General features: G+C 39.1%; 2 protein-coding genes across 4 annotated transcripts; one reads left to right on the forward strand and one right to left on the reverse strand.

Moving 5' to 3' along the window:
- Positions 1-33,327: 33,327 nt before the first annotated feature.
- Positions 33,328-173,445, reverse strand: LOC134529239 (transmembrane protein 43 homolog). 3 transcript variants are annotated; one of them, XM_063363128.1, is made up of 7 exons: positions 173,137-173,445; positions 134,620-134,777; positions 113,195-113,421; positions 87,207-87,326; positions 81,341-81,581; positions 70,350-70,569; positions 33,328-33,621 (listed from the first exon to the last, which is right to left on the reverse strand). In XM_063363128.1, the coding sequence occupies exons 2-7, from the start codon at positions 134,728-134,730 to the stop codon at positions 33,410-33,412; spliced, it is 1,131 nt and encodes a 376-aa protein (XP_063219198.1). In that variant the 5' UTR covers positions 134,731-134,777; positions 173,137-173,445; the 3' UTR covers positions 33,328-33,409. The 3 variants fall into 3 exon arrangements, with proteins under 3 accessions (XP_063219198.1, XP_063219199.1, XP_063219200.1); XM_063363129.1 differs by lacking the exons at positions 134,620-134,777; positions 173,137-173,445 and adding an exon at positions 116,307-116,785; XM_063363130.1 differs by lacking the exons at positions 33,328-33,621; positions 70,350-70,569 and adding an exon at positions 78,597-78,700.
- Positions 173,446-204,543: 31,098 nt separating this feature from the next.
- LOC134529240 (putative nuclease HARBI1) lies at positions 204,544-207,877 on the forward strand. The gene is made up of 4 exons (XM_063363131.1): positions 204,544-205,085; positions 205,402-205,458; positions 206,734-206,949; positions 207,111-207,877. The coding sequence occupies exons 1-4, from the start codon at positions 204,795-204,797 to the stop codon at positions 207,606-207,608; spliced, it is 1,062 nt and encodes a 353-aa protein (XP_063219201.1). The 5' UTR covers positions 204,544-204,794; the 3' UTR covers positions 207,609-207,877.
- Positions 207,878-288,358: the final 80,481 nt, after the last annotated feature.

Consider the following 288,358-nt stretch of genomic DNA (forward strand, 5'->3'; position numbering starts at 1 on the left):
TCTTTTCCCTTCCCCGGGGTACGTAACATTTTACAGCCGCACCACTACATGACGCGCAACAATCCACACACACATCGTAGCACATTGTCAAGGCAGAATCATGCAGGTGAACTGGTAGAGGGAGCTGCCCCAGCCCTCGCTGGGGATCCGGGCCGAGAGGCATGCATGCCTGTCAGGGCAGGGCTCTGGGGGCATGTACAGTAGGTTTTAAGTATAAAAAAATTAAAAAATATGTAAAATAAAACAAAAATTTTTGGACGAGGGTATTTATCCGCCCAAATAATAATAAAATAGGACGACCTTCATTGGGAATACAATCCACTAACTCCACTTTGTTTTTTACAGGTTATAGCAGACAACAGCCAGGGGGCTAGCTACAGCAACACTGGCTTAGCCTAACTTTGACCGAGCTATGTTGGAACGCAATAGTTCAGTCCCTAAGGCGGCCAGAAGTTTACTAATCCATGTAATTTTTTTTTTTACCGTTCACCAACACGACCACACGATTATATGCCTGCGCGAGTGTCGGCCTGAACTTCCTGTTACATGCAAATATGAGCTGACTACTCATGCATGTTCTGTGTTCCCAGGGGTTCGAAGGAGCGGCTCGCACAGCTTTACACTACACGCCACACCCGAGTTTAACTAGGTAACTTGAAATTACAGCACACAGACAAGCCTCTAGTGCACACCAACATGACATTACATCACGCCAGTTAGCCGATCTAACTGGTGGGGAGCTTCTCTCCCCCGCCGATGACAGGTACACGTAACTTTTTATAGCATTACACAACCTACCAGCGCACACACAGGCCGTGTGCCAAACTTATCCAACAAGACACGCGCCCCGCCCGTTTATCCAAGTGATTTTACAAAAGTGTGGGGTGCACCTAATTTACAATGCACTAAGCGAGTTATATAAACTTCGGTTTCTGGTCTCGCACACACTAACTGCCCCGGATGGCAATATGATGAATCGGCGGCGGCGTACCAGTCAGAGATCCTTACCCCAGAGAAATCTGGGGAAATACAGCAGGAAACTACAATGTGTGTGTGTGTGTGTGTGTGTGTGTGTGTGTGTGTGTGTGTGTGTGTCTTTCTCTCTCTTTCTCTCTCTCTGTCTCCCCCCCCCCCCCCCTACTCCGTTGCGGCCTTCGGGATTTCGCTCTAGCATCCCTCTTCCCCTGCGGGCTGATTACGAGCACACACTTTGCGTTATAAGTTGCGATAAATAACGAAGGTTTGCGAAGAATATCGCAGGAACCAGCAACGTGATTACGAACACATCCTTTTTCGTTAAACTTCGAATATTGATGACGTTGTGGCGGTATATATCGCAAACTTTGATTACGAGCACACTTTTCAAGTGATATTTATCGCACCGGAGCTACGTTGTATATCACGAGCATTTCAAGTGGTGATACGAAGGGACTAAGGTATGTGATATCACTAATATTTAAAATAACATCCTTTTGATATCTGAAAACGAAATTATAGTTACTCAATGTTATTTTCAAGCTGAATGATAAGCCAAAAGTGAAGTTTAACATAAACAAATGTTTGAGGTTAGTGTTACTGTTTTATTAGTTTTGCCACGTAAATATTATCTTTTGAAATCCGCAGTACAGTAAACTCCCGGTATATCGCGCCCCGATTGATCGCGGAATCAGGTATATCGCGGGTCAAACCATGTCCCCCAATCAGAAATGAATAATAATGGAATAAATGGTTGACAGCAGATTAGGATAATTTTGCGTTGTAACTCACAAACTTAGCATCGGGCAGAAAAAAGCATAGGCGTAGAAAATGTCCGCAGTGAAATTCTAAACAAGATATCTCCGTACATTATTCCTCTCTCTTGTAGGGTTTTCAAATTATGGTCCAATCCAGCCCAGTGTTAATTTCTGAAACACTAGTTCTTAACGTCGCTTTATCTCACAAATGAAGCATCGGACAGGGGACCCGATAAAGCCCACCGTCCAGCGACATTATCCGACGTGACTCGGCTGGGGATCGATGTTGGATAGGCTTGGTTGACGGCAAACGCTGGGAGGGGAGAGGCGAGCCGAGAATATGCGACCAAGACACCCGGGTAGACGGGAGGGGTGGAATATAAGCGCTAGTGATGAGAGGGGCGATGAGTAAGCCGAAAGGGGGGAAGTCTGGTGTCCTTGAGTAGTTCACTCATTTCCCGTCTGCACACTTCTCGTGGTCACGTTTGTTGACAAGCGGAGACAAGTCATTGATGACTGTGCGTTATTGAAGCCGTGATTTTACAGTCAGTCTTGTTAGCGCTTGGTACGATGTCACAGAAACGAAAAACTCATTCTATAGCAAATAAACTGAAAATCATTGAGCGTGTGAAAAAAGGTGAGACGAAAGCGAGCATAACACGTGAGTGCGGTATCCCAGAAGGTACAATCAGAGGGTGGATGAAAAAGGAACAGAAACTGAGAAATTTTGTGGATGTTATTGAAAGTAATGTAGGGGTATACTGTCGGAGAGGGAAAAGGTGGGAGGGAAAGATAAGGCGTAGAGAGAGGTAGAGATTGGAGCGGGCAGAAACAGGGTGGGGGGGAGGGGGTGGGGGAGGGAATGTGTTCACGCAGCACACAGGCAGAGCATGAGTCACTTGACTGAGCAGCGTCGCTGCGTACAAGGCAAAATCAGGTAGTCCAGTGTTTAAAATTCCACTCCAGAATCTTCCCATTTAGTGTGGAGCACTTACACTAACTATGACTTATTTTATTTTTTTACATCTTTTACGGTACAGTATGTACTGTATTAATTGGTATTTTACTGAACATCTGTATATAAATGTTTTGTTACAAAACTTAAACCTACAGACGTAATATTATTGGGTAATTCATTGTATTATACACGTTCATCTTTTTACTTTGGTATAATCCAATGTTTTAACATTAAATAGTAAAGTAAATCAGCTAGCGTATTTTTAATCTTTGCCGAGGAATTCCCAATGGTCCAATACTTACGTGAACCATACTGTACCACTTTTGCCGTGAGGTAGTAAACAAACCCAGGAAATGTTTATGTGTAGCGGCCTACCGACCTTTAACCAGAGGCTGGGGAATATAACACTTGCCGGTCCGAGTCACACACACTCAGCAACTCGACACAGCGTTTGATGGAATAAGTAAAGACAACGTTTAACAGACTTTTTAATACGGCGCCACTGATTGCGCTAAAATTAATTTGGCACAATTTTTGTTTCCCGCGTGTGACCATTTATAATTTACTGAAAGCATGGATAATAAAATTTAACCACTTGACACGATAGACGATTCTTTATTTTTTATTGTACAAATGCTAGAATTGTTTTTCCCGTATCTGTGGCCTACTTGGGCAAAAGACACGCTATCTGTAAGTAAATCTAGAATTTTTATTTTGTCAATCAAACTCGGTACTTTGCGATTCATATTCGGTTTGAAGTATCACTACAGCCTTTCTATTTAGAAGACTTTGACCGCAGAATCGTGTGTAACCGCACACACTGCACTTACTTTGTTACGGACACTCAGACGAAGCAGATACTGTGGCTAACACCACGAGACTGGCAGCAGCTTGTGTGCCGCACGTGTGTATGGCGGCGTTTAGCGCGCTCGTAGGCCGTGCGACAAACTGTGCGCGGCACGCGGAAAAATAAAAAAAATTCAACATTTAATAATTATCTTTATCATTTATTACTTTTATTTTTTCAACTGCGTTTAGTGAAAACTGCGGATGCAAAGTCCGCACATAAGGCGGGCGGGGCCGTCTATACTGTGCGTGCTTGCCGACCTATTAGAACACATGCTGTGTTTTATGCCTTTTCACCTTGGTCACATCGAAACATCGCGGTTATGCAACAACGCGGGTAAGAGTTATGTCCCCCGACAACCGCGTTAAATAGGGAGTTTACTGTATTTAAAATTAATATTGTGTGGTTTAAGTACATTGATAGGTTAGCTACATTGAAAATATTGTATAATGAGATAAATCTGGTGAAAAGCTACTTGACCATGTTTTTTTTTAAATTTATATATTAGTTTTCAGCCTTAATTCCAATAATTAGCTAAGTTACAATAGGCTGTTGAAGTGTAGTTTATGTTTAGGGCTATGTATTTGCCCAACAACCGTATTTGTTGAAACAGTATGCTTATGTAATGAAAAAAATAATTTGGAATTGATGGCTACCCAATGTTTGATTAGTGATATTTGTATGACGATTTGTCATACATGTTTAACATTACCTAAATGCTTGAAAACCTGTAGTTAAACTTAAGTTTGTATTTGAGCTTATTCATTTGCACTTTTTTGCTAACTTTACTTTTAACATTTAGTACTTAGCCTAACTGAAAACAAATGGGGCCTATTATTATAAAAATAAGTTTATGAAAACGGTAATTTTGAGTTCCTATTATTAACCTTGATACTTATTTCTGTTGAGATATTTCAAGTTGTTTACTGTTTAAATTGTTGGTTTTGTGTGGTTAGCTACACTTCAAATAGTACTGAAAACCTATACATGTCTACAGTTGGTAAGGTTAGCTACATTTTAAATTTTAAATCTGGTGAAATGCTACTTGTCCATATGTTTTTTAAAATTTATTTATTAGTTTTCAGACATTAATTCCAATAATTAACATAGGCTATCAATACTGTAACATTGTTTTACTAATAGAAAATTAAGCTTATCTCACCTAACCAACCATCTACCCATATTTTGTAGTACAATTAATGTAACTAACCTAACTTAACTAACCATTCACACAGATCCACACTATTTTTTTGTTATTTTTAATTTATCTAACAAACCTAATGGTGGGAATGGCTGGTTTGATTAGGTTAACTAAAAATACTTGAAAGTAGTGTAGACAGTTTATTAGGTTATGGTAGTTATATTAAATATACTGTGAACTCATTTTAACAGTTTTTAAGAATTATATATTGTAACACAGCTAACTCTAACCTAACCAACCACACTACAGTTTATACCTATTATTTTTGTTGGTAACATAACTTAAGAAACAGTTCACAAAATCACACAGTATTTTTAATGTAGCTTACTAAAGCCAACCAATCATTCTCATGTATTAAATTTTTTGATTTACCTAACCTAACAAGCTATTAAAATGGCATATTTCTATTTTAACTGCTTTAAGAATTACAACACACTCATTGAGAATTGTTGGAAAAGAAGTCGAAAAGTTAAAATTGTTTTTAGAAATTAAAGAAAAATGAATGCAGTTATGCGTTACATCGAGGAATATTAGCTCAATAATACCATCTTAAAAATTATTTTTATTAATCAGGCCCTCTTGTTAACAAGTAGTAGCCTACCAAACTATATTACACTAATTTAGTTAATGTTTGTAAAATATTTCAGGTTCTACACAATGGCCTTTGCTGCCTTTCTGCTAGCTATCGAACTGGAGGAGAAGGCAGAGAAGATTGTTAAGAAACCATCAAAATCCCTTCGAATTGCCAGATTGCACCCTCATAGCAATTGGAAAACCTTAGAAAATGAAGAAACATGAAGAAACGAGCTATGCAATTTTATAAATACTTTGACATTTAAATGTCATGCAGATCACTAAATGAGATGAATATTTTTTCATCAAATGTAATAGTTTGAAACTACAAAATGAAAGATGTATGCATACATTACAATATGCATACATACAATCAACCACATTGCTCCTGTTTGTTTGCCAAAAATGCTATCTTTAAATACAATATACATTAATAAAAACATAATCTAACAAGCAAGATAAGTGTGTCTCTTTTCTTCTCATCATGCATTTTAACAGATTTTGTTTCCATATTGGTTCATGCTAGTATATCAAAAACAAGTTTTATTATTATAGCAAATAGGTAACTTCAAAAACATTTTAAGTTTGGAATCACAATCAGTTGTGATTAGCTATACTTACACGTTCAAAATACTTCTTATAAGAAAAAAAAATCATGTTTTATAATAATCCTATTCCAAGCAGTTATGCTGCAAATTTGGCAGTGTAAATCCATTTTTTTTATCAAGTTTGTTGCATTTATTAAAGAAATTGTGAAAATAGTGTTCACTCATTTCCATGTTACTTTTGAGTATAACTTGGATATTATATTAAACACATGTTAACTTTTTGTTTCTGGTTTGAGCAGATGATCTAATTGTCCTGAGAGAGTTGGCAGTGGCTTTTTTGAACCATAGTTTTTTTTTGTGTGTAAAAAATAGATACTATGAATCATTTAATAATAGGTTATTATTTCAAGTAAATCTCATACATGGGAAATTGCTTGTGTGCTGCTTCTTGTTTACAAGTTTCTTAATTTAAAATTTTGCAATTTCAGACTTTGTTTTGGTTTTAAACGAAAAATATTTACAAAGAGTGTATTATTTAATATCTCAATTTTTTCCATGGATGGTTATAACTAAACAATTATTAATATTAACTATAAATAGCCTGTCCATTAAAAAAAATCAATGCACATGTCTGTAAGGAATCATGTATACAAAAAATGATTTCTTAACACAATATTTTCTCATAATTGGCAATTTCTAGCACATGCCTCTAGCATGCCTTTTAACTTTTCTATAAGTTCTTTGATGCATTTTTAATAAAATTGCTGGTTACCATTTCAGAAGCACATATTCCCAATGCTTCTCATCAGCTGCCAGCTGTCTTTCTTGAATGCTGCTCAACTGATCAAATATTTTTTTATTATTTTTAAATTGTTCTATTGATCATTACCAGTATGAATTGTATAGGTAACACTATCATAGAGGCAGAGTTATAATAAAGGAGGTGCTAATAACAAAATACACATTCTATAAACAGGGTGTCTACCAGATCTAGTAAATGAAATTCCCTGATTTTTCCAGGTTTTCCAGGTATAAAACGGAATTTTTCCAGGTTTTCTGTAACACAATTACGACATTCCACGAAAGTGAAAAAAACTGCATAGCAATACATTCACGGGTTTCAAAGTATTTCAACTCACCTTATAAATAAGTAAAAAAAATTATCTTCTTCCAGACGAGGCCAAAGTGACTCATTTGATGACAACTAAAACATGCTGCTACAAATATTTCACACACTTTTGCAAAAACATTAGTAAAAGGAAGCTCCCATCAATTTTGCAGTGAATCAACTTTTACGTCTATTGCACTTGCTTCAGACCGAGCCAAATCCAACACTCCAGCCTTCTTCAACTGCAATGCCTTGATCTCCTCTTCAACTCTTCTTTTTTCTGCCTTCTTCTTGTCTGTAGCTTCCTTTTCTTTTTGTTTTGTTTGCAGGGCTTCCTTACGCCTACAACAAGTATTTCTTACATACTGTAACATGGACTTGGTGATATCAACATGCTTAACACCTCCAGAACGTTGAAGAAAGTCATACACTTGTCTTTGTGCAATCAGTGTTTCTTCTTGCAAGTTTTCAGTTAGCAGATTAGAATTCACTGAAAATCCTCTATCCAATTATGCGTTTCCATGGGAAAGTACCAACATCATCCTCACAAACTTTAGTAGGCCTGTTTTGGCAGCTACTGCATGTGCCTTAAGGGGATTGGTGCACCAGCATCGTATTAAAAAAAACAATATATTTGTTAATGATTCAGCTGCTAGAGAAGATTTGAACCATTCTGGTGTAAAATTTATTTTTTTATTTTTTTATTTTAATTAAGTTATTGCTGATTTTCGGGAATTTTTTAAATTCAAGCTTTATTAAAAAACTATAAAGAATTCAGTGGTAAAACTTTGGCAGATAAATTTTCAGACACGGGAGATATGACTGTGACCATTATTTTATCTGTAATCATTATTAATTTAACGTATTTACAATTTGAATTTTAATAAATGAGCTGCTACGAAATTGCGTGATATTCATTTGCGAATTTAATAACATTCGCGTTTTCATTTGTAATTCAAACGCCTACATATATGTCTGCTGAATGATTTACTTTATTTTAGTCTTTAGCTTATTGCAGTCGGACCTAAAGTAAAAACGTAGCTGTAGAAATTTGAGCAGCGTGCAAGCTCGGATACGAGGAATTTTGGAGCGCGCTGGACAGTAGTGACACCTTGCAACAGTTTCCCAAACTTTTTGCAGCCTGCCACAGCTGTCTGCTGTTTACGAAGGGGAGACGGGATTTCGCGGGAAACTGATATGAAGGCCAACGTACTCATTTTCAGTAGATAAGAGAACGTGTTTGGTCTAGCTCGGCGTATAATTGAATGGTTATTCTCTGTTATTATTTAGCACAGTGATTTAGCTAGATGTTTTTTGTTGTAAACGTGAGATTTATTCAGGAATAAAATGCCGAAGAAACCTCCACCAAGCAGAGTACACAAAAGAACAGAACTATCGAAAGCCATTAGAGCGCTTAGAAAAAATAATAAAGAAAGATAAGAGATTATTTTATTATAGCTTTTTTTTTACCATACATTTATTTTTCAGAGTTGCGTATGTACAACGCGATGGACGCGATGCGACAACAAAAAGATGTGTAAAATTGTAAACAAGTTTTTTTTTCCAGCAATGCGTGAACCATTCATAAACTATACTCAACATGTATCCGTATAATTACGTTTGAATTTTTTTTTATGACAGGCATCAATGTTAACAAGTTTATTAAGCCACAATATACATTTTTTCAGAAAAATAAGTGTAGCAGAAAACACTCAACATAGTCTCACACAAAATCAGTTTACATGAATGCAGTTTTAAGAAGTAAGCTACGTAAATAATAGTTAAACATTATTTAATATCTGCTGGTAACGTTTCCAAAGTATCAGCTTCGCCTTCATTCACGAACAATATTCGTGAGCTTATTTATTTATTTTGCTGGAGTTTCGTAGGTGACTGTTAGGACTGCAAAATTAGTAAACATTTTTCACCCTATCCTGAGTTAAATCTAAGTGTGCGCAGTTAGATGAGGACCTAGATGTGTCTCAGGCTTACACCTTTACACTCTACTCAGGGCGCGTTGCCATTGACCTGTAGGATAGTCTCAACAAACCTCTACGGACTCGAAAAATGTCACCTGCTCATTGGCTACTTGACTTGTGACAACTGTTTGTTGTAATGCCTGTGATTCATCGTTGATTTTGTTGAGGAGTTTTCAATGATTCAGAACCTCTCATTTAACTGTTGCCGAATTGAAGAAGCAGTACACATGTTACATGCTTGAATTCATAGCGAATGGAAACCACAAATATTTACTGATGTAGTGGTTGGTAAAAAAAATTATTATTCGTATCGCGTCCATCGCTTCGCGCCATGTTGGCTCCTATATTATATGTATATAGAAAATATAACGATTAATTTACGACACTTAAGATAAGGTGTGTAGGATTTTAAGAATTCACTTGAATTAATATTTAAGAACATATTTCAGGATAACTTGTGAAGACGCTCGTACAGACGGCACCGGTTGTGATGACTCATTGTTACCAGAGCAGGGGCCATCTCGTGTACACGAAGTGGCATGCGAAACCTCAACACAACTCGAAAGTGTTAGATTGGTGATGTAATAATGTCTCTTGGAAACTACATAAGATTTTAACTGCTTTTATTTCTCCATAAATTCGCAAATCACCTTGGCGGCCATTTTACGATCACGATTTAGCTCTTAAATTTTAAATTAGTTTATTTGTTGAGAGCCTGGTACAATGTGTCTGACCACTAAAGTGATCCGAGCCGCGTAGTGTATACTACTGCGAGGTTGCCGAAGTAGGCTCGGGTCGGGACGAATTTCGCTGTGAAGAAACAAAGGTTTTTAATACATGGAAAATTATCCCAAAGCCAAAAATTTGTACAGTAGTAGAATGAACATTTCTTAGTAACACGTCAAAAGTTTGAGTACTGCCGCAAACCTTGTGGGTCACACCAAAAACGAGCAGTTAAGTCCAAAATGACAATTTTTTGCAATGATCCACAATAATGGATATTGCAAATGCAGTTTATGGAGTAGACCGTCAGTATGGAACCAAAAATAATCTAGAAACATTGCCCTATCTGAGGATAGTGATAAAAAGCACAAAGTTTAAACATGTTTCTATAAAATAGACATTTTAAATCATTAAAGTTAACGAATTCACTTTCATTCAATTTTAAGGAAATATAAATACATCTTACATAAACTTAAAGAGCCCAACGTGGAAATCGCTTAGAGTAATCGTTGTTGCATATTTATTCATCTTTAAATTGGTATATTTTTTAAGTGTCTCATACAATTAGTCTGACCACTAAAGCGATCCGAGCCGCGTAGTGTATACTACTGCGAGGTTGTCGAAGTAGGTTCGGGTCGAGACGAATTTCGCTGTTAAGAAACAAAAATGTTTAATACATGGAAAATTATCCCACAGGAAAAATTTTGTACTGTAGTAGAATGAACATTTCTTAGTAACACGTCAAAAGTTTACCGATGAAACCTTGTGATCACACCAATAATGAGCAGTTGGGTCCTTAATGATAATTTCTACAATGATCCACATAAATGTTTCGTAAATTTAATAACTTTAATACTTTTTTAAGTCTGTTCTCATTATGGCACCAAAGTAATATAAAAGAATGTCCTACATGGTAACTGTGATAAACACCTCAAAGTTTAAACGTCCTATTATTAAATTGGTAATTTTAATCATAAAAGGTAAGAAAAAAATATTTTTTTATAGAAATTTGACTACATGTTACATAAATATGTTGAGCGTAACGTCAAAATCACTTCATAAATATTGTCTGTATTTTTTTTTTTTTAAGGTTTAAATGTTTATATTTTGAGTGTCTGGTACAATAGTCTGACCACTGATGTATTTCAAGCTGCGTAGTGTGTGTGCAGCAGTGTTAAAGTCGCTCGTGCTGGGACGTTTTTTGCTCCAGAAAACTAAGGTTTTTAATGTATGGTAATTCCAGACTGAATTTTACTCTGAAAGAATAAAAGTTTCCTAACTGCAAGTGATTTTTGTTGCAAACGTAGATAAAAATCTTCCAGGATGTGATTTGCTTAGGTAAAAATGTTAGTATGATCGACTCTTTAATTTCTAAATTATAAATAAATAACAATAGAACTTCCCGGAAAGTTGTGATAAACTGACGATATTGCGCGAGTAGCAGACCCGTACGTGACTACAGAAAAAGGCTATTTTCCTTGACCGTTAGGATTTCTGGGACGAACACCCTCTCACAGCTGGGGTCATAAAATACGGTCAAACTTTTGCGAAAACATCCACCACTGCTCTTTGCCACCAGCAATTCAACGAAGTAAGCTAGGCGCAGCACTCCAATGAATTAACTTAGAAAAAAAAATACTAAATATGTAATTTTATCAATACATTTTACAACACAACTTATGTTTTATTTTTTTTCTGGAAAAAAAATAATATTATCATACGAATTATGTTATAAAAGTGACAAAACTCAATAAGCACATTTACGGTGTATCGTTTTCTTCAATTGTTATGTAGTAAACTAATTTCATACAATTAAATATATATATTTTATAATATAGGCTACATTAAAATTTTGCACAGTTCTGATCTAATATAATATAATGTATTAGAAATAAAAAATAATTATATTTTTTGGTATTAAAATAATTTTTAATAATAAAATTTTTGTAACAAAATACGAACACGCATATATAAATCCAGAGGTCCTCTAGAATTTTGATTAACAAGTTCCAAGCAGAAATTGTTTATTGTTAATTTTATTGTATCAAAAATCATTCATATAAGAAAAAAGAATATGCATATCTCAATACATGTAACATGAATACACCCTATCATATGCATTAAATATATTTTAAGTAATCCCTAAATAAGACCAAGTTTATTGAGTGTCGCAGTACGCAGCGTGTTACAAAGCCCGCCGGCCGTGAAAGATCAGTACGGCCGCAGTACACTGCAACGCTCGGGCAGCTTTAATGAGGCAACTAATTATGCTAGACTCTTTATAAATATACTATCTTAAAGCTAAAAGTATAATTAAAAACATTTATTTAGACATTTTTTCGCATTGGGCTCTTCAAATCGGTGTAAATCGTATCTTTATCTGAGTGGCAAAGATTTAAAAAAATATATGTCGTGAATTAATCGCTTTATATCATATCGCTTTGGACAAATTGTTCACAGGTTGTCTTGGTTTCCTGGAGTAACACGAAAGTCTACGTGGGGAAGGGCGGCTACCTGATCCGAGAATGAAGGATAGGGCGAGATGAGAAGCGAAGATAAGAGCTGGTTGGGTGTCCGTGTTGGAGAGAGAGAGAGAGATAGAGAGAGAGAAAGGCGATATTGTGGAAGACCTTCGAAAGATTCCCGCTAGATGGCAGGCCTCAGAGCTGCAACCTTCGACAACCTCCCCTCACAGAAGCTCTCTCGCCACTAACTTGCCAAATCTCACCCGCTAGCTTATATACGTGCTGGCTGGCCGTACAGTAGTAATAAACAAGCATTTATGAAACACTTAAGCTCATTTCCAACAAATTCTGACGAATGACTGTTTTTTGTCCTGCACCAATCCCCTTAAGAATGAGCATCCACAAGTGATCAAGGCGCCCGTCTTCTCGAGAAAAAGACTAGAACAGTGCTTCAGAATCTTGCGAGGAACATACCAACTCATGATTGCTCAATGTTATCAGCTTCTTATCCTGATAGCCACCTGTTTTGAAGACAACATTCTAAACTGTACTTCAAACGCTGTTTCCTCACACCCGAATTTAAAGCCACAGATGGACATAAGCAGGAAATTCCCTTGATAAGTTTGTACTTCAGGGGACTTTTGTCTTGAAATTTTTTTACCATAACCTTTGGACAAGTCCTAACATCATTTTTCAGTAACAGGACAGATGGTATGGCATACTGCATAACCCAACTTGATATTGTTAGCAGTTAATAGATTTTCCTGGTTATCTACATCCAATTGAGATACATTGCGTTTCTCCTTAAAGCAATTCAGTACCTCTGCTTTCACAAACTTTCCTGCCAAAGCTAATAAAATGTCTACCAGTGAATCATAGAGAAAAGGTGCAATGGGTGCTTCACTTTGGAACATTGTAAGAAACAATTCCAGCTCTGATGCCAAATAGTGGAAGAATGTCAATTTTACTTCTAGAAGATTATCTTCAAGAGCACTTTTCATTACACTGAAAGAGACAGATGAAATAGAAACTTCACTAACAAATTTCTTCAGGTGGGGTAACTTTTTCATGGCATGCTCAGCAACTGCAGTATTCATCTGATTGCACAAAATTTCTTGGGAAAATCTCTGATCCAGTTATTGTAATGTAATCTGCCCTCCTTGCAGGTACGTGCTTAAACAAATAGTAACTGTGCCTCAAAAAACTATGTCCCATTGTGTAGCAGAAATTCCAGTTTTGAAAGCATCATGGACCGTATGAAGCCCACAGCTACCAATTTCTAGCAATGATGGCGAATCTTCACCAAAAGTGTCTGTAATACGTATTTTCAAAGCTAACAAAAATGCCCAGTTTACGTTGAGGGCATCCATAAATACTTAAAATGAAATGCACCTGTCGGTATAATCTGAACGTGGGAAGCACATGCTGCAGTACGTACGTCAGCAGGATAACAGACCAGCTTGAACCAGTTTGTATCACGTGATTTGACGCCACTTCCGAATCAGATGGTAAATAAAAGAAAATGGACGTGGGAACTGTTCGATATTTGCCATTCAAAAATAAAAATGGGAGGGGATACACTTGATGCTACGTCAATGCAAGCTGATCAATAAACAAAAAAAATGTATTGCCAACTACAACCTCCCAAACAAAAAATCCCCGATTTTTAAAAAAATTCCCTGATTTTTCCAGGTTTTCCAGGGTCGGTAGACACCCTGTATAAAGTATGCTGACTAAAAGTATTATCAAGGTTTTTCCAGTCAAAGATTTCACAATGCTTGTATATAACCATTCTTTACTTTTTTTGTGTAAACAAGATATAACATGGAAGAATTTCATTAGACTAGCTGACTATCAATGCAAGTTCCAGCAGGTACAACTGCTTGTTGTTGCCTGTGAGCCCATTTGTATACAGTATAGACATTTTTCATGTGGACGAATATAAAAAAAAGATTTTGAACTAATTTTTATTATTGTAAGTTTAGAATCAATGTAGGTATGTTTATTGAGACTGAGACAAGTACAAACAAATTAAATGACACACATTGCATTTAGCTGGATAATTCAGGAACAAATATTGACTTAGTATGATTCATCTTGCGATAAAGTTTGGTACAGCTCCATTCCTTGCACCTCCCCAGTCAACACTCTGCATCTTATGAATTGTTATCATCACTCAATGTTCTTATCTTTCAATTTATCATCAGAATAACCAATAACCATTAAATCTGTGCTTAGATGTGTGTGAATATTAAAATAAGCAATTTTTATAAAAGTTTAACCAGAAGCAATTTTTGAGCTAGTATTTAGAGATCAAATCAAATGTTTCTGAAAATATGTGATGAAACCTTTGAATAGCTTATTTAACTATATTAAGTAAAATTTAACTTAAATAAAAGACTAATACAGTAAATTAATATGTAATTGATTATGACTGATGGCCATTATAACAAATATGCATAAAAAAACTCTTAGGTTTCTTGGCTATCTTATGATAACACAAGGTATATAAGCGGTCTTGTTCTAATAATGAACCTACTAGGGGTATATGCAGGGGGAAAATATATGCCTCCCCCAAAATCCTAAAAGAAAAATCTATATTACCCTCCCCCCCCAACCCCAAAAAAAAAAAATTAGAGCCAACAGCAGGCTAAGTGCTTCTATACCACTTTCCTCCTCCCCATCCTCCTTCCTCCCTCATAACAAGATTCTGCATACACTTCTGAGTAGAACAACTTTAATTTTTTTAAATATGAACTATTAACACTTCCATGTTCATGCAAGTCATTTTTTTGTGTTTCATTTTAAATGTAGCACACCTCCAATTTCTCTCTGTCAACTTTCAAGTATCTTAACTACTTAATTTTCACCACTCTTTTCTTAAACCCACTACACCAATTTCAAACAACAAAATTGGAAGCATACCAGTATTGAAAAAAATATATATTTAGTTTTCAAATAAATGTTTGGAAAAGTATAGGATAAACAAAATGCACGACTACCACAATATAATGTCTACCAGAGGTTGAGGGACAAAACCACCTTCTAGAATCTACATCATTCCCAATGATGATGCTGTACCGAAGATTTGGATAATTCTCTGGTCAAGGCTGCTCAGAAATATAACTTGGATAATATTGCCAGCTGTTATCTTAGCAGCTTTTGCTTAAGCTGCTGTTTTTAATGCAGCATATATCATATTGATCCATTACTGAATTTTAAAAAAATGGATTAAATAATTGGTATGCATGTACATCAGAAATTGTTCAAACTGAATATTATTTTACATATTAAACCATCAATTTATAAACATGCTGAGAAAAAGTAATCTATTAATTTATCTTAATGGAAAAGGGGGGGGGGGGGGGGGGGAATTAAAATTATTGAATATTTCAAGACTGTTTTTAAAATAATTGCAGCATATTAATAATTTACATACATGTTGGATCATTAACCAACTTGAATGCCATCTTGAAAACAAAGTTGTTTACAATATTACTCAGTACGTACTTAGTTTCACTTGTTTAAGTCATTTGTGAGATTAAATTAAACAGCAATTAAAAAAACACATAGCAATGAACTTTCATATCTTCACATTATAAAAAAAAAACTGTTCTTACATTGAAAAATTTCAAGAACTGTTCCATAATAACTGTTTAAAATGTCAATCTTTTTAAATTGAAACATTATGGCCCTAATTTTAACCTTAGAATATGCAACCCAACACACTGAAGAGTTTAAAACAGACTTCAAAAAATGAAAATACAAAAAGTAGCCTATATCTTCTCCATTGTAATTGAAAGCTGCTGCTTACATAAAAATTGTAAGGCTATATTCACTAAAGAAAAAAATAAGAAAACTAATATTTGATACTAATATTAGCAAAATTATTTTATTTACGAATGGTACAAATATCTTGTAAACATTGTTTCAAAACACTTGTATATAAAATCCACGAAAGCGCATGAGTATTTAAAGATATTTATAACATTTCAACTGATCAGATTACATAAACTAGAAAGCTCACCGCTGGAAATATGTTAAAAAGTGTTGTTTTTATTAGATATGCTAATAACCACTTAAATATATCATTAACCACATATATATGTATAATTTGAAGTATAAGGTTATGTTTTTATACAAGCACACCAAACTTGACTAAATATTTTTTTAAATTCCATTCTTCATATTATATTGCCGTCGTCCGGGGTCTCGGGCTCGAGTCCCGGTGCGGTTCCTAGCGGGGGTGGCTGCTGTGAATGTAATGTTTCCGGGTGGACGCCAGACTAGCTCTGGTTCTAGTCGGTAGGTGGGTCGTGGGGTCGATTGCCCTGCGTGGCCCACTAGGACCGTCAGCGATGTTGCGTGGGTTTAAGGAATTCCCTACTCGGCGGTGGTTGGGAATCGTAGGGTTGAGTAATCATACGCTGAAATGAGGTAATAAATGACGTGCGCCATTTATTCAGGCGACTGTGGTTCGGGTGTAACTCCGTTGGTTACACGCCACGTCGTACAACAGGTGACGTCACAAAAATACAAAAACTACACAATTACACAACAATGAGTTTGAAAGTTACTCAATAAAAACGTGGCACAAGTTTACAAAAGAAATGTTACACGAGGGTGTGTTACACAGGTCTATGAAGGTTACGCGGAGATGCGACGCACAAGTTTATGAATGTTACGTGGAGGTGCGTTGCACAAGTTTATGAATGTTACGTATTAGCGTGGCACTAGGCGTTTCTGAGCCTGGTTACTCACACGAGGGATGAGGGTGATTGGAGGCGGCCAATCCCGTAAGTCTACGTATCGAGGCGGTGCTCGCGTCCACGGTAGTGGAGCGCGGACCGCAGCTAAATTCGTTCAAAATTCCCTTACGGGTGGTGTCAGTGCCGGAGCGACTGATTTTAACTAAAGTTCTGTTCCTCGGGAGACGGCCCGTGCCGGATGCTGAACCTACCCCGCGAACCAAGTGTGGTGCAGGGGGGGTTTTAAATTTATGCGGCCGGATTAGGTCCTGGACCGAAAAATTGGACCGGGTACGCACGGAGAGATTAGTAAAAAAGAGGTTTTAAGAAGTGACTATATTTACCAGAAGTGAACTCGGTGTGGACAAAGGATGATGTCTCTCCGTGGGACGTGCGTCCGCCCCGGTCCACGAGTCGCGCTGTACTGCCATCATGTCATGGCGTCCGGCCGAGGCTCGGTGGCCCTCGCGCCAGGGGTGACCTCATTACGTTAGTTTCTATGTGACATGTTAAATAAGAGAATTTAATGACGTTAAATTCTTACATTAATTATTAAAGCTGAACCAAGGTCATTTGTCCCTTCTACAAATTGAAGTTATTGTGTTTAGGAATTATTTCATTTAAATTTTACGTCACACCAGCGACTGTTCGTCTCTTGCCGGATTGCTCTGGTGGGGGTAAAAAACGTAACACGAGGTATGAATAATTATGTCATATGGTTTCATTGACTAATTCAGGCAGAAGGCCGCCAGGGGAACACTCACACACGTATCGACGTATTACACACGTGAGTGCCCGGGCACTCCTACGTCGCACTTTCGTCAACCAACTTCAAATTAATATTCAATACTGTTTAATAATCTATGTTTGTTTTTGTAACGAGGTTGGGGTGTCATGACGGTCTGTTTATTGGGAGGGAGCCGGGTTCTACCTTGGTTGCTGGTGGCTCGCCTGACTCAGGTGGGCCATGGCTAGGGGCGCGTTCCGTTAGCGGGGTTGAATACTGGCGGTTGCAGGTCGGGCTTTAGGGTGGCCTTCGGTCGGACGACGTCAATATTAATAATAGGTAAAATAAAAACAATCACAGGTTCGTGGTAATTAGTTGTTCCTTTAATTTTGTAACCTGGTGAGTGGCCTCATTTTCGTTCGATTGAAGTATTTATACATGCTTCTCGTTCGATGTTTATGTTTACATGGCAAGACGCAGTTAGCCACAATGATGACGCAAAATCTTTAACTACATTTTTAATTCAAACTTCTACGAAAAAGGCCGCAAAAAAGCTTTAAAGACTTTATTTAAGAAATTAATGCATTGAAAAAGATTATTTTGTTCCCAGTAACACTAAGTAGTCATGATTCACTGACAAAATAGTCTGTTGGACGAACATATTAATTGTTCATTTGTTGCTTGTCCTCTGACGTCATGGATTCGTATCGCAGGTTAGCGTTACCGTGGAAAATAACGAAACGCATATCGCAAGGTGGGTCGTAATCACCAAATGTGATACGTGTTACGTTACCGCGTGAAGAATAACGCAAGTCGTCGATGGTGTTCGTAATCAGCCCGCTGGAGCGGCCTTTCGAGGATATCGCTCTAGGACTTTCCCTCCCTCCTCTTCCTTGATCCCTGCCCAGCAAGAGGACCAGCCGCAGCCCCTCTCTGCACAGCGGACTGCCGACTACGGGAGCTGTTCAAGTGACGAGTGAGGAGTCACACCCCACCTCAAGCCACCCCAGCACTGGACGCTGTTCCTGGGACACGTCACTAATTATTGGAAAAATATTTGAAAAAGTGCTATATAGTAGACTAGCATCATTCCTTAGAGACTGTGAAATTCTTAATAGTAATCAATATGGCTTCAAAAAACAAATCAATGCTAAACGCAATACACAACTTTACTAGTCAAGTTCTAGAAACTTTGGAGGGCGGTAATGCAGCAATGGGAATTTTTTGTGATTTATCTAAAGCTCATGATTTATTGAGTTCATACTTGCTAAACCGTAAACAAAGAGGAGGGAAATAATGTAAATAATGTCATACCAAAAGCTAATCAAATACTTAGACAACTAAACAATTGGTTTGAAGCTAACAAACTTGTATTAAATCCATCCAAAACCAAATGTATAATTTTTAGTAATAAACATTGTATAGCATGTGGTAAAAGTATTAATTTGAAGTTCAACGACAATGTCATATATGGAGTCACAAAGGTAAAGTTTCTGGGTGTAAACTTAGATGAAAAACTAAAATACAATGATCATATGAACTCAGTAGTTAGCAGGCTCAGTAGTTCATGTTATTTGTTAAGACGACTAGCGGGTACGGTAGAATTAGAAACGCTGAAAACAGTTTACTATGCCCAATTTCACTCTGTAATGTCGTATAACATTGAAATCTGGGGCAATGCATTAGGAGTTGATAAAATCGTAAAAATACAAAAAAGAGCTATTACAATAATAACCCTCCGAAGCCGTACAGAGTGCGGCCCTGCCTCTTCAAGGCGTACACGACGTCCATTGCGGTGACTGTCTTTCTCTTGGCGTGCTCTGTGTAGGTGACAGCATCGCGGATCACGTTTTCCAGGAACACTTTGAGCACGCCTCGTGTCTCCTCGTAGATGAGGCCCGAGATGCGCTTCACTCCACCGCGCCTGGCCAGCCTACGAATGGCCGGCTTGGTGATGCCCTGGATGTTGTCACGCAGCACCTTCCTGTGACGCTTAGCGCCACCTTTCCCCAGACCTTTTCCGCCCTTTCCTGACTGTCATAAATGAATACATTCTGAGATCCCTTTTATTCATTCATAAGGAAAAAAAAAAAAACAATTAAAAAAAACATAGATATTCACACATATAACACCAGAAATGCTAGTAAATTGAGGATAGTTGAACATAACACTAGGCAATTTGAAAATGGACTAAATTACATGGGAGTAAAACTTTCCAACTTAATATCACAGAAAATAAATAACATAAACAGTTTACCAGTATTCAAAAAAACAATAAAACAAATAGGCCTACTTATAGAATATCCTACCTACTCTCTGAAGGAATTCTTTAATTTGATTGATAATAGAGAAAGTGAACTGTTACCTAGTTTGTTGAATGGACTTGTGATAACAGCTGCTTCATGTTTTGCATAAAGTATCAAGTATCACTATACAGTTAAATTGTGTAACATGTTCTGTATTTTTTTTTGTAACTGGCATCATGTAAATATTAATGTCTGCACATACATATTTGTATGTAAAGGGAACTACATGTATAACGTGACATGTTCCATATCCCGGAGCCTTGACTCCATGTGGGATCAACGGTACAAAAATACAAAATAAATAAATTAACTCCAATTCTGTACCAACCCTCCTATTGCCAGGTTAGTAATATCAAGTTATGCCCTAGTATTATCTGTTTCTGTTACTACAAATGTATTCGTTCATATCAGCATAATGTACGTCACTACAAATGTTAGCAAAAGTATGTTATAACTTAAGCTCATGTATTTGCAGTGGGTTCGGCATACATGAATTTTGTGTTGTCATTACATTCACATAACTTATGCACTGCCAATGTTAAATCAGCAATATTGGCAAAAATGTGCCTTGTCCCAATTCTTCGAGAGAGTACTCTTGCATCCTCTTGTCAGTGTACTTACTCTCTGCTGTCCCAATTGAAAGGGAGAGTGAGCAATGATACCATCTGGCTGCAACCTTTTTTTTCATTCTACCCCTGTTTTTTCAACCCCTTTCAGCAATTGTTAGTATTATCAAAAATTGTTTCATGTAACAGTTTTAGATAAATATTATAAGATTTATAAACAATTCAAACTGTTTTGATAGTATGCCTAATGAGGGAGTTATGAATTTTTGTGTTCTTGAACCCCTGTTTTTTTTCTCCCCTTGCAATAAATTTGGTCGTATAAAAAAACAGTTTCAGACGAAAGTTGTACACAATAATTCAATGTTTAACAATAAATAAGATTGTATTTAAAATCTTACATAGTACTGAACTTATGAATTTTTATTTATATTCAACCCGTTTTTTTTAACCCCTTTCTGCAATGTTTCGAATTATCAAAAATTGTTTTTCATAAAAGTTTCAGATAAAAGTTATAAGAATAATCAAAAAATTGAATGGTTTTGATAGTTTGCCTAATGAGGGAGTTGTGAATTTTTTTGGTCCAGGAAACCCTGTTTTTCTACCCCTAGCAATCATGGTTGGTTGTATCAAAAAATTAGTTTGGACAATAAAGAATTGTGTTTTCACTACAATTTATTATATGTTCCATCGAATGTGATATTCATCATATTATGGGAGTTATTGCAATTTTTCTGTTTTTCGAAAAACCTCCCCCATTTCTACGCATTGGAGTGGATTTTGCCCATTAACGAACTCGACCGAGATTTTCCGTTACTTGATTTTATGCATCAGTTTAGAAGTGATTTGTGCAAAATTACTGCAGATTTTGTGTCCAAAATATCTGAAAGATATATATATATATATAGTTTAGAAGTGATTTGTGCAAAATTACTGCAGATTTTGTGTCCAAAATATCTGAAAGATATATATATATATATATATATATATATATATATATATATATATATGTATATATATATGTATATATGTGTGTATATATGTGTGTGTGTATATATATATAAATATAAACTTTTGAGTTGACTATGGTTTTGAGATCTTTGGACCACGAAACGGAAAACTATGTAAAAATTTTCCTGAAGTGTGAACGGATACAATCAGTAGTCTTTCTTCGAAATCCACCTAAAATGAAGCCAATCATATGGACATTACAATCACTGTTTCTTGATAGAATTTGTGCTTTTATGGCACAGTACATCATATCATTTATAGTGTAGGTACTAACTATTTTACTATTCTGCAATGTCAATAAATGATTAAACATTTTTTGCCAGTTATATGTACATTCCAATAAATAAATTATATTGTATACAGTTGTCTAGTTGCTGCTTTATACATTTGGCAATATGTTTGCTCTATGCTGTTGCAAATGTACAATCTTAATGCTTGTTTTTGTAGTCACCAGTATCATATATACCTATGTTGGTTTTAATAAAGTTATTACAATATTTTATCTCAACTAACAATTTACATGCACACATGTGGTGGGCAGTTCAAAAAGAACTGTTAAGGCTTGAAATTCAACTCATGTTTTTTTTATGTTGCTTTCCTTCTAACAATTTATGTCAATGTTTATTAAAATTTGCAAACAGGACTTTCATTTATGGCGTATACTCGGTAAAGGGTCAATCCATATCAAATGTCCCAATTTTAATTTTTCAGGTTGCTTGACCTTTTTAGAAAAAAATAATTTTGTGTGTGTGGCCTCACTAGCATATAATAAGTTTAAAACCACAATAATATAATTTTACAATTCTTGGTTTATTAATGGTTGCTAGATTTACATGATCGGGTGCGGCAGTTTTGACGTTTGCAAGACTTTGGGGGAACTCCAAAAAATTTTTATTGGCTGCTTCCGGAATTATGAATTAAATAGCACTGTACTGAGCATGCTCTGAAGTAACTTTATATGTAGTAAAATATATTTATTTGATTTTTTTTATATACGAAAATGGGGTACAAATATAGTCAAAATTTGGGTCAAAAATACGAGATTCAGTGGTGTGTAGTGAAAGGAAGACTTCAAGTCTCAGAGTTGAAATTCACACAGGGAATTCCTTTCTACCAGTAGTCTTTGTATACCAAAAATGAAACCTGAGAAATATTTCCTTTCGTTTCTACTAGCTCGTCAACTTCCCACTTTCTGCATTTTTTACAAATTTTACACCTAAATATATCTGGTGGGCAAACTGATAAAAATTTGGGATTATGCCAGAATAAAGCTCTATATGACAGTAAACTCCTGTAAAAATTTGGACTTTGAGATTTATCTGTGAGTGCATAAAAAACAAGTTTGAAATGTGGCAATTATGCACATTAAACTATTATAACATGCATGCGTACAGATACACGATGTATCATATCACATATTTACAATACACGTACTTTACAATCTTAAGTGTTTAAAACTTAAACAAAAATCAGCAAGCATGACTGTTAAGTAACACAGAAATTTCATCACAAAGAATGTTAGAAATGTTGTGTGTACATCCCGTGGATGTTGTAAGTTCCTGTGGTGTAAGTTTCCTCAGAATTCTGTTAAATGGCACCCAGGTAGAATCATTAACATGTTTCTTGAATGATGTACTGGGTCCTGATGGGTGGTAAAATTTTACATGGATATCCATATTTTCATTTCTGATGTCATCAACTTCAGCCAACCACCATTGTCCATCGTAGATACATGCAACTATATCACTTATGTCCACATTCAAGGGAATTGTTTTGCTGACTTGAAAGTCTTAAAAATTTTCTGCATTTGAAGTAACATAACATCTTACAGTGCTCTCATTTACAGGCACAAACCTATGGTAGCTTCTTATTCCAGTAACTCGCTTGCAGTTTTCAAATCTTTGTTCCAGCATTGTGGCATGATTGTAGATCTCTGTGCTTGACACATATATGTAAGAAATACCAGTTATTTGAGTGCTGCAGTACTGAAACATTTCTTGAGGAGTAAGTATCTGGTTATTTGCTGTTCTTTGAAGACTTGCTCGTGAAACTTGTCGTTTTGTAGTGCCACCAACTCCATCACAGGCATTCTTATCATGTGAAGAACCAAAAAAGTTCCATTTAAATTGCAGGTCAAAATCTTTTTTATGATTGCAGACATTAATTAAATTCTTTCTGTTCTTGTATTGGCTGGAAGCCCCATCAGAAAAATACAGAATTTTTTTGATTGCAGGATTAGTTTCAGTAATATGTTTCAAAAGATGAACTTGAAATGTGTGAACTGCCAATGTGTTATGTTCCAAACTGTCACTGATAATGCAAACACTTTTGTGTTGAATATTTTCTCCGTTCATGTAGTAATAGACAAATGGATGTAGAGTGGCCTGTTTTTTTTTGCCCAATGAGCAGATTTGTATTTCACCTTGAATTACAAATGTGTAATTTTCAGCAAAATCAGCTAGGACCAGGCACTCGTATTCAGTCAAATTCATCTTCCTTTCTTTCAAGAACTGAGATTGAGTTTTGCTAATATAATGATGTTGTTTCAAAGAAACTAACTTTCCTGCCAGATCTTCCATGAATTCATGTCTTGGCTTCACAGTTGTGACCATTTCTGCTCTATCAACAGTAACCCACTGTTTGTAGACAATATTGTCAGGCAAAGAATCACTTTCTTCAAGCTCAGCAAACAACTCTAAGAAAACTTATTTCCTGGGCATTGCTGGCATTCACCCATCATACACGAGTAGTTGTTGGAATCACACACTATCATATTGAGCAATTCTTTGTAGTCTACATTCAGCCGGGCTCCATCAATCATTAGTTTAGCATTCTGATTATAAAGACACACACATAACTGTGTGTGTACCTGACGAACCTGCTAAAATGCACCACTTTGGTCTCAGCTCACAAAATTTAGACCTACCTATCTTGAATGCTGGATATTCATTCTTAAACTGTAGATACAGTTCATTTAGGTTGTTCAAAATGAGTCTTTTTTGTTTGTGAACTTTTTCTCCATTAATTTTCACAGCTACAAAGTCTTTTTTTTTTAACATATACGACTATTCTCATCATCTTCATAAAACCTTTCCACTTCTTTTGCAATGTCATCAATAATTCCAGCACCTTTCTTTTTTTCCTAGGTGAGGTAAAATTCCTTGTTCTTTAACTAGCTTCCTTGTGGTTTTCACAACACTCTCTGTAACTTGAAATTTGTTCATTATTTTCTCGCAAGACCAAGAGGTAGGGAGAAGACTGATGATTCTTACTGTGTCTTCTTTGTTAGCTGTAAGAGTTTTAGCTCTCAATTTATTGATTAACTCATTATATTCTGATGAAGATACTCAACAACTGTCCTTATCTTGAATAACTGAATCATTTTCTACAAAACACAATCTCAACTTCTTCTTTACTTCTTCTGATACTCTCTGTGCTTTTGAACTGATTGCTAGATTTCTTTTGTTAGAACTGAGTTTTCTGATCTTAGAAGTACCTACTTGGCGAAAGTTCCAAAATATTAAAAGCAGAGTCTAGTTTCTCTGCAACTTCTGTGATGTTAGCAAATTCATCAACCTCTTCCTCATTATTTGCATTTTCTTTGGTAACAAATATCTTACTGTAGCATGTTGGGCACAGAGATTTAATTTAAATGGAATTTATTGTTTGTAAAATTTAATTACTCATTGGCTCTTACAGTTAAGCAAATTCATTGATGGAGTTGGAATGGAAGTCTCAATAGTGCATTTTGAACTGCCCGCCACAGTAGTTTTTTTTGGTTTAGTTCGAGGTCCAGCCACCAGGAGCGCTGTAAGCACTGTCAATGTTTGCTCTATGGAAGATATCCATCTATCCCCTCCCTTATGTATGGGTCAAAATATATAACGTTAACACATTGTGGCAAATCTGTAAATTTTAAACCATAAGTTTATCAACATTATAAATTAATTTGGATTTATTAAACAGTAGTTAAATTTTTTTAAGAGTTGAAAATTAATGGCAGAATACTTGGCAGGTAGGATATTATTACCATCATGTGGATTTCATTTTTCTTTTGGCCTGTCTCTTGTAGGTGAGTTCTGGAGCATCCCTACACACGCACCAACAGTAATCTGCAAGCATTGATTCATTCCAACGGCCCTGATATCTTTGTTCCATTACAGAAATATCCTGATGGAATCTCTGACCGTGTTCATCACTGACCGCACCACAACTAGGAGGGAAAAAGTCTAGATGAGAGTGGAGAAAATGAATTTTGAGAGACATGTTGCATCCAAGTTCATGATATTTTTGTAGAAGTATCCTCACCAACTGAATATAGTTATCTTCTCTTTTGTTCCCCAAAAAACCTTTAATAACTCCCTTGAACACATTCCAAGCTTCCTTTTCTTTCCCCTCCAAAACTCTGTCAAACGCAGGATCCTTCACAAGCTCCCGAATTTGTGGCCCAACAAAAACACCTTCCTTAACTTTTGCATCACTTAAGAAAGCAAATTTTTCCCTCAAATATCTGAAGGCCTCTCCTTCTTTGTTCATGCCTTTGACAAAGTTTTTCATCAAACCGAGTTTTATATGTAGTGGTGGAAGAAATATATCTTTCGGGTCGACGAGAGGCAGGGCAACAACATTTTTTTCACTTATGCCATTATTTCTTGCAGGCTAGTCTGTTTGAATGTAATGTGATTTCCAATCCCTACTGTCCCACATAGATAAAAAGCAGCAGTATTTAGTATACCCCAGTTGCATTCCTAAAAGTATAGCGATGACTAGAGCCAAGATTTTGTGGTGTTAATTTAAAACAAATTTCGGTGTAAAGAAATAAAGATTTCGGTGTTATATGGTTTTATTTTTTTGCTCAAAATACCCACGGCAAAATTTTCTTGCTTTTCTGTACGACATGCAAATTTATTAAAACAAATATTAATAAACACTAAAACCTCATGATCTAATTACAATTAAGTTCATTTGCAAATTCATCGATAATTAAGTTCATTTGAAAATTCATAAATTCAAACTTTTAAATAACTACTAAAAATTTAACGACTTAATTACAATCATATACACTACAAAATTACACAATTAAGCACTTCCAAAGTTACTATTAAGACGGTTTTATTGAAATGCTATCATAGTTAAATTTTCTGCATTTTATGGAGTGAGACGTTGTCTTCTGTCACTAACTACCAGTGAGTACCTGGAAAATGAACGTTTTGCATCAACATTTGATGTTGGAAAACAGATTTCCCTTAAACTGGCTTGAGCAAATTCACTGTAGTCCCCTTTAAGGGAGCAAAGTACCTTTGCAACATCAATTTGGCTTGTTTCTGTCAATGAAAGTTCATCCTCAATTATTTTTTTGAAAGCAACATAGCCATGTATGAATGTATCAATGGGAAGATGGGAAACAGAAGGCAAGTTATGCAGAGACTTCTGTAGGTTTGCATCTTCTATGCTAACCCTACTCACATTTCTTGGGTTGAACCGCAAATTAATGGCATTAAAGACTCTTAGACAAGGATGTCGTTTAACAGATGAGTTTTGCCTCAAACGCTTATGTTTCTCACTCGCGACATGTTTCACAAGCGTATCGCGTCTCTCGTAGTCTAGCCTGCAGTTACAGAATTTGCACATTCAAATTTTATCACTGATATAAAATCCTTCACTGAAAAATTCTTTCGATCGGTCACTGGCAGAAACCTTAGTTTTAGGCATTATCAAAAAAAATTTTAATCACATAGGAAGAATTTAACCTCTCAATACGCAAAAACTTGCCGGGCTGGAAAGATCAAAACAATGGAGAATAGATGCGAATACAAACGCATACCGAATACCAACATACGTACGTGAAAATTAATACCGACATAAACATGTACTATTTATTATTTACAATCGTTACGTTAAGCAGGGTTAATTTTATTTTCGTAGCCTACGTACTTTATTTTAAATAAACAGTAAAAGCAATGCGCTTTAGTGTGCAATATTTTAATGATTAAAAACGTAATCTTAGAAAAACATATTTTGGACGTTTGTTATTTTTGTATTTACAGAAAGTGAACGGCGACCATTGTATCATAGTTTTCAACATCTTAAATTATTATGGTACACAAGATTACCGTTTAAAGAAAATATTACGTTAATTCCGAGACTTCATTTAAAATCTATAATGAATCACTGTCGCATATAATATATATGGCTGCTAGTTACTGTAAGAAATATTTGATTGTGCTGAAGGTAGTGAATTGTCCTTACAGAATGGAAAAAAAAAAAACGTAAATAATCAGGATAGACAAACTTTCGTGACATATCGCGGATTTTGCACAATTTCGTTTTATTTTGTGTTTTCAAGCGGTTTTCGGTGTTATTTCGTTTTATCGCGCATTACCAGATAATCGTGGCTCTAGCGATGACCTTTAGATCATCACACATTTTCCACTTGTGTTCAGCATATTTGATTGAGAGGAGGAGGGGTTTCATGTTTTCATAAGTTTCTTTCATGTGAACTGCATGTCCAACAGGAATAGAAGGAAGACGGTTACCGTTGTGAAGTAATACAGCTTTCAAACTAAGCTTCGACAAATTTATGAATAGCATCCATTCAGTAGGATCATGGTTCAAATTCAAACATTTCATCAAGCCATTAACGTTGCAGCATACTACAAGGTTGTTTTTCTTTTCAAAAAAAGGAAGGAGATCCTTCAAATGCTGTCTATACTGTGATACCCTGACATCATGCTGGAGAAGATTCCACTGCTGTAGTCTTGAGCCTAGAAGTTCTGCCTTATCCTTTGACAAATCAAGGTCTCGAATGAGATCACTTAATTCCGCTTGACTCAGTCTGTGCGGTTTATAATCTGTTTCCTTAAAATCAGGGTCGTGAGATGTGCTAGGCTGGCTGAGTTCTTCTGCACTATCTTCATTTTCCACTTCAAGTTCATAACTGTGGGGTGGGGTAGGTATTGGTAAACCATCTGAATGTGGAATTGGTCGAATAGCCGAAGGAATATTTGGGTATTGAACTGTTCTTTTTTTCTTTGTTGACAATCCCGACTTTATTGGTGGAGTCAAGCAGAAATAGCAGTCATTTATATGGTATGTAGGCTCCCGCCAAACCATTGGCACAGCAAAAGGCATAGATCGTTTTTTATTTTTCAGCCATTCTCTTAAAGTAACTGAACAAGAGTTACAACACATATGTGGAGCCCACGACTTATCCTGGTCACCTACCGTAACTCCAAAATAATGCTGATAAGCAGTCTTAACAGCAAGAGTAAGATTGCGTTTCTGTGACGAAAATGTTACTTCACCACAAATATAACAAACGTTATTCACGAAATTCACACAACTTCGTGGCATTTTGGTTTAGTACACTTAAATATCACTCCAAAACATTAAATTCGAATAAGAAAACAACAGAAACCACATCAAGCACTATCTGAAGAATAGAAATCACGTATATAACCTCAAAATAGCTGTACAACATTTGGTTTTGACAGTTAACAGGTGTACCAACATCCAAAAACTAAATTTCTCAACAAAGTTAAAGTTGAGTATGTAAAACGTGACATGTTACTGTATCTTGAAAACAAGAGCTAGTTGGTCATTTTCGAGGTGATTTTTGAACTCAGGGGGTGAAAATACATAATAATTGGGTATTTTTAAGCCCGAAACATATTCATTGTTGGCCAGTGTAATTAGTGTTGTTTGTTTTGTTTTCTGGGCTGACGCTTCCAAGGCCTTATTTTTTTACTTATTCATGTTTTGAGTGTTTACCTGCAGCCCAGCATACGTTACACTAGCGCCGTTAGTTTGCGGGCAGCCGCGAGTTTCACTAAGCAGACAAGGCCAGACCTATCTATGACCATGGTATAGCCCAGGTTTCCTCATACCTTGTAACAATATGATAGCAATCAACTGAAAATGGACTGCATTACATTTGTATATTGCAATGTGTTATTTTTATGTTTAGTAAGTGAGTTGGGTTTATCGTTTTTAGATTAAGTGATCTGTTTAAGTCACTTGTAGTCCCTGGACAAGTGGTGGCCCAGTAAAATAAACCAGTCTGAAAGCATTGACAAAATTAGGTTTTTTATTTAAAATGTTCCATGGATTTAGAAATTAAGTAAGCTGGCTATGAACAATAATGAAATTGTGGGTGATTATTGATTTCTTGATTGGAAACTCTCAATAAAAAAATAGTATGTTAAAATTTCTTTGGTATTTCTTTTGATAATTATGTTGAGTGTTTTACAATTATGACTGCAGTCTTAACAAACTCTTAACATGGGTAATATATTAAAACTACCTAGTTAATTTGTAAGTTAAAAATCATTAAAAATGACAAGTACTTACAACCATTAAAATGAAAATTCTTACAATGAAATAAGTTAACAATACAAAATAATCTTGAAATACACTAATCACAGTGTTAATTCTGTTGCAGGTAGGTGAGTATGTCATCCCATCAAAAAAATTTCTAAATGTATTTACTGAGTACAGAAATAGTAAAGACATCTTAATGAGTTAGGAGAGTGGATCCCTGAAAAATTAATTCAACCACTTATCTTGCCAGGCGTGGAACTAGACTTCTGCTTGGGAGGGATGGTGGAAAAAGAAATAGGGATGGGGAGGGAAGGAGGAAGTGAGTTATGGGAGGGAGGGGAAAGAAGGGGAGGGGGGGAGAGGGGGAGAGAGAGAGAGAGAGAGAGAGAGAGAGAGAGAGAGAGAGAGAGAGAGAGAGAGAGAGAGAGAAAGAAAAACAGAGCTAGAGAAAAAGCAAGAGAAAAAGAGAGAAAGTGTGAAAAAGATAGTAAAATAGAGAGAGAGAAAGTGAGAGAAAGAGAGCAATTTTTATAAAAATTTTCTTTCAGATAATTCATTATGGTTTTGTGATCAGTGTTTGTGGAATAAAAAATTGGCTTTTAGTTATTTATATAATTAGCTAATAAAAATTTTAATACGTAAGTTTTTTTTACCAATGACAAAGAAACTAAAATAGATAGAAAAAATTGAAAATAGTATTTTTAATGTCAGAGGAAATTTCCTAAAAATTAGTTTCGACTGCAGCTTTAGCTCAATTGTTTATGGCATAAGTTCTATGTGGAAAATAGGGTTTGCGGAGCAGGTGCAGAGACCACATGCTATCACAGTTCTCAGTGTTAATATTTAAATAAAATATAACTTTAAACTCAATTTTTAAAATCAAAAATTAGAATTTATTTTGATAATTTGAACAGTATAATCAACTTAAGACATCTTTTAAAATCAATTTTTCATTATTTGAGGCCATTGTTAATTGAGCAATTAAACAGAAATATTATTTTTTATAGAGTCATTTATTCATTACTGTATGTGTACTTAAATTACTTTGTTTCGTCTAATTCTTACTTAATACATATATATTGATCCAGTATATTTAAATAAGGTAATTAGTTAACTTTCCTTTAAATTATTTTTTATTTTAAAACTATCATTGTTTAAAGAATATTAAAATTGATTTAAATGAACTTGTAAACCATATAAAATACTATAAAGGAAATGCTTATGTTCTAAGCAGTGGTTTCAGTATAAACATATAATTTCACTTTTCCTTTAAAGCTGGAGACTCAATGATCTGTCTTGTCCGTTTGCCATCTGTCTGTCCATCAACAAGTTCAGCAATTCACAATCAGCATGTCTGTTACAATATTTTTTTTCCTTTGGATGCTGTGAACTGACTAGAAGGCTTACATTTTTGAGAAACATTTTCTTGTAAATGTTTGTAAGTTTGATGACCATTTATGCTAAGCACTTAAAGATCACTAAACTATGTTTATTACCTCTACTATTTAATTAAATATACTTTAGAGTTGCCATATGTTATTAGTTACATTTTTGTGTCTCGGTCAATGTTTGTTTCAAATCTCAAACTTCAAAAAGTTAAATAAGGAAAAACATTAACAAACTAAAAAAACCCTTATAAAATAGAGGAAATACATTTCAGAGATTTTTGTGATTAAAATTTCATCTATCCATCTATTGAATATTAAAGCTTGGTCAGGTTTTGACGAACAGACTGATAGAAATTTTTTGGGTCATCTGATTGGCTGGTTATGTGATTTACGGATGGACAGGTGACTGGTGCAACGGATAATTGTACTAATAATTCTTTATTGCAAGAAAAGATATCTGCATAAGAAATTGACACACTGAAAATTTTTTTGCATTGTACAGTATTACCACAATTTAAATCACCCGATTCGACTGATCAACATGGAAATCTTTGTAAATCTAACAAGAATATTACACACCCAATATCTCCATAGCCTAAGAATTCACAAGGGAGGGAGAGGAGTACAACCACCGACCTTGCCTGCTGCTAGTATGTCTGGAATACAGCCGAGGAATAAGGGTCTCACCTGAAGGAGTGACAGAGTATCTGTCTTGGACAGATTAACCAGAACCATGACTATGCTAATTTAGAATTTTTTTTACTTGTGTTTGGCGAGTTTTGCAAAGCCATTCACTTCCTCTGCAGATGAGAGTGCACTATCATCACGGCTATCACTGTCAATATGGCCTAAATTTATTATTACTATTTGTATCTCCAAGTTTAAAGGCACATCTGTATTGTGAAAGTTGCAGAGATATTAAAAAAAAGAGATGTCAAAAATGTTACTGCACCTTTCGGCCCAAGTGCGTATAAACCAAATACTGCAACTTAGCAACAAATAAACATTAAATTATTTTCTGAAGATGATACAAACACCTACCAGTAATAAAAATGGCCATATTTAAATTTTTTAACTGTCTATTGATATTTTTTTATACATCAATTTAAATGGAAAAATTTGCATTATGAAGATACATGTATGACTTTTAGTCAAGATATTTCCTTCAGGACTTACAAATTTCAAATATTGGCTGATGCTGAGGGGGGGGGGGGGGGGGGGGGGGGGGAATGCACCCATTACCTTCCACCCCCTTGGAACCATGCCTGAATCTCACCTTACATATAAATAAAAGCTAGTAATATCTGATGAAATGTCAGTTTTTTTTTTTTTTTTTAATTTTGGTTTGAATACAGTTTAATAACTCAATATGCATGAAATGGTCACATAGCTGTAGGTTTTGATATTTTGAATTTTATTTCCTGATACAATATGAAGTAAACGACACTCTTAAAGCATAAATAATGTGAACTAAAAGAGCAAAATATAAAAACATAACTTGATTTGGTTAAATAACACTGATTCAGCCTGCTTGCCTACTGACAGAAAGGAAAGTTACATGTTTTCCAACCCACCTGACCAAAACATATTTAGGGATTTATTGTGTTATTGTATTAACAAACCACATTTTGCTATTTTTTTGGTAATTTTTTTTCCATTTTGTCTACTTGTTAAGATAAACTTGCACATACACAACATTTCCAGCCAATAGTGGACAAAAAATGAGCATTCTGCATTTAACTGCACTGGATCCAATAATCTTTTGCTATAGTCTTTTGACTTCATTTGTAAACACTGCAAAGAATACACACAACCATTTCCTAACTTCTTAACTACATGATGTGAAGGACAGTACAATCCCAAGACATTATCTTGTAAGTGAAATATCCTGAACCAGCCAGAAATAAAAACCCAAAACCTAGACTAGAAAAAACCAAACATTAGAACATATAAAAGAGTTTTAATCACACGATAAAGTGCTGTTAATTCTTAAGAATACAATTGTAAACTCACCGTAATATTGATGGATTTTGGCATCCTTTACAACAATTATGGTTAAAAGTATGTACATATTGCCTCCCTTCAAGTAAATGCTAGAAACTAAGGGTATAAAGGACTCAAAGATGCACGTTTACATATTAAATAATTTTATTGGTAAATGTTACATATGGCAACAGTTGGAAAAAAAAAAATTATATATTTCATTTAAATTTCAAAGCAATTTTTGTGTTTCACTTAAATTGTACTTAAAAATGACATAAATAGCAGGACTCACAGCTGCAACAAAAATAGTCAATCCTAAAATAGGTTTATACCAAAGCCACGACATAGATATTACGAATAATGACAGTGAGACTGAAAAAGTCAACTTCATTGAAGTAAGGCATGATGTCGCTGGAGTGGTTCTATTTGAGTACCTGCAAACTAGAAAACATTTTCAATTAGGGTCTAACATGACTGTTACAAAATACATTCATTAAATTTTAGTGGTACAGGAATTTTACTGAAGTGAAACTAATTGACTGATTCACAAATGCATGCACTTCTTGGTAGTTCTTATGTTATGTAGTTGCCTATGTAATTATAATGTAACACATAATGGTGCATACACAATTTATAACTAATACTGTACATTAATTATGACAGAAAAGTTTAATGTAATTTAATATTTCTAATTTAATTAATTTATGTGCATTATAATTTATAAACGCTAATATATATTTTTTTAACACAATGCAGATAGGAAGCTCTACACTGTAAAATAGTGTTCCTGCAGTAGTTTTGGAAATGCTTTTACTTACATGCTCCCCCTGCTTGACTTGAAAATTGTGGTTATTTGAAGCCTTATTATAACAACATATAGGCAAATGCTATAAAAAGTACAGCAAGCTATACAGTTTACCAAGTTGAATAAACACTAAACAGTTTTGAAACAGCAGACATGCACCTGTGCATTATTTTTCATGCTACAAGTAAATTAACATTATCAATATTGTATATGATTTGAATGCAATATTTTGTAAAGTATTAAGTACTGTGTGCTTTTTATCTCTAGTTTCAAGAGGAGTATGAAGGTGCATATGGCTGGTCTTACAATTTTCCTGGTAAAACATGCTGGTAATTGCCCAATGGGTAGATTTATCAACATGTTTATCTGACAGTAATATCTTACCATTAGTTTTATTACAAAACTTTTATATATAGTCTGTCTTACTCGTCAACTGCAGTACATAGCAAATGGCACCCACTTTTGCCAGATTGATACTACCTCGCTTGTTAATGTTAAAAATCTTATTTTGTATAACATTAATAACTATAATAAGTTTTAGTATAAATTAAAAAAAACTAAATTACTCTTTTTTGTCTTAAACCATAAAATAGTGGCTTTCGACAGTATTATTATAGTTGTATACATTATGAAAGAAAAGTTATAAATTAGAAACACCAATTATTATTTCACAGGAGAAACAGAAACAAAATTTTTATATTAAATTGTATAAAAAAGATTTGATGGCAAAAACAGTTAAAGCCAAGATGGCTTCTTTCAGTTACATTTTCTTAGAAGTAAGAATTGAATATTAGCAAATGATATGCTTGATGAAATATAACAAGAAAGCATATTTCCCAAATTCCCATTTCATATTTTCCTTTAAAAAATAAATTTTTTGAAGTACATTAAAAAAATATCATAGCATTATAAAGTTGTGTATAAAGCTTAATACTTTTTGGGTATATCTGGCAACACAGCACACCGAAACAAGGGCAGCACTATTAGCAGATATCGTGCATTGGAAAGAGAGTAAATACCAATTAAAATGCACACTGCAAACTAAGCATGAGACATACAGTAGAGCACCCTGTATCCGGAATGGTCGGAACTTAGACTATTCCGGATAGTAGAAAATTCCGGAAAGTAGAAATTCACTATAAGGCCCCCTAATTGAAAAAAAAATTGCTCCCGAAGTTTAACAGTCGCATTAATTTAAATTAAAAAAGCTAAACAACAAATTACCTAAATCGTCACACATTGTGAAAGACAGGAAAAGTTAAAGTTAATCACTGTCACTGTCACTCTGAACGTAACTGTTTACGTTTGTGCCACTGGTGCCTGGTGTTGGATCGTCAATGTTCTCACTCGTAGTTGAAGCAGGTGTGGAAACAGGAGCTTTTTTGAACATGTCACTAATGCGTTGTTGCCGCACACGTTTGTGCTTCTCTTCAGTCAGCTGTTTTTGAAGCATATACAAATGCATAATTTGCTGGTCGTTGATATAACTTTGTTGCTCTAGGCCAGCTATTAATCGTTCAATGTGGTGAAGGCACTCATCTTGCGAGATTTTCTCCTGTGGTTCATCTTCATCGCTACTGCTTTCATTGTTTCCGTCGTCTTTGTTACACTTAACAGAGTCTAATATCTCCTTATCTGAAAAGTGATGCACAACGGGAACATTATCATCAACACAAAACCATTCCACAATGTTTTGTTCTTGCAATTGTAAGTCTTCTAGTTCTGGATTTGTTATGTTCTTGGCATACTCCAGCAGTTCGTTCACGTTTTTTTGTTCAAAACCTTTGAAGTCGGCTTCATTTCCCTTGTCATGAACCTCGTCACGATAAACCAAAGTCGGCCACAATTTAAACCTTGTGAAATGTTGACGCAGGCATACCTTCCCATGCACGAGCTAGTGACCATATGACATCCTTTATGGTGTATTTCTTTTTAATTTCTGAGATCGTTTTGCCGCCATTCAGATCAGATAAAAAGTGCTTCATGAACTCCGTGTGATAACGACATTTTAGGGAGCGTAATATTCCCTGATCTTGCGGTTGGATTAGTGCAGTGCAGTTAGGGGGCAAGATACATGACAGAAACATTACCCCTGTCTAGTGTTTCAGCTGCAGGATGCGCGGAGCAGTTGTCTAGCACAAGGACAATCTTGCAGTGCGGGTCTAAGCCTATCTTGTTACAGTGTTGCCGGCTCTGGCGCACAAAACTGTCAAACCATTCTGTGGTTATTGCAGATGTTATCCACGCGGTTTTTGTAGCTCGGTATTCAACGGGTAACACTTTAACACCTTTTAGCGCCCTTGGGCGCAAGCTTTTGCCAATTACGAGTAGCTTCAGCTTGTGGGTACCGGCAGCATTTGAACAACCAAGCACGGTCAATCTGTCTTTAGAATCTTTCATCCCGCTGTGAGAATTATCTGCAGTGCACAGCGTGCTTCGAGGCATACAACGCTAGTACAAAGCAGTCTCGTCCGCATTGTAAACTTGGTCTGCTGTTAAGTTGTTGTCCAACACATATTCTGCGAATTCAACAACAAACTTTTCCGCCACCACTGTATCTGCAGAAAGCTTTTCACCGCTAACTTTGAAAAAAGAAATTCCATGGCGTTTTTTGAATTTATGAAGCCACCCTAACGAATAGTCACAATCGTATGTTAGATTCAGTTCGGCATGAAACATTTTTGCCTGTTCTATCAGCATCTGTCCAGAAATGCTAACACCTTCACTTCGCCGCAAACGAAACCATTGATAAAGAGCATTATCAAGGTCGCTACATTTACTACCCTGCATTGTTTTTCTGTTTTCAATTTCTCTCTTCGTATCACTGTCTGAATAAAATTTACACAGTTCATTCTTTTGTTTCTTTATGTCGTAAATCGTCGAAATGCCGACATCATACGATTGGCTGAGATTTTTAACAGAAGTCCCAGCATCTAGTTTCTTGAGAATCTCAACCTTTTCTTTAATGGTAAGAACTTTTTTCCTTCGTTTACTACTCTTTTCCTCATCACCAGGAAGTTTATGTTTTGAAAACATCACGTGTCTGCAGGAACGTACATACTAGCGATCGCGTACCACAAGCAAGACTGACATTGAACGCACACAATACACCACTCCTCCTCCCCTACAACGCGTTAACACGGCGCGCTCACGTGTAGGCGGGGCCGCTGCCGCCAATTCCTGATATGCGCTCGACGCCCGTGCATTGAAGTCGCGAGACCGGAAGACTTGGCTTCCATCATAACTCGCTGAGTGTTTATAAAATCAAGTGCACCCTGACTGACTAGACGGGGCGCAAACTGCGCAAACAATTGGTATTTACTTCCGCGGGAATAATATATATTAATATATATTATAATTCATTTAAAAATATATATATTTTTTTAAATTTTGTAAATTGTTTTTAACTCTCGGAAAACATCCGGATAGTAGAAATTCCGGTAAGTAGAATTACGGATACAGGATGCTCTACTGTACTTAAATTAACCATTTGATAAAATGATAAAACTACTTGAAGTATCACAATGCCATCTTGCAGAATGATTTGAAAACATGGCAAAAAATTAATAAAAAAATCATTTCAAGGACAAACACCCCCCCCCCCCCCAAATTAAATTTTACAAAATAAAAAGTTAGTGGTTTCAGAAACTATCTCAAAAATATACATGAGATCATCTCCATAACTTTCATAAATTCTACGAAAACATTTAAGTAACTTACTGTTGAATCATTAAAACATGTGGTAGGTACTAAATGAAGCAGTACACCAAATCTATCTTTTTGCATAAACAGGGTTTAACATACACAATGTGTACATTCATAGATGAAAATAGGTGGACAGGGCTAAACGTACGTTAAACACATTTTAACATGTCTTCACATACCATTAACAATTATTTCTTGGCCTAACCTATAAGATTTATAAAATGTTAAGTGTAAATAAATGAGATAATAGGTTAACACCGTATTATTTTTCAATTTTGTTCGTACATTTACCATGAAACCACATTTTTCTCCATTTGTGCTAAACTTTGTCAAAAAATTTAGGTAAAATTTTTTAAAAACAGCATAATGTTGTCATTTTCTGCAAATTTCGTGCTCCACCATAGTTTTGAGTCCCTAAATATGGCAAACCATACATTTATATTTGTTTTATTAACTAAGCTTTCCAGATGAGTACATATGTATTTAATTTACTTAATAAATATCAATTAAAAGAATAATATTTTGGGGAACGGTATTAGAATAAGTACAAAGATAAAAATAAGTAAGCCTAGTAAACTTAAGAGTTTGCCAGTGTTCAATTTTGAATTTACTATTTTTACTCCATTTTTTTCCTTAGAATCTTTACCTTGAATCCCAAATCTTTCTAATACTGAAGATTCGGTGGGACTCGAGGATTCGACCAGCCCATCCCTAGAATTTACGGCTGCCTTCTGTGGCATTTGGTGTCACAATGGCTGTTTATATTTTAGTTTTCACATGTTATTTTGTATTTTGACTATGCTTCTAACTAGTTATTAGGTTATAGTATTTATTAAACTGCACATGCTCGAAATAATAATTAATACAGTCAAACCTCTCTGAAACTACCCCTCACGGTTCCCAGGAATAGGGTCGTAATAATATTTTCCGAAATTTTCAGTTCATTTCAACCCCCCCCTTCCCCCTTTCACAAACCGCTACTCGCTAAGAAACCAGCCGTACAATGGCAGGATGTTGTCACTCACAATGCTAGACGGCTTTGCTTTAAACCCACTTCAACCTTCATGACAAGTCTGTCGCCCTACAGGCCACCTCTAAAGAAAATATGTCAAAAGACAGTTTATTTTTACTGGTTAGTTTACATGTATGTTTTCTGCTTGCCTTAGTTAAATACACTAGAACCCTGATGTCATAAACCCCAGATTTAACGAAGCAGTGATTTTACGAATACATCCTCGGGAACCGTCAAAAAATTGGACAATTGGACCAAAATGTGAAAATCAGGAAAAAATTAAAAAAAAAAAAAAACTAAATGAAAGATCATTAAAATCTGTTAATTTTAACACACAGCGTATTTTTGTGTCGGCTTTAATACTTCCAATAATGTTAATGTAAGAATAACAAAAAAATATTGGGACATTTCATTTAAAAATATGGCAGCGGTAGGTTCTGCAACGCGAGTGGGCGCACACGAAGCTCGCCCGGCTGGCTGGCGGCAGCGGCTTCATGACGCATAAGCTCACCCCTCCCTCCTCTCGGTAACATTCTTCAAGGCTAGCTCATCCCTCCCAGACACACAAACCATCTAGTGTCCTTCCTTATAACACCCCAACCTCGCTTCCTTTGAAAAACCTTCTGTGAGAAAATGCTCATTTCACCCTCCCTTCTCCCATAAAATTGGGCTATTATTAATGGGGTACTAAAGCGGTGAGGGAGGGGTAAGATCGTTGTAAATATTTTCGGACCCCTCCCTCCCCAACAAACACGCCTAAAATAAAGTATGTCAAAATATGTCACTTTTCACACCAAGTTCGAGTTGTCATCTCTGGCAAGGAATTTACAAGCTTTCAAACTTAAATATAAATGTATTTTAATAACAAGGGTCCTATGAAAAGGAATATACCGAATAAAATCAAGCTGCTGTCACCAAACAAAGATTAAAACGGCCCAATGCATGGTCGCTTCGTTATTGCTCGTGCGAGAGGCGAGACGTGGAATGTTAGAAGAAAGATAAATGCGGGGGAGACAGACGGCAGCCAGTGTGTTTCCTGCTTGGGGAATAAGTGGCGTAGCATTTTTTTATGCTGGGTGAAGCGACCTTTTTCTGTCAACCCACGGGAAAAGATAATTGCTTGAGCTGTCAAAATAAACATCGCTGCGGCAGTTAAGTTCTTTAGCCACGTTTTGAATGAAAACAACTGGCGGGCTGGTGTTGTGCCTTGTTTTGCGGACACATAAAGCTTTTATCAATTTGCTGACAGTTTTAATATATTTTTACTCTCCTCGTTAAAATGAAGCAGATAATGTGATTGTTAACAAGTACAAGCAGCGCACGGTACGGGGAGAGGGTGAGCAAGGGCGAGCGAGCGGCCGACTACCATGTTCACACGCTGCGGCCGGAGGGTTTTTCCTGCATTGTATTAATAGTAATTAATATTTAATGGTATTTTATTAAGTCATACACAAAATCTGAAAAAAAGAAAAAAAAAAGAAAAAAAAACCTGCATAAGTCATCAACAATAGTTCACAAATTCAAGCCAGAAAATATACCAAATCGGACTTCAAAAACTAAGCAAACATTGTCAACCAATAGTAATCAAAATCAAGAGAAATCCTGCAGGTAGCTTTGCCTTAACTGCGTACCACACTAGACACTCGCAAAAAGCCAAACGTAAACACGTTGCCACAAAAGCCTTTATCTGCACCCTGCCGGCAAAGGGACGTGGAATGGGGGTTGTCAAGCGCTGACAGCGGTCGACAGGAAGTGGTATCTATATTTAGATATGCGCTGCCTACGGCAATACAGCACTGGGCAAGAGAAACGCAGTAACCCGCTACTCACCACAAGAAACTTATTTTCTGTCCGATTTTCTTCGGATTTTCGGCAATTTTTTCACGGTTCCTCGAAATCGGGTTGTAATAGAGAGGTGGTCGCAATAAATGGGGTCGCAACAAAAAGGTTTTACTGTATGTTGGTAAATATCTTTGTATTGCAAGCCCAATAGTTATAAATTGTACAGGTGTTTATATAGTACCAGCTATGTTAAAAGCAATGTGTATTTGTTTTGAATTGCTAGTACTTTGGTTGGATAAAGTTGGTGGACAATGCGCGAAGTTCAGTTTGCAAAGGTTGGCGCGCCTGTATTTTTGTGTTGTCGGAAGCGGTCGTGGGAGTGCGCCAGTGGTGTGATGGCTGAGGTGGCATGCAGCGAGAGCTTTGAGGCCTCGAGACAGAAAGTGCTGAATCGCCGATGAAGCTGGTGTGGAGTTCCGTTCCTAGAGTACATCGAAGGCAAGTTGCGGTCGGGTATGGCAGGACTTGCTGCCCAGTCTGTTAACTACAAAGTGGACTTGCATTACACTACATCTCATCTGTCAACGAAAGACTACTGCGCTGTGGCAAAAAGTAAGTTATTTGCCCGCCCTGAATAGGACAAGAATAAACCTGGATTTTGATTTTGCTAACTTTGAACTTCGGTATTAGCTATCGCTAAGTGAATCAAAATTTAACATTGTTTTGCGGTGTTTCCAGTGACTTCATTATCAAAGATTTTGATGCACTACAGGCGACCCTATTTGACCTGCGTTGATAGCCGACTTGTGTGCAACGCACCCATGGTAGTTAACCTAGATATTTTTGCTGTGTTTGAAACAGTGGCATGAAAAATAAAACTTTATTATTTGAGTGAGGTAACAAAGCATTTTAAGGCTGCTGGAAGTAGATTTCTGACTAAAGTTGTGTTGGGCGTGGAAAAACACTTTGAACTGTTGTATTAGCGGCCATGATAAATCAACGATGCATCTTGTTGTGCCTTTGGTAATCTATCCCAGGTATAATACTGAACAGTGCGTATGCAAGATGGGTATTGTAAAAGCTACCCAAGGTAAGGCACCGGAATAGACTTGAGAAGTTACGCTACAGCTGCAGAAAATTAGTTTGGGCTTTTTAACTCTTAAACGGACGGCGATAAAGAAAGTATTTATTTTTGGTTAGATAATAAAGTTCTCGTCGATGGATTGCATGAGCCACCAGTGACTAGAAATTGCGCCAAGTATTGCAGACTGGCTGGAGTGGACCTGACCCTGCGGGGAAGGTGATTATCGCTTGAGGTGTCGGAGCTGTTGCCGGCTCTAGTTATCCGAAATATGATCCAACAGGTTCACAGAATGAGTGGATTGAAGCGAACACACAGCCTCTCTGCACCAATGGCAATGCTCTGCCTCCTCGTGGCACTGCTGTTTGGGGCCGTGGTGGTGGCTATGCTGGGATGGGTTTCCTCGGTATCTGGTCATAGCCGCGACTCTTTAACTAAACAGGACTCTGCCAGGCGTAACCCTGCCTCACCACATCTTCAACTGCCTGGCTGGGACCAGAAATGGTGAATGGGCTGAATCTGCGGGCAACAGCAGATGCGATTGAAACCTTTTTGGGGGTTTCGACTGCCGAGCCCTGGTGTCTGGGTCCCAAAGGCTTCTCATAGTGAATAAGGACAAGGCCTATGGTAATGGTAAGGACTGAGAATGCTCCTGGCGTGAATGGGGGCACCCGGGCCTAAGGGGCTGTAAAAGTCTGAGCTCTGCCCAGCGGTCGGAGGAGGTACCGAGGCAACTCCGAGGCCCTCCTGCTCTTTTACACAGCCTAGGTGGTTGGTTCTAGCCACGGCTTTCATGGTCGCAGTCGGAGGAATCCAGGCACGTCCTGGCCTTAATCAGCTGTAAACCCGCCGGGCCAAGGTACGGTGGGTCGGAGGATCATCCAATGAGACGAGGTGGATCCAGTGGAGGGGCTCTGATACACGGCAGGTCGGTTAGCTATTGGCGAATAGTCTATGCCCATTATAGATACCGAAGCTGGTAGTAGTATGGGAACAATTCGTGAAAGGATCCCCGTTGAGGTATCTTCTAAGGCTCGAGATCTGATTGGGTAGGACTCGTACTTCGTGGTGGTGCTCTGATCGCTTGGAGCAGTTCCCTAGCCCTTTGAAGAGTCGTCGTTGTGAGCGACGACACAGCTCTGGTTTACTAACCTGGACAGCTAGGAGAGGTTGGATAGGCCTCCACTGGACCACAGAGTGTTTTGAGGAGTCCCAGTGTGATGTATATCTGGGTAATCGCCAGCAGTGCTGAGAAGGTGTAAGGGCTAAGGACACAGCCAGCTGTTTGGTTAGCTGAGTGAGGCAGGGAGGTGATGACTATGCTGGGATGGATAGCCCTAGCGTATGGTCATAGCTGAAGCTCTAACACCTTTCCCGATTCGCGTATACGGCGTATTCTGTATCCTCGCCCATGGGGGCCCCAGGCCGGTAGAGCTTATGCTAAGAGGGCTGGGTTAAAAATACCAAAAGGGGTAGCAATCCCCTATGGAGTTTAAAGTATTGCAGACTATGGGGGTGAAATTGGTGACTGTACATTCTTAAAAGTAAATTATATAATTTAGTGTTGGGCTATGCATTTACTGTCACTTTGCGGCCCAGTGGACAAAAGAATTAGAATTTTTGATTAATGTATCTATTTTGTAAATGGGCTGTGATCGTAAACTTATTTTTGGAAATTTGTGCTTTAGGTAATTTAATTATTTATTTGGATAGGATAGAGCACTGTTATATACTGTTATAATTTATGCTATATAGTAATGTTAGCACCATGGTGTTCTAAGCGGCAACTGTGAACAATTTACCTCCTACCTGTTTTATATTGTCGCGGGTTGAAATTTTGCAGGGTTGTTGAAATCAAATTTAGGGACTTTACTGACGGGACTCTGGGCTGGCTGCTCTGTTCACTCGTCAGCGCAAGTGGCGTGACCATGTAATTGGGGCACGGGGCCGGCGCGGCGCGCTGCGGGCTTGCAGAATTTTGTTTGTTTGTTTGGCCGCGCGCTGGCGCAGCCACGGGCCGCAGTTACTGGGGCGCGCTGTCGTAACAAGCCGCGCGGTGTGGCCTGCACATTGGGGTAGAGGGGGGGTAGTCTTCCCAGATGTTCTAGTTAGTTGTTTAGTAAATTTGACTTCAATAACGAGCTTTTGTTATGGTAGGCGCGGCAGGGCGCGCGAATTTAAGCGCAAGTGAGTGGTGACTCGGGGCTCACTCAGGCGGAGGCTATGCGTCTCACCTGTGGTCACGAGTTGTTAGTTCGTTCGTGATGTAGGAATTCAGGCTCACTCAGGCGGAGGCTATGCGTCTCACCTGTGGTCACGAGTTGTTAGTTCGTTCGTGATGTAGGAATTCAAGCTTTCGGGCGGAAGCTATGGTCGACGCCAGAGGCCACGAGTCGTTTAATTTAAGTTAGGTCATAATGTAGTCGTCAAGCTTTCGGGCGGAGGCTATGGCCCTCGTCAGGGGTCACGCGTCATAGTTTTTAAAATGTAATGTTCGTTCGGGATTTCAAGGGCAGGAGAGGCCCCTACGTTATTTTTTTAAAGTAATCGATCAAGAAAGGCTTTTCGGAAAATGTGAGTATGGACTTATCTTTGTTTTAATTTTAAGTATTAATTATGATTTGAGGTATTCGGAAGGACTAGGGAAGTGTTTAGTGAAGTTCTCTCATTCTCTCTCTTGTAAGGTCGTTCAATCGTTAAGGAAGTAAAGAGATTATTGTTTTAAATTGTAATCCCGCTATTTAAATGTTCTTTAAAATGATGTTGAGTATTTGACTTTAAGAATAAAATAATTTTAATTAAGTATTATGTTATTTTGCAAAATCTCCTTAGTTCAGCTCTCACCAGACATCCTGTACGGGATGACGAACCTATGATCCTAGGTACAGTAAAGTATTTTATGAAGTTAAGACTAGTTGATGCCAAGCGAGTTGTTTCTATGTAAAGAGCTACGATTCTCGCCCCCCCCCCCCTCTGAAGGTGGATCGTGACAGAAATGGCGGTGGCACCGGCTAGGTGCACGTGACAGAAATGGTAGAGTTCGCCGGATAGGTTCTATTTCTGGAGAGAGAGAGAGGTAGATTTTTATGTTTATTATTAAGTTAGTTTCAGCTTCTGATAGCAGGTTATTAAGAGTTTACTTGAGGAGAGGATTACGGAATTTAATAATAGTGGAGGAAGTCTTTGAGATTTTTTTTTTGACGTAACAGATGTTTATTTGAGGATACTTGTAAGGATAAAGTTTATAGTGATAAGTTGTTTTAAGTCGTTGAATTTATTGTAGATTTATATCGGGGATTATTACGTGAGGAGAATACGTTATAAGTTAAATGCTTATTAGAGATAATGCAAGTGGTTTAATTTAATTGAAGTTCATTTTAAGATTGTAGGTTAAGAGAATTATAATTTAAAATAAAGTTTTTTGTCGTAAATAGGAATTATTTTCAAGAGAAGTTTGTTTTGTTTTCGTGCGCGTAGGAGACGAGACGTACGAATTAAATCAGTCGAGGGAAGGATAAACGTTAGAAAGGAATTAAAGAGAAAACGAGAGTTTATGTAAAAGAGAGTTATAGAATTTATAGTGATGTTTTGTTTTAATTAGAAAAATGTTGAGAGTTGTTTCAGAACGACACGTCAGTGGACGTGGCAGAGTGAACACGTGACGGGGAGGTGCTGAGACCTAGCGGAGAACGGAGGAACCGCAAGCGAGGGTTGGCGCACCTGATGGAATTCGGTGACGTCACGAGCACGTACAGAGACGTGGACGGCCGTGACCTTGTTTTGATCAGCTGTACGGTAACTTAGCGATAAGAAAATAGACTATTGGTTAAATAAATTTAAATTTAAGTGTGTTTTAGAAGAAGAGGAACTTTCAGTATGTAAGTAATTTATTTTAAGAAGTGTATGATGTATAGGCTAGAAGTGTTTCGTTGTAAGTTGTTTATGTTTTTGTTAGTTAAATTCTACCTCGGTTTTAAAAATATTTTTTTTGGGATTTGTAAACATTATTAAGGAGGTACACTATAAAATCGATAAGCATTGAGAAAACTGGGAAGGCTAGATTTTGTGTGTAGAGGGAATTTACTCCAAAAGAACAGAGAGACAAAATTAATGTTTTCATTAGGGCGAGGGACCCTAAGGTGAGGCGTTGTGTCCCTGGGAAGAAAGGGAATTGTAGCGCAGACCATAGGAGATGGGCTGACTACGGAATTAAGGGTCAGGAGAATCCTGAGAGTTGTGAGTAGTTTGGGGCAGGAGTTCCCCATGGTAGTACCGAAGTGGCTATCCTGTATGGGATAGGGTACCATTTCAATGAAGTTTGTTGGGGGGGTTAGAGCCCCCTGTGTAGTGGGCCTATAGCAGATAGGCACTACAGTGAAATTTTTGGTTATTTTGTGAGGTAAATTCCCTGGAGGTTAAGTAAGATTGGATTCAGTTAGGAAGGAGGGAAATGAGAAACATTGCTGTAGAGAGTTAGTGTACTTGCCTAATGTGAAATTGAATTTTACTAAATTAATTTAGGAGAAAGTTTTGTTCGGTAAATAAATAATAATGGAAGATAGCTAGATAATTAATTAATTTTTTTTGAGTAAGGTGTTTTAAGTAATGAAATAAAATAAGGTGAAGTAATTTGAATAATTGGGGAGGAGTTTCTTTAAGAGTTTAGATAATTGTTTTTGAATTTATTGAGATATTCAGCCAGTGAAGTTTGAGTGTGAGAGATACAGTGAGATTTTAAGGAAATCGGTTGTTTATTAATTAGGACAAATGAGATTTTATGATTAAGAGTCAGTAAGCATAGTTAAAATTTACGACATGATATTTGTTGACAGTTTACAGTTATTAAGGAGAAAACAGAGTAATCTATTTATTTTTATTTTAATGGTTTGAAGATAAGATTATGAATTTTTTTTGGAAGTTTCTTTGGCATGTTGGAATAATTTTTTTTGATTTTTAGAATTTACAGAGAAAATTTAATTGATTTACATTAGTTTGGAAGTATGGAGGTTTAGTGTTCGATTAGCCCTAACTTGATGGTCGGATCCCAAAAGAATGCCGTAAAACCGATAGCCAATTGAGAGGAATGCGGTAGGCGCTTGTGTAGAGAGGGGTTGTGGGAAAGCTCCTTGGGACTGATGGCAGATCAGGGGCCCTAAATAGTGTGTGATGCTGTAAAACCAGTGCAGGGAAAGCCTGGTATGCTTAAATTTTTGGGCACAGGTTATGTAAACCTGGGGTTCCATGGGATTTAGTCATGTTAGCTGCTGTGAGACATTAAGAGTTCCAGGCTCCATAGTAAAGTCAATGTAAATTTTTGTTTTCTTAAAATAATAAATTTGTTTTTAATTTTTTTGAGATATTTGATTTGGAACAGTGAATACAGACCCCGAGGAATAAGAGTTGTCATGCTGTGAGAGGAGAAGGTGGTAGGCCTAAAAGGGTACAGGCACCACAGAGGTTATGTGCATTGCATAATTTAAATATAAGGAAACTTGAGAATTTGAAATTTTGTTGTTGGTTTGTACACCCATAAGAAGAGTATAGGCAGAATTTTTATTGTTATGAGATGTCTAATTTAATTGAAAAGAAGAAAGTTTAAAGATGCAAGGTAACATTATTATTGTAATAATTGAAAGAGATTAAGAGGTAGAGAGAAATAGGCAGTTTTTGTTTGTAAGTACTAAAGTTTACATATAGAAATTTAGTAACTAAGAATGAATAATAAGTTAAGTCTAGTGTAAAAGTTTTTTTTAAGTTTGTTAAGTTAAGAGTCACAAGTAAATTTTTTTTTAGAGAGAATGTCTTTGATAGGAAGTATTAGAAACTTATGGGAATTTTAGGGTAACATAAATAATGTAGGTAATGAATAATAAATAGATGGTAGGTCTTAAGTTAGGATTAACATTTGAAGCAGAATTTAATTAAGAAGAAGGAAAATAAATAGGCCTAATGAAAAGAACAAAAAAGGATTTTATGGTAAAGCATTTTTTTTAAGTAATAAACAATGAATAATAATGTTGTTTCAGGGTAATGTGTACTAATAATACAATTTTTTTTTTAGGACCAAAGAACAGGAATTATGTAATTTAAATTAACATGTATTTTTGAAACTGTTACAGATTCCTTAAGATGAGCTGAGCAGCAGTCCAGTTTACAAGATGACAAGAGTTCGAGAGACAAGATACAAGATCACTGAAACAAGAGCCAAGACTGAAGATTCAAGAGAAGAGAAAGCTGGCAGCCATGGACTTACAAGTGGAGATTAATAAGGTCATGTAAAGTTTTATTTTTTTTTATGGAAGACAGTAACTGGAGTTTTTTTTTGTTATAAACATTATTTACAGAACTTTTTAGGTTATAGTAATGTAATGGAACTAGTGAGTTGTGGTAGCTGTCAAAAAGAACTAATACCTTAAGTTTAATTTTTAAAGTTAATTTTCTTAATTTACAGAGGGATTAGTAGTTTTTTTTAAAACCTTATTTAGGTTGGAATTTCAATACAATAGCTTATTATAAATGTGTACGAACAGTTCCAGTTCACAGTACTGATAGGTAGGTCAGATGATCTTATTGATTTTGATGATTTGTTGTTTTGAGTTGATTTTTAAGTGTTGTGAATTAGACAATGAAATAGTTCTGAAAACTTAAATTATTTCAAGCTAAGAAATAGTAAAGTTAATTGTAACTCAAAGGACACCAGAATTTAATTTTTTTTTGAATTAGTAATGTTTGAAAATTTTATACTTTACAAGAAAGGTTATAAACAAACAGATCGGATGGAACAAGGATGCAGTAAATCACAATTTCATTTAGAATTATTGATTAGCTTTTGAGGTTATGAAGTAAAAGTAATTATAGTTTAAAAGTTTGAATAAAAAAAAATGTTTTTTTTTATTTGTTTGAAATAGAAAGTTTAAAAGTTAATTAGTCATGATCTAGGTGGGTGATGGGGTGGGAATTGGCCACTCTTTTTCCCTATAACCTCCCTAACATGGCCTTCTATTACAACTAACAGAAATAAAGAAGAAGAAAAATGAAGAATTATTAGTTAGAATGTTTCTTTCATGAAGATACCTGATGAACTTTTACTGTTTGGAAGAATAGAAGCAAGATTAATCAGATGTTTTACTCAGAAGAAGAAGAAGAAGATAAAGCAGTTTTATGACTCGACAAGCCAGAGATTGGTGTTTCCCCTCTGTGCTTCCATTGACTACGTTGTTTACTCTCATGGGATAGCTGGTTCGGCACCATGGAGAGAGATTGGTGGGCATTGTGGTTGCCCCCAGAAGAAAAGAAGAGTAGAAGAGGTTATGGGTGGGTCATGTGAACTGACCTTCAACCCAGTTACTTCGTGGGGACTATTTGCTGTATAGAGAAGATCAAGACTCAAGAGTTAGGGAAAATCATTGGAGGTCATGTTTCCCTTCCTTAAGTTTTTCCTATCAAATTATTTGCCTGATTAGATTATGCTAAGGGTGGGATACTTTATGTTAGCAGTTGAATTAATTAATTTTATTTTTTTGTGTGTTTGCATCCTTGCCCATCGATTGCAGTTTAGTAGTTAGTTTTGTATTTGTCAGGCGTGATGGTAATGCCTGTTGATGATGTTTCAGAATTGTAATCTGTTCGTGATGAGGATGGCACAACTCCGAAGCAGATGTGGGGAGAAGTTGTGAGCTGCCCTGGAAGCCAGTCCAGTAGCTGTTGGAGTTGAGTGGTGTTTGCTGATGGCCAGCCCAGGGAGCTACTCTTCTCGACAACACTGACTTCGAGGAGTTGCACCAACCTTCACGAGATAAGAGTTTAATTAATTGAAACACTGTAAGGACACTTAATTTTTTTTGAAGAACGAAAGAAGTATGGTAATAAACGGAAACCAAAAAAAAAAAATAATAATAATTATCAAGAATTTGCACATTGTTTAACGAATACTGAGAAACTAAGAACAGTAATTTAATTTGTAAAGAGAGCTTCACTAACAGAACAATTTTTTTAGAATTGAGAACTCGAGCCTCTGAAGGTTCCTGTGAGAACAAACCAGATAAAAGTTTTACATTTAATTTTATGAATACTTGTTGTTTTAAAATAAATCTTATGCAGAATCTAGATGTATGTTCAGACAGCAAGGAACTAAGAAAATTATTATTTTTGTGAAATGAGGAATTTATAGTTATGGTTTAATGGAAAAAGACAATTTGTAATTTTGAGGTAGCTCGATGGGGCTCGAGCTCTGTGAGGGGAGGGTTATGTCGCGGGTTGAAATTTTGCAGGGTTGTTGAAATCAAATTTAGGGACTTTACTGACGGGACTCTGGGCTGGCTGCTCTGTTCACTCGTCAGCGCAAGTGGCGTGACCATGTAATTGGGGCACGGGGCCGGCGCGGCGCGCTGCGGGCTTGCAGAATTTTGTTTGTTTGTTTGGCCGCGCGCTGGCGCAGCCACGGGCCGCAGTTACTGGGGCGCGCTGTCGTAACAAGCCGCGCGGTGTGGCCTGCACATTGGGGTAGAGGGGGGGTAGTCTTCCCAGATGTTCTAGTTAGTTGTTTAGTAAATTTGACTTCAATAACGAGCTTTTGTTATGGTAGGCGCGGCAGGGCGCGCGAATTTAAGCGCAAGTGAGTGGTGACTCGGGGCTCACTCAGGCGGAGGCTATGCGTCTCACCTGTGGTCACGAGTTGTTAGTTCGTTCGTGATGTAGGAATTCAGGCTCACTCAGGCGGAGGCTATGCGTCTCACCTGTGGTCACGAGTTGTTAGTTCGTTCGTGATGTAGGAATTCAAGCTTTCGGGCGGAAGCTATGGTCGACGCCAGAGGCCACGAGTCGTTTAATTTAAGTTAGGTCATAATGTAGTCGTCAAGCTTTCGGGCGGAGGCTATGGCCCTCGTCAGGGGTCACGCGTCATAGTTTTTAAAATGTAATGTTCGTTCGGGATTTCAAGGGCAGGAGAGGCCCCTACGTTATTTTTTTAAAGTAATCGATCAAGAAAGGCTTTTCGGAAAATGTGAGTATGGACTTATCTTTGTTTTAATTTTAAGTATTAATTATGATTTGAGGTATTCGGAAGGACTAGGGAAGTGTTTAGTGAAGTTCTCTCATTCTCTCTCTTGTAAGGTCGTTCAATCGTTAAGGAAGTAAAGAGATTATTGTTTTAAATTGTAATCCCGCTATTTAAATGTTCTTTAAAATGATGTTGAGTATTTGACTTTAAGAATAAAATAATTTTAATTAAGTATTATGTTATTTTGCAAAATCTCCTTAGTTCAGCTCTCACCAGACATCCTGTACGGGATGACGAACCTATGATCCTAGGTACAGTAAAGTATTTTATGAAGTTAAGACTAGTTGATGCCAAGCGAGTTGTTTCTATGTAAAGAGCTACGATTCTCGCCCCCCCCCCCCCCCTCTGAAGGTGGATCGTGACAGAAATGGCGGTGGCACCGGCTAGGTGCACGTGACAATATAATACCCCTAGTCTGTGACATGGGCTTTGGCGTGGTTGCTGTTCGTGTAAAGACGGAAGTAATCACCACACTTCTACAATCCGATAGGCCACTTGGCTTTGGTCTTCCAGAATGGCCACATGCCATTCAATTCACATAACCTTCCTGGTCAACTATCTTGCAGGATCAAATGCCTTACTATATTACCAATACACATCGTACTGTGTTGTATAGTAAGAATTATTTTTCATTTCATCCAATTAGCAAGATTAATTTGCACAGAGGCAACGTTTCCAGCAAATATCAGACAAAACAACCCAGTATTTTGCCTTTAACTAAATTGTAGCCTGTAATGTTTTGCTCTCTACAGAGAGTGTGATCAATCTTGTTTTGACTTCATTTGTTAACATGGTATAGATTACACATACCCACTCCCTAATTCTTAACTCCATGATTCGCTGGCTCTATCCGGTCCGCAGGGTGCGTCATAAAGTAAGGCACTTCGAACATAATAAATCATACCAGGCAGAAATCGCAATTCTTTCTAGGTTTAAATTTTTCTCCCTTAAAATCCAAAGTGTACCGATAGAGCTGGTATGTAAGGTCTTTCCTACAGGTTGTACAAAGGCCTTTGAAGGCCTCTAATGTATTGTTTTCATTATACCTGTAACATATAATTTTTTTTACATCAAAACACAAAATAGTACTGATACAGCTGGTACCTCCAGACCTTTATTCAGATGTTAACTACTAGCAAAAATTGAAAATAAAGGGGGAACCATCATATAGATTGCACCAGGGTATCAAATGTGAAGATTTCATTGCATCTGTCACAAACATTTTTTTTTAAACCAAGAAAGATAAAGCTGGTATGCAGAGACCTTCCTGCATGTGTTTACCATTAATACAAGTTGAAATTGGAGGCAGGTGGCACCAAGAACTCAGAGGTCCTCTAAAACACAGTTTTCAAGGTATCACAAAAACTAAATTTTAAAACCAAATAAGCAAAATTAAACTGACAGAGATGGACATACATAGTTGCAAATCCCAGAGGTGAAGTAAACAGTAAAATTTGACTGGTAAATAAATGGTGATGAAAGTGCATTTGGAGTAAGTTTGGGTTGCAGGGTTGGTGTATGATTCAAAAAGATATAGATGAGTAAGACTGAATTTAAAGTTTGTGACACGAAGTGGCATAGTGGTAAGGAACTGGACTCTTATTCTAAGGGATAATACTGTGAATCCTGGTCCAGCCATCCTGATTTTGGTTTGTCCATGGTTCCTTTCAATAGGCTATGGTCAATACTTCACTCAACATTCCTGTTGCTGACAATGATAAGTAGAAATAAAAAAAATGGTGTAAAGTTAGGTTAGGAAATGTATAAGCATGTCTGTCAGTCAACTACAGACATAGCTATAGTTTTAAATATAGATGTATTGAGTTATAGTTCTAGACTTAAAATATTCAATTCAATATTGAGTTATAGTAGTGATTCATGTTGAAAAAAGACCTGAAAAAGGTGGGTATCACATTATTAAAATTAAGGTGTCATACTATAGTGCCTTCCTGAAATAATAACATAGGTACCGTATTGTTTATTGCATTAGCATATTGTGAATAGGTCCACAGTAACTTTTGATTGCGGCATACTTATTAATCTAACACTACCATTTGTAAAATAAGTTATTGCAGAATTTACTGTAGAGTAAAACCCAAATACATAAAAGTTTTGTTTAGTTCTGCTGAATTTTTAGATTGTAAAGGTTTTTTCATAGGAAAGGGGTGTCCCAGTGAAGTGAGTGGAGTTACTCCCATGACTCCCCTGCAAGTGGGAAAACTACGCTCAACTCGAGACTTGGGTCAGCATGTGCAACTTGCTGCTGAGATGGCATCCTAGCTGTGGAAGTGACTGACAACAACAACTCAGCTACAGATGGCATATCCCAGCAAGGTCTAAGCTCAGCAATCAAAATTTAAGGCCAGTAATGTTGATAGTTTCTGCACCATGGAATCAGAGGCAAGGTTATTTGACCGCAATGTTTTATCTGTTAGTGTGAACACTTTCTCAAGTCAGCCTAAAAATTCAGGTTATGTTACTTTTGGAATAATATGTATAAACACTACAGGAGTACAGAACAAAATTTTTTTTTTAACTTTATTGGCCTAATTAAAATTTAAAGTACCAGAGAAACTACATATTTGTTTAAAAAAATGATGGATTGTGATGTAGAAGAGATAAGAAACCTAGTTTTTGAGATCAGTATCCAATGTAAATAATATACTAAAGTAGTTTTCACATGAAAGCATACTGTCCTTTTTGACATTTGTCTACTCCATAAAATTTATATTTTCAATGATTTTCAAGTGTTAGTGAGCAACAGTGAGTAAGAGACTGCATCTGGGATGTTCAGTCTATCTTGTAATTGTTGCATGAAGGCTGAAACCAAGAATACATGTTAGGTTTTCTCACGACTTAGCTTGCAATTTGGATTGAATCTGAGTTGCAGTGTGTTCTCTCTTTGTTTAAAACACACATTAAAGTTAGATACTGTATGCATATATTTTTAAAATATTAGGTGCTACATGTTACAGATCTTATTAACTAAATATCTAAACCAATCATGTGTCAAGTTATTAAATGTTATTAATCTTTTAGGGCGCGAATTACATATTAAAAGACTTAATATCACAGAAACGTGTATTTCTACTTCCTTTTATACATCTTATTATAGTCCCTCTTCACTCTTAAACAAAACAAAAACTTACTAGTGCTACCAACTCAAAAACGTTTGATTGTATCTTTAACATTCCTTCTCAATCAAACGTACATAACTAGCTACAGTCAAACCTCATTATTACAAACCTGAAGGGACCATAATTTTAGCACTTTGTAATAACGAGGGTTTGTATTAACCAAACTATTGGGATATCATTACAAAAAAATTGATTGAACTTGAAATGCCTATATTTACAACCATAAAGAAAATTATATACACTGTTGGTAGTATAAGCTGGCTTCACAACATGCATAACAATTTGTAAACACTGAAGAAAACAAACACAATGCAACACTTACAGAATAAATCATAATACAAACTTTAATAAACTTGCATTCATGACACATTTTCTATTCAAACATTAGGTTTAAAAAAAGCATCAATTCTGGTTTGTACTATTTTTTTCTTATAGGCATTGTTTACCACATTACAAAGCTTATCAAAGGCCAGTACTGATCAAGTATTGGTTGAGCAGTCTGTATCCAATCTTTAACTTTGGTCGTATCTACTGCTGCAGACTCCCCACACATAGTTTTGCCAACAAGATTGTTATGATCCTTAAACCGTTGTAGCCAACCATTGCTGAACTTGAAGTCTGAAATTCCTAACCTCAATGCTAGGTAGTCTGCCTTCTTATGAATCATAGGTCCAGAAATAGGCAAGTTTGCTGCACGCATTTCTTCAAACCACTGCAACAAGGTAGCTTCCATTTCTTGATGTTTTGGGCCTCGCATTCTTTTTCTTGTTGTTTATTTGCACGAACTCGCAAAAGCCGATTGAATCTTTTCACAATTTTTTAGTATTGTCGACAACGACGATTGCGGGATGTTAAATTCTCTCGCAATTTCAGTTTTCGTTCTTTGTCCATTGTCTACTTCTTCAATAATTTTAACTTTAACTTACCATGTAAGGTCGTTGCGTTTACGTTTCGCAGTCATATTACAAAACAACTCACACTCAAAAGTGAGGTTAAGACACACGTGCGAAAACAATGGAAAATATCAGAACTTTTTTCCATAGATTGTTTCAACTTCTACGTATGTACACCTCCGACGACTAAAATTAATAAGGTATAGAGTACATTCCTTTTCGTTTTCCGTTTACAACATGGCATATTTTTTAGTTTAGTTACTAACTTCACCACTAGAGTAGAACTTTTCATCTTGTTTTTCAACCATTTTGCGCTGTAGGATACATACATCTATCTTTGGAGACACGTTTGTTTACATGACGGTTATGAAGACGTGATTTACTTTGGACTTCGGCTGTGAAGTTAGTATTAACCGTTTACTTATACACGTTAACAGCTACTTGAGAGATCAAAACAACTTCGTAATTCATATTAACCGTATTTCGTATTAAAAGTATTGAATAACATAGGAAAGCATACCTTATTTTCTGGGACTGTGAAAGTACTTCGCATAAACGGGAATTTCGTACTAAGCGGATTTGTATTAATGAGGTTTGACTGTACTAATCTAGAATACCACTTTATGTTTTATTATTTTTTTTTTTTGACTCAAGACCTAAGAGATACACAAATTGTTCAAACTTCAATTTTCCTAGAGGCTTGGTAAAGCCATCTGCCAACTGTTCATCAGACTTGATGTAGTTGAGGGTGATCACTCCCGAATTAACCACATCTCTAACGAAATGATACTTTATATCCACATGTTTCAGTCGTCTATGGTTTTCAGGGTTTTTTGCCACATAAATAGCTGAATGATTGGCCTCGTAGATTGTTACAGGTTCTTCTACATCACTACCTAGCTCCATTAAGACACTCTTTAGCCACAGCACTTCACTTACCCCAGAACTTAGAGCAATATATTCAGTCTCAGTTGAAGACAGTGAGACTGACTGCTGCTTGGTAGAGGACCAGGAAACTGTGCAGCCGAACACCTGGAAAACGTAGCCTGACGTCGACTTGCGGTCTGAAGAACTGCCAGCCCAATCGGCATCAACATATCCCTGTAGAGTTGGACATTGGTTCCTGGATGTGTATACCAATTGTAGTTCTGTTGTACCTCGAATGTATCTTAAGACCCTTTTCAAAGCTTTCCACAACTCCATTCCAGGATGACTTTGAAAACGGCTCAAGAAGCTGACTGCTGCACTGAGGTCTGGTCAAGTGCCTAACATGGCGTACATCAGGCAACCGATGAGTGCTCTACACCTCTTCTCGAGTTTTGTATCCTCAGATTTGTCTGTGATATCCAACCCAACCTCTTGAGGGGTTGACACAGGCTTACAATCAGTCATGTGGAAGCGAAGCAGAACATTCTCGAGGTATTTTGTTTGGTCCAGCGTTATTTCTCCATTATATTGACAAATGTTTATACCAAGGAAGTTTGAGATTGTTCCCAGATCTTTCATTTTAAATCGAGAGGCTAGCTTTTGTTGAATCGTCCACTTCCTCACGATCTATTCCCATCAGCAACAAGTCATCTACATACAGGAGAAGACAGGTTCTGGTATTCCCTTCAAGCTTACAATAAAGATAGTAGTCTGATCTTGAGCGATTGAATCCCAATTCCATCATGAATGAGTTAAATTCTTCATTCCAGTATTTTGGTGACTTTTGCAAACCATATTGTGATTTATTTAATTTCAACACTCTACCTGGTGTTTCTCCAATCACGTTGTTTACAGCATCCATACCTTCCGGCTTGGTAATGTAGACCTCTTCATCTCTTCTTCCATGTAAGAATGCATTTTTGACATCAAGCTGATAGATAGTCATATTGTACTTGAGAGCAATAACCAGGAACAATCTCATAGTTGGTAGCTTGGCAACTGGGGCATATATTTCCGAGTGATCAAAGTTATGAGTTTGCTGAAAGCCTTTGGCCACCAACCGTGCTTTGTACTGGATGTCTTCATCTTGATCTCCTGCCTTAATTTTGAACACCCACTTCGTGTCGATAGGTTTCTGGTTTGCTGGAAGATCCACTTCACTCCAGGTGTTGTTTTCTTCCATTGCTTTCAGTTCTCTTTCAACTGCTTCCTTCCACATTTTCCCTTCTGGTCTATCAAGGGCCTCTGCATAAGACTGAGGTTCAATGATTCCACTGTTAGTGAAAAGGCAGTAATCTTGAAATTTGCTTGGCATCCTTAACAACTCTTGACATCTTAGAGAACGAATATCTTGAGCATCTAAATGTCTCACTTCTTCACTGTCAAATCCTATGAAATCTTCTGCCGATGAATTACTTCCTACTTCTGATGCAGCATCATTTAGGCCTTGGCCTGCTTCGATTCAGTGGTGACATACATCTTCTTCATCCAGCCGTTGATCATCCCCATTCTCTTCTGATTCAACAAGCATTCTGTGTTTCCTTTTTATGATTTCCTTTTGACAACTCTTGTGATGGAATATTACATCACACGCAACAATAACCTTCCTTTCTTCGGGGAAACATATCCTGTATCCTTTCATGTTCTCTCCAAACCCCACAAATATTCCCTTTTTACTTTTGCTATCCCATTTTCTGCAATTTTGCTTAGGCACATGTACATAGGCCTCACAACCAAATACCTGAAAGTAGTCTATCTTGCTGGGTTTGTTTTACCATAATTCAAATGGGGTTTTGTCTGTCACCGAACTTGTGCCTGTCCTATTTATGACATACACTGATGTATTGACTGCTTCGGCCCAATACTACTTTCCTAGATCCGAAGAAGACAAAAGTGTTCTGGCTGCCTCCACAATGGTGTGCATTTCCCTCTCAACCTTGCCATTTTGTTCAGCAGCATAAGGGACAGACTTCTGATGCTCGATTCCTTTATCTCTCAAAAGTGTTTCAACCTCTGTGTTAGACACCTCAGTACCATTGTAACTGTGGATAGTTTTCACTGGGAATCCTGTTGCACTTTCTGCTGCTGCCAAGAACTCTTTAAATCTTGTCACAGTTTCATTTTTACTCTTGAGAAAGTATACAGTTCTGAAATGGGAAAAATCATCCTTGAATATCAGAAAGTACCTAGCCCCACCAAGGCTGTTCACTTCCATTGGTCCATTTAAATAAACATGAACCAGTTCACAAGGGTAATGAGTTTTAGTTTGACTGCAAGGAAATGGCAACCTGTGTTGTTTTCCACTTACACAGTCTTCACAGAAGTTGCAGCTTTTACTGTCCGTGTACTCTATATTCATTCTATTCAAAACACGCTTCACATGTGAGACATTCTGGTGCGCAAGCCTTTGATGCCACATATTTGGAGAGTTATCTGATTTTACAGAATATGATGAACTGAGAAGTCTTTAATCTTCACAACGAACAGGTTGTCATGACGTTCAGCTATCGCAAACACAACACTGTCTTTTTCAATTGAACACCCTTCTGACCTACCAATCACTGCGAAGCCTTTGTTTACCAATGCACCTACTGAGAGCAGATTCAATTCCAATTCTGGGACACACAACACATCTTTTATAACAGTTTCAGTCCACAAAGTACCATTAAATACAGACACATTTATGGCCCCAACTCCACAGGCTTCCAGCAATTTCCCATTCTCTATTTTTACATTTCATTTCACTGGGCGAAATGACGAGAACCATTCTCGACGGCAGCTCATATGGTCTGAACTGCCACTGTCTAGATAAAAGCCCTCAGAATCTGACCTACTGTTATGATGCAGAGCCATGCACACTAAAGCCTCTGAGGGTATGGCCCTTTTTTCCTTGTTCTTAAGAAAGAAACAGTTTTTTATTATATGTCCAGGCTTTTTGCAATAGAAACAGACACGTTTTTCTTGATAATGTTGAGAACCGTCTTTGGAATTTCCACTCATTCGCTTTGCAAGTAGTGCAGTCTCCACGTGTGTTGGTTCATCTTCATCACCTAACCTCTCTTCTTCCATTAGCAAGCGGCCTAGGAGTTCATTGAGTGTTTGCTTGTCCGGGGTCGCCGACTCACAAGATGTTCGAAAATGCTTATATCTTGCTGGCAGTGACATCAGGATCTTGGTAATAAGCATTTGGTCAGAAACTTGCTCACCTGCTTGTCTCAGGCGGAAAGCAAGTTCCTGCAATTCTGACACATGATGTGCGATACCCTTCTCGGCGTAGCTGTAACTGAAAAATTTCTGTTGTTGTAGGTGCAAACTAACTTGCAACTTCTGCTCAAAGATAGATTTTAGTTTGCACCAAATTTCATGGGCAGTCACACACGTCAAAATATGCTTCATCGTATCTTCGTCCATTCTTGTGACGATCATTTCACGTGCCTTGACATCTTTTAACCACCATTTTTTGCTTTCCTTTGTGAACGATGACGAACTTTCATTTTTTGGTTTCAATCTGTCTCTACGACATCAAGGCATTCCTTTGCAGCTACAATTATCCTAATTTGGAAACTCCAAATATTCCAGTTATTTTTTCCTTTTAGAATAACTACATTTTTCTCACTCTCCCTGACTCAAATGTGATTTTAAACTTACTGCTTACGAACCAACGCGGCACTGCAGTAATGGCGACCGGGAGCAATACAATAATAATTCCACTCACAATCCCGTATTCAACTAAAACAGATGCGGACCTTGACAGGTTGTGTCTGGGGCCATAACCTATTAAATGTTATTAATCTTTTAGGGCGCAAATTACATATTAAAAGACTTAATATCACAGAAACAACGTGTATTTCTACTTTCTTTTATACATCTTATTATCGTTCCTCTTCACTCTTAAACAAAACAAAAACTTACTAGTGCTACCAACTCAAAAACGTTTGATTGTATCTTTAACACAAGTAAATACAGTATGTCCATAAAAGAATGTTCCATTTATAAATTTCAATAGTATCAACTGTAAGCCATGTAGATTGTTAAGAAGGTCACAATTAAAGAGTAACTCAAATTAGTTTTAGATAAGCGCATGCGCGAGTACTACTTTGTTGTTTTCTCACTTGCAGTGTCACCTATGCAAAATGGTGACTCCTGAGTATAAAGCATTTTGTGTTATGCAATTTGCTAAGAGTGAATCTGTAATTTCAGTTCAACGTGCATTTCGTTTAAAGTTTAATTGTGATCCCCATGTGGCAAAAACATCCGCTGATGGTATTGGTAATTCAAAACGACCGGATGCATTTGTAAAGTAAAAATTATGGGACGACCAAAAGCATCTGTACATGATGTTAACTTGTCCGAGCATCTTACCTGCATAGTTCTTAAAAAAAATCTGTTCAGATATGTTAAAAGAATGCCTTTTTCCCCAATTAGTAGAGGGTTAACCTGCAAACTTTATTTGGCAACAGGATGGAGCCTTTCCCCATTGGAATCTCTTTGTACGAGAGTGGTTGAATGTCGAAGTCCCTGATTGGTTGGAGTGGTCGTAATGTTCGAGACGACAGAGCTCTTTTTCGCTGGCCTCCACGTTCACCTGACATAACGTAATGCAATTTTTTCCTTTGGGGCTTTATAAAAGATTGTATCTGCTTTCCGTCACTACCTATTGATTTTCCAGAGTTGAGACACAGAATTGAAGAGGCTGTTGCTTCCATTACTCTGAACTTGTTAACCAAAGTATGGGAAGAATTGGACTTAAAGTTGGATATGTACCGTATAACTGAAACTGCACATATTGAATATTTGTAAGAAAAACTAGGTTAGTTTACTTTCAATTTGAAGTATGCTTTGTTATAACATAAAATTGAAACTGGGACACTCTTTTATGGACAATCTTTATAATGGTGCTTACTGAAAATTTTGTTTATATTAAACTATGTACAATGAAGATTTTTGATTTAAAACAATTCTTTGGACATACGCCATTGCAGTTTTGCACTGTTTTTTATGGAAAAACTTCAAGAATGCAAAATAAAAATAAAAACATGAACCCACAGAGAACAAGCCTAAATCAGATCATGTCAGACTTTAAATATCAGAAGGCACAAATATTCCATAAAAAAGGATTCAGTTATGAAAAAATAACAACACAGATGAAAACACTGGGCTAACAAAAGTGATACAGTTTAAACAAAAACATTAAATGGAGACGGACAACAACCTTGGACAACACAGCAAACAGATTAAACCAACAATGACATTACAGACAAACACTGAAATCTTTCAATGACAAAACATTTCATGTTTTGGGAACTGACATCTTTTCCCATCATCACACACAAACAGACTGATATCTGACACTGGAAATCTGGGGATTATATGTGTTCAACCCCCTCTCCTGGCACAGCTAATGATAGGCAAAGGCTCCTCTGATTGACTACGCACCTAATGGCAAAGGGATGTCTTGCTGTGAGGGTTGTTAGTTTGCCAGTGTGTTTTGTGGTATATTAGTTTCTTTTTTAATTGATGGTATTCATATGTTTTGATTTAATACTTAGTTGACAGATAATATTGTTATTGCTGACAACAAATGCTGATTCCTTTAGTTTCCTTTTAATTGGGTGTTCTTACTGTATCAGTGGTGTAGCATTATCCCAGACTATTTTATGACTGTTGTCTCAGACATGTTTGGAAAGTCTAGATTTTTGAATTTATCCTTTCTTAATATCTTTTTATGCTCTTTAATGTGTGTTGAAAGGGCACTACCAGTCCACGAACCAAGAAAATAATGCTGCGAGCGCCGCGAGGCACTTGCCAACAGTGCTAACTACTGTGAGAACTAGATTTCCTAACGGGTAAAGGCATGTGATGTAACACCTATGTCTGCCCTATGACAGGAGGAACAGTGCAAGGACGTGTACCTTGTGGCTAAGGAGTGACATCAATCCCATGACAGATGGACTGTCACTGGGCGCTGCTAGAAAGTAGATACCAAGCCTACCACAACACACCAAAGTTCCGCTGCCATGTGGAGCAAGAGCAGTGTAGACAGAACTGCAGGGATGCAAAGCAATTTGTCCCTGCCAACATTCAAAGGCTGGCCGTAAGATGACCCGAGACTGTTTCTTCAGCGATGCAAGGAAAGTGTAAGTTTTCACTGTATTCCACACAAAGAGTGGGCAGAAAAGACATGCGAGAAGCTTTGAGATGTTGCCTGTGAGTATGATCTTCAGATCACCCAATTTGGGGAAGGTTCTGGATGCCGTGGCCCGAGTTTCTATCCCAACTGGAGGCCATTTTTGCCGATGGTAATGTCGTGCTCGGAGAAAGTAATGCCATACAGATGATTTATATTCAGATCCGTTGGAAACTTTTTTGAAATCTATCGCCTACAAAAAAAGTATCTTGATACTTTGCTTTATCAAAATAAAAACTAAATTGAGTTTAAAAGTAGGTATAGGAGCTATAACACACGAGACAACACAGAAGTAATAAAACTGGGAATTTAGTTACTATTAAGTTTCATGTAATACTGTGATATAGAAAACCACACACAATGTAACTAGTTTGTAATGTTTCAACTCAAGCACAAAAGTAACCAAAGTCGCAGTTTTATCACTTTTGAGTTGCCTCCTGTGTTCTAGCTTTTGAACTTGAACCATCCTCTAGACAATAGACAAAGATTCCCTACTCTATGGTCTATAGTTCCAAATTAGAGTGAAAATTGGTCATTGTCCTAAAGTATAAAATTTTGAAATGCACTTGTAAGCACCTGTGTTTTTGCTAAAATTTAAGTACTAAATTCCGAATAAATACCTACTACTGAAGTTACATCCAGTAAACAAGTAAGAAATTAGTTTTTCTCGAAGTCAACCAGCAAACACTCAACAACCACAGGCAGCACACACAGCAGTCCTAAAACAGACTGACTGCTGTAGAGCGCGGGCGGAGCAATGCCCGTACGCCTGCCGTGCCGGTTTGGCGCAGCAGACTCACTCCCCTCCGGTTCTTTTACTATATCATAAGAAGCGGGAATTCCCAGTACTTTCAGGACCAGGATTTCTTGGTTCATAACCCTAACAACTAACAAATGAGCCCCTGCTCCCTGTCTTGGGCCAACTGAAGACCAAGACTGATCACCTGCTGTGCATCCCAGTGATGTTTAATGGGCAGATAATGACAGTACTGTCTACATGGTGTAGTGGCTGACAGAGCAGGTTGTGAGGTTGGCCACTAATGACAGCATGGCGACGACAGTGGGAGATGCAGAAATTGAGGTGAGAGAGATCTGGTGACTAGGGCACAAGCAATGGTCATGGAGGGGAGGAACTGTGCAAAGAGCTTGTGCAAGAGTAGCCCTGGCTGCGCGAACATGGTGCCCTGATCAAGGTAGGAGAAGCATGAGTTAATGTTGGTGCCAGAGAGCGCATAATGCCTTAAATGATGCCCCCCCCAAGAACCGAACATATCATTAACCTCAATGACCTCAAGCAATCTGTGCCACTAGAGGATCAGGGTGGAATACATCAGGTGCTGAGTGCCAAGACATATTTTCAGCCCCTGACCATTTTCGCCACAATGTCCACTGCAGAGCATAAGATATCCACTTCACACAACCAACCAGTTTACAAGCATCCCCATGTATATGGTTTCAAAGAAAAGATTAATCCAGGAACAGATTCAGGACATGCTCCACATGGCATGCTTGAACCGTCCACAAGTAATTACAATGTGGATAATGTGCTGGCGTCAAAAAAGAACGGCACCTTGTGTTTCTGAGTGGACTTTCAGCCCATAAATCAAGTCATCTTCAGTGCACCTTCCCCCTCCTCCAATCAGCATGGAAGATGCGCTCACCAGAATGGGCAATGCAAAGATATTTAGCACATTTGACTTAAAGACTGGCTACTGGCAGGTGCCAGTAGTGCAGGAAGACAGGGGAAAAACCCCCTTTACTATGCCAGATGGGAGGTGTTTTCAGTTTCGGGCCATGCCATTCTGACTAAAGTGTGCTTTCACAACATTCCAAGCCAAGGTGGTTCGTGTCCTGGAGAGTTATGTTGGTCACTTGCTATGCCCTACCAAGACTATGTGATCATTTTGTCCGAGATGTATGAACAGCACATGCGTCATCTGGCCCTGGCATTGGAGCACCTTGCTGTCCATTGTATGATGTGCACCCCTCAGAAGTACAACACTGGGAAAGTGTAAGTTAATTTATTAGGACATATTGTGAGTGTGAGCAGCAATCTACCATAACTCCAACACTTACAAAATACTGCCATCGTATGCATAAACAATTACAAAAATTTTGTGGGCTTAGTGAATTTGCTACGAAACTATGTACTCAGATACTCAACTTAGCTCCCCTAACCGACCCAGAGAGAGGTACAAGCAGTACAAAATTAAAGACTTTCAGCTTGTGCCATATTCTGTCCTGCATTAACCCCAACAGAACTCTTTATGTTCAGACTCACGCAAGTGCAAAGGGAGTTGGTGCTGTGCTCTACCAGGTCAAGGACAATGCGAGCAGGTGCAGAATCAACTAAGCCAGTGCCAAGTTTGGACCCGCGGAGACTCACTACAACAGTACTGAGAAAGAGTGTATGGCAGTGATATGGGCCCTAAAGAAATACAAGCCTTACCTGAAGGACAAACTGTTCATCCTATTCCTATTCCTTGAGGGCCACAGAGGAAAATTGTTATGATGGGCCTTGTACCTTTAGTCAGTTGATTTCCATGTTAAACATGTGAAAGGGGATAAAAATCAACTCCCGAACTTGCTGTCCCAGGACCCACAACGGTCATGCGTGGTGAAAGACATTGTGGACTGGGAAAAAATGGTCCCACCAGGAGTTGAACTCTTGCCGTCTCACCAGGTGGGTCTGGAGTGCAACCTCATAGCTACAGATCCTGACAACCACATTCCACCCCCAGTGGAAGCGCTGCCCTGTACAAGCTCGTATGAGACATAGGCCTCATCACATAATGCCAAACTCTGATGCACAAAGGACGAGAATGACACAAGTCCAACATGAAAGAGAAGGGTTGGGATTATCTTGAATGGGGCCCCACATGAACAGAGCGAGTGATGCATGTATGTCACAGCCAAGGTATGGGTGGCAGTGCTATGATTCGCACATGACCACGACTTCGCAGGCCATCCCAACACCGATTAAACCAAATGCAAAGTGTGAAGGTAATACCATTATCCTGGGGTGGCACGGATGTTTGGGAGTACATCCGGGAGTAAGATGTACATCATCTCTGGAAGGCTAGACAAAGAGATAGGGGGGGGTGCAGCAACACCTTCACCAGCCCACTACGTTGTCCAGCATGATGGCACTCAATATCATGGGTCCATACCCATGTAAATGTAGAGGCAAGCAATTCATTGTAGTGGTCATGGACATGTTCTCCAGAATGACAGAAGCCTACTAAAATTGCCATGTCAAAGTTAACATGATAGGAGAGACATTATCCTAGCAGTTCTTTTAGAATTGGAGATACATGCAGACAATAGAGACAAATGAAGGTAGTCAGTTCCTTGGCACAACCTGTAAGGACTGGTGCCATCAATGGCATGTCAAAAATCGGACCACTCCTGCTTACCATTCCAGTGCCAACCCCACCAAGCACTCAAAGTTCAACTCTGAATTCAGCAGGAGGAAGATCATTCCAAGTGAGACCAGCACTTGACCGAAGTCCAGTCTTGCCTTCGATGGCGCATAAATGCGGCCACAGGAATGATGCCCACCAAGGTCGTTCACAGCCACAAATTACCTCTGCCAGGAGAATGGGAAGCACACCATCCACATGAGGCAGGGGAAACACCAGAACAGCAACACCAGCATCACCCAAACGAGTTGGAGGTAGCCTGCACCCAAAAGTCTAAACACACCCAGGCAATCACACCAAAGGCAGAACATGTCCTGGTGGAGATCTGACTAGGGGACATAGTGTACTCCTGGAACCATCCTCTGTCAGCGGCACCCAAGAATTACTGTGCTGAACTCGAACCACGGTGGGGAGACCCTTACAGAGTGGAGCAACAACTGAGGCAGACCACCTACCTTGTGGGTGTAGGGCACGAGGGTTAAGAAGCTCCATAGGAAAAACTCCGACTGATCTTGTACCTGAGGAAAGCCATCAAGACACTTCAGATGCCTGCTAAACACCCCTGAAATCGACCGCTGGACATGTGCGGGCTATTGCCCACCCCACTCCTTTAGCTGTTCTGCCTGGAGGAAGTCCCAGTAGAAAAAATCCAGCAAGAACAAAACAGTGACCAGACTCAACATGAGCCCAGGCCCCAGGACTGCACCTCTTACCGCTGCCGTCGAACCCAGCCTCACAAATGCTGAGTAATGGAGGTGACTGACGACCACCTGGATGACACAGGAGACATGAATGAGACAGTGGTGACTGAGCCACAGGAGCAAACATTCTGTGTGAGCCCCTTAGAAAACTCCCAAATGGGGTTGGGGCACGGTGCCCCTTTTGCAGATACAACCTTTAATGTCCATGTAAAGGAGCCGAACACGAGTCGTGCAGGCGACCACACTGAGTTTTCCCTCAATCACAAAATCTGGACAACTACATCACTGAGACTACGAGTGTCATCATGATTGATGATCTAAACAGCGAGGGGCTGTTCTGAGAGCAGTAGGCAGCCCTATTAAATGCGCCCTCTGCACGAGGCACAGCAGCGAACCTGCTGCCACGAAGCCTGAGCAAGGAAGAGGGGGTTTTGGCGGGTCAGAAAAGGGCTTTCCAACGAGGGGGGCAAGGGGGGAAGTTGCCATTCAGCCCTCTCCGAGCCGAGCCAATTTCCTGAATCCCTGACCAGTTACTGGCTAAGGCCATCCCTCTTGTCGAGGGAGGGGAGAAATACCCCCTTTGTTGGCCAGTCTTCACTTTCCGCTGGTCGGAGGCGGATGTGCGCATGAGCTCGAGAGCTGAGTGTATACACAAAAGTGCTAATTAGGATAGACGGTACTTGCGGAGTTGTGAACTGTAGGCTGTTCTTAAAGAGTCGTAGGTAGAGGCTGAGGTACCACACCAGAATGACATCACCTCCCCCGAGAGGAATTTTTGTGTGTGCTGACTTTCTCAGCCGCTACCCGACTTAGCTGCCGGGACGACACAAAATAGTATTTATTCAAAGTGTAGAATGAAAAATATTAGAATAAAAAACTTATAATGAATATAAATGAAGACAAACCTAAAGAGTAACACAAACCAAGTGACATGTAAACATAATCGTAGTCATATTCTTAATGAACACATTTATATGAATGTGACTCGAGACTATCAAAGGTTACCTAGTGTAACCTGTATAAATTGTACCCTAATATTATAAATTTAAATTATAAAAAACACATTTAGGGAGGTCTCAATATATGAGCACTATCGGTACCATTTAGTTGTTCTTTGGGTTCAAAAAATGTTTGTGACATATAATTAAAATAGCACATTGGAGGCCATCTAGGCCCTGATGCAACCTGTATAATGGGTCCTCCTTTAAGTTTAATTTTTATTTATTGTAAACACATGTAGGAAGGTCCCTTTACATCAACTCTTTTGATACTGTGTCATTTTTTTGAGTTAAAAAATGTTTGTGACATATAATGTAAACTGCATATTGGAGGGTCTCTGAGGCCCTGGTGAAACCTGTACGATACATCGCGCCAATATTATAGATTACGTTTATAGTTTTTATCGGTAGGAAGGTCCCTACATACCAACAATACTGGCATCCTTTGGTTTTTTAGGGTACATAAAATCAAACCCAGGAAGGAAGTAGCGAATTTTGCTTGGTATTTTTTATGCTGTTTTTGCCCCAAGCACATTTTGTGATTATGCACCCGGTCGGCTGGACAGACCCAGCGGATGTAGCTAACTTCAGTGCAGTTACACATCAAGACACGGACCCGTACAGCAAAACCCTTGCAGCTTCAATAGGGAAACAAATTCCTTATTGGTCATACCCAAAGGTTAGGTGCTATGGTCTTACAACCTAACAATAAAATTGGATGCTTTAAAATTAAAACATCTTAAACAATGTTTACTAAACATCAATGTTTTGGAACCCTTTTCTGCTCTATATGTTATTAATATTGTTAAATAATTTAAAATAAAAAATTGTGCAAATTTAATTACTCTATAAAAATGGTGCCATTTCATTAGTTGTACATAAATCCATGGTGATTTGTTCCATCATTTGAAGCATGTTTGGTATTTGAATAATAATACTCTAGCAAAAACAATACTTGAAAATTCACAATAATGTTTTTTCTCAGTGAAACAATGTGAAAAAAGTAAGACCCTGGAACTCCAGATCTAAGAAAAAATTTATACAACAGGTAATTTGAAGTTATATTTTTTGATTGGTTATATTACCTATAGAATAAGTAAATTGCTGGAATCACAATAGCACGACGGTGTAAATAAAAGATGTTGATGCACCAGTAAAATATTGTTTTATTGGGAAAACATATTGTTTTTATCAGCACGACAACCAAAAATAAAGGCAGGGCTACATTTGCAACAGCATGTGCACAGCACAGATGCACATAAATTGAATGCACACAGATAGCAGCTGCTACATTGGAAAATATTTGATGAGGGGGAAGGAGAAGCATGCATGGCAAGTCCACGCAGTTTGTCTCTTTGCCGCAAGAGGGCTTCACTGTATGGTCTTTGAATGTTAAATCTGTTTGAAGAATGCAAGCTTTTATCTTAGCTTCACCATCAAGTAATCCACACAGTTAAACTTCAACATTGTTTGAGATACACATCATTTAAATGTTGAAAAATGCTAATTAAAAAATTTGAGTTGAAAATTGATGAAGCTCAACTCGAAAACGTGCATTTTTAAAGCACTATTTAAAGAAACTTTTTATGACATAGCATTCCATATACTTTATTCTTAAGAAAAAAACTAATTTCTTGAAGAAAATGTTGCACTGCTTCATGCTGGAGATTTGCAAAAATTGAGTCAAATTTAAATTAAAAAGTTTAAACAATGTATGAATAAATTTTGATTGTTTATTTATTTATTTTTGTTATAAGAACCCATATTTTCAGTGTAAGGAACACTTTAATGAAGGAAAGCATCATCTGAGCACTTTTAATTTAGGGATCTATACCCCTTCATACCATGGAAAAATCATATTCAACATTAAAAAAAAAAATAATCCACTGTTCAATTGGACCAATTATAATCATGAATTGGTTTCCCCATCAACAGCACATAGACAGTGTGAGAAATTTGCAGTACATATTTTCAAAATCATAATAGATTCAAATATTTTCTTTGAATAATCACATATGAATTCCTCTCTCATTACTAACGATATGATTCCACATACTTCTTGAACTATCTTTCTTATGGTAGAGGTGCCAGTTTTAAATGAAGAATGAAGTTTGATGAAAGATCATTATGTTGCTAAATACTTGGAAATAGGTTGCTGTTAAAACACTACTACATTACAGAATTGTGTGCAGTTGGGAAAACAGTACTGAAAACACCATACCTTAGTTGTTACTTGCCAATATGGCATTGCACATAACAGAGATCCAGTGTATCTCTTGTAAATGGCAACGACTCTAGCAATAAACAAAAGCATTTCTGGCTTCTCTACATCACCTGCATAAGTAAGAACCCACAATTTTGACATGCAATTTAGATCAAGCCTGTAAGTATATTCCATGGGATATGGATTGACTGCGAAGAATTTCTTACATGGCCTGCACTAATGTCACATTAGTATCCTCTCGAATTGTACTTCCAGAGATATGGAAAGAGTGTGATGTAAGCTGAACCGGTATTGGAGACAAGTGTTTAGGACACTTGCAATGCTATTCAAAATGAACCTAGGATGTTTAAGAGGATTTCCCAGGTGTGTCGCCAATCAGCATTTTTATGCACAATTGTAAATTTGAATTTTTAAATTATTATTTTAGCAGTAATTTTTAGCTAAACTTAAACTTATTCCAATTACTGCACACTCCCACTTAATCTTTGTCAGGCTAGTTCCCCAATTCTTTCCCAGCGGCATATCTGATTTTTGCCAACGATCTCATAAGCCAACATGCAGGCTCGTCTTATCCCTGCTTCGGTGCACGTCTTGGCATGGTAACACTGCCTGTCGCCGTGACCAAGACCGCTTGTTCCTGAAGTCTCCCAGGACCCTGTTTTTCTCGGAGCTCGCCTGACGCGAGCACTACAAAGCATGATCACGAGTTGTATTACCGAACCCTCAGGCACGTCCCCAGGCTCTGTAGAGCTAGTTTCCCACTGTCATTGCAATTTCCACCTCCCCCCTCTCCAGCCTTTCCTGGGAACACGGCCCAGAGCACTGACTGGCCACTAACCCTGGTCTAAGTCAAGGTTAGCCATAGGTCTTCAAAAGTACCGCCTCTGACCTCTAGTGGCGAAGGTAGCAACTGCTGTGAGTCTCTGGCAAACTTAGCCTGCCCCCTGGCGACTCACGCTACAAGCAGTGCCCTGTAATTCTTTTGCAAGCCACCAGTGCGCCGCACTAGTTTCCTCCATAAGATCCATGCTTTCGAAGCAGCCTCGTGCCAGAGATGTGCGAATCGACTTCTCGGTTCGGCCACTACTCAGTAGATCACCATAGATCCTGATCAGACTGTGATACAGCATTTTTATCACTAAATTATACACAATTAAGCCATTTAAATTTCTGAACATCAAGTAAAACCAAGTTAAATAAAATGAGCATGCGATAAAAAGATACTTTCATACTATACCTAAAAGGTAAAGAAAAGTGCTGGAACAATTAGTGCCAAGGAACACACAAAGCCATCCCAAAGCTCTATATGTCCACCGCAGGCCCCATTGTGCTGAATGATCTTGATGGAACATCTCCTTAATAGACCATGAGCCAGGACGAATCTCAGCTATAACTTCCCCAGTTGGGAGTTCAAATGGCTGCAATTCCACACCTACTTGCTTCGCCAAAATGGTAACCTATACAACCAACCACAGAATTTATCTTGATTCAGTCAGAATATAACCTTGCTTCAGTATAATTGCTACTTGTTAGAACAGAATACAAAAAATAGTAAACTACACAGCTAACACAAAATGTATGTAGGTACTTTATAACATGTTTATAGTACTCAAGAGAAAATACAGCCCAAGGAAAGATAAAGGATTATATGGTGGCAGTTTATACAATGATAACATATAATCAGTGATTGGAAAGTTCATTAATAAAATGAACTATAGACAATCTCACGCTAAAGATTGCAGTACACGGCTTATGGCACATGCTATTGCCAGATCTCTAACATGTTACAAAGTTCAGGAGATATGGTGTATTTTAAGAACTCATATCGTAATTTGTAATATTTTATACTATTATGCTTATTAATTTGTAATAAATCACCACTTTTTTACTTTAACTTACAAAAACTTTTCACTTGCATTCATTAATATGAATTAATATGCAAATTGTACCACAAATTTCATAAATAAATTATTAATATCACATACCTTTTAATCAGTATCATCACTACTACTGAAAGAAGTTGATACTCCTTCCATAAGAGTAGCACCGGGCTGACCAGAAGAATGGGGTTCAAGTGATGGAAATGATTTTACTAACCTTTTCGTGCCATCTTGAAGTTTGTCAGCTCTCCAGAGCTCTTCTTCCATGTTTTTCACCTTTTTTATATAACTTTTCCAGTTTTATTTTGATATGTGATCATAACCTTGTGTAATTTAAGGACTCCATATCATGTGCCTTGAAAGTTGTGTTATGAAGTCTTACAAACAATTTCACTTGGACCCACACCATTGCAATAGGGTTGAGCTTGCTATGATACGCGGGCAAGGAAAGTAAAGTTCAACTTACACTTTTGGCTATTTCTTCAAGTTTATATTTTCTTATGCCTTTCTCAGCCTACTATATATAGCTATTCCCGCTTAATCATACTGACATCATAAGGAATCGCAAAGGTACACAGGAATTAGCTCACACATCCTGCTACGGTATGGCGCATTACAATAACACATACCTTTGGAGTGTTCGGCAAAAGTTGTTTGGCAAACCACTTTTCATAACCAACTGTAGTCATTTCATCGTGAGCATCAGCTGTGTTCTTTTTGTACAAGAAAGTAAGGTCAGCATTTTGAACAAATCATTTTCATTACCTGCATGCAATAATGTAAACGTACACCATTTCCTGCAGGAGGTTTAAGGCCTGAACTAAAGCCCTCAATGGTTGCCTGTAGAGCACTCTTCACTGTTGTGTCTTTCCATGCCTTTTCCACACTGATACTCACATTTACCCACAACTCAAATGTACAGAAAACTGGTTTTCTTAAACCCCTAAACCTTTTTACTTCTCTCAAGTAGGTATGCCACCACCAATTTATGTTGTCCCTTTCTATAAATGCTGCCTTGTTTACCCTTAAGTACTCAAACCCAATGTCATGAAGGAACCTATGCAGGGTGAAATGAGAAAAATCTGGCAGTGATTCGTCACTATTCACTTTTGCTAGAATAACATTTAAAGTGGGAGGAACGTTACCAAACAAAAAAAGTGTGAAAGATCCACCGTAAACCAATCTATACAACGCCACCGTAAGTTTGTGTACGGGAAATTTTCTGAATACCATTCCTTTTCTGTTTTATTTTACCATGAGTACTTTGGGTATCATGCCTCTGCAGTTCCCTCCTAAGGGTTTAAATGGTCCATTTGGAGCAGCTGGTTGCTTTGGAAGCTTCTTTAATTGCATTGTTCACACTCATGTTTTTGAAAAACAATCAAAAACTACATAACACAACCTTGCATTCCTTCCCTCATAGCCTACAAATGTAGTTTCTTTTCGGTTTTCCACCTTCCACAGCTTACATTTATGTAATCCACATAAACGTAGAAAATAAAATCACACACGTGAATAAATAACCTGTCAAAATTCTAACTGTAAGGAGTCACCGGGCAAATTCGTTGCTTGGTTGTGAGACATGGCAACTGGTAGGTTGGTTATCACAAATGTGTGTAGAAGGAAATAGCTGACTAAGGAAGCCTTTATCTTTGAAATTGCTTGCAGGACAGAACCTTACTTTTCTTAAGACAAACAGCCGTATTTACTCTTGTGAGAACACTATGAGAGCCAGCCTCTACTGCAGCATGCTTTTGCGCTGATAAGACACTTCCCTTTCACATCTATGGACATGAAAACTGCAGAAAAAGGTCAGATGGTGAGGCTTTGGAAAAAGTTTAATTTACTGTAAACATCTATCATGCTTTCAATCCCATATACCTTCCATAAAAAAACTTTTGTCGATGATCAACATTTTGATGTCAGTTTCAGAGAAATTGCCTTTTAGGTCATATCTGTATTTAAAACTGAAAACTGAAAAATAAAAAGTTTTTGTCTTGAGATCTATTCGGTATCATCCAAACAACATAAATTTATGAACATAAATAAAGAATAAGAATACACCTGTTGGCAATTTTTTGATATAATACAATTTGGAATTCACCAAAACAGTTCCCAGTAAAGTAGTTATGTATGTTTTACATTTTTTTACACCTTAAAATGGCATTATGTTTTATATATATATATATATATAGTCTGAAGCATGTCCTAAGGCAATGCTGTACAATAATCAAAAACTCTTAGTCCAAAAAGCCAGGTAGATATAAGAATGACACAGCTCCCCTCACAGCCTATCACGGAACTACCCCATAGGAGAAAACTTCGGATTTTAAATAGAAAATATGTCAATAGTTAAAATGTGTTAATGCCTAATAATTTTTAATAAATTAGAACTCAGATTTTAAAAGGGTTTTCTGTGTTAAATATTTTGCCATGTAACTATAAAACGACCTAATGGTTTTCTAGTTGCTTCATGCCGCCATGACACCCTGGCCTCATTTGATCTCTTCCAATCGCCACCCGGGGTAGGATGCCATTAACACACCTCGTCGACTTCGTTTGTACTTAGCAGATCCTTTCACATCTGCTATTCTTAACGTATTCTTAAACCTTTTATTACTTCTTCGAGGCCTACTCCGGGCAGATTGTTTATTTAATTAGTTAAGTTCTCAGTGGACGTTTGAAACAGAACAACATGTCTTAACTTTCAGGCCAGGCCACGAGGTGTCCTGATCAGCAACTAAACCGATTGAATTGCAGTTGGCACTTTTTCACAGCTTATTAACAATTATTTTTTTTCAAATAATTGTTAATCAGCCTTGTATCAATCACAGCGAATAAAAACCCTTCCACCTGACTTGTGAATACTTTGTCTGTGCAACCACGTGTTCGCCAACTCAGACGTCAGGCGTGTGGGACGCCTAGAGAGTCCACTAGTGACCGACGGTTATCGTGCAATAGCGTACCTGCTGCTGAGAGCGGGTTGGTAGAGTAGATTTTTTAATAGCACATAGGGGAATCAAGCCCAGCACCCACACGGGCCATGTCACAATCCAGGAACTGAGTCTTTAGCCGGGTCCACGTGCCCAACCACGTAGTGGCGCTAAAGGTCACAACCGACATAATTCCGACCTACCAAATATATCCCCACTGACAACAGTATGATACATGGCAACAGTACATGCAGAAATAAAGGGCAGTGCTTACAGCAGTCTGCACATGTTAGAAAGAGAGAGAAAGCACCCATTTACTTCCACACTACAATCTAAGAGTGGGACACTATAGTTCAGTACAAGATACTGTTTTTAAAATGGAACTAGTTTTAATTTAAGTCAAATAATTAAAATTAAAAATAATAATAATAAATTTAACTACACCACCATGTATGGTTTATTGATTTGAATTACAAACAATGTCTTTATAATAAATGTACTAACTCTTTAAACTACATGCAATTGTCCATACTTTTCAGTTATAATTAATCAAGTAAAATGCTAAACAAACGGTTTTACACATAGCAAAACGTAGGCATTTTTAAGCAAGAGACCTTAAAGAAGCACTAACAGCCCAAATTATAACTTCCACATAAATAATTTCCACATTATAGATATTTAATTTGTAAAATATATACCTATAGCACCTACTTTATAACTTGTAAAATTACCATGTAGTGTAATGATGGCTTACATAGCACACAAATAAACAGAATCAAAATTAATAAATTCAAAATTTTACAAGTCTACAAACTATGGAATTATTTTATTATAATGGAAATCTTGTGACTGATCATGAATAAACTGCAACCAGTGTTGAATTGCCAACACTATTTGAGTGTAATGACATTTGCATTCTGAGAGCAGGTATAAATTCTGAATTGATCTGCCGAAGCTCTCATTTTAGAATCTGTTGTGTTTACAAAAACTGATAATTTCTTGAAATAACCACCATTAAATACCCTACACTGAAAATTTCCATTTGCATTGCCATAGCTTGAAAATGGGGGAAAAACTTTAACAAAAATATTTAGGGAAATAATCAAACTTATCAAAGAAAACTACTGATGTACACTTTAGTTTGAATAAGCTTCTACAACATGTTATAGCTTAACTTATAACAAAAGGAATATCTAAAACTATTACCAACATATAGCAGTGTTTTGGTAATCATAGCCAGTGATGCTGCATGCATTTGGAAGTATTTATTTAATATTTGATCTCAAAATTATTACATTAGGATTAAAGTTTAGAAAACAATCACAATTATGCTGTTTTAAATACAGGCTGATTTCAAACAACACAGAGAACACCCAGTCATTTATTGCTAATTCTCCTTTAAAGTGATTATCAATAGAAATATGTACCAAAAATTGTTTTTTCAACACCTTTTTTTTAAAGAAATGTTATTAACTAATTGCAAAAACCATTGTGCAAAGTAAAAGTGATGGTTGTCTCCATGCAACTGTGAAGGTGAAATGGGCGCAAGAGTTGTTCCTTACAAACACTCCTCACATTTTTATGACTTGATGCTATCTAACATGCCCCTTTTTGAGTGTTTGTGGATGGCTGCTCACCAAAACACTCTAATATCTCATTTTCTAAGTGAAACATGCACAGTGTTTCTGAAAAGTACATGCATTAGTTTTTTTTTTTGCATAAAACATGGTGACCAACCCATAACCACACCATATCCTACTGCACCAGCAGTCAAATGCTGTGTGGTGTCGTCCCGACCTGTCTGGATATCTTTTCAAGTACAGACGTTGGGCAACTTGTTCATTGCAAACACTTCACTCATACAACAGAATGTTTATCAACTAGGTGTAATGTCCCATCATAATAAATATGCCTGACTACATACAGCAACAGCAAGCTTTAATAATTCTTTGCTAGTACATCATTAAGTCAAATGCCATTTCGCTGTTGCACATCCCTGTGTATAACGTGGTATGTAATTGTAAAAAAATTCAAATTTAGCATCTGACATGTATAAATTACAAGAAAATAGCTTCTCCTGGTGTTCTGACAAGACAACTTATTGTTAATTTCAAGGTACTGGATAGTCATTAATGAACCTAAACAATCAATTACAGCTGAGTGTTATATATGTTATATATTATTAACCTATTAGTTGCCTGGTTGAAACTGCAAGTAGTTTCTTATATTTCTTAAAAAAAAATTTTTAAAAAAAAGAAAGAAAGTTTTTTCAACTTTGATTATTAAAGATGCATAAGTTACGAATTTGATCTCAATTAATTTTCTCGTAAGGAATAAACTGCCGGGCACTGTCAAAGTTGTTTGGAAAAATTCTGTACATATGTACATTAAACTTTCCTACTGGCAAGAACATTTATTCAAATGAATATATATATATAGAGGAAAGTGCCCAAAAGTGGACCCCCATTTTGTTTTTTAATAAAAACACAAAGTAAACTGTAAAAAAATATGTTTTTAAAGCATGAAATATTTACTTTGTTAAGTTGTAAAGCATTTACATTTGTAATTTTGGAAAATATAATTAAAAATTGCTTTGAAAAAATTATTTACCAAACCCTTACACTTTGACGATCTTAAAAATAGTTGCCTAAATCGGACCCCTTGTAAAAAGTATTAAAATAACACAGAGTAAAATAACAAATAAGATATTAAATCAAAGAAAACATAATATCTATTGTTTCAAAATATACATAATATAAACAGTTACTGATTAAGTTTCAAATAAACCTACAGAATGTCAAGATACAGAAGTTATAAACAGAATTACATCATTTAGCGACAAAAGTCGCAAATATAAACGTCCTGTTCAGCCCCTGCACAATCCACATGGGCCCACAATAAGCACATAACACACATGACCCAAAGTTCCCCTTCAGAATCCTCCGTAAATTTCCTGTCACAAAACATACACGAAGTATCATCATCTTTGGATGGGGAGACTCCCGGAAGAAAGTCCAATTCGGATCTTCCAGATGACATGCTGTTTTCATCTTCGGTGCTTGATTCTTTCACATTTCTCTCAAAATTCAAATGCCTTGTCACGAGCACTTTTCCTTTTCTTGATGGCTCTGTTCCTGAACCACGTCCCCGGCCACGATTCCTTTTGCATCCTTGACCATGATTTCGTTCTTGCTGTTCTGCTTCCTTGGCTTCTTTAGCTTTTTTAGCTTCCACTAATTGGGTTCTGTAAGGAGTGGATGTAATGACCGTAGAACTGCAGGCCTTTCGTCCTCTGTTCGAGGTCCTCTTTTTAATTTTTGGGATGGGAGTGATGTCAAATGGGCTTGTCTTAGAAGATGTGGAACTCTGAGGATCCTCAGTTGTAGCTGATGGCCGCGGAATACCATGACGTGCCAAAGACGTTGATGGTTGACTTGGTTCAAACTCTACAATAACTCGTGGTTCCTCTGTGTTACGTTCTTCTCTGCTCTCTCGATAACTCTGATTTTCTGCAGTTTGTTTCTTCAACACAGATTCGTAGAAACTTGAATCTCGTTTTTTGGTTGCCTCTTCAATGTATTCAGCATCAGAGAACAGCTTCTTGTTCAAGGGGTATATGCCTGATATTTTAAATCCATTGATTGCTATTTGAGCAGTTTGGCATCTAATATAGGCTTTGCCAAACAATTCCATTACATCAAAAGGACTGACGGCGCGCTCATTGTGCCTTAACCACTGCCTGATTTCCTCACTGTAATAAGCTTTGAGAGGACCCATGAAACTTCTATCCAGCGGTTGTAGTTTGTGCGAGGAGTGAGGTGGCAGCGACAGAATGGTAACATTATTCGCTTTTGCCAAGTCGATCAGATCAATATTCTGTGTGTGGCTAAAGTGGCCATCCAAGAGCAACAGCACAGGTTTTTCATTCGTAGGATGGGCAAACTCGATGAAGTGTCGAAACCACTGAGTGAAGGAGTTGGTTTGGATCCACCCTGAAGGGTGCGCTGCAAAGATTGTTCCTGGTGGAGCACCCTTTTTCAACTGTTCACTCATATTTTTCCTCGGAAAAATTACTAAAGGTGGTACAAATGAGCCACTAGCATTCATACAAGCAACAATTGTTATAAGTGCCCCACGTTCTCCTGATGTCAAGGCAGCAACCTGTTTTTTACCCTTAAGGCCAATTACTTTTGCTACTTTACTTTGTACCACTGTAATTCCACTCTCATCAACATTGTAAATTCTGTCAGGAGAAAATTTACCTTTCTCATAAATATCTTCCAGAACATTATAGAATTTCTCTGTATTTTCTTTGCTGAACCCGAGAGCCCGGCTGTAGGATGTTCCAGTAGGCTTACTTTCTGACAGTTTGGTTTTGTGGCGTTTAAGAAAAAGTTTTACCCACTTTTTCCCAGCAATTCCGTCTTTGAAAGGATGTTCAATGTCATTTCTCTCTGCCAATTGTACAGCAATTCTTCGCAAGTCATTACGAGTAAGTCCAAAAAAAGAAGCTTCCATAGCAAGACAATAATGAACAAGCTCATGTTCAAGATCTTCACCCAAAACTGTAGGTCTACCTCTTTTTGTAATTGCTGCTTCCTCAGGAGTACCATACTTCATGTTGGACAACCTCATTAGTGTGGTTTTCGGAACATTAAACTGTTAACTGGCCTTCTTCCAACCCATCTTTTTTTTCCGAACTGCATCAATAGCTTTAGTCATTTTAGATGGACTCCACTTTCTTTGATCAATTTTCCCCATTATCCTTTTGGAATCTGCAACAGAATTCCAAAAGTATAAGAGTATAAACAAATAGAAGCCGATATAAGACATGAATATGTAAGGGGTCCGGTTAAGTGAACAAGGGGTCCGGTTTAGGCAACTGAAGGGGGTCCGGTTTGCGCGACTGTAGCTAACAATTTGCTAACCCAGTAAATTTTTAATCAAGCATCTAAATGAAGCGGGTTTGATACAAACATTTACAGTACACCTTACCATTAAATACATATAAAGGTCCAAAGGCTTACCTGCCAATATCTTGGAGAAATGATTAATTATGTAGCACACTGCAAAAACTTTTTACACTGCCACAACACACAATGGCGGGTGGACACGCTACAAGTGAAGCGAGCGAGGTGTGCGCTCCGCTACGGCGTGGCAGAAGCCTGGACTACTGTTTGCACTCGGTACCGCTAGAGTTCAGGAGAATGCAGAGCCAGGAGACCGGGGGTCCGCTTTAGGGGGGGTAGTCCGGTTTTGGGCACTTTCCTCTATATATATATATTCAAATGAATATATATATGTATATATATGTATATATATGTATGTGTGTGTGTGTGTGTATATATATATATATCACAAAGATACAATCAAAATACCAGTTCTGTGGGGTTCTGTGTTTTTGTTGGTACTTGAAAGTAATTAGAACAAGCATACTGCCATGCAAAAAGGTTACTACAGCTTCACTTCTCTCTGGTGTCCAGAGTGTCAAGCTTTACTAAATACTGAATGGTACCCATTTTATATTATTAACTGTGCAAATATCAATTAATTCATGTTAACACCTCAGTTTTGAGGGTCCTACAGACTGCCCACTCCATCTTATGATGTAATACACAGCCATAACACTCCTTTGTAGTCTCGGTTTGAATGCAGCAGTAAATGTAACTTTAATGAATTACTCTGGGCAATTCTTGGGTGTAACCATAAGGTATATTTTCCACTATGAATATCCATGATGATGGGGAGATCAGGAAGCTGGATTGTACCCCAGTTATCGCCACATGAAGATGACCATGGCATTACTGGGACAAACCAGATGAGATGATTATAAATTTTTCATAAGTGAAAAATCCTTGACCCAGCTGGGAATCGAACCTGAGGCTTTTGGCTCACCAACCAGAAGTTCTAACCACTTTTTAAAAACTTAATTGTGACATTTCTTTGACTCTGCGACAGTGTCGCGACTAATTCAGATGAATACAAATTTTCACCCGTGCCTTACCCAGGACTCAAACCAGGAATCCCTTGCACCGAAAGTTAGCGTGCACCCAACTATGTTATGGAGGTTAGCCACACTGAGTCAACAAGACAGACATAAATACAAATAGCACTTAAAATACACCACCTTCTCAAGCAATCTTGTGCACTTCTTCAAGATATTCTAACAAACTAATCCTAGACAAAATTCCATTGTTTAAATGATTAATCTATGCACATAACATCCTAGTTGCTTGAGTGTACATCTATAGTCCAAAACAGTATCGCTGTGCCTGCTACTGGGCTTGCTTCACGAAGCAAAAATGTTTCATACATGTTTCTGTAATGTTACAGCGAAGTAACATATTTAGAAAATGTAACTGAAAAGTTTTGTGCAATATAAGCAATTTATTCTAAATATAAATGCCAAAGACTAGAGCTCCTGCCTATGGCTGCTTGCAAATATAACTTAAAATGTGTGCGCCTATGTCCCACATGGTTTGCCATTACTTACAATCATTCATATTGAAACTGCTGTATAAAAACATGCATTTGAGCTGTCCTCCTCAGATACTCTCTCGTCGTGTGATAATAAACCACGACCATTGGCTCAAACCAAAAATATAAGTATGTACACCAATTCCTCACTTAGCACGATTAATGCGTTTCTAAAAATGTTAATGCAATCCGAAACCGTGTATTCTTAAGCATTGGTCTCCATAAACTTAAAACTAAAGAGCGACCAAAATAAGTGTGGCATTCATGACATTCTGCACTCCATAATACTTCTAATTTTTTCTCAAATACTTGAACATGATGCATTATGCTCTCACTTGGAAGCCATGACACCACTATGATTCCACTGCAGGTGCTTGCACACGTTTAGTTACCGGCAGACAAATGGGCAGACATTGCTTGTGTTTGAGCTTGCGAGTTCCCTGCCACTGGCTAGAATGAAGTTCATTACGGCCCGGTTTGTGGCCGGGCGACAACGGTACAGCACGGTGGCATATGCGTGGACGTAAAAACACTTGGTCCTTTACACACCATAGCTGCAACTTAACTTGCCATAGCTGATGTCTGTACAACGGCCAATAGCATAGTCAGACCTGCGTGCAAATCTCTTCCCCCCTCGTAAAGCTAACTGTATGCCACGGTACATCAGTTGTTTACTGAGTTGAAAAAGACTTCGTGGCATCATGTCCAACATTTTTTTTGCCTGTGGCGATTTCGTCTTAACTGAAATTTACAGATGTGCTATTCAAGACTGGGACAGTAAAATTAACATCATGCTAAATAAATTCGTGGAATCTGAAGATGTTCTAATAAGTGAGGGATTGGTGTATTTCTAACTAATGTTTGTAAAACATTATTAAAATATATGGGTAACTTTACTGTTCTAATGAATAATAACTAGTTCATGTATAAGTACTTACATACTCTCCAGCCATTCCTGCATACGAGAACTGAATTCGAATATCGCCTACTTCAGGATGCCAGACATCATGGCAGTGGTAATATAGTCCTGAATGCAACTTAATGTGCCTTTGTTCAGGACGTTCATCACTGGTAAATATTACAAAGTTGTTGAACTTTTGCTTTAAAGCTGAGCTCAATGAGAATTTGCCAATTGTAACACGTTCACTTATGAAGACTTTAGTCTTGCGTGGTAATTTCCTTGAAACAAATAAAAAAAAAAATAGTTACTCATTGCCAGTACAAAAAAAACTCAAAAAACTTAAACATATATCACATTTAAATATAAACAGGATAGATGAAACATTATTTCCATTTTGTAAACTAACTGACATAGGATGTATATATTGTGTGTGTTTTCTGTTACTGGAGCATTATTGATATTTATTGCTCATATCATTACTCCTTACATTGCTGATAAACAAAGTATATTCCTGTAAAAAAAGCTTTGCTTTTATTAAACTAATAAGTGAACTACAACCAACCTTAATTTTACAATTAAAAATAATGTTTCACTCTAACAGTTTCCAAGCATTCCTAAGGTACTTACAGTTTAGACGGGATGGGCCAATAAAATCCTCTAATACCATCAAATCTTAAGTATTCAAAATATTTTATGTTCGACGATAAAGATTGGAAAAAAAATATTTAAGGAAGTGAAGTTTAAAAATTCAAATACTAGCACCTGTAAAGTTGACTAGGTCCACATTATTCACCTCTACATAAGCTATTGAAGAAACATTTGTGTCTGCCACAAGCTACAATGTTCTGATAATGTTTAACACTTCAAGGAACGTTAAATAAATTGTCTATGTCCTAAACATTTAAATATGCTTTGCTATTTTGAAACTAAAAATTAAATAGTTTTCTTCAAAAATTAAATTTCTGTGTTTTTGCTCATCATTTATTATATTCGTGACTCTTGAGAGCTAGATTTAAATTAGAGGCACACTCTTTTAAGAATCAAATTAGATATTTGGATTTGAGAATAGGTGTATTCGACCCACAACTAGTTCCGACAATAATGATAATAACAAACAATACAAGAAAATCAAAGCAATTTCTTATAATAACTGCCTATAGTCACATATGTTAAAAGTTGTAAAAAAGTATTTTAGCACTCTCACAAAGTTAAAACACATGTTAAAATGATGCTAGCCAAGAATCCATGAAACTTTTCTGAACCAGACAGACAATGAGAAGTTATGTCTTACAAAACTATGAATATTTGATCAAACAAAAAATTTAACTTCTCACACAAATTAAACTTTTTCATCTCTTGTTTGAATTGTAGACACCATAGTATTATTTAACAATGTATTTTAAAATATACATTTATAAAAAAAACACTGTACATAATTTATTAATTTTAAAATATGGCCTCACTGAGTCAAAATATATTCAAAATTTGTCTACAAATGTAGAATGAATATAATGTTCTTACCTTTGTTCCCAAAGTAGTTATTTTTAACAACTAACAATAATTTTAAAGGAGTTGCTATATTTGGAAGCTCAAGTTTGAAATTAAATTTTATTATTTGTTCATGATTAAATTTAAAAAATATATATATATAATCATTGGGACCAAGGAAAATATATTCAGAATCTTTACATGTTTTTTTTAAAATATATTTTTTGCTCTTAACCATTTTGAATTCTGCTAACTTCAAGACTAGTATCTTCCATGAATACCGAGGCTGGAAAGTCCATATTGAAGTCCTGCCGTCCTTCTAGGTATCGCAATAGCCTTGAGCACAAAGCCATTTTGGCTCTGGAAAACCTGCAGGCTACAGCATATTTTGGTGCTAGCAATGCTTGGTCGTAAATATGAATTGGGTTGCCCTCCCTTTATAATTATTGTTTGTTTAGAATTACTTTATTTTTGTAAGTTGATTATGTCAAAAAGCCCTAATTGTCTATTTTTTTGTTGTTACTTTAAGAGTATTTTTACTTTAACACTTAAATTTCTGTTGGTATAGTTACAGTTTTATGTATATTTGTTTTGGTAAATATTTGTATTAATTTGTTTCAATAAGTAACCTTAATTTTATGTAATTCTGTACTTTGAATGAGTTGGGCCAAGGAGTTATTGTCTTTACTCCTCATCTTGGTCACTTGCCTCACTGGTGAATATTTTGCATCAATCTTGCTGGGCAGCACAACTATTGGGTGTGAGGTATGGACACCAGTGGGGCTGGCTGCTGAACTGTGGGATAGGAAGGGTTTAAGTGGGTGTGCTGGACTGACGCGGTGTGGAGAGCCAGGCACGACCATTGCCGGGTGGGTGCAATATGCTGTCCTAGCCAGCGACGACATCAATCTGCTGTTTATTGAGCCACCAAAGAACTGGCTTATATTTTGCATCAACGAGCGGAAGACTTTGGGTGGTGCAATGAACTGTAAGTTGTAACCATCCCAACTGATTTTTGAAGCACCTAGCATAATTTAGAATTATATTTTTTAAACTTAAGTTGCAATTAAAAAATTGCCAAAATTTACTGCCAGAATGAAAAGAATTTTATTTACATTCTATTGCCCCAGAATTTCAAATTTTTTAAAGCACTATTAAAACTGGTATTGCAACCTGATAGTATTACAACACTTTTTGAGGGCATGGCTAAACTGGGTGCACAAATTCTTTCAACAAACTGAAATTGTTTGATGATGCATTCATTTTTCAACTTTTCTGAAATAAAGTCAAGTTGTGGTTTGCCATTCTGCAGTTAGTTTTGTAACAAAAAAATTAGCATGTGAGCTACCATAGGCGAGTAAACTCATGAGGTGAGTTGAAATGGTTGAAATTGAACTATTGTTTGAAATTAGTAATTGTGGAGGTTGTGCTGGTTGCCGATTACCCGCATAGAATTTTATTAACATTTTTCAAAACTATGCAGAAATTGTCTTAGATTTTTCACTTCTGTAATTTTGTGATTTTTGTAAGAAAATACTATTGAATTATGACAAAGATTTTTGCATCACACTAGGAATCGACATGAAATAATATTTCTTAGCTACTGAATCAATGATTAATCAGCGCGTGAACTATGGCATGAAGACTTTACTTTACACTATAGGGAAAAATTCCATAATGTTTGTATTACTGCGCTTTATTTGCAACAACCAGAAATTTTAAGGTTCTGCTTATCGTGTTCATTGGTGGTGGCAAAAACATTGATTGGCCTGCCAGAAGAAGTGTTGTCACTACTCGCTTGGCAAGTATAATTATGCAACCATTTGCCAGAATCAGCAAGCTTGTAAAATTTTTCTTTTGTACAGGTGGTTTAAGCAGTCACATAGAGACTTAATAACTGTATAACTATTAAACAAAACTTATATATTCTTTTTTGAGCACTTAAAGCCATCTTCATATTTTCTATCCACCAGCAAGATTCAAATAAGTTTTTGCATGGTTAGGATTAAGACCCTTGATGAATAATTTCAAATTATTATTTTATTTATTGGTCGGTTTTACACTTGAAATAGTTTTTGCAGAAGATTGTTGCTTCATTAATTTTGTTTCAAGCCATTTTTTAGTCACATTAAAGTAGTTTCTGGATTTGCGCACATTTTATTTTTAACTAGCTGCACTCCAATTTTTAATTACGATAGCCCCATTGGTAAGAAACTTGGAAGAAAAGACTATGGCTGATGCTCTTCGATCAGTAATTTTTAGAGCATGATTTTGACCTTATTGAACAAGTTAATTTAAATCTGAGATGGTGAGCCTCCACCAACACAGCATGCAACCTATGTATTGTGGGCTTTTAACGCTTCAGGCACCATCTAAGTTACACTTCACATTGAGAACAGGCAACATTGCTGTATATGTCAACACCAACTAAATGAAACAAAGAGTAAAGTGACAATTCCAAACAGGAAAATGTGTCCAACTAAAAAATGTGAAAGCTAATTGGCACTGAAGTTAAGATGGAGCTCGTTAATTTCAGCTATAGGTCTCACAGCAGTGTTTTCATATTAACTTTTGTGATGTGAAAATTTAAGTTAACATAACATGAAATTTAATCCAACAACATAAAAAAAAAAAAAGGAATGTAGTGACAGACAAGCAGCAGAGCTACAATTTTGTTTCGTTCGTTTTCTGTATTTTTCTTCATCTTACCAATGTCTGCTTAAATGATTTTATGATAAATGTCAAGATTTTAAAATAATAAAATGGCTGTGAAATAGGCACAAAATTAGGTGTAATAAGTTAGAGGTATTGTTATACAGAGATTTTTTTAAAGTGTAAATTTTGTTTGTTATTTGCTGTTTTACTAAGATCTATAGTTTGTTTCGACATGGTTACTTTAATTTGGTTTTGATAGAGCGGTGGTTTGAGACAAGGCTGGCGTGGTTAACAGCTAACAGTAGATTTGATGGTTACAGCTGGCTTTTTAGTTCCTAGGCGGCTGGTAACAGGAACTGTTGCATGTGTTACATTTCGGCCATGCACAAGCGAGAGATTATGAGAGAGAGGCAAGTATTCTACTATGTTAAACCGCAGGACTACGTAATGGACAGGCCAAGGCGGTTGTGAAACTGCTGTGTTTGGGCGATAAGTCAAGAAATGATTAAAAGTAAAGAGAATTATTGAATTGCTTAAAATCCTGGCAGGGAAAGCACTATTCACAATTTTGTTATGAAGATGTTTTATGGAAGAATAAATAGTGAAAACTATAACAAAAGGAAGTTACTGTTAATGCAAATAAAATATGAGTTGTGAAGTAAATTCTTTTCCTGCAAAAGAATTCAAAACATTTTATTTCAAATGAAATTTTAATCAAAAGTACTTAAGTTTACGAAGTTCATCTATTAGATACCTAAAAGACCCTGTTGTCACCTCTAGTTAGTTTTGCGAGTATGATCCTTCTTTGAAGTGTTTGTTTTATTAGCTCAGGTTGCTCTCAAACCAGCTTCATTGTATGTAAATGTTTAACTACCCGGATAGTTTTAGGTCTGCAGTTGAAAATTAATTAGCAAACTAACAAGTTACAGAGAAGCAGAAAAATTTAGTCTGTAGTTCTTCAGACCAACGACACTTTAACATCAAATTATAACTTCAATGTGAACTGAATTAATGATTTAACTCAAAACTAGACTTAAAGTTAACATAATGAGCCCTGTGTTAAATTGAATGTGAATCACAAACAGTGCTCGTTGAATCTCCCACAATCAGTTTATGAATGCTGATTTCAGTCTTTTCAGACATCCATATTATCAATTAAAAAAGGTAACATGAAACCTTTCAATGTAAATATACTTCCATATCTATATACAGTGAAAGGTCTTAAATCTGTAGTCTATGGTTTGGCACAGCCTGTAATCTGATATCAATGGATCTGCTCGCGTTCAGATTTTTTCAGGTGGATTCCAGCTGTTGACCTTGGACGCCAGGTCATGTTACTGCATTGCCTGCAATTTTTAGTTCACTCAGTTCATCATTACTGTCAGTTTTCATTTCAGTACAGTGTTTCCTGTTTTCTAGGGGTTACATTTCACACTCTTCTTAAAAATATTTATATCTATGATTTGGCATGGCCATGGTCCCAATGTGCTAGATTTAATACCTTTAATTATAATGGCTTCTTTTTGTAGAGCATTACAGTTAGACATAGTAGTAATAATAAAGCTATAACTGACTGAATGTTTTAAAACAAAACTTGATATATATATATATATATATATATATATATATATATATATATATATATACACACACACACACACACACACACACACACACACTTGTTATATATATATATACACATACACACACACTTTAATTACCTGAGAAAATAAATGTATGTCTAGCCTTAGAATTCTTACCTTGGATTCTCATGACCTGGACGAATAAAAAACAATGAACTATTTATAAGCTTGTCTTTCCAGTCTGTGAAATATATATAATGTGTGGTAATGTTGTCATTACCTCCATCTTCATATTCACTGAAATAAATGAAAAGACAAAAAAAATAATGTTTGTCACTTTGACAGAGTACGGTTTATTTACTAAACAACTATGATTAAATGTGTTTATTTTTTTTTATTTTAAGAAAATCATCATTAAATATCATTGAAAAGAGTGAGGCAATGGCTACTAGGTAACTATGCAGATTGTAAAAAAGATACTTTACACACAATAACAATATACTGTCTGTCATCTTGGAGTAATTTTGAGGGGCTTTAAGGGGGGAAATAACTTTATAATGTAGGTGCCAGCACTCAACTTATTTGGAAAAAGAGGAAAAGGTGGTAAAAGGGAGGGTTCAGGCAATGTGGCATAGAAAATGACACGAGACCAAGCTGATGCAAATTCAGTGGGCCTCAATTGTATGTCCTCGAGGATGCCAAGCTAACACACTAAATGCATAAATAATTATGTTGTATGTTTTACATGTGCTACTTTATTTACTTGGTACCCACACACTTTACATGTACACCAGGTGGGCATATTTCTTTCAAGTTATGTAGTCACAGTGCAAGAACAAGTGATCGGCCGTGAGGAAACACATGAAAAACGGAAAATGATTACTAAAATAATATTATGTTAAGGTGCACTGTCTAAGCACAGGCAACACTAAATTCCCACACAAAATCCTGCAGGTGTGGCATCCTCTCCCCACCTGCCATGACGCCCAAGGCCATACATACACAAGAACATGAAGTGTATGTGCCCAAGCCTTTCTTGGGGACCTCAAAATACTCATTCCTAGGGCCAGAAAATAATTCAGTGACATGAAAAACCCAGTCTAGTATTTTTCTTATCCGCCCAATGACAAGTACTGATCACCGTTAAGAACACCTGCGAAGCATCCAATAAATACATACGAGACTGATTAGCAATCTAGCTTCTACTACACAAGTTAAAACTCTAATTTGTAACATCATCTGAAAAAAATACACAAAGTATACAAACTATGCCAAATAACGTAAAATCTTTGGTAGCTCTGTAAAATAATCATTTATTTCTAAATTCACTGTTGAAGTACCTTGCCAAGCTTAAACTTTGCACATTTAAATGTCTACAGTTAATTTTAGATCTTTTACAAAACAACACAATGTCAAGTCAGTCACTGTTAAAACTCAATATTCCAAAGTTATAACTTAATTTGAATTATTAAATCTTCAAAAAAATATGCCATCAAATATATGACTACCCAAGTTACCTTGCACCATCACTTGCACATTCTATAGCAAGGAGAATGTACATAATATAACTTCCATGATTGTTTGTGAGATTTCAGTTACTATTTAAAATAAGCATTACAGTAAGAACTGAAGCCTAATAAAATTGTCTGTATATCTGTATGATTTTGCTGATTGTCCAACTTGGCGCATGCACATCATACTACTACACATAAGGTGGCTTGGTGTTGTGTTTGCCTACAACGTCCCAGTTGTTTCCCCCATGAAAAACCAAATTTCCCAGGTCTGCATCGGGCCATACCTCCATCTGCGATACCATACAGCTCACCCCACCAAAGGCAGTAGCATGTGCGGTGACTCCCCATAGCACCTCACTGTAATCACTACTGGCCAGCACTTCCGGTCGAAGTCTTCACCTCACATTAAACCACAGCATGGGCAGCTTGTGCACTATTTCATGGATGTTACTCATAGTCATTGAACAACTCGCTCGTGCAACGCGCGCCTCAAATGCTTGCAACCAAGTTCTAGAAGTTCTTTCTTCCATTACCACTAGCTACTCAAGTGCAGCATCCTCTCTCATGCTGTGCAACCTCACAGCTACTGGAGGAAACACTAACCTTTGAATACAGCTCATTAGTTTCTCAGTTTGCAGCAACTCAGAAAAATACTTATAAAATAAAATACAATATCACTTAACCTAAAAATATTTTTAAAAAAATTACAGAGATTAACTTTTAAGCTAACCTTGTAGTGATGCAGGTCCTTACCCTCAGACTTATAAAACATTTATTTTAATGGTACAATACCCGGTTAAGTTTTTTCTAATATAATGTATATAACAGCTTTTCATCTATTTTAAATGTAATTTTATGATCAAGTTTCACAGAAGTTTTTAAGTATTAAGGCTATTGGATGGTCGGGCGCTGGCATCTTGCCAGTATAGGAAAATCAATGTTAACTAAATTCCATTTTATGTAGGCACTAAATAAGATAAAAAAGTGAAATAAAAACCAAAACGCAGATAATGCAGGTATACACTTGCATTAATACCCACTTTTTTAATAACATTTTCACATAGTTTTTAAATGACTTGTTCATTTTTCAATACTCTATTGAAAACAGGCTGCCCGTTTTATATATAAAATGAATATTAAGGCAAATTCTGCAAATTATTTAGATCAAAAAAGTTTCAGACCACATGTCTCTATCTGTAATAGGAAAGCTTTAATATTATATTTGTTTTATTGAAATAATTTGTGCAGGGGCAAATATCTCAGATGAGCGATGGCTAGCAGGGTGAGGGGGGAAGGAAGGGAGGCAAGCTGTCAGGTAGCTGCCTTGGTGCCTGGAGGGGGGGTTGTGGTACTTAACCCTTCCTGGAGCTGTTTACAGTTTGTAGGTCGTGACTCACCACGGCATCGAAACTCTGGTATATTTTCCCCCCTTCGTTCTTGACAAATACTCAGTTTGAATCCTAGACCCTAAAACAGATTTTGCGAACTGGTATACCATATCACCTCAGTGTGGGCCACCAAATTATAAGTGTATATTACCATGTTACTGGCGATGCAAATAAAGTCATGTAATTTACTATGTGTTCAATTTGTGTGACACTGATTATAAACCAGTTATAATGAATAGCCAAAGTTATTACAACTTTAGCATAACATTCGTTAACTGCTTTATCTACACGTCGCGGACTTAAATATGATTGAAAACATGTATCATTAATATTATATGGTAAACAAAATGTTAAATATCTGAAAACAAATTATATAGTCATAGCTTTTAACTAGGGACCGGTAAAGTAGGATATTTTTTCCAAACTTAAACATAGTAAGTAGTATTCATTAAAATACCTCTATCGAATTCGTATACTGATTTAGAAATGAAATATTTATTATATTTAGCAGATTAAGTGTGATTACGCACGCAATCTCGGCGAGTGAGCGTACAGACAAATAAAAAAATTGCTTACAAACCATTAATACATTGGGCCTGCGTGTTATCTGACAACATATACATAACTGTTATTATAGGGTCAGTGAGAAAACTATTTTGCAATGTTTGAATGATTTCACCTTAATTGCGCAAAGCAAGTATTGTTGGTAAATCAGCCAGAAAACTACGTAATTATTTATTACGCTCAGTTGCGTTCATATTTAAAAAAAGGAGGAAAAAAGTATACCCATACGGAATTAAACGTTAAACGTATATGTTTCATTGCTCCAGTTGTCTGTATATTATAATTATATATTAATATACGATAACTTATATTGCTGTAAATATTTTGCAGCATTGCAAAGAGTGTAGAATTATAGTGTACAGTAAAATGTAGGACCGGGACCATATGTGCGTCGCATCGCTCTTTATTTCGGCAATATAAGTTTACGCTACTGAATACACCTATGCCTACATTATAAACATATATTAGCATAATATATCTGAGGAGGTAGAACAAGTTATAGTTATATAATTTATACGCGAGTTGTTATATTTGAATTAATGTTGCATTTACTTCAAGAAACTAATCACAAACATTATTATTATTAAAATAAGTGAATATCTAATCAGACCAAAGTTATTAAACTATACAAATAATACGTCTTTTGAATGTTTGATGCAATGGGGAATCTTGATTCAGTGAAGTCTTTTGGACATACGCCATACAAATAATAAAACAACTCACTTAAACTTTAATTTAAATTTCTTAATCTAAAAATAATAGTGCTTACCCAATTTACAGTAGGCCAATATATAGTATGAAATTATTATTTTTTAATTTTTCTGGTTAATCACAATTAACAGCCATTATTCTGATAAATTGCAAGTCCCGTGTATGTTTCAGTTGCAATCATAACACAAGTCATCTTCATATTAAAAATATGGATTATTTTACAGGTTTACTGATCGACGAAGTCAGAATAATTAGAGAATTTTGGTTGAGTAAAATGCTTCCAAAACTTCAGACATTTTACAAGGAGTGTCTTCTGCCTGAAATAATAGATTCGCGGAGAGCTCGAGGGCTGAACATCAAAGATCCGCCATACATTCAAGATGCAAAGAAGAAACTGCAGCTTGACAAACATAAAACAAGAACAAAAAGTATTTGATGTGATTTGGGAGGTAATGTGTAGCTTAGATATGCGTGCACTGTATGTACAGATATGTAGGCCTATTGTAGATATTGTATTTATGTTTGTTTTTGAATGCCTAAAAAAGGTTATCAACAGATAAAGTAACTAATAACGCAATTTAAAAGCCTACGTGTTTCTCTCTCTCACTCCTTTTTACATCGCACATTCTCTGATCAGCTTCTGTAAAAAAAATTTCTGTGAAAAACAATTTTCAACATGTTGTTGTGGCTTGATGCTGAATTAATAATAACTACACACTAACGTAATGACTTCTAAATCACATATAAAATAATAATTTATTTGCTTATATAAATTATAAGTAGATTTCTTCAGGCTTTGGCGACTTCGGAATAACGATTACTAGGTACAAAGATTTGTCTTAGGTCGTGCAAGTGTTTCAGATTATGTATGTGGTAAGAGAAAGGATTTATGTTCTTGCAGGAACGAACAGTAATTTTTTTAACAGAAAAAATAATGAAAAAAAATTAAAAATTACTTTAACACACTTTGTAATACGTTGGCGTATTTAATTTTGTTTCGAAGGCATAAGAATTTTACCGAAAGGGAAATTTACTAGCGAAGAAATTTCTTGCTCATTATGGTGACCTTCGAAACCGTTTTAAAGTATGCTCGTATAATAAATGTTTGTACAATATCAGTAAAAATGTAAATTTATTAGAATTACATAATTATATATATTTATACATTTGTGTAATTATAATCATGATAAAAGGTTAAAATAATATTGCAAAGATTAGGTATATGTATGCTGCATACTGTACATTTTATTCAGCTTGCAAATTATTTTTTTACTCTCCTGAACCATACAATGATAACACAGTTGCCCATATTTATTATATGTGGTTTTGAAATGCACCGTGCTATTGCATAATAGCAATTCCGTCCGTATAGAAATTTAGGGCAGCTCATTTCTGAATAAATTATTGTATTAAATATTTAAAACTGTTTTTCACGAGACAAAAAAAAATCCTCACTTAATTGGTGTATTTTCACTAATTTAATACACTCATTATTGGATTAACAGAAGTCTCATTTGTCACGTAAAGTTAGAAAACAATGTTTTTCAAATTCAAATAGCAAATTATAACATGAACAATGCCGTTTTAATAGTAGGATATTGATATGTAGCTCGCTCGTCGTAAATCTTCAAGAAAATTAGTGCGTCCCTGCCCATTTGTATCGTTCCCCATGTTCAAGTACACATATACAACAACAAGATGTAACCAAACCAACTACGTTGTCATTAACTTGACTGTGGATTAAAGGAAGGCTTCATTGTTCAATGTCTTCACTTCAAATTAAAATCGAAATTTCGGAAGTTAATTGCCTATAATTATTATTTACAGATAGGCTACGAAAAATATCTGGATGACCAGTTATGAAAAATATAGTAAATAATATAACATTTACAGCACAGTTCGTACGTGCTCATCTAAATTGACGTTTGGTGGGAGTTTGTACGAAGTAGAGTTTGGTTCAGGTACAGAAAATTACGGATCTTTTAGTCATCTCTGCTAGTGTCAGAAGGATCATTACAGTGCTGAAATACGTTTTGCTGTAGAAGACTCACCAGCTTGCGGAGGGTGGGGTCAAGCAAGGGTTCAAGTTTCTCGTGAGACATGCATGAGTGTGGTGGGAGTGTTTAATGTCAGGTTGATTTTGTTTGATTACTAAGCCATCCTCATTCCCTCTACAAAGTCAGCCTACGTACTAAACAAATAAGGAAAGTGTTTGAATATTTATTTACACACACAATTATTTCACCAGTAATAACTTATAAAAATCCAGTGGTGGAATATTCACTCACGCTTTACATACTACATGGCAATTTCAGCCTTTGTGGTATATCTGCTTCTGGTTTAGATATTTTTTCAGGCCAATGATGTATAATTCCGCCAAACATTAACACTAGTATTGCCATGCAGGAAATACCATGTGACTACCACAAGAAAATGTTTTCAATCGAAAGATGCAAAATACGCGTCAAAGTTGATCTCAGCCAGAAGTAGATCTAACAAAAAAATTGAGGTTACATTGCGGCACCTATAAACAACTGTAATACCACAGTCATGCGATGTATTTACAATTGAAGTCAAATAAAATTCAAAATTATTTTCAATAATTTTTTGTTTGGTATTACACCAAATATTACATAATTATATGTGGTAATTTAGTATTGACATACCTTAATGCCACATTAATTACTTTCAATCTCACAGACGCTGGAAATTTGACATGTATTGCATTTTGTTAAAAGTATGAGTACAGTATTATAGTGATCACGGAAGCGCCTTAGATAGAGAACTGCGGTATGATTGGTCAAATGCGAAAGATGCTAAGAAACCAAACAGGAAACTAGATGATAAATCCATGCCACCTGCGTGGCATAAAAACTGATAAAGTGGATATCATACATCATAGCAAGACATACAAAATTAATTATGCCACAAAGCAAAAAAAAAAGTATATTTTACTCAACATTATGTGTATAAATCGAATGGTGACCGAAAGAAAAACCCCACTAATTGAATAAACTTTTCATGTAGGAAATTTTCTTTAGGTTTTGTATAAACAAAAAAACTGCTAATTAAAAAGTTCAATTAGATTTTCCGTTAAAAACGACTCCTTTATTATAAGCAACTGTGATGCATTTATAAATTAGAAATCCCAACCCCATTAATGATTTTTTTTTGTGGTACAAATGTGTACTCCACGTGACTTTGAAAGCTTCCCGACTACGCACAGGGATCAAGCCTTGATTCTGCGTTCAAACAATAACTTGTTTTTGTCGGAGATATACACGGAGAGATGCTCAGTAGTGCTAGAAATACCGAAGGTGAACTGTAGATACGCATAGATATAGGCCCTACATAAATTAATACACGTATTGTTGCCTTCCATTTCTATTTATGATTTATTTTACTGCAAAATCGGCAGGCAGACTATGTAGGGCCTAAATGTCGCTGCGCGAACTTTCGGTGTTATTTTTAAAAGACCTTCTAGTTTCAAATGATGTCGCACATAGAATGTGTACGACACATTTTACAGGCATGTTCAACGGAGAAGTTTATCAAACAAGCAAGAGAAAATAAACACATATTGCACTGTGAAAACTTAATTATATGTACCACTTTGCAGATTTCGCAATATCAAAGTATTTATTTTTAAATTCTGTGTAGCATTTTGATATCTATAACTTATTTAATTAAATTATTGAATTCACAAATTCCACCATTTGTTTTTCCTGAACTCCACATAACACCTCGACTCGCCCCAGGGCAAGCAGCATGAGATGCTTCCTTTCCTCTTTTCAAACAAGGGATTACGATAATCCCCATTAGTGAAGCACCCAGCTGTGTTGACGAGGGTCGGCAAGGTGTGTCATTAGCCTGGAGGGACACAGGTGGATTATACGGCCAAATTCACCTGAAAATTCAGAAGATGCTACTTGTCATACATCCGTGCATTTAGATAGGCAATTTTTCATATTTTACTGAAGTTCTTGGCAACCAGTCAACGCCCTTAATGATAATTTCTTTACTTATTTTGATAAAAACCCTTAAAAGTATTTTTTACCTTTTTTTGGCTGATTGGCGGAGATTTAATTTGTATTCACATTATTTTGAGGTATTATTTGCCATTGATCTTTGTCTGGAGCCAGGGTGATGCAATAATCTAGTCAGTTACGTCCATGTTACAGTGGAACAGAAAGAGGCAGGTGTGCCTTTTTGTGTGGGAACATGAACTTGTTATGGGTCCCATGGACAAAAACTGCAAAGAATCTTGGGAGATTTTCATACTGTAAAGTGTGCTGTTATTGGTTAGAATTTTAAACGAGGAAAGAAACAACCACGTCTGTTACCATTGTTTAGTCATCGCTTTGAAGGTCATGTTTTAGAGTGGTGGCTTACCAAATAAATTTTAATAAAGAGTTGCAGAGAATTTCACACCTGTGGTCCAGGCCGTGTTAGCAAACATTTATTTCTGTCATTGTTTCAATTTGAATATTTCGATCACAAGCGGCAGCTGATGCCTAAGTGGAGTCTTTCAATAAGCAGTGGCCAAGTGGAGAGAATAAGAGTCTCTCAGCCATCTGTACCATGAGTTACAAGCAACCATGGTATTTTAACATCAGTATCAGAAGTAACAGAGGGTAGTCTGTAAATAGTATTTTCAAAATAAACCATCTAGCTTGAGCAAGTGAAGTTTGTTCTGCAGATTTTGTTTTTTCCGTGCAAAAGTTTCTTGGACAGACAATGGCCACCATTGTGTTATATGAATTTTTGGTATGGAAGAATAAAAACAATTAAAACTGAAGTCTCTTAGGGGTAATGCATACTACTAGCAGCCTTCAACCCACCCAAGATGAGACGAAAACACAGGCAAATTCTGATAATGGTAGAAAAGATGTCTTATAGTGTGTGAAACAGGACATTATCATAAAGAGCAGCCTAAAAACTGAAGTGTACTCTGTTTCAAAAAGAACAAACTCTAACAAAATATTAATAGAAAAAATTAAAAAAGTATCCTTAAAAAAATTACAATGATTAATTCTCCAATTCTTGATTTTACAAAGCATAAACATAGACCCTAAACAGAAGGACATGGATGGAATATGCCTCTGCAAATATTTTCATAGTGTTTAAATAGACATATTCAGAGCTTAAACAGTCAAAATTGAAAATACCCAATCAATGCATGAAGATTTGAACAAACAATTTAAATATACGTACACAACTTATATTATCACTGCAGACAGCTTAACTTGAATATTTAGAATTTTCATACAATTCAATGGTCCATAAAATACAAAGAGGAAGAGTACAATCATCATCAAAAAATTTAAGACTACAAATCTTAACACAAGAGGACTAAAAACCGAAAGCAACACAATAATAGGCTAAGTCAGGAGCTACATGCTGACGAGGCACGCAGACATTGTCAATGCATTTACATGTACATATAAACTAACAATTCATTGGGTAAATATGATCGTAACCATTCCAATACAGTGAAAGTAGGTTCCAAATTATGTTAATTCACCAAATGAACTCCAACGTGCCAAGCAAACATCTATGACTACAGGTTGAATGGGGCAACCATGATCCAATACGAAGCAAGGCTTACAAGAAATATCATTTCAAAAAAATATTCAATTTTAAGACTATAAATTGCATTCTCCTCTAAAACGAGACAAATATTCAAGAACAAATTACAGGGGAGAACAACGAAAAAAGTTATCACGCGGACGCATCATGCTGATGGATGCCCACTATGAAACAAACATAAGTACAGTTGAAACTCATAACTGAAATTTCCAGGTGGCAGGCCGAAAGAGTATTTTGAATAAGACTACTAAATGAAGTTAACATTACTAGCACTGCCACAACATGCAATTCACACAACATAAACTGTACTTACACTCCATGCCAATGCCCGGACATGTGCACCACGGAAATCGACTAACAGTAGTCTGGCTGACTACAATCGAAGACTGCTAGAGGTGATGAATGATAATCTAAGAAGTAGGCCTCGGCCAAGGGAACACAAGCATGTATGCCTTGAGAAGGGGCACTGCACCTACGTAACCGCACAAGAGGGGAAGTTCACCGAAAGAACCTGAAGGGGCAATGAGTAAAAAAATTAGAGAGGGGAAAGAGGGGAAGGGAGGAAAGTCTGCATGCACTCAGTCTTCAAACGAGGTGGCAATCACTGCAAAACCAGCAAACATTTTTGAAAGTTTAATTCCTTCAAAAATCAATGAATAAGATTTTATAAAACTGAACCAGTATTTTGAAGCCCAGTAAAATATTTCAAGTGTTTACAAGTATACAACAGTTGGACCGTAAAGCTAGCCGGGAGTTCTAGAACGTTACAACCAGTCCAGTAGCAAATTTCCTAAAATTGCAATGTGATTTGTCTGCTGAAAAAGAGTTACATGTACTTTAATTACAAATTAGAGGCTTTTTGTACTTTAACTTGTACCTACATGGTTCTTGACTGTACACTGATGTATACTCAACACTACAACTCGGGGAGTTGGCAGATAAGGACGTTCTTCAGGGAGCTAAGGGCACAGAGTGTCAGCATAAATATCCATTAATTTAATCTAATACCAAATAAAAATGCTTATAAACAGTAATAATTCGGCAGTAGGAAATGTTATGGTTGACCTCTTGCACTCATTTTTTTTTTAATTGTTTTGAATGCTCCCAGAAACAAATAAGTTTCAGGAAAATCGTAAATATCTTTACAATAGTTCAGTAATGTAACAAAAAGTAACTTCTAAAATGAATTTTAAACTTTGTGCGCTTGCGCTGTGCAACTTTCGGAACAATGCATGGATCTTTGGTCATAAACTATCCTTCCTCTTTTTCTCCCTCTCCCCTATCTTCCCCTCCACCACCACTTCAACATACCTTGTTTCCCCTCAATTCCTTTCCCTACTGCCTCTTCCTTTGAGATCCATGCATTCACATTTGTGTAATTTTTGGGCATAAAAAGCAGAGGGCATAACTTTATCAACGTGCATTTGTACGTCTTCAACCAGTTCTTGATATTGATACACTCGGCGAGTGTACCAGCGAGGCTTCGGATGAGTCATGACAAAGTAATTTCATTTTGTTTATTGTTGGTGTTTAGTGACAGCACCATCACTGTGTAAATTGAACTTACCTTGTTTTATCACATAATCATCGTATATTTAATATAAAATATAGGTTTAAAAGTAGGGGTACAATTTTTATGCGAGAAAAGAATTTTTTTGAGATTGTATATCATAAAAAGAAAACATGTTGCAATGAAAGAATGTTTAATTAAAAAGCAGCGTAAACAAAAGCACGCCAAATAATTCACATTAATTAGTCATGTAACAAAAACATATTTCATTAAACTAAAAATACAAAACACAAAAAATGTGAGCCGGAACTAACAAAGTGTTCCCATAAGTATACTTGTAGTACACACTAACCATGAAAGAGTGCAGGCTATCAAATGTAGTTTACTTGGCATGAGAGACAGCGAGCACACTGGATGAAATCGGTGAGATATAAATATTGATATTCGACTACGTGTTCGCACTCTATAAGGGCATCAATGTAACCAAACATGATGCCAACTAGAGCTGGCTATATTTTTATACGGGCTACACAATACTGAAAAAAAATTCAAGATTAAAACATTTGAAAACGTCTTTAAAAGAAAATTTACAAATCGGACAACTTTGTATTTCTGATAATTAAATAAGTAAGTGGCAACAACCCAACAAATAATGGATATCAACCTGAAAATAATTGTTTTATGTAAAGGGGGGGGGGGGGGGGGGGGGGACATGCATCTGGGAGAAAATGGCAGGACTGAAACATCTGACCGTACAGAATGGGAAATTGTATTGTGCAGTTACATATTAAACGAATTGTACTATAATTGTAATAACTGTATTTTCCCATTATAACTACCACACTACCTGACAGCAACTCGAAAACCAATTGGATAGGTCATGTTTACTACTTACACAAAGCACTCTAACAGCGGGACCAAAAACATCATGCAACTTTCATGCAAAAACTTTTTTTTACAAATTTTGACGCTCTAAAATAACATTGTGGAGATTATGCGAGTGCGACGATTCTGCAATATACCACAGTATATATTTCCTTTCAAATTTAGTTTTCGACTGCCACTGTCAAAATTTTTTTCTGGTTAACTAGTGGGTTTGGCTGCATGATGTTGTTTGGATTGCCATGATGTTCACCAAAGCTCCTAGAGGCATTAAAGAAACGTTTGAAAATCTCATAGTATTGTTATTCCTTGTCAGGCTCATCATCCACTGTTTCTAGTTTTTGTGATTGAAGCTGATTCTTTGATAAAACTTTAAAATCTCAGTCCTTTTTGTTACACTTTACCTTGAGTGCTCAGGCACACTGTATTATTACTTTTTATTACTGACACCCTTAATTGTACATGTTTACGCTTTGCGCCGTAATTACTAATGTTTTATTGTATTCCTTGTAATCTCCAAGTCAACATTCAGTATGTAAAAGTTACCCTGAATTGTTCTTATATAGTTTTGTTGTTTGGACTTTATTCTTAATTTTTCTGCATGTGTTATGTTTTTGAACACAATTTTGTGAGGCAGTTGTTTCCAACCTGATGGTATCATGGGACAACTTACCTAATCATGTTTGCTTTGCACTCACTCTTGTTTGTTTTCAACCCCCCTTGCCATATAATATTTTAGAGTGCTAAATTATTTTTTAAGCTTTAACTTGTTGTCCCCTAATAAATTCTCTTTATAAGCTTTGTGTAATTTGAAGATTATTTTAAATCTTTGAATTGGCTTAAAATATTGTTTGCCGCCTTGCTGTCGTGTGATTTTACTAGCATTATTTGGAATAAATCTTTGCTGTTGTCTTTGGAATAATTTTTTTTTCTCAGAACCAAATCATTTCTCAGCATTTATATGATCCTTAGCATCTCAAAAACTTAACAGAGTTTTTCTTTTGACTCTATGCGCCTTACTCATTAGTGTAACTTGAACTGTATTGACTGTGAGTTTGCACTTTTACACTTCAAATCTGTGCTACTCTGTTTGCCACAGAAGTAATAATTGTTGTTTGTTTTTTATTACATGCTTGTCATGACCTCTGGATCTGCACCAGTCGCATGGGTTTATAAACTCTGCAACTCAAATCTCCTGGAGTATTGGGAGGAAAATTAAATAGTCTGTGAATCTACTGAGACCGTGGCGCAACTTCGAGCTTGCAATGTGCAGCACTTATTAAAGGTTAGGGATGGCATGAGTGATGAACATATTATTTTTAATAATATTTTTTGGGTGTACACAGAAAAAAAAAAGAATAGATGTTAGAATTAAAAAAAAAAAAAAAAAGAGCTGGATTCGAAAAGTGTGTATTGCATTAATATTAATGTATTTAAGTTTTAATTTTTCCAAAGCATTACAAAAATTCCTGGCAGTTACAAGATTTTCCTGGTGTTCTCAGAATTTCCATGCTGTATGCCAAATTTACCAATTCAGTGGCCAGTCTGATTATAGTGTGCCGCAAATTAGAATTAAGGATCTTTTTTGTATTGTTTGACCAAGATGATGAGCCTCATATATATTTTCTTTTTAATTTCTGTAACCCAAGGGGCCCGTACCATTCAAACTTAGTCAGTCAGCGGCCAGATGCACCCCACAGTCCCACGCTGTGCTAGCAGTGCCTCAGTGTTTCACTCACGTTCTGGTGTGTAATTTTTCCCGTCCAGAGCACCAGTAGCACGCTCCTGCACTTGAGTGCCTCACTCCAGTCAGTGCCGCCGATGCGTGCGCGCTGCGAGTTTTGTCAGGTGCGCGGCTCCGTTCTGGGGCACCAGAGCATGCCCGGCGTAGCGTGTCAGTTAGTGCCAGCATTTCCCCTGCACCCCTGCCCCAAATTTTTTTTCGCTGTGCTTCTGGGATCTCGGGGCTGGCCCGATAATCAGCTCCCTCCACCAGCTCCCCTTCCCATGGGCTCCTACCACGCCCAGGCTTGCACCCAGCACGCTGGCCTTGTGCGGGATTTTTCAGCCACCTGTAACTAAATATAAGCTCTTAATAATCCCTATTCTTCCTACCAGGGAGCTCCACCTCCCAGATCCTTATCCCCCAGGTGGCATGTTTTACCGCCATGTCTCTGCATGCTACCTACCAACTCTGTCGTCAACCATATCTTGGTACTGCCGAACTTAGTTCCGCACTTCTGCCACCAGCGCAACCGTCTACTTAGCTCCGCCCCCCCCCCCTTTTCTTTTATATTTTTTTCTGGATACCCTGAAGTCCCTTCTTTATCTAGGAGTGACAACTGTCTCTCCCGGAGCAGTCCACCCGCTACTTTCATCGTATCATCGTGCAGTCATCAAAGACACCCGCTAACGTTATTTCAACTACCGCGGCGTGGATTGGACATCTCTGTTTCCTGAGGATGTAGTCATTAATCTAAGGAATTTCTCCCTACTTTTAACATTTTTTTTCAAATCTCTAGTTAGTTAGGATTTAGCATCAATGTTCTGGTTAACTGTGTTCTTGTGCTCCGCGCCCACAGCAACTTCGTTCATATCCAGGTAGTGACTTCCGAGTTCATCCCTCGTAGTGATAAGTGGAACTCTCTCAACTGCCTTTTAGCTATAATTTTTCTGAGCTCTCTTCTAGTCTCTTTCATCTCTTTCATCTTAATACTTTTATCACTGTGGGACTTGTTTTGCAGTGGGGTCCCAAATACAAGCAGTAATATTGAATCCCAGTGCTGGGTACCAGTTTCAGCCCCAAATTTTTCCGGGCTCTCACCAGAGCCTTCAGGACCGTTACCCCTTCTGCATCATGACGATGAAATGTAGAACAATTTTTTAAATCTATAATTCTATTATGACAACCGTTTTTGACTCTAAGAAAAAATGGGTGCGTGTACTTATGTACGCGCGTGAGAAGTTATACTTCTTTGGCATCACTAAAAATAGTTTTTAATTGCATGCAAATAATTAATTACAATAAAATAATAAAAGGGCTGGTAAAAGATAGTCAACACAGTCAATAAAGTTCAATTTAAATTTGAAAAAATTAAATAAATAAAATTTAGAGAATAATAAATATATATGACATAATTTGTACTAAATATTATAAGATTCTTAATTTTAAATATTTCTTATTGACAATTTAATATTTTAAAAGAAAATAAATGAATTTAATAATAAATTCAAAAATTTAATTTAAGTTTATTAATTTTCTTAATATTTATTATTTTCTTAATTTTTCATTTTTATCAAAACATTTTCATTAAATTTTTTCATTTATATTGATAAATATTTATTATTTATTCAATTTATTAATAATTATTAAAAATTAATATTTTAATTTGATGTTTAATTTTAATTTTTATCACAAATTTTTTATTAAATGTTTTATTAAATTTATTTCTTTATTTTGTAAATATTAAATAATCATATTAAATAATAATACTTTAATTTATATCAATAAATAATACATACGGGTAGTAAACCTCAATTATATTGGAGCACTTGAAAAAGTATATAAGCACAATTTTTTTTACTAATATTTACGAATAGTAAATAATATTAATCAAAATATTCAATTCAAATCACTACAGAATATAATTTATTAGCATATATATAATGTGCACTTGTATGAAACTAAAACACGTGTTGTGAATGTAGAAACTAGAAACATGTGGATAAATATTATAAATATGAAAACAGTGATCAGAGGCGACGAGCGTGCCAACATGCGCGACTAATAGAGGTTCTATTTATATTTTGTTGGTAGCTTTTTTTCTAGACTTAATGAGCGGTTTAGCGAGCAGCTTCAACCTGTTAATTTTGTGTTACAGTGATACGCGCGCATCTTAAAATTTCACTCTCATCATTTTTTCATAACGCGCCTAAAGAAGTATAACTTCAAAAAATTAATTCAACACTGTAAAGATGCTTCTGAACAGACAATTCTAAATCTAACTATAGGATTGTTTATATGTTTGTTAAAATTTTATTATTCAAATTAGTAATATTTGAATTACAATAAGATTTTTTATTTCCAAACTTAACATATGTAATGTAGTATGGGCCGGCCATTTTTTCATTCACTGATCTCATTAAAAAAGCATTTGTTCTTTTATTTGTAGTCAGTAAAACAATAATTCTTTGCTCTTACTTAAGAATGTAAGATGTAAGATCAATATTTTCAAACATTAGCTAATTTGTGCTCTTGATAACCAAAATGTACATCTTTGTACATTAATTATCTGATGGCCATAATTATACCGATTAAATGTGTTGCTCAGAAACCAGATTCTCTGATTTGTTATTTTGCTTTGGCATTTCACGATCCACTCCTACACTCAAACAGTGTTGCGTGTTTTCTAAATTTAATGTGCTCTTCAGTGCTCCTCCTCTGAGGTGTTTCTTTTATTTAGTACATTTCCAGTTTTCTTTTGTTATCTAATGAGTACCTTGAAGGAACACCGAGGGGGTTACAATAGCATTCTCTCCATGTAACCCCAGGGTGATATTGCACCCTCACTGCTTTCTCTATTTCATTCAAAAAAAATATTTCTTTTGCAAACCCAGTGAATATACTGGTATTTATCAGCAAATGCAATAAGTGAATAGTTAAAGAGCGCAAGCACCATGTACAAATTTTATCAACAAAGTTAAATGTCTTCTAGTGAAATGTTTTCCTTCGTGCTGAGTTTAATTTCATTCCCAAAATGTGTGTTTGGGAGGTTGAAAAAAAAAAAAATTCCTAATCAACTTATTCTATTTCATTTACTTGTTTACGAATGATCTATAAGTTTAAGATCAAAACCTGGATAATGAGCATACAAAATAAAATATGAAAATCCAACATTAAATGTTATTACACATTTCATAATGGTGCAATTTATTTTTCAGCAAGATATTTGATTACATTCTATGTTTCACAATAAACCCTACTAAAAATTATATATTGCAACACAGATAGGTTAGAGATAACTAATATTTCTATTACCACTAAAGATTCCTTACTCTGTCCAAGAAAGAACCAAAATTGTACTTTTGCTAAATGCCATTGCATGATACTGAGTGTCAATTTTTTCTAAAAATATCATTTGAAAACTCTAATCCATACTATTAAAAAACCTGTTTGAGGTAAATGTCTGTTCTTTGGATGTAATTATTAAAAAAAAATTATTGTAAATGGCTATTTATATTATTTAGAAATCAAAAATATTGTTTTATTTCTGCATTAATTGAAAACTACTTGACAGATTTTAATAAAACATTTTTCATTAGTAAGGTTTATGACTAAATGAAACAATTGGCAAAATATATTTATAAAATTCCACCCCTAAGGGAGTGAAAAAGGCGTAAATATTGTTTAAAGATACCTCCGAATATAATCAAGCACAAGAAAACATTATTTGTACAAAAACTACCAACCTCAATTTTACAATTTTGTGAAATTCAATGCCTACGGGATGTAAACGGGGTAAGTATGGTTTTACAACAAAAAATGAACACTTACAATTCTGTTAAAACAAGAGGTTAGAAACTAAGAAAGAACAACTTGCATGTAAAGTTATGCATTGTATTTTTTTCATTTATCAAAATTTGTCTTTCAATGTGATGAAAAGAGGGTATGTTTTGATTTATTAAAAGAAATTATTATCTCTGAAATGAATTATGTAAGCAGTATATTATTTGGCAAGAATAATAAAAAATAAACCATACATTATTTTACCACTTTGTGAGATTCTGGTCCTAAGGGGTGTAAAAGGATTAAGTTCAGTTTTAAGAAAAAATTTATACTTCCAAATATACTAGATACAAGGGTAAGAAATTAAGAATAAATAACAAGCATACCTTATACAATTTTTTTTCCCTTCAATTTTCTGGAATTCGTAAAAAGGGAATAAGATTTGTTTAGTCATAAGAAAAATCATATCTCCATAGAAAATAAAGATAGATATAAGGAACTAAGCATGAATAACTTTTATAGGGTAACTTCGTGGAATAACGCCAGGCGGGCAATAACGCCATTTCAAATTGTACACGTAGTTTCCAGCAAAACCGGTAGATGGTGTGGGATGTATCAATCCTGAAACGAAGGTCACAGCCCCCTCACCATTACGCGTTGTTCTCGTCCACTTCCAGTAAGCGGTTTAGTTGCAAGGAATTTGTTATTGTGCTAGTGAGTGCGCGTGGCAGTAAATAAAAAGTAAAACATTTTCAGCGCCATTTCAGGTAAGCCATTTTATTTTTACAAATCAACTTTTTCATTGTTAGTGTTATATGTCATCATATTCAGTTTTTAAAAGCGTACATTTTAAAGTCATGAACCAATGTTGTTGTGGCATGTAAGGATATTCAGTAGATGTTAGAAAAAAAAAGTCGCGTCGGGAAATATCGCCACATACACGGCGGGCAATAACGCCATAATTTTTTTTTTGTAGAGATACTAGGAAAATAGCGCCACATTTGTTTCATTGTAACTATACAGAAAGCCAATAATAAATACAGCTTCTGGTTAAAGGTTATATTTCATTAACCACTGTAACCTTATTTTTGGTGTTGTGAAAATGTAATTTTAATTAGGCCTACTTAATTTATTTGAATAAAATATTTCATGGTGTGAATTTTAGCAAACCTTTTAGTGGTAGCAGTTTTAATTTGAATTTGTCATTGTGACGTTAATAAGTTTATGAAGAGGGTAAAAATATTTTTCTTCCATATTACAGATGCAAATATTGCTGCGATGGGGAAGAAATGCCAAAATATAAGAGCAAAATGGAAAACAGAAGATCTACAGAATGCAATACAAAAAGTAAAATCAGGATCGTCTGTAGCATCAGCTTCAAGACAATATAAAATACCTAGAAGAACACTGAGAGATTGGCTGAAAAGAGGGGATAGAACACCGGAACGTAAACTTGGGCGTAATGCGGTCTTAAGTGCTAATATAGAGGAAGATTTAAAAAGAAGGGTGATTAGATTGCAGCAAGTAGGTTTCGGATTGACTAGGAATCAGATTTGCTCATTTGCTTTCCAGATATGCAATGAGAAAGGAATTCCCCATCCTTTCTCTAATAAGAAAGCGGGCAAAGACTGGTTTTATGGCTTCATGAGAAGAAATAATAATATTGTGTTAAGAAAGGCCGAGAATCTTAGCTATGGCAGACTCATGAGGTTCAATAAGGAAATTGTTAGTGCACACATCGAATTGTTAGGAAAAACTCTAGACAACATGAATCTTCACTATCAGCCCCGCCTTATTTACAATGTCGATGAGAGTGGATTACAATTGACCTAAAATTGTTTGCAGCTAGTTCTAGCTGAAAAAGGTTGTAAACGTGTACATGCAGAAACTCATGGAGAAAAGGGGGAAACTGTAACTGTCGTGGCTTGCACTAACGCTACTGGCACAAACTGGATTCCTCCTATGATATTGTATAAAGGAAAGTATTCAAAAAAAGAATTTGGTGATGATCTACCGAATGGCAGTGTTTTTGCTATGACCCCTAAAGGGCATATTACGAAAGAGGAATTTTGTAACTTCTTGCGTCACTTCAACTCGCACCGAATACCAGGAAAAGATTTGCTCATTTTTGATGGTCACCGCAGTCATTTGGATAACAGTGTGCTTGACGTTGCTGAAAGCTTTGGGATACAGCTGTTGTGTTTACCTGCACATTGCAGCCATGAATTACAACCCCTAGATAAGAGTTTCTTTAAGTCGTTGAAAGTTTATTGGAACTTGGCAGTGGACAATTTCCGGAGGAAATATCCTGGCAGACCATTGGGAAAACTAGTTAGGAAAAATGTTTACTGAAGCCTGAACACAAGCAGCCACTCCCAAGAATGCAATGTCTGGATTTAAAGCAACGGGAATATTATCATTCAATCCACAGGTAATCCCAGAGACAGCTTTTGCTCCTAGTGATGTCTCAGATCGCGCACCACTACAAGTTACGCAGACAAGTTCTTCTGCGACTTCTTTCAGTTTGGAGAAATCTAGGCTTACAACACCAGCAACACCTACAGTACGTTCAACCAGCAACAACCCTCCAACTACTTCATCATCATCAGCGATTGTGCATAGTCTGCTTCCCACGCCTAAAATTATACGAAACATCCATAAAACTCGCCGTTCCTTAAATGTGAAAGCTACTCTGGTGACTCGTCAATTGTTTTCCAAAGGCATTCAAGGGAATACCGGACAGCCATCTACTGTCCCAGTGCATAGGCCTAAACGTGCGGCGAAACTGTGGCCTAAACTACTACGACAAATCTATGAACGTGCAGTGGATTCAGTGAGTAGAATGTAAAATGTGGTACCATGAAACTTGCGATAAGGAAAACATTTCTACATGTGGTTTGTGAACTTTGTGTGATGATGGTGTGCTCTGCTTTCTGAAAGCAGCAGCAGTGACTAGAATGTTATCACAGGCCTATAAGTATTTCGTTTGTCTGTTATAAAGTCATTGAGATTTGTTTATGTTTTCTAAGTGATTTCTAAGATAATTTTAGTAATTTTTGCGTCAACATATATAATTTATTTCTTGATAATCAAGTTTGTAAACACTTTTAAGAATAATTAATATGTAGTAGTCAATTTATCTTTCATTTTAATATATTTATTTAAAAAAAAAACTAGACATGGCGTTATTCCCCGCAATATCTGGCAATAACGCCATTTTACAATACATCAGATAAAATTTTAAAACTTTTTAAAATTTGTAAATTTATGGACAAATTTATTTGTGCTGTGTACCCAAATGATACAGCTATCTTCTGAAGTAAAATTCACAGCTTTAATGTTTGAATTTTAAAATTTATGTCCAAATTGGTGAATTAGTGGCGTTATTCCACAAAGTTACCCTAATTAATAGTGTAGGGTGCTTTTACCTTTTTTTTAAAATTCGATCCCAAATGCAGTAAATCAGGGGTACGTTAGTTTTGACAATAAGTAATAAATCATATATCCATGTCAATTACGCTGGAAGTAAGAAACTGAGCAAGAATAACGTACATTATATTGTTTCATAGCATGTCTTTTACTTTCACCATTTTTCTATATTCAACCACAAAAAGTGTGAAAAGGCTATCAGTTTGGTTTTATTATAAAAGTAATATTTCTGAAGCTAATCAAGTAGGATGTAAGTTAAACTTAATTTAAGTTAAGAGATTGGGAATAATAAATCAATATACCTTAAACAACCTTCTCTTATTCAATGTTCTCCGAAATACCAACGCTTAAGTTGTAAAAGGGGTACATATTATTGAAAAAAAAAAAAAAATTAAAAAAAACTATTGAATCCACTAAATCAGTATTGGCAAGATAAATTTAAATTCAATATAAATGTAAATTTATTAAAAAGGATGAGTTTGGTTTTATTTGGTTAATGGTATTATTGCTATATTTACTAAAGCTGAAGTTTGGAATTTTCACACCGGTATCCTTGTGGAAAATGAGGTGAGGGCTGAAAATACGAAATTTTTTTTTCAAATAATATAAGCATAACTAGCATCAACTAATATGCTGGATAAGAAATTTGATAACTGTGCTCTACCTCTCTACCTTTCAAATAAAGATGCTGACGTCGACCGGGACTACGCCCTCCCTAAGCCCCATGTGCCTCACGCCGTCGCCACTCCTCTCCTCCCACCACCAACCTTTATTTAAAACCTCCCGCCCCGTGTGCAGGTATGTGTGTATGTGCGTGTGAGGCTGCCGACAAGAGGCAAGAGTATAGTCTGTGCCACGACCCCTTTTATTTTATCATTCAATTTTAATGTTTACGTAATTGCTACCTGTCTTTTCTTTAAATAATATTCCCTAAGGATTATGTTTGCAGTGCTAGTTGGTAAGGACGGCGCAGCGCCCCACGCGGCAGGCAATGGAACTACCTGCAACCAGTTTCAACCATAATCCCAATTAAAATAATTCATACTCAACATAAATAATCAAGGAAACCTTGGTATATTTTTACTATAGAATTTTAGTGTATTTGTTTTAGTTAAATATGTAGTAATGAATAACAGGAGAGACTAACAGTAAATCCAGTGCTTTCCGGCCACCATGCTGCCCTGGCCTCTTCAGTCGCTTCCGTTCGTCACCCGGGGTAGGGTGCTTGGTGAGCACCGCGCAACTTCATATTTTTTCTCAATCAACTGATATCTTAACATCCGCCGGACTTTTCATAATTCTTAAAACCTTTTTGTATCTGCGAGGCCTACTCCGGGTGACCGACTCGTTTTAATAAATATTTAAGTTCATTTTGAACATTTAAACACGAACCGCGTCCTAGACTCACGAGGCCAGGCCACGAGGTGACCTGGTCAGCCTGTAAACTGATTCTTTCCCGCAGTTGGCGTTATTAACAGTTTCATTGAGTCTATGTAGATGTAGCGCAATTGGAGACGTGTTGTAACGTTGCCGGAATAAAAGGAGTACGTCGAACTTGTGATTTTTAGTCGAGTGACCACGTGTCCCTGCTCCTAAACTCGAGGCGTGTGGGACGCCTTAAGAGCCCAATGGAGCGATATCGCGTGCTAAGGGAACCGGGCCTAGCCTTACACGGGTCACGTCACTCCCTGAAGGGAGTCTCCGCCGGGTCCACGTGCCCACATCACACAGTGGCGCCCACTCCGACATTTCATTTGTTCGTTCCCTTACATCCCTAGTACGACAATGCAATTGTTCTAAAAATCTTAAAATAATGTATCTGTAATAAAGTGGATTTGTCATTATTGTAAGCATAGCTATAACCAACATAAATGAAAGTGTAAATGATGGCATAATCTTCATTGAAATGAAATTGGTACATGTTTCATGATTTTTTAAACTTAACTCATGAAACGGAAAGAGGTAAGTGTGATTATATCAAGGTAAAATATATCCTCAACACACTAAAAAAGTAAATATAAAATCAGATATTTAAAATCTATATTAAACAATTTTAAAAGGCTTGTGCATAACCATTTTATAAAATACAGTTGTCCCTCGATAATCTGACAGGGGCGTGTCGGATTACCGAAAATGTAGGATTATCAAAAATGTTTTTTTCTCAATGCTTTTGAACACAATGAAGTTAACAAAAAGTACCAAACAGTATAAGTACATGTAATTTATTAAAACTAGGCTACGAAATGACGGTATATATAAGTTTTTAAAAGAAATACGGAAAGAAAGTAAAGTAAAATGTACAGTACATATGTAAAAAAAAGTACATACTACATATTTACATGTTAAAAAAGTCTGTGACTTTCTTCTGCTTCTTCTTACGCAGGCAGTCCGTCATTGCTTGTTCTTGAATTCCTTTTAACATCAAAATGTTTGAAAAATCTAACTCTCTCTCCTCGCACCAACGAAGCAAAGTTTTGGTTGCCGATAACGCTTCATCACAGCTGATAGTGAAGTTTTTCTCCGGCACTGCCTCCTCGATCACTTCGTCATCTACTGTCGTGATTTCCTGGATTATTTCTGCGTCTGTCACATCAGTAGCAGGCTGTCTTCAATAATCCATGTCTTGAACTCTTCAATTGATGCTGGCGCAAGTTCCACTTCGTTACAAATTTCAAGTGCAGCATCCAAAATAGATTCAGAATCATTGGATGCAGAGTTGCATGTTGCAAGATGTGGGTTATTAGGCCAAATATTCTTCCAAGATTTTATCAGGGTTGTGCTTTTTAGTTGCTGCCAAGCAAATGCGGCATTCAAAATCGCATCCTTAATGTTGAAGGATTTCAAAATTGTTGCAATGTCATCATTAGGTTGACTGACAACATCCATTAAAAGGCACTTTTTGTAATGTGCCTTGAGAGTCTTTATGACGTTTCTGTCCATTGGCTGGATCAAAGCGGTCGTGTTTTTTGGTAAGTACATTACCTCAATGTACCTATTGGCAGTTTTAACTTTTAATTCATCCTTGTCAGGGTGTCCGGGTGCGTTGTCAAGCAACAGAAGGGTTTTCACTGGTAACTTATTATTTTTTAAATCTTGCTTAACTTGTGGGACAAAGCTGTTAGTGTACCAATCATGAAAAACTTCTTTGGTGACCCATGCACGGCTTTGAGCCATGTAGGTTACTGGTAGAGATTCGACCTTTACATTTTTCAACGCACGTGGGTTTTTTGATTTACCAAGAAGCAGTTTTAACTTATGAGTTCCTGATGCATTCGCTCATACCATCAAGGTGATTCGTTCTTTTTGTAATTTTCTCCCAGAAACTTTTTTTTCCTCTTCAGTAACAAATATTTTTGTTGGTAGCTGACGCCAATTTAAGCCAGTTTCATCGGCGTTATAAATTTGTTCAGGAACTAGGCCAAGTTCATTGATTTTTGCGTCCAACTTTCCGATGAATTCCTGGATTTCAGACTCGTTAGCAAACACTTTTTCGCCACTCATCTGCATAAATCTTATACCATGACGTTTCTTGAAGTTTTCAAACCACCCGTGACTAGCGCGAAAGTCAGTTTTCTTTGTTATTTCTTGGTAAAAAAACTGGGCTTTTTGTTTCAAAATGTCTCCTGAAATAGGTGCATTCCGGTTCCGTTGCTGTTTTTTTAACCAAATAAAAAGAGCGTCTTCGACCTCGGGTAACTCGCTAGTCCTAAGAGTTTTTCTGTTCATGGGTTCATCTTCAACAGACTGAATGAATTTTTCAATTTTTTCCCTTTTTTTTCTTCACAATATCGTAGACAGTAGGTCATCCGATGTCATACACTTTAGATATTGCACTCGGAGTTTCTCCACTGTCTATTCGTTTAATAATTTTCCATTTTTCAGATAAATTTAATGTTTTATGTTTATGTTTCACACTTGTGCTTGCCATTTCTAAACTGTCACTACACACACAAAGCAAACAGTAAATACAGTCAGCAGTAGTAATACTGAACGTCCGATCTACATTACAACTGCGCACTTACTGATCTGTCCCCACAAAATAAGTGTACAGAGCGGTTGGGGGGAGGGGGGGGGGAGAGCGATTCATGTCGCTGCAGGCTTGTATTGTTTCCACAACAAACAGCTGGTGGTAAAACTGCTGGCGGCACGTCGGACTACCGAGTACGTCAGATTAAAAAGTTTTGGATTATCGAGGGACAACTATATAATTAAATGATTTTGTTATGATTTAAATATTTTATATACTTGACTTTTTAGTGTGTCTATTTCTTTTGAAAAAAAGGTTTTTAATTAATTACATACTTTTCTTAAAATTGTGCAATACCAGCAATACCCTGAAATTAAGCAAGCAAAGCCACTGGTTATTAGCTAGTCAATAATATAATTTCAATACTCTATAATCAATATTTAATCAAGGGCCACCTGTATACTTAGCTAAAGTGTTGCGGACCACACTTTATCATACATATAATGTACTCATAAACCAACATTACAATGACTTTTTTTCACAAATATTTCTTACATCATAATTTTGCTCGATCACAAAAGTAACTTAGTAAAATTTCTGACATTAAATTAAATAAAACAAGTTTATATTACATACTTTCGATTTTACTACAATTTTTTTCAAAATTTATAAAATATATTTCTGAAATTAATAAGTTAAGGTAAAAATTATATTCATACATAATAGAATAACAATATTAAATTTTCACATTGATAATACAATTCATGTTTAGGATCACAAAATCATTTTATTTATTATTGATATTTTTTCTTACATTTTAAATTATATTACTCTTTGGAAAAATGTAACAAACTTAGGCACTATATCTTGTATTCAGTTATAAAATGCATCCGATAGTGGGCAGTCACAAACCGGCTACCATATGTATTTCTTATATGTGGTTGACCTCATACTTGTGCAAGGAAAATAACGCTCGCTGAAACATTGTCCGCACACCGCAAAAAATCACCTGGTGGGCGGAGAGTTGAAGACCACAGTTCTAAAGCAAGAAGCTTAAATAATCAATTTTAAAATATTTGTGTAACTAATATATCTATATACATACCTTCTATGTTCTTGGACCCATTGATACATCTGGACTCGATGCTTCAATTTGACAGCAGACACTGCAATGCCATATTCATTCACAACAAATGGCTCATCTGTGTAAATAACACCACTTAGGTGCACTAACTTCCCATTATTACTCTCTACCAACGAGAGTGCTGATGGTAACGTAACTACATTCTTCATAGTTTCAGCCAAGAAACTGGCAGCTCGAATAATACAACACTAAAAAATATGTACACAAAATTAAAAAATACATTAATTTTAAGTAGAAAAAAATGACTTACAACTAGTTTAAAAATGACATATAACATACACATCTACATCTTCTAAAATAAATAGTATCTAAAAAATGCAGGTAGGCCTCTACATTCTTATATACTGTGTTCTAGAAAAAATATATATATATTTATGGAAGTTTTGAAATTCCAAAATATAAATAATTTAATTGAATGTTATATACATAAAGGTTTCTATTCTCAGAAATTGGGAAAGGCTTATCAATGCCATTATAATAACATAAAGGTAAAGGTTTTAAATATTAAGTACCATAAATGTAATTATTTCTGATACTTTGAATCATAAGTTAATTATTTCTGTAAAACACACTAGAATAGTGATGATGTATGCATATGAATAGAGAGATATTGTGAGTTATGTCTAGAGTGAATCTTGCAAATATAAAAACATGGTCTCTCAAATGTGAGTCCAATGTTTTACCATTATGCCACTCCGCATGATTACATTAAACTAACCACAAATTGAATACAATGCATATTAAATATTTAATTTTTAACCACATGGGGCAATTTATACTTACACTGTTAAATTCACTGTTTAGGCTGAAAAAAAACCTGTCAAGCTGCTAGCAGTCAATTGCATGATTTCGAGACCACTGCTTAGGTTCCATATGTTAAGTCTCCCCCTGTTGCCAGGTCTTGTAATGATAAGTAAGCAACATTACAGTTTATTAAATTTAAAAAATCTGTCACCCCTGCTAATTTAGTTTCCATTCAAAAATTCATAAAAGCAAAACGTTCATTTTTACCACTCCCTAGAAAAAACAGATGTCAGGTATTAATAAAGTTAGTAATCAATTCAAAAGTTTGAAATTATCACAAATGATGACTTCAGTGAAATTTAACAACCACTGCAAGCCATAAAATGAGAATTATATGTGCTCCAATATGGATTTCTTATATCACATCCAATTAGACCCAAAACCCAACTTTCTATTGGAGTGCTCACATAATAGAACCACAGCAAAAGCCCAATGTAAGGCGTATACAGCAGGTAGAATCGTGTTTCCACCAGATAAAAGTGCAAACATTACAAGTGCAGGCCAGTCTCTTCTGGCGCCATAATCTTGATGGGAGAGGAAGGGAGGGATATTTTTTACCAGTTCACTGTTGCTGGTTGAGCATTATTAATTCCAATCTTTGTATTTGCATCTTCAGTGTGAGCAATGTTACTTAAAATAAAAAATTGTACATTAGGTGACAACTGAAAATTGATTTTCCAAAAAAAATTACATGAAAGCAACTCCAAGTCTTATATCATGGGTGAGTACAATATCCCTAAAGTGAAGTCAGGGGAATAGTGACAGACGAATATACACATAACATTTTTTTTGTTTAATCAAAGTGATGTAGAGTAGCAAAATTAGTAACAAAAACTAACAGTTCATGAGAACTAGACAGTTATAAATCATAGTTTATTTTTCAGATAAGCTTTAAAAGTATATTGAGCCTGTGTCACCATTTCCATTGTTCTACTTTTGGCTAAAATGATCACCCTAAAAAGGGTCTGGACAGCAACACAACAAAAAAACTTTTGTTCACGATTGTGCCACTTCCTTCTTTCCATCTGGCAGGGAAATTGGCTCCTTATAAATACATGTTCTGTTTCTAAACTCCCGCAGGATACATACTATAATTTATCACTTTCATTTTACCACAGGTAAGCAATGTAATTTATATAACACCACAACTATGTTCTACAATAAGTCTAATGTATGTGATTCACATGTGAAACTGTCGTAGTCTAATCAAAACTACCTTGCATTTGACCTTAAACATCCTATTAAATGGATCTCTTTCCCATGGTATTTTCTAATATTATATCAAAATACGCATTACCAAAAACAATCAAAATTAGTCACAATAAATCCATACTAATAATAAAAGTTTTCAGTGTAAATGGTACGTACAATAAATGTATTTTTGAAAAATTCATAGGAAACAGAGATTTATATTATTTAAAACTTAAATATAAAACTTTTAAAAATTTTGTCACTTTGTTCCCGCATCATGCAAAAACTAATGAATGGATTTCTATGAAATGATCCAAACAAGACTATAAATCATTACAAAATTTCACTCAGGATGGTGGTAAAGGGGTAAAATGGTTTTACAATAGAAAAACCACATCTAATTTAACCAAGCAAAAGCAAATCAAAAAACTGCAAATCATTTTTAACATGTTCCAAAATTTCACCCCTAAGGAGATTATAACAAATCAGACCTCTGGCTAGCTCTACTTGGTCCGACTATTACACACATGAACATGTGATGAATTTGCTTGGGTGTTAAAAAATATTTTAAGTTCAAATAAAAAATGTTACTAGCGAAGAATGATCACTGGAATAAAGTCTCACGGACACTGTTACAAGTCACAATTGTGCCCGGCTAAGACAACAATCGTTCCTTGCACGTACAGACCACACTTGAAAAATATTCCCCTGAGTGTTGCAGGCAGTTGGGTGTATATTTATCTATGAATGTTTAATTACTTGAAACTCTTACTAGTTGAATGTAAATAAAACACTTTGAAATTAATTTGAGTAATTTATTCTTCTTGCAACAAAAAATACATGTCTGTCGCACAATTTGGCTAAAAGACAACACTCATTCATGCAGATTGCTCATCAGTCATGTGCCGTTACGAAATTACGTCCCTAGCAACCTTATAATCTGTTAGGTACCAAAATAAACAGTAACTATGTTCCGGTGGACCAAGGACCACCCAGGCCTGCGCCGCATGTCTGTCCTAAATAATCTAGTCAAACGTCCGAAAAAAGAAAGGAAAAAAAAAAATAGTTTGAAACTTACTGTGGAATGGCCCCGGCACCCAGACGTGAAAATGTCTGCCATAATGCACTCATAATATGTTTTTGTGAGTCACAGAATGGCACGACCTCTCGGCACAGCAATCGAACAATGATTGACAAGGCTACATGACAGCCTACAACCATGCAGGAATAAGCAGTCACGTGACCTCAAAGATCAATCACAGTGCATCTCTTACAAGGACACAACAATATACCAATTTTCTTACCCCTCGCATCAAGGATTTTCTGTAAAAAAAATAAAAATTACTAAGTCCACTCCGATTGGCTGAGGCAAAAACCCTATACGTTTACTGTCTACCGTGGGAGTGAACACCTGAAGATTTTCCCTAGTAAGAATACGTACAGAAAGCACCAGAACGTCTTAGTAACTGATCAACTATCTGAAAAATGTATGCAGTTATGTAGCCCAACCGTATCTTGTTCTTTATTTTCCTAAAATAATACACAATGATATAGAAACATAATGATTACTTCTAAATAAACCAAAATGTAAAATATAGACATAAAAAATTATTGAACGTAAATAAAATAAAGAAAAAGATGTTTGCATAAATAGCAACCTAGCAAACAAAGAGAAAACAGTAAAAATATTGTTAATCTGCTTTTATAACTACAAATAATTAAATATTAGAAACTATTAAAAAAATATTCATGTCAATAAAATACATACAAATACTAAACTAGGTCACCATGATGTTGAACCTCCATAATTAGCCGATACACTGCATTCCCGAAAAAAAATTATATTATAAGAATACTCTGCAATGCCACAAAACCTTATTGATTTTAACTGCTTTTTATTTTTCATTGACAAATCCACAATGGCTGCTATTCCGAACATAAAAATATTTACATGACGAAAATACAAACTTGTCGCACAAAACAAGATCACTGGTCCAGTACTCAAATGTACTGTTCATTCGTACCGAAAGTGAAAACGAAAAGAAGAATTACAAACTGTTTATTCGAAAATTCCATGGTTGCTTGCAACTCACTTTACACACCAAAACACACAGTTTTCGGGATGATGACAATATTACCTACCTGATCATCATGTGGGTTATTACTGATGACTGTGGCAAAAATTTCTATTTGAAAGTTCCATAACATCAAATATAAGGTTAATTATACTCTGCATAGCTCAGACCACAGCCGTTGAATTCTCTGCCTTTACTTTATAAAGTTATTTTGAAGCCACCGCCCGACACACGACCTTTCGGTATCTTGACCAGACGCTGATTAACATGGCAGCCCTCCGAGAAAGACAGTGGTAATGTAATGTAATTTCTAACCAATCACAAAAGTGCATAGAAAATATCAGCCAATCTTGGCACATGGCACCAAGTCATGAGTCCCTTTTCTCACGCTCAATCAAGTACATCGGTCTCTATCCAACACTTATATAAATGATAAAATTGGCCCAAATGTCCTAGAACCTTCTAGAACAATGCCTATGTCAAAGCATTAGTAAAAGAAAGAAACATTGCAAACAATACCATGTGAAAGCACATAAAAACTTTAATAAGCAAACAGCTGTTATTTATGCAATACCAGATAACTTAACCATGCCTAATCTCTGAACATAAAACCATAATAAATCTTAATATATATAAATCCAGTGTCCTGATGTTTGTTTCCAGTGAACTCTTCACCAAGTCAACCGATTTCGATGAAAATTGGCAATTATGTGTAATTTTTTCCAACTTGAGAGATAGGATAGTTTTTATTTCGATTAATGGTCTTAATAATTTATAATTAATAATAAACTGATTATCAATGTTGATTGGTGTTTTTAATCGTAAGTTTCATAAGTCTCAAACAGATGGCGCCTTAAATCAGTTTTTACAGACAACTGTTGTACTGTCTGACATAAATATCTCATAGATGGCGCTACGTTTCAATTCAAATTTTATTTTTCTCCATGTTGTGCACATTTTCGTTGATCAATGTACTACATAACCTCACTTTTTTGTATTATTTTTGATTTTTTTTCACGTGTTTACAATTATTTATATCTATCTTCAGCTGTCAATCTACAGATATAATAATAAAACAAATAATATTAGATAGAGAATCAGAGTTCATCAAATTTGTAAGTATTAATTAATTCTACCTTTCCTGCAAATTTTATAAACTAAGTTTATAAAAATTACAAAAATATCTGTTTTGAGTGCTTGCTTTTTATTTTCTCATTTTGATTGAATTTTTAATAACTTAATTATTATTTTTAGTAAAATGCCACCAAAAAAATTGAATCTCAACAATGCCCGGACCAAAAATATTGTACACTGATTGGCGCTTCATTAAACTTAAACTGTGATTTATTATAGTTAAAACTAATCAGAGTATTTATTAATAAAATGAACTATGATTTATTATAAGTAAAGGTAATCAGAGTATTTAATAATAAAATAGAATTGAAAACGTTATGTTAATCTGTGTTAAATTTTGTATTTTAAATCCTTTCTAAATCACTCAGCCACAGCAATGCGTGGCCGGGGCTGCTAGTCTTTAATAAAAATGTTGAAAAAGTGGGGAGGGTAACAGCTTGCATTGGTACATAGTAAAAAGGGTAAATTTAGTTTTATGAAGAAAAATTTATATCTTAAAATATTGAACAGGATGAATTATATAGTGTAATGTTTAGATTTTTTTTTTCTAAATTTGAATGCTATGGAAGTTATAATGGAGTAAATTTGGTTTTATAATAAAAAATCATATCCTTGAAGCAGATCAAACACGAGGAAAGAAACTCAAACAAAATATATGCATATTGCACCATAGCGTAATTTCTCCATTATTTCAAAATTTTATGATTAAAAGCGATAAAAATGGGGAGTGTTTAGAGTTACAGTACGAAATAAAATCTCCAAAGTGAATCAAGGTGGGGTAAAAAAACTGAACAAAAATAGCATACAATAAGAGTAATGTAGTTTAATTTTTTTTACTTTTTGCGGGATTCTATCAATAAGGGACTAAGTTATTTTGTAATAAAAAATACTACTTCCAAAGATAATTATTGGTCAAGAAATTAATTTTTTTTTGTATCTAGTTTATACATATTTTTATATTAACATTGGAGTTTCCCTTATTCAGATATTAAACTTGGTGGAAAAATCAAATTATCTCTAACATGCCACATTCTCAAGATGCACAACACACAAACAAAAACAATATTTAAAGAAAGCTTAAATTTTTCAATATCAGGTTTGCGGGTTAACCGTGCCATATTTCACTTTCATAAGCAATAACAACAAAAATAATTTTTAACTATTTATTTTTTTAATTTTTGTGATCTTTTCACGTGACAGACCTTTTATGCTGTGAGTCATAGCGAAAAATGCTGCCAAACATAGTGTATACATAGTTGGTAAGTGTTAGTATGCATCATGAACTTCGAAACTGCTAGAGAAAATTATAAACACACCCCTGTAAACCGTGTTCCACATAACCTTAAGTTGATGCCGACACTGCACGTCTCTTCCATGACTCAGGAGAGTGGTAACTGGCCCGCGTAGTTTCAAGGCAGCAGTCGCAACACAGCAGTATTTTTAATGTCGTAATCTTTAGACAGTACTGTCTAATAATAAATGCAAATTAGTGGTACTTGACATTCAACAAAAATTAAAAATTACTGACAAGATAAACATAAAATATGTATATGTTTTAATGATATGTACTGCAAATTTTTCAGTAAATTATGTCTAACACTTTAGTACATACTACGTACAACCTTACACAGGTATTTGTCTTGATAGTCAGGAAAAAACCTTTTTAACAGAACAGTTATTTTTTCACATTGCTTTAACCGTGTTTTTCGGTTATCCATGGACACCTTGCCAGTCATTACCCCGGATAATCAGGAGTCTACTTTACAAGGAAAACACAGTCCTCAGAGTTCTATAATAGTATATATAAAGTTTGAAATTATTTAAAACAACAAAACAATTTAAATATTTCACAATACTCCATTAATTTAATGTTAATATTGTATAGTAACCCTTTTGTTTGATGAATTGGGATGACTCTAAAAAGAAACCAACAGTAATTGTCTATTCTTGAAGGATTTCAGTGTCTTTGATAAAGATGCTCCATGATAAGAATGTCAGTGAATGTGTACACCTTGTTTGTCACTAACAGCACAACATTCCAGGAAAAAGTCAAGACGTGAGCGTAAAAAGTGAATTTTTTTCTAACATTATACTTCCCATATTTTTCGAGTTTTCCAACAGACCATTCACTATTGAAACTTATTTACTATATTTTCTGTTGCCCAAGAAGCAAAGTAAACCATTGCTTTGAAGGGCAACCATGCAGTTAACTACAATTCTGTAAGTTTAGCTTCAAAGGTCCGGATTTTTCAACAATGCCATAATTTGTGGATTCATAAATACACCTTTTTTTTTAGTTTTGCTATACTGAACTTTAGGAAATTATTTTTTTCCAGCTAACTTTAAGCCTAGCAATTTTTTTCCAGAGCTTTTACAAAATTCTTCAACAAGTCAAACTAAATTTTAATTGGAGGGAAAATGACAACTTGGCTCAACTAATGGAATAAATCTCACATTTTCATTTGCAGAAATGTATGATTTCCTCACAGACCATTCTTTGATTTTGTAATAATTCTTGGTGACTTTTAAGTCACACAACAGCTGATCTTTATATTTTATTGCATCCATCAGCATCCATCTATCATAAGTTTCCCTCATGTCGACTGCATAAGCTAAGGTAGTGATGGCAGTTTTTGCTACTTGCTTCAAGCTAGCTTTAGATAAATCAATAACTATATTTACCACTTGTGTGAATTATGCAGAATTCATCGTGAAACCATGTACGTTTGTGCTCATACACATTGAAGTCTTCATTTCAAAATATCCAGACAAAAAGCTCTTTCCTGTCCTAAAAATTTAAATTCTTCTATTGACTCATCTAGAAAGACAAATTTCGGCCTGCTGTTCAAAAAGTTTCAGATCACGGACCAAATAATTCAGCTCCTGTTCCATGAGGTGAGGCAACAAAGCATATTTTATGTTATGCTAATAAAAAATACTTGTAATACATATTTAAATTTTCAGCCTGCATAGTTCACTTGCTGCTCTTTCATAAACAGTTGTTTTTATACCATTTGCATTAAGTTACTGCATTCTGTACATAGCCAAAGATGTGGATGTTTTTAGCATCTACAGTAAACATGAACCTAGTTTTTTTTCTCTCACCAGAATTAGATTACTGAATTCTGACAGGGTTCAAGAGGAGGTGTGTCTATAGTAGTTCACTAATTACTTTCCATTCATATACTGAATTATGTCTATCTAAAGTCTGGTTTCAATTAAAAAAGTAAAAATTTAAAAAAAATGTAGAAAGGAAAGCACAACAATCATAACTGCACAAATTAAAACTACACTTAAGATAGTACATTACTAAGTTTTTGTTAGTCAATATTGTGAAGCATATGCTTCTTGCGTCGCCGTACAGCTGAGCGATTCCTTCCCCTCCCTTCCTCGTTTCCCCCTCCCCGGTACCTCTCTCGATGGTTTGATTTCCCCTCCGCCTCCCCACTCATTACCCTGTAGTGTATTATTCCGCCGCTGCTCCAGCGCCCTCTACCCTTGTGCTTATAAGGGCCTGCGAGCTCTCGTCTCGGGTCGTTCGGTTGCGGTAAGGGGAGCAGTTCGCACTGGTTAGTATCAGCAATGACAGTAACTTGTATTTGGTAACGTCTTTCTTCTTGCACAATGTGGCCGTGCCCCCTTTTTTTTTGTCTCGCCCGTGTAAAGTAACTTTATCCAGCCACGTTGTTTGTTGAGCCTTTTGGCTATTATGGGCCTTTCCCTTTGTGTCTCGCTGTTCTGCCAGTCATGGTATGTGGTTTGCATTGCCATTGGTAAACGTAATGTTGATTTATTGTATTGATAATTTTGCTGTACTTTGTGTCCGCCGCCCCGATATTGGCCGCTTTATTTTGTTGCGCAGCTTTTATCAGTTTATTAATTAACTGCTGCTTAACATCTTTCGCTTTATTTGTTGCGCGAGCCAATATCGCTCCCGGGGTAGTGTAACCTCTCCCCTGGCCGCACCGAACCTCCGCGTTAGGGCATACCAGTTTGACTTCGCCTAAATTGTATCACTTGTTTGATAGTATTGTATTTTTTAATAGTTTTGTATTTTAACTGTAACATTTTTGTTTACATTATTTGATACTTATAAATTTAATAATAAATTTAAAGACAATGTTGCGAAAGTGGTTAATCCTGTTTTAAAACAACATGCCTACCTCTCTGAATAACTTTTTTTCACCTTAATAGCTTGCAGTCTGGTCGAACCCGTGTGTCCACCGGGCTGCAACTGTACAATTCTAATCACCAATGTCTGTTTCCTGGTTGCCATTTGGCGAGATGATGACCAAGATTTTTACATAAAAGTATAATACTGCCTGTATCCATAATATAAGTAAATTTGTGACTAATATTTAAGTAATTTTAAATAACAAGTACCGTATATACTTGTGTATAGCGCGCCCTTTTTTCCCCTCAAGTAAAGGAAAAAAATAAGGATGCGCGCTATACACGAAAAAAAAAAAGTTTGGGGGGGGGGGGGGGGGAGGTGGGGGAGGAGTGGAAGTCGTTAACTGCCGGGTGACGTTTCTGGCCAGCCCCCACACATATGCACAAGCAACAAGGCCTCTGTTTCACACACACACACTCACAACCTGGTCTCTCTCACACACACACACAGCATGCACACACACACACACGTGCGCGCGCAAGCTCGCACATCATGGTCTCTTGTTTATTTTTAGACCTCCCCCCTTTACAGAAAGCCAGCTCAGAAGCTAGTAAAAAAATAGAAAGAGAGAGAATGTTGTCACCAGTCCCCCCCCCCCCTCACCCGGTCCACTTTCTTCGCTTCCTCCATTCCTCCAGCGACCGGTGAGTCATCTAGTTCTCCGCGCCAGCTTAGCAACGTAGCGCGGCACACCTCCTTCCCTCCCTTCCACATACCAGTTGTGACGATACAGCGCTTCATTATCTTCTGTCTACACAGCAGAGTTTAAGTATTTTCCTGACGCATCACCACACATCAATTTAAGGGTCCTTTGGATCAAGTCCGCCATCGATTTTTCAGGCCTTCGGGAGGAAACATTTTATGACGAAACCTGAGGTTCGAAAAATATTCTAAAGATATATTTGAAGAACGTATACTATTACCTGTGTTCATTAGAAAGTGATTTTGCATTTTAATTTTTTTCAACCGAGTTATTCAGTGTTTAATTAAACAAAAAAAAGTTTTTGCTGTGAAATGTTTAGAGGAAAATAATGTCATACAAACATGCGCATTGCGATTACGAACATTTTGATGTATATAAAACCTATAGTCGTCACTGAAACTTTTGAGGAAAAGCGTTTCTGCTATATAAATTGAAGCCCTGGAAAGAGTCGCGCGCGGCGGCAAGCCGTGGCAGCGAGAGTTAGAAGGAAGAAGGCATGGCCTTGGGGGCACGTGGGGGTGAGCTAGCGGTCGAGGGGTGGGGAGCTGGGGTGGTAGGGGAGGCAGCGACCACGCTCAGACCACGGGGTCTAGCTGTCTCCTCGACTGCACAGCCTTCTTCCCGCGCTTCTCTGGATTGCATTACTATTCAAGAATCTTCGTCAGGAGAATACGCATAACTGAAGAAATTTCGTTATGGATGCAGACTACAGAAAAGGGAATAAGAAAAGGCTGCGCCTTTTTGTACGTCGCTAGAAAAGGAAAGGAACTCAGTTTTTGGAGTCCCGAGCAAAATAAGTATTGTATATTTGTAATTGGTTAATTCTTATAAATTAGGAAAACTTAGCAATTGAGAATATATAATAATATAATTTTTTTAGATTTCAATGGCTGTCAGTAGTTTTATATTTTACGTAAAGATATTACTTGAATGCTGATTAACAACATGTAAAAACTAGGCTTGAATGATACTGAGCCATTTTTATATAATGTGAAAATTTTAACGTTGCCATTTTTTCACAGAAATGTAAAATTACCATAGTTGAAACTGATGATGCCATTTATTATTTGCTGAATCGCTAGATAAATGTATTTTATTGGCATTTCATTTCAATATTTTTATCACTACTTCCTTTATTTTATTCAGGAAACGGCAAAGTTTACTGGAAACAACGGAAAGTAACTTAGAGGTACCTCAAGTTCCTGATACTAGCTGCGAACTGGTTGACAGCGCCGATCCCACCGATCCCAACCATAGTGAACCGTGACTACTCAAGCAAAAATGCTACTTCATTTCTTTGTAGGCCTACTCAATGACGTGGGAACCGGGGAGAGGGGTTACAGCCCTCTCCTAAAAACCGAGTGGGGAAGCGAAATGGTAACATGTTGGACGCGCATTCGGGAGGACACGGGTTATATTCCCGGTCGAGTGATTACGGCCTCGGGCACGGATCTCCGTGTCATGACACTACCGCTGCCAGATGAATAGGTCGGCGACGACTCCAAAGATAAATATATATAGAGGTTGGTACTAAATTTACAGGAAAGACGTCTTATTTCTTGAAGTGAAGATATATATATATATCTATATATATTAAATGTGAATTAAATCGGGAAACTACATTGTAGCCAATGGTATTATATTAATCTGGCAATATGTAATTCGTATGTTTCACAGGCGTGAGGATGATATATAAGTTGAAGCATTTCATAAAAATAAAGCCGTATAAATTTCACAAAATTTGGTCTCACAGTAATCTTCATATTTAATGATTGTAACTTGATGCCTTTCAAAGCTCAAACAAAAATAAATCATATTTATATATTTTGTTTGAGAAGCTTTACATAGCATCCACCATTTTTTTGGGAACAAATGCGTATCTTGTATGTTAGTAATATACTGTAAACATTACCTACCTATAGCCATAATGCAATTTTAAGACTATTAACTATTAGACTTTATAAATTTGTGATTAATACTGGTCAGATATGATATAGTATACATTTATGTGGCAATACTAGTTTTAGGTCGACTGTGACCATATATCTCGTTCACTGAAATGAAGTATTTTAATGTTATCCTATTTTAACGCTGAGGCAGTTTGGAATTCAGAAATATGTGTAACACTAACTTATTGCCCAGTGTACTACTCTAAATAACTCATATATAAAGCGTGGCGTTAGTTTTTTTCATGAATCTGGCGTGGAAAAAAAAAGAAAAGAAAAAAAAGAGGATAAAGAACTCTTTGAAACATTTCTTGAAAGACAGATATCTCGAGTTGCATACGTTAACAGGTTTTGGACTTAGGCTGATGACAGAACATTCAAAGTTTGGTATTCACCTTGAAATGTGGATTTTCGCTCAAAATTTGCTTATTTCCTTTTAAATGGCCATTGCCATCAAACCTTTTCTAATTTTTCCCCATTTTTCTTATTTTCCTTTAACACCCCTTCCCCCCAAAAATAGCGTTGGGCTTATAGAGGCTGCAGATTAAAATATCACCTCATTTTACTAGCTACTTCCTACTACATAAGTATTTAAAAAATAATTTACTTTTTTTATGTTTAGGTCGTCACAGGTCGTAACATACACTGTTCTACAGCCTGTGCCACCACATGAACTACCTATTTTTTCCATTTCTTCTTTTGTGGAAGACGGTGGAAGTTCATCTGTGAACTTAGAACGCTGTGCTGAAGAAACGATTGTGTTGCCAAACAAAATAGATTTTCATGTGACACTGTTTGCAGAAACCTCTGAAAACACAAGGAAAGAGGTATGTCTAATTAACACTAAATGTACTGATGTTTGGTGTGAACACAATGCATATAACGTAAAAGAATATTAATATGTGGCGTAAATTAATTCTCCAGTTAACTTTTTTTTGGTTGGCATAACAGCTATGTTATAGGTTAAGCATTATTTGGTTAAACATATTACAGATGTAAAATGCTCTATGCCCTGATGATGCTCTAATATAATAGACCTACAACAGTTAAAGTGGACATAGCAAATTCTTCAATTAAATGATATTTTCGTTTTGTTGGTATACATATTTTGTTATATCATGTATTACTTCGTTAAAGAGAATGTCTTTAATGTTCACACTGTTACTATTTTCGGTGGAAATTAAAACATAATTTGTTTAAATCGCCTTAAAATTCAATTAATTTAGCATTCAACATATATTTTTTCGGGATCTTACTTTTGTTTACATAAGTTTAATGTAAGTGTTTTTCATTTTTTACTACTATTTACTACTTTCCAAAAAGCTTATAAATATGTAGCATACTGTTTTTTTTCTTCCGTTTTCTCGAATGTTCCTTTTTGGCACTTAGCCCCTAACTAAAATGTTAAGTTTTCAATTATCTACAAAAATTGACAAATAATTCCTTCAATTGTAGGGCCTAGTCATCTTGGAATGACCTACTGGTGAGTTTGAGACTGTTTTATACCATAATGTAATTTTACCTCCATGAACAGTTGAAATTGTTTGTGCAAACGTATGTATGTGCAAAACTGAAAACCTTTTATACCTATCATATTAAAAACCTAGGAATAAGGCCCATTCAGTGTTTGCGCTAATTTATTGTTTGCGTCAAATGTAACATTTAGTAACCTTGGACGTTGTTGTTTGTATTACAAATTGTGTTACCAACATGGTTACAAACTATAATTCAAAATACAACACCCAGCTCTTGTTATTTTCAGAATGGTTACTCGTCTAAGGTCAATGAACCCATGATGTTCCATGTCTTTAATATTAAATAATTGCTCAAAATAAATTAGATACAAATTAGGCCTACTTGAAATTCCATTTTATAAAACATAAAACATTAAAGATTTATAGTTTCTGCGTTCAGTTCAGTTTTCTATGTTCAGTGTAAGGCTGAATATGAATAGCAGAAGGTGTTAACCATTGGCTGTAGGGAGTTTCTTTCTAAGTATTTCATAATATATATGTTTATAAAGAGAATAATAGCGTATACAGATAATTCCAGCTCCACCTCCTCAAATAAATACAAGGCATCAGCAGGTGAATTTCAAATTTGTTTTGTGAAGTTCTTTGTGAAAATTGAACCACATATCGTGCCGTACAGATTTTTTTTGAAAACCACCATTCAAAAGGTAAAAGGATCTGGCTCCTAAATTAACGATACATAGGCTATTTGTCCCTAATATTTCTGAAGATGCTAATTTAGGTCTTATCGGCAGTAAGAACACTCAGAATTGTAATATAAGTAAAGTTATTCTCTTTCTATTATTTGAGGAAAAAAGAAGTCCCTAAACTAACTTTGGCTATAAACAATGTGGAAAACTGAGGTGCCTCATAATTTTGGGTCGGGTCGGTAATGGACAAGAACTTAACTTCATACAATATTTTCGTAACAGTATTATTATATGTCATGGTATTTGATTTCAAAGGTATGGTTAGAATTTTTTTCGCAAAGCGATTATATATCTGAGATAGATTTCTGGAGATTTTCTAAAGTAATTTTGTGTTAGATGAGACAAACACCTGTTGAGTTCTATATTCAGATCATATGTATTTTACTGATAGAATTATACGATAATACAATAAAAACTATTTTAGTAGATACTTAAATAAATAGAAGCACAATGTGTCCTTCGAACAGCGAAATATGATGTGTATAATGCGACAACGAACAAAAGAGCGTTCACAGATTTTCCTCTGCGCATCCACAGACTTCCCCTACCGCGGTGGGAAAGGAGGGGTGGCAAACCAACCCGTCACGCCTGAGCCCGTCTTACACGAACACCAACGGCGTACTTATGCATTTCATTTCATCATTTGACCACAGTGGCAACTAAATTGCGTCTCACAATTTTTAAATTAGTTTTCCAGATCAAAGTCTATGTCCCTCATGGCATAGCATTATTGTTATTGTTTTTCTCATTTTGATGTTTAATTTCATGATGGTGTTTTTATTGAAGATTCATGTATCGACTCATCGTTTAAATCACAAACATTTAAAACTTTTAATATATATATGTAAAGGCTCATTCAAATGCATGGCTAAAAAAACTTAGATTCACCGAGTCTAATTTATTATGTAGGAAGTTAAAAATTATATTTGTGCAAAGATTATACCGAAGTGGTTTAGAATCCATTTTAAATGTAAGTACTGCTTCAAAACATTGAAACAGGCATAGGAAATAACCACTTCGTAGACAAGGAAAAAAAGATAGCCCTCAATTAATATACTCACCTATTCCGAATCACAAAGACTGCTTTCCTCACTGTCTGTATCGCTTTCAGTGTTCGTGTCTCTTGAACAACCGACATTTATTATTATTTTATCAATTTCAATGTCAATTCTCCTGTCACTGCTAACATAGTCCAATATTTTTCACATGCTTGCAACACTCTTTCCATTTTTCCACAGAATAGATACTGAACAATTCCTCACACAATTTTCTTTTATCATCTAGCGATGAAGAGATTCCTTCCCGAATTTTGTTTTTGATGTCTGCCCATACCAGATCAGTCGGATTCAAATCAGCATGGTATGGAGGCAGGCGAATGACATCATAGCCACACTCCATGATTAACGCATCTATTTTAAGTTGTTTCTTTACTGGCGCACTATTTACTAAAGGCAGAAGACTCTCTTTGGTCATTGTTAAAGAGAATGAAATATTGTTTTTTGCTAGCCAGTTTTGTATGTCTTGTTTTAAGGATGATGCTGTAGGTTTTTTGTTTAGCTGTGCATTATGATAACTGGCGTTGTCCAGAGCTACAACACATTTTTCAGGTAAATTTGGCAGTAATTTACTTTACACCCACATTGAAAAATTTTCAAAATTCATATCATCGTGGTAGTCTCCAGATTTTTGTTTTGACTTAAAAACTTAAAAATAAGTAAATCATTCGGAACAAAGCCTTCTTCTCCACCCGCATGAACAATAATTAATCTTGGACCTTTCCCAATGGATTCTGTAGCGCCTATTTCCGTATCTGACTGCCAACAAGAACTTACGCTGTGTGTAGCATGAACATAAGTTTCGTCAACATAAACTACGGTTCTGCCAGCCTCATGTAACTCACGCATTTGTTCAAGATAGCGCCCTCTCCAAGCACCTATTTCTGGCTTTTCAATCAAAATCTTTCTCTTCGATTGACACTTTTTCAACAACTTTCGCAAGTATTCCCTGCTACAGTTCAAAACATTGTCTTCTTGCAAAGCCTTAGTCAACTTATTTAATGTCCTTACTGTATAAAACTCTTGAATTTTTCTCCGCACGGCACCACATGTAAAATCGTCTACTTCGATTATTTTCCTATGCTCTGTTTTCTTACGCGTCGGTGTCGAAAAAGCTAAACTGGTTTTGCTCTTTAATTTCGCCTTACCTTCTGCTAGAATTCGTCTATCTGTTGATACTGAGACACCTGTTGCAGCACTTGTTTCAGCGACATTGTACGTCAATTTATACAACTGTTTTTGTTTACTGAGATGTGTTGCAACATTGTAAACAATCTCACGAGCTTGTCCCCGCACTTGAGTGCTAGATTTAATACGTGATTTAAATCTCGAAGTAGAAGCTATTACGTAGATCGGTTCATGTAATACGGACTGCGAGACAGCCGAGCGCGAAGGTGTTATCAGCCAGACAGCGGCTCCATTACTAACCCCCTCCACTTCCTGACGCGCTCATCATGTGACTGTCTGCTGGCAGTGAGATCTGCGCAGGTTCTTTTCCTTGTTGTCGCACTATAGCTTGCATGGTAAATATTTTTCTTTGTGAATATCTATCTCCAAGTTTTGTCCTTCTTAATGGTGTAATAAATTTCCTTCCATTCTGATGGTATATTCGGAATTTTGCAGTCTTCACAAATTCATTGATAAAGGTTTCTCCCATTCTTTATGTAATGCTAAATGCAGAATAAATATAATGGTAATGATGTTATCTTATTCAGGACTTTATTTTACTTTAAGATGCTATAATTGTGTTGCAATCTACAGAACGAAATACCTGAGGTCAAATTTCTCGAAATTAATAATGACTTTGGGAAAATAATGAAAAACATATTCTTATTGAGATGCTTGAAATAGACAATGCAAAAGGCATTTTTTACAAATGTGATGAAGATCCTCTTGTAATAGAAAATGAATGCTCTTTTACATCAGGAACAGATACAGTAACAATTCCTCTTCATGGAGTTAGAATGGTAGAAATAGAATACTTCCTGAAAAGAATCACTGAAATCTCAAATCACAATCCACACTGTGGGTGTTCTTTGCGCAATATGAATGTTTATAAATAAATCCCCAATGATTAGTCTCCTACTTTTGTAATATATTGTAATATGTGTAATCAAAAATTCACTTATGTATAGAGGATCAAGTTAAAGCCAAGACACATTTAGATGTATAGGCGGAGGTCATTTGCATATCGAAGAGTTTTGCTCATCTATAGGTATTCCTGTCATGTCATCCAAAACTTATACCAAGGTTCACAAAAAATATGTAATGCATGTGAGAAAGCTGCTCTACAAGAAATAGAGAAGGCAATAAGAGAAGAAGCAGTTTTAGCAGTAGAGAGAGGAGATGTGAGTGCAGATTGTACTCCTATTTTAACTGTTGTAAAAAATGGTTGCTGGTCAAAACGTTCATATAGATGTCAATACAATGCTCTTTATGGTGTTACAGCAATAGTGGGGTATTCTACAAAAAAAAGGTTCTGTTTATGGGAGTTAGAAACAAGTTTTGCTTTGTCTGTAGTCGAAGTCTTGATGGAGAGATTCCTGCCCACACCTGCTACAAAAACTGGACTGGCAGCTCAGCAAGTATGGAAGCAAGTATTATCGTAGAGGGATTTAAACAAAGTGAAACTGTATATGGTGTTATATTTGGTAAGCTTATAGCCGATGGAGACAGCAGTTGCTACACAAAAATTCTGGAAGCTAGACCCTATGCAAAGATAACAGTAGAAAAAATTGATTGCCGTAATCACCTCCTGAGGAATTACTGCAATAAATTGAAAGTACTGTGCGAGCAGGCAAAAATTGCTAAACCAACACTCAGAAAAAATGTACGAAGTAAGATTTTGAAACTGCGAGGGGCCATCACCGAAGCTATTAAAAATTATGCGTAAGTAATGGGTAAATTTACACCTACTTTGTTGGATGCAATTGAATAACAAAAGAGAGCTCTTTACACATACAGGTGTGGATTATAATACACTCAATCACGTGAGGGTAGAAATACGCATACATAGGTGAAGATACAGCTGCCACCTACATTGGTGTAAAATTATATATTTGTTATATTTTGTACAAATAACTGTTGAAAGTACTATTTTTTTTTTTGTGAAAAGGCTTTCATTAAGCTGAATAGTGTTACGTGAAATCCGCCAAATTTCTGTGACCCTATAATAGTTTCAAAACGTAAAGGTTTTTAAAAAGCGCATGGGCTTAGCAAAACAATTATTACATAAAATTCTTTTGTAAGGAATACTTTATAATGACAATTATCTCAGTGTTTATAAATTGACAGTAAAAGCCTATGTAAGTACAATATTTCATTAAAAATATCCTGTGTTTGTACTCACTCTAGAACTGCTGCTGTTGTAGCCATCAGCACACATTTTTATAAATGTAACTTAATGGAATTAGTTTATTGGTTTAAAATTTGCCAATTCTAATAGGTCTTTAGAAAAGTAGAATTTTGGTTTGTTGTATCATGTAAAAATATATGTTGTCTGAAATATTAGTGTTGTATTTATTTTTGTTAACTCCTTAATACGAAATTTTAGGAAAAATTAAAACATGGAAGGTAAAATTAAGGAGAGAAAAAGGGGTGACATGTGTTTTAAAACAATCTTATATATCTCAATAATCTGGAGACTATCGTTTTTTTTTTTTTTTTGGTTGCATAATATTGCCTAAATAAACGCACGTTTCCTTACCTAACTTTTCGAATTTTCGAAATTTAACAATAATTAGGGATGTGAAAAGAAGAAAAAATTTACAGAACTCCCGAAAGTGAACGTGGTAATGGAGAAACGATTCAAAAGTTGTTAATTTTTTGCTAATCTATTAATAAATATACCTCATTGGGACTGGACCAGTTTAGAGACATTAAATCTGACAACCACATTGATCCATTGGTTTCAACGAGCGTTAAAAAAAAAAATTATCATACGGTCGCTACTGAGATAGCGAGAGGCGCTGTACCTGCCGCCGCGACACAGCTCGGTTATTTCCTCTCCGCCAGACCCTCGCTCTCGGCGTGCCTAGCGGACAATGACGGAGGGGAAGTTACAAGCCGGACGGCTCGCACCCCCACCACTGCAACATTCTTTAGGTGCGTCACTAGGGTAGACCACGCCTCCGACCCTACACCACACCTCCCGGACTGCTCGAACACGTGGCATGGAGAGCTCTTCTCGCGGAGACCATACGTCCAAAGGACCCTTAAATAATCAGGTACCACAAAATGTTAGTAAAATTTATTTATGGAAAAAAAAATTCAATTTTTTTCTTTGGAATTTGTTGCAAAAATCGTGGTGCGCGCTATACACGAGTACATACGGTAATATTGGCACATTAAAATCTACCAAGCTTTACTACAGATATTTACTTTTAAGTTATGTTTCAGCAATACTGCAGCTACACACACTGTCACAGCATCCAATCAGCAGTGTAACAAACACTTGTTTAGAAGTACCTCAAACTCTGATGCTAGCTTGTTCTGAGTATCAGCGGACCCTCACTGTGCCTTCTTTACAATTTCATTAACTGGTTTAAGGTCTTCTCTTTGGTAAATCCTAAAGAAAGCTGTTCAGTAATGATGTCGACCAGAGCTACGCCCTCCCAAAGCCAGATGTGCCTCACACCGCTATCGACCTCCTCTCCTCCCACCGACACCTTCTGTTTCAAACTCCCGCCAACGATAGTGTGTGTGTGTGTGTTTGTGCCGCCTGGCAAGAGGCACTGCGTTAGAGCCTATGTTATGGCCTCATTCCATTTATAAATTAGTCAAATTAATAAATATGTTTTTTTTTTCTATTTCTAATTTTTTCCCAGTGTAATTGTTTTCAGATAATTTTCAGAATGAGCATAGCTATGCGCGATCCCTTTCGGCGTACACCCTCAGTTGAGCGGTGAAGACTTCCCCTTTAAAAATAATGAATTTATTAAATAAATAATTGTTATACATAGTATTAGTTGTAAATTAAATTAACGTTTAATTTTTGAAAGGTTTAACCATGTTATTTATATTTCCTTTGCTATATTAATCGACTTATGGTAAATTCACCACTTCCTGCGCCCATGACACCCATGACACCCATGACACCCTGGTGCCCAGTCTCTTCCGTTCACCATCCAGGATAGGAAGCATCTCCGCACCTCGTCGATTTCAACCCATTGCTCGTTACTGATCTGTTAACATCCGCCATCGTTAAGTATCTTTAAACATTTTCTATTCATCTTCGAGGCCTACCCCGGCAGTATACTGTTTTACCTAATTGTTTAAAGCTGCCCAGAGCGATTTAAATCGCACGACGATCTTTGTACTTTCGGGGTCAGGTCACGCGGTGTCCTGGTCAAGCATTTAAGATGGACTGCATGCCATTGGCAATATTAACTATTTTATACGTAACGACTCATCATTGTGTGATTATTCAGTCTTGTCAATGTATGTGACTGCAACAATAAACCTGAACAGTCACCCTGACTCGTTCGTATTCATCTCTCGACCACGAGCTTCCTAGTACAGAGACTGAGGTGTGTGGGGCACCTAACACCTCACTGGCAGTCGTCTTCACCCATAACATAGCATGCCCGCCGCTGAGAGCGGGCCGGTAAGTTCCAGTGTATCCGCGCTGGGGGAAATCGAGCCACGCTCCCCATGGGCCACATCACGGCCCAGGGAGAGAGTCAAAAGCCGGGTCCACGTGCCCATCCACGTGGTGGTGCCCAAGATCTCTATTTACTCAGACTCAAAACATTCCCCCCCCCCCCCCCCCAAACCCCTTACAACAGTAGTCTTAAGGAGTGCGTCATAAGAGAAACATTCTAACACAGTTTGTAAAGGACAATGATATTACTGAGTAAGACAGTTTAAGTTCATTTAATTTACAAATTACGTACTTAAGATAAAAAATTATTTAAGTGGTATTAAGTATCTACATGCATTAAAAAACTTACACACAAAATCAGATCGTATTAGGCATATATGATATTTATTAATCATAATAGGAACAAAACAACAAATAAAAACAATTTCTTTATCCGTATAAAATAAAATAGTGAAGAAGTTTAAACAACAAAAATACTCACCTCATTCCAGAACAACAAACATAAGCCAAAACAGAGAAAACCAAGTGTTAAAAATGTGCTGAGCCACGACTGCCGGTGTTTTGAAGCAATATGTAGTGGATGACTTGCCATGATACAAGCGACACAGCAATTTAACGTATACGAAAAACTGCAAAAATCTGAAAAGAAAAAAAAAAGAAGAAAAAAAAAACATAACCGAAGTACTACCAACATTTAAGTAAAAGTTTCATATTGCATTTCCAAGTTTATATCTTGATCCTCATGACATGATCCAGAATAATTTGATTTCAAATGTAGCTTGATCAACTGCACAGTTCATGACCTGAATTTCACAATGCATTATGTACCTTTTAATCATTTTTCATTAAAAGACTTATCAGTATTTGACCCTTGAGTTTGGGGTATAAGCCAAAAAATAAAATAAAAATTGTGGCTTCGCCACTCCCAGCTGCATACAGGATCAACTTATACTGCCACAGTGCAAGCTGCATTATGACTCTATTTTGGGTCAAATAACAAACATAATTTAATTACCATTTACTACCACTTAAACCAAAGACATTCACCCACCATTCACCTTTATTTACACATTACCTCGCCACCACATCTATTTTGCCCTCATTTTTTAAGCCAACAGGATCTTTCGACATACCTAATTAAAACATCAAGCATCATTTTACACAAGATAAATGATATAGAATCAAGCCATCAGGATCAAGGGATAAACTTGGATATGCAATATGAAAACTTTTACCTCTTTGGGCTCAGATACAAGTGGCTACACAGCCCAGCATTGAAACATAAGTTTCTACATGGTGCCCTACAGGATCATATGCAAAGTGGGTTAAATTTTTCTAAATTTTGGGATGAATGCTATTCCGTCCCCACATTTAACCACACATATGCATTTGTAAAAGCAAAATTTTAAACAGTATAGAAATACACAGAGGTACACTGCAACAGAATCTTCAATCCACTTATAAATGAAGTTATATCGGAGGTTGAAACTGAACTGACGCCACTTAACCTCAGTGATGATGGCCACATAATAATAAATCAATTATGTAAATTATGTAAAATACATTTTCATTATAATTGCTATGGCTGACCAAAAGTGGTACTTCTTCCACTTCAAGACAAATCTGATCTAGGCAAAATTTTGTCTCTATTACTTCAAAAGTAAAATAAAATTTAAAGTGGTGGGGAACATAAGTGAACAAAATGGTGTTAACAATATGCCTTAACCCACTGGGTATGATATCGTTATCACTTTGTATTCTTTCCTTTCTGAGTTTTACTTTTGCAGCATTAATCAATATATGCATTTAATATCCTTTCTAATGATGTTAAGAGTTCTTTTGCAACTCTTTCACTACTTTCATTGCATTCATACTTTTTAAAACTACCTTAAGAAAATACTTAATATTATTTGATGTTTTCTTTCTCACAACCTAGTACTTCATCCCAATGGTATCCTTTGTAAGTTTAATTTTTCATTTATCATAGTTCACTACACTGTAAGATATATAAATATTGGACAGCAGAATCAAACTTAATTAATATATCTTTGCTATATTTTTACCAACTCTTCATTTAGCTAACTATACCTCAGACCAAAGCACAAGCTGGTTGGTTAGGTAACCAATATGTTGCGAAGGAAATACCTTATTGGGCTGATTATATTCTTGTGAGCCAATGGAGTGAGGTGACACAGTGGAAAGACACCGAACTTGCATTCCAGAGGACCCAGGTTTGAATCCTGTTCCGATCATTTTTATTTTGGTTTTCTATGATCTCCCAAACTCACTACAGGCAAATGCTGGGATGGTTCCTTACTATAGGCAATGGCAGATTCCTGTCACAATATCCCTTGACTGTATCATTGTACACTGCTGTCGCTAATGACATCACTGTCGCCAATAAATGTTTTTACATTTACATGGTTTGAAACTAAATTATTTTCACTAAAACTAACACCTAATCTATACTAATATTATAAAGCTGAAGAGTTTGTTTGTTTGTTTGTTTGTTTTAACGCGCTAATCTCAGGAACCACTGGTCCGATTTGAAAAATTCTTTCAGTGTTGGATAGTACATTTATCGAGGAAGGCTATAGGCTATATTATATTATCAATAACATTAGGGATCCTTACTAAAAGTCCAATTTAGAATCAAATGCGTTGGAGGGGGTTGGATACAACATGCAGTACACGTACAAAGTGTGTGTTGACAATGCCGCAGGCGCTAGAAGTTTATTAAGCGAAATACCACTCACTGACTCACTCATCACGAGATCTCTAAAACTATACACCCGATTGACTTGAAATTTAGCATAGTTACACATTTTGTGATGTAGACGCTCACTAAGAACGGATTCTGCGGAAATCTGATCCCAAGGGGAGTTTCGGGGGCGTAATATATCAAAATTTCCAGTTTTTGGTAGGAAATCACCATGGCAACAGCTGTTGCTTTGTTGATGCTTCATTCGTCTCTATGGCAACGACTATTTCATTGTTAGTGCAGTCCTCATCACGGTTGAAATTTTGCGGGTACTTTAAATATCAAAAATTGCCCTTCTTTTCAAGTATATATATTTTACAGACTTGAAACTTCACAGTAATGTTCCTTATGTTACGCAGGATGACATTTTCCGAAAATTAGATCCCATGGGTGGTTAAAACCAGGCAACTGTGGGTACTTTGTCTGCATGAGAACAGGATTTTGCATTGTTCATGCCTTCTGCGTCTCCATGGCAACGGGCATCGCGCGGCAGTGGCGTACCCACAAGGAGGGGCATGTATAATGAGCGGCGCAAGAGTGATCTGCCTGTAGACAGCCGTAGCGAAGTACGGGTACATCAGTTGTACGTTGCGTGCACAAGTCGGGAAACCATCGGTGCTATTCATTTTCTCTCCGGTACATTATACAGCATTGTAATAAATTTTCACTGAATTTTTTTTTATTTACCATTACTGTAAATGGGAGATGTGCCTTAATTTTTTTCCATTAGTATAGCCGTGCGAAGCCAGGTCGGGCAGCTAGTCGTATAATATACCTATAGACAATATTTTATAGTTTTATTTTTTTTAATCAAGTATGTTTTTAAAACAGGAGATTTGTGATATATTTATTATTTTTTAAGATTCTGTTTATTTATAATAAGTACTATATTATTCAACAAAGGTTTCTGGATAACTGTCATATAATGCATTTACAGCAAAATAATTTGTAATAAGCATATCAAGGTCCAAATCACTCTTAAAAATTAAAATTAATCTGCAAGCTGAATTCACGCGAAATAAATGACAATAAAATTATATATTTTACAATGTTAAAATGTTAGGATATGAGTAGTTATGTTTTGTTAAAATGCTGAATAATATTATGCTTTTAGTTGCATTTTGGTGTTTTATGTTGTATTAACTTACATTTCAGTGTTATATGGTGTACTGAAAAGCTTTTAGGTGACATTTTGGTTTTATCCCAATTCACCATAAAATCTTGTCCATAAATTTTACCATGTACAGTAAACTCCTTATTATCAGGATGCGGGTTATTCGGTTTGCAGGTTAACTGTGCCATATTTCCATAAAATAATTTATGGCTTTTTATTTCTGTGCACGTGCAATAGCAACAGCACTCATATAGCATTAAATACAACACAATGAATTAGTAATACAACGAATCAATAATGTGACAAAACATCAAACAATATTTTGCTCTTTCCTCAATAGCTATTCGCTTCCTTCATTGTTAATTTATTTCTGATGACGCCCGAGTTTCATCCAACCTTTATAATTCCACCATCCAGCATGTCAGATGTTCTGCAGCAGCTCTGGGGAGAAAAGCCAAAAGCTTTCAGGGCTAGTTTACCTCGTGCTTACTAGGATGTGCTTGTTACAAATAACAGAGTCCGGAATTACATTAACAGTTTAAATAATCTTTCTAATAATAGAAAATGATAAGTTTATGCTTTTTTAAATTGTATTACAACTGAAATATATCTCCTATATCAAAATCATTATTTGTTAACTCAGAAATGTTGGTAGCGCTTACTTAAGAATGTTATGCCGGAGCCTTATTATGTAAATAATGCAATACGTGAATTATTAAATTTAATTTTATATGGTTTAATCTCAAAATGTTAATTGATATTTATTTAAATGTACACCTAATGTATTTAGACGTATGTATATTAGTACTGTATGATAATTTTAACGGGAATAGTGTCTTGAGTAAAATTGTAGTCAGCAAGCACAGTTACCTGATTGGAAAACAAATTATTTGATTAAATACTTTCTTATTGAAAAAAATGCATTTGACTAGCACTGTTTTTATTAGTGCTCTGTTTTACTGGAACAAATTAGGGCATTTACTTTGAAGGGTGTCTATTAAAGTGTTTGTTTAGATAGTCGAAATAAAAAAATTATAGTTTTTTTTTTACTTTGCTTTAACCGTATTTTTTGGTTATCCATGGACCCCTTACCAGTCATTACCCCAGATAACTAGGAGTCTACTGTATATGAAATATTGTGTGATCAAAAGAATTGCAAATAAAAGTACATTGTTGTCAAGAAGAGACATATTAGATCTTTTATTTGTTAAAAATAGTTATGAAAGTAAACTTAGATGTATTTCTTAGAAAACTCTGGAATTAAAATTCCATCTTTTGATAGTCAATAAATATGATAACTTAATACTCTTAGTTAATAATAAAATAACTGCAAATAAAGTAGTATGATACTTAAATTCTCTATCTTAGTGCAATTATGTGGGTGAATATACAGAAGTTGTCCAACTCGCTGTCATCAGCCAATAAATACGAAAATTTTAATGCACTTGTTATGTGACAATATATTATGAAATTCTAAAATTCTTTTTATGTGTCCACTCAATTTAAATTACACACTCTCAAAGTAATTTGTAAAATAATGCAATAAATCCTCAAAACATCAGTTCCCTAACGTGTCAAAATCACAAAAAAGCTTAATGAAGTGGTTGTATAAAAAATATCCCGTATTTATTGTTAATCTTATTATTTCTAAATATTCTTTAATATATGTTTAAAACATATTTTACAGATTTATTAACAGAATCTGTAAAAAGTGATTTTAAAAAAATGAACAAACTTTGTCATTACTTTTACCCATTAGTCCTTTGTGTCAAGTTCAAATCTGAAATACCCGCATAATATTACCGAACTTTTATCAACTCGTACAGTTTGAATGTTAGTAGTGAAGTTAGGTGCAGAGCGCGCCACATTGATGGCAGCCATTACGAGGCCAGTGCTAGCGCCGTTGTTACCGCGTGTGTTTGTGCTGATCCACTTAAGTTTTCAGTACTCTGGTGAGTCTTTATTTTCTTTAGTGGCTAGGTTTTGTTTTAATTGATGCATGTATACATGTCATTTGTATAAATATATCATCTTAATAATTAAAAATATAAATAAAAAATTAAGTTTCAATTATAACCTCAAATTAATGTCCAATTCATCAGTCCGCTGTCGTCAGTCCGCTGTCTAAACTTGCGCCAAAGGACTGACGTGTTTCCAGGGAACTGATGTTCTATATATTTCAGATCTTTTTACTACATGTTAAAGTATGAAATAATTTATTTTACTCATTTCAGACTATATACATTATGCCGCCGCCTATAAAGAAAGAAAAATTATCGAGAGAAGAGGTTTTAAAAAATAAAAGAGAAGCCAAAAAAGCTTGTTTGATGAGAATTAAAAGTGACCCAATTACATTAGCAGAATACAAAGAGAAACAAAAATTATAGTATTTAAAAAAAAAAAAGTCAAAGAAAATCGATTAAACAAATGACACAGCGAGAGCAACGGATAACTAGAAAAAATTGGAAACAATATTCATTAAAGTAAAGGCAAAAGCTAACTTTGAACCAAAACACAAATCACTTTTTACATCAGAATACACCTTCAACCAGTGATGAAGAAGGGCCACCAATGGTCCTTGTAGAAAATAGACCAGTCATCATTAACGAAGACCAAAGAGCAAAAGAAGCAAAAAGGAGTAGTCAAAGACAGAGAAAAGACAGAAACAAGCAATTAAAGAAAATGAGTACTATTATTACAATACTTAAAACTAAATTAAATACTGAAAATCAAAATTATAAACGGATTAAAAGAAACTTAAAGAAGGTCATGAAATCGGTTGAAAAAACGCCAAAACTGAGACTTGAAGAAATAAGTGAGGATGTTATTAAAAGGAAAGAATTAGTAAAGAAAGCTCTTTTTGGTGAAGTCATGAAATCTCTACTAGAAGAAAACTACGAAAAAATTAAAAACCATAAAGAAAAAATGAAATTTAAACAAGCTTTATCTGGAAGTGTAGTAGAGAAATATAAACTATTGAGATTCAAAAACAAAGTAGTGACCTACACAAAAACTCGAAACAACCTTTCGAAACCAAAAACAAAGTATCGCAAAATGCAGTTGCAAAGATTGGATGAGGAATTTTTAGAAGATGACGCTAAAAGCCGCCTTGCAGCCGGAAAGAAATAATTTATATCTCGACAACAAATTAAAAAGCAAAAGCGATATTTGTTTGATAGTTTGAAAAATCGTTACAAGAAGTTTTTGAAAACTGTTCCATTTGTAATCAGTTATACTCTATTTAATCGACTACGACCATTTTGGGTTGTACCACCTACTTTATTAAACCGTGATACTTGTGCCTGCACAATCCACGAAAACATGGACCTCAAACTTGCAGCTTTAAAAAATGCAAAAATTCTTACATCAGTTAGAAATCATCAAAGTATGCTGGATACTCTTTGCTGTAATCAATATGCTGAAGGACGTTTGGAGAGAACGTGTGAGGATTGTTGCATCAAAAATTAACATACAGGAATTTGATAATTTAAAGCCAATCCTATTGCAACAGTGGGTACATAAAAAGGAGGCATTTATTGACTCAAGACAAAAAAAAACGGTTTATGAAGAAATATAAAAAAGAAACACAGAAAATCTTACCAAGAGAACTTATTTAAAACTTGAAGATGATATGAGCATTTTTTTCTGTCATGTTTATTACATAGTTCACCAGTACAACCAAATTAAACACCTGAAGGAGTCTTGATCTGAAAATGATGCCATAGTACACATGGACTTTTCAGAAAATTTTTGTACTAAATACAAGGAAATACAATCATTTCATTTTGGCGGTTCGCATGCCCAACTTTCACTACATACTGTTGTTGTGTACCTAAAAAACTCAGTTACTTCATATTGCACAATTTCATCAAATTTGTCCCATAATGTGGGAGCAATTTGGACGCATCTACAGCCAGTGATAAAGTCATTGAGTCCAAATGTTCACCATATTCACTTTCTCAGTGATGGTCCTGTAACTCAATACAGGAACAAGACCATGTTCCATTATGAGGTACACGTGGAACTATCATGAGGCCGGTCATGGCAAGGGGGCACTAGATGGTGTAGGGGCCACCTGTAAGCAAACCGCCGATCATGTAATCGCTACAGGAGCTGATATAACTTACTTGAAAGAGTTTGTTGCTGTCATTTGCAAGAGATGCCATGGTATACGCGCATATGTGATTGAAGACCATGAAATTGAGCAAATGAACTTCACAATCAAAGAGAACTCCTCTAAATTTGTTGATTTTAAGGGGACACTTAATGTGCATCAGGTGACCGGCTCTGTTTATTTGCCAAACCAACTTACAATGAAGTCACTTAGTTGTTTTTGTGACCCTGATGGATGCCATCATTACAAGCTAGGATCTATTAGGTATGAAAGAGAAATGCCAGATACACATTTAAATGTTTCGACTGTATTCTCTGACTCTGAAGATGATACTCTGCCACTATCCACCTACGCAAAAAACAATGGTAGCAGCTCTACTTCCAAATGTAATCTATCTATGCCAGGAGTTAGTGACTACAGAAAAGCACAAACTCAAAATGATTATAGCAGTGGTGATTAATTTTTGATTAAAAATATATAGTGAGAAGAGCAGAATATCATTATGCAGGGATCTGTTCTTCTGTCGATAATGAGGATGGTGAATTGAGAGTAACTTTTCTTAAAATTTGTAATGATGATGGTACTCTGTTTAAATTGGACGAAAGCAATGTGTCAGCTGTACCAATCGACTAAGTAATAAAAAAACTTCCTGTACCAAATCTCGTTACAAGAGGGAATAGGATATTTTACCAATTTAAAGAGAAGATTGACTTTTTGTAAAGTAATTTTTATTGATATGTTAACGAATTTGAATATTTAGAAGCATAATCTTTGTTGCAGCATAAGAGCTGATTTTTGTTTATTTTTTGTATCTAATAGTCATTACGTCCCACAATTTTTACCTAGTGATAGAAAATACAGTATTGCTATAAGCAGCTTTATTTTTTTTTCTAATATTAAATTTCTTAGAATTGTCTAATGTTAAGGAAACTACCTCAAAGTAAAAATAAGCAGTATAAATTGAAAAGGCTGTCTTAAGGACTGACGTTTTTGCCACCCTCGTCAGTCCTTTGGCGATCAAATTTGAAAAACTGCAAATAACTCACAAAATATTTTAAAAATTGACTGGCCTGGCATAGGATAGTATATTAATAAGATAAAATATACATACAAACCAATATATGTATTTATTATGGTTAAAAATTATGTTTGCAAAATAGGGCGAAAAGTTGTCCAACTTTTGTATATTTACCCATATATAATTTATGATGTAGTGTTTTTCAGTTATATGTATTATGTATTATTCAGTTATACAGCAGTGTCTTGCTAATCTGGACTTGTCCGGGTCACCGAAAGTCCGGATTAACCGTAATCAACTTTAAAATGTATCAAAAACAAGTTTTATAAGCTAAAGAAAAAATTTGTATGCTTAAAAATCAACTGTGTTTTATTATAAAGTACTTAAGAAACTAAGTACGCATGTAGGTAACTTATAAATAATACAATACATTAAAGTTACAATTAATTTACATTTAATTTTTCGTTGAGTTTGAGCACGAACGCTTGTAATGTTACGCCCGACAGCGGATCGACTTGTTCACGTTGTTGGCAAAACCAAAAGTACAAAGCCTTGTCTAAAGTTTCATTTTTTTTGGTTTTTTTAACGTGCTTCTGTTACCCAGACTGTCCTTACTCACCATTTTGGCACAAAAATCTTCAATTTCATTCCAATTTTTTTTCCAATCAGAAACAGTTTGTTTTCCCACTCCCAAATCTTGTGCGATTCTAGTTAATGATTCACCCGCATCAATACGAAATAAGACTTGGTGTTTTTGCTCCATTGTTACAGTCACTTTCTTGCATTTAGTAGCCATTACGTTGCTCTTAATAAGAGCACACAATACAACACTCGCACTGAATAAAAATAACTGTCACCAGCACGAGTAACCATTGACTGAAGGGAACAAAACAAAACAACTCGCAGGTATAGAGTGAGTCATTTCTTGGAAAACAGATGATGAGCAGAAAACTATCAGTAAGACTCCCGGCAACTGAGGGCAAGAGGACCCTCTCTTAAAATTAATTTTCTTATTATCCTTTGTCACAACATTATTTTTCATCTTTTTTTTTTTAAATCAGTCCGGATTAACCGAATGTCCGGACTAGCGGGGTCCGTATTAGCGAGACTCTACTGTATGTATTGTTTGGTTACATGTATTGTCAGTTATATGTATTATCCAATACTGTTTTGTACAATATTGTTTTTAGTGCTGTCCATTTTTCATGTAGTATTTTAATCATTATCTCTGCACCATACATTGTATTTATTTTTATTGTGTTGTGTGTGAAGATTGTGGTAATTTTTTTATTCTATTTTATTTCAGTGTGTGTTGTTCTGTTATTATATTTTAGTATATTTAAGTGTGTGTTGTTTTGTGTCAACCATGTATGGCTTTGTGCCATTGATTGGTATGTTACAATTTAAATGAATTAACAATACATAAATATACAAAACATTTTGCATTGTCGTCATTTCCATTAATGCTATGCAACCAACACTGCCTGTCTGTAATATAAAATACAATATTTAATCAAACTTTAGAACAATAAATTACTGATTTTTAAAAGATCAATGACAATAGACTAATATTGTGAACAGATAAATGACAATCAACTTTGAATCATGCTTAAAATATTAAATTAATACACAGTTGATTCATTGATGGTTCTCTTATGTAACAGATGGATTTTCAACTACACTTTAATTTGTGATTATTATATAGACTGGTTTTAAGACAGTAAATGATCACACCACTATTAAAAATTAATAATCCAGTTTGGTAAATAACATTTAGTCAAATTCCTTGCATTTTTTTAGGTTTTGAAGAAACCTTTTAAAACTCCCTGTGATTTACCTGTTTTCCAGATTTTCCTTGTCTGTCAGAACCCAGCTAGTTTGTATCCCCAGCCATCACAACAAAGTAGACTTGACAGGATGATTCTGTTGTGGTTTGCCATTGCCTTACACAGTATGATGGCGAATATGACACTGAAACTTAATAGTACCTACAGTAAAAATAGACCCAACTCAACCAAATAAACAACCAAATTTGTAACACCATGAAACTTGGGTCATAACTTGTTTTCATATAAGGGAATCAATATCTACAGAATTTGCCCAAATTTTGGGGGGAGAACTACCCTCTCCCCTAGGAGGACTAAAAAGGGGACGGAGACATGAAAAATAATTTGCACCAAGCAGGTCGGATGAAGTATTGTTTATTATAGTTAAGTTTGTTTATCAAATGAGACCACCGGCATGACATTAGTCAATACTTTAAAAATTTAATCAATTTTAGGTTAAATAACACAAAAAAAAAATCACAATATTTTGCTATTATCTTTGAAAGATTTGTGCAATGGGAGTGCATGACTTGAAGTAAGCTTTTGGACATACACCATTGTTAAGCACATGTATGTCTGTAGAAGAAAACTAAAAAAAACACAAAAGACAAAAACACAAATCCCCAGAGAAACATGCATACCGGGCATTGATATTATCTTTGACAGACATATATGTGCTTAGCAATGGCGAATGTCCAAAAGCTTACATCAAGTCATGCACTCCCATTGCACAAATCTTTCAAAATGAATATCAATGCCTGGTATGGACCCGGTATGCATGTTTCTCTGAGGATTTGTGTTTTTGTCTTTTGTGTTTTTTGTAGTTTTCTTCTACAGACATGCATGTGCTTAGCAATGGCGTATGTCCAAAAACTTACATCAAGACAATATTTTGCAGCTGGACAATATTTTTAGAGGCACGAATAAATAAATTATTAATCGCACCTACATATAATATGAATTCAAAGTTGTGTTTTCCAGGGCGTGATGGTAAAGTTTTAAGATGTGGTAGGTAGAAATATCCTTGGAATGTTAGGATTTTCCCACTGTTCTTTTGCTATCCTACCCCCCTTTACCCACTCACTCTCCTACTTGTCGGATCATCCATCTGGTGGCTACTGATTTATGTAATATAATTTTGGATAACAATGACATGACTCCCTAAGAAAAGGAAGGAATGGAAAATCTAATAAAGGACTTTGGTATTTTACCCCCAACTAGATAGATCATTTGTTCAAACACCATAACAAAATTCCACCAAGAATTGGAGAAGTTAAAAGGGTGTGGTGCAACGTCCAAGTAATGTATTCGGTACATAGAAATGGTGACTCTTGTTCGCAAATGTTTGGTGGCAGGAAGAATAGGTGATTAAAGTTGCATCTGACCACTGTGACACTTATGATTCCAAAATTCATAGCAAGTGGACACTATTACGTCAAAGCTTGCAACATTTATTTGGAGCAGTTAATTCACCTGCCCATTCAAATTGCCCAGATAATGCACCATTCGATGTATTAATAAGTTCTGCAGTGGTATATTCCTGGACATGATTATTGAATAAACCACTAATAGGCTGTTCAAAGTGATGGGATGCATAGCGAGTAGAGCTTTCACTGATGATGTTTTAAATGCATACATTCTATCAAAACCAGTGCTTGCCTCAATAACTGAGGCACTTGAAGTATTCACAAGGTTCATATTTATGACATCTGAGCACCATGTTGATGAAAGAAAAAGTCAGATGAAAAGAGACACTGCTGAGGTTGCCAAATAACAGAAGTGGCTGAAACTTCAGAATCCATTTGCTGTTCCTACGAGTATGGTTACGTCTTTGGGAATTGTATAACATGAATATAACCAATAAGTAAAATGCCAATTGTCAAAAGAGTTGGGCTCAAGTATTATGGCACAGGTGGATGGCCAAAACTTTGGAGATGTGAAAATGAGAAGAAATAACAATGTTCATCTGCTTTCTGCAGTCATCACATCTGTCAAGGTTGACAATAAAATAATTATTGATCCTTTGGTGCTCTACCAACAGATGCTTTTAAGGAAGAAGTCAAAAGATGATTTGCCTTTGTATTTCAAGTATGAAATCTCCCCATACCCCATGTTTTTGTTAACAGGCACTGGTATGAGGAAAACCACTAAGTTTGCACTTTATAAGGAGTTTTAATGAGATGAACAGGAATTGGTAAAAAAGAAATTATGATCACCAATTGGGAGGTTATCTGCTCCATGCCGTCACACAGAATTAATGCCTGTCCATATGTTGATGTCATTCAAGTGTACATTAAATATCTTGAAAGCAATTACAGAGCAAGAATTCAAAACAAAACAACAATTTTTGATATTATGATGACACAACATCATACGAACAAGAACTTCTTGCCTCAATTAAACATGAAAGAGACCATGCCGCTGTACGATAAAAAAAAGTGGTTTCTTAGCAACTCTGGGGGGAGGGGAGGACTGATTACCATAGTGTCCACAGCACTAAAGCAACATAACTTTAAAGTATGCAATCAACTGATGATACAGATGTGCTGAATGTGCAAATGGCAGTAGAACAATCAGCTGACTGTATCCCAATATTTATTTTTTCTAAACACATTGTAACATGTATAAGGAAACCTGAGGTGATGAAAAAGGGAGAGGTGTTATGGGTGTGGCAGTTGGCACCCATGACAGTTAGAAGGTGCGTGATGTAAGATGGTGTCATATTGATGTATTTTGTAACAGTGACTACAACGTCATCTAATAAAGATATAACATGGCGCAGTCGACAGGATTTTGTGTTTACCTTAAATGATTATACTAAGTAACAAGACCGGGCCAGTAACCACAGTGAAAGTAGGTGCTAAGTAAAATATTCGTATGTAAACAATGGCCGTGGTTGGCGGAGTTAAGTTGCCACCTGCATACGCGGACTGAAAGTTTTGGGAGTCAGAATTTGAAGACTACCTTGTGAGTACTGGACAAGACAATGCCCCAGACAAGGTTCAAATTTCACTTTTGAAAACATCATGGGCAGTGATTCCTCTCGCATTTTGTCAACTGTTGACATGGTGGAAGAGGATAAGAAAAGTTATGTTAAGTGGAAGCAGGCCATAGAAAGGTACGTCTGACCCAGGATCAATGAGGTCGTTAAACGATATGTGTTTGCTCAGAGGTGCCAAGAAGAAGAGGAAAGTTTTGAGCATTTTTTCACTGCCCTACGGCATCTCGTGAAGAACTATAATTATAATAACACCGCCGGTGAGAGTGCGGAAAACAAGATGCTGCGGGATCGTATAGTTCATGGTGTACTAGACAAGCCCGTCCAAGAAGCTTTGCTACGAGTTGATAACCTTACATTGGAAAAAGCGGCAGCACATTGCAGAGCGTGTGAGCAGAGCAAGCAACAAGCACATCTAATACACAGCAAGAATGGTGATAGTGAGTCTGACACTGTTTTAATTAGTGCGGTTAGTAAAAGCTCAAGTGAACAGCGTCAGAGGCCGGTGAAAGACGGGGAAACAAGGGGAAAATTTCAGTGCAGGCGATGCCAGTCAGTGCACGGACCCAAAGCATGCCCAGCATATGGAAAGAAATGTGCTAAATGCGGAGTCCTGAATCACTTTGCAAGGTCATGTAGAGTTCGTAAGGTACAAGTTGTGGAGCGAGTTGAATTGTCCAGCTCGCAAGAGAGTCTTTATTGTGATAGTGTCAGTGTATGTCCTGTTGATATTAGGGGTCGCATAAAAAGCCACAGAGACAGCAGTAGTGCTTCCTACCCCAATGAGTGGCAAGAAAAAGTAAGCATTGAAGGCGTAAAAATTATGGTGAAGCTAGACACTGGCGCACAGGTTAGTGTACTTCCACTTCAGGTTTTTAAAAAAGTGGACAAGCAGTTAGGGTTGAGCCTACGAACGTGAAATTAAAGACTTTGGATGGTGTTATCACTCCTGTGGGTAAAGTAACCTTTAACTGCCAAGCTGCGAGAGCTGAAGCTTATATAGACTTTATGGTAGTGGACTTGGATGTCGTGCCATTGCTCAAGTTACCAGGATGCATACAACTGAACTTAGTGCAGCGGGTGCACTCTGTTGACAACAGGACGGCGAAAGACAGTTTTGTGCGACAAAATGAAGATGTGTTTCATGGCCTGGGTTGCTTTCCTCAAGAAGGTAAAATCATTACTAAAGTAGGAGCTGATCCTGTATGTTGCCCTCCTAGACGAGTACCTCAGGCCTTGAGAGGGGCACTCAAAGCTGAACTTGATAGACTAGAGACAAAGGGGATTATTCAAAAGGTTGACAAGGTTGATGCCAAGGCATGGGTAAGCAACCTAGTTAAGTAATTTTGCAGACATACCTAACACAGTAATATACTTTGATGATCTACTCTGTATGGGAAACACCGAGGTAGAACATGATGAAGCTGTTCAACGAGTGGTGGAAAGGGCTAGGGCTCGAAATATAAAATTTAATGTGGATAAACTTCAGTACAAAGCTATGGAAGTTAAGTACATTGGCCATGTTTTCTCTGCAGCAGGAATGAAAGTAGATCCAGAGAGAGCGAGGACACTAATTAATTTAAGAACACCCTCAAACAAAAAGTAATTGCAACAAATACTGGGGATGTTCAATTACGTTCGTAGTTTCTTACCGCAAATGGCAACACTTACTGCGCCCCTATACAAACTACTTAAAGGGGGAGTCGATTGGCAGTGGCTACCCTTACATCAGAAAGTATTTGATGAGCTGAAGCAGAAAGTCGCTGATGCACCTGTCCTTGCATTATTTGACCCAGAGAAAGAAATCACCTTACAGTGTGATGCATCACAGTATGGGCTAGGGTGCTGTTTGCTGCAACAATCCAGTTCCGGTAACCTTCAGCTTGTCACAACTGCTTCAAGAAGCCTATCAGACAGTGAAAAGAACTACTCTCAATCAGAAAAGGAACTTCTAGCCATATACTTTGCAGCAACGAAGTTTCATGACTTTGTTTATGGTCGGACGGTAAATGTTCAAACAGACCACAAGCCATTGGTGGCAGTTATGAACAAAAACATAGGAAAGATAGGTTCCCCTAGACTACAGTGCCTCAGGCTCAAACTCCTTAAGTACTCACTGAAGGTGTACTATGTACCGGGAAAAGATCTGCACTTGGCTGATACAATGTCGAGAATGCCACTCCTGGAGACTGAACATGATCCTGAAATGTTGGAGGTGGTACATTCGTTCAGTGCATATTTACCAATGAGTGACAATAGGAAAGTGATGTTTCAAAGAGAAACTAAGCAGGATTCCATCCTTTGTAAGGTGGCCAAAATGCACCAGGAGGGCTGGCCCCATACCAGTAAGATGCTAGGGAAATATGGTGAATACTACAAGGTTCAAGATAACCTACACATAGAAGATGGAATAATATTCCTTGGACACAAAATTGTGGTACCCCATACATTGCGGCAATATGTCCTGCACCTGGTGCATGAAGGGCATTCGGCAGTTGAGAAAACTAAGGCTAGAGCACGGCAATTATTCTATTGGCCCCGAATGGCGAAATATATAGAGGAACATGTGTCAAGGTGCGGGACATGTGAAAAATTTAAGAGGGCTAAGTGCAGGGAACCCCTTATACCACATGAAGTTCCTAAACTGCCATATTTCCAAGTCGGTACAGATATCCTTGAAGTAGCCGTGAAGGCTTTCCTGATACTGATTGATTACTATTCCCACTGGATTGATATTCGACCATTGGCTGCAAAATCTTCTGCATGCACCATAAATGCAATGCAAGATGTCTTTAATGTTCATGGGTTTCCCAGAGTCCTCATTTCAGATAATGTACCCTTCACATCTTATGAGTGCCAGCAGTATTACAAAAAATATGGCATCACACTAACTACTTGTAGTCCACACTACCATCGAAGCAATGGGATGGCAGAAAAAGCTGTGGGAATCAGTAAACAGATCCTACGCAAGAGCAAATCAGAAGGTACTGACCACAGGGACCTCCTGCGTGAGTATAATAACACCCCTATCACTGGGCTGCAGGCATCTCCAGCACAAATCTTATTCAGTAGATGTGTTAGAACCACCATGCCCATAACCACAGCCATGTTGCAACCAGTTGTTCAAGAGGGGATCTATGAAGCCTTGCAAGCCAGGCAGGCTAAGTTCAAGCAGTACTACAACAGGTCAGCTCAGAAGAAAGACGTCAAATTTCAGGAAGGCGAGCGGGTAGTCACGAAGATAGAAAGTGACAGTGTCTGGGAGCCAGCTGTAGTTATCTCACAAAGCCGTGAACCACGGTCATACCTCATCAGGAAAAACAGGAGTGGCAGAGTGGTCCGAAGAAACACGTGTCATTTGCACCCTTCACGGTTCAGAGGAAACAGACAGATAGATTGGGTGCCATACCAAGAAATTGATGAAGGAGGTCAAACAAGTCCTACAGTAGAGGGTGGAAGAAGAAGTACTGATACAGACATAGAAGGTTTTAAGGGATTTAATAATGACAGTGAGAGGGTAACAAGTGATGATACAGGAAGAAACAATGGTAGGGACTTGCCAGGCAGCAGAAGCAAAGACCATTACGTGACCAGGAGTGGTAGGAGGGTCAAAGTGAAACAAATGTATGAAGGGTAACATGTAACATGTATAAGGAAACCTGAGGTGATGAAAAAGGGGGAGGTGTTATGGGTGTGGTAGTTGGCACCCATGACAGTTAGAAGGTGCGTGATGTAAGATGGTGTCATATTGATGTATTTTGTAACAGTGACTACAACGTCATATAGTAAAGATATAACACACATAGGCATACTTGATGACTAGAGCTGATCCTAAACAGCCTATCCTGTTCATAAAACCAAAAGTGAGTAGCATGCAGGAAAAATTTTCCACTCATCTCATCTACAGAAACATTATGTCAATATACATACATGGATTCCTATGGTGCATGACTTTGCAGGTTGTGAAAAAGAACCATTAATGGTGAGGGTAAAAAAACCACTTGTGTAACATCTTCAGAATAACAGTGACATAATTGTGTGCAGAAACATTCAACAAGAGTAATTCTAACCCACAAGAGGTAAAAGCTGCTGGAGAGACTTTGTTCCTCGAATTATTGGAGCCAATAGCAGCAAAATCTCACTTGAAGAGCACCATTTTGCACTATTTGTAAAATATCTTAAGCATAGCCCTGCAAAATTAGAAGCATTACCACACTTATGCTAGTGTATTACATTACTCATTCAGAGCTTCTTGCCAGGTTCTACAATGGCTTGAGTCTAAGCTTAACCTATAAGACTGGGGTTGGAGCTGTCAACATGGAGAACTCCACCCCATACATACGACTCTACCGCCTGCTCCCAATGCTATTATGTCATTGATATTTTGCTCTTGCAGGGGTAATTGCACCACTTTTCAATGCAGTTGTGTCAAGAGTGTAAATCTGCACGATCTGAGAGAAATGCTCATGCTCCAATTTGGATATTGACATGTCTATCACTTTCCTGAATGTTGGAGGCAATGAAGTCTAAAATTTTAGCTTATTTTTTGTACACAATTTCATGTTGTATGTTTCTTTGCTGGGATAATTATAATACTGTTACTATACTGTTTGTGCAGAATTACAATCAAAATTAATTTAAATGAAAAAAGGGCAACCTATAGTCATAAATATACTCACATTACTCATTACACCTAAGTGATATGAGTATCACACAATCAAGCAATCATCAAAATTAAGTGTTTATCATGAAATCAAGCAATAATTAAACCCAAATGTGTATCACATATCTTCACAAGTATTTTTACAGTAATTATAATAAAAAATATTTAAATGCAAAATTGGGTTATTAACTACAAAAGCGAAAAAGTTCATTTTTTTTTTAATAGCACAGCAATCACCAAAACAAACAGTTAGACAAGAAAGTATGTCCGTTGTTTAGAGAGAGAGTAGACACGTGATTGTGGTCTCCACATGCCATTACTGAAGATAATAAACAAAACCAAATTCAAACAACAGTTAATTTTATTTAAATGTGATACATGCACCAATTTTGTAACTGGTAAAATATGACAAATGTAATTTCAATCAGAATTTAGTGACCAAAAGTGACTTTTTAACAATTAAATGACATTTAAAGATTTAAATAAAAAAGTGAACTTTATTGAAGGTTGCCATTATCAAAAATGACTTTTTAAAAATTAAGTGACTTTTAGTGAAAAGAGTGATGACTTACACCAATCCCTCACTTAGCACGTCTTCAGATTGCACAAATTCATTTAGCACAATGTTAATTTTACTGCCCCAGTCTTGAATAGCACGTCTGTAAATTTCAGTTAGTGTGAAATCTCTGCAGGAAAAAAAAAAGTAAGGTATGATGCCATGAAGTCTGTTTCAACTTCTGTAAACAACAAACAACAGATGTGCCGTGGCATACAGTTAGCCATACAAGGGGGGAAGAGATCCGCGCGCAGGCCTGACTACGCTATCGGCTGTTGTACAAGCATCAGCTATGGCAAGTTAAGTTGCGGCTATGGAGTGTAAAGGACAAAATGTTTTTACCTCTACACGTATGCCGCCGTGCAATACCGTTGTCTCCCAGCTTCAGACTGGGCCATGATGAACTCAATCTAGCCAGTGGGAGAGAACTCGCACAAACACAAGCAATGTCAACCCATTTGTCTGCCGGTAACTGTACGTTCGCAAGCACCTGCAGTTGTAATCAAATTGGAATCATGGCTTCCAAGTGAGAGCATAATGCTTCATGTTCAAGTATTTTAGACAAAACTGTAAGTATTAGAGCATGAACATTGACCATTTCTGAACATCCTGGAATGAAATACCACTGGAGCACCATGCCAGTGGTTTCCTACAATTTTGTCCTTATTTGATGTCAGGGACAGATTTTTATCACTATCAGCAAATTTTCATTTCAATGAGATTTTTAAAGAGAAAGGGGAGCTTGGGTATGATCCTTTGCACAAAGTTTGTCCACTCCTTTAACGGTTGCATCAGAAATGTAAGACATAATTTCAACTTGCAGGAGATATTACAATAGACTGACACCTAGCAACCTTGCTGAGATGATGTGGTGATGTGATTATGTGGGGCGACAATCGACTCCGTGGTAGCGTACGCACGCCGCACTTTGCTGCACTCTCGCGCACACTGTTCTTGGTTCACTTATAAGTGGACACATCCCAGGAGGCGATGACCGGCCATAACGGCTTGTGCAAGCAGAGGGAGCACTAAAGAGTGTCGTCGAATGCCCCCTCTCTCCGAGGCCAATAGGGCTGTTGACGGCCCCCCTCCTCCACGCACATGGGACCAGGGCTCATTCCCCAATTGTGAAAGTGGATGTGTAGCTGGGTGGTGGGGGAGTGTTGTTGGTGTGGGCTTCTCTCATAGTGTGGGAGCAGTTGCTGCACACTGTCTCGGGGTGCCTGTAGTACAGGTGGATAGGGGTCAGTTGCTTCGCCCCCCCCTAGCTGTCGCTTGGGTCACCGCCTACCTCTGGCTCCTCGGGCTCTTGACCCTCACTGTGAAGGTGGAGTCAGTGAGGCTTATTTCCACTGGCCACCTCGGGGCCTGGCCATGGGGTGAAATCAGCCGTGAGTAGTCCTCATCAGGGTGCTGGACGATGGGGTCGTCGAACGAGTCGACCTGGTCAGGGTCGTAACATTGCAGGACATTCCACGGTTGTTGCAGCTCCTGTGCCGATGCTCCCTGTGGACAGGGCTGAGGTTTTGCTGGCCTTATGGTTGAAAATTCAGTGGTGGCTCGCTGAGGCATTGCTAACAAGCAGCTGGTGTCGACCTTCGAGATTTGGGAGCTTGATGATGCTTCTGGGGGTTTAGTCATCATGGTGCAGACAGCGGGTGTGTCATACCATTGTGGGATCAGGGACAGGATTGGATTCCCTTGTGCTGGAGGTAACTCATTGGTAGGGACCAAACAGAGATCATCCCAATATATTTTGGTCGCTCGCATACTGGGCAGTCGCACGGCATAGGAGGAGGGGCCGAGTCGGTGTAGTATCTCCCGTGGAGCCGTCCACTTGGGAGCTAGTCCAGCACAGAACTTGCGCCCCCTCGCAAACAGCGGGTGTTGTCGCACATATACCATCTGTCCTGGTTCTAGGAGGGAGGGTGGTCGGGTGGTTTGGGGGGTAAGAGTGTAAAGGAAGTGGGCTTGTTGTCGCCACGCACCTTCTCGGCGTGCCTCAACAGAGGGGCGGGGTTCGTCCCCTCCCATGTCCCTCAGCCCCTGCATGGCTACTCGGAGCTCGCCAGGTAGCGCGAGGTTCTCCCCCATCAAAAGTTCAGAAGGGTTGTGGCCCGTCACCACATTTGACCTCCGGCGCAGGCAGTACAACAGTTTGGGGAGGTGGACGTCCCACTTAGAGTGGTCATCCCCCAAGCATAGCCACAGTTGGACTTTAATCTCCTAATTACGACGTTCGGTTGGATTGGCCTGGGGGTGATATGTGGGGGAGGTATGGTGGCCGAGCCCCCACCTGCGACAGTCAGCTTTCTAGCGTCGACCCGCGAATTGGGCCCCATTGTCCGTCAGCAGGAAACGGGGGAAGCCGTAACGGGGAAATATCTCTGAGTCGAGCAGGGCAGCAATGGTGCCCACCTTGACGTTCGACACCGCAAATGCCTCAGTCCAGCAGGTAAATAGGTCGGTTATTACGACCAGGTAGCGTTTTCCCCGTGTGGTCTGCGGGTATGGGTCCATGATGTCAAGTGCGACAGTGTGGAAAGGTTCACACGGACGCCTCGGTCTTTGCTGCTCTACCGCGTCTGATTTTCGCATCTTCCGCTGTTGACATATCTGACAGCACCATACGTAGTCCCGAATATCGCGAGCGACTCCAGGCCAATGAAAAGTTTTGCGTAGCTTTTGCTGTGTCTGATCAGCGCCGGGATGACTGGTAACGTCGCTGTCATGGTAGAAACCTAGCACCCTGGCCCTCATGGTGGGGGTCACATGGATGCATCATGCATCCATGTCCCCAGGGACACAGGTCTGCAAAATGCCGCCAAGGCAACGTTGGTAAGGGCGGACTTCTTCTCCACAGGCAGTTATGTCCGCCCAAGTCGCGTTGTCCTGGTGCTGGGCTTGTTGGACCTCAGCTAGGAGGCCGTCCAGTGTAGTCGGGTGTCAGGGGGGTGGTCAGGCCTCACAGCCCGAGTGGCATACAGGGCGGTGGGCAGATTGTTGATGGCCGGTTGTTCAGTGTTGGAGGAGGGTGGAAGCAAGCCCTCCCAACCCTAGTCATCATGAAAGGTGGTGTTGGGGTCTGGATGTTGCGACAGCTCATCTGCCAGTTGGTTTTCACGTCCTGGCACATGCTCTACCGTAAATGCAATGCTTTGCAACATGAGGGTCCACTTCATTTTTTTTGCACACGGTTAAGTTACACTTTATAAGTGGTTGTGTTTATTTACTGCCATATAAGACAGATATTTTGGTATGCACTGAAGAAACTTCAAAGCATATTTTTTGTATATTCTAAAATATTTTGAAATTAGTTATTCAAATACAGTGTTTTTAAAGATAACTAATCCCAGTTTGGTTTGTAAACATTAGATCATATACTGGTCTTATAAATGCATGTTTATTTGCATGAGCCTGGTGAACAAAGTAGTCATACGGGAAGTGTATGTAGCTGAACAGTTCATTATTTGTATGCCGCACAGTCTTATGCCTTAAAGTAAAGATTTATTCTAGTGAGTGTTGTAATAAATGAGCCAGTGTGTATATATAAATGTAGAAAAATATATGAAAATTGCTCCCAAAATTCAACAACCACACAAACATAACTAAATGAATTCTAAGAGAAAATCATAGGAAATTTTTTTTGGAAAAGTTTACAAAGTTGTTGCAGTTGTATTTTGGTTCACCGCTATGTTCTTCTTTCCCTTCCGATTTTGTTTCCCTGAAGGCAGACACACCGTCAGACATCCAAGAGTTGAAGGTTACCTAACTTCTCAGCAACCTTGTGCAGCTTATATCACGTGATCAGAAGCAGTCACGTGACCAGGACAGGAGTAGGAGTGACCATGTGACAGGTCACGTGCCTTGAAAATAGTTCAGCCATGTATCCTTCCATCCTCCTTCTGCACTGTTCTGGAAAGGCATAAAGAGGCAGACTACCGGCAGAGCATCGGCAGAGACAAATGCAGCAAATCGCAGAAACAGACCAACAGAGAGAGAAGACATCGCCGTGCCACTGCCCTGTTCATCGCCTGATACTAGAACGTCATGCTGCCCGACCCTGCGCTGCCTGAAGAAATTGGACTTAGCTTCTGCACCGGGTAAGAGATAGAACACTTATATTCTGGATTTCGGACTTAGCCCGCATCGAGGAGGACGAAGCAGTGCCAGCCATAAGGAACTTAGTGCAGTGGTGGAGCAAGGTAACCCGGCAGCCCAGCAGTAAAGGTAAATCGCCCAATTAGTTCAAACTTGCAAGTAAGTTGAACGTAAAACTCAATCATTGGAATTAGAGTAACATTAGATGCACAGAATAGCACCTGATGTTTGAAAAGTCTCACCGGCAACATAACAGAAATAATTTTTAGTTGCCGGGCGAGTGAATAAGCGAGCGAGTAAGGTGATGTGTTTGGTGCATGAAGGGCATATGTAAACACAAAAGGGTCATACACGATGTTTGTGGCCAACTGTGGCGGAGTGGACACAGGCAGGAAGGCTGGGGCTGAATTACCCGATTGCGACTACTAACCACTGACGACTTGTGAATGTTACCCAGACAGAATGGCTGGTTGTTTGAACAGAGAAGCAAGAGAAAGTTTGCTCCTTGGACGAAACAATGCTGGACTTAGACGTGTTTGGAACTAGTGTACCAGGTGCAGTTTCGAACGGTCATCAATGATTTCCAAGAGATGGTGTGGGGCCAGTCTTTTGCCTAAGTGCTGGAGTCATCAATGGGACTTACTCTGGTAGTTCTTGCTTCCCAACAGCGGCAACAGTCTGAGTTGTGAGTTCTGCAGCAGATGGGAGTGCTACTCGGCAGGTGCAAGGGCGGGGGACGACTCGCCATGGGGCTCTGGACCGGACATCATCTGCCGGAGTATGAGGCAAGTGTGTTCCTTGATAATTCCCTGCTTTGCAAGAGGATTTTAATTGTTGTTAACATAAAGGAATAGTCGGATTGCGATAGTCATTTCTGAATTAATATGTTATTTACATATTATACGAGGGTTATTTTTTTTTCAACCTCCGATCGGCTGTAATAAAAAAACGGGAATGAATTGGGAAATTATTTTAATGTCAAAAGAAACGTACATCTTTACTCTATTTTTCCACATAATCACCGTGCAGATTGAGGCATTTGTCGTACCGATGCACCAGCTTTCCAATACCCTCTGCATAAAATAATGCCTCCTGCCTATTCAGCCACGTTTTAACAGTGCCCTGCAGTGTGATTACAGTTTCATTTCTCCATGGCATGCCCATTAATCTATACCCTAATCGCTCGTACACGAATCGACACGTCTCGTATGTTTACCCCCTTCCACCAACCATGTGGAGCGGCCAACTCACACCTCAGTTGAAGCTTGGTTATGGGAATGTCAACATGGCTGCAACGATAAACTGTACGGCGAAATGCGAGCTGCGTGGAGTCATCCGTTTCTTACAGGCAGAAGGGCACACTGCAGCAGAAATCCATAGCCGAATGAGTGTTGTGTACGGTGAAAACTTTATGAGCGATGGCGTTGTGCGAGAGTGGTGTCGGAAATTCCGCGAAGGCCGTATTGATGTTCATGATGAAGGTGGCCAAGGAAGGAAGTCAGTAGCAACAGATGAAACAGTTCAGAGAGTTGATGCAGTTGTTCGTGAAAGACGTAGATTCACGATTTCAGAACTGTCTGAACAATTTCCGCTCATTTCAAGGTCAGCCCTATACGCCATTGTTACAGACAATCTCGGATACAGGAAAATCTGTGCCCGATGGGTACCCAAGATGTTGACTGACATCAACAAGGAGTGGCGAATGGCATCAGCCTTGTCATTTTTGCTGCGTTACGCAGACGATGGTGAACACTTTTTAACTCAAATTGTGACAGGTGATGAAACATGGATTCATTTTGATAATAAAGAAACAAAACTTCAGTCACAACAGTGGATGCACACCTATTCTCCAAACAGCCGAAAAAGTTCAAACGGTCATTCAGCACCAAGAAACAGATGGCTACAGTGTTCTGGGATCACCAAGGTGTGTTACTGGTTGATTTCATGGAGCCAGGGACAACAATCAATGCTGCTGCATACTGCGCGACACTACGACGGCTAAGACAGTCGATACGCAACACGCGGAGAGGAATGCTGACATCTGGTGTTGTCTTGCTTCATGACAACGCCCAACCGCATAGTGCCACCGTAACACAACTCCTTGCAAGATTTTGATGGGAAGTGTTTGATCATCCTCCTTACAGTCCGGATTTGGCAACGAGTGACTATCACCTTTTCCCCACGTTGAAAAAGTGGCTTGGAGGACGACGCTTCAACACCAATGATGAACTGCAGAGCACTGTTAAAACGTGGCTGAATAGGCAGGAGGCATTATTTTATGCAGAGGGTATTGGAAAGCTGGTGCATCGGTACGACAAATGCCTCAATCTGCACGGTGATTATGTGGAAAAATAGAGTAAAGATGTACGTTTATTTTGACATTAAAATAATTTCCCAATTCATTCCCGTTTTTTTATTACAGCCGATCGGAAGTTGAAAAAAAAATAACCCTCGTAGTTTGTATTAAGAGATGCAAGACGTAAGAGTAACGTAAGGCAGTGTTTCGTGTCTCGTGTTTAATGTTATTAGTTACATAGTTAAGTTGTTTTGCAGAGTTCTAGAACACAGTTAATGTAAAGTTGTTTTAATTGATCAAGTTACCGCACAAATATTGTAATTTTTTTTCTTTTGTGTACAATTCTTATGACGAGTATTGATATTCTTGTAGCGGTCGGGTTCGCCGCTACTTTCAAACTCCGGACGTCAGCGCGGGCGTCGGCACTTCGTCCCCTCCCTCCTTCCCCCTCCTAGTGTGTGTTTGCTTGCTCCTCGCCTCCCCTCCTCAGGTTGGCGCATGCGCGCTGTGCCGCACCTAATCTATTTAAACGGCTGTCAAACTGTAATTCGGTCTTGTCTTGTTAAATTTGTTGGCTAGTCTCTTCCGGTAGCTCGAGCAGCTGCATTGTCTTTGTGATCCAGCATGCAGGCAGTTAGGCTTCATTTGTACGACGTGCGAGAGCGACCTCGGGGGGAAAAATGTAAGTGTTGTTTTGTTTTGCGAGTGAGGCGGTGGCCCTTGCCCTAATGTAAGCTTATGTAAATTCTTGTCTGTTTTGTTTAAATTCCCTTTCGGTCGCCACCTAGAAAATTACGTTTGGATTTACTTAAATAATTTAACTTCACTTTCAACATTTTCTTTGTAACTGTTCTCCCCTGAGGCGTGGACGTACATAAAACGCCACATTGCTTATTTTAGAATGTAACTTAACTTGTGCGCATTATGTCGTAGGTTATTCCTACAAAACGAACTTGATAATGGCTCGTTCACTTGAAATATTCGTTGTGTTCATTGTCAATTTAAATGAATTCTGAATATGACACATCATTGTTAGCCTAATTGGTTTTCCTGTCTCACTGTTATTGTTCACGTGTTCATCAGTATTATTCTTTTTTTGGCCTAATTAAATGTCAAAGTTATGTTATGTTATTATGTCATCAAATACCATACCTCAGTCCTTGCCATGTTATGGCCTCCCTCCTCGCCTCTAAGCAATTAAGCTTTCAACTGCGCAACTCTACTTGGGACTGAGAAGGTTAACGTGTATTTGTTCTTTTTTTGCATGTACCATGGGGACTCCGGCAACCGGGTGGATATACCGTTTGCGGAGAGACGACCTAATCCAGGTCCTAACCGAGGAAGCTGTTCCCTTCGAGGAGGACGCAACTGTAGCTACCCTTCGTGGGTTGCTCGTTCAGCACGTGCGAGGCGCCTGGGAGTCGTCAGAAGAGGTACCATCTCGGCAAGTCCCCACCCCCGCTAATCCTGTTTCGTATAATTCTAGATTTAATGAAAAGATTTTCTTTGCTAACTTAAAACTTCTCCCTCGTCTTGACTGTTGTGAACCGTGTGCGGTTCTGGATTTTTTGACTGTGGCTGCACGCCTAACTGGGTTAAAACTAGTCTGTGAGGCGGAGCTTCTGAAAGCTCTCTTAAGCCTCTGTGGTGCGACGTTTTTGCCACTGCTCACTGACGCCATAAGCCGGAATGTGACTTTCGTGCAGTTCAAGACGTCTGTGTTACAGTTCGCCTGTCCGCCATGTCTTGGAAACGTGTAAACGTGAGCTAGTATTCAGGTTTCAGAAGCCTGATGAGCCCTTATTACAGTTCATTAATTCTGTTGCGGCCTATGCTGAGGTGCTGGAGTTGAACCTCCCTGAGGCTGAATTAACACAAACTATAGTAGGCAACGTGTCTCCGCTGGTGTTACAGTATAGCGCTATGCTAAGCCCTCCTTCCAGTCTGAGTGCTCTCCGCAAGTGGAGCTTAGACGTGGAGAATAGATTGTTGGCTGTTAAAAAGTATCAGGAGGATTTTCACTCCATGCCTACGCCAGGTAGTTTTGCTTCTAATTCTAAAATCAAATCTCCTAATGTTCAGCCCGCTTCGCATGTCAGCTCTGAACCCGCTTGCACTATGCGCGCAACGCGACACGTTGAGTGCACGGCTAGTGTTAGTGATCCTTCTGTCGGGGCGAGTCTTGCCGCCGGCAGAAGCCCAGAGTCGGCAAATGCGCCCGGCCCATTCTCTAATCGTCCCAGGTGTGCCAACTGCTGTACCTTCGGCCACGCGGTGTCTGAGTGCACGCAGCCCGCCGTGAGCCGCGAACAGCGAAAATGTTTCCGTTGTAAACGCACAGGGCATTACAGAAATCAATGTCCGGGAAACGGGCCCTGACCAGGCGTGCGAGTGGTCGCCACGGTCGTCGCTTGAGGAAAGCAGCTCATCATTTGTTCAATAATTTTGTACACGTTCGTCTGTTTGGCGAAATTATTCCGGCCTTAATAGATTCTGGTGCTACCCGTTCTTTAATCAGCTCTGAATTGTTCGATGCATGTCGCATCAAATCTCCACATTTGCTAAGCCGTGTAAGTACCGGCTCTGATGTAAAAATTTGTGTCGCCAACGGCGTGATTGTTGAAGTCGAACTTCACTTAAAAATCGCGGGTTTCTCATGGAATTAGCGAGTTAATGTTGTTCCAGGGTTATGTCACCCGCTTATTCTAGGATTAGATTTTCTGGGGAAAACTCGATGTTTGTTAGACGTCACTAACCAGGAACTAGTATTCGGCTTTCATCCTTCAAAGAAAATTAAACTCATTCATCAGGACTCTGCTCCTATTGTCATGTTGTGCGCCGACAATTCTGACGTCATCAATAGGGACGCTGTTATAGCTGACGTCATGAATATGTATTCTGACGTAATTACCAGCCGGATAGGCAGGTGTGATGTCATGCCCTATAAATTCTATCTTAAGGACACGACTCCCGTCAGGGCAAAGGGACATAAAATTTCACCTCCCAAATTGCAAAAACTGAAAAATATCATCGATCGACTCTTAGAAGCAGGGGTTATTGCCCCCGCTGTTTCCGATTTTAAATCACCGTCTTTTTTAGTCCCTAAAAAGGAGGCTGGTGAATTTCGGCTGGTTCATAACTACAAATAACTCAATTATAAGATTAAAGAGGACGGCTACGAGTTGCCAACCGTAGAGAGCGCCCTTCAACACCTAGGGAATGCCGCCATATTTTCTGTTATTGATTTAAAAGCTAGCTTCCACCAATGTCTCTTGCATCCGGATTGTCGCAAATACACTGCATTTTCTACCCCTTGGGGGCAATTTCAATTCAATTGAGTGCCTATGGGTGTGTCTTTTAGTAGCCACGCGATGAGCCAAGTGCTAGATCACATTCTCGGCGACTTGAAATATAAATCAGTCTTTAATTACATTGACAATATTATCGTCTACAGTGCTAATCTGGAGCAGCACAAACAACATTTGTGTCAGGTGTTTGACCGCCTCAGAGCCGCTAATTTAACAGTAAATCCTGATAAGATTCACTTGGGAAAAGATTATGTGAAATTTTTAGGTTACATCATTTCTAAAGGTAAACTTATCATGGATCCCGATAAAGTTTCCCTCATTGTAAACTTCCCTCCTCCTAGGAACATCCGAGGAGTTCAGAGATTTCTGGGCATGACGGGATATTACGCACGCTTCATTCCAGATTACGCTGCGGTCTGTAGTCCGCTTAATAAGCTGCGAAAAAAAAGGTTGTTTTCGAGTGGGGTGACGCTCAACGGAAGGCCTTTGACGGTCTTAAGGCCGGGTGTCTTCTCCCCCTGTCTTGGTTCTTCCTGATTTTCAACGCAGGTTCGCCCTCCAGGTAGATGCGTTAAGCATCGCGGTAGGTGCCGTCCTTGGGCACATTGAAAACGATAGGTTACGCCCTATTGCCTATGCCAGTAGAAAACTCACTGACGGGGAACGATGTCTGGGTACATACGAGAAGGAAGCCTTAGCGTGTCTGTTTGGCGTAGAGAAATTCGCTTCTTATCTTGATTGTCACGAATTTGATTTGTACACTGACAATCAGGCACTCAGCTGGCTCTTTAACCATCCAAACCAGCTCGGTAAGCTTGGGCGCTGGGTGTTGAGGTTGTCTCGTTTTAAATTTAAATTACATCACATTAAGGGTAGTGATAACGTGGTGGCTGATGAGCTTTTGCGAATGTTTTCCCCTGATGAGTTTGATACACGTGTTTCGTCTTGATTTGTCCGATTTGTGCCGCTGTTTGTAAAGTATTTCCCGAGTCATTTCTTAGCATTCAACAATGTCAGCAGGAGGATCCGTTGTGTATTCAAATCCGGAAGGATTTGAGTGCTGGTAAAGCAGTGCCATATATTGAGGAACAGGGTGTAGTATACTATACCGGGAAATCCGGTAGGCAAAAGAAGGCTGTTGTTCCTGCCTCCCTCCGCCCTATGGTGTTGAAATATTTTCACGACTCCTTATTGGGTACGCACTTGGGCATCGACAAAACTTTTTGTCGAATTAGTGCGCATTTAGCTTGGCCTGAATTGCGAGCGGATGTTCAGAAACACGTGCGATCTTGTCGAGATTGTCAAGTCTCGAAGCCCCCGCAGTGTGCCAAAGTCGGCTTGTATTGCGCTGATGCTCCTGTCGCTCCCTGGCATGTGCTTCACATTGACATTTTTGGTCCTCTCACACGTTCAAAAAAAGGTAATAATTGTATTTTGGTCATCTTGGACATTTTCTCTAAATTTGTGTTACTCATTCCCTTAAAAAATATGAAAGCCGTTAGTATTGTTAGAGCCTTACGAGATCAGGTGTGGAAATTTTTTGGTGCGCCTGCCATGATAATGTGTGATAACGCACGTTATTTCCGTTCAGTACAGTTTAAAGACGTGTTTTCAATGGGCCATTAAGCCCATTTACAGCAGTCCTTACTGTCCCCAGGGAAATCAATCTGAGCACGTAAACAAAGTGCTTAAGGGTATTTTTACAGCTTTCTACAGGGATGATCAGTCGCTATGGGATAGCGATCTGGATTTTATTAATGTAGGGCTTAATTCAGCCGTTCATTCCGCCACTCGATTCCCTCCTTCGATCCCATTCCTAGGTAGAGAGTTGACCCACCCCCTCCTTAACCTGTGGGGACTGCCGCCACTGGAATCCACCTCTGATGACGAGTCACTGGAGGCCGTGCTTGATAGTGTGGCGTGTAACCTCACAAAGGCGCGTCAAGCCGTGGCTAATTTGTATAACGCTTCCCGGAGACCTCATGGTTTTGTAATTGGAGATCTTGTGTTGGTTAAGAATTTTTTGTTGCCTAGTTTGGCTGATAACATCATTTCTAAATTAATTCCTCCGTATGTTGGTCCGTACGTCATTAATAGATTTTTAGGTGACAACACTGTTTTGTTGCATAGTGCTGCTGGTTCAAAGAAATTCAAAAAAGCCCATGTTGGGCATCTAAAGAAATTTAATGTGTAGCCTTGATGGTCTGCAGTTGTTTTGGCGTTTGGGTCTGGCCTTGTTTTTTTTTTCCAGCTTGTTTGGTTATTGTTTCCCCCTCCCCCCTTTCCTTGTCGCGGAAGCCACGCCCACCAGAGGATTTGCGCTGCTGTGGACCTGACGCTCCTCAGCCTGCCCGCACCGCCGTGGTTGCTGGTGCCCGCCCGTTCTCCGCTGCGTCTACGAGGCCGCCCGCCACTTCTGCCGCCTGAGTTCGTGACTGCATCATTGCAAGCCATCTGGAACTCCGCCTACGCATGTTGCTGTGCGGCCCTTCGCAGGCTCTTAAGGGGCAGGGGCCCGCCCTGAGGAGACTTCTTCGAGTTGCCGCGGTACAATCGATGCTGTACCTGGCTGAGCGATCGGCCGGCTACTCTGCGGTGCTGGCGTGCGACCCTCGTCCCGCTCGTCTGGAGCCGCGACTCAGGCTGTGAACGAGTCCGCTCGACGCATGCGGTCGCAAAGGAAGTCCTCGCCCCTGTGAGCATGCAACTCGCTCGACAGGGGTGCAAGGTGAAGAGTCGAGTCAGCCAGGCGCCAAGGGAGTTTGCAGTCTTGGGGACGCCCCTTGCTGCCGTGCCCGGAGGCGCGTCTGCCTGTCGACTTACGAACTTTGGTGGTCGAACCCACGTATGAACATGAACTTTCTTGGGACATCCCGCAAATTCAAGACTAATCTTCAGCGCTGAAGATGCCTTCTGGTCTATGTAATTGGACTTTGTAATCATTCAAGAAACCTTGACCTATGTATTTGGCGTATATAATAATGTGTATTTTGGACTGGCAGTCAAACCTTTTCGTGGACACTTCAAGTATTTTGTAACCTATTTAAAATTGAAATTGACATTGTGGTAGTGCTTGCAAGGGCGGCGGGTACGGTTGTTCAAGGGCAGGAGAGTTGTAGCAGTCGGGTTCGCCGCTACTTCCAAACTCCGCGCGTTAGCGCGGGCGTCGGCACTTCATCCCCTCCCTCCTTCCTCCTCCTAGTGTGTGTTTGCTTGCTCCTCGCCTCCCCTCCTCGGGTTGGCGCATGCGCGCTGTGCCGCACCTAATCTATTTAAACGGCTGTCAAACTGTAATTCGGTCTTGTCTTGTTAAATTTGATAGCTGGTCTCTTTCGGTAGCTCGAGTAGCTGCATTGTCTTTGTGATCCAGCATGTAGTCAGTTAGGCTTCATTTGTACGACGTGCGAGAGCGACCTCGGGGGGAAAAATGTAAGTGTTGTTCTGTTTTGCGAGTGAGGTGGTGGCCCTTGCCCTAATGTAAGCTTATGTAAATTCTTGTCTGTTTTGTTTAAATTCTCTTTCGGTCGCCACCTAGAAAATTACGTTTGGATTTACTTAAATAATTTAACTTCACTTTGAGCATTTTCTTTGTAACTGTTCTCCCCTGAGGCGTGGACGTACGTAAAACGCAACATTGCTTATTTTAGAATGTAACTTAACTTGTGCGCATTATGTCGTAGGTTATTCCTACAAAACGAATTTGTTGTAATCTTGCTGTTTTCAACGCGTCTACTGTGTGTGGACGTGACACCCCCTTTTGATGGTCTGTAATGTGACCGCGCACTGTTTCGCCGGCGTAACTTGTAACTTGTTCTTTGTTTTTTGTGGCCTTGATAATGGCTCGTTCACTTGAAATATTCATTGTGTTCATTGTCAATTTAAATGAATTCCGAATATTAAACATCATTGTTAGCCTAATTGGTTTTCCTGACTCACTGTTATAGTTCACGTGTTCATCAGTATTATTCTTTTTTTGGCCTAATTAAATGCCAACTTAATAATCTGATATTATGTTATTATGTCATCAAATACCATACCTCAGTCCTTGCCATGTTATGGCCTCTCTCCTCGCCTCTAAGCAATTAAGCTATCATTCTTAAATATAGTGAAACCTATTATAGTGGAGCAATTTTCGATATAGTATTTCAAGTCGATACACATTGTGATGTATATAAAATATTTTCATTTTTGGCGGCTCCAATAACATATCAAACTTGTATTAGGATTGTCAAAGTTGTTTCCTTTTTCTAAATCAATGTTGATCAGTAATTTGGTATTATATAGTGTGTTTATAGTTGTGTTATGGGAATGTGTTACTGTGCTGCGGGAAGGACTTTGCATGCATGTTGTCAATTGTTCATTTCTTGTGAATTTTTCATGCCAAATAAATGTGGTTCACACAACATACACAGTTTATGTGTTTGCTAATTTTCAACCCATTGTTACACCTCTTGGGGTGGGGACAAGAGAAATGTGCCACTCTGCTGCCGAGAGAGTGTGTGAATCGTGAAAACAACTCATGTCCATTCATGTCAAAAGTAAACTAAGAGCTGCATATTGCATAAACTTACTTTTGAGAGTAATCCTGTTTGTGACATCACTATGCTCTCACAGTATGGCCTTTTCAGAAACTTCTTGGATACAAGTGCCAAAAGAGATGCTGAGGAAACTGTTTAGACTGAAAGATGCTTCACAGCCGCCTGGTTTGTTTCAGCCTGCCCCTGTCAGCCTGGCAACCCCCCCCCCTTCCCCCAACCATTTTTTTCTATGGTCATGTGACTAACTGGCAAGGGACTGAGAAAGGAAAAAAAAATTAAATACAAGGAAGGAGGGAGAAGGGGGCCTCTCCTACAGATGGAGAAATACCTGTGTGCGGGGGGGGGGGGGGGGGGGGGCAGTGCTGTAAGGTTTACATTCCAATAGCTGAGAAAAAATACAAAGACTTTTCTCTTGTGCTCAGAATTCTACTGAAGGCAAATATATGGTGCAATGCAAATTCGAGGGCTCTTAGCATGAAAAGGATTATCCAGGGTTTTTACATTGGTGGGTTCTAATTAACATGAATAATCAAGAGTTTACTGTAAATCTCAAGTAAAAGAAGGTTAACTAATTTTAAAGTGTACACAAACTATGTGTTATGTGTAATAATAAATAAATAAAATTAATATGATTGTTCTAACTATTGATTTGATAATGATTTAGAGCTAACCTGCATATTTTCAGCAATATAATAATTTTTTCCCTTTTTATCACATGATAACATAAATACCCATGAATTTCATATTATATTATTATAGTACTTTTCATACTCTTTCAAATGAGACATTTCTCAGCCTCATTGGATCAGACAGAAAAAAGTTATGAACATTTACGGAAATCGTTGTACAGATGAAAAAAATTACAGAGCGCCAACTTTAAAGAGTGAAAACAGGATTTAATATGAGTCAAATGTTATTTTTAACCTGATTTTTGGAACCCTGATGAAATTTCAAGTAAGAATTGTAAAATTCATTAGTTAGTATTAAATAATAACTTCACAATTAAATGTTTACTGAAAAGTGCCTTTTTCATCTGGCACTTCAAATAACAGATTGGTTAAAATGCACCATTTTCTAAAAAAAATTATAAAATAATTACGCATTGTTATATTTGTTCATAGATGCTGTAAAAAAAATTTCATAAAAATCGGAGAGGGTGGGGTGCAAAATTTTGTTTTCTCTGGATTTGATTTGGAATGACCCGTTTGCATATCCAGAACATGCTACAATCCAAAGTGATGCAAAGATAGACTGAAATATAAATTACAAGAAGAGAATATGTACAGAGCTATGAAAGATAACAATTTTCAGAATTTTTTTGACATTATTTTATAAGATTATGTAGGTAATATACTGACATTTTTCGTACACACGTCTGTTATACATTTTTGCATATGTATGTACTTAAATACTTAAGAAATGGTAGAAAACTAAGCAGGAAACTGTAGAAAATTGAGTTGGACTTATATTGCTATTGCCTCAGTAGACATTGCAACTACCTACACAAAGAAAACCTAAGGTAATCTTATCCATCCCAGAATGCTTCCCCCTTTCTGTAGTATATTCCACAAACTCTTTTAAATTGTAGAATGGATGACATAAAAGTACATTTTTTACTGTAGCTTTGTATTTGTCTATATTTTTGGTTTCCATTATTTTATACAGTAAAGTAGGTATTAAAAAGTATTCTGCCAGTATGTTGGAGCCCTATTTCAATTGAGTGGTGCTGTGTTGTGTGGATCTCAGTTTATTACTGCCTTGATATTATAATCAAGAACATACCTATTTGTTTATTCTGAATTTGTTTTGGTATCTACAGCAAAAATTAATGTTCTGTAGATGTATTAATTTGTGAATGTATTCATAATTATTTAAATTTATTTCTGCAACTGGATGATTTTTTTGCCTCTTTTTATGTGAATGTTTTTTTGTCATTTTGTATAATATAGTTTTTTTTTTTGCATTTCCCCAGATTTAAATATTATATGACATGATTGAGTGAAAGTATGCATGATATAAAGTTTTAATGATTTTTGAATCAGCATATCTACAAGATACCTCAAGACATAGCAGGCTGAGCTTAATTTTTGGCAATAATATTTATATGTTCAGTAAATTTTAATTGCTGATAAATATATATCCCTAAGAATTATACTGAATAAACCTGTGAAATATAATTTCCATTAGATGTTACATTTAGCTCTTCATTTTTACTTTATTTTTATTTCTAAACTTAATATAGGCCTAATTAGTTTCTGAAGAGTTCAATATGAGTTTGTCATATGTGAACCATTTTTGTATCTACACGATAACTCAATTGGTTTTATCCTGAATGTATTTTGTGGTTTTCCCATTTATAATAACTGATGTTTCATGTGAAAACAGAATAAGCTTACCTTGGTCAATTTGATGAGGTAAGTTATTGATATACAGTGTTTATCAAAATTCATGTTACAACACTTGAGGGTAGAAAGCTCTTATTATTTGCAACCATTTTTGCCAATAAACATGTTGCCGGAAACGCGTAGTTAAGCCCCTGTAGCCCCAGAAAGAGTCAGCGTAGGCAAACCGTTGTAGAGTGTTATGTCGTGGATGTGCGGGCGTTCGAGTAGAGAAATAACCTTTTTAATCGTGGCACAGATTTTAATTTCACTCTGAAATCAATCACAGCTTCCGCTTTGTTTCACAACATTGAAATTGTTGCATACGTTTTAACAACGTGACAGCCTAAAGCAACGACTCAAAAACACGCCCACCTTGAGCGACACAGAGGTGGCAACGGCGAATCATGTTTTCACGGATATGCTTGAGCATTTGTGGAGTCGACCTTATGATTTCGAACGCTTCAATGATTCGCTGTGTAAGCTCTTCTACTGTTTCTACTGGCGTAGCATAGATAAGCCCTTTTACGTAACCCCACAGAAAGAAATATAACGGGGTTAGGTCCGGTGACTTTGGCGGCCATGCGACAGGGCCCGCTCGTCCAATCCATCGGTTTGGAAATATTTGGTTAAAATACTCTCGCACTTGCAGGGAAAAATGAGGTGGTGCCCCGTCATGTTGGTACCACATCACACGTCGGACATGCAATGGAACCTCTTCAAGAAGACCTGGTAGTTCGTTCTGAAGGAAGTAGAGGTATCCGGCGCCGGTAAGTCAGGGTGGAAGAAAAAAAGGCCCGATGAGTACGCCGTCAACAATACCGGCCCACACATTAACTGAAAAACGTTCCTGGCGAGCTGTAACACACATTGCATGCGGATTGACATCATTCCAAACATGACTGTTGTGCGAATTGAGACTAGCGTCTTGAGTGAACTTGGCTTCATTGCTGAATAAAACCGCTAACTCGGGGTTCCTCAATACTCTTCGAATGTACCAACGAGAAAAGGTCATGCGAAGAGGATAGTCCGCCGGACCCATGTGTTGCAATTTTTGAAGCTGGTACGGGTACAAGAGTTGCTCATGAAGAACACGCCAAACAGCCATTTTGTCAGCGTCCATATCGGAACCTTCTGCCCTTGTGCTTGTATCCGGACTCTCCTCAAATCTCTGAAGTACATCTTCTTCAAAACTGGGAGTACGAACCCTGCGTGGAGCACCAGCATTTGGTCTTGTGACGGCACATGTACCAGTATCACGCATTCGCTGAGTAAGTCTTGCAAACATGGTGTGAGCTGGAATCCTACGACCCGGATATCGTTCTTCGTACAGACGACGGGCGGCTCGTCCATTTTGTCTAGCTTCCCCGTAAACAAGCAGCATGTCCGTGTACTCACTAAACGTGTACTCCATTGAGCTCCACTAAAATGTCGCCCTTTTCAAAACCACAGCGAAAGAAATGGCACCACAAGTTTGCTTGTACGACAGAACAGTCAACGACAGACCACCAGTGATATCAAAACACACTGCGACACTGCGATATCACCCTGCGCAGTGCTATGGCACACAACGAACGAAAGAAAAGAGGTGAGGGCGCCACCAACAGAAGTAAAAAGGGGCGGGGGTCAGCATTCGACATCGTACAGTCCTCTCAAGCGCTGCCCGGCGTCGTAAATACGTAACTCACCACAGCATCGTCTGTCTCGCACAAAGCCCAAAGGGTTGCCTATGCTGATTCTTTCTGGGGCTACAGAGGCTTAACTACTAACTACGCATTTCCGGCAACATGTTTATTGGCAAAAATGGTTGCAAATAATAAGAGCTTTCTACCCTCAAGCATTGTAACATGAATTTTGATACACCCTGCATATTAGGAACAGCAGTGGTCCTAAATTACTACCCGGTGGTGTCCCATTTAGAGTATTTCTTATCAATTAAGTCATATGCTTTGCCCCGTATAATGTAGTGATATACTTGGCTGTATAAAAATACAACTTCCCCCTCCAGTATAGTTATTTAGGCAAAAACTGGACACTAACTCAAAATTATGCAGTTAGTACAAATCTATTACTTCCTCTGTAAGCCAGTGTTCTGTTATACATAAAATATTTAATTCAAAATTGCAATAAGAGTCATTTATAAGTAGATCTATCTCAAGGTGTTTGTTTCTAATAGACTGTACATTTTGATGGACTATTTTTTATTGATTTAAAGTATTTTATTTTATTTATTTATTTGGATTTTGTCACATGCCCACCAACAGTCGTAGACATTAGTGGTGGGCACTACATGTAATAACAGGAACACAGTTATCACTACCAGTGTATGGACTCCCACCTCCATCGGTACCATAGGAGGAAAACATCTACAGTTGGCCAGCAAACGAGAGCAAGAGTATCACACACTAGCAGTGATAATAACAAAACAGACAAAACACTAACAAAGGTTAAAGAACCATAACACATAAAACATTTAGGTAAAATCATATTAAATGTTAAGAGAACAATTGAAGGAAAAATAATATAGATATGATAGACATAAATCAGAATTTATAATTAAACACTGTTGGAATTCAAATATAGATTATTGTAGTTTGTTATAAGTCTATAAATAATATCATTATTAGTATGAAGAGTACACAGAGTAGAGCATAAGCGGGAATTGAATTGAGGAATTCTTAAGGCAGTATTGTGAAGAAAATAAGGACATCTGAATTTATGAATGTAACAATTATGAACAAAAAGGGCATCATGATAGGCCTTACGGTCTACCAAGGGTGTCCAAGTGGGGCGTGGGAGGTTCCTCGTAATAATTAAATCTATAACTTTATTTTGAATACTTTCAATTTTTTCAGTATCTGTTAAGTTGATGCCATTCCAGATAACAGAACCATATTCTAATTTTGATCTTATAAGTGCCATGTAAAGAGAGATAAGTGAGTCTGAGTTTCTAATCTCCGCCGGGTTTAATGAAAAGAGGAAGCGAAAGAGCATATAATAAAAGTATTTTCGGATTTTAAACTTTTTTTTCCGCAAATACCGCTTCTCTACATATTTACCCTCATATTTTAAGGCTTTACCCCCTTTATTTCCCTTGATTAGCCTATATGGCGCTGCACACTTGTGAATTTCTCAGAATCCGGCATGAATTTGAAAACACGTCTTTTCGGGGGAAATAAAAACGTGTGTACTGCTCAATAAATACCTTTTCAGAATTTTTTTTTATATTTTTTTCCCAAAGAAAAAGCCACCAATCTACGAAATTACCCTATAAAATTATTAAAAAACTGAAATATATATTTTTAAGATAATTATAACACATACCTTTTACAGAACACACAAGAGCATCATATCATTCAAAAGACAAACTTCAGCAACAATGCAGAGGTTCTGGATTTTTCAAGTTATACGAGAACGACCGAACACACACTTCTTTATTGATATTAGTATACATTTATTATTCACTATATCTTCTTTAACTTAACAGATATAATCTAAGCTTCACAACATAACTCTACAAATTGTATATTCCTTGTTAAATATCATATTGAATTAAAAAAAAAAAAAAAAACACAAACACATTCTGTGTCACGCATATTAAAACACCGGGTAAATAATAACAACTTAATTTTCAAAGAACAACCAAACCAGTGTTGCCAGCCTAGCACACACAATTAGAGTATACTAGCGTCTACATTCAAGTACTTACAAGTACGAGAATTTCTCAGTTTGGGTGTCATTCGGGTACATAAACAAAAAAGTATGAAAACAAAATATTGCTGTCTTCTTTAATACAACTATCGTAAACACTGTTCTGTTAAATCTCACAATAACATGACAACATATTTTTTATTTTATTTTAAATGAATTATTGGTTCAACTTGACGACGCCAGGCTGCCCCTCCCTCGTTGATTTATGCCCGGCTGCCCAGCCGCTCTAGGTAGAGAAGGTTTCGGCAAGATTGGCATGGGAGGAATCCAGCTCGAATACATAATTATTCAAAGCCTGTGTTAGCAGAATGTTTGTTTTATTCGCACAGGGACTCTTTACATGGGGCTGGCCCGGCTCCGCCTCCGACAGTCTGAAGCTTTGCACGGCAACACGAGTATTGTTCACCTACTCCACCACTGACACACTGTTCTGCACAAACTATATACAACACTGAAAATCTAACTCTAAACCCATATATGTACAAACTAAGTGGGAAAGAGAGATGACTGTTCCTTGGTAAAGCGTGCAGTCCTATCATTGGCCTCTCCCCGTCCCATGCTAATGTGCCGGTTATTCGCAGTCTATCCTGTCGCTGTCCGCGTGCCGCGATTGGCCCGTGCCTGCTGCTTGACCTATTGAGCTAACGACGCTGCCGAACCGAGCTCGCTCCCAGATCAGGGCGCTGTCCCCAGTAGTCTGGAAAACTGTTGCCGCTCCCCACATCACAACGCCAGTGTCCACTCACGCGCTGCCCGCCTCGGCGTCCTGCGTGGCACGTCTGTCCATCATGAAGGCCTGTCGGCAAATGTTGCTCCGCACGCAACGAAATCTCTCCCCCCTTCTTCGCGTCCCGCGCCACCCCTGACGTGTCGCAGGCAGGAGACCGTGACACGGTCGCCCAGTGAACAATGATTATCACAAACCCTTCAATATTAATAAAAACACTATAAAAAGGAATTAGCAAAGAATATTTACAGAACTATTACAATTATTAATTAATACGATTATTTACACAACCTCTGAGTCTTCTCAAAGGAAATTCGTCTTCGGTCATTGGCCCCCCTGATGCGCGAGTCTTCTACCCCCTGCCATAGCCGCACTGCACTGTACAATATGGCGCACTCGCTACACAGGGCAGGAGAAGGCGCTGGCGTGGCATAACGGGCTGCGGAAGCTAGGTAGACACTTGGGTCGATGCCCCTCCCCCCAAGGAGACCATTACGGTCGCCAACGTCTCTCACTCACATGCCACTGCACCGGGGAACCAAGGGAGGACGTGTGCCCTTTCATTCGGGAGGGGCATCGTGTGTTAGTCCCACGGATAATAGGGTAGCCAAGGGTAAAGACTAAACTGTTGTTCTGTGTCCTGGTGTGGCAGCACCACCACCATGCAGTGGCACATGTAGTCATCTAGGTAGGTGGGGGTCCTGTGTGTCCGTACCGGGTGGGAGCTTGCCCCGGCTCTGCCCCGCCAGGTGTTGGAGTTATCGCCTGGGGGTCGGGGTTGAAAAATTTGTCTGTCTCCTGGGACAGAGAGGCGAGGACTTCCCGCGATGCGGAGGAGAATGGTCTCTCTGTCTCAGACTCTGGTACTCATTCCCTGTGTTCTTCGTCGTTCTATCAGCATGCCCGCATCGTCTTTTCGTCGTCTCGTGGTGGGTGACGTCTCCCGCCCGTCTCTTCAGTCTCGAGTCCAGTTCGGAAATAGTCATAGTCAAATTTGTGTCTGTCAAACTTACATCGAATGGCCAATGTGGGGCCCACGTCTCCTCTTCTGTGTCTTCCGTCTCAGAGTCTGGTTTGGTGATTGTCACTTTGAATTTGGAGTCCGTCAAGCTCAAATCTAGCGGCCAGCGTGGCGCTCTTGTCTCCTCCGCTATGTCCTCTTCCTCGAAGTCTGCTTCCGCAGTGAACATGGAGACATGTGTGTCGGTATCCGCGGTGGACGTGCCCTCGCACGTCGTGTCTGCTTCCATCACATCCAGCCCAACTCCTGCGTCCCGTTCCCCTGCCTGTTCATTCGTCATGTCTGTCTCGTCTGTCTCGTCTGCGCTCCAGTGTCGGGAGGACGATTTCTCCTCCAGATGCATCTCTCCGTGGGTCCCAGAGTCTGTACCCAGGTGCGCTGTGCTCTGCGCGGCGGGGAACAGCGTGTTCCTGTCGCACCGGTAGTTCATCGTCTGGCGGTGTCGCGTCGGGGTGGTAGGAGGGAAAGGGTCTGTTCCTGTCCCTGTGCTGGAAGCTTGTGGCGGTGGTGCCTCCTCGGCAACCAACCGCAGGTCATCTCTGTGTATTTTGGCCGGGTGGCCACTCCATGTTTGGACCAGATATGAGATGGGCCCCGCCTGTCAGATGATCTGTCGGTGTCCCTGCCATATGGAGGCCATCCCAGAGTGGAACTTCTTGGCCTGGGAGGACAGTGGGTGCTGGCGGACATACACCAGGTCTCCTGGACATAACATGTTTGGGGGTCGGTCGGTGGTCGAGCGAGTGAGTGAGCTGGCAACAGCGCAGCACGCCGCACGCGATGAAATACATCAACTCCCCGGTGGTTAATAGTTAGTATACTTTGCCACGCTTCATTCATTTGTATTTTTTTTCTCTTTCGTTAATTGTCCATCATATCATGCGCTCGAGTATATTCGTCTTAGGTGATTGTAATTTATTGTCCTTTACTTTAGTGTTTCCATTTTTTTTTTTTAAACTATGAGTGGTAATGAGAGCAGTTCGATAGTAAAAAAAAGCCAAGTGCAGCAGAATACAGAAAAAAAGCAAAAGAAAAGGAAAAGAAGATAGAAAACATTTAAAAACATACTAGTAAACTAGAAACATTTTTACGAGCTCTACAGAAAGGAACAAAATGGTGACGAATGCTGCACTATCGCCAGCGATTTTATGCCCTGGTCCCTCTACTGCTGACTGTTCTTACGTTTCTCCGTCCAACACTAGCCCTATAGTAGCGACGACGCCGACGCTCTACAATGAAGACAAAATTCTAATAGAAGAAAATCCGTCTATTCCGTCAAGTGACCCTGCACTGTGTCAAGTAAACAATGAATTTCGAGATTATATTGTTAAAAAAGGACTGCAACAAAATGAAGAATTAGATTTTTCCAAATCAGAGAGGCAGTAAAAAATCAAAAAAGATTTCTATCTAAAAATGTGTTTGAGATAAAGCTTGTTAATGGCGAAATTGTGAAGAGAAGCTTTTTATTAAACTCAGAATCCACAGGTCACGTGTTTTGTTGTCCTTGCAAATTATATGGAGGAACATCCGTATTTGCCAAAAGTGGATTTAATAACTGGAAAAATTCTAACTTAATAACTGATCATGACAATTCTCCGGATCATCGTAAATGTTTGGGACAATATGTAAAGGAAAATGTTGGGCTTCCATTTCACGGTCAAAATGAAATTATTGGATCTGCACTAAACGTAAATTTTCTTGGCTGTATTGAGCTGTCTTATCTCTGGTTGCGGGACAAGGCAGAGGTGAGTCTCAGGTGCTTCTGGGCATAGAGTGCTCACACATCGACTGCTCCTTGTCTCTCTTGCGGTGCCTCTTGCTGAGCATGGGGAGGGGTCGGGTAGATAGCGAGGAAGGGATGGGGGGTCAGCCGAAACCCTAGAGCGAGCTCCCGAGTGCTGCTCCAAGGGAATCTAGAGCGAGCTCCCAAAGGCCATTCCAGAGGAGGGGGGGCAAGGATTCTAGAGCGAGCTCCCAAAGGCCACTCCAGAGGAGGGGGGGGGGGCAAGGATTCTAGAGCGAGCTCCCGAAGGTCGCTCCAGAGGGAGGGGAGAAGGGATTCTAGAGCGAGCTCACGAAGTCCACTCCAGGGGAGGGAAGAAGAGGGAGAGAGAAAGGATGAGAGCACAGTGACTTATACACTTCAGTATTGCTTTTCAAGTTTAATTAGCCAATTCACTTGGTGGGGAGCCTAGGTAAGTTTATAACAAGCTTATATACGATTCCTTCATACAATAATTACTGATACAAGAGGGACACATTACAAAAACAGGCCATCATCTGTCACCGAGCAACCAGCAATCTAGGTCATTATTTAACAATTCAGACCACATAGCACTGTCAAGCATTTAACATCGTACATCAACTATACAATATATACACACTGTAACAAATGGCAATAACGATTGGTGCCACCTAGGATTGGTTGTGGTACCAATCGTCGCCTAGACCACAAGGCTTACGTAGAGAAGCCTGTGGGATACTGCTTGCTTTGGAGAGGTGGCCATGTTGGTATCAAAATTGTTTCTCTGCCTTTGAATATCGGCCGAGGCCATAATAGTGGACGTGACAGAGCTTATATTAAATCTGATCCTTTCATGGCTGAGCATTTGGTGAGATTTGGACAAAAAGGCAGACGTTCTCCATCGTACTTGTCATCCTCTATAATCGATGAATTTATTTTACTTCTCGCTGACGAAGTTCGACTTTCGATTATAGGAGAAATAAAAAAAGCAAAATATTATTCGATTAGCATTGATTCTACTCCATATATTTCACACACCGATCAGTTGAAATTTATAATTCGTTATATTTTGCCTGACGGAGAACCTATCAAACACTTTGTCACATTTTTACCCAATTGCGGTCATAAAGGTGAAGACATGGAGAAGGCTGTTCTTGCGACAATTGATAAAACTTAGGAACTTCAAATTAAAGACTGTTGTGGCCAAAGTTGTGATGATGCCAGAAATATGTCTGGTCAATACAGAGGTCTTCAGTCAAGAATTAAAGCTATAAATACTCTGGCTTTTGTTCCTTGTGCAGCGCATTCTCTCCGACTCGTGGGATCGGCTGCTGCGAAAAGTAGTGACGAGTCAGCTGCTTTTTGTACACTGGAACAACAACTATGCAATTTTTTTTCTGGATCTACAAGCAAATGGCCAATTTTGTTATCCAAATTGGATGAAGAATCGACAGTACTAAAAAATCTAACAAAAATTCGATGGAGTGTGCAAGCAGATGCAAGCAAAGCCTTTGTCATGTCCTTCATTTGGCCTCGGCCCCCTTGTGCGAGTGCTACATGCTCATCCCTGAAACAAACATGGCTGCCCCGACACTGCAGGGTATTTTTTACCTAATCTCTATGCCTAAGCTAGTATCCTGTAAGATGGTGATGCACCCGGCGCCAATAGATGGATCCTGCTGCAGAATGTAAATTAGTGGGATTCATTGTGTCATTAGTCAGGGAAGGAGCGGGCTTACACTCGTGTTGGGAGCATCCCGAGAGTCAGAAATTAGCATATGATCAGGACAGTCAGTGACATCTTATAGAACATGCTGCAAAGGCTAAATCTGTAAATATTGACTGTAATGATAGTGTAACCGACTTGTATATAAGCTTGGCTTGTACTGTACTGGTCAGAGATCCTTACCCCAGAAAAATCTGGGGATTCAGGGTGTTATTAGTTGTGAAAGATAATATTTACTTTTCTGTTTCAGTGCAGTTTTCTGACAATTTTCTTTTGTTTCAGCATGCAGTGCGGACTTTAGCTTAGTTGTGTTTTGTTCAGTGCTCTTATAGTTTATTTAGGTATAGTAGTGACTTTATTTCCCTCTTCGGGTAAGGGGGCGGACTGCTTGAGGTTTTGAATGGACCCAAGCAAATGTCCGCGCCCATCCTGAGCTGGGGGGGACAGAGGCCAAAGAATCCGATAGGTCGGGCAGATCGTCCAACTGTTCCGATAGTCGTAGTTGTAAGACCAGTGCTTTTACCCCCACAAGTGCGCAGTAGCAGTAGGGAAAAGCCTCTGCTCACAAACCCGACTTGACTCAAACCTTGTTCCACTTAATGTTCGGAAGCAACGCATGACCGGACCCTCCTCTAGTGGACACACCAGCTCTCCAGAGCTGACCAGTGACATAGCCTCTGCTCATCCGAAGCCCCAGGCACTACGGGATGCCCCACCAGGTATATCTGCTGTACGGCTCATCCCTGAGATGCCACCTACTGAAGTGATAGATGTCGCTCCCACCTCTTGTGATCGTCCACTGCTAGATGAAACAATTTCTAGCGGGCTCGCATCCTCTCAGCCTCACCCTGTCACTGAGTCTCACCTGGAGGAACAGATGGATGACTCCTCCCAACATGGCACCCCCTCATCGCGAGTGTTCGGCAGTCGGTTCAGCATCCTTACCGATTTTGATGATGGTGGCGAGATGTCCACCATAGGTTCTGCAGCCGACTGGGCTTCCAGTCGTGACGATCTCAACACTGGCTCTCAGCGCATCAAGAACCCCAAGCGCAAACCGTCCCCCCGACAGTCATCCTCCAATGACTCTTACACCAGGGCTTCTGCCGCACAGACAGCTACCAGAACAGACACCTCTCAGGGCACATCCCGCCCACTCAAGCTCCAGAGGAACACCACCACTCATCCACCACACCAAAGCCAGGGTAGTCTTGGCCCTCTTCGCACCGAGAACCCTACTCGTATTGGCCTTACTCGCACCGAGCACCCTTCTTGTCCTGGCCCTATTAGCACCAAGCACCATTCTTCTCGGCCACCGAAAATTCCCTCGATCTACTGTCGCGGGTCACTGGGCGACAAGCCCATGGTTTTCCTGGAGCAACAGTCGGGAACTTTTAAGGTGCACCAAGCAGGGCACAAGATCCGATTCGACCCCTCTACACCTGCAGTTCACACAAAACTTCTTCAGCTTCCTATTGATAAGGGGATGGAACCATTTACCTATCCAATGATGTCGGCCCGAAATACGAAGGCGTTATTTCGGCTGCCCCAAGGACTCGACACTCAAGACATTGCGGATAGTCTGGCCTCCCAGGGCTTCCGCGATGCCACAATCCGGAAACTGGGTGACCCCAAAATCACCCGATCATCAGGATACATGCCACTCTACTAAATAACCCCTGAGGGCCGCACACAGGAACGGGATTTACACGCCATTCGCCACATCGGCCCTTTTCTTGTGAAAGCGGAGCGCTACACCCCAAACGGCCCTACTCAATGCTTCAACTGTCAGCGGTATGGTCACTCAGCCCGGGCCTGGTACAGGACGCCTCAATGTATGAAGTGTGCCGAATCCCACCTTAGCAAGGACTGTCCTCAACCACCGGACTGCACCCCTAAGTGTCCTAACTGCGAGGGCCCTCATGTGGGTGGTTCAAAGTTGTGCCCTCGAAGACAAGCTTGGAAACAGGCAAGCATTAAGGCACCGCCACTTGCGTCGAGCTCCCAAGCTCCTATCTTTAAGAGCTCAGATTTTCCGGCCATCCCATCAGCTTCACTCCCTGGCGAGGCACCTCTGCCACCTCGCACTTCGTCGCCTTCTCGCACCACGGTCAAGGGACCTCCGCCACCTGAGTCTCCTGCGGTGCCACGACCTCCGTCGACATCCGGTCTAGAGGCTCCGAAGACATTTGCCACCAACCTTCGACAGACCAGCATCATACCTACACTTGACGCTCTTCAATTGCCTACTGCTCAGATCTCCGACATGTTTACCTTCATGCAGGAACTGCGTCATCTACTAGACACTTTCCGTGTGTTCTTACCCATTGTGAGGGCGGCAGTCCACCGCCTGCACGGTGCACGTACCACTGGCGAGAAATTCCAGATCTTGTTCGAAGTGCTGTGTTCGTTCTTTGATGGCAACACGGCTTAAGGTCGCCACCTGGAACATGCGCTCTCTCGCTTGTAAGATGGGGGATCTTCTCGAACTGCTACAAACTCGTCACCCTGACATCGTAGCCCTCACCGAGACATGGCTCACCTCACAACATCGACTGTCACTTCCCGGCTACACCATCTGTCGCAAGGACCATATTGACCGAAGGGGTGGGGTCGCACTTCTCGTGCGTTCCTCTCTCCGGTGCCATGCTATTCGCTGCCTCCTCTGGACACCATCGAGGCTTTTGCCATCCGCCTGCAGGATGTGTACACTCCGACCACCGACGTCGCAGCCTACATACCACCTGGGCATCGGTTTCTCATCGCGGACATGGAATCCATCCGGCACCTGGACCAGCGTGTTCTTTGGATGGGGGATTTTAATGCCACACACCGCCACTGGGGCTGTCCCACGACCAACCGGAGAGGCGCCCATTTCTACTCCTACCTACGTTTTACGCCGCTGTGCATATTTCCCCCAGAAGAGCCCACATACTATCCAGCGGCTGCCAACCGCCTGCCGAATATTCTTGACTTTTTCATTACCACCAGCAACCTCACGATCGCTGATGTTACCATTGTGAGTGTTGGTACTTCGGATCACTATCCAGTTATCGGCCACATCCACCTTCAACCTCTTTTTCGTCCTACGCCCCCCAGGTTTAACTTCCAGCAAGATAACTGGCGCCAATTCCAGCAGCTCATAACGCGCGATATCATCCTGGACTTTTCCATCCGTACTCCCCGAGATCTGGACCTTCAGATCGAGCAGTTAGTGTCAGTAATCAAATCTGCGGCAGCAGCCTCTATCCCCCTGAAGGACTCTGCAGTGCACGACAACCCCCTCCCGCCTTATTTGCGAACACTACTGGACATTCGTAACCGCATTCGCAGACTCTGGCAATGCACACAGGACCCGCTTCACCAGCGTGGTTACAATATTTTGCGGTCACGCTGTCGAACTCTGTATAAGCGGTGGCGCGCTCTCGAAGAAGAACGCTGACTTCGTGCTATCGCTCGCAGGGGCGATACAGTCTGGGCCTTCGTTCGCCGCCTCAAGGCCTCCACACCAGAGGTGCCCCTGCTTACCTCTGGCGGGCGCACTGCAAACACTGCAGAAGAGAGGGCAGACGCGATTGCAGAGCACCTCGCAACCACTTTTCGTGCTGCACCCATGCCGCTTTTATCATCCTCCTCATCTTCAGCAGATGATACACCGCATGCTGCTGAACCCGGGCTCTCACTTGCGCTTCTGCCATTGGCCCCTACACCGGACATTAAGCTTGTCACCCCGCGCGAAGTTCAGATGGACATCTCGGGCCTATGCACTTCGACGGCCCCAGGTCAGGATGGTATTCCCAATGCTGTTCTGGTGCATCTTCTGCGGGCTGGGATTGTGTACCTCACGAAACTCTTGAACAGCATGATAGTGCTCGCATTGTGCCCCACTGTGAGGAAGACTGCCATCGTTGTGCCAATCCCCAAGCCGGGCAAACCCCCGGAACTACCAGACTCTTACAGCCCGATATCTCTTCTCTTGTGTCTCTCGAAGGTTGCCGAACGGATTCTCTACAATCGTCTTTCCGCCGTGGTGCAAGAGGAACACTTACTGCCAAACTTTCAGTTTGGCTTCAGGCCTTACCACTCCACGACCCATGCTCTCGCTCGTGTGACCAGAGTTATTCGTACCGCCTTCAACAAACAGCAGCGGTGCGGCTTAGTGCTGCTGGACCTCAAGCGTGCGTTTGATTCTGTTCACCACGGCGTCCTCAATGCGAATCTGATGGCGGCAGACATTTCCCACCACCTCCTACGGATTCTTCATTCATTCCTCTACGGCCGCACCTTTTGCGTTCGAGTGGAGGACTGCGTATCTCAACTGCGGCCCATTGCGGCCGGGGTCCCACAAGGATCACTGCTCAACCCTATTTGCTCTTTTCATTCGCCTCATCCCTGTCCCGAGGTTCACGACAATCACGTTGTATGCAGACGACACGGCCTTGATTGTGCGCAGCTACACGGATGAGCACCTCAGTCATCGCCTACGCACCGCCTTCGGGACCGTCAGTCGCTTCTTTACATCCATCGGCATCGCGCTCAACACCAGCAAGACACAAGCTGTGCATTTCTGTCGCCTACAGGATGACCACATGCAACAGATTTCACTTGGTGGTGCTGACATTCTTTGGCAGTCTACTGCCAAATACTTAGGAGTCGCGCTGGATTCCCACCTACTCTACCACACCCACATCAGGATCGCGAGTGGTAAGGCGAAGGACGCCCTCCATGCCCTCGCCCCAGTACTCAAGCCTGGCACACCACTACCATTGCCACTATGTGTGAACCTTCTACTGCTGTACTTTATGCCGCTTCTCACTTATGCTGCTCCCATTTGGACTACCGCCAGGCGAACTGCCTTTCGCCCTCTCTATGCTGCTTTCTACTTGGCACTTCGGCTTCTCCTTGGACGGCCCCGGCTAACTCCTCGGCGCATTTTGTTAGAAGAGGCGAACGTCCAGTGCCTCCCCTAATACCTTCGTCGTCAAGTTGGCCGCTTCGCCCTCCGACTTCCTGCCCACCACAATCCCCTCATCCGGGCTTTAGCCGTACCTATACCCGGCAGTATCGTTGCTCCGTTTACAGCGGACCACCTCCTAGAAGATAACCAGGTTCGACTCAACGACTAGAATTTTGGCGCTCAACACGACTTCCAGAACTCGGCATGACGTCAGTGGGTTTTTTACACCGGGACCTCCGGTTTTTCCCACTCATCCAGACACCTAACCCACAGGAATGTTAGTGTTCACCCAGGCCACCTAAAAAAGGGTGAACACTGGAACCAATGAAAAATGGCCCCAATGAATTAATAAAGGATTTCCCTAAGCCTTTTTACAGTCAGTAGCACCATACCGGGTGGGCATGACTGACAATCCTTTCAACCTTTAGTCTTAGACATAACACGCCTCGGATAATGAAGGCCGGCCAAAACAAAAAAAAAATACTTACTGCTCTCCTCTCTCCTCCTCTCTCTTTCTCTATTTCTCTCTTTCCTTCCTCCGGAGCAGCCTTCGCTGGAGCGGCCCTTGGGATTACGCTCTAGCATCCCTCTTCCCCTGGAGCGGCCTCTTGAGGATTACGCTCTAGGATCCTCCCCCTGGAGCGGCCTTTCAAGGATTACGCTCTAGGGCTTCCCTCCTGGAGCGGCCTTTCCCTCCCTCCTCTTCCTTGATTCCTGCCCAGCAAGAGGATCAGCTCTTCTGCCCGGCGGACTACCGACTATGGGAGCTGTTCAACAGTGACGACTGAAGAAGTCACTGGAAGCATTAAATTCAATTTGCGGAGATGAAAATCAAAGTAAAGAGACCAAAATAGAAGCAAAAGCAATATTAGAAAAAATGAAAACTCTAGAAATTACAATAATGTGAGCTTTTGGAACTCTGTGCTCGTAAAGTTTCAAATCGTTAGTGCACAGCTACAAGCAAGGTCTGTTGACTTATCTAACGTTGTTACTCTTTATGAGACATTACATGCTTATCTTGATATGTTGCGTGACGAAAAAGAGTTCGAAAATTTTGAATCAGAGGCAATCAAGAGATGCGAAGTGACCACAAACAAAAATATGTAAGAAGAAGAAAGAAACCAAAATTTAATTTTGATGAAGTTAAAACAGGGCACATTGAGTTAGAAAGGAGATGTTCGTTCATCGTTAATAATTATTATGCAGTTATTGATTGTCTTAATGTGCACTTAAAAAACTTGCAAATTATTTATAATACAGTAAACACAAAGTTTGGTTTCTTATGGAAACTGCATGAACTAGACGGCAGTGAATTTATTAGAAACAAAGCAAAGGAGTTAAAACAACTATATGCCACTTATTTAGAAGAAACCTTTGCAGAAGAATGTGTCCATTTGGCACAGTTTTTAAAATCTGACACCGAGGCTGAGCATTCTATTTCTGCCAGAACCCCAAAGGGTTTGTTGGAGTTTATAAAAAGTTTTAATATTTCATGCATGTTTCCGAATGTGGAGATAATATTAAGAATTTTTTTGACAATGAGTGTTACCAACTGCAGCGGCAAAAGGTCTTTTTCAGCACTTAAAAGATTAAAAAATTACTTGCACTCCACACTCCGCCAGCAAAAACTTGCAGCGCTCTCGCTAATGTACATAGAAAGTGTTTTTTACAAACTATTAAATTTGAAAAAATTGTGGAAAGATTTGTTAACGCTAAAGCACGAAAAAGGACTTTTGTATAAGCTAATAATATTAATAATTTAATTATTATAATTTTCAAATAAATAATTAATCAGTTGCAAAAATGTTTCACTAGTATAATGCTTCTCGTATTTTTTAAAGATAACAACAGAAGTGTAAAAATTTAAAAAATACTTAAAGTCGAAGCAACTTCACACACTAGATGACCACGCTCATGGTCAATGGCCGCAACAACTAATTTGTCTAAAGAAACTAAGCCAATACAAGTCATGCGGCCAAACTCGACATGGATTTGGTTTTCTACTTGGTAGCCGGAAGTCACTTGTCATGATTGATCGTATAATGCGTGAGGTGCTTTGCCTTTATGTATGGTCAGCTAAAAAAATGGTTCGCCACCCTAAGGTTGAATGTCGTGCAGAGTAAAGGACAACGTTAGTTTCGCTTGCAGATCGATCTGAAAACTTTTATAGGTAGTATGAACCATGTTAAAATTTTCACACTATTACACAAAGTCAAAACTAATATACTACTTTTTAGGCCGACCATAACACACACACCTGGTGGGGGCACGTCCTCATTATTAACCTAGAGCGGTCAGAACTTGTGCCGTTTCAGTGCCACTTTCAGGCACAAATGTACGAATTAAAATTTAATTTTTAATTTTTAAAGAAGGAAACCAAATAATAAATTTGTATTTTTTTTAGTTAATTTAATTTTGTTTCCATTACTGTACACTCCGACGCAAGCTTGTGCTACCCAGTGCACCTGTGCTTGTTCGCAGGCTTCTATTAGATACTGGTTGCTGACGATTTGTGATCGCAGCATCTCGGCCGCGGTTCGCGTCACGTTTTCTCCATGTAACAAAATGACGTTCGTGTTAGCGAACGCTACCCCAACCCCACTGCTAGCAACTTTCATTTCTCGGAGGCAAGCATACGTAAGGGTTTTGCCGTCACGCCTCTGGACGAAGTTACAGCCAGCGGCGAAGCCTCGGGACGGTCCACATGACGCCTTTCCCAGGCGACTTAGCCAATTTAAACCCCCCTCCCCTCAACACCCACCTGTGGCTTCACGAGAACTCAAACCCGGAGCAACGACCCCCAGTGAACCCCGGGCGGAGGTATTGTCTCCCCAAGGACATTCCCACTTGTCAAACAGAGCCCTCAGCGAAGCCTAGCGGTGGGAAAAATCCCTAACCTCGCTCTGAGCGCTGGTCGCGAGCGCGCCCACTGCACTCTAGCGGACGTTTCTGTGACCCTCCAGACAACTTCTCGTCTTGGCCACCAGAGCGCAATACTCATCCCTCCCATAAGAGACAGCTTGTCACAATCGACCTTGGCAGCAGTCGCAGTGCGATGGAGATTTTAGTTCGCCTACGACTCGCGTGAGAGCGCAGCGAACATGTTGCGGTCTGCTTCGCCCCTTCGGGCATCTCCGGACACCTTCGGGCAATCACCACCCCCCCTTTCTTGGGCTGGGGGGCAGTAACTTACTTTAATTAGGCGCCCCGACGCCATTTTTTGTAGATTCGGCGGGCAGCATCTGGTCTGTGCGGACCACGCGTCGCGATCCGCGAGAGTTAATCTCCGTTGTTCGTTCCAGACTCGACACTACATCATGTAGTCGCCAACGTCAAGGCATAGAGGCCTCAATTTTCTAATTTTTAAATTTTGCTGCCCGCAATAGTTTTTTTTTGTTAATCTAAATTATTTCATTTTCTCTGATCATGATTACCGAGAACTTCCGTGCCACGAACTGCATTCCCTGCTCCTGGAGGCAGTCTACATGAACTTCACCCCGCTGTTTTGGGTAAGTGGTCGTCATCCCTACTCCCCCCCCCTTTTTTTTTGCATTTCACTGGGCATAGTCTTGCCCAGGCTTAGCCGCCTGTTAACCAGTCTAAGTAATTTGGGACTTTGGTTGCAGGCGGGGTCCAAAATCAGCCTCGAGGTTTAACTCCCATTTGAGGTCCAAAATCAGCCTCCAAAATCAGCCTCCAAAATGAGCTCCAAAATTAGCTTCGAAGATTATCTCCAAAATTAGCTGCAAGCTCCAAAATTAGCTGCAAGCTCCACTCCAAGTTTAACTCCGAGTTTATCTCCAAGTTTCTACTCAAAATGATTTCTTCTGGACTTTAATCTGCCGAAACCTCCGGTGCCAGGACACAGGATATAATTTAATTTTAATGTAATGGTTTATTTCTTTTGAGCCTGCGAGCTAACTTAAAACAAGTATTAAGTTCAAGATGTATTATTGTGTTACTTTTATATGTATTTTGTTGCCCCGGGGCTCTCTCCATTTTGTAATCAATATGTTTTAATACCAGTGTACTTAAAGATAAAAAAAATATTAAATTATTTTAGTAAAAAGGGCACTTATATAAATCAATCCACCAGTCTTGTTATTTCATTATTATTCATCCCCGATCCACATAGCCTACTAGAGTTGCTAGGAGGTTATAAATAAAATTATTTTATACGACTTCTGGGCACCTCTGTGATTATTGTTGTTATTGTTTTGTTTTCTGGGCTGATGCTTTCAAGGCCTTAATTTAATTATTCACTTTTAAGTGTTTACCTGCAGCCCAGCATTCGTTATAAAAATGGTAATCAGAGAATGGTTTCTTATAAAAATGGTAGCAGTTAGCATGGTTTGATCTTTGCTACAAGTAGCATGGAGCGATTTTCTGCTTCATGTTGGAAGTTGGTAGTATTTAACGTGGTTTGGTTTATATGCATACCCAAATAATAATTTTAATTTTTAATTTGAAATTTAAATTTTAAATTTTAAACATAATGAAATATATAACTAAAAGGTTTTTAGAGTTTATTTAGATTCAGATCGTATGACATATTATTGTAAGTCCTAAAACTGGCACCCCCTTCTTTATCCTTAAATTCATTTAAGTTAAAATTCTGTTTTCCCTTTGACCGGCGGTCGCGTATTTTTCTCCACGCGGCCCAAGGCGGGCTCCAGGCCTTGTAACACAGCTGTTGGCCTTATCACTAGGACGTGCATCCCCGGTGCAAACAACACCCCCTCCCCCCTCCGCACCTTATCACTCACGGCGCGCGTTGTCGCGTCGAGTTCAGTTCACCGCCCTGGGCGACCTTCACAGGACGACTGACTGTACTGCCACAGCGGCCTGCTGGGCAGGCAACTTGACGAACGTCGTTCGTCCCCCGAGCCAAGCAGTAATATTTAATTTTCATTACCGGCTAGGACGCATATGTTTGACCCATCCTAGGTATAAAGTTAAAGTTTTCTAAACAAAGATTTTTCGTTATTTTGGGCACATACTTCCAACCTGCTGGAGTAACGATGATATTATTAAACTAAGTTAAGAGTGTCTTATGTATAGAATTTAAGGTACTTTTTAAACAATAGTTTTAAGTCTTTGTTGGTATTTTTTTGACCAACCAACGTCAAAATTTAGTGTATTTTTTTGTCTTTTTAAGTTTGGACTAAGGTCCAACGACGAAATGAACACAATGCTCACGCCGGAGTATCTCCTCCGTGACGAGCTTATGTATGAACTACGGTTTCGAGGCTTATCAAACCTCGGTGACGTGGCCACACTCCGGAAAAGACTCCGAGCTGCGTGTGCCGAAGAGATTCAGCCACAAATAGCTAATCTCGGGAACTTGGACCCATTGAATGAATTTAATTGTGTTTGTAACAAATTTCAAGATCTCTACAGCTACACTAATTCTGTAGGAGATGAAACAAATAAAAGACACATCCTCTGTGCGCTAACTCGCTTGAGCCATATCGGCACGAGGTTTACTAACCTCAAGATAGTAGCCGCAAACAAATTAAATGGGATCTACCAAAAGGAGATCGACAAATGTAGGCAACAGATCCCTGGTCTAACCTTCCAATTGCGGAGCAAACTAGCCGCAATAGATCAAGCATTACTTGAACCCGTAGATGCAGCAGTAGGAGGAGTAACTGACACTCAAGTACAGTCACCTCCAAAACAAATGCAAACCGGAGGTAGCTCTTTCCCTACCCCCCTCCTTTAACCTCTCCCCCTTCATCACCCCCCATAACACCACACCGTCAGGCATTCCCTGTCACCACCCCTACATCCATTAACTTTCAGTTTCCCTCCGCGACTGTCATGGCGACTGGTACTCACCAGAGCACCAATGTTACATACACTCATCCCATTCAATCGTTCACAGCTCACCCTTTTCACAGGCCCCAACCCATATACCTACCCTCCACCTCACCCACCATTTTCAACCCCTATCGTGAATTCAGGTCCGCCTTTTCATCCCTTCAAACCTCCCCGGAAGCCCACCCCACCTCCTCGGCAATTGAAAGGTCAGCTTCGCCACTTATAGCCTTTCCTTCCGCCCTGGCAGCTACGCTGCCGCAAGCAGCATCTGTGCCACCCGGTGGCCGGATAGAGTCGCAACTTCCATACATCAGCCCCGCCACCACATACCTGCCATTGGCTCCGCAGGTATATCAACCTCAAAATCAACCTCAACCTCAACCAGCCCCACCTCCATCCTCTACCCTAGCACCGAACCCAGTACCTGTATTTTCTACCTCCAATAAAGCAACTGGAGGCAATTTTTATGCTAAGATTCCACATCCCGTGGAGAGGCTCTTAGCTAATTTCAAGGAAACCACAGGATTGGAGCCCAGGAGCCTAATCGAGTTCCTCAAGCATTTATTCAGAATCAAACAAAAGGCTAATATTCCAGACAGGGAACTGCTGGAAATCATTTTCCCCTTCACACAACCACCCTTGAGCAAGCGAGTGACGCTCGCCATTGAGCAAAATTATTCATTTGACCAATTTCACGAAGACGTACTAAATTATTTTATTCCAGCCCGTTTGATGACCAACATCAGACTGGAATGGTACAATAGGCTACAACAAAGAAGTGAAGCCTTACCAAATTTCATAGCAGACATCAAATTAGCTGCACAAATTCTTCGGTTGCGAGTGTCTGAGAACGAGATAGTTTCAAACATCCTTGATGGAATTAATCCGCAGGAAAGATCGAGGGCAGTTTTCCAGTCTCGACCGCAAAACTTTGCTGAGCTTGACCGCCTGTGTATCTCCAACACAAACGTAGAATACGCTGACCACCAGCGAAATCGAGAAGCTAATTCCTACGCCCACAACAACACACAGACAGGAACAGAAAATAAACAGCAATTTTCTAATAAACAATTCCAACAAAGGCACAACTCTGAACACTTTGCTAAGCCCCAGTACAAAGATGAGAGCATACTGGTTTGTAGATACTGTAAAAAGACTGGGCACTACATTAAACAGTGTCGTGCAAAAAACTATCGGCCAAATTTTCAATATTCTCAAAATTCAAAAAACGTGTAAATCGCTGGCCAGAAAGAATCCTTTCTGAGCCAGCACACCAATCAACTGTAAGAAGTATTTGCTTCCACACAAACGTAAATAATAAATCTGACAGCAACAAATCACAACAAAACACAGCTTCCCCAAATCGGTGGAAAAACAAACAAAGAAAACAAAAACACAAAACAAACAAGATAGTCGGAATTAACAAAAGAAAACAAACTGATCATAGCAAAACTGTTACGCTCAGGTGTAAGAAATGTAACTGTCCTCGCACGACTGACAAACGAACATGTCATAACATTTTCGCCAATCTACCCACAGTTTTGCCCTACGCAAACACAACAATTGGAAAACAAGAAGTCCCAGGTCTAATTGATACTGGATCCGTGCGATCATTCTTGTCAGGCCAGCTGTTCAGGAAATTACAACAGGACCGTTTGACTCAAAAGGTAGAGCCAATAGAAATACAGTGTTTTACAGCTGCTGAACAGCCTTTGAAAGTAAATCGCATTGTCATTGTTAAAGTAAAAATCGACTTGTTTTCTTGGACCTTCCCATTCTTAGTAGCAGATGATTTAGCCACAGATTTAATTTTTGGTTCAGATTTCATTGTTAAAACAGGCATGCTAATTGATTTGAAAGCACGAAAATTTCACTTCAAATTTAACAACCAAGTTTTTGTTTCTTTTGTGTCACCTGATGCAAAATGTCAGAGCAATGTAAATGCCATTCACGCAGATGCTAAAGGTGAAAACAACATTTCACTAACCCACCTTAACTCCGAACAGAGACAAGAAATAGAAAAGTTATGCAGGAACTTTCCCGACGTTTTGAGTGAAAAATTAGGACACACCCATCTCACACAATATGAAATTAAGCTTTTGGACAAAAACCCAGTTAGGTGTTATCCTTATCAATTATTAGGACCTAAAATGCAGATAATGCGGGATCACATACAGAATTTGTTAGACAAAGATGTCATCGAACCTTCTACCTCCATTTTCGCCTCCCGGGCATTTTTGGTACCCAAAGATCAAGGTCAAGGTCACCGCATGGTGGTCGATTTTCGCCGTGTCAACCGTCAAATTGAAGTAGAAATGATGCCATTACCAGATCTAAATTCGGCATGTCACTGGTTCAGTAAAGCCAAATTTTTCAGTGTGTTTGACCTAAACTCGGTCTATCATCAAATACCACTAACTCCAGAGTCAAAACACGTCACAGGTTTCTGCGTTCCGTGGAATCTCTACCAATACAAAGTAGTACCTTTTAGTCTAGTCACAGGCGCGCAAGTGTTAACACGCCTTCTAGACCAAATTTTCGGCGACCTGAAATTCAAATTCGTTTTTAATTATCTTGATGACGTCGTTGTTTATTCAGAAACTTTTGAAGAGCATATTGCTCATTTGCAAGCAGTTCTTGAGCGACTTCGTAAAACCGGCCTAACTGTCAATACAAAGAAGGTAAAATTTGCAGTGTAGCAAATTTCTTTCCTCGGACACCTGATTTCAAGTCGAGGAGTAACCATAGACCCTAGTCGCACACAAGCGATAAAGGATTTCCAACCCCCTAAAGATGCTAAAGGCATTTCCAGATTAATCGACATGGCAAATTTCTATGCTAAATTCATACCTAATTTTGCTGAGCATGCAGCACCACTGAATGCTCTACGTAAGAAAAATTCAGTTTTAAATTGGGGTCCAGAACAGGAAAAAGCCTTTGATTTCCTAAAACAGGCAATAGCTAGCCCTCCAGTGCTCAGAATGGCTGATTTCAGTAAGCCTTTCATTCTGCAGACCGATGCATCCAGTGTGGCCATTGGTGCTGTGTTATCCCAAGAGTTCTATGGCTGCAGGCAACCTATAGCTTTTGCCTCCCGCACCCTAACACACCAGGAGAGAAAAGCCTCCTCGGTATACGAACTTGAGTGCCTTGCCGTAGTTTTCGGCATAGATAAGTTTCGGCCATATCTAGAACATAAAGAATTTCTACTAGAAACAGACAATCAGGCCCTTGCTTGGCTTTTAGCCCATCCGAAGCAACTAGGTAAATTAGGTCGCTGGATTGTAAAAATTGCTTCTCTCAAATTCAACATCCAACATACTATTCGTGGTTCACAAAACATCGTGGCAGACACTCTTTCTCGAATGTTCGAGAACCCTTCCAACTCCGATATTCAGGAAAAAAATCCCATTGCCTGCCACGCATTGTTAACAGATTTTCCACTAGCATTTTCCGACATACAATCCAATCAAAATTCTGATCCACAATTGTCAGACATAATTAACCAAATAAAATCAGGCTCACCTCCAAAATATTACAAACTTTCAAAAGGCATACTTTACCGAAGGACACAACAAGGAAAAAGATTCAGAAAAGCCCTACCTCAAAATCTCAAGGACATGGTTTTTCAGTATCATCACTCGTCACCTTTAGGCGCACATTTAGGAATTTTCAAAACGATTGAAAACATTCGCAGGAATTTTATCTGGGACGGGATGCACAAGGATATTACACAAAGGATTAAACTATGCAAATTATGTGCATTGAGCAAACCTGCGCAGCAGACCCAGTTCGGCTATTTAAGTTCTGACGTGGCCGAAAGGCCCATGCAAAAGCTTTTCATAGATTTTGTGGGACCCTTCCCAAGATCAAAGGACGGAAGTACAATGCTTTTGGTATGTGTAGACGCCTTTTCAAAATTTGTGTGGCTAATTCCAGTCAGGAGAGCCACGGCCGAAATTACTATTCGAGCCCTACAAAACAACATTTTCAAAATTTCTGGAGTTCCTTCCATCATCGTTTCCGATAATGCCACAAACTTTAAATCGACTCTTTTCAAAAACATGTGTTTTTCACACGGAATACAGCATGTAACCACTACACCATACTATCCCCAGCCTTCGCATGCGGAGCGTTTCAACAGAAACCTCCGATCTGCTCTCATAGCATTTCATGTGAACTCGCAGGATAAATGGGACTCTAACCTCGTGTGGTTACAGTTGGCTTTCAATTCGGCCAGACATGAAGGTCACAAAACAACACCGTTTGAACTCATGTTTACCTACCAGCCCAACACCCCACTCTCTAATCAATGGTCTTTGAAAGAGTTACTACCAGACGACCCGAGGAACATTAAGGAAGTCTGGAGTAGAGCTCGTAGAAACCTGCACTTAGTCCATGAGGCCAGCAGACAGAAATATAACAGAAAACGTTCTCCCAATCCCTACAGACTAGGTGATTTGGTGCTGTGCAAGGCACACACCTTAAGCAAGGCTATCGACAAGCGATCAGCCAAGCTTTCGTATCGTTGGAATGGCCCCTGGCAGATACAACGATTCCTCACGCCAGTAACCGTCGCTCTAGCCGACCCGAGTTCTGGCGAATTTCGCGCGCGCGCCCACATCTCCCAAGTGAAGAAGGTGCACCCTGACATGAAGTAGGGGCACTCTTCACTACTTTCCTTACACAAGGAACAGCGCTAATATTCCGGCATGCCATACTCAACACACAGTGTTGATATTTCAAAAAATTCCTAGGTCCTAATTATAAGTAAAAAAAAAAACATGGTACTAGTTCATAAGATATTTAAGTTAAGAAGTGTTATATTAAGATGTCTAGTTTTAAGAGGCGCCACTTATTCAATAAGTTATCTGTAAGTTTTAGCTCTTATTTAAACGTGTAAGTTTTCTTATCGGTTGTAAGTAGTTTACTACAGTAGATCCTGGTACAGGGTAAGTCACTTAGGTTTTTGGTGGCTAAAGTTGGCCACCCTGACTCCGTCTTTCAGGGGGGAAGTATGTGCCGTTTCAGTGCCACTTTCAGGCACAAATGTACGAATTAAAATTTAATTTTTAATTTTTAAAGAAGGAAACCAAATAATAAATTTGTATTTTTTTTAGTTAATTTAATTTTGTTTCCATTACTGTACACTCCGACGCAAGCTTGTGCTACCCAGTGCACCTGTGCTTGTTCGCAGGCTTCTATTAGATACTGGTTGCTGACGATTTGTGATCGCAGCATCTCGGCTGCGGTTCGCGTCACATTTTCTCCATGTAACAAAATGACGTTCGTGTTAGCGAACGCTACCCCAACCCCACTGCTAGCAACTTTTATTTCTCGGAGGCAAGCAAACGTAAGGGTTATGCCGTCACGCCTCTGGACCAAGTTACAGCCAGCGGCGAAGCCTCGGGACGGTCCACATGACGCCTTTCCCAGGCGACTTAGCCAATTTAAACCCCCCTCCCCTCAACACCCACCTGTGGCTTCACGAGAACTCAAACCCGGAGCAACGACCCCCAGTGAACCCCGGGCGGAGGTATTGTCTCCCCAAGGACATTCCCACTTGTCAAACAGAGCCCTCAGCGAAGCCTAGCGGTGGGAAAAATCCCTAACCTCGCTCTGAGCGCTGGTCGCGAGCGCGCCCACTGCACTCTAGCGGACGTTTCTGTGACCCTCCAGACAACTTCTCGTCTTGGCCACCAGAGCGCAATACTCATCCCTCCCATAAGAGACAGCTTGTCACAATCGACCTTGGCAGCAGTCGCAGTGCGATGGAGATTTTAGTTCGCCTACGACTCGCGTGAGAGCGCAGCGAACATGTTGCGGTCTGCTTCGCCCCTTCGGGCATCTCCGGACACCTTCGGGCAATCACCACCCCCCCTTTCTTGGGCTGGGGGGCAGTAACTTACTTTAATTAGGCGCCCCGATGCCATTTTTTGTAGATTCGGCAGGCAGCATCTGGTCTGTGCGGACTACGCGTCGCGATCCGCGAGAGTTAATCTCCGTTGTTCGTTCCAGACTCGACACTACGTCATGCAGTCACCAATGTCAAGGAATAGAGGCCTCAATTTTCTAATTTTTAAATTTTGCTGCCCGCAAATTTTTTTTTGTTTATCTAAATTATTTCATTTTCTCTGATCATGATTACCGAGAACTTCCGTGCCGCGAACTGCATTCCCTGCTCCTGGAGGCAGTCTACATGAACTTCACCCCGCTGTTTTGGGTAAGTGGTCGTCATCCCTACTCCCCCCTCCTTTTTTTGCACTTCACTGGGCATAGTCTTGCCCAGGCTTAGCCGCCTGTTAACCAGTCTAAGTAATTTGGGACTTTGGTTGCAGGCGGGGTCCAAAATCAGCCTCGAGGTTTAACTCCCAGTTGAGGTCCAAAATCAGCCTCCAAAATCAGCCTCCAAAATGAGCTCCAAAATTAGCTTCGAAGATTATCTCCAAAATTAGCTGCAAGCTCCAAAATTAGCTGCAAGCTCCACTCCAAGTTTAACTCCGAGTTTATCTCCAAGTTTCTACTCAAAATGATTTCTTCTGGACTTTAATCTGCCGAAACCTCCGGTGCCAGGACACAGGATATAATTTAATTTTAATGTAATGGTTTATTTCTTTTGAGCCTGCGAGCTAACTTAAAACAAGTATTAAGTTCAAGATGTATTATTGTGTTACTTTTATATGTATTTTGTTGCCCCGGGGCTCTCTCCATTTTGTAATCAATATGTTTTAATACCAGTGTACTTAAAGATAAAAAAAAAGTAAATTATTTTAGTAAAAAGGGCACTTATATAAATCAAACCACCAGTCTTGTTATTTCATTATTATTCATCCCCGATCCACATAGCCTACTAGAGTTGCTAGGAGGTTATAAATAAAATTCTTTTATACGACGTCTGGGCACCTCTGTGATTATTGTTGTTATTGTTTTGTTTTCTGGGCTGACGCTTCCAAGGCCTTAATTTAATTATTCACTTTTGAGTGTTTACCTGCAGCCCAGCGTTCGTTATAAACTCTTGATCAGTTGCTGGGCAGGGATGTTTAAGGGCCCCGTATAACTAGGCATATATAAGATGATGAGAGCTTCAAGAAAAAAAAAGCAATTTTAAAACCAACCCAATACATCAGAGTGGAGGCTGTTTATGAAAAGCATTTAAGAATCCGCTGAGGGCCAGAAAGTAGTTTTTTTTTCCGGATTAAGTTATTAAACTGTTTTTAGGAGAAATAAAATGATTATAAGGGGTGTTTTTTAGAGTAGGTTTCGCCCAAAACAACCATTACAGATTCTCGAAAACACATAAGGAACTTGCATTACAACTTTATATTAATTTCTTCACCATAAAATTTTCCAGTCATTGCTCAAATTTAATAGTTGTCCAATGCACGGTAAGACGACTGCGCGCCAGTTTAGAGGCGATACTGTGCTAGAAGCACCAGTAAGTATCGTGCTTATCATATCCCCTTAATAATGCAATGTTAGGTTCTGAGTGGATGTGACGTAAATTTATAGAAGCGAAAGTTTTACGATTTAGATGAATACACGTTTTATTCTTTAAAAGCAAAGCAAAATGATTACAAGTTATACTCTTTTATTGCGGCGGTTAACCAGTATCCTAACACTATCAAAGTTAAAGCAAGATAAATCTGAAAATGATCTTAGGTTGAGTAAATCTCGGCCCAAGGCATGTCTTCGGGCTTGTAGGCAGCTGCGACAAGGCATGTCGCGCACCTGCGCCGATGGGGATCAGGAGCAGTGAAGCTCCTGCAGGTGCCAGTTCAACTGAACAGGCGGGCCATGGGGGCATTGGTGGACACTGTGGCTAGCCACACCTACATCATGGCCCACCTTGTATCTGGGCAGACCTAGAGCAGGGGGTCGAGATAATCCAACCGGCCACTGCTGGATTAAACATGCTCATGACTGGGCATGTCCAGGTAAAGATAACAATCAAGATCAAATTAGTAGAACCGAAGCTCTCATCATCTGCTAAATACAAGACATACTGATCCTGGGACTCCCATGACTGGTGCAGGATAGTGAGGTACGTAAGGCTAAACTCCATGTAGGCACAGGAGGAAAGCGTACATCATATGAACTGAGGCAACCCAGTGCACCAGCATAAGTGGTCTCCACAATGTTGGCCAAACTTAGGGACAGTGTGCTTCGGAGTATGTGCCCCTCTTGAACAGCATCCTGGAACCACACCCCAAGTGTTCGGGACAGCTAATCTGCTGTGCTGGACCACCATAGCAAAACACTACATCTCCATGGTGTCCAACCCCCCCCCCCTGTAATCAAGCTTATAAGGTTCGGGCTCTGATATATTATAGTTATAAGGGACCAACTTGCCAAAATGATGAGGGACGGGGTGATCGAGCCAATTGATTCCCCCTACAACTGCCGAATCGTGATATCGAGCAAAAACAATAGCACACTGAGGTTCTGCATGAATTTTAACTTGGTGAATTACCTTACCATCCCTGCCCTATTATCATCTATCATAAACATCGCAGAAACTCTCACCAGGCTGGGCGATGCCCAAGTGTTCATGTCTGTAGACCTAAAGTCCGGGTACTGGCAGGTGCTGGTTTGCCCATAGAACAGGCCCAAGACCGCCTTGATAGCCCCTGATGAATGCAGGTTCCAGTTCTGTGCGATGCCATTTAAGGTGATGGATGCCCCGCAACATTCCAAGCCATTATGGTCCGCGTTCTGGATAGGTATTTCGGAAAGTTTGCCATGGCCTACCTGGACATCATGCTCAACTGGTCAGACATGGGAGGACCATGCCCACCATGTTGCACTGGTCCTCGAGCGGCTGACCATGCACAGACTTATCTGTGCTCCCCAAAAGTGCCACATCGGGAGAAAGGGAATGGAATTCCTGGAACATATCGTGAGTAGCGAGGTTTGTTGGACAGTGATGTACAAACTCGCCCTTATTGACGAAAAACCATCACCCCACACCCAAAACAGCTGCAGCAGCTCATGGGTCTTCTAAATTGGCTTTGCTGTTTCATCTCGAATTTTACCACTGTCACCACCCCATGTTGGACCTTCTCTCACCCAAACACAAGTTTGTTTCGGTGGACCAAGGCTGTGCAGCAGGCACTCATCAAAGTCAAGCAGCTATTCTGCTAATATTACATCCTTGCCTGCCTCAACCCCAATGAACAAATATTCATGCAGATTGATGCCAGCCAGGATGTCATGGGCAAGTTCCTGTACCAGCTGGGGGCAGAGAGAGAGAGAGAGAGAGAGAGAGAGAGAGCGATGAGTGATCGAGTATGCCAGCTCAAAGTTCTGGTCTGCCAAGCACAAATACCATGTGAATGAACAAGAATGTCTCGCAGTGGTATGGGTGCTCAGCCTATATCGGCACCACCTAGAGGGCAGGCAGTTTACTCTCCACACAGACAGCCAGTCCCCAAAGTGGCTGAGTTCAGCTCAGGGGCGCAAGTTGAAACTCGGCAGGCCTTCATGCTGCTAAGCTTCGAATAATTCACAGTAGAGCACATACCAAATCACAAGAACCAGTTGGCAAACAAACTGTTGTGGCACCTATATCCCAACAACACCTTCATTGATGACCAGGGTTGGGGAGAACTGCTGTCACCCTCTCCAACCAGGACATCACAACTACCAACAACATGCCCACATTCTGTATGCCACCAGAGTGGCGGAGCCCGACCAACCATTTGCTATCCCAGCTATGCTAGACACCCACCTAGCCAGGTCCACCAGGCCCAGCACCATGACACCATGACTCAGGAAGACATCGCTGCCTGCAGCAAATAGGCTCGTTCCCAGACCTGGGCCCATATATATGGTGAATCCATGTAAACCCCACCATGAAGTCTGTGGTGCTTAGTTTATACCATGACAGTGACCTCGCTGGACACCCGAGCACTGATTAGATGCAGCAGAAGTTACATATGTCATTCCACTGGCATAGAGTCGCCTGCAATTCCACAATTTTGTGAGGTGATGTCAGGTCTTCCAACAGTGGAAGTCATGCAAGTCATACAGGTAGAACAGCCGAGGCCGAGGCGGCTGTGCGAACCTTTCCACATGGTGGAACTCGATATTATGGACTTCATACATGTAAGACCACGTGGGGAAAGAGTTTCCTGGTCATGTTGATGGACCTTTTCATCCGCTGGACCGAGGCATTCGGGTTATGGAATGTGAAGACCATCACCTTTGCAGCCCTGCTTGACTCCGAGGTATTTCCCACTACAGCTTTCCCTGGATCTTATTTACAGACAGTTAACCAGCCAGTGCTGGTGGATCGACTGTCACAGGTGGAGGCTCGACCACCATACCACCCCATATAAATCACCCCAAGCCAATCCAAACGAATGGCAGAAACAAGAGATAAAGGCCCAACTACAGCTCAGCCTGGGAGAGGATCACTCCAAGTGGGATGTACACCTCTCCAAACTGCTGTACTGCCTGCACCAGCAGACGAATGTGGTGATGGGTCACACCCCCACCGAACTTCTTATGGGAGAGAACCTTGCTCTACCTGTCGAGAACCGAATGGCCATAGAGAGGCTGAGGGACATGGAGGGGGACAAGCTCTGCCTCTCTGCAAAGGCTTGTCGGGAACATATGTAACAGCAGCAGGCCAACTTCCTTGAGACACAGACCCCCTAACTGGGCCGACCACCCCCTCTCCTGTACCTACTGTCTTCTAGTGGGTGCAATTTCTGTGCCGGCCTTGCCCCAACATGAGCAGCACTATGTGAGATACTACACCAGTTAGGTCCCAAGTCCTACATCATGCCACTGCCCATTTGATGAGCGACGAAGGTGTACCGAGACGACCGCCATCTAGTCCCACCAATGAGGCAATTCCGACCCATGGGGACCCAAGCCCAACTCCATCCCCAACAGGATAATGCACCTGCCATCGGCAACGTCCCACCGATGACCTCCGAAACTATGCAGAACATGTAGAGCTCATTGATGGATAATGCATGCTTGTGAGCAATGCCTCAATATGGCACTGCCATAATGTTATCCACCAGGTAACAAATTCTCGAACCTGCTTGTCAGGAACATCCACAAAAGAGCTGCATAGGCTAATGAACACTGTGACACAAATTAGGCATTTTCTCGGCACCATCAAAATTCCAATTTTTTTGTACTTTGATCAGTATATAGAGGATTCTACTGATTTTTTTAAAAAATTCTGTGTCTTAATGTGACATTATAATTTAAACTTTAGCCTGTGAGTCTGACCACAGGGACCATATGAGCTTTCTTCTTCTTAGACTGTGTTAACAGCATGTTTCCTGTTACCCCAGTCTTTATGCACCTTAAGGCATATAATTTCTCCAATCCTAAGCACCAGCAGCATGCTCCTTAAATCGAGCGCCTGCGATCCTCAGCGCACCCAAAGCACGAGGGCCACCAAGGTATCGGCCTGCCAGAGCACATCAGGCATAACATGTCAGTTGGTGCCAGCATTTTCCCCACACCCCTTCACCAACTCTGTTTTTCGCTGTGCTTCTTGGAATCCAGATCCAGCCAATGACCAGATCCCCTCCTGTGGGGTATCTTCCTTCACCCAAGTTGGCCCCGAGCATAGAGCCATCCTGCACTATCTCTAGGTCTATTGCAGAACTTAAGTTAAGGCCCTTAACTCCATTTTGTCTTACCAGGCAGCACCTTTCCTAGACCCTGTCTTCCAGCAGTAGGTTATACCACAGCATCTCTAAGTGCCACCTAGAAGTACTGTCACCAACTATGGTTGGTGCTACTAAGTTTAATCTGACTTCTCTGCCACTGGATGGATGGTCCTCCTGTAAACCCTCCCCACATATATGCCCATCTGACACAGAGGCTCTTGATACCATTAAACTCCCCTCCCTTCTCCGGGGTCCCTCCGCTATAACGTTTCGGTACTCGAGTCTCTTGGTCTACACACTTTGATCATTCTGTGGACTATCTTCTATGGTACTTTGCCCCCTCTTTCCTTATTGCCTATGTACTGGCAATGAATGTACATCCCGCCTTCTGGCACTACTTTCTCCTCCAGGTGGCATGATACACAAGGCTCGCTATTCCTCTCGGCTCTCTGTGTGATTTCGGGGAGAAACTTCCGAGCTTTCATCGTAATCGCAAGTGACCGCTGCTCTTATCTGAATCTCTCTTCATATATCAGTGCTCAGAGACAAGTTTCCATATGGGATGTAGTCATAAAACTATGGGATTGACTCCCAAAATCTCCGTCTATCCTAACATGTTTCATTTTATGGTCTTTGCTACCTTTTTGTATTCTATCTGTGTGTCATGATTTGCGGCTGAGCATGGTCGCTCTGGTTTTTCTTTATATTCTCATCATGTATTTATCACTCATATGTTATCCAAGTAATTGGTAAGTGGAACTTTTTTATAACTCTGATGTCCCTTTAATTGTTATAAAGATATGACTTTGAGCCAAAGCTATTTTGCCTTTCTTGTCACTTATCACGCTGAATTATTTGTAATGCAATTGGTCGAAGATTCACCCAAATTCTACTTTTTCTCTGGTATCCTGGGCATTTGAGGGATTCCCTGGTCGGTGCATCCTGAGGATTTCTTCTCCTATGAGTCTGACGACTTAGCTGCTAAACATTCGTTTTAAAGGGAAGCATACACTTTCAGTAATCGATTTTCATTTTACCTTCGAAGCTCTGGAATTATAATGGACACTTAAAAGACCACAAGTCATATAAATTTTGTATAGTGTTGTCGAAAAAGTATACTGTTAAAAAGGTCTTTATTTTAATTGTTTTTGTTGTTATTGATTTTTATGTTCTCATAAAATATATAAAAAGAAAAATCTCCTGACCAGTAAAGTATAGAGTAACAAACCTAAATGTGGTATATTCCCTTTATCTGTAGACCCTGTCTCAACCACAGGCTCAGCTCCACTTAGTTTTGACAATGTTAAACCAATTAAAGTTTAATAATTTTCATGTGTCTCTCAACCTCTAAAACTCAGCATGTTCTCTCACTCTATTTACTCAAACATAACAGCGATGAGGCCCTGGCGAGGCCAACTCATCTGACGACCCCATAATTCATTATCCAGATGATGTTTCATGGCTCAACCGAGGACCTGGTCCCAAGGTGGCCATTGGAACAAGCCTCACCGACTCTACATTATTCACAGCGAGGGTCCAACAGCCTGAGGATCCGGATGTGGCAGTGGCCCTGCACTATCGACCCTACCAGATATGGTGCCCTCTAGTAAAATTAACAATCTTGGAGGTGGGATAGGACCCCAACCAAGGGGCAGGGAAAACCCCATGCCATCACCAAGTGACACCACAGTGCCCAGCATCATGAAGGGGTAGGGGACCTCTGTCCAGGGTTTGTGAATCAGACTTCCACAGTCATAATAGCCTCGGTGAAATGGGGCATTTGAAGACACTCATTAGTGCTGCATCTGCTTGTACAGGCCATTATGGCTGGTCATTGCTTTGTAGGGGCGTGTGCACAGCCATGTGCATATGGTGAGTACGCTCAGTGCCGGGCGAGCACAATGTGGTGCTATGCACTGAATTAATTCCACCACCGATACATCGATTGCCACCCAGATATGTCTCATTAAGTATGCACCGAATTAATAGACAATGTTTTTATTGACACTTAAGGCATAGTCTTTAATAATTTCCTACCTGATTCAAATCCATTTAAAAGTCCTGGCCTCACCCACTCCGCAGTTGCGTTGATCTTTTTCGCGGGAAGTGACCCCTAGTGGCCGCCGCCGTTCGAGGGGACCAGTCAATTTGCCATCCCTTGTCATTGGGAATAGATGCGTGTCACTCTGCAGAGCCCATCATCCTTTTTGATCATCAACTTTCTCTCCAATAGTAATAATTGAACCCTTCTTTCTTTCAAGCTTCGCAGCTAGTCTATCATCTGGGCCGAACTCACAAACCACTTAATTTTATGTATTTGTACCCAGTGTGGGAGTTTTCTCTATAATCGTAATTCGCCTGCTCAGTCGCGTGTGGTCACATTCTGCGGACAACGGGCCACAACAGGTTACTTTTGTGTTGGGGAAGTGTTTCATTTCGACGTGTACCTTCGTATTATGGCAGTCCCAATCATGAGGCGTGTAACCCTCGAGCAAGTATAATTAGCTTATGTAGCGTACGCCTCTGCATTCCAAGTCGACTGTCAACTACGTGAACATCTGGCCCCTCAGTGGACTCGAACATATGTGGTTCAACAATACCCATTTCTGTGAACTGTATCGATGGCATGGGCCATCCCAGCAAAGCATAAATTCAGTAAAATCCAGCTAAGCTGCCACACAGTTCCTTTAGCAATGAGCCTGTGCTCTAGAACTGGGATAGACCATGACTTAGAGCAGCATCTGTATAAGTGTGCTGCGCAGAAAATATATACTTAACATAGACTCACCTTTTATTGTGTCTTAAGTAGCATAGCATCCTGGGGGCTTACAATCTAGGAAATTTTCGTCTGTGTCTTTTTTATCGCTTTGTAGCCACATGGTGATGTCTCCCCTTAGAGAATAGGGTCTCCACACGACTTGCTAGCCAGTGCCCAACCTACTACCTCACCACCTCGCAAGCAGTTATGAGTCAATATATATTAAGTAAATGTAAATGAGAGTGACTTTTATGAAAAAAAAAAACCTGAAAGTGGTAGTTTTGATTACGACTTACCAAATTTGCTCAGTTGTCTTGCTAAATGGCATTTTTCATTTCCCAGTGGCTTTAAAAAAAATTTGGAAGGTCATGTTATATGAATTCATACACTCAATAATAATTTAAATATGAATATCAGGCAATTTCATTCATTAACAAATTTATAAATTCATTTACCACCTAATTAATAACAATCTTTATAAGTCTATAGGAATATGAATCCTGAAATTCTTAAATCGTACATGCTCATATGATCATGATTTGAGAACTATTCAGGCATGTCTATGGACGTTGTGATTACCATCCTGCACTATGGATTTCAATAAAAGATAACTAAGGGCCGTATGCAGAGAACAATTTAGTGACCTCGACCACTAGATTCGACGAGAAATCCCCACTAGGCTAAATATTTCGTATGCACAGAATTATTTAGTGGGAGTGACCACTAAATTCGACGAAAAATCTCCACTAGGCCTAAATATTTCGTATGTTCAGTCATATTTAGTGATAGTGCCGACTAACGTTTTAGTTGAGGAATCTAGTGGGCGACTGACCGCACTAATTGGATTTAGTGGAGTGAATAGTGGAGCTTTTCTCCAATATGGCGGTAAACAGGCATGTATTTGATAGGGATTTTAATGAATTTATTGTGTATGCGAGGGATAATCCTTATGCACCTGCGCCTAGAAGATATTTAAGGGATGTGGATAATCCTTTAGAATTTTACAGCAACAGTGAGTTTTTCAGACGGTTTCGTTTTTCAAAGGAAACCGTCACCGATGTTATTGTTCCACTTGTAACCCAAGACAACGGTGAAAATCGTGGCCTGCCGGTTCCAACAATCATCAAAGTAACTACTGCTTTGCGATTTTATGGGAGCAACAGTTTTCAGGTATTTAAAAATTATATACCTATTTAATAGAATCTATACGGGTTTAACCATATTGTCTAATTTACTATGTTCAGAACGGTTTGCTTGTCGTATGTTTTCCTAGTTAAGAAGATTTTTGTAATTTAATATACGTTATCAATATGCAAGTTAGTGGTATACCTATGAATATGTTTGCAGAGTAAAAATAATCCTAGTAAACATTTTATGTCAAATATTATTTTGAGATTGTTATAATTATTCTTGATGTTCTTTTGTAAATTGTGTCGGTTTTCATTTATATTGGTAAACTTACCATAATGTTTTTTTTTTTTTTAAGATTGTCTGTGGTGATCTGAACCACCTGAATCAGTCTACTGTGAGCAGAATCGTGAAGGTAAGATAAACTTATGAAATTGCATTCAGTGAATACTCTTTAGTATGGTGCCCAGTTGCACATCATATTGTGACATATCATGATGGATGTTGCTCAAACAATTAGTTTAACTTTATCACAGTTGAGCAATGAATGATCGCTATCAGCGAGTGACACATTAGGGATACGTACTCACTTGAGCTTTTTCCTTTCACCATGACTACAAAAATATTGACAAAGAAATAAAAATCTGCATCAGTTTTTAAATAAACTTATGCTTCATTATTTATCTCGCTTATACGAGAAAAACTGTCTGCAAAACAGTTGTACCTTATTTGGTTTTAAATGTTAAGGTTTAACCTCGTCTATTTGCGTGCTTATCGGCTGATTGGCTCAAACTTGTGGGCCGTTTTTTGGCCAAATAGTGATTAGGTATGGTTAAAGTCAGCAAGAGGGAAAACAATGCTTGAGTGCTCTCACACTTGGGAAGCATATTGGTACAAATCTGCAATTACAGCTAAGAATACTATCTTTGATTCAAATAGCCTAAAAAATGTATTATTTTAAAAATATGTAACATTTGGCAACATAAATAACAATGTTAAAATTTTGAAATAACATGTTTACGAATTTTGAAACTATATACTGCATGTTTGTGCAAATAACTTTTTGTACGTGTTAATTTAGTCACATGTAAAATAAGCAGTGTGTTAAGCTAGGTTAGCTGTGTATTCATAATACATTATAATTAAGAGAATATGTGGTTAGGTTAGCTGAAATAAATATACCAATATCAACCATTCACATCATAGTTTTTGTTCCCTTTTTCCAATACAAAAACAGATTCTAAGATTCCTTAAATGTGCCACAAAGAATTTAAACTATTTATATATACTGGTTTTTGGAGTACATAATATTATTTACAACAAATACTGTTTCCTGATGATGGCGACTGAAACGTCGATGATAACCACATCCTTGGCGCGGATACAACCCAGAAGCCAAGCAACTCCAGACAATGCCCGCCAAAGCCTGCGATCATTATTAAATACTAAATAATTATGGGCAAGTTTAAAATTCCTTGGTTTAATACCAAAGAATTTAAAATTTGTAATGCATGTGAAAATAGTAGTAATATGTTTCACAGCCATAAAAAACATTTTTCCCCACCTTATATATAGTGTAATATTTTCCTGTTAAATTTTTTGTGGTTGTATTATTAATCTGGTTTATATGGTGTGATTGAGTTTTCCCTGTAGTTTAGTATACTGTATAATTTTTTTGGTTTTTTTTTAGGTGGTATCTCAAGAACTGGCTGCACATTTGCAGCAGTATGTGCATTTCCCAGGGGTTCCACAACTAAGGGAAAACACACTGAGGTTTTTTGAGGTGGGTGGCTTCCCAGGAGTGAGTGGCTGTATTGACTGCACTCACGTGGGAATAAGCAGCCCAGGAGGTCAGTTCGCAGAACTCTATCGAAACCGCAAGCAGTACATGTCGCTGAATGTCCAGGTAACTTATGTTGTACCATCTAATGTTCTGTTTGAACAATATGTGTATGTGTGTATGTATGTAGTCAATCATTGATCGTTTAATTTGAACATAATTTTTATGGAAAAATTTTTTCCACACACAGTTTTTGTACATTTCTTCCAACTGATAAAATGTTTCAGGTTGTTAGTGGACCGAATTTGGAGATCCTGGATGTAGTCACAAGATGGCCTGGCAGTACCCATGACTCTCGTATCTTCAACAACAGTAGAGTCATGGTTCGTTTTGAAACGAAGACTCTGCCTGGACATCTTCTGGGAGATAATGGATATCCTCAGTTGGAATTTTTGTACACTCCATTATTGGCCCCAGTAACTCCTGCAGATATCCAATACAACACTGCTCACAAGAAAACAAGGAATCTGGTGGAACGATTGTTTGGTGTTTGGAAGCGAAGATTCGCATGCCTTGGGCATCGGCTGCGAACAAAGCTCCAAACATCAAGCACAGTAATTCTTGCTTGTGCTGTGCTGCACAACGTGGCAGTGCGACGTGGAGAGCCTCTGCCACCTCCAGGTGATGAGAACCATCTGCCTGCAGTGCCTGTGGCAAATTTACAGCCACGCAACAACCGCGGAGCAGTAATCCGAAGACAGTTTATAGAGCGTCATTTTAATTAGCATTATTAAACAGTTGTTTCTTCATGTATTTCGTTAAATACTTAATTACCTTCTCTGGATAAACTTTGACTTAAATTAAAATTGGTGATTCCCTAAAGTGTTTTGTTATATGTCTTGGAACTATCGCACAATGCCAAGATGTCTGCTCCATGTTTTAATTGGCATTCTGGAAGACCTGAATAATATTTGAACTGTTGATTTCAGATGAGCCTGCCATGGTTTAATAGGCCTCTTGGGGAAACTCTCCATGCAAATAAAAAAGAGTTAACGCATTGGGCACTGTACCTCTAGAGGTGATGTGGAAACCAGTGCACATCCCAGGAGAAGACTTCCAGTGGATCATGGAAAAAAACAGTAAGTTTTTGTCCCCCCTTTTGTATATTAGTTTTTCAATGTTTATTTTTTGGTAACCCTTACATTCCTTTTAGTTGTTTGCAATTTCAAGTGCACACACATACAATTCATATTTACTCACCAGGAATGTAAATGAAAAGACATGTTAACTGGTATACAGTTATGTTGTAAGAAACCAAGAACACATAGGAAACAAATAAGGTGATGTGTTATTTTAGATGATAACATACATGGGATTGATTTTAATTCCAATAAATCCAAATATGAAAATGTTTCATAAATCGTGCATTTCCATGTGGTTTGTTAAAATGTTTAATGTATATGTAAACTCTTGTAGATATGTATTCTAATAAATTGCTTATCTATATGATTTAAATGACTGATGATTCTTATTGCATAAAGTTCAAGGGTTTTAAAAAGTGTGTTAGCTAAATTGCATCATAATGCCATATTTACTTACTATTACATACAGTAGCAGGTCCAGAAGCTCGAATGTTTTTTATTATGGGTTGGTAAGGTGTTGAGGTTTGTGTTGAGAAACTATTTCCTCAAAATCATTTGGTACGTATGCACTTAATTTTTTTAATACTTTTTGTTTATAAGTGCTAGTGTGAGGGCCTCCTGTTAAAAAAAACTGTTTGTGAAGGTAATTGAATGTACTCCTGTTTTCTTACCATTGATTCCTTCATAAACACTGTGACTACCTTTGCATCAAATAATATTTATTTTCTTTCTAAGAAGAGAGAAGAATTATTCACATACATGAATGTTATAAAGTTTAAACATTGTCAGTTTAAAGAGGTGGATACAATTTGTAGTGTAACAGCTACAAAGATAAAATTAAATTTACTAATATTTTTTCTAGTGATGCTTCTGGTAAATTAGGCACATAAAAACTAAAGTGAAAAGTATATTAATTAGGTAAGCTATGTTTTTACATATTATGTACCTACTTGAATACATATTTTTAATGTACCTTACTTTCCTTACCCAACCTTGCTCTATAGTTAATTTTTCCATATGTAAGCTGATGCTCTACAGATAATGTTTTGTCTCCATTGAGGTCATTAGAAACAATGGAGGGAAATTAAATCAGGATGGAAGAATTTGGAGGGGGGGGGGGAAATGTGATGCCCTGAGAAACCTACCAGCTCATAGTAAAGTATGCCATTTTTACCACTTTTTATATATTTGAGGTAGGTACCCTGCTGGGAATAAAAACTGTGTAGTTTTGGTGTGTGGTCTCAAAGCTCGACCACCATAGTTCCTAAAGACAAGAAAAAGAAAAAGACAAATCTAATATAGTGCCTATTTTGATACAGCATTGATTAGCGCTATTGAGGAATTAAAAATAGCAAAAATTGGTGGCCAAGGAGTACGCTCAATGATGCTACGTGTCATTGCAATGAATTTAGATAATAGCTGTGTCATCACAGATTAATTGCAGTTTATATATTGAAATTGGAAAAGAAAAATTACTAGGACCAGCATGAAACATTTTCTAAACTTAACATATGTTTGATTTTAAGCAGTGTATGCCTATTACAAATAATAATAAAATTGGGGTTATGGAACAGAGTAAAATTACTTCTTTGCATGTTTTCCAGCAGAATAGATGTTACTATACAATAAATAGCTAACAAGTAGTTTCACTAATATAAAAATACATACTGTTAAATTGTGTAAATGGTTGGTTAACTACATTAAAAGTGCAGTAAAATGGTAACTTGGAGTAGAATTGTAGTTGATATTGCCAACCCAACTGTCCACACGTATATTACTTTGAGCTCAGTTAATCTAAATGACCATACACATTAATTTATGTAATTTTTAAATTACTAAACACACTAAGAATGGACAGGTTGTTAGTTGTACGACAGTACTTGTAATAGTGTGGACAATTTGTTACATTAAACATACTGTGGAAATGTTTGAATTGGTAATAAGTGCCTATTATAATGTGTGCATTTAATCTAATGTAACCAAATTAAAAAAAGGTAAAGAGCTTGGATTATCATTACACCTCCTAACATAACAATTGATAAACATGTCATGCTGTAAGTGAAATCATATTTGAATTTTATGTATTTAGCTAATTGTAACAGTGAACCAGTTACTTAAAACTAGAATCACAAATGGCACAAGACATCTTTGACATGTTCACTGCAGTAGTAAAAAAAAGTGTCATTCTAAAATTGATATTGTTAAAACCCCATGAATCTTTAATGCAGATACTTTTGGATAGTAAAATAAATAATACGTAATATGTGACATCTCTATTAAACAATTTTTATTCATTTCAAAATGGCCATTTTTATTTCCCCTACAAAAACCTTTACTTTGATCAATTGTGTTATTTCCCAAGAGCTGCTAATATAAAAATTTACCTGTTGTCTTAAAGTGCTGTTTCTGGCCTGAACAGATTTCCAATAAAAAGAAATTTTTAGTGAAATTTTAAAGTAATGTTAAAATAAGCTTCCTATACATAGCAGTTAGTGAACTGTTTTAATATCTACCATACAAAAGTACTTATAAAAAAAATCATGTTATGAAGGCTGAACAAGTAATTTGAGATTAACAGCTTTTAAGATTTCAAGAGCTTTGTCAAATTGGTGATTTATGTAGGATTTTTTGACTAACCTGGTTGTATCCAGTATTTCCTAAGACTTCAATAACTGTTTAAATGAACACAAAAACAACATTGCAGCAACATTTTTAAACCTATAAAAGGAGAAATGCTCTGGTTTCCACATCACCTTTAAGACAGGCCTTAAGGGTGCAGTGCCAAATGCAATTACTTTTAATATATGGCGTATTTCTCTAATAGGCCTACAATACCATGTTTACTAAATACCTGTATCATTACACACTGTATTGTTGGACTTACAAGCTTCAAATTGTTAGTTGGATGATGGCTACAATCACCAAAGTTTATTAGCAATATTTAAAATGCTGTAAAATTGTTAAATTGTAATTTTTTTATGCCCTCTGGATTGTTGAATACTCTGTAGTTGGGAAGGACTTGGAGGTCATGGAAATTTGTATGAATTATTTACTTAAAAAGAGTAAATTTATAGGAAATTATAATTGCTGTGATTAAATTATCCAGGCTATTTAACAAAAAACAAGCATTTAATTATGTTTCTGTATACTGAAAAAAAAATTTAAGTTCCATTAGGCCTACTCTTACTTTAAGTTGAGTACGTCTATTTTGAAGATTGTCTAGCATAAATAAAAGAATCCACTGATAAAATTTGTACATTTATTTTTTTCTGTGCTAAACACTGTGAATGGCCACCATTTTACAATGAAATAACATTTATATAGCAAAAATGTGCAGCAAAAAAAAAAAACTTAAATTGGGTCATCACTTATGCATGATTTTTACTAAAGTTTCATTGACAAAATCAAGCTGTCACTTGCAACACACAATGCAAATGACAGACACACCATTGTCTGCAGTGTGTGTCCACCAATACTTGAAAGACTCCACTATGACATGAACTGCTGCCTCTCGTCCAATTTTCTAACTGTTTGATAAAAAATTTTAACAGTGCAGCCCTAACCACAGGCGTAAAATTCAACTACATTATATTGTTAAATTTGGCTAGCTACCACTCAATAAGACTATTCTCCCAGGTGCCTAAATGATGAATACATGAACATGAAATGACCAAGGACCCTCATATTACATAATTTCCAGCCAATTACACCTTGGAAAATTGTCCTCTGGGTACAAAGCAACAGCATCTCGACCAAATCAGTCTCTCCCATGCTTATAGACCTCGCGTGACTGTCACTGTTGCATCAGTCACCTATGGAATAAAATATAAAATAAAATTACGTGTACACACACACCAAACATAACCAGCCACAAAAAAAAAAAGGTAAAACCAACTTTAAGCAAATGTGTCAAAAAAAAATAACTACTACTCAGTAATATGAACAAACATCTAATTAGTAATGTCAATGATTGTAAAACATGTTGCAAATACACAAATAATTCTCAAAAGATTAAACTGTGGTTATTTATATGCGAAGCCTACAACTCACGTTGTTTCGGTTGCCTGCAAGAATTTCCAAATATTTCCAAAGTTTTGCATTTTAGTATTAACGCCACTTCAGCCGCTAAATCAGAAGTTCAAGCATGTTGTGACTAACCTAACCCTTCAATTCTTTTAAATTTAAATTTTTGAGAGAAATCCGAAGCTGCACGAATGTGGTAGGGAACCGAAACTACGTGAGTTGTTTTAGGCTACCGTATTTATATGGCATAGAAAACCTAACCATGAATCAGTGATTACAAAAAAAAATACAGTAAACTGATTGTCTGGCACCAGTGAGAAATGTATGGATTTACGGCAACTTAGGCTTGGCCGGAAAAGTTTTTTCAGTACGCACGGACGTTGGAAGCGCTCTGAGCGGCCCAGGATTAGATGAAGGTGATCGCTACTGCTCAGAATCACTCTGAAGTTCTTCATCAGCCAATTTAGTTTTGGTCTGAAATTTCTTTGTTCATGCTAAACATATTTCATGTCATACATCATGTTACAGATATTTTTGGTGAAACATTTAGCTTTTAGAGAATGTGGGAGGCACCAACCGATAATCCAGCATTTCAACAAAAAAAAAAAAAGACATCTACAAAGTCCGTAACATGCCAGATTATCAGAAGTTTACCTTAGGTACAGCTTAAATTTTTATACAGTGGGCAGGGTAATAGTCTGGGTGGTTAAAAGCTTAATTATTTCCATTGGCCTAGTCACAGGCAGAATGAGTTTCCTTTACTAATCCTAGTCAATGAAGAACTAAATGTTGCAAAACTGAGCAATGGTGAAGACAATATAAAGTAACATTGTTCCACAAATTACAACTGTTCTAGAGATAAATGATGTTTGGCTATCTTGTAGCAGATCTTTGTGTGCACATGTGCAGCATGCTTGGCTCAAACTCTCTGCAGATGATTACATTACACAATTATAAATTTCAGTATACCTAAATTGGACAGGTGAGTAAACTAGGGAAATAAATATATAGACACACACCACTTGAGTTATACAATTCAGTTAATGCAATATGATCGTTAACACAATTGCAAAGTTTTGTAGTGACATTTAGGCAAGGTAGCGAATAAGCACCACCTTGCTGGGATACAACCATAACCTAGATTGCAGGTTTTTTTCCAGAACATGTCCAAACCTAATTCCTGTTAGGTAACGAAAAAGCAACTGTTTTAATAAACTGTGCACTGCACGAGGCTAGAAACACATTTCAAAGCATTCTTATGTATATTTGTTAGCCATCGATACATTTGTTACAGCAAAAATCCACCAGAGAGCAGCACCATCGCTCAAAATATATGATGTAATTATAATTTTACCAAGTACTTTTAAAGTTGCGATTATTTGTTGTTATGACCATTAAAGGGTACAAAATGTATTCCAGGCTAGTTTCGCTGTCATAAAGTTTTATTTGGCACACCAACATGCTTCGTATGTCCCACGATTATTACAAAAATCACAATATATGAGTTAATGGTGCCAGGTGCAGTTCAGCCATCTTAACTAAATTTATGAGAAAGCGAGTTCTGCACATGCGCGGAATTTGAGCAACAAGGTTTGTTTGACTCGAGGTCTCTCGTGCTCCTTGGGAGTTGAAAGAGTTGGGAGCAAGTTGACCTGAGGGCAAAAAGAGTCGGTAACTTTTAATACACGAAGAAAACGCTATTTGTTGTTAAACAATGATGGCGGAAAATATAGCAGACATCGTGAGAAATTTGTTTGGAAATGAAGGTTCATATGAAGATGAAGTTGTTATTGATTTACCATATATTGGACTACAAATTATGAGAGAGCTTGATGAAGGTAAAAATATATAAATATTGCTTTTTCACTTTAAACCGCTTGTGGTATTCATAAGCTAACCTGTACTAGGAAACGATTGCAAATCTTGTGATTTTTAAATAAAGGACGCCAAATAAGTTATATTGAAATGTTTTTCCGCTTCAATGTCGTCATCTAATTAAAATATTACCGTCATCACCAAATGTAGCTTTATAACATATTGACTCCATCGTCAAAGTCGCGCCAAAACAACCAGCAGACGACTTGCCCTCGCAACTCTTCCTCGAGAGGAGGAGCATCGAGAGCATGACCTGAGTGACCTGAGAGCAACTTGCCCCAGCGAGTAAAACGACCATCCGCCATACTGCTTCCGGAAAAGGGCGCCCCGAGAGTTGACAGGTCAAAAAGTGACCTCGAGTCAAACAAACCTACAGATAGGCAACAGACAGTACACTTAAATCCGTTGCCTGAAAATAAGGGACTGTCGTGTCCTATTGTGCATTAGGAAAATGGTTAGTGTACTGGTGTAGCATATTGTACACCCAAACCCATATTTTCGTTTCTTGGAATACCATACTTAAAAAGTCCAGCAGAAAATATAATTATTTCTTGGTAAAAGAAACTTCTTGTTCTATCATAATGCTACACAGGAAAATAAGTAAAATAACAGTGTTAGTTGTAGATACCAAAATAAATGTATGTTATTTGTAAATTCATCTTCTTTTGAAAGGCCTGGATCATAAACAATTTTCATTCAGGTATGGAATTAATATTTATGAAAATTGTGCTTTAAGGTGTTATAATTTTTTAATCATCCTGCAAATAGCAGGATTTTTTAATTTGAACTGTCTTTTAACCATATAATACCACCAATTCATGAAATTTTGCTTCAGGCAAAACCATCTATCATCTGGGTTTGTTTGATATTTAAAATAAAGAATAAATTCCTGCTGGTAGGTGGGTATCTATCGCTTCTATCGATTTATACTCATGATATTATTATTGGGCTCATAGGTAAGAAGCCTCCCTTCCCTGTAACATGTCCTAAATCCTCTACATTAATATTCAAGTTGTCTTGGCCTCGTCTCTGGTGAAGATGTGGAGACGGGGTGGACGTCGCACGGTCGTTCGGTAGTCGTGGTGTTTGCCCGGCGCCAGCTCTTGGGTAGAGCAGCCTCACACTCTGAGGCGGGACCCATACAGCACAAAATGTTACAGATATGTTTCAGAAATATAACTTTTGAAACATTGTAACATGTTTGAAACATTTCGCAACCTACCTGAAACATCTCGGATATATTTCAGAATCGTCAAAATGTCCGCCCTGTGAAATATTTCAATGAAACCTCCCTGCAACATCAAATGGTAATGTTTCTGAAATGCTTCCACTAATGTCCCATCAATATTTCTGAAACATTTAACCGACATATTTCCATAAATGTTCTGAAATATGTATAAAATGTATCATGTGACCTAAAATACCTCTGGAAATTAGGATGACTGAGGGTATATTTATAATTTAAAAGAGTATTGCACTTTAACATATACCATAATGTTACAGCTGCATTGGTCAGCTAGTTGCAGTGAAGTGCAGTGACTGTGTTCCAATTCATCACAGCATGCCCTCGTACACTTCCTCTTGATCACTTTTTGCATAATGCCCCTTGACCACTCCCTTAGAAAGTGTTAATCGGTGGATTGATATGATCTTGTTCGTATCTTCTTGTTTTCGTCAAGTTTTGCTTGTCCTTAATAATGTGTCATTTTTTGATTATATAAAAAAATAAATATTGTAATATTATTTTGTTTGAAATTATTTAAAGGTGTGCTCTGGTAGGGCATAGAATGTAAATTTTTGTCGTTTTTAATGTAATGATAATTGATTATATTACTTAATAATTTGGCTTGTACAATTGCTGAAAAACCAATTTAAAATCTAATTATAATTTCTAATGTAAGATTAAAAAGGCCTGCCAACAAAATCCAAAAATTCATGTAAATTAATGAAACCATATTCTCCACCCTACTGAGCTAAATTTATATATATATATATATATATATATATATATATATATATATATATATATGAACCAAGTTAAAGAAATAATTTAATTAATCTAATTAGACATCAGATGTGTTCCCAGGTCAGCGTACCAGACTTGCCTAACATTAATTTTACAAACTATTTTATTATTCTAAAAACAAATTATGGTCATGAAAGTAAAATTTAAATAAGTCTTCAGTATGCTTGCAAAGTGAATGAAACTTACATGAATGTCATAGGAAGCCCAGCACTGGTGTCCATGGTTCCTGTCCATTGCATTTTATTTTAATGGGGAATTTGAATGTGATATAGTGGCAGGCAGGCATGCATCTACATCAGTACATGGGGAAAAAGGGACAAGCTAATGCACAAAGGTTCCATTATTAAATACAATGACAATGTCATCTTGTAATGAATAAATTAAATTGAGGCTCCCCAAGCTATCTTGATGTGATCTCCTTATGCTCAGCACAGAAAGTATGCTAATATTTACTTAATCCATAACAACCAAACCCCACTTGCATAGGAGACATGATTACTGAGCATTTTAAAATATAATTTTCACAACCCAATGTGTTATGGCTGTTGTACATCTGCCTTGCTCGTGATGGTTGGCATCACTGATAACAGGTGAATGTGAGTTCCGGTTATGGCGCCTATATATGCACCACGGCGAACGGACAATAAAGAATATTAAGTGCTAACTACATGTACTTGCTTATCTACAACTTAAAACCTATGAACTCAAGTAAAACATGGCGCAGTTGTTTGGAATTGTATTCATATTTCAGTTCGTCCATGTTCGTTGGATTTGTCTGCTATAGGTGATATAACCTGTAGGTGTGCGTTTGTTTGTCGACACGTGTTTGTCGGACGTCGGTGGTAAATAGTGGATATCGAACAATGTTGTTGACAGACTGAATCGTATAGTTTTTTTTTTCTGTTTGTGCCATGGCAGGCCTCAATCTTGTAAAGCTCCCCGACTCTGTCGACTTGAAGAGTCCCACGGCCCGAAAAGACTGGGAACTGTTTGAAGGAGATTTTGAAAATTATTTAATCGCAACGGGCCAGGATGAGGGCCCAGATAAGGTTAAGATCGCCCTACTCAAAAACATGTTAGGCTCCCAAGGACGAGCCCTTTTCGAAACTTTCGACATCCCACCGGAGGACAAGCTAGTGTATTCTAAAGTAAAGGAAGCGTATCGCGTGTTCGTGGCACCAAAAACAAATCCTTTGTATGAACGGTTTGTTTTTAACCAGCGTGTGCAACTTGAGGGTGAGACTTTTGATCATTTCTTGACTGATTGCCGCCGCCTGATTAAAACATGTGGCTATGAACGCCCAGTTTCGCAGGAAGAGAATATGCTGGTTGACCGCATCGTCCAGGGCATCAGAGATTCGTCCGTTCGGGAGTCTCTGCTGAGGTTAGACAATGCTACTCTTACTAAAGTTGCTGCACACTGCCGTCTGATGGAACAAAGTCAACAACAAGCAAAGGAGATTCAAGCTCGGAGTTCTACTCACGATAGTGTAAGTTATGACTTTGTGTCCACTAAGGATAGGAAGTCGTCACGCCCAAGACAAAACAGCAAGTTTGGTGATAACAGTGAGTACAACTGCTCAAGGTGCCAGACACAGCACAAGGCCTGACAATGCCCAGCATATGGAAAAAAATGTGCCAAATGTGGCATTATGAATCACTTTGCTGCCTCATGCAGAGTTCGGAAAGTTCGGGAGGTAAAAGTAAAGCATTCTTCTAGTGAGAGTCTATACTGTGATGCGGTGACAGTCAATTCTGTGTATCCTAGAGGGACTAGAACAACCTACATCAATGAGTGGAGGGAGCGTATACTGATTGAGGACAAAGCAGTGAACATAAAATTGGATCCCGGTTCTGAAATAAATATTTTGCCACTCAGTTTGTTCAGGACGGTTGACAAACAGTTCAAGGTCAGGCCAACATCCCTAAAAATTGAGGTTTGGGGTGGTACCATTCTTGCAGCAAAAGGAGTAGTTAATTTGTGTTGTTCTGTCAAAGACCAAGAGTCTTATGTTGAATTTGTTATAGTTGACTCTGACAGCACTCCTTTGTTAGGGCTACAGTCTTGTGTTGACTTCAATCTTGTGAAAAGGGTTCACTCAGCTTGCCACGAGGCAAAGGACAGATTCATTAAAGAACACAATGAAGTATTCACTGGTTTTGGCTGTTTCCCCCAAGTATGTAGAAATAACATTCGCGACCATAGCAACCCTGTTTGTAAGCCTCCAAGAAGGGTCCCTAGAGCAATCAGACCTGCGTTAAAACAAGAACTGGACAGACTCGAACAGAAAGGCATTATATGTAAAGTTGACAAGCTCAGTGCTAGCGCTTGGGTGAGCAACCTAGTTGTTGTGGAAAAGTCAAGTGGGAAGTTGAGGTTATGTCTTGATCCGACTGACCTCAATAAGGTGGTGATTCGAGACTACCATGAAATACCGACATTGGAAGAAATGTCCGAGAAGCTCACAGGAAAAAAATTTTTATTCAGTGTTTGATCTTAAGGAAGGGTTCCACCAAGTGCAACTAGATGAAGACTCGTCTCACAAGTGCTGCTTCTCGACACCATTTGGGTGCTATCGCTATCTACGCATGCCATACGGCATTGCCAATGCCCCAGAAAATTTCCAGAAGTTTATCGAAGAGAACTTTGTCTCTATTCCTGGAGTGGTGACGTTCTTCGATGACATCCTCTGCACAGGCGAAACAGAAGGTGACCATGATACGTGTGCTCAGCAAGTAGTGGAGCGTGCAGCCAGCCTTGGCATCAAGTTCAACCTAGATAAGCTTCAATATAAGGTTTCCGAAGTAAGGTATGTGGGCCAGATCTTCTCCGCCGCAGGCATGTCACCTGATCCTGAGCGAATCCAAGCTCTGACTAGTCTACAGGCTCCCAGCAATCGCAAAGAACTTCAACATACTTTGGGGATGTTCAATTTTGTTCGCTGTTATATTCCAGGTATGTCTAGTGTGTGTTCCCCATTGTATGAACTTCTTAAAGCGGATTGCCTCCAGGTCCCTTACAGCAGCAGAAAAGAGCTACTCCCAGATTGAGAAGGAGCTCTTAGCAGTTTCTTTTGCCTCAGCTACTATATTTATGGTAAGCAGGTCCTAGTGCAATCTGATCATAAGCCACTTGTGAATGTTATGGTCAAACCAGTTCATCATATAGACTCAGCACTCCTTCAGAGGTTACGTCTTAAACTGTTGAAGTATGACCTAAACGTTACTTACCTACCTGGTAAACTCATGTATTTCGCAGACCACCTGTCGCGGTCATATCTTACAGACAAGGTATTCGACGATCCTGCAATGGCTGAGGTAGTACATTCCGTCAGTAAGCACTTGCCTATGTCAAACAAACGTTTGCTTCAGTTCCAGTTGGAAACAACTAAGGACGCGGCTCTCTGTCAAGTGTCCCAATTTTGTCACTCAGATTGGCCCCCCTACAGTAGAGTTCCTCAAGTATGCAAGCCTTATTACAAAATGCGGGATGACTTGTGTGCTGAAAGTGGTTTAGTCTTCCTCGGCGATAAGGTTGTTGTTCCTGAGGCTCTAAGACCATATGTTCTACAGCTGCTTCATGAAGGCCACTGTGGAGAATCGAAGACCAAGTCCAAGGGCCGTCAGTTGTTTTACTGGCCATCTATGTCAGTCGATATTGTGCAGTTCATTCAAAAATGCTCTGTGTGTGAGAAGTTTCGCCCAGTCAACTACAGACAGCCCCTCTGCCCACATCCCATTCCAAAGCTGCCATATGACACAGTAGGTGCAGACATTTTTGACTTCGCTGGGAAAGATTATTTGGTTCTTGTGGACAAATATTCCAAATGGATAGATGTGTGTGAACTTCCCAAAAAGACTTCCTCTGCCGTCATCAGTGCCATGCAACAAGTATTCAGCACTCATGGCCTCCCACGAGTGCTGATGGCTGATAACATGCCATTCAATTCTCATGAATGCCGTCAGTATTATGCCCTGAGTGAAATTGAGCTACGAACTAGTAGTCCTCATTATCCACGCAGTAATGGGTTGGCAGAAATGGCAGTAAAGATTAGCAAAATGCTGCTACGCAAAAGTCAGGGCACTGATTTCAGAAACTTACTTCGTGAATATAGAAACACCCCTCTTCCTGGCTTAGACTGGTCCCCCTCTCAGTTACTATTTAATAGGAGACTTCGGAGTAAACTGCCTGTCTCATATAACACCCTCAGACCTAGGGTCATCTCCCCAGAACACGTGGTGAGAGCATTAATGTCAAAGGAGAAGCAGATGAAAGACGTATACAACAAAACGGCCAGGCGACAGGAGATAACATTCGTTAAGGGGGAAACTGTGGTTGTCAAAACCCACAAACGTGACAAGTGGGAGCCGGGAGTCATTGTGGGCAAACACTCATCACCTCGCTCCTATTGGGTGCGAGGATCAGGTGATAGGATAGTGCGTCGCAATGTGATCCATCTGAGAAAAACCACTACCTCGCAGAAGCCCCACCAGTCAGCTCCACGCCTGCTCGAGGTTCCCAACACCAAGACTGATGGCGAGGAGGGTAACCGCCTGAAGCAGACTCCACGCACCTCATCATTGGAGCCTGACTTCCGGGGGTTTGAGCCTCAAACTTCGACGAGTGCAGTGACTGATGTGTCTACTGTGCAGGGTGATGAATCTCAGGAAGCAACAGACAGCAGTGGCCATACCTTGGCTACCAAAAGTGGAAGGGAGGTGAAGCCTGTGAAGCGCTTAAATTTGTAATGTTGTATGCTTGTCAATTAGTGTGTTGTAAGTGAGTTGTGAATTGCACATGTGTGTTTCATGCAGTATACTTGTTTTCTGAATTATAGTGTGTACTGTTAATAAGCAATTGCACAACTTTGTAAGTAAGTTTGGTCTCAACAAGTAAACCATAGAACCCTAGCAAGTAGTCATATGTCTCGCAGTATAAAGAGGAAGGTGTTGTACATCTGCCTTGCTCGTGATGGTTGGCATCACTGATAACAGGTGAATGTGAGTTCCGGTTATGGCGCCTATATATGTACCACGGCGAACGGACAATAAAGAATATTAAGTGCTAACTACATGTACTTGCTTATCTACAACTTAAAACCTATGAACTCAAGTAAAACAATGGCCACTTCAAGTTTGTTTTTGAGTATCATAAATGAGCACTTGTCCATCGATGTCTTAATCTGTATTTGAACAATGTCTTGAGAATTTGGGTATGGTTTTCTATTGCATTCCAGATGTTGACATTCTCAAAAATCACGACACTGTTATTGTGTACGGTATCAGTGGTCTAGATAATCATGTGGTATTACATTAACTTAAAATACTTGATACACACAAGAAAAAAAACTGCATTCAACCTCAAACAAATGTTATAGAAATAAAAAAACTAATATACCTATATACAATACACTAACATATTATTATAGAAAATTCCTACTTGTATGATGCACAGGAAACCGGTATTAACATAATGAACAGCCATGAGACTTGACCTGTGCTCGTATTGTGATGTACTTTTCTCCTTATTTAATGCTATAGTAAGTATATATGGCTGGTGCTTGTGATTTGGACATTTGCAAGAAAAAAATGTGCGCTTGAAAACCCTCGAAAGACATGTAACAATTTTATGTTATAATTAATGTCTTTTTCTTCTTAAACACACATATACTAATTTACAGAGGGTCTAAATATGAAACAATGCAGTCTTAATACAAATTCATCATATAGCTTTATAATCGACATATTGTTTTCCATTTCACACAAGCTCAACATAAATGAGACTGGACTGGAATCGGCTGTCCTCACTAAACGAAAAACTTGTCTGACCAACCTAAATGAAGTGAGATGGTGGTGTAGTAGTGGAATATAAATGGGAATGAAACAAATGTGCAATGAGAAATACTCTTTAACATTGCAATGTCACTTTCCCTAATTGAAAGACTTATTGTATCAGACAAGAGCTCAAATTGATCCAGCTTCCCTAACATTGAGTGGCCAGTGACTTGCTGAAGATACAATAGTGGTAGTCCATAAAAAAATCTGGTTTCCTTAATTTTTTCTATAGAAAGCATGTTGATCTACCTAAAGTTCGTGGATTAAGCTAGGTTTTATATTTGTGTCTTGATACTACCAAATTGACTAAATAGCCTAAGGATAAAACAACAAATACAATATGGCAATAGTATATAGGGTCTCTAAAATCCAAATTTTCAAAGTAAATACACAAAATAATATTAACACAACAGTACTTCCACACAAACTATATTCAAATGAGATCACAAATTTATTGTAAACAAATAATATAAATAATTTTGTAATATGCAGTACAAAATTTTAAAATAATATGCATGGCGAGTTATACTTTTTACAAAATAGAAGGTAGCTAGTTTGGCCTAACTCGTCAACAATGAAGTCATTAGAGATAGAGAAACTTATTCAAACAGACAATAGGGTTTTGGATTGTAATTTCTATGATCTATGTTATGAAACCAGCCAAGAATGCACCTGAAGTTAGTTAAGAAACATGTATAACCATAATCAGAAAGCCACACCAGGTCAAACCAGGTTCTTTCCATTTGAATACTTAACAATAGAGGCAAAGATGAAAAGGGGTATTTTCAATAACAAATAACAACGTAGTCTGAGAAGTAGACTTTAATTATATATATATATATATATATATATATAATATATACAATACATGACATTTTTAACTGACTCTCTATGCAGATGTTCTTGGAGATTTTTGCTGAAAAAAAAGAGAAGAAAAAACAATTATTATTAACTTGTTTCAGGTCAATTATGACATATATGTGAGATTTTTAAACATGTAGACACTATGTTGTTACATTATTTATTTTTAAATTACCATGCAAACAGAAAAAAAAGTGTCTGATGCCAATGATAAATTTAAAAACTGAAAGCATCTTAAAAGGGACAAATTGGTATTGCAACCTATGCATTTTTTTTTCAAACTTATTAAGCAGGAATACTTCTTCACTGGGAATTTCTTAACATGCTATTTACATTCCTAATAATCAATTTAATGGTGTCTGGTTAATGCAAAGAGGCCCATGACATTGTATAATAACACATTTTAAGCAAAGTTTTAAAAGAAAACTTAAATTTAAATCCTAATGATTTCCTAATAAGTGTCTGTGTGAACAGTGCCTGTGATGTTACATCATTACAATTCAGCCCATATTTTTGTGCAATAATACTCTAAAATTTCTAGTAATTTTTTGAGCAGATTCTCAATATTATCCTTTGTAGTGCACATTTAATGTTTATTTTCATTATTTAAATTGCTACCACTACATAACTATACACATGCAATCTAATAAATCATCATTAAATTTGTTTCCTTTATTGTCATATAATGGATGGAATTAGGTTTTGTCAAACTCACCAAATCAAACATACTTGGTTACTACCATAATTTAGCATAAGAAAAACTAATTTAAATAGAAATACCAATGATGCTTATGCTTAGTACAACACAACTCGAAGACTTGTACCTTCTCTGCGGTAAAGGACAAAATTTATTTCAATTATTTTGCGCTGCGATTCCAGCCCACCAATAAAATGAAGGCCAGATTGCAGAAATAACTTTGTTAAGCGAAATGGCACATAATGAAACCGCTGTCTAATTATATGTATAGGCCTAGTGCATTCACTTACAATAAATTACATTTATGACAAGCCAGATATAATAGCAGGCTTTATTAAATTTCCGTTAATAGTAATACGTAGGCCTACAACATACGATGTAAGTACTACAGAGTGCGGAACATAATAAAAATAATTACTTAACCAGTAGAATTGTAAATTATTTCAAATTAAACACTTCAATATTTATATTAAAATAAACACAACATAATTAATTTATGTGTTGTGCACAGTAAATAAACATAAATTACCCTTAACTACATATTATAGGTTATGAAATATATTTACTTAAGTAGGCCTACTTATATTATAAAATCCCGAAGGTGATAACTCAATAAAATAAATTGGTTTAATCAAATGCTATTAAAACCAAAATATTTAGGAACCTATAAGCCTATATTTGTGATTTTTAACTAAAGATAACATTAAAGGGACTAACCCATACATTAGCATTCGTGTTCTACAGTCAACGACCATATAGCGGCATAGCTACAGTAAGTAGAAAACTTGTTAGATGCTTTAGCAATTTTATTAAATCGCGAATATCCTGTTAATGCATCACATAAATTAAAAATCAGACTGAAAACAGCGCACATATAAATATGGCACGGGAATGTTTGAGCATAATAAGCATACCGACAAAAAAAAAGACATTCCTTAACCTACAGCTTTACACATTTCGAAGACGCATAAAAGATTGTTTCTATACCGGTACTTGCTTAAGTGCGAAAGTAAAAACAAAAAATAGTAAACTAACATGAAATAAATAATGTTCAAACTTACAATTTATTCACCACATATAAAAATCCAAGTACCAAAATACTGCGCCAAAACAAAAAATAATACACAAAGACAAAGATTTTCTAAACTTCAGTGCCAACAAGCATGATGGGAAGTTTCAATATAATGTCTCAGATACATTTCAGAATCAACCACAATGTAATATTGCCAAACGAATCTTGCTGAAATGTATCTGAAACTTCATTTATAGACATGAGTACTATGTGTCCAATGAAATGTTTATGAAATATTCCAGAAACGTGACAGATGAAATGTAATCTATTCGAAACATAGTAATGTTACTGCAATATCACAGACATGTTACTGAAACATTGTGTGCTGTATGGGGAGTGGACCGTTCGGCCCAGTGCAGCTGACCGAGGACGTGCTGACAAGGAAGGTGCCCGCGGGCTCACAAGGAGTCGCTAGCGGAAAGTCTGGGAGCAGGAGAGAGGAATGCCCGCGGTCTCACATAGAGTCGCTAGCGGAAAGGTTGTAGTGGGAGAGAGGGATGCCCGCGGTCTCACGAAGAGTCGCTAGCAGAGGATTGCCCACGGTCTCACAAACAGTCGCTAGCAGATGGGTGGGCAGAGAGAGGTAGGATGAGAGAGAGAGAGAGAGAGAGAGAGAGAGAGAGAGAAGGAAGCCCGCATTCTCACTAAGGGCGGCTTGCAGAGTCGTTCCAAGAATTCTCCGAGTGCGAGTGGAGTTTGAGCCGAGGAATTTTCATTGCATAGTCGAGAACGGAGTAAAAACGTAGTAATATCCGAATGAAACCGAGTAAAAACGAAGGAATATTGGAGTGTACACTCAGCCACACTCCGAGGGCCCTCGGAGTGAAATATGGAAAAAAATTCAAGATGGCTGCGTTGTTAGAACCAATTGTTGTGGAATTTCTTGATTTAATTGATGAAGTATTTCTAGAAAATGAAGAAAGAAACGTTGCCAGGGACCCACGTCGGTATTTGAGGGATTTAAAAAATCCACTGGAGTGGTTAGTGACTTGCAGTTCAAACGACGATATCTTTTTACCAAGGATATGTTGTTCGGCTTTACATTCTGCCTTTGCTAGAAGAACCACGGAGTCGTCGAGGATTACCGCTACCGCCTGTCCTGCAGCTGCTAATTGCCTTGCGATTTTACGCAACAGGCAGTTTCCAGGTAAGCAGTCAGAAATCATAGTTACTAACCAATACCTTTTGTTTACATTAATACCATCTCTCACTCTTTGCCTAGGTTAGCCTATTGTGCACTTCAGTATGTGGTGTTTAATTTGTGGTTTGCATAGGCACATATCGGTGCAATGTGAAATACTATTTACGGATGGTGACAGGCGGTAGCGAGTCCACAGTTTCCCGAATTATCAGACGTATCTCTGTCGGTTTAGCGCAACATACACGACATCTGATACGGTTTCCCACTGGCCATGAATTTCGATTGAACAAGCTACGATTTTAACACTTTCCCGGTGTTACAGGAGTGACTGCACCCACATTAAAATCAAAAGCCCCGGCGGTGCTCGGGGAGAAGTATACAGGTACGTAGGTGAACATTGTTAGGCATGTTGAATCATGTTTCGTGACAGACCTTAATATCAAATGTGAACTGTGAGATAAATTGTAATAATTTGTCTAGTTTGTATTTATTTCAATATTTAATACAAAATTCATGTTAGCACATAGTTCTTTCATGTAGGTAGCTTGATTGTAATGTATTTCAATTTGTCAAGAGCATTTTCTTGAATCTGGTAATTCTAAAAGCCACCCTTTATTATGTAAAATTAAAATCCTCAAATTATCGTGTCAATTTCCTGACATTCTTGTATTATCGAATTAAATTGATACTTTAAGTAGCTTTGATTATTTTATAGCTTTAACAAGTTGTAAGGATGTGTGTATGAAATTAAGATAAAGGTCTGTTTTGCAAGGTTAGGTACAAGTAAATAACCTGGAAATAGTGTTATTGGTTAGGTCACCTACATGGTAATTATTCCATATCACCTTACCAAGTTAATTCCTTGGCTCTGAATTCATCATGTGGTACATAATGCTGTTTTAAATTACTATGTCAAAAGATCCTTGACATTAAACCTAGAATTTTGCTATACAAACAAATTAGGTATGTCTCTGGTCTTGTGGAAATGCCTTTTTTGTGTGTGTTGATACATACATACATACACACACATACATACATATATAATAGATCATAATTAATTGTTACATGACAAGTGTTTTTTTTGTCCATTACCTAGTGACATAGTAATTGAAAACAGCAAATTTCAATTATCTGAGGATCAATGTATACAGGATCCTGCCATCAGGATCAAAGGAAAAACTTGGATATGTGATACAGAACTTAAACCTTATACTTTCCATTCTTTCTAATGTATAGCATTGTTAACATAACTAACCAACTGTTCACTTGTATTCATGTTTTGTTGACATGGCCAATGTAACCAACTCATCTCATCATTTACACTAATATTTTTGTAGGTACATAAGGTTTAATAGTATGTTCTGAAAGTATGATTTTAAGAAAATGTAAATGTGAGGAAATATTTAAAAACAAAGTGGAATTGTAAGTTTTTCCACAGAATGCAGACTGTTCTTCAGAATAACATCAAATTGTTGGTAGACAGGTGTGACATTCGCTCCAGTCTTCGCTCAGGGAAGCATAATGTGACTTACCCAAATTCTTTCAGTAGTGGGAGTGACACTTTCTGGAATATGTTTAGACTTTATACACATATATAAATAGCTGTCACAATTGTATGTACCTACTACTAGTAACTAGAAAAACGTGGTTAGTTTGAAACAATTTGTGTTTATGATATTCTTGAAATGTTCTCTGGCTTATTCCTTGAGTTCCTTTATTGCTTTTAATTTACTTACAAAGTGAATTATATCAAAGAATTCGTAATTTGTTATCTTTCTATTAAAAACATAATTATTGATATTAGTGTGTTTCAGAGAGGTCTACATTTTGCCCCTGTAATGTGTGCATCTAGGTTATGCATCCATCCTAGTTAAAATGCTTTCACTAGGATCCAGTGTTAACTTTGTACAGTACACAACATTCAATCGATAAATTAAAGTAAAGTAATACACAATTGTGATGAAAATAAAAACTTTCGTCAAAAATATGAACATTCTTAAAAAAAATAACTAAATACACTAGTAAAAATTAATGATTTTTGATATATTTTATAATTGTCCAAATCACATCAGGGAAGGAATAAAAAAAACTATAAAGAACACTTTGAGATTTTAAATAAATATTTTGAATAAATATTATAGTGTTTGCTACTTGACTTTAATGTATGTAATGAAATAAACTGTCTGTTTTTTAAACATGTTTTAGGAATAGAAAAGGATACTTCTCTCTTAATGTGCAAGTTGTTGCCGGGGCTTCCATGGAAATATTCGATATCGTGTGTCGCTGGCCTGGCAACGCACATGATAGTCGAATATTTAACAACAGTGGGGTGAGAGCCAAATTGGAAGATGGGCGTGTGCAGGGACTGCTGCTGGAAGACAGTGGTTACCCACAGTTGCCGTACCTGTTCACGCCCATACCAAAGCAGGCAGTACGTACAGATGCAGAGCAGAGGTATGACATATGTATTTCATAATAGCATTAACAGCATTTTTAAAGCTGCAAGTGTGATTAAATAAAATAATGTGAAATACATATAATATATTGTTTGCAAATGTGTCAAAACTGGACTAATCTCCATATAACTCTTAAAGCTCGCAACAAAATTTGTTGCTCCAACACCTTAGCTTTACTCATTTCTAAACTTCAACGTAATTGTTTTGGAAAAGTGAAATATGGTGCAAATAAACTACAGCAAAGTTTTGTATGTGCAAACATCTATTATTGTAAAACCACCAAGCAAGGGAGAAACATATTCTTCTACAGCCAAATAGTTATTGTTATGAACATATTTTCAATTATTGTTAAATTAATGTTACATTTTGGAAAGTATATTAGATAGTTAATCTATACATACAAATATGTGTTTACACACACACACACACAGATATATGGTATTAATACATTCTTTGAAAGTTATTTGCACTAGGGAAGATTAATTTAAAACTTTTGTGACATTTACCATTGCTGGTTTACACTGTGATATTAACGTTGTCTCTATTGAATACAGTGTGAACCAGCATGTTGTACATGTGTATAATGTACATATTATGTGTAGTAATGATACACATTAAATTAATCACACAGGTACAACATGGCTCATGCTCGGACGAGGAATCTGGTGGAAAGGAGGTTCGGTGTTTGGAAGCAGCGCTTTCCCTGCTTGCAGCTTGTTTTACGAAACAAGCTGCAGACAACAGCAGCTATCATTGTTGCCTGTGCCATTTGTCACAGCATTTGTATCAGGCACAATGATTATGTGGAAGAAGCTGAGCTGCAGGTGAGAAGTGTTTTGTTATATATTATTAATTAGTATTGGCGACACCTGGGTTTTCTTCCCTGTAACTTAGTGTATTATTTGCAAATGAAGTGCATAGTACAAATACTTGTTCAGTTTGTGAATTGCAATGATGTTTATTACATATTACTTCCTCTTTGAAAATACAAATGTTTTTGTACCTATACATGTGATATATAAACAGCTATAAAATAGGAACACTATACAAATATTTAAACAGGCAATGGCAATAAACATTGAAGCAAACTAGATATCTTGGCAGCCAAGGTCAACTAGCAAAATCCACCTGAAGAAATCTGCACATGAGGGGCTCTACTGGTACTACATTACAGAAAGTGGCAAACCATAGCATGCCATATGAAAAGCTTTTTGCTGTATTTTTCTGATGGTGTCTTCTGTTTATACACAACTTGCATGTGTATATGTGTGTGTGTGTGTATATGTCTGAGTGCATGCATTTGTGTAAAACAAACATGTTTTATAATTGAAACAAAGCTAAGGTAGAGACCATTTACACTACAGTAATGCTAATCTACCTATAAACAATTATGGCCTGCATTCTAATATATTTATTGGTTTGTAACAGGCCAACAATGATGTGCCAATCCCACCAGTTCCTCTCCGACCTGGGCGCGCCATGGCCATCAGGAACAAGTTCATCGTCCGGCATTTCAGTTAGCTGTTTTGAAATGATTTTTACACACATTGTTTCACGTGGCTTTTTGAAATCCGTGACCTTGATCGTACCGTTTAATAAATGTTTTGTTTGGCTGGAATGAATATTTTATGATTTTTGCACTCAGTGTTATTGCTACTAATGAATAATTCAATGATATCTTCATTTGTTGCTAAGCCATTCCATTGCAGTTTCTTTAATCCTTCACATATCTACAGGCCCTGGCATTTTGTTTCCAACTTGTAAACAAATGTCAATTAAATTAAGAAATTTTACATGAACTTTCTAATAATGCAGCCTTCTACAAATGTCTGAGTAAAGAGGTGCATTTGTTTATATTTTTGCTTTTCGATTCTTTTGTATTATAACTTGATGAAATAGGTAATGTTTTGTTAAAAGTATTATTGTGCAAACATATTTATGTTGTCTCAAGTTTCATTTTGTTCACTTACCTATGATATAGGATTGTATTGCAGGATCTTATTTCATTTTACTTTTGTGTAGTCAAAATGGTTTATATCTTAAGAAAGAAAAGTAATATAAAATATATTTGTTTAAAAACATTTAGATATACAGGTGTGGTGAAAATAGGTAGGAAACTGTGAATTCAACTATGTATTATGCAAAAACATTGGGAATCAGTTGGTAAAAAATGGTTTCATTATTGAAATACTCTCAATGTGTTGGGTAAGAAAGTTTCCAAATGGAACATTGAAAATTAGTTGATTGTTTTGCAGTTCCTGTTGCTGCCGCCAGTCGTGGCACCACTCAAGTGCTCGGTGCTGCCCCTCAGCGGCAACGTGGAGTGCCAGCCCTTCGTGTGCAGAGCAGTTAGTGGGCTGGCAGGGATTCTGTTGTCTCTACATCCTCGACGGGCATGACCATGAACATTCATACATTCAGAAATTACATCATATTGAAGATAATTTATTATTTAATGATTTTGCATGTTATTTAGTCAAACACATTTCAGGGAAATTGTGGGCAAACTTTGCCTAGGCTTGTAGTAAGCACTCATGTGGTTTACCACTGAACTACCCTTGTTTGTTTAAAAAAAAAATAACATCATTTTTCTACAATGTTTTTATTTTTGACAAGAAGGGTAAAGTTATGAAAATACAAAAGTACAGCTACAAATCTTTTAAATGAAATGCCAAAAGCAAAGATTTTACATTTTAAAATTTTCCTTGTTACAGTTGTTTTAATTGTTAAATAATCATGCATTAATACATAACAAGATAATATCAAGAAATATTGTTATGGAACCTATTGATCTATAAATTTTTAATGTATATATATAATTGATTGTGTAGTGTACGTTATTTCTTGTGGCAACAATTTTTAAGTTGTTAATTTTATTCACGATATTAGTATTTAAATACTATTAACACAAATCACAACATAGTACACAGTGTTAAAAGCCCTTCATAATTCTTGTACATTTCTGTCTGATGTTTCTCTGGAGACCTTTAGCCATATCCGTTTGAGATCTGATATTGACTGCTACTATATATGCATTTCATGTATTTATAATATGGTTACACAATACAAAATACTTTATGGTCACCTTTGCATGTTATTATTTATTTAAATTGTTACTTTTATTTAAACGCTCTGCCACACACATTAATTTATATTGCATGCCGTATGTAATTTCCATCAGCTAAAACATTTCATGGTATATTACATACATATTTCACATACCGCTACTTTATGTTTATTACTTTCAGTATGCATCTGAAAATGTTCAATTTCTGTGAGTTGATGTTTTGGATTTTGAATTACGGGATGTGGTATTAATGTGTGTTTCTTGACATGACTTTGGAAGAAACCTCGTCATGTGCTTCGTACCCCTTTGAGTAAACCTGTAATGTTATTGTAACTCATTCTGGCTCATACGTTTTGTGATTCAGCACACCCTGTTTTATCATAATTATATATATATAATTATATATATATAATTATATATATATAATTATATATATTTGTACATAAATAGTAAATACTTTTGTCTCTTATTAAGGGCCACTTCAAAGTCCTTTGATTTTCATAAGTGCTGTGGTCCAAGTGAAAAACTTTTATGTATAACAAAACTGTCCAATTCATTGTTCATTTTGTTGACCTTTAAATTCAAAATGGCACATTTTGCTGTCTAACTTTGAACCTATTAAGTAAATGTAAGTGGTGGTTTAAGTAAACACCAGGGCTATAAATTTTAGATATACACTATGCTCATATTTGATGTGTGGTATCAGAGAATTGTACAATTGGGGTTAATCACTGAAATAACTAGGAACGAGATTTCACTTTGAAATTTGATAACACTAAAATATCAGTAGATACATTTAACGAAAACAAAATTCATAAATGTACAAATGGATGGAAAAGTTAATTATGTTTCCCAAGTGAAGATTGACTTATTCGTCTCAATTTTCTCTTAATGGTGTTAACATTGTTGCATGTATTTAACAATGCTCCATTCACCAACTTTACGTAAAGTGAAACATCATTATTGCCATTGGGTAGGTAAGTTGATGACTCATGAGTGTGTGATGAATAATAATATATGAAAAATACATCATCTGCTACGAATAAGTTGTTGGGTTTTATTTACCATAGTTAATACAAACATGAAATTCTTAAAGCAACAATACAATTGTCTGGTTTGTATGTAATATATTACTTAATAATAATATACCTACGTTATTTGGCATGCAATTGACTCTTGAAATTTATACACCCAAATACAAAATAAAGGTTTTGTGTGAATTAGCAGCTGTAGTAGAGCATCGAGGCTGAAGAGTAGGAGCAACAACCTCACAAGAACTGTCTGAAGCTGGGTCTTCTGAAATATACAAAGAATGCAAATATGTTTAGTGAGGATGAGAAACAAAATATAATCATCTGCTGTGAGATTAATGTTTAACAAATTTGCCTTTAATTTAAGAAGTTTATTGAAATATGCCAATTAGTATTCACCTTTATGGTTTGGGTTTGAAGATGCTATCACATAAATATTAATTATTTAAAATTATACAACATCAGCCTATAATTTCTAAGTGCACGAATGAGATAGAATTCAACTAATGCATATAAATGTTCAGTCTGAATTGGGTGTAGTATTAATCAAATATGTTTGAAACATGCATTATAAAGTGTAATTTTGTAACCAGACTTCAGATTGATGGTGTCAGTCATTCCTAATGTTGATAACTACTACGTTATGTACTATCCCTCTTTTTCCCCATTACTTGTACAATATTCTGTTTGTTATCACTTACAATAAGTGGCTTTTGCACAATCAACCAACACAAACTATTTTGCCATCAACCCTTAGCAATGTGTTAGTTCATCGGGGAGCATGATGATGATATGATGCATTATTTGTACACAATTGTTACAAAAATACAATTAATTGTAATTATTTTCTTCACAATACTGGAATTAGAAAACCTACTTTCAATAGTCGTAAGCAAACTTTAATTTGTACGTTAAGTAAAACAAATGATCTATTATTCAGAATCACTAAAAATACAATAAATATGCAAGGTTCTTTCCTGTATTAGATAGCACAATAAAATTTAAAACAAAATACAACTATACACAGTGGCGTAGCGTGGGTGGGGCGGAGGGGGCGGCCCGCCCCGGGCGGCAACCCGCGGGGGCGGGTCGCCGGTGAAGCGGGTTGAGATCTGATCTATGATTCATCCATTACATGTGTCAGACACACTATAATGTTCCATTTTTATCTAAAATTTTGCGCACCAACTATTTTTTAATATTTATTTAAAAGAAAAACTGCGAAATCACTGACAGAGCTCTTTATAACGTTTGTTTGTTTACATACGAACGGCAACATCGCATCACGCCGCGCCGCCCGGTGCGCGCGAGCCGAGTTGAGCGGCACTCCTTATTATGTTAATTACTCATACAAAATCTTTTGTTTCACGCGTCGGCCCGTGTCGATGGCTCTCTTTCGCACTCATTGAATTTAGTACTACGCATTGTACTGTAAAGTTTGACCTTAACCCAGGGCAAACCAAACAACTTCCGCAAACCGGGACACAGTAAAACTCCTATATTATTATTATTATTATTATTTATTTATTGTTTACAAAAGTTACAATATTTCTTACATTAGTCTCGCAAAACCTATTCACCTAGGTTTGTCTGCGAGTACGGAGTCACACTCGTACATTAAATCTTATTTTATAATACACTTAAAATTGCTCTAATAGCTGTTTGAACATTGATTATTGTTTAAAAAGTATGGAGTATATAAACATAAATTACATTGAGTTAAGGTACATCTTTTTAAGTTTACGACTGAATTTTGTCCTGCTACTTGAATTTAAAACTTCAATAGGGGAATGTTTTGTAAATATAGTAGTAGTCTAGGAATATTTTTTTTTGTTTTTGGATATCTTGATTATTTATGGTACCTGTCATACAAAGAAAACATAATTTTTCATTTAGCTCAAAAATGGCGCCAACGATTTTTCTCAAATTTCTCGTCATTTTATCTTTTAATAACATCTATAACATGGCTTACTCAGTCAGTTTTTACCGGGAAACTCTAAAAAAGGTAGCTGCCATACAAAATCAATTTTGTTTGTAAATTTTCCTATAAGCCCGGCAAACCGCGCCGTCACCAAAACCACTTTTGTTTTGTGATAGATAAAATACTTATTTGAAATTCGAACGTGTCCTCCGGCCAATATTCATGGGAATACATAACTTATTTTACAGGTACAAGAAGAAGACGTACCTGCCGTCGCAGTTGGAAGTAGTTCTGGTCCCACCACAGAGCAGGGTCAAGACGAAGTCGACTCATTAAAAGTACCTCAAGCATCTAGTCATAAGCCTGCAGAAAAAGTGAATGTTGCCAAAGAAGACATAATTGAAATCGTGCCTTCTGCTCCTGCCGAAATCAAAGATGTGAATCTCGACGATGTAGGTTGCTAGCCTTCTCCTATGACCGACGAAGTAAGAACGCTTCTAGTATGTCGCGGATTTGACTCAGTACAGCACATCGATTCCAAATTTGCCGATGTTGTTCGCTCAGGGACTTCAACAAAAGGCGGTACCCGAAAACTAACCAAAGAGTGGTTCTACAAACCATTATCTAACGGCGAAAAGGTTCTCCGAACATGGATGGTGTACTCGCCTTTGAAGCAATCCTTGTATTGTTTTTCTTGCAAGCTGTTTGGCAATTCCGGCTCTAACTTCGCATCTGAAGAAGGATTCAACAAATGGTGGAAGCTAAATCCAAGAATAGGAGACCATGAAAATAGCTTGGGCCATGAACAGAGCTTCTTGAAATGGAAGGAGTTGGAAGTTCGCCTGAACTGTAAAGCAACCATCGATCAGAAACAACAAGAAGCTTTCGAAAGTGAGGAGAAGAAGTGGAGGGATGTACTGTACAGGTTGCTGAATATTATCCAGTTCTTAGCCAAACAGAATCTGGCCTTCAGAGGATATCGAGAAGACATTCGAGGAGATGATAGTGGCAATCGCGGGAACTTTCTGGAGTTAGTGCACCTCCTAGATAAATACGACCCTCTTCTAATGGAACACCTGACAAAGATAAAGCTGGGAGCAAGAGTCTCAGTTTCGTATCTATCTCCAGAAACCCAGAATGAATTTATAAACTTACTGGGACAGCAAGTTCGATCCACCATCATCCGTCGTATTCAAGAAGCTAAATATTATTGCGTAATCTTCGACAGCACACCAGTCATCTCCCACAATGACCAAATGAGCCAAGTTCTGCGATACGTACATATCGAAGGAGAAAAAGTCGCCGTGGTAGAATCTTTCATTGACTTCTTCGAACCAAAAGGAAAAAATGCAGAAGATCTCAGCAATGATATAATCGCGAAGATAACATTAGACGGACTGGACATACAGAATCTGAGAGGACAGGCTTATGACAATGCTGCCACAATGTCAGGGATCCACAATGGAGTTCAAGCCCGGATTAAAGCACCGAATCCGAAAGCTATATTCGTTGCATGCACAAACCACTCACTAAACTTGGCTGGGGTACACGCTGCTTCTGAATCAGTGGATTCCGTGACATTTTTTGGAACTCTGGAGAAGCTGTTTGCCTTCTTTTCCGCATCAACTGTTCGATGGAACGCTTTGGTTGCCGTCACAGGTCAAGCATTAAAACGAGTCACTGAAACGCGCTGGAGCGCTAGACATGTAACTGTCAAGATGCTTAAAAATAAGTTTGAGGTAGTTCTTGAGGTACTGGAACAATTAACAGATTCATCTCAAACTTCGGAAACAAGATCGGGAGCCAGTCTTCTCCTGACAGCCATGCAGTCATTTAACTTCCTAACTTTTCTTGGCTTTTGGGCTGCAGTGCTACCTGAAGTAGATGATGCACAGATTTACCTGCAGCAACGAGGACTAAGTGTGGATAAGTGTGCTCAGAAACTCTGCGCTTAGAAACCCCTCTTATTGGAAAGTAGAGACCGTTTCGTGCAAGAAGCAATTGACTTTGCTAAGACTCTCTGCGAAAAACTCGGAATCGAACTGAAAACGAGAAGAATTCGCAGGAAAAAACGCATGCATGGCGATGAATCTTCTGAAGATGCAGCTTTGTCTCACGAACAGGAAATTCGTCGAGAGATTACCGCATCATTCGACAAGATCATTCAAGAAATGACGACTCGATTCCAGCAAATTCAAGAAATATCGGACAAGTTCGGATTTTTGATGCCAGCGAAACTTTTGGACAGCAAGTTCGAGTGTGATCTTTCCCATGTATTAGAAGACATCGACAAGGACGAGTTTCAGATGGAGCGGAAGCGTCTTTAGCAGTTTGTTGTTGTTGCCTGTTCTGAATCAGAGGAACATATAAGTGGTAATGGACCACTGGAGCTCCTCCAGTTCATTCAAAAACTGAATCTCGGAATTTCGGTTCCAAATATAGTCATCTTGATTCGTATATATTTGACTTTGGCGATTAGTGTTGCAAGTTGTGAGAGAAGTTTTTCGAAGGTGAAGCTAATAAAAAATTACCTCAGATCTACTATGAGCTCCGCTAGACTATCAAACTTGGCTATATTGTCGATTGAACAATAATTGGCTGCTAATATTGATTTTGACAAAGTTATTTCTGACTTCGCTGCTCATAAGGCCCGTAGATCCGCTTGTAAAACCGCTCATCCTATTTTAACATCAATAAAAGGTACCTCATTGCATGTGAAATTTAATTTTAAGTAAGCACCTATAGAATGGGGGCGGCAAAATGGGTCTCCCGCCCCAGGCGCCGAGATGGCACGCTACGCCACTGACTATACATAACTTAATTTTTTTTTGTGGTTAATAATTATATTGTTTGAAGTTAGTTTTTTTTCCCCTGCATTATAAATTTGTAAAGAAATTATTTACTAATTGTTAAATGTTGTATGTTGTGTGTATTGTTTTTGTTTTGTTGTCTTGTATTTTGTATTGTTTTGTTCTGTCTGTATGTATCTGTGTTGTTTGTATCGTGCCTACCACCCAAGGCCATAAGCTGTAGGTAGGCACGCAACAAATATTAAATAAATAAAATATGTGGCATTTTAATGTATTTATCCTGACCATTTACTTTTAGGAATGAAAAATTGTGTTCTGCAGGACAATCAAGCATCATTAGTACTCAAACCACCATTTTCTAATTTCTCAAATGTTTTCAGTCAGTACATTGGACATTTTGCTACTTTTGAATGAAGTATGAGAACAGACACAATACAATATTCAAATAGTTGCCTTGGGCAGAAGTCTGAGGGACTGGTGCAGTTGAAGTAGCAGGAGCTGGATCATGAGGCACAGCTTCCACAGCAGTCTCCTCTGGGACAGCAGCTGCCTCTTCCACCGTAACAGCATCACTGTCCCAGAGAAAACCAAGATTTTCCGTTAAGTGAGGCACTGCTGCATCAAGTGCAAGCTTGCTGAGGATGAAATGTCCACCCCCTGTTCCCATTCTGTACCGGGATTCTGCAGCCAGCTCCTTCCTCCTCATCTTCATATTTTCCCAGCATATTTTTATTGCAACGAAGTGCGCTATAAAAAAATAACATGCATAAATTCCTAAAATAGTGACTAAGGTTAAATATGCACTAGATATTTTAGTGTGTCCAACTTTCTTAATACTTAATTGTTAAAGGTTAAAGCTGAAATAATAACAAATAAATAAAAGTTTATTGAGTAAACATTCAGTGTAATATCATAGTTTATTCTTTCATCCAGATGGAATGATCTTGTACCGTATATATTGTATCTGTGGTACATAATGCTTATTTAATTTAGTACACAGAAGGAACCTGGACAAAAACTTGTAGCATTATAATGTTAATAGTAAAATGCACATCAAGAAAATTATTCCCACAAGACCCCGAGATAGTTTGTAGTGTGGCACAGAGATTTTTGTTATCTTCAGGCTCTTTCAACACACTCAAGCATCGTGTAACACATGATCATGCCATCAAGATCAAGGAGTAAACTTGGATATGTGATATGGAATATTTGCACCGACACATGTTTAATTCAATTCAGTTGTGTACTAGCAAAATAATTGGTCACAGTTTGGGGTCATACATAATGATTGGTAAAATTATGAATTATCTAACGATTTTTATAATTTAAACTGGCATACATGTAGGAGTGTACGTTTTAACGCCAGTAGCAAGTAGCATACACATGTTGTTTGAAAAAAAGCAGTATTAATTTACAAACATACATACCTTTCTGTAGTGTGAAGTTAGGCCATTAGACAAAAATTATTTCAGATAGGTACTTTAGTTCTTACCACCGATAAAACTATTGATTAAAATTAAAATGCATCCTTATTGAACCTAAACTTTACCTTTTGCACGAATTCTTGTGCCTTGAATTCCGTCGCAACTTGCTCCCAGGCTTTCTTTTTTGCTGTCACTGATGTGACATCGCTTTGCTTGTTTACAAGGCATTTATGATTATGTACTAGCTTGCACAATATATCCTTTTCTTCAGTACTAAACTTTCTCATACCCATCGGGTCCATTTTTCAAAATTCAAAGAGTGAAGCGGGAAAACTATCGATGTTTCGGATGAAATCACCAACATAACAAAGACAAAAATTACATTTACAAGGCGGTGACTATCGAGAGAAATATTTTTCCCCGTGGGCATGTGGTAACAGTTCCACTCGGCTTCGAGGAACCTCCATTTGACTCTGCAACGCACGGAGAAATCTCGAGTAATATCATTCAATTCTATCTCGAACTCCACTCACACTCGGAGAATTATCGGAGTTTTAAGGCGGGACTCTGCAAGCGGCCCTAAGGGCCGCTTGCAGAGTCCCGCCTCAAAACTCCGAGAATTCTCCGAGTGCGAGTGGAGTGTGAGTGGAGTTCGAGATAGAATTGTATGATATTACTCGAGATTTCTCCGTGCGTTGCAGAGTCGTCAAATGGAGGTTCCTCGAAGCCGAGTGGAATTGTTACCACACGCCCACGGGGAAAAATATTTCTCTCGATGTTCACCGCCTTGTAAATGTAATTTTTGTCTTTTTTATGTTAGTGATTTCATCCGAAACATCGATAGAGTTTTCCCGCTTCACTCTCTGAATTTTGAAAAAATGGACCCGATGGGTATGAGAAAGTTTAGTACTGAAGAAAAGGATATATTGTGCAAGCTAGTACATAATCATAAATGCCTTGAAAACAAGCGAAGCGATGTCACATCAGTGACAGCAAAAAAGAAAGCCTGGGAACAAATTGCGATGGAATTCAATGTGCAAGAATTCGTGCAAAAGGTGAAGTTTAGGTTCAATAAGGATGCATGATAAAATATCGCCAGGTTTGTACGCAATTTTAATCAATAGTTTTATCGGTGGTTAGAACTAAAGTACCTATCTGAAATAATTTTTGTCTAATGGCCTAACTTCACACTACAGAAAGGTATGTTTGTAAATTAATACTGCTTTTTTTCAAACAACATGTGTATGCTACTTGCTACTGGCGTTAAAACGTACACTCCTACATGTATGCCAGTTTAAATTATAAAAATCGTTAGATAATTCATCATTTTACCAATCATTATGTATGACCCCAAGCCGTGACCAATTATTTTGCTAGTACACAACTGAATTGAATTAAACATGTGTCGGGGTAATTATTCCATATCACATATCCAAGTTTACTTCTTGATCTTGATGGCATGATCATGTGTTACACGATGCTTGAGTGTGTTGAAAGAGCCTGAAGATAACAAAAACCTGGGTGCCACACACAAACAATCTCGGGGTCTTGTGGGAATAATTTTCTTGATGTGCATTTTACTATTACCATTATAATGCTACAAGTTTGTTTTGTCCAGGTTCCTTCAGTGTACTAAATTAAAACAAGCATCATGTACCACAGATACAATATATACGGTACAAGATCATTCCATCTGGATGAAAGAATAAACTTTGATATTACACTGAACGTTTACTCAATAAACTTTTATTTATTTGTTATTATTTCAGCTTTAACTTTTAACAATTAAGTATTAAGAAAGTTGGACACACTAAAATATCTAGTGCATATTTAATGAATTAAGGAATTTATGCTTATTTTTTTTATAGCGCACTTCGTTGCACTAAAAATATGAAGATGAGGAGGGAGCTGGCTGCAGAATCCCGGTACAGAATGGGAACAGGGGGTGGACATTTCATCCTCAGCAAGCCTGCACTTGTTGCAGCAGTGCCTCACTTAACGGAAAATCTTGGTTTTCTCTGGGACAGTGATGCTGTTGCAGTGGAAGAGGCAGCTGCTGTCCCAGAGGAGACTGCTGTGGAAGATGTGCCTCATGATCCAGCTCCTGCTACTTCAACTGCACCAGTCCCTCAGACTTCTGCCCAAGGCAACTATTTGAATATTGTATTGTGTCTGTTCTCATACTTCATTCAAAAGTAGCAAAATGTCCAGTGTACTGACTGAAAACATTTGAGAAATTAGAAAATGGTGGTTTGAGTACTAATGATGCTTGATTGTCCTGCAGAACACAATTTTTCATTCCTAAAAGTAAATGGTCAGGATTAATACATTAAAATGCCACATATTTTATTTATTTTATTTATTTAATATTTTTTGCGTGCCTTCCTACAGCATATGGCCTTGGGTGGTAGGCACGATAAAAACAACACTGATACATACAGACAGAACAAAACAATACAAAATACAAGACAACAAAAAAAATACACACAACATGCAACATACAATTAGTAAATAATTTCTTTACAAATTTATAATGCAGGAAAAAAAACTAACTTGAAACAATATAATTATTAACCACAAAAAAAAATTAAGTTATGTATAGTTGTATTTTTTTTAATTTTATTGTGCTATCTAATACAGGAATAACCTTGCATATTTATTGTAATTTTTAGTGATTCTGAATAATAGATCATTTGTTTAACTTAACGTACAAATTAAAGATTGCTTACGACTATTGAAAGTAGGTATTCTAATTCCAGTATTGTGAAGAAAATAATTACTATTAATTGTATTTTTGTAACAATTGTATACATATAATGCATCATATCATCATCATGCTCCCCGATGAACTAACACATTGCTAAGGGTAGATGGCAGAATAGTTTGGTTTGGTTGATTGTGCAAAAGCCACTTATTGTAAGTGATAACAAACAGAATATTGTACAAGTAATGGGGAAAAGGAGGGATAGTATATAACGTAGTAGTTATCAACATTAGGAATGACTGACACCATCAATCTGAAGTCTGGTTACAAAATTACACTTTATAATGCATGTTTCAATCATATGTATTTGATTAATACTACACCCAATTCAGACTGAACATTTATATGAATTAGTTGAATTATATCTCATTCGTGCACTTAGAAATTATAGGCTGATGTTGTATAATTTTAAGTAATTCACATTTATGTGATAGAATCTTCAAACTCAAACCATAAAGGTGACTACTAGTAGTATAGGAATGGGGCTTCTGGCACTGGCTTCTGGCTGTGGAGCTGTGTGTCCTTTCCGCCATCTTGGATTTTGACGTCACGGCGGCCATCTTGGATGCAACGTAACGGGACACAGCGTAACGGGACATAACGTAACGGGACAAGTAGATCACGGCAGCCATCTTGGATCCGCCATCTTGGATCCGCCATTTTGGATGACGTCATTTTGTTTTCTCGAACATTCCACCATTTTGTTTTCCGCCATTTTGGATGATGACGTCACCGTTGCAATTTCCGTTAAGTCCGCCATCTTTAACTTTTTTATTTATTATCCGATTTTAATGAAATTTTTTTTAAAATTTATAAAAAAATTTAAATAATATAATTTTAATAAAATATTTATAAAAATTGAACTTTTTAGACACGGAGCTCGGAGTCCTCGGTTCGAACCTGACGAGGTCAAAAAATTAAAAATGGCGACCGATCCTTCCCCCTGTGGTGGCTGCTGACAGACTGCCCCCCACCACTTTTTTCAAAGCATATATATCGACAGTGAGCATGACGTCATGTCCGCCATCTTGTCTTCGATGTTGGAAACCATCATCATTGTATCGGCGGCGAGAGTGCGTGCTGACGCCTAGTTAGTTTGATTCTTACCCGCTAGAGTGCAGTAATCATTTATTACTGTGACACCCGCCATCTTGAAATTTGGCCGCCATCTTGAACATCCGTAATTTTAATGCTAGAGATTCGGGGAAAAGTTCAAAATCCATTAAATAAATTTGTAATCTATATACTGATTGATTAGATCGACTAAGGTCCTTGGTTTGATCCCTGGCCGATACAAAACAACTTTAATTTAAAAAATACCACAAAAGTGACAGGATTGAGAAAATAAAAAACACCGCAAGTACTTTTAAATACTTTTATTACATAAATTCAATACACTACTACAAGTACAAAAAATAATACACAGACATAGAACTAAAGTCTTGTGGATTTCTCGATTCAAACAGTCTTCTTATTGTATGGACTAAGTCCTTTACATGTTCGTAAATGTCTATTCAGTCTATCAGGTCGACATATTGGTACACTACAATTTTCACACAAAACCGAATTATCGACTTCATTAAAAGGACAGTGATATATTTCATGTTGTTTAGCACTTCGAATAGTTGTAAATGTTTTGTTACAAAATATACAGCTTGATTCTGATGAATGTACAGCCAGTCTATTACAATTCCTGAGGTGTCGTTTTAATCTTCCATAGTGTATAAACTTGCTTAAACACCTGTTGCACTGATATTTAATACGTTCAGAGTTATTATTACAATTGTGTATTACATAATCACGTAATTTCAAGTTTTTGATCTTCTCACAGTACGTACAGTTGGGCGATGGAACACCGTTGGATGCTCCTTCCTTTATCAATGACACTGGAACTGTTGTCAACCATTGTAACACTGCTGTCATGTTAACTTCGGAAGCCTTTGAGTTCTGCTCTGCAGAAGATGTTGCACGCGACGAAATCTCCTGCTGTGCTGAGAGAGCAGGTGTAGCTGTAGACGACGTAGTCATCGTGGTCTGCACTGATGATGGTAGACCTTCGATCCAGGTCGGTGTTGATACTGGTAAAGACGCCATCGAGGTCTCAAGAACAGCTAGTTTTTGGTCTATTATTCAAGTCTAACTACCCGATGCGTTCATCACCGCAGCCAGAGACGGACTAAAGTTCATATCACCAGGGTCTCACTTATATATATTCTCATCAGCTGGTACAACACATGAGTCAAAACAATAACCATGTTCATTATACTTGCACTTAACTGTCTCGGAGCATTTTATATAATGACGATGTAAGCTGTCGAGGCGTGAAATTAGTTTATTACACTTATTGCACTGAAATTGTATTGGTTTCAGTAAATTATTCGGACAACTGCTTCTTTCATGTCTGCGAGCGCTTGAAGTGCTAGTAAATGATGCGCCACAGTATTTGCACTGATGCGAAGTACGCTCTTCATTAATTGAAGTCTCCTCTGCAGTCGGTATCGGGATCTCCGCGACTGTCGACACCGCAGCCACTGAGCTCTCCGGTGTCGTGGTCTCCTCTGCATCTGGTATCGGAATCTCCGACTCCATCATCATTGCTGTCATCGAGGTCCCCGCTGCTGACGGTAAACAGTCTATCCCGGTCGACATAACTAAATCTCACGAAATTGACTGAAGAGAGCAGGTCCGTACTGCACCGCGGCCAGAGGTATACTGAGGGTCCACTCGTCTGAACTTCGCTTATATACCCGCGGTCTACTGGAATACTACATTAGTCAAAATATTGTCTGTAATTAAAATTAATTTTTATTAGGTAGCTAAAAATTGTAGAAATAAAAAACAAACACAAGTTCAGGTTTTACACATTTATTTATAAAAAAATTACACAAATGCATGTTAGGTTAAGGAATTAAGCATTTTCGCAAGCAAAGTCTTTAATGCCGCACGAACTGCCTCTTCGACTCCGGATCCAACTGGTTCGCAGGTCACGGGTCAGGAACACAGGTTTCCACGGATCCAACTGGTTCGCAGGTCACGGGATCAGGAACACAGGTTTCCAGCTGGTCATCTTCTGCGATGTCGTCATCTCGAGCAAGACATGGTCTATGGCGTCTGTGACCACGTCTGCGCCTTGGCTCTACTGCAGTGCTAGTTGGGACAGATTCACTGCCTGAACTTCGACGACGAGACGAACGTCGTTTGGACGTCTGCGTAGAAGCATCACAGGTAGCAACAGGTTGCAACACGCTCATGTTTGGTGTTGCACGTGCAGACGAGGCGACTACCTCATCGATGCTAGCAGGAAGGATTGTGTGCGGTCTCATGTGATAGACGGCACAGTTTCCAGGTTCGAAACAGTCTAATAGCTGCTGGATTGGTTCGTAGGACACATGAAAGTGAGCAAACCGCCAATGCTGAGCACCTCCATCACAGGTTTCAGTATATGTACGTAGATACCCGGAATCCCAGTAGCTGTACTCGACACTGCTGAAGCTAGGTCTTGCGCTCACGTACACGTTAGCAGGATGAAACGTAAACATCTTCTTGCAGGTCGAACGTCAACTGAAGGCATGTACGTAGGTACGACATTTATATATGCAGACTCCTACTAACACTGTGTGTGCCATTTCTGCATTAACTGTGAGTTTGTACAGGCACAGACACGTTCAAACTTGTCACGTGGCTGCACGTCGTATATTGCACTAAGCTTGCGCAGGGAAGGACAGCCGTAGTCGGTCTGTAAGTCTACAATTTCAACTGCTCCGTCGTCACACAACTTGCTCAGCCATTTTTTCTGTTCAGGTCCGGCAACGTATATTGTTTCGTTTTGAACTAGTAAATCTTGAAGTGTGTTTTTCACTTGGTGGTATGGGATTTTTCCTTCGTCCCACTCTAGTCCGTGATAATATTTGCATAGCCATTCATTCGAACGTTTACTTTTTTCGTCTAGTAGTTTCCAAGGATACGGAGGTCGGAAGCTGCGGGTTCGAGTCTTGTCTCCGGAGGTGACGGCAATTTCTTTGAGAACAAAGCCGTTTTGACTCTGGAAACCTTGCAGGTTGCAGTACATCTTGTCGCTAGCAATGCTCGATCGTAACTGAATTATTATCGCAAACGAAACAGTATTTAAGTCAGAATTTTCACAAGTTTGTCTCGACAATTGTATGATGCAAGCCGATCGTGAAGTATCAGACAAAAAGCATAGGTGTTTGGTGGAATATTTCCGCTAGTCGATATCTCGATCCTACAGTCGATGATGTTTGCATTTAATCGATCATCCTGTTTGGAAACGTCAAACACCATTAACGGAGCCTTGTTCTTGAAACTGTCGGGACTCAGTATCGGTGACTGTCTCCGCCCATAGTAAGCTTGCTGAAACTTGGCATACATTTGATATGCGAGAAGAAATCTTCCACTTTCAAAGTCCATGTTCATATCAACGTACGGATAACTTTCGCTGTTTAAAAATATTTTTACATTACGTAATTGACAGTTATCGAATAAGGAACGACTTACTCCTGCATTGAGCTGTCTTCCGGTCTGAAGCCCGACGATGATGTATCTTGGTTTTTCCGTAGCGAAGCTGGACTTTACTATCCAATTGATACACTGACTATGAGGCAAGCCAGGATAAGTTTCCAGGCTCCAGGATCGGAATGGCACATCGAAGTTCTTGCCATTTTCTATGTTCTTCAACATCTTGACTCGTTCAACGGTGCTCACTTGGATGTGGGGCAGCATCCACTCGATAGACTGTAGTGTTAGCGAAACATCTTGAGGGTTTTCTGCAGCGACGACAATTGCATTAATGTGCGTGTTGGCTAGAAGCAGTACGAGCTCTTGTTTCGAATTAATGATTATATGTCTGTAGTCCTCAGCGAATCCAAGAAGCATGGACAGAGGAACACAAACTTCGAACTTTCCTTCGGCATAAACCGGAAGCTTATATTCATCCTCGAGAGCCCAACCAGCCATCTTTGCAGCAGTCAGTTCATTTGGCGTGAGCGAAAGGTAATTTTTCATAGCAGATGTTATGCCTACATCTCTTGTCTGGTCTACCTCGACGCCATTGAGTACATAAGTAATGCGCTCGATGAGGTGAAGAATACCATTGCAGGATATTGTCGTCGTTGTCGGATGCGTACCATCCGCTTTTGTAAGCATGCCTCTTATGCGTAGAAATGACTGTGAAGGTAAAGTACAAATATCTTGGTGCTGTACAGCAATGCGTACTTCCGATGGAAGTGCGTACGGTCCGAGCAGGAAAGGCTGGTACTCGTGCAATTCCATTTTCGTAATGCTGTCATCAAAAATGACCGGATCATCCACGTTGAGGATTTCGTCTTCCATATTTATTCGGCACTTGTCCAATACTAAGAAGATACTTTATGTTGTCAGGTGTTAATGCACCGATGTCTGGTAGAGAACTGTTCTTATTCACGTCAATACGACATCTTTTATAACTGTTCGGTGTTACGAACTTTATGCCCATCGCTTCAAGTGCAGCCGTAATGTAATTTCTTCGTCTTGAAAATTCACCAATCGTCCTCGCTGGTCAACGATTCTGACGACGACTTCGTGTGCGCACTTCACGACGACTGGAACGTAAATGATACTTTGCGGTACTTCGACCAGTTTATATCCTGGCGGGACCATCGGCGAAAATTCGTGCAGCATGTTGCTTAGTCTTCCGTTGAGATACGTTCCACTTGCCAAATTACAGTTTATTCTTATGACATTCACAGGCAAAATGTTTACTGCGCGCGTAGATTCGTACGTTCTTCCTGCATCATACACCTTTGATTCGAATCCTAACATCGAACCTATGGTCTCAGGTTTCGTAAAGTCGACAATTTCACTGCATGTTAGAATGCTTTTTTGAGTGTTTGGATTTCCACGCAGTTGAAAGTCTACATCCTGTGGTAACATATCCCTGATGTAATTTGCAATGTCGTCAATTTCGTAAGATCCAACAGGTAACTGTATTTCATGAGCGGTCCCATCGCTTTTCAGGAAGCAGATCTTGCAGTTTTCTTCGTCGATATTCGGTATGGCATTATACGTTTGAAAATCTACGAGTCCGATACACCATTCTCCGTCTAAATCCAGAGGCGGGAAATGAACCGCCCGCAGCTCAGATGCGTGACCTGTCAAGGTAAGTGTTATCGACATGACTAATAAATTATCATCACTGCACAACCTTTAAGTAGCAATTTTTATTTGTCAGCTAAATTATTTTTTTAGTTAAAAAGCGAAGACACAAGTGTCCGCAGTTTGTTTGATTAGGCCTCTGTTCCGTTTCGTAATTGTAGAACAGTGTAGTGGCCTGGCCCAGGTACCGCCTAAGTTCAGGCGGAGGTCTCAAATTACCGAAACTGTCGTAGTAAGTAGCTTTTTTTCCAGACTTTATATACGCTACCCAGTGCGTGCCGCGACCTGCAGTCGTGTCTAAATTAATTATGGCGCGTTCGTTGGTTTTTGGTTTGCTGGGTAGTGTCTCGCATAAACACGCCGCAGAAATTTGGTATTTTCAATTTGCGTGCGTACTTTATTAAATCTACGTTGGTGAGCGGTCGTTTCGGCAGAGAACTTAGGATTTTCGTTTCTTTTTCATGCCTCGACCTGATTTGTGAGGACGTAAGTACAGTCCTGCGCCGTTTTTTTTACCCATGGCAATGGCTTCCATGCTTGCATTATGTCGCTGTGCTTCTTTTAACTGCTTTCGCTCATTCTTCGAAGTGTTGACTGCCCGCACTATACCGCTCGTTGCACCGATGAGGCCGCCGAGAGCACCCAATGCAGGCAAAAGCAAAGGAAGAAATCCTCCTATAATCTTCTTGTCGAGAGTCTGTAATTTTTGCTTGGCTTTTTGTATGCCTGCTCCAGTCTTGCGTTTGGTCTTGCGTGAGTTAGTCTTTGACTTGATAGAGCTGGCTTGACGAGCACCCAGTCCAAATTTCGTCTTTGCCTTCATGATTTTAGATACGCCCCAGGCCGCGATTTTTTCTCCTAGACCCGCGTGCGTCGATTTACTTATTTCTTCAGCTTCCTGTGCCAATATCTCGTCGGCCCGGTGCCTGGATTCCAGATCCTTGCTTAATGAATATGCGATATCGTGCTGCTTGCACTGATCGTCGAGAGAATTAATGCCCACGTCACCGCGAGCTAACCTTTTCGCTAGTTTAGTGCCGGGGCCGCAAAATCTGTATCCGGGAATGTGTAGCTCGAATGGCAGATTGTTTATCAGCGAGTTCACGAGTCCTGCACCACTGTGTTTTTTGTTCTTACCTCTTCGAGTCATTACGCGCAACTGACCAGAAAGTATAAATGTGTTTGATTTTATACAATTTATTTAGTACAATGCAGGTCGTCAAGCAAGATGTTTGTTTGCCCGTGCGCATTACGCAAAACGATGAAACTAGCGGTCGCGAATCGCGACATGGCTTACTGTTGCCTTCTGCTGTACGATGCATAATGGCGGGACCGTCAAACTGTGGCAAGACGTGCGTTCTACTGAGTTTACTGGAGGAGCCAAATGGTCTTCGGTTCGAGAACGTTTACTTGTATTCCAAGTCGTTGCAACAGCCAAAGTACCAGCGCCTAGCAACTGTTCTACGCTCGGTGGAAGGACTGGAGTATTTTCCGTTTAGCGATAATACCGATGTGGTGTCTACCGACGAAGCAAAGCCTAATTCCGTGTTTGTGTTCGACGATGTAATGTGCGAGAAGCAGGGTATTATACAAGAGTACTTTTCCATGGGCAGGCACGTCAAGGTAGACTGCGTATACCTGTGTCAGACGTACAGTAGAATACCCAAACATCTCCTACGAGATAATGCGAATGTTATAGTGCTTTTTCGCATGGACGAACTTAATTTACGTCACGCCTACGACGACCACGTAAACACCGACATGTCGTTTCAGGAATTCAAAGACATGTGTTCCTTGTGTTGGAAAGACGAGCACGGATTCATAGTCATCGTAAAGGACTGGCCTCTATATAAGGGCAGGTACAGACGAGGTTTCGATCAGTTTATCGTCAAACATGAGTCATAGCATTTCGAAATTCGGTCGTAGCAGCAGACATACTGTATGCCCCGACTCTGATATCCGCAAATACATTATACTACTGTCTCAAAAAGTAGAAAGTGTGAAAAACGAAATAATAGAGTATCTCGTTGCCATCGACCTGCGTGTGGAAGCCTCGGATTCTCGCATTCGCGACATGATCGAAGTATCGAATGCTCAAAGACGTGACGATTTGAGGACTTTTCAAAGTAGTCTGAAAGCATCACTATCTCACTTGACAACTAATTAAGATTTTGCCACACACAAGAAAGAAGTTTCTGCGAATGAATAAAAAAGTATATAAAGAGGACTTGCAATAAGTTTTCAGCCAGTACAATGTCAGACCTGGCCAGTGACCTTCATCGAGCTATACAGTCTGTTCGTGAAAAATATTTACTTGCTAGACGAACCAGACTTGCACGTGAGATGGAAAATGAGGAGATATTTAAACCAATCACTAGTCGTCTCGACGAACTTAAAAACATGGAAGAACCAGCTATCATTGTGAAGACAGAAGTTGAAGATGAAATGCCAACTGTAAAGAAGAGAAAGTATGAACCAGATCGAGAAGAAGAAGACTTAACAAGTACAGAGACCATGCACAAGAAAAAAATACCGAAAAAGGGACATCAAGTGAATGCAATGGTCCGACCATACCTGATATCGTTTACGAGTCGGAATAATGACACGACCTACGGAGTGTACAGAAAACATAATAAGTGGTTCCTCGGTGCTAAAGAAATATACTTTCTACCAGGAAATATCGTTCGCGTAGAAGAGTTCAAAACGCGCGGGACTCCTGGTCTGTACGAATTGCTGTTTCGCAGGGAGCCTAAAGGATATTCTCACAACGACTTACAAGAGTACAAAAAACTGCTAGAGCTAACCAATGCACATTTTCGCGATAACGATCCAGATAGTGGAGTATATAAAGACGTAGATCATGAAAAAATCGACATTCTCGCTAATCTCTTCAGTGAACTAACAATACATGGCGAAGGTTTAAAAAAGCTAGAAAGTGGTCAGATATTTGACTATGTATATTGGGACGATCCTAATGAATTAGTTGATCGCCTTAGAATTCTACATGCTTCGCTTAGCGTAGGAAACTATTCGCACATCAACGAAATAGTCTCCATACTTGAAGAACTGAGGGAAGCCGGCTACATACAATGAGTCGAACCGGAATCGCTCACGAACTTCATGCTCCTGCTAGACGAAAATACCTTCGTCGCAAAGTCATAGTTCGTGGAATTGATGATTTATTCCAGGCGGACCTTGTTGAGATGATACCGTATTCCCGATTGAATAAAGGTTTCAAGTACATGTTGACAGTCATCGATGTTTATAGCAAGTTCGCTTGGGCTAGACCTGTCAAATCAAAGACTGCAACTGAAGTAGCCAAGGCCATGAACAATATTTTGCGTGATGGGCGTGTACCGTCGCACCTGCAAACGGACCTCGGGAAAGAATTCTACAATGCAACCTTCAAGGCTTTGATGAAGAAGTATGGCATCAAACACTACTCTACATTTAGTAACGTCAAAGCCTCCGTTGTCGAAAGGTTTAACAGAACTTTGCATTCCAAGATGTGGCGGCAGTTCACGGCTAACGGAAATTACAAGTGGCTTGACATCTTGCCGAAACTAATAAACGAGTATAATTCCGCGGTGCATTCTACCACGAAAATGAAGCCAAAGGACGTAAGGGACAATCGCCTGCTTCGAACAGTGTTTTCCAACATGAAGAAGAAAGATCCACGAAAGCGTAAAGCTAACGTCGGTGACATTGTGCGAATCTCCAAGCAGAAAGGTATCTTCGAGAAAGGTTTCACTGCGAACTGGAGTCCCGAACTTTTCCGTGTGACACATGTTCGTGAATCAGAGCCTAGGACCTACTACCTCGAAGATTTGGACCACAAACCTATCCGTGGCGGCTTCTATGCCAAAGAGATTCAGCCTACGTTGTATCCTGAAATGTACTTGGTGGAGAAGATTATAAAACGAAGAAACGGACTGTCCTACGTCAAGTGGTGGGGCTTTCCACCTCGCTTTAATTCGTGGGTGGCAGATGCAGACATCGAGAAATCCACAAGACTTTAGTTCTATGTCTGTGTATTATTTTTTGTACTTGTAGTAGTGTATTGAATTTATGTAATAAAAGTATTTAAAAGTACTTGCGGTGTTTTTTATTTTCTCAATCCTGTCACTTTTGTGGTATTTTTTAAATTAAAGTTGTTTTGTATCGGCCAGGGATCAAACCAAGGACCTTAGTCGATCTAATCAATCAGTATATAGATTACAAATTTATTTAATGGATTTTGAACTTTTCCCCGAATCTCTAGCATTAAAATTACGGATGTTCAAGATGGCGGCCAAATTTCAAGATGGCGGGTGTCACAGTAATAAATGATTACTGCACTCTAGCGGGAAAGAATCAAACTAACTAGGCGTCAGCGCGCACTCTCGCCGCCGATACAATGATGATGGTTTCCAACATCGAAGACAAGATGGCGGACATGACGTCATGCTCACTGTCGATATATATGCTTTGAAAAAAGTGGTGGGGGCAGTCTGTCAGCAGCCACCACAGGGGGAAGGATCGGTCGCCATTTTTAATTTTTTGACCTCGTCGGGTTCGAAACGAGGACTCCGAGCTCCGTGTCTAAAAAGTTCAATTTTTATAAATATTTTAATAAAATTATATTATTTAAATTTTTTTATAAATTTTAAAAAAATTTCATTAAAATCGGATAATAAATAAAAAAGTTAAAGATGGCGGACGTAACGGAAATTGCAACGGTGACGTCATCATCCAAAATGGCGGAAAACAAAATGGTGGAATGTTCGAGAAAACAAAATGACGTCATCCAAAATGGCGGATCCAAGATGGCTGCCGTGATCTACTTGTCCCGTTACGTTATGTCCCGTTACGCTGTGTCCCGTTACGTTGCATCCAAGATGGCCGCCGTGACGTCAAAATCCAAGATGGCGGAAAGGACACACAGCTCCACAGCCAGAAGCCAGTGCCAGAAGCCCCATTCCTATACTACTACTACTAATTGGCATATCTCAATAAACTTCTTAATTTAGAGGCAAATTTGTTAAACATTAATCTCACAGCAGATGATTATATTTTGTTTCTCATCCTCACTAAACATATTTGCATTCTTTGTATATTTCAGAAGACCCAGCTTCAGACAGTTCTTGTGAGGATGTTGCTCCTACTCTTCAGCCTCGATGCTCTACTACAGCTGCTAATTCACACAAACCTTTATTTTGTATTTGGGTGTATGATTTTCAAGAGTCAATTGCATGCCAAATAATGTAGGTATATTATTATTAAGTAATATATTACATACAAAGCAGACAATTGCATTGTTGCTTTAAGAATTTCATGATTGTATTAACTATGGTAATTAAAACCCAACAAATTATTCGTAGCAGATGTAGTATTTTTCATATATTATTTTTCATCACACACTCATGAGTCATCAACTTACCTACCCAGTGGCAATAATGATGTTTCACTTTACGTAAAGTTGGTGAATTGAGCATTGTTAAATACATGCAACAATGTTAACACCATTAAGAGAAAATTGAGACGAATAAGTCAATCTTCACTTGGGAAACATAATTAACTTTTCCATCCATTTGTACATTTATGTATTTTGTATTCGTACTGATATTCTACTGCTATCAAATTTCAAAGTGAAATCTCGTTCCTAGTTATTTCAGTGATTAACCCCAATTGTACAGAATTCTCTGATACCACACATCAAATATGAGCATAGTGTACATCTAAAATGTGTAGCCCTGGTGTTTACTAAAACCATCACTTACATTTACTTAATAGGTTCAAAGTTAGACAGCAAAATGTGCCATTTTGAATTTAAAGGTCAACAAAATGAACAATGAATTGGACAGTTTTGTTATACATAAAAGTTTTTCACTTGGACCACAGCACTTATGAAAATCAAAGGACTTTGAAGTGACCCTTAATAAGAGACAAAAGTATTTACTATTTATGTAAAAAAATATATATAATTATATATATAATTATAATAAAACAGGGTGTGCTGAATCACAAAACGTATGAGCCAGAATTAGTTAAAATAACATTACAGGTTTACTCAAAGGGGTACAAAGCACATGACGAGGTTTCTTCCAATGTCATGTCAAGAAACACACATGAATACCACATCCCGTAATTCAAAATCCAAAAACATCAACTCACAGAAATTGAACATTTTCAGATGCATACTGAAAGTAATAAACATAAAGTAGCGGTATGTGAAATATGTATGTAATGTACATGTATGTGTACATTAAATGTTTTAGCTGATGGAAATTACATATGGCATGCAATATAAATTAATGTGTGTGGCAGAGCGTTTAAATAAAAGTAACAATTTAAATAAATAATAACATGCAAAGTTGACCATTAAGTATTTTGTATTGTGTAACCATATTATAAATACATGAAATACATATATAGTAGCAGTCAATATCAGATCTCAAACAGATATGGCTAAAGGTCTCCAGAGAAACATCAGACAGAAATGTACAAGAATTATGAAGGGCTTTTAACACTGTGTACTATGTTGTGATTTGTGTTAATAGTATTGAAATACTAAGATCGTGAATAAAATTAACAACTTAAAAATTGTTGCCACAAGAAATAACATACACTACACAATCAATTATATATATATACATTAAAAAGTTATAGTTCAATAGGTTCCATAACAATATTTCTTGATATTATCTTGTTATGTATTAATGCATGATTATTAAACAATTAAAACAACTGTAACAAGTAAAATATTAAAACGTAAAATCTTTGCTTTTGGCATTGCATTTAAAAGATTTGTAGCTGTACTTTTGTATTTTCATAACTTTACCCTTCTTGTCAAAAATAAAAAACATTGTAGAATAATATTGTTATATTTTTAAAACAAACAAGGGTAGTTCAGCGTTAAACCACATGAGTGCTTACTACAAGCCTAGGCAAAGTTTGCCCACAATTTCCCTGAAATGTGTTTGTCTAAATAACATGCAAAATCATTAAATAATAAACTATCTTCAATATGATGTAATTCCTGCATGTATGAATGTTCCTGGTCATGCCCACCGAGGATGATGACACTGCTCTGCACACACAGCTGGCACACGAGGGGCTGGAACTCGCAGCACCGAGCACTTGAGTGGAGCCACGACTGGCGGCAGCAACAGGAACTGCAAAACAATCAACTAATTTTCAATGTTCCATTTGGAAACATTCTTACCCAACACATTGAGAGTATTTCAATAATGAAACCAGTTTTTACCAACTTATTCCCAATGTGTTTGCATAATACATAATTGAATTCACAGTTTCCTACCTATTTTCACCACACCTGTATATCTAAATGTTTTTAAACAAATATATTTTATATTACTTTTCTTTCTTAAGATATAAACCATTTTGACTAAACAAAAGTAAAATGAAATAAGATCCTGCAATACAATCCTATATCATAGGTAAGTGAACAAAATGAAACTTGAGACAACATAAATATGTTTGCACAATAATACTTTTCACAAAACATTACCTATTTCATCAAGTTATAATACAAAAGAATCAAAATGCAAAATTATAAACAAATGTACCTCTTTACTCAGACATTTGTAGAAGGCTGCATTATTAGAAAGTACATGTAAAATTTCTTCATTTAATTGACATTTGTTTACAAGTTGGAAACAAAATGCCAGGGCCTGTATAGGTATGTGAAGGATTAAAGAAACTGCAATGGAATGGCTTAGCAACAAATGAAGATATCATTGAATTATTCATTAGTAGCCATAACACTGAGTGCAAAAATCATAAAATATTCATTCCAGCCAAACAAAACTATTATTAAACGGTACGATCAAGGTCACGGATTTCAAAAACCCACATGAAACAATGTGTGTAAAAATCATTTCAAAACAGCTAATTGAAATGCCCGATGATGAACTCGTTCCTGATGGCCATGGCGCGCCCAGGTCGCAGAGGAACTGGTGGGATTGGCACATCATTGTTGCCAATCAATATATTAGAATGCAGGCAATAATTGTTTATAGGTAGATTATCATTACTGTAGTGTAAATGGAGCGAATGTCACACCTGTCTACCAACAATTTGATGTTATTCTGAAGAACAGTCTGCATTCAGTGGAAAAACTTACAATTCCACTTTGTTTTTAAATATTTCCTCACATTTACATTTTCTTAAAATCATACTTTCAGAACATACTATTAAATCTTATGTACCTACACAAATATTAGATGAGTTGGTTACATTGGCCATGTCAACAAATCATGAATACAAGTGAACAGTTGGTTAGCTATGTTAGCAATGCTATACATTAGAAAGAATGGAAAGTATAAGGTTTAAGTTCTGTATCACATATCCATGTTCTTCCTTTGATCCTGATGGCAGGATCCTGTATACATTGATCCTCAGATAATTGAAGTTTGCTGTTTTCAATTACTATGTCACTAGGTAATGGACAAAAAAAAACACTTGTCATGTAACAATGAATTATGATCTATTATATATATATGTGTGTGTGTGTGTATGCATGCATGCATGTATGTATCAACACACACAAATAAGGCATTTCCACAAGACCAGAGACATAATTTGTTTGTATAGCAAAATTCTAGGTTTAATGTCAAGGATCTTTTGACATAGTAATTTAAAACAGCATTATGTACCACATGATGAATTCAGAGCCAAGGAATTAACTTGGTACGGTGATATAGAATAATTACCATGTAGGTGACCTAACCAATAACACTATTTCCAGGTTATTTACATGTACCTAACCTTGCAAAACAGACCTTTTTCTTAATATCATACACACATCCTTACAACTTGTAAAAGCTATAAAATACTTAAGGTATCAATTTAATTCGATAATAAAAAAATGTCAGGAAATTGACACAATAATTTGAGGATTTTAATTTTACATAATAAAGGGTGGCTTTTAGAATTACCAGATTCAATAAAATGCTCTTGACAAATTGAAATACATTACAATCAAGCTACCTACATTAAAGAACTATGTGCTAACATGAATATTGTATTAAATATTAAAATAAATACAAACTAGACATATTATTACTATTTATCTCACAGTTCACATTTCATATTAAGGTCTGTCACGAAACATGATTCAACATGCCTTAACAATGTTTACCTACGTACCTGTATACTTCTCCCCGAGCACCGCCGGGGCTTTTGATTTTAATGTGGGTGCAGACACTCCTGTATCACCGGGAAAGTGTTAAAATCGTAGCTTGTTCAATCGAAATTCATCGCCAGTGGGAAACCGTATCAGATGTCGTGCATGTTGCGCTAAACCGACAGAGATATGTCTGATCATTCGGGAAACTGTGGACTCGCTACCGCCTGTCACCATCTGTAAATAGTATTTCACATCGCACCGATATGTGCCTATGCTAACCACAAATTAAACACCACATACTGAAGTGCAAAATAGGCTAACCTAGGCAAAGAGTGAGAGATGGTATTATTGTAAACAAAAGGTATTGGTTAGTAACTATGATTTCTACTACTTACCTGGAAACTGCCTGTTGCGTAAAATCGCAAGGCAATTAGCAACTGCAGGACAGGCGGTAGCGGTAATCCTCGACGACTCCGTGGTTCTTCAAACACTAGCAAAGGCAGAATGTGATGCCGAACAACATCCTTGGTAAAACGATATCGTCGTTTGAACTGCAGATCACTAAACCACTCTCGTGGATTTTCAAAATCCCTCAAATACCGACGTGGATCCCTGGCAATGTTTCTTTCTTCATTTTCTAGAAATACTTCATCAATTAAATCAAGAAATTCCACAACAATTGGTTCTAATAACGCAGCCATTTTGAATTCTTTTCCATATTTCACTCCGAGGGCCCTCGGAGTGCCCTCGGAGTGTGGTTGCGCGTACACTCCAACATTCCTTCGTTTTTACTCGGTTTCATTCGGATATTACTTCGTTTTTACTCCGTTCTCGACTGTGCAATGAAAATTCCTCCACTCAAACTCCACTCGCACTCGGAGAATTCTCGGAACGACTCTGCAAGCCGCCCTAAGAGTCGCTGGCTGAGGAGAAGGAGAGAGGTATTCCAATAACTCCACTTTTTGCTGTGTTGGAATTAATTCTCCAAGATTGGCTGGGAGAGAGGAGAACTTAGAATGGTGTTTCTTCTGCCAGATTAGCTGGGAGAGGAGAGCTGTCTGGGCGATTTTTTTTTTCCTAGCCTAAGTTAATTCTAAGTGTGTAGGGGAGGGTCCAGGTTAGGGGAGGACCTAAGTGTGTCTCAGGCCGAAGCCTATACACTCTACCATGCGGGTTTTTAACCATGCAGGACAAGGGCGCGTGCATCGTGTGCTTATTGGGGTTTACTGGCCAGCCATGGCTGCGATTGGCGCCATGACTGATGCCCCATTGGTCGCCTAGCTTAAAAGCTAGCTAATGTGACCCAGGTAAAACCTGCATAGACACAGGGAAAACCCTGGGCCGGTTCATGCGGGGATCAAATAACATGCATTAAGCAAGCAGGTAACTACTGGACAAGAGGGAAGAAGGGTCCAGGTAAGAAGAGTTGTAGGGGCTGAAAAATCAACCATGCTGGAGTTGGGTGCTTGGGCCTTGCGGCCCGCATTTAAAGTTGGGAGCTCCTGGGTTATTATTAACCAGGGGCGCAAGCACCCCCAGGGGCGGGTGACTTCACTCGTCAGCCCAGCCACAGCTGCCCAGGCAGCCACAGTTAAAACAGAAGTGGGCAGACGAGCCAGTAAACCGGCTCGAACTGCGGGCGCACGGAGCGAAAGGCAGCCTGATGTTGCGCCATCTTCATCTTCCTTCTTCAGGTCAACAGCAGTACTTTTCAAGCCAGGGTGGGGGGAGGGAACCAACCTCGCCACCCAAAATCCCCGAGACGGTTGAAGGTCGCGCCGCTCGAGGCTACTGCTGCCACAGCTACAGCAGCCCCAGCTGAAGGTTCCTGATGTCTTCCTTCAGAGTTCCGATGCATTTCAATTCCGTTGCGCGCGCAGCAGTTCACAGCTCCGCAAGTTCCAGCTCGCAGTTCGTCTACACTTCGCATTTTTTCAGCAGATCGAGCTCCCCTGTGGTGCCTTCGCCGACGAAGCTGCTTCCTGCCACGCGCCGAGCTACATTCAGGCTACCTTTCACCCCGATAGCCATAAAAACGACTCCACAGGCCGGCCATTGGTCTGCGGACTGCTATTGGTTATTCACAGCCACCCCAGCGAGATTCCAACTCTCGAGCTGGGCTCCCGTATCCGCCACCCGCGGGACGCGGTCGGTAGCAGTTGGCGCTGCTAGGCCGCCCCCAGCACGCACACAAATCCCACACGCACTGCCAGCCTTCAGTTACCCAATAGGGCGCAGGGAACTCCCAGCCAACAGCCCGCGAGAGAGTTGCGCACGCCCCGAGAGACGACTTGTTAGCCCGCACAATTTATACAAGTTTCTTCTAGAATCATTTGTGTTAAAGTTTTACATATTTCTATCTCTTTTGATCTTTTGCATTTACAATATTATTTACACGTCTACAAAACATATTTACAATATACACTTAATAATCTACATAAATATTTACAATAATAACATATATAACATAACTATAATACATTGTCTCTTTATATTTACAACTGCCATCTGGTGACGAGTGGTGGCACTATCAGGACCATGGCTGGAAAATTGTGCCGTGGACAGGGCTGTGACCCGGGTTTTTGTTTAAATAAAGAGGAGGTACGACGTCAGACGCCACCCCCCCCCCCCCCCCCCCGCCCCAGGAAAAACCCGGGTCTAGGCCGTCCGCGTGCCCTCCAGCAGGCACATGATGCCTTCTCTCCTCGTAGTTGCGAGCGTCAGGGCCGGCCTGCTGGTTCCGGACTCCCTGGGTCGCCATTCACCAGTGTGTCCAGTTCGCTGCTGGTGACGTAATCTACCAGGTACAGTGGCGGCCGGCGTCGTCGTCGGCGGTGTCTCTGGTTGTCCTCAGCTGGTTCCTCCACATTGACCCGAAACTCGGCATCGGCGAGGGAGGCACCATGCCCCCATCTGCCTCGGGTAGGGGAAGGTGGTTCTGTTGTCTCAATGTCATCCGGTTCTGTCACCAGGGGCTGCTCCTTCGTGGTGCCTGTGCCCGCCTCTGGTGTCCCAGTGACATCAAGGATCTGCATTCGTGCTGGGTGCCTCTGGTGCTGTCGCCTCGGGGTCGTGGCAGGGACTTCTGCTGGCCTCTCAATTCTTGTCCTTGGGCTCGGTGATCCCTCGAACAGATGCTGTATTCCTTGGGGTGTGACAGATTGGTGGTTGTCCGGCATTTTTCCTGCCACATCTGGCGTAGGATCCTCCACGGCATTGCCCCCTTCTGGGAGTGCTGTTTTCCGGATGTGGTCCCGGTGTACTTCTCGCATTTGTCTACCCCAGCGCACCAAATAAGTGCTTTGACTCAGCCGCTTCAGGATGCGGTGTGGTCCCGACCACCTGGGGCTTAGTCCAGCGCAGTAGTTCCTAATTGCGTTGGACAGGGGATGTGTGTAGCTCTGGTGGTTGTCGTGTGGTCTGCGGGGTTATCTGCTGAGTGTAGGCCCTCTGGTGTTCTCGCGCTGTTGTCAGCTCAATCTCTTGCTGCCGATGGCGATCTACGGGGTCTTCCCCTTCGTCTGACACTCCATGGGCCGTCCATTCGCCGGGTATGGTCCATATCTCATCCAGTCCTTCTGCTGACTTTGCTCGTCGACGCTCAGCATCTAGGGTGGTGCGTTGGGCGTCGAGAACTCGTTGTTTGAGTTCGATCAGGTCTGCTAGAGGTGGGTCATCATCTCCCACAGTGAGCAGGCGACAGGTCATGTCTCTTGGCCTGTGGTCGTGTGACCTGTGGGAAGGTGGTATGCTTCCTATTGTATTTACTGCCAGGCGCTCACGTTTACATAAATTTACCAGGCCTGATGCTGGTGAAATCAAGGCATCCTGCTCTACCAACCATGGCTGTCCGAGTACCAAATCTTCTCTGAGTCCTTCTACCACGACTGCTGAAGTTTGGGTCACCATCTCCCGTATACCCACAGTGATGATGGCATCTCCAATGGCTGTCCCGGTTCCAGTGTTCGTAGCAAGGCGCAGGGCACAGTGTCTGGGTGTGATATCTGCGGGTGGTACACAGTGCTGGGCGACGAATACATGGCTCGCCCCTGTGTCTAAAAGTGCGGCAGTCTGTCTCACGTTCAGGGTGATGGGGATCCGCATCAGTCGGTTTTCTAGCGTGGTGAGCTTCCCCAGTTGTTCAATGTTGTTCTCTGTGGTTTGCGGCAGGGGATTGGCTGGTACTGGGGTTAAGTCTGTAGGTCCTACACCCCCTACTGCCCATTTTCCCGCCGATTGTGGTTGCTGTTGGTGTCTCTGGCAGTCCTGATGCCAGTGATACGTGCCCTGTGGGCATCCAAGACGGCACTGTGGTGGTCGGCCTCCATCGCGCCGATTGCCTGTATTCCGCCATTCTGGAGATGTGTTCTGGTCTGTCCCACCAGGTGGGCCCTCGATCGCCTGTGTTGCTGTCCGCCATGGACGTTCCTGCGGTATGGCCCTGCTTGTCCCTCCAGGTGCTCCAACCTGATGTCTGGGTCCTCGTTCGGGGATAGTTGTCCCGGTCCGACATCCCAGGAGGTGTCGTAGGTTGCCTTCTGTAGCTGTTGCCTGTCGTATGTAGTCCTCTACCGTCCCATTGCAGTATGGCCTGAGGAATGGTTGCAATTCTTCTCGCATTAATGCAGTAACTTCTGGCAAAGCTTGCTCGGGGTCTTCTCCTGGGGCTATGAGCCGGTACAGCCACAGCTTGTTTGCCACGAACTGCTCTACTGACTCTGAGTCCTTTTGGGTCTCGCTGTAGAAGCGAGCCTTACAGCTCATGACTGCCATGCAGTCGTCGACGCGCCGTGTTAAGCGGGTAGCGAACTCCTGCCATTGCATGTCATAGAGTCTCCACAGGTTCCACCACTCACGAGCTTGCCCGCGTAATTGCTCACTCATGCGTTGTGTCCATTCTTCAATCTGCACCCCGCATTGTGTCAACCGTCCCTGACACCACTGCACAAACTCGCATGGGTCCTCATGCGCTAGCCCACTGAACTCCGGTAGCACTATGCGTCCTGTTGCGGTAGCTGTCCACCCCATATGCACGTTTGGTTGCACTGCTGGGCTTGCAAGTACCTCCCAGTCTATGAGGTTTACCCCTGCCTTCTGTGTTGGTGCCTGTATGGGCCTTGGTGTTGCTATTGTATCCCAAACCAATGTACCAGTTGGTAACTCTGATCTCACTAGTTTGCCCTCAGATGTGTTGTGCCACGGTCCCTCTCCTGTCATTAGGTCAAAGTCCCTTGGTGGTTGACATGTTTCGCGTGTGGTTGTCAGTCTGTGTGGTAGCATTGTTTACGAATTTCTGCACCGTCTGTCCTGCACTCATGCTTCTACACTTGTTTAGTAAATATACAGTTCGAGTCGCCGAATGCTGCTGGCTGTTCGTGAACTCTGGTAGTCTCAATGATGAAGTGCCACACATTCGGGTGCCAAATGTCGTGGCCTCGTCTCTGGTGAAGATGTGGAGACGGGGTGGACGTCGCTCGGTCGTTCTGTAGTCGTGGTGTTTGCCCGGCGCCAGCTCTTGGGTAGAGCAGCCTCACACTCTGAGGCGGGAGTGGACCATTCGGCCCAGTGCAGCTGACCGAGGATGGGCTCACAAGGAGTCGCTAGCGGAAAGTCTGAGAGCAGGAGAGAGGAATGCCCGCGGTCTCACATAGAGTCGTTATCGGAAAGGTTGGTAGTGGGAGAGAGAGATGCCCGCGGTCTCACGAAGAGTCGCTAGCAGAGATTTGCCCACGGTCTCACAAAGAGTCGCTAGCAGATGGGAGGGCAGAGAGAGGTAGGATGAGAGAGAGAGAGAAGGAAGCCCGCGGTCTCACTAAGAGATGTTAGCTGAGAAGGAGAGAGAGGTTTTCCAATGATTACACTTTTTGCTGTGTTGGTATTTATTCTCCCAGATTGGCTGGGAGTGAGGAGAGCTTATAATGGTGTTTCTTCTCTTAGACTGGCTGGGAGAGGATAGCTATCTAGGCAATTTCTTTTTTTTTTTTCCTAACCTAACTAAAACTAAGTGTATTTTGTTTGGGAGGGTCTGGGTTAGGGAAGACTCTAGGTGCGTCCCAGGCCGAAGTCTTTACGCCTATTCATGCTGGGTTTAAGCCATGCAGACAAGGGAGCATGCATCGTGTGCTTGTTCGGGGATTGGCCAGCCATGGCTGCAATTGGCGCCATGACTAACTCCCCTTCTTAATACTAGACTATAACTAGATAAGTTGGGCCCAGGTAAAACCTCCATAGACAGAGGGAAAACCCTGGGCACTTTAATGCGGGATGCAAAATTTCATGCATTAATTACAAGCAGGTTGGTTACAGGAACAGAAGGATGGTTCAGGAAGAAGAGTTGGTCAGAGTAGAAAGAGTCTACCATGCGGGGGTTGGGCGCTTGGACGGTTGTGTCCGCTTGTGGTGTTTAGGGGCACTGGTTGTTTGGGGGCGACTTAGTCGTTTCCCCCCAGCTTCCAGCCAGCTGAAATTTAATACTATTTTGTATTCTAAAACTAAATGACATGTGTTGTAGCGCATGTGTGAGCATTAAATGTTTTAATTACGTTAATTACCCGCGAGCTGAGACAAGGGCCTTACTCCGGAGGAACTATAGCTTCAGGTTGCCTGTCGCCTGTCAATGGCTGTCGGCACTTAGAGAAATTAGTTCGTCCGTCATTGCTTAACCCATTATCACAGCATCTACGCATCAATAGCTACGAATAATTAATTTAAATAGTGTGCCCGCAAGTTGATGTGTCGGGACACACTCTGGAGAGGACATAGCTTCAGATCGCCTGTCGCCAGCAAAAGGCAGTCGGCAGTTAGAGAAATTGCCCACTCCTTCATTGCGAATCCCTAACAGCAACTTCCTACGCTTATATTCTACGAGTTTGTGTACTCTTAGATATTAGCTGTGATGTGTGTGAGAGCTGCCAGCATACTTGTGTAAAGTGCACTAGTGTTTTTGTGTAATTTGAAGGCGCGACCTGCCCTCGCTATGCTAAAGCATAGGGCAGAATTTTCTCGCCGGTCCGCAACCGTTTGGTCGGGGTACCGCTTTTTCGGGAAAGCAGAGGTTTTGGTCGAAGAGTTCTAGCTGCGCCTTGGTAGAGGACGGACGTGTCCCGGAGCAGCTCCAGCGGTCTTGCTTGTGCAGTTGTTGATAGCACTTCTCGGTGCTATCACGGCTGGCAGCAGACGTTCTTGAAAGGTGCCTGTGTGCCTAGTGCGCACAGGCGACTACAGTTGTGCTGTAAAGGTTAAGTATACAGTTATTGACGACCAACGAGCTCTGTGACACCCGGGGAGTTAGATCCCCTACAGCCTAGCCTGAACCCGGCTAACTTAGCCCCGGGGGATGGTCAGTGGGTGCGCTAGAGTGTGAGGCACGGACTTAGTATGACAGAAATGGACGACACAATGCCCTTCCCTCAGGAGGATGCAACCGATGGCGACTGGCAGACAGTCGCCACGAAAAAGGCGAAGAGGTCGCACCACGAGATGGCGGCCTCTTCCTCAACCGACCAGGCGGGCCCCGCCCCCCCCCCAACCAACAGCCACCTGCGGCAGCGCCCAAGGCCCCTCGCGTCAAGCAACTCTACGTGTTCCTTGACCAGGGGCACCAATACCCGCGAGTGTACCATGCACTCAGAAACGCCCTCACCGAGCGCTTCACCTGCACAAACCGCGGGAAGGACGAAATCATGGTCCACACCGCCACCATCGCGGACTACACGCGCGCGATCAAGGCCCTTCAGGCCATTGGTGCGCAGCATTCGGTGCTTCTGCAACAGCACGAAGTACCGAAAAAATTCGTACTGCGCGGCGTACACCGTCACACACCAACGGACTTCCTGCAAGAGGAGTTCGCTGCACTGAACCTGCCCGTCCAGAACCACTGGTTCCTGGAGAACAGGCGGAGGCGGGAGAAGTGCGACGCCCTCGTCATTGAGGTGCCGCAGTCATGCGACTCAGCGACCATACAGGCTCTGCGCGAATTCGCTGGAATGCGGATTCGCGTCGACGACTATAGGCGACCGAAGGGCCCTGCGCAGTGCAGCAACTGCCAACGTTTTAACCACGTGGGCAAAGGCTGCAGTGCGGCACCAGTCTGCAGATGGTGCAGTGGCCCGCACTGCGCCACCGAATGCCCGCACGGGGGCCAGCAGGAGCACAAAAAGTGTGCTCACTGCGAGGAACCGCACTGCGCCAATTTCAAGGGGTGCAGTGCGTACAAGAAGGAAACTCGGAGGCACCTTCCCCCCCAAGAACGAAAGAAGCGGGAGCTGCAGTCCCGCCGCGACATGCGCGACAACACGCGCGCCACCAACCAGCCCCAGCCTCAACAGCAGACACCGCAGGGACATCACGCCCCCCCCAAGACACAACCCCTGGGGCCCACCGCCGCCGTGCTTCGGCGACTACCTGGCGCAGGCCAGCGGGAGCCGGTTTGCGCCCCTGCAGCAGCACTGGGAGCCCAGCCACAATGAACTGGACTACCCAGTGCTTGCCAACAACCCGTGGCAGAGGAAGAAGGGGTTCAAGAAGAACCCCACGGGCCACAAAAATGGCCAAGGAAAGCCCCCGCGCCCCACCCAGGACAGGCCCCGACAGCCCGCCCAGGACAAGCTGACAGCCACCAAGCCAGCTCCCACACCGGCGAAGAGAACGCCAGCCCCCACCCAGCCGCAGGCCGCACCCGTGGCAGCAATGGCAGTCGATGCAGCACCAGAGCTGCCAACTGCCCAGCAGACACCGTCCACCAGCGCCCAGGCACCGCAGCTCGCGGACATCCAGGCGGTCATCCACTCCCACGAGGCCATCATAGGCAACGCCCAACTGCAGAGTGCCATCGGCCCTCTGTGCCAGCTTCTAGTCATCTGGCTAGACACGTCCAAATCCATGGCCGACAAAATACGTGCCACCATGGATTGCGTGTGTGCGCTTGCTGGGGTCATCGTCGATGACCTACAATAATTCGGCACCAAATTGCAGTACACACGCAGCCACTAGTCTTAAGTTACATTCCCTCCTCTTCTGGAATGCACGCGGCATTAAAAATAAACTACCGGAATTTATTAACCACCTGGATAAATATAAAATAAAAATAGCTGCGATAAACGAAACGCATCTGACTCCGACAGACAGGCTGACAATATTAAATTATGTTATTTATAGGCGTGATCGAGACGCACGAGGCGGCGGAGTAGCCCTTGCTGTACACACTAGTGTACAACACACTGCCTGCCAGCTCCCGGATTTCCAACAACTGGAGGCTATAGGAATTAATTTAAACATAAATCGGCAACAAATTAAATTAATTGCAATGTACGCCCCACCAGGCAGGTCCCTCAGCGAGGCAGACCTGGATACTTTATATGGAGCGGCCCCGAGCTTCCTTGCTGTAGGCGATATAAATGCAAAACACATAGAGTGGAACTGCAGGCGCGCTACAGCGAACGGCAGACTACTCTACACTCACCAACTCAACAAAAACTATACTGTACACGCTCCCTCAGAGCCCACGCATGACTCTGGTCGACTGAACGACATGCCTGATATTTTAGATATCGCCCTGAACAAACGTGTCAACACGGGATTCGAACTCGAGGTTGTACACGACATGTCATCGGATCATTTCCCTGTCCATTTAAAATTTGATGACGCAAATATAGACTCCAACCAGCCACGAAAAATCAGGGACTATAAAAACGCGGACTGGCAACAATTTAAAAACTATTTAGCAGTAAATCTCCCCGACGCGGCCGAAATAACTATTGAAAACAGCGATAATTTAAACTCCGCGATATTAGAACTAACAGAAAAAATCCAGGATGGTATTAGCCAGTGCATCCCAGAAAAGGAGGTTAGGTTAGCACTCGACGAGCTGCCAGAATACATCCGCAGCTTGATTTCACAAAAAAATCGACTGCGGCGTGAATACACACGGCGTCGTACACAAGAGACGAAACGCCGAATAAACGAACTACAAACAATCATTTCAGATGAAATCTCACTCTGGCGAGGCAGCCAGTGGGAAACTAAAATCGCGTGACTCGACACCCAGGACGGAAGTGCCTGGAAAATGACGAAGCGGATTTTAAATAAATCGGACAAAATCCCGCCCCTTGAAACAAACAATGGTGTAGTTTTTCAGCCCTGTGATAAGGCACAAGCTTTCGCCGACACACTGGAAGCAGCATTCCAGCCCAACATGCAGCCCTGCGACAGGATATTCACGGCGCAAATTTACCGCGAACTCCGTGTTAAATTGCGACTGCCCACAACCTCTGAGCCTTTACTTACACAGGCACAAGAAATAAAGCGTGCTATCAAGAAAATGAAGCCGCGAAAAGCTCCCGGGAATGACGGCATACAGGCTGTTGTTCTCAAACAACTCCCGAACGAAACACTCGAATATCTAGCCGAGTGCATAAATGCAATGTTTCGGTTAAACATTTTTCCCTCACAATGGAAAGAGGCTAGAGTTATAGTCTTTCACAAGCCAGGTAAAAATAAAACACTGCCACAGAATTACAGACCTATCAGTCTGCTAAGTACTGTGTCTAAAGTCGTGGAGAGTATTATACTACACAGACTTAATGTACACATTCACGAGAATAACATACTGCCGGATGAACAGTTTGGCTTTCGCAGTACACACTCGACAGTACATCAGCTCGTGCGCCTGACAGAAGAAATCACAAGCGCATTTAATATACAGGATTATGTAGTCGCTACGTTTATAGACGTAGAGAAAGCCTTCGACAGAGTATTTCATGCGGGGCTAATCTACAAACTCTACCAAACAGGATTTCCAGACTGTTATATTAAACTAGTCGCGTCCTATTTAGCAGACAGAACCTTTAGAGTATCTACTGAAGGAGCTCTATCAGACATAAAACAAATAAGAGCAGGTGTACCGCAGGGAAGCATCTTAGGCCCTGTACTCTTTAATATATATGTCAGTGACATGCCACGCCCAGCACACCGACTAGTAAAGCTGGGCTGTTATGCAGATGACACAGTGCTGTATAGCAGGTCCCACAACCTCCAGCTAGCTACCAACAGACTGCAAGTCGCGCTCACTGAGTTCGAACAATGGTGCACGACTTGGCGTATAAAAGTAAATACAACGAAATCAGAGGTTATTGTATTTACTCGTAAAAATCTCCCGCCTGTAGAACACAGGCCGCAAATACGTTTGTTTGACGAACAAATACCGCATAAGGATGTAGTGAAATATCTAGGTGTTCACATGGATAGGAAACTACTCTGGCGCAATCACATTGACACTAGGCGAGCGCAAGCGCAGGCTAGGATCAGTGCACTATACCCAGTAATGAGTAGACGATGCGGCAGCAAGGTTAAAACTGGCCTACTGCTGTACAATGCACTAATACGCCCAATAATTACATATGCAGCCCCAGTCTGGGCAACAGCTGCCCCCACACACCTAATAAAACTGCAGCGGATTCAGAATAGGTGCATTCGAATCGCCACAGACGCCCCACGATACTGCCCTGTAGAAGCATTGCATCGTGAAACCGAGTCAGAGACTTTGCAAGACTTTTACACTTGTACAACACAAACTTTTTACGATAAATGCGTAAATAGTTTAAATCCGCATATTTCCTCACTCGGAAATTATGATCCCGACGAAACACAAAAATACAAACGCCCGAAATCCATCCTGGCGCATCGACCACCGTAGTGGCCCGTGATTGGCTGGAGGCGAGGCCCGACCCCAACTCTGTGGTTGCGGACTGGCGAGAAAATTCTGCTCAAGAATCGCGCAGTTTTTACACTCGTATTTCTGGCAGCTCCAGACTTAGTATTAAGCATTTTAATTTCTTAAGACATAACTTTAAGTCCTAATATTAGCATTAAGTAATAAAATTCTGAACATGTGCCTGACCACGTCCTGGAGTGCAAATATGCAACATTGGACTAGCCAATGATTGACATGCTCAGGCTGGCAGCACATTGTGACTGAATTAAATTCCCCCCCCCCCCCCCCCCCACACCGCCCGCGAAAACCCGGCGACACACATGCTTTTTGGCCCAGCGGGGCCCTAATGAAATTTTTTGGCCCATCGGGGCCCTAATTATTTTTTGGCCCAGCGGGGCCCTAATGAATACACCAACACACAAATTCCCCACTCTCATAGGAATGTTTATTCTTAATTATTAAGTGAGTAGACTCACTATCGAAGAATAGGCGTCCGACCATGTGCCCGACCACGTCCTGCGGTGCAAATAAGCAACATTGGACTAGCCAATGATTGACATGCCCAGGCTGGCAGCACAATGTGTCGGGCATACATGGCCGTGGTAACTGGGGCAACCTGGGTGCTGCGACCATATAAACTCATAGTTGTAAGATGTACCTTTCTTTCTTTCAGCTCACCTGGCTGGCTGGCAGCCTGGGGGAAACGACGAAGTCGCCCCCTAAAAACCAGTCATGACCAAAAACCCAAATGCGGACAAAAATGTCCAAGTGCCCGCCCTTGCTAAGTAGATATTTTCTACTCTTCCAACTCTTCTTCCTGAGCCATCCTTCTATTCCCGTAGCCAACCCGCATGTAATTAATGCATGAAATTTTGCATCCCGCATGTAAGTGCCCAGGGTTTTCCCTGTGTCTATGCAGGTTTTACCTGGGCCCAACTTATCTAGTTTTAGTCTAGAATAGTCAGTGAGGGGAGTTAGTCATGGCGCCAATCGCTGCCATGGCTGGCCAATCCCCCTCCTAGCACACGATGCATGTTCCCTTTTCTGCATGGTACCCCCTGCATGATTAGAGCGTATAGGCTTCGGCCTGAGACACACTTAGAGTCTCTCCCTAACCCGGACCCCTCCCAAAACACTTAGTTTTAACTTAGGTTAGGAAAAAAAAAAAAAAAAGAAAGCAGAGGCGAGCACGGCCGGGTGACCGCGTAGGCGCTCTGTGATTGGCCGGAGGGTCCAGCCAATGGCAGGGCACTCACGGGGGGCGGTGCGCAAGTACCATTTTCGGACGTTTAAACTTAATTATTTCATCTGGATCGTATTGTCCTAGAGTTGAAATAAGTGGATTTTCGTGTACGGCACATTTATCATAAAATGTTTGTGTGGTTCGGACGTAAAAATCATGTAATGTTTCTGTGTCCGTTTCCCGATGGAGAGCCTCGACTGGGCAGTATCTGGGGGCATCTGTGGCGATACGAATGCATCTGTTTTGTATTCGCTGTAATTTTAGTAAATGTGTTTTGGCTGCTGTGGCCCACACAGGGGCTGCATATGTAATTATGGGTCGAATGAGGGCGGTATACAGGGCCAAGCCATTGTACACAGTGCCTCCCAGGCACCTACTCATTACTGGGTAGAGTGAGCTCATTCTCCCATATGCTTGGCCGCGCTTGGTGTCTATATGGTTTCGCCATGGTAGTTTGCGGTCCATAATGACTCCTAAGTATTTAGCTGCGTCCTTGTGCGGTATATTTTCGCCAAACAAGGTAAGCTGTGGCCTGTTATTTGGTTGCGGTAGATTTTTTCGTGTAAATACTACTACCTCAGATTTTGTGGTATTTATGTTAGTGCGCCATTTTGTGCACCACTGTTGCATTGTATCTAGTGCGGTTTGCAGTCTAGTCGTAGCTAGGCGCAAATTATGTGATCTGCTGTACAGAACCGTGTCGTCTGCATAGCAGCCTAACTTCACGAGGCGGTGCTCTGGCTTGGGTATGTCGCTTACATACACATTAAATAAGACAGGACCTAAAATGCTGCCTTGTGGTACACCAGCATTTATGTGCTTAAGTGTGGATTTAGTGCCTTCTGCAGTGACTCTAAATGTTCTATTGGCCAGGTATGATGCTATTAATTTTACGTAGCAGTCAGGGAAGCCTGTTTCATACATTTTGTATATTAAGCCCGCGTGGAAGACTCTGTCGAATGCTTTTTCAACATCTAGAAATGTAGCAATTACATAATCTTCGACATTGAATGCGCTAGTTATTTCCTCTGTGAGGCGAACTAGTGGCTGTATTGTGGAATGCGCTGCGCGAAAACCAAACTGCTCGTCGGGCAGAATGTTATGTTCTCTTATGTGTATATTTAACCTGTGTAAAATTATACGTTCGGCTCTTTTTGACAGTGTGCTTAATAAGCTTATTGGTATGTAATCTTGCGGGAGGGTTTTATCTTTCCCTGGTTTGTGGAAGACAATTACGTTTCCCTCTTTCCATTGCGTAGGGAAGTGTTGTAATACTAATATTGCATTAATACACGCAGCTAAGTATTCCAGCGTTTCGTCTGGGAGTTGTTTTAAAACAATAGCTTGGATGCTATCATTTCCGGGGGCTTTTCTGGGTTTTATTCGCTTAATGACCCGTTTAATTTCTTGTGCGAAGGTGAGTGTCGGTTCCACTAGCACTGGTTGTTGTAGTTTAGTGCATAGTTCCCTATATATGTGGGCAGTGAATTGCCTATCGCAAGGCTGGTTGTGCGGCTGGAATGCAGTTTCCAGTGTTTTTACAAAGGCTTCTGCCTTGTCCGCGGGTTTGAAAGCTATTCCCGTGTCAGTTTGTAGGGGAGGAATTTTCTGTGATTTATTAAGTATGCGTTTCGTCATAGTCCAGGCGCTATTGTCCTGGATTTTGAGTTTAGAAATTTTATGTTCCCATGTGCTGGCGTGCCAGAGTTCTATTTATTCCGATATTACTGTCTGTAATTCATTTATTCGGCGCTTGGTTTCGGCCTGTCTGTGTCTCGTGTACCGTCTACGTAGGCGGCTTTTTTGTGCTATTAATTGCGAGATGTATGCTGGCAGCTCGTCATGCTCTAACCTAATCTCCTTTTCTGGTATGCACGCGGTTATCCCGTCTTGTATTTTTGTTGTGAGGTCAGCTTTTGCTGCCTCCAATTCATCGCCTGTTGTAATATTAAGCTCCGTAGCGTCAGTCAAGGCATGTATTAAATGATTTTGAAAGCCCCTCCAATCGGCGCGGTGATAGTCTTTAGTTTTGCGGGGCGTGTTGGTTTCTGTGTTCGCATTGTCAAATAGAATGTGAAATGGGAAGTGGTCTGAGGACATTTCATGCACCACTTCCAGCTCGAAACCTGTATTAAAACGCTTATTAATAACTATGTCCAGTATGTCAGGAAAAGAATTTATTTGGCCTGTGTCATGAGTAGGCTCTGAGGGAGCATGCACATGGTAATTTCTGTTAAGTTGATGCGTATAGAGCAGTTTACCGTTCGCTGTAGTGCGCCTGCAGTTACACTCTATATGCTTAGCATTTATGTCCCCGATAGCCAGGAAACACAGACCTACATTGTATAAAGCCTCCAGGTCTGCCACGGTAAGTGATCGGCCTGGTTTAGCATATATGGAAATTATTTTAACTTGATGTCTATTAATGACCAGGTTAATGCCTACAGCTTCTAAGTTAGGGAACTGTGGGAGCTGGCATTCTGTATGTTTAATTCGCCTATGCACAGCTATAGCAACGCCTCCGCCTCTGGCATCATTAGCCCTATCGTGCCTATAGATGACATAATTTAATATAGTAAGTCGGTCTGCCTGACGCAAAAATGTTTCGTTGATTGCCGCGATATCAATTTTATAATTATTTAAGTGATGAGTAAATTCTGATATTTTATTCTTAATTCCACGTGCATTCCAGTAAAGGATTTTGTATAGACTATTATTAGTGTTTCCGGCCGATTGCGTTTGGTACGGTCCAGAATTATTTGCTGCCATTGAGGCGAGCAGTGAGGAGTTTTACGAAGCCCATTGTGGCCTGTATTTTGTCTGGCAGCTCCGTTTGCGGGTTGCACCATATGGCCATGAGTTGGCACATTGGCATGATGGTCGCTGCCAGGTTGGGGTCTGACTTGAAGGTCTCAGATTTCTCCAAGACCTGCAGGAAGTCCTCCAGCACTGGTTGTTTTGGTGTGGGCGCAGGGGTGGGCTGGGGTGCCGATGATGTCCCCGGGGTGGCATCAACTGCTATTGTGTCGGCAGGTGCAGGGGAGGCCTGCTGCGGCTGTGCCGGGGGGGCCTTCTGCGGCTCGCTGCGTGGTTGGGCCGGAGTCTGCGGTGCGGGAGGCGCAGGTGTGTCGCGCGGCTTGTGTGAGGCACCCTTGCCATTTTTGTGGCCGCTCGGGTGCTTTTTGAAGTGTGGCGCAGGCTGGCCCTGGAACTGTCGGCGAGGCCTGTAGTCGTTGGCACAGACTGGCCATTCTGTTTCGCGGTAGTTCGGATCCTGCACAAGGGGCGCGAACCTGTTTTGTGCCTGTTGGGGGAAGTATTGCCCCATTTGGGGGGGGGGGCGCAGGGGGGCCCCAGGGGCAGTGCCTGGGTGGTGCCGGTGGGCCCGAGTACTGGCGCGGGTTGCCAGGTTGCTGGCCTGAGGGGCCTTGTGGCTGGGGCGGTGTTTGTGCTGCCGCTGCAGCACGCCGATTTGCCCTCATGTCGTATTTCGATTGACGCTCTCGCTCGTGTCGCGTCTGTGGCGGAAGGTGGCGGCGCGATTCAGCCTTGTAGACCGGGCAGCCCCGGTAGTTAGCTGCATGCTGCCCTTTTAGTTGGCGCAGCGTACGTATTCACGGCTGCCCCCGTGCGGGCAGTCTGGAGCGCGGTGCGGGCCGCTGCACCAGCAGCAGACAGATTTGGAATTGCAGCCCTTGCCCACGTGGTTGAAGCGCTGGCAATTGCTGCATTGATTTGGCCCTTCCGGGTGGCGGTAGCTTTCAACACGGATACTCATACCCGCGAATTCCTGGATGGCAAGGATTTGGTTGCTGTCGCAAGTCTGAGGGACTTCGACTATGAGCTTATCGCATTTCTGACGCGAGTACCGGTTTTCCAAGAACCAGAACGACTGCACGGGCAGCCGCATGTCCTGGAACGTTTCGGCTAGGAATTTTGCTGGGGTCTCCCTGTGGACACCCCTGAACACGAATTTGCTTGGAATTTCATCCTTTTGAAGTAGGACTGAAAACTGGGCGCCTATGGCCTGAAGGGCCCCGATTGCCAGTTGATACTCGGGCACGCTCGCGGTCTGTATCTGTAGCTGGTCGCGGCCACGGTTGTACACCGTGAACTTGTCCTGAAGGGACCCCTTCAAGGCGCGGTAAATTGTCGGGTAGTTGTGGGTGGCGTCCACGAGTGCGTACAACGGCTTGATTTGGTTCCGTCCGGGTTTGGTCGCTGCCTGTTGCGGCTGTGCGGGCGCTGAGTGCGCGCCGGGCGCTGAGGGCGCTGCAGAGGGCGCGGGGGGTGAGGGGCCCCCGGCCACGCCTGTCATGTCGTCATGATTCCGTTTCGGCCGCTTGCCCTGGACCGTTTGCCATGGGCAGTCGCTTGTGTCGTCGCCTGAGATCATGGGAGCCGTCTCCGAAGTGTCCATTTCGGTACTCCTTTAGTCCGTGTCCGTCGCTGCCTTTCGCACCGATTCACCCACTGACCGCAAGCGGCTAGGCCAAGGGGTACAGAGCCCCGGGTGTAATCAGTGTTGCTGGCACTGTTGAGTCTTAGTCAGTAGTCAAAAGCAGCTTAAACCTTTCACCTATGCGCACAGGGCGCACAGGAATTGTGTTCGGTGGCTGTATAGCACTAATAAGTGCTAGCACAACTTGTTGATTCTCTTCGCACGTTACTCCAGTGCAGCTCCTTGAAGGTCTGGAAGGTCTGTCAGAGCAGCTCCGACCGACGACCTCTCTCCTCGGCAGCGCAGCTCGGAATAAGCGCTATCTAGGCGATTTTTTTTTTGTTTTTTTCCTAACATAAATTAAAACTAAGTGTGTTTGGGAGGGGTTTGGATTAGGGACAGACTCTAAGTGCGTCTCAAGCCGAAGCCTATACGCTCTAATCATGCAGGGGTTAGCCATGCGGGAGAGGGTGCATGCATTGTGTGCTAGGAGGGGATTGGCCAGCCATGGCAGCGATTGGCGCCATGACTAACTCCCCTCACTGACTATTCTAGACTAAAACTAGATAAGTTGGGCCCAGGTAAAACCTGCATAGACACAGGGAAAACCCTGGGCACTTACATGCGGGATGCAAAATTTCATGCATTAATTACATGCGGGTTGGCTACGGGAATAGAAGGATGGCTCAGGAAGAAGAGTTGGAAGAGTAGAAAATATCTACTAAGCAATGGCGGGCACTTGGACATTTTTGTCCGCATTTGGGGGTTTGGACATGACTGCTTTTTAGGGGGCGACTTTCGTCGTTTCCCGCCAGGCTGCCAGCCAGCCAGGTGAGCTGAAAGAAAAGAAAAGGTACATCTTACAACTATAAGTTATATGGCCGCAGCACCCAGGTTGCCCCAGTTACCACGGCCATGTATGCCCGACACATTGTGCTGCCAGCCTGGGCATGTCAATCATTGGCTAGTCCAATGTTGATTATTTGCACCGCAGGACGTGGTCAGACACATGGTCGGACACCTATTCATCGATAGTGAGTCTGCTCACTTAATAATTGAGAAATAAACATTCCTATAAGAATGGGGAATTTGTGTGTTGGTGTATTTATTAGAGCCCCGCTGGGCCAAAAGCGCGACTAGATTCATTAGAGCCCCGCTGGGCCAAAAGTTAATTAGAGCCCCGCTGGGCCAAAAATTCATTAGAGCCCCGCTGGGCCAAATCGCTGGTGTGTCTGGGTGGTGCGGGAGGATTTAATTCCGTCACAATGTGCTGCCAGCCTGAGCATGTCAATCATTGGCTAGTTCAATGTTGCGTATTTGCACTGCAGGACGTGGTCAGGCACATGTACAGAATTCTATTACTTAATGCTAATATTAGGACTTAAAGTTATGTCTTAAAAATAAAATACTTAATACTAAGTCTGGAGCTGCCAGAAATACGAGTGTAAAAACTGCGCGATTCTTAAGCAGAATTTTCTCGCCAGTCCGCAACCGCGCTGTTGGGGTCGGGCCTCGGCTGAGCGCAGGTGCGCTGTGATTGGCCGGAGCTTCCAGCCAATCACGGGCCTCTACGGTGGTCGGTGCGCCAGGATGTATTTCGGGCGTTTGTATTTTTGTGTTTCGTCGGGATCATAATTTCCGAGTGAGGAAATATGCGGATTTAAACTATTGACGCATTTATCGTAAATAGTTTGTGTTGTACGAGTGTAAAAGTCTTGCAAAGTCTCCGACTCGGTTTCACGATGCAATGCTTCTACAGGGAAGTATCGTGGGGCGTCTGTGGCGATTCGAATGCACCTATTCTGAATCCGCTGCAGTTTTATTAGGTGTGTGGGGGCAGCTGTTGCCCAGACTGGGGCTGCATATGTAATTATTGGGCGTATTAGTGCATTGTACAGCAGTAGGCCGGTTTTAACCTTGCTGCCGCATCGTCTACTCATTACTGGGTAGAGTGCACTGATCCTAGCCTGCGCTTGCGCTCGCCTAGTGTCAATGTGATTGCGCCAGAGTAGTTTCCTATCCATGTGAACACCTAGATATTTCACTACATCCTTATGCGGTATTTGTTCGTCAAACAAACGTATTTGCGGCCTGTGTTCTACAGGCGGGAGATTTTTACGAGTAAATACAATAACCTCTGATTTCGTTGTATTTACTTTTATACGCCAAGTCGTGCACCATTGTTCGAACTCAGTGAGCGCGACTTGCAGTCTGTTGGTAGCTAGCTGGAGGTTGTGGGACCTGCTATACAGCACTGTGTCATCTGCATAACAGCCCAGCTTTACTAGTCGGTGTGCTGGGCGTGGCATGTCACTGACATATATATTAAAGAGTACAGGGCCTAAGATGCTTCCCTGCGGTACACCTGCTCTTATTTGTTTTATGTCTGATAGAGCTCCTTCAGTAGATACTCTAAACGTTCTGTCTGCTAAATAGGACGCGACTAGTTTAATATAACAGTCTGGAAATCCTGTTTGGTAGAGTTTGTAGATTAGCCCCGCATGAAATACTCTGTCGAAGGCTTTCTCTACGTCTATAAACGTAGCGACTACATAATCCTGTATATTAAATGCGCTTGTGATTTCTTCAGTCAGGCGTACGAGCTGATGTACTGTCGAGTGTGTACTGCGAAAGCCGAATTGTTCATTCGGCAGTATGTTATTCTCGTGAATGTGTACATTAAGTCTGTGTAGTATAATACTCTCCACGACTTTAGACACAGTACTTAGTAGACTGATAGGTCTGTAATTCTGTGGCAGTGTTTTATTTTTACCTGGCTTGTGGAAGACTATAACTCTAGCCTCTTTCCACTGTGAGGGAAAAATATTTAACCTAAACATTGCATTTATGCACTCGGCTAGATATTCGAGTGTTTCGTTCGGGAGTTGTTTGAGAACAACAGCCTGTATGCCGTCATTCCCGGGAGCTTTGCGCGGCTTCATTTTTTTGATTGCGCGCTTTATTTCTTGCGCCTGTGTAAGTAATGGCTCAGAGGTTGTGGGCAGTCGCAATTTAACACGGAGTTCGCAGTAAATTTGCGCCGTGAAGATCCTATCGCAGGGCTGCATGTTGGGCTGGAATGCTGCTTCCAGTGTGTCGGCGAAAGCTTGTGCCTTATCACGGGGCTGAAAAACTACGCCATAGTTTGTTTCAAGGGACGGGATTTTGTCCGATTTATTTAAAATCCGCTTCGTCATTTTCCAGGCACTTCCGTCCTGGGTGTCGAGTCGCGCGATTTTAGTTTCCCACTGGCTGCCTCGCCAGTGTGAGATTTCGTCTGAAATGATTGTTTGTAGTTCGTTTATTCGGCGTTTCGTCTCTTGTGTACGACGCCGTGTGTATTCACGCCGCAGTCGATTTTTTTGTGAAATCAAGCTGCGGATGTATTCTGGCAGATCGTCGTGTGCTAACCTAACCTCCTTTTCTGGGATGCACTGGCTAATACCATCCTGGATTTTTTCTGTTAGTTCTAATATCGCGGAATTTAAATTATCGCTGTTTTCAATGGTTATTTCGGCCGCGTCGGGGAGATTTATTGTTAAGTAGTTTTTAAATTGTTGCCAGTCCGCGTTTTTATAGTCTCTGGTTTTTCGTGGCTGGTTGGAGTCTATATTTGCGTCATCGAATATTAAATGAACGGGGAAATGATCCGATGACATGTCGTGTACAACCTCGAGTTCGAATCCAGTGTTGACACGTTTGTTCAGGGCGATATCTAAAATATCAGGCATGTCGTTCAGCCGACCAGAGTCATAAGTGGGCTCTGAGGGAGCATGTACAGTGTAGTTTTTGTTGAGTTGGTGAGTGTAGAGTAGTCTGCCGTTCGCTGTAGCGCGCCTGCAGTTCCACTCTATGTGTTTGGTTTTTATATCGCCTACAGCAAGGAAGCTCGGGGCTGCTCCATATAAAGTATCCAGATCTGCCTCGCTGAGGGACCTGCCAGGTGGGGCGTACATTGCAATTAATTTAATTTGTTGCCGATTTATGTTTAAATTAATTCCTATAGCCTCCAGTTGTTGGAAATCCGGGAGCTGGCAGGCAGTGTGTTGTACACTAGTGTGTACAGCAAGGGCTACTCCGCCGCCTCGTGCGTCTCGGTCGCGCCTATGTATGACATAATTTAATATTGTCAGCCTGTTTGTCGGTTTTAAATGGGTTTCATTGATCGCAGCTATTTTTATTTTATGTTTATCCAGGTGGTTAATAAGTTTCGGTAATTTATTTTTAAGGCCGAGTGCATTCCAGAATAGGAGGGAATGTAACTTATGTCTAGTGGCCAGGGTTGTGTTGCAACTCGGGGCCGAGTTAAGGCTGGTCATTTATGATGCCAGCAAGCGCACATACGCAATCCATGGTGGCTCGTATTTTGTCGGCCATGGATTTGGATGTGTCCAGCCAGATGACCAGAAGCTGGCACAGAGGGCCGATGGCGCTCTGCAGTCGGGCGTCTCCACGAATGGCTTCGTGGGAGTAGATGAGCACCTGGATGTCCCCGAGCTGCGGCGCCGGTGCGCTGGTGGGGGGTGTCGGCTGGGCAGTTGGCAGCTCTGGTGCTGCGTCAACAGCCATGGCAGCCTCAGGTGCGGCCTGCGACTGTGCGGGAGCTGGCGTCCTCTTCGCTGGTGTTGGAGCTGGCTTGGTGGCTGCCAGCTTGTCCTGGGCAGGCTGTCGGGGCCTGTCCTGGGCGGGGCACGGGGGCTTTCCTTGGCCATTTTTGTGGCCCGTGGGGTTCTTCTTGAACCCCTTCTTCCTCTGCCACGGGTTGTTGGCAAGGACTGGGTAGTCCAGCTCATTGTGGTTGGGCTCCCAGTGCTGCTTCAGGGGCACAAACCGGCTCCCACTGGCCTGCGCCAGATAGTCGCCGAAGCACGGCGGCGGTGGGCCCCAGGGGTTGTGTCGTGGGGGGGGGGGGGGGCGTGGCGCCCCTGTGGTGCCTGCTGTTGAGGTGGCTGAGGCTGGTCCGTGGCGCGCATGTTGTCGCGCATGTCGCGGCGGGACTGCTGCTCCCGCTTCTTACGCTCTTGGGGGGGAAGGTGCCTCCGTGTCTCCTTCTTGTAGGCACTGCACCCTTTGAAGTTGGTGCAGTGCTGCTCGGTACAGTGGGCACACTTCTTGTGATCTTGTTTGCCCCCGTTCGGGCAGTCGGTGGCGCTGTGCGGGCCACTGCACCATCGGCAGACTGGTGCCGCACTGCAGCCCTTGCCGACGTGATTAAAACGCTGGCAGTTGCTGCACTGCGCCGGGCCCTTCGGATGTCGGTAGTCGTCTACGCGAATCCGCATTCCTGCGAACTCGCGCAGAGCCTGTATGCGAGCCGTGTCGCACGATTGCGGGACCTCGATGACGAGGGCGTCGCACTTTTCCCGCCGCTGCCTGTTTTCCAGGAACCAGTGGTTCTGGACAGGCAGGTTTAGTGCGGCGAACTCCTCCTGCAGGAAGTCCGTCGGCGTGTGTCGGTGGACGCCGCGCAGCACGAATTTCTTCGGCACTTCGTGCTGTTGCAAGAGCACCGAATGCTGTGCCCCAATGACCTGAAGGGCCTTAATCGCGCGTGCTCAGTATACCTGCCTGCACACACTGAGTGCACAGGCTACCTTTCAAGAACCGCTGTGTAGCACTGAAAAGTACTACACACAGCTTAGATGCAAGGGTCGGAACGAGTGGCTCATGGATGCATCCATCCTCCTCTGCAGCCTTTCTGGGAATCCCCTCGGTCGACTCCTCGCTATCTAGGCTTGTTAGCCCGCACAATTTATACAAGTTTCTTCTAGAATCATTTGTGTTAAAGTTTTACATATTTCTATCTCTTTTGATCTTTTGCATTTACAATATTATTTACACGTCTACAAAACATACTTACAATATACACTTAATAATCTACATAAATATTTACAATAATAACATATACAACATAACTATAATACATTGTCTCTTTATATTTACAACTGCCATCTGGTGACGAGTGGTGGCACTACCAGGGCCATGGCTGGAATATTGTGCCGCGGACAGGGCTGTGACCCGGGTTTTTGTTTAAATAAAGAGGAGGTACGAGGTCAAAGTTATAAAATGTTTATTCTTGCTTTAGATAACTTACACTATAAATGATAAAAAACCTCAATATGGATAAATATATACTTTTTTAGTATTAGGCCCTCACATACCACCTTTAAATAATGTATTTATGTACAGGTACGTAATTATTTTTCAATGCACTAGTCATAAATTTTGCAAATATATTATTTACCTACTTTCAGGTGCTGAAGGAAGATGCAGTTCCTTCAGCTCCTTCAGCAGCTGAAAAATTTTTTTTATTTATTTTTGAAACTTAGTGGCAGAGAATCATGTTTCTTTGTCAGCAAAGAAATAAAGAAGAAAATGTGGAATGTCTAGTTAATAATGATGCTAGACATAGTTCTTGGGACCCACAGCTTTTAAAAACTGTATTTATTTTAAAATTCATTGATGTACCACCTAATGAATTGTCTGGAATAAGATTTCGAGTACCTAATGTAATATTTGTGTGAATTATTTGGGTTAGTATGCATTTTTACTCTCCTTAGTAGTAAAGAACATGAGTGTATACTGCCACCGTCCAGCGGTCCCATGACTAAAAATCGGGCTGAACTTAGTGATGCGGAAGTAATTTAAAATTATTTAAATATGAGATTGGTCCAGGAGGGCGCCAGGTTAGCCCGGATGTCTAACGTCTAACCCAAGGGTTAGTGTGGGTCGCCGGCCCAGTGTGGCTCACTAAGCTCGGTGGCTGAAACTGTTTGTGAAGACCCTACTAAATAAGGACCTCCTTGAGCGCTCCCTTCTCCACATAGGCATTTGATTACTAAGTAGGTTGGCAGCGAACTAATGAATAAAATAAACATTTTGGCAGGCATGGTTTTATTCACACGGGCCGAAGGACAGGTACAAAGCCTGAATCGATATGCTACAAATTACACTGGGAACACTGTTAAAACATCTTACACTTCATGTTACCCATCTATGCCCTCTGGTGGTAGTCCCGCTATAGAAAGATTGCGATACGAATCAGTTGGCCCTGAACTCTGTTTAAAAATCCCCGGCACGGCGGCGCGGCGAAGGAGAAGTTACGGCGGTAGGGTCAGGCCCTGCACCGCAAACTGGTACAGGTATTCGTAGTGAATTAAGTACCGAAGGTTTCGGTTGATTAATAAGAGTTACCGGCATGCAGATCTCAGTGATGTAAGTATTGCAGCTTACCTCAAGAGTAGATCAGCGGGGGAGGGGAGGGACAGCGCCCTAGCGCACCACATCCATAAATCACAAATAAATGCTAATAAATGTTTTGCGTAAAACTTATGGTCTAAACATCTTAAAATTTACTTGGTTAAATTCCCTACGTGGGAAACGGCTGACAGAAGGTTTAAATATGTGCATATTATTTATATGGTAATTTTTTACTTGAAAAACACAAGGAAAACCAGAGACTGTTCGTCGCTTGTGGAATACTTCGTTACCTGGAGCTCGACTATTTATATATTATTAAATACACTTGGTGAGCACTATGTATTAAATCTGGCCTGGGGCCGCAAAATATATTAAGGCATTCGTCAAACCTGGTAATCTTAAGAGGTCACACACATACTTAAGAGTGCGCGATACATGTGGTTCCGAGCAGCAAAATCGACGTTTGCGGTGGAGCAGATTCTGTAAATACCATGACATATATTGGATTTTGGTAAAATATTATTTACAGAGTAAGGATGGATCTTAAAATATTATTACTCGAAATTTCGGTATGCGTATTATTTTATTAAATAATTATTCCTAAAAACGGCGAAGTTTAGTAGACGAATGCTAGTATAATTTGATTGGAAATGGGAAACAAAATAATAATATTATACAACACATATGTGTGCATGAGTTAGAAACAGCAGGATGCATTTAGAAGCAATACCAGCTGAAAAATTTGTTCCGCCGTAACCTTTGTAATCGGTAGACGAAGTACGAATTTTACACATCGTAGTTCACGCGCCAACACACAGATGTCGGGCACTCCGCACGCAGAGGTTCATTGCAGTAACACATAACAGATGTCGCACATGTCGGAGGTCGTCACTACTTGTTTTGTTGTATCGCGCTACCACGAAGCCACATTTTTAAATTGAAATAGGTGGGAAACGCTGCAATTGGTGGCAATAACACGTGTTTTAAAAAGAATAGTGAAAAAGGAAACCTGCTTCTTTCTGCAAGGCGGAAAAATAAAAGTTAGGTAACTTATTTTTAAATTGATGATATTAGTTTGTTTTTGACTCCAAAATCTTTAAAACGAGTGTATAACACTTTCCATGTATCTGAATATTTCAAATAACAGCAGCGCAGAGACTGTGGCATCCGAGACCGGCCGCAGCGTGGGAAGATAGCGCAGGAAAGGGCGGGCGGCGCCGGGCTGGCGAAGCCAGTGCGCATTCCACGTTCACACGCTGGTGACAGTAGATAGGACAAACTGAATCCTTAAAAATGAGATCATACCATGTTTCATCTACATCGGAAAAAAAATTACAAGTTTTGATCTCTTTAGTTTATTACATATCCAGTTATTATAATTACATACGGCCATCTTTGTATTGTCTCGTGGTAATAATGGGATTTGAAAGTAAAAGTATATAATTTAAAATGTCACTGAAAACTAGATGCTGCGTGGCATTTTGCCGAAAACGAAAATTAGAGCACGTTGGCCTGTCGTTCTCCATATTACCTGCTAGGGCTGCTACTGTAGTTTTTGAAGTTGAAAATAAAAAAATAATAATATTGGAATGGAAAATAAATATAATAAACAGAAATAAAATTAATTACTAAACGATAATCAGTTTCAATCTTGCTGTATAATTAATTTGGACTTTACTAGTGCAGAAAAATATTAAATAAGAACATACACTTAGACTTTACTCTAGATAAATTTGAATCAATTTTTTTTTTCTATTGCGGAAATAGTTTAACGTCCCATTATAAGGACTAACATAAAGCAATTTTACAATATCAGTAAACTTTATCGAAACAATATAAATTATGGCAACTACAAAGGTGCCAACTATCACACACTAAACCTTTCTCAGGTTGTATCTGGCTGTAATTTTTTTGTTGTCAAGTTGCAAAGAAATGGTATGATCGCAAGGGTTTTGTTTACAAATTTAAGCAAACGATCATTACTATGGGAGTGGCTCCTCTCCCTTTACTTACTCTATGTGCTGCGGCCGGAGGTTTTTTTCCCCCCTCGTGGCAGTAATAGTCGTTAATATTTAATGATATGTTGTTTATAACGACAAAATACACACAAGTAATACTAAATATATTTAGTTCGAAAAGTTTAAGAAATAAAATGGGGAGAAAAAGGGGGGGGGGGGGCAAATGGGCCAGCCCCGATTTTACAAAGACAGCGATTTTACGAATGCCATCCTTGGAACCGTGAGCCAAGGGCGCCCATACCCATGGGCAGGTTAGGGCCGTGGCCCCCTCCCCCAGCTTTCAGGAAGAGGAAAAAATGTATGGGTTTTTGAGGATTTTTGGCAAATTGTAATTTTTGACATTTTTTGTCAATTTTTGAAGGTCTGCCCCCTCCCGTTACAAACTATTTTATAGTATAGCCCCCCTTACAAACTGCCGTATGGGCGCCCTTGCCGTGAGCATACATAAAATCGTGGTTCTAATATTATTAAAATGTGGAAACTAACAAGTTCTAGTGTTGTCACAAAAAACCAACTTGAACCCAAATTTGTTGACACAAACTTGAACCGAACTATTTTAAAGTTCGGTTCGAGTTCGAAATTTCGAACGTTCGTACAGCCTTATGCAATACTACTCTTCAAATGTCACACGTAAATGGAAATTTATCAAATAAGCGTAGCATAGAAATTATATATCGCGTCTATTAAAAACATTAGTTTAAAGAATTTAAAACATTTATCCAGGACTCTTTTAGGTCATTATATATTTGGGATTGCTACATCTGGAGAGGGGAAAAAGTAAAGGGAGGAGGGCATCGTGTTGTGAGGTTGTACGGGCCAGCAGATTTTTTCCTCATAACTGTAGTTCCGGATAACTGGATGCCGGATACACGGGGGAGGAGTACAGTTAAATAGAATATTATAATTACTTCGTAAAATGTTATTGGTCCCGAAATGTTTATATCAGTACGCAGTGTAACATAGTTACACTTATTTGTAATTGAGGACTATTTCAAACTTTTGGGCACGGTAAACGAATCTTACGAGATGCTATAGCTTCAATTATTTAATGTGTACTACTTTTGGTGGTGAAGACTTTTTGTACCCTTGTTCTGTTTTGTGCGAGTACATTACAATAATCGTAATTTTCACCGCGACTGATACTGGAGAACATTGTAAAAAATCTCACGTGTCTAAAAATTTCATAAATACGCATGAACAGATGAATAGAAAACAAATTGCAATGACTTCTAAAGTACTATTCCAGCCTTTTTAACAATTAATCGTTAATTTGTGGTATCATATGTGGTTTTCTACTAAGATTATGCTTCATTTCAAAAAAAATCTTGACGTACTTTATATAGTAAATTTAAAATACTTATTGGTGGAAAATAACTTCTAAGTTTATGTATTTTATCGCTCAAAGACTTGTTGGAACCTACAGCTTCGAAGCAATTCCATACCCCGAAGATCATAATGAAATTTAAGAACAACCGTTACTAATACTTATCTTTATAACACTATCTAACAATGTTTCTGAACATAAAATACAGCTCCGTAGGCGCCAATACTTTAGCTACTAGCGACTTTAACAATCGCGCACCGTTCGTTCACTATTTGTATTCAAAATGAAGATAATAGACTATTATTATTCAAAGCATCTGTATAATTTCATTTAATTTATTTAAAAACCGACATTATATGTTTGAATTTATCTACAACATTAATTAATTTCAAGTCAAATTCTCTAGTTACACAAGAAAGTAATCTTAGTAACATTTAGCATGTTTGAATGCAAGTGGAGCCAGGTGGAGAAACTTCCCAGTTATAGTAGACTAATGTAATAAAACGGCTACTTCGTTATGTATTTATGTACCTAGATGCGTACGATTTATGAAAAATTTTTTGGTTAGTTGAGCTTTGACAAGTGCCAGTTGTGTGCATATTAACTCAAACAACAGATGTTTTCTTTTATGTTGTTTGAAATATTCATTGTAGCAATCATAATTGTATCAGTGTAGCCTACATATTGTTAGTAATTAAGTATCTCATTGTTCTTGTAACTTTAACCCAAAATATATGTTATGTGCGGTATTGTAGGGTTCAATATAAAAATGTGTAAGTAGGCCTATTATAAGAAAGCATGCTTTAAAACCCGCCATTTTGTAAGGTATGTTCATGATTAATTTACATATAGAATAGTTACCTAAATTATAATGATATGTGAATATGTTCCTTACTATTTTTAACTGTATAAATTGAAACAAAAATTTGTTTTAACTACGATGCATGTACACAAGATAGGCTAACTTTCAAAAGAAGGTTTGAATGAATACAAGGTTTCGCCAAAGTTATTTTCTGATGCAAGAAGTACATAGTAAATGTGTTTTTGTGTGCTTTACTGTAAGACCTATCCTACTGTAAATTCATTTCATATCGTTAACTTAATATATACTCCATAATCTTTTATCTTTTCTGCACACATTACTTATTATTTTGTGGATGCGAATTGTAAAACTTCGATTCTTGCAAGGGCCGAACACGGAATGTCAACTTTCTAAGAAAGTATTCTATATACATTTTTTAAGTTAGCAATGTATTCTATATATTATATGTGTAAAATTTTTGACGTGACCACGTCTAATAAAACAATGAACGCCGGCTGCACGCACGAAAAAGTGTCCCGTTACGCACATTGTCCCGTTTCTCTGTGTCCCGTTACGCTCATTTTATATTGCTCTTTGCTAACCTGAACCTCCTAGCATTGCGACCGAGTCCGTGGCGTAATTCTGTTTTCATGCATTTCAATGTAACATTTTCATTGCTCTTTGCTAACCCGTTCCTCCTAGCATTGCTGCAGAGTCCGTGGCGCAAATATATTATTTTTGACTGCATCTTGGTGTTGGGTAAGCCATTTTCCTTCACATCATCCTTGAAACACTCCCATTCGTTTCCTACTTTTCCTATCATCGTCATATCCTTAACAGAATAACACAGATTGGAAGAAGTTAAATATCAAACATGTATAAAAGTTATAGTTAAAATAATCTCTTCGTTGAAGTAATAAACATAATTGAATTAATGACTGCAAATAAAAGTAAATTTATCAATTAAAGTGTAGATTTCATTTTGCTCCTTTGTATCCATACAAAATAGTGATAATTCAATAAAAATGATTCAATTTTATTCATAAAAGTATGCAATCATTTCATCAATGTTTTGTATGACGTTATCACGTTAAACTATCGTCCATAAACCGACTTTACAGACAACCAATTTGTTTCCTGTATTCCATTTATGTATATATATATATATATGTGTGTGTGTGTGTGTAAACTTTCTAATGCATTCTATATACAACGTGTATCTAAAACATACTGACAAATTCTGGCAGAATATTCCTGGCGAAAATACAAGACGAAAACCTGTGTACCATACTTTTTTTCTCGTAAATGGATTCGGAGTTTTGAACCCCCAAAAATAAAATTTTCCTATTCTTGAATAACTTTGCACTGCGTCTGATGATTTTGTAGAACGCAAATTGTTCACGACGAGATACGTGGGTTGTAATGAACAGTGGCGTAGCCAGGATTTGTGTATGGGGGGTGTTATGAAGCATGCCCCCCCTCCCCCCGTATTAAAGCGTGGGTCCGGGGGTCCTCCCCCGGAAAAATTTGGATTTTAAGGTGTAAAATAGTGCTATTTTAGCAGTTTTCGGTACTTAAATTTAAATATTGTAATGGTAAAAATTTTATTAATTTTCAATATGAAATTTGTTTGAGTGATGAATAATAAATTTAATTAAATATTTGGTGCTAAAGGGGGGGGGGGGGGGGGGGAGGCTGAAAACCTAACCCCCCCCCCCCCTGCTACGCCCCTGGTAATGAACATCCTTCAATGAATATAACGGCATTTCTGTTTTAGCAAATTTGATCACCTGAAAAGCTAATAAAAAATAAAAAAATAAACCAGGGCAGGCATTACAAAGCACGTCTGCAAGGTGTAAAGTTTCCTTCCTAAAAAATCATATGCCACAGTTTACTTACTGATGATGTTAATTTCAAGATATGGAAAATTCCATTTTTGGAGGTTCGTAACTCGATTTATGAGTAAAGTGGTTATTAGGCTTTCGTCTTGTATTCTTTCCAGAAACAGCCTGCCGAAGTTTGTACGTATGTTTTAAATAGTCGTTGTGTATATATGTCAACTTTATATGTATTCTATATATATGTGTATTATATAGATATATATATGTATATATATATAGTGCTCAATAACCAAGAGTAAACTTACTTTAGTTAAGTTGCTGAACCCATGACTAGCAAAATGAAAGAAAACGCTACGTAACATGAACGAAAAAAAATTCTAAAGTAATACATAATTTTTCACCCAAATTTATTACATGTTTCAATATTAATTTTCGATGGGCTCTTTCGTGGGCATCTTTATTGGAAGGCCGCGGTGTGCTAGGGTTAATGGCTGTCGCTCATTAGCTGTTATAGTCTCTGTATCATATTTAGATATACCGTAGCTTCAATTACAGAATAGCCACTGAGCGACAGGCAGCAAGCCCTCCCACACCTTAGGCCGCGGCCTTCCACCATAGACGCTCTTAACGACACATATAATTTAGTCTAAAATTTGCCGCAATATAGATACACTACTTAAAATATAACAAGACTCGCTGGAAAATGATTTAAACTAAGGCCAACGCGAATGCGAGTTCAGTAATTGAACCTTCAGAGGTAGTATATACATAGGTGGGTAGTTACCACGACCATGTTCTACGTTACTACGTTATATGTGAAGAGACAGAAGTTTTCTTTCTGTAGCGAGAAGTTGGCTCAATTTCAACATAACACAATAATTATATAGTGAACTGTCATTCAATTTCGAAAAACCGATATAACTTCCATTGAGATGAAGTCCATGTTGTACGAATTTTGACGTTCACTTTTTTATAAAGTTTCTGGCAGGCCAATAGTTTTCTGGTAAAATTAGATCTTTGCAATCCTGTTTACAGAGACCTTTCTCACAAGCTAAACGTCAAAATTCGGACAGTGAAATAGATTATAGAAGTTCTGTTTAAATTATGATTACCAGTTGTGATTGCAATAATAATAATTTATATGTAATATACTGTAATGCCAGTAACATTCACTTTTAAGTTCACTTAATTGGTTACAGAGCAAATATTATGTTGATCGATAAAAAAAGGTATTCTTAATTATACACAACATACATTTATAAAAGTTAAATTAATGTTAAATTAAAGAATGGACATTTGGATTTAGAGAAAATATAGAAACTAGTATCTAGGTCCATTGCGGGTGGAAAAAAAGAACAAATTCTTGTTTGACTTTTCAATCAAAAACGTAGACTACACGATTTCATGTTTTTTTTAAACTTCGAAACGAAATTTGGAGAAACAATTAGCAAATGTTCATGTAGAAAATAGTACACTAGCAAACTGATTAGAATAATATTTCCTGGAGTAGTTCAGCTTCAGTTGCCTGAGC

Source organism: Bacillus rossius, chromosome 2 (genome assembly GCF_032445375.1).
Source record: "Bacillus rossius redtenbacheri isolate Brsri chromosome 2, Brsri_v3, whole genome shotgun sequence".
NCBI lineage: Eukaryota > Metazoa > Arthropoda > Insecta > Phasmatodea > Bacillidae > Bacillus > Bacillus rossius.

Excerpts from the sequence above, each read along its gene's own strand:
- LOC134529239 (XM_063363128.1), bottom strand. The coding sequence starts at position 134,730 with ATGGCAAGTCATCCACTACATATTGCTTCAAAACACCGGCAGTCGTGG. Across the intron at positions 113,422-134,619 it reads GTTTGTTGTTCTGGAATGAG|TGTTGTATTATTCGAGCTGC; the intron begins GTGAGTATTTTT and ends CATATTTTTTAG. Across the intron at positions 81,582-87,206 it reads CCAGGTCATGAGAATCCAAG|GAAATTACCACGCAAGACTA; the intron begins GTAAGAATTCTA and ends ATTTGTTTCAAG.
- LOC134529240 (XM_063363131.1), top strand. The coding sequence starts at position 204,795 with ATGGCGGTAAACAGGCATGTATTTGATAGGGATTTTAATGAATTTATT. Across the intron at positions 205,086-205,401 it reads ATGGGAGCAACAGTTTTCAG|ATTGTCTGTGGTGATCTGAA; the intron begins GTATTTAAAAAT and ends TTTTTTTTTAAG. Across the intron at positions 206,950-207,110 it reads ACATGTCGCTGAATGTCCAG|GTTGTTAGTGGACCGAATTT; the intron begins GTAACTTATGTT and ends AAAATGTTTCAG.